Source organism: Bufo gargarizans, chromosome 3, assembly GCF_014858855.1.
Source record: "Bufo gargarizans isolate SCDJY-AF-19 chromosome 3, ASM1485885v1, whole genome shotgun sequence".
Lineage (NCBI taxonomy): Eukaryota > Metazoa > Chordata > Amphibia > Anura > Bufonidae > Bufo > Bufo gargarizans.
In genome coordinates, this window is record NC_058082.1 from 465229618 (window position 1) to 465517975 (window position 288358).

Here is a 288358-nt window from a genome sequence, read left to right on the forward strand (position 1 = left end):
AAATTACCCCAATTATATCTATCAGGGTCACTATTTTTTTAGCAGTATAGTTCCTGTGGCATTGGGGAGCACAACTGGCACAGTATTGGGGGTGGCAGGATGACACTGTGGGGACACCAGGATGAGGAGGTTGATGGAAAAATTGAGAAATCTAACGTGTCTGTGTTACAAACTGTAGAGACGAGATGCGGCTGAAAGAATTTGCCATGGTGGTCTGGGTCAAATGGAGGAGAAGAGGAAATAGAAGGTCTACATGACAGGAGATGTCACTGGATGTAACAGGTATGTGGTGCTGTATTCTCCTCCATGTCTTTTTTATTACAATTATATGTATTTTAAATTTGACGACCAAATATTTGAGTTTAGGACCCAATTTGGGGTATTTTTTTTTGGTCTGAAGATGTTATATGGCCCAAGAAGAGACTGTGGCGCTCATACAGCCTCTTCATACAAAAAAATAAAAATAAACTAAAATGGAGGGGGGGGGGGGGGGCCCAAGTTGGGTAGACAGCCCCGGGCCTATCATGCACTTAATCCGTCCCTGCTTACCTCTACTTTCTACTAGTGTATAAGACAGTTTTGTCCCCCCACATAAAAAGAGGGTGTCAATACCCTGGTCCTTTAACAAAAGGGATTTGACAATAGTACCAACTGTGACTAAGGCCCGCAGTCATATATGATAAGGTAGCTGAATAAAATAGCTAGTCATACTACATTTGTGCACAATTCTTGATAGCTGGCTTTATTGATATGTGACGAGAAAAACGATTAAGGCCTCATGCACACAACAGTATTTTTTCACGGTCCGCAAAACGGGGTTCCGTTGTTCCATGATCCGTGTCCGTTTTTTCTTCCGTGTGTCTTCCTTGATTTTTGGAGGATCACCATACCAGAAAAGTGAAAAAAAAATCTAAGTCAAGTTTGCCTTGAAAATGATAGGAAAAAGACGGACGCGGATGACAATCTTGTGTGCCTCCGTGTTTTTTCACGGACCCATTGACTTGAATGTGTCCGCGAACCGTTGTCCGTCCAAAAAATAGGACAGGTCTTATTTTTTTGACAGACAGGAAACACGGATCACGGACGCGGATGACAAACGGTGCATTTTCCGAGTTTTCAACGGACCCATTGAAAGTCAATGGGTCCGTAGAAAATTACGGAAAACGGAACAACGGACACACACAACGGTCGTGTGCATGAGGCCTTACTGTCACGTCTTTCTCTGCACGAACTTTGAATTTACAGGTGACAAACCTATTACTATCCAATTACCCTGTAAAGGGGTTGTGTCACAAAACATTCTACATGCATATAATTAAACATTTCTATTGAATAAAATGTATTTGTATAGCGCCACCTGCTGTTTGCTATTTTCCTTATTTTATATACATCTTACTAAGGTGGTCGCACACGCTCAGTTTAACCCTGGTTTCACACCTAAGCGTTTCGCAAACGCGCGTTTTTACGCGCGATTTTGTCGCGCGTATTTATGCACGTTTTTTGTAATAGTAAACGCGCGTTTGACGCGCGTTTGGGTGATTGACAGCAGTGTTGTCCAAAGAGTCTATGGCCCAAACGCGCGTCAAACGCGCCAAAAAAAGCTCCTGTACTTGTTTGAGTGTCGGGCGTTTTACAGCGCGTTCAAACACGCTGTAAAACGCGAAAATGTGAACCAGCCCCATAGGGAAGCATTGGTTTTCATGTGTTGCGCGTTTTACAGCGCGTAGGAACGCGCTGTAAAACGCGCAAGTGTGAACTTAGGGTTAATCATCAACCACCAGCCATATGTTCTGTTAGAAGCTGTGGCAGTAACAGGGAGAGAGCTGCGGCAGAAAGGACTCGCCCTCTGAGCTGCCAGGCTGTAGACAATCTAGCAGAGCAATTGGAGCAATGAACGGGGAGATCTCAGGATACATGTGAGGTACAGGGCTGGTTCTAGCTGTTAGAAAGAGGTTGTCATGTGCTATATGATAATATTCATTTTTTACATCAGTCATGGCATAACCCCTTTAAGTTGATTTTGCATACTAGTGTCAGTGCATATATACTGAATACAATGGAGATCTATTTTCTCATGCTATATTACCTAACACAGGCGCTGAATGCAAGTGGATACATCAGAGCAGGTAATCTAAATCGTAGTGATATGTGACTAGGTAGAAGAACACTTGTAATACTCTCTTCTGTGGGCAGATGACATGAAGTAAATATTACCGGATAACCCCTTTAACCCTTTCAGCCCCAAAGGATTTTAGAATTTCTATTTTTCAATCCCTGCTTCCCTGATCCATAACTTTTTAATTTTTCTGTTCACTTAGCCGTGTGAGGGCGTGTTTTTCGTGGGACAATGTGTAGTTTCTAATGGCACCATTTAATATTGCATATAATGTAGTGGAAAGCTGAAAAAAAAATGCAAATGGGTGTTTACGGCCTCCCATGTGCAGTAAAACTGACCTGTGCCCTTCATTCTCTGGGTCAGTACGATTACAACGATACCACAATTATATAGTTTTTCTTGTGCTTTAATACTGAAAAATATTATTTTTTTCTTTTCATCGCCGTATTCTGACCCAATAACTTTTTTCTATAGTTATATCTACGGAGCTGTGTGAGGGCTCATTTTCTGCGGGATGAGCTGTAGTTTTTATTTATACCATTTTGGGGGATAACTTTGGGAGGTAAAGTGACGAAAAAAATGGCAAATCGGTTATTTTGATTAGTTTTTCCGCCATTCCCGGTACTGGATAAATACATTTATATTTTAATAGTTTGGGCATTTTGGGATACAGTGATGCCTATGGTGTTTCATTTTTTATTTTAATTATGGGGAAAGGGGGTGATTGAAATTTTTTTTTTTTTTAAACTTTTTTTTCCTTTTTTTATGTCACCCTAAGTGACTATAAGAAGTTATTATTAGATTATTTCTCCCTTACCATTGCCATTGCAATTCTTTGCAGATTCACTATGTTCTTATGGAGTCCTGCCATCTGCAGGGTTCCATATGAACTATAACTACAATAGCATGGGTTTCTTCAGAGAGACCCAGGCTGTCGCAGACAATGAACGGCACCCCTGATCGCTGAATGAGGGACCTGTTCAGGCCCTGCAAATGCAGCACTCCCGGGGAAGCAGCCTTAGATGCCATGATCACATTTAATCATGGCATCTGAGCAGCTAAACGTCTGCAATCAGCTCTGTTGCCAATCGCAGCTATTAGTCCCAGGTGTACACTGTTTGAACAGCAGAAACCCTGCAGCTATGGCACCCACTGCGTTCATCTTTAAATACCTGACTTCCGCCATACATGTATGGTGGCAATTGGGAAGGGGTTAATGAGAGGAATTGTTATAAAATAATACAAGATTTTTACTCACTGGATAAATCCCCCTGCTGTTCCAGCGCTGCTGCTTTGGGCCTCCCCACCACTCCGTGTTTATTTGGCTGCAGCAGTGATGTAATCACTGGCCTCATCGGCATACAGCACAAGTCTGCTGAGGCCAGTGTTTTACTGCAGCAGTCACTTAGGGAATATGCTAGGTCATCGCTGCTGTGGTCCCTAAAAACACCTATCAGTCGGACCTTCACTAATCTAACAAAGTATAGACCATCAATATTTTGAAGCAGTAACCGCCGCTGTAAAAGTATGGCGGAAGTCGGGTCTTTAAAGCTGGTGCCTGCTCGCAAGTGCGCCAGGTGCCATGGTCGCTGGGTTTCTACTGTTTCATAGAGCAGACATCCGGGCTAATGTCTGCCATCCGCGGTAATGCTAAGTGCAGGCATTTAACCCCTCAGAAGCAGTTTTGCCCTTGGGGACCTAAAAGAAAGTAGAAAAAAAGTTGAAAAAAAATGTAGAAAAAGTTTTAAAAAATATAAGAATTAAAATCATCCCCTTTCCCTAGAATAAAAATAAATAAACAATGAAAAGAATAAACATCATTGGCATTGCTGCATGCGAAAATGCCCGTTTTTAAAATATGAAAATAATTATCCCATACAGTGAACAGAGTAATAGAAAAAATAAAAAAAACTTGTCATTTTTTTCACTTCCCAATTTTTTTTAATAAAAGTCACTTTACCCCTCAAATTTTTTGTCATAAAAGTCACACAAACCATAAAGTCACACAAACCCCAAAATGGTATAAATAAAAACTACAGCTCGTCCCGCAAAAAATGACACACAGCTCCGTAGATACAACTATAAAAAAGTTATAGGGGTCAAAATATGGCAATGAAAAAGAAAAAAAAAACAAGCCCTAAAAAAAATAGCTATGGCCCTGGGAAGGCAGGGAATGAAAAATAAGAATACAACAATGTAAAATCACCTTTTTCATAAATTAAAAAAGTTATTGTGTTAGCTTTATGTGCAAATACATCTAGTGCTCACTAGAGGGCACTCCGAATCAGTACACCAAATGCATAGAGCTCTGCCATAAAGAAAAGTTGCTATTTGTTTTTACAGTATTACTAAGAAATGGCTGTGATTGGGGAATAAGGGGAGAAAACGGTATTGTGAAGTAACAAAAATCTAATCTGAAATGTCCAGAGGCTACCACAAACATCATGAGATAATAGATATTCCATTATTTACTGACGATAATGTCTGTAAAGCGCTGTGGAAGTGAGTAAAATAAATACAAACTTTTTGAGGTTTGTGGCATCACAGCATCGGTTTCATTTTAGGCAGATATAAGGGTCAATTCACACGTCCACAGAATGGGTCCACATCCGTTCTGCAAATCCATATCTGTGCTGCGGCAGGGGAGGGAGAGGTGTGTCCCTCCCCTGTTCTTCTGATAGGCCGCAGGCACTAATGCCTGCAGCCTATCAGAGGCCGGCTCTGGCGGCGCGATGACGTCATCATCGCGCCGCCTGAGCCGGGCAGCACACAGCAGGGACACGGGCTGGAAGAGGCTGCATTGCATCGCTGCTGGTAAGTATCAGTGTATTTTTTTTATTTTTTTTTGAGGGGGGGAGCTGGCACTATGGGGGCACTAAAGGGGGAGAACTGCCCTATGGGGGCACTAAAGGGGAGAACTGCCCTATGGGGGCACTAAAGGGGAGAACTGCACTATGGGGGCACTAAAGGGGAGAACTGCCCTATGGGGGCACTAAAGGGGAGAACTGCCCTATGGGGGCACTAAAGGGGAGAACGGCACTATGGGGGCACTAAAGGGGAGAACGGCACTATGGGGGCACTAAAGGGGAGAACGGCACTATGGGGGGCACTAAAGGGGAGAACGGCACTATGGGGGGCAGTAAAGGGGAGAACGGCACTATGGGGGGCAGTAAAGGGGAGAACGGCACTATGGAGGGCACTAAAGGGGAGAACGGCACTATGGGGGCACTAAAGGGGAGAACGGCACTATGGGGGCATTATTTGGGGGCACGATGGGGGAGAGGAGCACTATGGGGGCTCTAAAGGGGCTTTTTTTTTTACACATTATGGGGGGCACTATAGGGGAGAATGGCACTATGGGGCATCTGGTGGCACTATAGGGGCATTATTTGGAGGCACTAAGGGGAAGTGGGGGCTCTAAAGGGGCCTTTATTCTAATTGGCACATTATGGGGGCATTATTGCATCTGGTGGCACTAAGGGGGCATTTTTTTACTGGCACATTATGGTAGGCACTATGGGGGAAAGGAGCACTATTGGGGCATATGGTGGCACTTAGAAGGGGCATTTTTTACTGGCATATTATGGGCGACACTATGGGGAAGGGGAGAGGAGCACTATGAGGGCATTTAATGAGGCACTATATAGGGGTATTTTATACTGGCATACATTATGGGGACATTAGCTCAACAGCGGGTACTAAGCGGGGGTACAATAATTTTTTGGGGACATTATCTTTATACTAGTAGTGTCTGGGCACAGTTATTTTTTTAGAGCACTGTGTGCCAATAATTGTTGAAGGGGGCACTATCTGTGTGGTAGCAGTATTTCCAGGGGGACTGTTTCTGCAGTATAGTATTGGGGGCACAGCGGGCACAGTATTGGGTCACTATCTGTGTGGTAGTAGTATTTCCAGGGGGACTGTTTCTGCAGTATAGTATTGGGGGCACAGCGGGCACCTTATTGGGGCACTATCTGTGTGGTAGCAGTATTTCCAGGGGGACTGTTTCTGCAGTATAGTATTGGGGGCACAGCGGGCACCGTATTGGGGCACTATCTGTGTGGTAGCAGTATTTCCAGGGGGACTGTTTCTGCAGTATAGTATTGGGGGCACAGCGGGCACCGTATTGGGTCACTATCTGTGTGGTAGTAGTATTTCCAGGGGGACTGTTTCTGCAGTATAGTATTGGGGGTACAGCGGGCACAGTATTGGGTCACTATCTGTGTGGTAGTAGTATTTCCAGGGGGACTGTTTCTGCAGTATAGTATTGGGGGCACAGCGGGCACCGTATTGGGGCACTATCTGTGTGGTAGTAGTATTTCCAGGGGGACTGTTTCTGCAGTATAGTATTGGGGGTGGCAGGAAAGGGTGTTCAGAAGATGGGAAGATGATGGAAATGTGGGAAACTAATGTCTGTTTGTTAATCTCTGCAGAGATGGGAGATGGCTGAAAAATCATCATGGCGGTCTGGTCTGAATGGAGAAGATGAGGAAAGAGAACGTCTACAACAAAGGTGACATCACTGGATGTAAGAGGTAGGGGGCGCTATGTAGGAGAGGAGATGCTCCAGCTCCTCCTCCTGTCATTTGCAGAAGGAGGATTCAGAGCTGGGTGAGGAGAGCCAAAGGGGGCAGCAGGCAGATGGTGGGGGGAACCACAGGCCTTGAGCAGGATCGGGGGAGGGAGGAGAGCGGAGGAGCTTCCTGGCTGTAGCCTGCTGTCTATTGTATGATGTGAAGCAGGCAGTGCAGCCAGGACAGACCCCCCCTCTCTCCGTATGATGTGTAGAGACAGGCCGCAACTATAGAATGTCAGCTGTACAGTGTTTGTTGGGAGTGGCCTATTATATGTAGGAGGGGCTTTTAATAATGGGCGGGGCCCCAAAAAATTGCGCGCCACATTGTTATTTTCCTGCAGAGCTTTTAGGATCGCCAAGTAAAAGAATCAGCGCAACACGCTACACCCCGTCCCTGCAGTTTTAAATATAAAGGGAGCTTTGAAAAATTGAATTAGCACAGCGCACTACACATGCCACATTTTTTTGCCTTTCAGACCCCCCCTAGACAAAATTCCTGGGTGCTCCCCTGGGTGCAGGAGAATGGAAAGGACGGATTCGGCCTACGGGCCCACAGACTATAATGGGGTCCCTTAGGTTTCCACTCAGAGAAAGATTTTTGTAGTAGAGACAAAAGTTGTGCATGCAGGACTTTTGTCTCCGCTTCAAAAATCTTCCTAATGGATACAGAAGACATACGGATGCATTTCCGTATGTGTTCCGTTTTGTTTGCGGACCCATTGACTTGAATGGAGCCACGGAACATGATTTGCGGGCAATAATAGGACATGCTCTATTTTTCAAAGGAACGGAAAAACGGAAATACGGAAACAGAATGTATATGGAGTACAGTCCGTTTTTTCCCCGAAACCATTGAAATGAATGGTTCCGTATACGGACCGTATACGGAAGGCAAAAAAAAACGGTCATGTGAAAGAGGCCTTATTGGCAGATCACAAAGTTTTTCGGGAGAGCTCCCCTTCTTCACGTACAGACTGTTTATACAGTACATACAGAATACACTAGTACAGACTTATATGGTCTAAAAAAACGCCAAAAACAGGGGAGGGGAGGCGGACCTTACATGCCCAGGTCACAACCTGGTGATAAAATGGTGATCTTTTTTCAAAATATAAATGACAACTGAAGGTGTATATAAAAGAGTGAATTCATAGGTGATTCAAGTGGCACTGTCACAAAATAATTAAATTCATATAATGAGAAGAAACCCAGTAGGCGATGCTCGGCATGTGCCGGAGCGATTGCTGAGTTTGCAGCAGTCATGTGACCGCAATTGGCAGGCACATGACTGCAAGCGTTCCCAAGCAACAGGACGCTTAGGCCTCCTGCACACGACCGTATGGCTTTTTCAGTGTTTTGCGGTCTGTTTTTCACAGATCTGTTATTCCATTTTTTGTTTCCGTTGTGTTTCCGTTTCCGTTCCGTTTTTCCAGTCCGTTTTTCCGTATGGCATATACAGTATACAGTAATTACATAGAAAAAATGTAGCTGGGCATAACATTTTCAATAGATGGTTCCGCAAAAACGGAACGGATACGGAAAACATATGGATGCATTTCCGTATGTGTTCAGTTTTTTTTGCAGACCCATTGACTTAAATGAAGCCATGGAACGTGATTTGGGGCAATAATAGGACATGTTCTATCTTTCGGAATGCATACGGAGTACATTTAGTTTTTTTTTTTTTTTTTTTTTTTTAGTTTTTTTTTTAGTTTTTTTTGCGGAACCATTGAAATTAATGGTTCTGTATACGGAACGCAAAAAACTGCCAGTAAACGGAAAAAAAAACGGTTGTGTGCAGGAGGCCTTACACAGATCAGGCCGTAGGAACTGAATGTATGGCCTTATCTGAGGTGGCAGGGGGAACCGTGCATGGGCCAGAGCTGTCGGGCTGGGTTTGCAGCGGTTACATGACTCGGGTTGCAAATTGGCAGGCATGTGACCGCTGCAAACCCAGCAATCGCTCCGGAACATGCCAAGCATCGCCTAATGGGTTTCTTCTCATTATATGAATTTTATGTAATTATTTTGTGACAGTGCCACTTGAATCATGTAAGAACCGGGGTCGTCTCCTTGCTGCTGCAGTTCTCTCCGTATCACAGCTCAGGAGGCAGATGAAGGAGAGAACTGAGCATGTCCATCCATCTCAGCAAGGTGGACAGAAAAATAAGAAAAAGAACAAACAGCAGGTGGCGCTATACAGATTTTATTCAATAGCTCAGTGGCTATACAACATTTTTTATTACAAGTGCTGGTTTGAAAACTGCAGATTATTTTTCATTGGACAAACCCTTTAATATTGGTTCTCAAAATTTCGCAAGTATTTCCTACTCAAAAAAATTGCACAAATGTACATCCAAGATTATGAACATACACTGTGCTGCTGACCACTGAAATATAAAAATACATCTATATGAAAACATAGTAAACTCTAAGTAAAAGTAGATTTCAGTGGAAATGAAAAACGAAATCTTGAAAAAGCCAACTTAGAATATTCTCCCGCTGATACAAATATGTGGATCAAGCAGAGATGAAATCCGAGCACCCAAGTTCTTTTCTAGTTTAGGACTGGCTTCATGACAATTTCCCCCTAACACTACATTTTATGTCCTTATCACCCACAAGATAAGTGGATTGAATACATAATTTCCACTACAACCACAATTGTATTATTCACATCCAAGTGATCATTACCGGTCCTGGTAGGTCACAACCCAGCAGAGCATTGGCACTAAGGATGAGACACTGTAGCTGCAGGCAAACATAAATCACTATTCAAACACTTCGGCACAAGAACAGTTCAACATTTCGTAAATCTCAAAGCCAATGGAAAGCCGAGGACTTAAATAAATAAAACGTTTGCTAAGTTAGAGAAATCGAAAAATGTTTGCGTTGATGAAAGGTTCAAGGACGACAAATCAGGAGGAGGCCGGTCTGAAGTCTCTCCAGAAGTGGCATCAACATTATGTTTTCAATACAAAGTTTGTGGTGGATTATCTGGTCTCGCATAAGTGTTCTTATAAGTTCTATTTCCAAGGTCAAGTTTTGCTCTACAAAGCAGAAACAAGAATGTCCTGTAGAGACTGAAGAAGAAGATTGCTTTGGAGATGATTTTGGAGACTCTTGGGACTCTCTTCCAGAAGGATACCAGCTTATATGCAAACCATCAGCTCTTGCCCATTGGCTGCTTAAAGATATTCAGCGTTTCATTCTTGAGCCAACACGCTGGTGGTGGGTTCATTGGCCAAACGTTCAGACCCTTGTTCAACACATCCTTCCACCTGATAATCCCTTGGAGTTGGCCAGGGAAAACCTACAGCTTACAGATGGTGGCATCATTGCTTTGGACTGGGTAGTAGGACCAAGACAAAGTCTAAAACCAAGAAGTGGGACAAATGTCATAGACAATCCACCATTACTCCTGGTCATTCCTAACCCTTTTGGAAAGCTGACCAGAAACGTTCAGCAACTTTGCCTGCTTGCATTAGGAAAAGGTTACTATCCAGTGATTTTTAACAGACGTGGGCAAAATGATTGTCCTCTGACAACACTTAGACTGCAGGATTTTGGAGAACCTGGAGATCTAAAAGAAGCTGTAAATTATATTCGTTTTAGGCATCCAAGTTTGATGCTCTTTGCTGTAAGCGAAGGTCTTGGGTCTGGACTATTGCTTTCTTATCTGGGAGAGTGTGGCTCCTCCAGTTACATGACAGCTGTGTCCTGCATTTCACCAGTCTTCCGCTGTCAGGAGTGGTTTGAAACCAGATTGCCATGGTATTATGAATGGCCTCTGCTACTTTATCAGAAAGCCATTCTTAGCAGGTAATGCAAAACCCGGAATAATGGAATGACGTATGGTTTATATTGTTATAATGTAACACAGCATAGTCTATTACAAAGCATTAATATAAAAACGGAAGGCACTTAAAGAGGACCTTTCACCTCTCCTGACATGCCTGTTTTAACCCCTTCAGGGCCCTGCCATTTTTAGCCTTAAGGACCAGGCCATTTTTTGCAAATCTGACATGTGTCACTTTATGTGGTGATAACTTTAAAACATTTTTACTTATCCAGGCCATTCTGAGATTGTTTTTTCATTACAAATTGTACTTCATGACAGTGGTAAATTTGAGTCAAAATATTTTATTTCTATATATAAAAAAATACCAAATTTACAAAAAAGTAGGGAAAATTAGAAATTTTCTAAATTTAAATTTCTCTGCTTTTAAGGGGTTATGCACACGACAGTTGTTGTTTTGCGGTCCGTTCTTCACTGATCTGTTGTTCCGTATCTGAGGGCTTTTTTTCCTCTGATTTAAGTCCTTTTCCGTTCCGTTATTGCACAAAACATATCCGTATGGTTTCCATATTTGATCCGTTTTTTTGCGGATCGTATACAGAAACAGTAACTTATTAATCACCAAACACATGAGCAATATGGGCTGGGCATAGCATTTTTACAGTATGGATCTGCAAAATTCCGATGACATACGGATGTGTTTCGTGTGCGTTCCGTTTTTTTTGCGGACTGATTGACTTGAATGGGGCCTCGGACCGTGATTTGCAGACAATATTAGGATATGCACTACTTTTTTGAGGAACGGCCATGCGGACAAACGGAAATGAAACGCACACAGGGTAACCTCTGTATTTTCTACAGCCCCTTTGAAGTGAATGTTTCCACATACGGTCAGCAAAAAAAAAAAACGGAACGGAAGCGGAAAGAAAATACGTTTGTGTGCATGAGCCCTAAAACATATAGTGATACCTCCCAAAATTGTTATTACTTTACATTCCCCATATGTCTACTTCATGTTTGGATCATTTTGCAAATGACATTTTATTTTTTGCGGATGTTAGAAGGCTTAGAAGTGTAGAAGCAAATCCTAAAGTTTTTAAGACAATTTCCAAAACCCACCTTTTAAGGACTAGTTCAGGTCTGAAGTCACTTTGTGGGGCTTGCATAATAGAAACCACCCCTCAAGGTAGTCAAAACTGATTTTTACAAATTTTGTTAACCCTTTAGGTGTTCCACAAGAATTGAAGGAATATGTAGATGAAATTTCAGAATTTCACTTTTTTCGCAGATTTTCCATTAATCTATTTTTTTCCGCTAACAAAGCAAGGGTTAACAGCCAAACAAAACTTAATATTTATTACCCTGATTCTGTAGTTTACAGAAACATCCCATATGTAGTCGTAAACTACTGTACAGGTGCACAGCAGGGCACAAAAGGAAAGGAACGCCATATGGTTTTTGGAAGGCAGATTTCACTGGGATAATTTTAAGTTGCCATGTCACATTTGAAGACCCTGATGCACCCCTAGAGTAGAAACTCCAAAAAAGTGACCCCATTTTGGAAACAAAGGGATAAGGTGGCAGTATTGTTGGTACTATTTTAGGGTACCTGTGATTTTTGGTAGGTTGCTTTATATTACACTATTTGTGAGGCAAGGTAACAAAAAATAGCTGATTTTTACAATCTTCACCTGACAGGTTAGCTCATGTGCTATTTTTATAGAGCAGGTTGTTACGGACGCGACAATTTTTGTTGTTGTTTTTGTTTCAGTTTTACAAAATAAAGCATTTTTGAAAGCCATATTCTGAAAGCCATAGTTTTTTTTTATCTTTTGGGTAATTGTCTTATGTAGGGGCTCATTTTTTTCGGTATTAGATGATTGGTACTATTTTAGGGTGCATATGACTTTTTGATCGCTTGGTATTACTCTTTTTATAATATAAGGTGACCAAAAATGTATTTTTGACACCGTTTTTTTTTTTACGGTGTTCACCTGAGGGGTTAGTTCATGTGATAATTTTATACAGCAGGTTGTTATGGACGCGGCGATACCTAATATGTATACTTTTTATTTATTTATTTAAGTTTTACACAATAACAGCATTTTTGAAACAAAAAAATCATGTTTTAGGCCCCTTGCACACGAACGTGTGTCCCGTGGCTGTGAACACCCACCGTGAGGTAGCCGCAGCGGAACACGGACCTATTGACTTTAATGGGTCTACGATCCAGTCGTTCCGCCAAAAAAATAGGACATGTTCTATCTTTTTGCGGAACAGAAGTACGGGACGAAACCCCCACGGAAGCACTCCGTAGTGCTTCCATAGGGTTCCGTTCCGTGCTTCTGTTCCGCACCATTCCACATCTCCAGATTTGCGGACCCATAGAAGTAAATGGTTCCGCATCCGTGATGTTGTGTATTGTGGATCCGCAAATGCTGTCCGCGATACGGCCACGGTGCAAAAAGTCTTAGTGTCTCCATATTCTGAGAGCTATAGTTTTTTTTTTTTTTTTTTTTGGGCGATTGTCTTAGGTAGGGTCTCATTTTTTGCAGGATGAGATGATGCTTTGATTGGTATGATTTTGGGGTGCGTATGACTTTTTGATGGCTTGGTATTACACTTTTTGTTATGTAAGGTGACCAAAAATGTGCTTTTTTTTTTACACCGTTTTATTTTTTATTTTTACGGTGTTCACATGGGGGGTTAGTTCATGTGATATTTTTATACAGCATGTTATTACGGACGCAGCGATACCTAATATGTATACTTTTTTATTTATTTAAGTTTTACACAATAACAGCATTTTTGAAAAAAAAATAAAAAATCATGTTTTAGTGTCTCCAAAATTCTGAGAGCCATAGTTTTTATTTCATTTTTTGCCCAATTTTTTTATGTAGGGGATCATTTTTTTGCGGGATGAGGTGATGGTTTGATTGGCACTATTTTGGGGGGCATAAGCCTTTTTGATCGCTTAGTGTTGCACTTTTTGTGATGTAAGGTAACATGTTTAGCACAGTTTTTATTTCATTTTTTTCTACGGCGTTCAGGTGATGGGGGAATTTTTATTTTTGTCCCACTATGGGACTTCAACTTCTCAGATCTGATCCCCTATGAAATGCATTACATTACAACCTGCATTGTAATGCATTGGCTGTCAGCTTTTATGACAGCCTGCCTGTGAGACCCAGCCTAAGGGCTGCATTTCACAGTCTTCCATAGGAGGCAAGCCCCAATGCCTATGGAAGGCATCGGGCTTGCCTTCTCTGCCTTCTCTGCCATCAGGTCCCCGCCACTGCAGCGCGGAGACCGGATAGAGATGCGGAGGGCATCCGTACCCTCCACAAATCCTCTGCATGCCACGGTCAGCTTTGACCGCGGCATACAAGAAGTTAATATGCCGGCATCAGTGTCTGCACCGATGCCGGCGTATGCAGCAGTGACCCGGCTGTCAGTGCCGCTGATCGAGTGGGCGCAGCTCCTGCACCCACCCGATCAGCCTGCCGTACATGTACGTCACTGGCCCTTAAGTTATGTCCAGCTGTGATGTACATGTACGGCAAGGGTCCTTAACCACCTCCCGTCCGCCAGTTGACTATAAACGTCCGGGAGGTGGATCTCTATCTCTGAATGGACGTTTCTGAACGTTCAGAAACATTCATTCAGAGATGGTAGCTGCACGCTGTCAGTGACAGCAGGGCAACCCAGAGAGAAGGCAGGGACAGTTCCCAGGTGTCCCTGCCTTTTAGATCGCTGTATACGGGGCCTGGAGAGTACAGGAGCTGTTGGGTCTTCCACAGACATCGATCAGCCCTGCACTGAGGCTGTACAGCTTTGTATACTGCTGTACAGCCTCTCTGGGGGGTGTATTTCCCCTGTAACTGGGGCTACCATGTCAGCCCCAACTACAGGAGAAATCAATAGTGGGGGGGAAAAAGTGAAGTTGAATGTCCCCCAGAAGTCTTGACCTTATGGGGGATGCAAAGTGTAAAATCAAAAGTCTGAAAATAAAGTGTTAAAATAAAAAAAATTAAAAAAAAGGTTTCACATGTAAAAAAAAAAAAAAAATTCCCCAAGTAAGGAATAAAAAAAAAAAAATTTAAATAGAAAAAAATAAAATAGACATATTTTGTATTTCCGCATCTGTAAGACCGGCTCTATAAATATATCACATGATCCACCCTGTCCGATAAACACCATCAAAAATTAAAATAAAAACTGTAAAAAAAAGCCATTTTTGTCACCTTACATCACAAAAAGTGCAACTCCAAGTGATCAAAAAGGCGTATGTCCCACAAAATTGTACCAATAAAACCGTCACCTCATTCCACAAAAAATTAGTCCCTACATAAAAGCATTCCAAAGCTATTACCATATAAAGTGACATATGTCAGATTTGCAAAATTAGGCCTGGTCAGGAAGGGGGCATGTGGCCCGAATTTGAAGTGGTTAAGGGGTTAGCAGCTTCATGCATTCCCCATATAATAATAATTCTGAAACATAAAACTTTGTTCTAATATTGTACGGAGCAGGAGCTCCGCACAGTATTAGAATGTATTGGCTCCGATGGTACCTTGGAACCGAACCCGAGTCCGGGAAATATTTTTTTACAGTACAAATTAATTTATGAAGTTATTGCGCAAAGTCCCGGGAGACTTCGCGAAGCAATAACTTCGGCTCATCGGAGCAAATACATTCCAATACGCAGGCGCATTGAGGATGGAGCGGCCTAGCGAGCGGCCGCCTCTCAGTGCACCTGCGCCGACTGAATACCGTTACGACGCAGGCGCGAGATCTTGATAGCAGACAGGGCAAGCCAGAGGACGATCCCGTTCACTGGCCCTGTCAATCAACATGAGGAGGGGGCGTCTTTAGGATCGGAGGATGCGGCTGCTACCAGCAAGTAGCCGCCCTACTTGCTGGTAACAAGGTAATTTGCATATTTTAAAAGCACGTTTTTAACACAATCTACTGAACCAAAATGATTAATTAGATTATGTAGGCATAAATCGCAGTATAGGGATTATAAGTAAACAAAAAACCCAAAAAACAGTTTAGTGGGGTGACAGAAGCCCTTTAAGTCTAGTTTACACAGAAACAGGTTTTAGGCAATCTGGAATATGCCATTCATATAAATATAGGGATGACTCGAGGATGACTATTTTTCATTAAATTTAACAGTGATAAATTTGCCTGCATTTCTTTTGAATTTAGAGTAACTCACAACCTCTAGTTTACAATGGACACAACTGGCTTATATTAACAGATTATATGGTATATACCCAGGCTCGGACTGGCCCATCGGGGAGGCGGGGGATTCCTCGGTAGGCCCCCAGTTTCCTGCACCCGAGATAAGATGGAGGAGTAATTATTTCTGCTTTCTCAGAAGAGATAATTATTGTAACCACTAGGTGGCAGTATTGCACAGTGATGCATTCTCCTACTGGTGTACATTGTACAGGAGGCCCTGCAGTATCTTCTAGACTTCTGGGGCTGCTGACTGTGAAGGAGGAGAGAAGATGTCTGCCTCCTCCTGCCCTCCCTGCTGTCAGGAAACTGACTGCTGGAGAGAAGGACTCCTCTGCGGTGCTGGGCTGATTTCTCAGGTGTGTGACAGTAGTGAGCTGTAGGAGACTGTAAGGGGGAAATAGGGGATTTGTTTATAGCAGACACAGATCTATGAATGTGTGCTGCTCTCTGCAGAGTTCAGAGTGGCATTGGGGGGACTCTGCCCTAGGTCCCCTGACTCCCCCCAATGCCTCTGCTTTAGGTGCACCCCCATAAGTGCCCCAGCTCCAGATGCCCCCACTCTAAATGCACCCCTAATATTGAATCTTCCCGTTGCCCCCCCTAATACCCCTGCAGCTGCACCAGGATCCTAACTATTACCCTGCCTCAGGTGACCCAAATGTCTCTGCTTTAGGTGCACCCCCGTAAGTGCCCCAGCTCCAGATGCCCCCACTCTAAATGCACCGCTAATATTGCCCCTTCTCCAGGATCCCCACTATTAGGGTCCATTCACACATCCGTATGTTTTGAGGATCCCCGGATCCGCAAAACACAGACATCGGCAATGTGCGTTCCGCATTTTGCGGACCGCACATCATCGGCACTATAATAGAAAATGCCTAATCTTGTCCTCAATTGCGGACAAGAATAGGACATGTTCTATTTTTTTCGGGAACGGAATTGCGCATTTCCGGATCTGGACAGCACATCGTGTGGCCCCACAGAAATGAATAGGTCCGCAATTCTGTTCGCAAAATGCGCAACGGAATTGCGGACGTGTGAATGGAGCCTAACCCTGTCTCAGGTGACCCTAATGGCTCTGTTTCACTTATGACCCTCCGCTTGTGCCCTTTGCTCATGTTGCTCCTCTACCACCTTTGCTTGGGCTTTGTTAAAGGTTGTGACCTGCAAAGGGGGTTGTACTTATGCCCGAAAAATTCTGCACAGTGCGTCACATTCTCCAGTATTGACAGGTATGTTTTACATGGCGGCAGTGATGATATTCCATATTTACAGGCATCACTGCTGCCATGTTAAGAGATACTGGTGGAGTGGTGGAGGATTTAAAGGGGTTGTGCAGGTTTTCAAGTTATCCTCTCCACACCATAGGGCATAACTATATGAATAGTGGGGTCCGATTCTGCAACCCCCACTGATCCCAGGAACGGGTCTTGTTCCCCCTTTTTATGGTGTGACAGGCCTGCTACTCCATTCATTCTCTTTGGGACCACTGGAAATAGCCAGCGCTGTACTCTGCCATCTCCAGCAATCCCATAGAGAATGGATGGAGAGGCAGGGCACATGCTCGACCTGCCACTCAGTCAAGAAGGGCGATCAGTGGGGGCTCCAGCGTTCAGACCCCCACGGATCACTTAGTTATAACCGATCCTGTGGATAGAGGATAACTAGAAAAGTGGACACAGGCCCTTTAACAGCCGAACATTTCTATTTTAGTTTGACACATATTTTGGGCCAGATTTTTAATACATTTTTATTTTTTTTACACCCAAAGAAAATTTTTAAGGATGTGAAAAGGTGAGACAGCTATGACACGACAGGTGATAAGTATCTGATTGGTGGGGGTCTGACTGCTGGGACCCACATGATCAAGGGAACGTGGTCTTAACCTCCTCCGGACAAAGGGCGTTGATCGGAACAAGTCAAGTGATGGTGACGTCACCGGGCTCCCTGCGAAGCGGAAGAAGCTGCTTTGCTCTGCAGAAAGGGACCCGGTACGTCACTGAATCTAATAAAAGACTCACTTCTGGCTGAGAATTTTTGCAATGTATATGGGGCATCAGAAAAGTCTGGCAAAGGTAGGACAGTCATGTATGTAATATTTATGTGCTTGTTAGTTAAACAATTACACAAATGTCCCGGACAACCCCTTTAAGGAGTTAAAGGGGATGTCTCACTTCAGTAAGTCAGAGTTATCATGTAGAGAAAGTTAATAGAAGCCACTTACTAATGTATTGTGATTGTCCATATTGCTTCCTTTACTGGCGGGATTCATTTTTCCATCACATTATACACTGCTCGTTTCCATGATTACAACCGCCCTGCAATCCAACAGTGGTGGTCGTGCTTGCACACTGTAGGATAAAGCACTAGCCTATGTGTGCTGCCATGGTCCCGACCACCAGAGAGGCTGACGCTTTTGCCTATAGTGTGCAAGCACGACCACCACTGCTGGACTGCAGGGTGGTCATAACCACGGAAACGACCAGTGTATAATGTGATGGAAAAATTAATCCAGGAAGCAATTTGGATAATAACAGTATATTAGTAAGTGGCTCATATTAACTTTCTCTACATGATAAATGCCACTTACTGAAGTGAGACATCCCCTTTAAGACCCTTGTGTACATAGATTGGCGGTAATGTAATTGAATGTCTCTGGACCCCTTTTTTTATGATCAGTGGGTGTTCCAGCAGTCAGACCCCCAGTAATCTGATATTTATCACCTATCCTGTAGATAGGTCATTATGGTAGGACAACCCTTTTAAATATACTATAGATTGTGTGCAGGCCTGGCGCTATAATAAGACCAAGTGGCTGCCTTAGGGTGCAGAAAAATTAAACTTTTTTTTTTTTATAAATCACTTGCGCTGCCGCCGCCCCCGCCTCCACCCATCCGGGCTCGATGCTGCTTTCTTACTGTGATCTCTCGGGATCACGCAATGCACGCCGGAAGACAGGATTGTGGGAGGCTGCGAGCGAGAACAAGATGGCGGGAGCAGAGCAGTCTCACTCTCAGAGTGAGGCAAGTATTTTTTTTTTTTAAAGGTGCACAGCGCTGCCGGGCTGCATAACTCACACAGGGGGGCGCCGCACCTGGCATGGCACTATATGGCAAATGTAGCTTCGCTTGTATTGGTAAAAATCTTTGCACCAGCCCTGATTGTGTGCAATCTGAGGAGGTTAATGATTGATACATTTCATGCCAGACATTTATGCTTAAAGGGTTGTCTCACTTCAGTAAGTGGCATTTATCAAGTAGAGAAAGTTAATACAAGGCACTTACTAATGTATTGGTATTATCCATAATGCCTCCTTTCCATCACATTATACACAGCATGTATCTGTGGTTACGACCACCCTGCAATCCAGGACCACACTATACGGAAAGGCTGGAAGTGCCCATAGGCCAACACCTTTACCTATAGTGTGCAAGCACGGCCACCACTGCTGGATTGCAGGGTGGTCGTAACCACGGATACGTGCTGTGTATAATGTGATGGAAAAGAGCCAATATGGAAAATCAGAATACATAGTAAATGCCATTTGTTGAAGTGAGGCAACCCCTTTAAGTGTGCTACACTTAATAGGGTTAGGCAAAAAATGTCTTTGTGCGTGCATTGCATGTTTTCTATGTGTGATAGGAACTGCATGTGTCTTGTTTCTGACTTAAGAGCAGGATGTCCATATATGTGTAAGGCTACTTTCACACCTGCGGTAACAGGGTCCGGCAGGCTATTCAAGTGGGGAAACAGCCTGCCAGATCCGTGCTTACGCTAGCCCACCGTGCCGCCGAAAGTCCGCTCCGGCCCCATTCAAACATGCCGAGAGGCGGCCAGACAAAAACTACAGCGGACTTCCGGCGGCATGGTGGGCTAGCGTTAGCACGGATGCGGCAGGCTGTTCCCCCGCCGGAACATCCTGCCGGACCCTGTTACTGCAAGTGTGAAAGTAGCCAAAATTCTGCCACATGTATGTTTGTGCATATTGCTGCGAGTGTCTACCATCATAATTCATCTTTACCCCTTAAGGACCTCCACCGTATATACAGTACAGACCAAAAGTTTGGACACACCTTCTCATTCAAAGAGTTTTCTTTATTTTCATGACTATGAAAATTGTAGATTCACACTGAAGGCATCAAAACTATGAATTAACACATGTGGAATTATATACATAACAAAAAAGTGTGAAACAACTGAAAATATGTCATATTCTAGGTTCTTCAAAGTAGCCACCTTTTGCTTTGATTACTGCTTTGCACACTCTTGGCATTCTCTTAACCCCTTAGTGACCACCCATACGTGTTTTTATGGCGGTCACTAAGGGGCCTTAGGCTGGGCTGCCGCGTTTTTACGGCGGCCCGGTCTAAGCGCTGCACGGCTCCCCCGTGCAGCGGGGAGCACGGATCCGGCTCTCACATGAGAGCCGGGACCCTGCTCTAACAGCCCGGACCGGCAGGAGTGCCGATCCGGGCTGTTTAACCCTTTACATGCCGGGCGCAATGGCGCCCGCTGCATGTAAAGTGGTGACAGAGGGAGCGGACTCCCTCTGTCTCCCATCAGCACCCCGAAAATAAGATCGCGGGGTGCTGATGTGTTCGGAAGCTTACCTTGCTTCCGTTCAAGGCCCCGAGCCTGTCTTCAGTTATTTCCAGCAGGCCGTGCCTCTCTGGCGCCACCTGCTGGTAAAGGTTTGAATAGCATCGCTATTGAAATGCAATTGAAATGTAATGCCTTATAGAGATAATGCATTACATTTTAAAAGCAATCAAAATACTGTATATTATAGTCCCCTTGTGGGACTTTTAAGTAGTAAAAAAATAAATAAATAAATACACTTCCATAAAATAAAAAAATATGCTTTTTTTTCATTGAAAATACGCTTTTCAATGAAAAAAATTGCAAAAAGAAAATATCCCCCATATGTTTGGTATTGCCGCGTCCGTAACGACCCGGACTACATAAATATTACATAAATTATCCCCTATGGTGAACGCCGTAAAAAATAAAAATAAAAAAAAGACAGAATTTCAAATTTATTCTTAGTTTCCACCGAAAAAAAACGTAATAACAAGCGATCAAAAAGCGACATTTACTCCAAAATGATACCAATGAAAAATACAAGTTGTCCCTCAAAAATCAAGCCCTCACACAACTCCATAGAAAAAAAAAAAAAAAAAAGTTATGGGTCTTGTGAAGTGGCAATGCAAAATCATTTTTTTTGGTTAATAAAAGGGGTTTTATTGGAAAAAAAGTAGTAAAACGTAAATAAAAATTATAAGTATTTAGTATCACTGTAATCGTACTGACCCAGAGAATAAAGATATATAATGTAATGTAAAAACGCAGTGGCAGTATTGCTATTTTCCCCATCTCCCTCCCAGAAACAGTTAATAAAAGTTAATCAGAAAGTTATGTGTACCCAAAAATGGTTCCATTAAAAACTACAACTTGTCCCGTAAAAAACAAGCCCTCATAAAGCTATATAGACGAAAAAATAAAAAAGTTATAGCTCTTGGAACGCGACGATGAAAAAAGGAAGAAAAACGCTTGGTCAGTAAGGCCCAAAACAGGCTGGTCACTAAGGGGTTAATGAGCTTCAAGAGGTAGTCACCTGAAATGGTCTTCCAACAGTCTTGAAGGAGTTCCCAGAGATGCTTAGCACTTGTTGGCCCTTTTGCCTTCACTCTGCGGTCCAGCTCACCCCAAACCATCTCGATTGGGTTCAGGTCCGGTGACTGTGGAGGCCAGGTCATCTGGCGCAGCACCCCATCACTCTCCTTCATGGGGAAATAGCCCTTACTTTCAAAGTTTTCCCAATTTTTCGGCTGACTGACTGGCCTTTATTTCTTAAAGTAATGATGGCTACTAGTTTTTCTTTACTTAGCTGCATTTTTCTTGCCATAATACAAATTCTAACAGTCTATTCAGTAGGACTATCAGTTGTGTATCCACCGGACTTCTCTACAAGGCAACTGATCGTCCCAACCCCATTTGTAAGGCAAGAAATCCCACTTATTAAACCTGGCAGAGCACACCTGTGAAGTGAAAACCATTAAACCAGGTGACTACCTCTTGAAGCTCATCAAGAGAATGCCAAGAGTGTGCAAAGCAGTAATCAAAGCAAAAGGTGGCTACTTTGAAGAACCTAGAATATGACATATTTTCAGTTGTTTCACACTTGTTTGTTATGTATATAATTCCACATGTGTCAATTCATAGTTTTGATGCCTTCAGTGTGAATCTACAATTTTCATAGTCATGAAAATAAAGAAAACTCTTTGAATGAGAAGGTGTGTCCAAACTTTTGGTCTGTACTGTATGTACGACGCAAGTCCGGTCTCTAAACATGCCAGGTTTCTGCTATTTTAAATAGCAGAGACCCGCGGCACATGTATGCGATCAGCCATAAGGCTGACCGCATACATTTTACCCTTCAGATGCCGTGGTCAATTTTAACTTTGATATGCAAAGTAGCCTCTAGGAGCAGGGGGGGGGGGGGGGGGGGGGGTTGCTCCTTCACCTAGAGGCTCTGTTCTCCTACCGCAAGTCACACCCTGCCATCCTTGACTGACAGGGCCAGGCAACGTTCGTCTCCTCCTACCGGCCCTGTGTGCTGGGATTGCGCAGGCCCGAGATTTATCCAGCGCACAGGGCCAGCAGGAGAAGAACGCTGGCCATGTCAATCAAGGACTTGAGGTGGGCGAACGGAGCCTCTAGGAGAAGGAGCAATGCCCCCCCCCCTCTGCTCCTAGAGGCGAATTAGCATATCATCAAAGTTAAAACTCCTAGAGGCGAATTAGCATATCAAAGTTAAAATTGTACAGTAACCGGGGCGTCCATAAGCATACAAATATTACAGTTAGGGTCTGCTGACATTAGCACATCGCTAATGTCAGCCAGTTTCATAGGGTTAATTCTGGTAATTCTGTTATCACTGTAAGGGCTCATAAACACGATTGTTGGATGTTTTGCAGATTGCGGATCTGCAAAACATGGATACTGGGTGTGTGCATTCCACATTGTGCGGAACAGAACAGCCGGCCTCTAACAGAACAGTCCTATCCTTGTCTGTAATGCCGACAATAATAGGACATGTTCTATCATTTTGCGCAACGGCCATGCGGACATACAGACACGGAATGCACATGGAGTCATTTCTGTTTTTTTTCCGGCCCCATTGAAGTGAATGATTTCAAATACAGGCCACAAAACAAAAAATAAATAAATGGTACGGACACGAAAAAAAATTAGTTTGTGTGCAGGAGCCCTAAGATGGGCCCCCAGAATCAGTTACACTGGTGGGCCCTAGGTACCGCAGTCCGACTGGTATTTCACATGTGTCGTGCAGGCAGAAATATCTCCAACCTTATTCCTTTATTAGGTAGAAGTAACAATCAGCATAAGTGTGGCTCATGGCAACAGCACTGGCTTAGATTTACTACTGTGTTCAGGACTCCATTTTGGCATAAAACGCAGCGAGACATAAGGGGACCGACATAACGGGGCTTAAGAGGTGACTTTTTGCACCAAAATGCTTCAACATTCTACAAAATACAACTAAAAGTTGTCTTACAATTTTAGACAGGCAGTTTATAGATTTATCATACAGCATGTGCTGCTGTGGTCATTCTGGTGCATTTAAAAACTCCCTGTCTACATGACTAGCCTGTCTAAAAGGGCCATTAATCCATCCGTGCCATCGTGTTCCACAGTCTGTCACAAGGGCAGTGGAGCACTCTGTTGAAGAAGTCTTGGAGGAGCTCAGAGAAGATGCTGTGCCAATGACAGTTCATTGACACTTAAGAATATCGAGCTGAATGGGGTCAGCACTGAATGGACTTAAAAAGGTACCCATCATTTTAAATTAAATAAAAAACTTTAGAAATGTAACAGTGCCAAGTCAGATGTTTTGATCAGTGACTGTCTGGATCTTGAGACCTCTGATTGCTAAAAAGGACAGAAGGACTCGCCTAAATGTTTAATTTTAGGTTGGCGTCAATCCAAACAGGCATCTGAAGTTTCAGGTTTGCGGTTTGCAGGCCTCATGCACACGACCATATATGTTTTACCATCTGCAAACCACGGATCTGCAAAACAGATACCGGCCATGTGCATGCCACCAATTTTTTTCCCACCTCCTGTAGAAATGTCCTATTTGCGTCGGCAAAACGGACAAGAATAGGACATGTTCTATATTTTTTTGCAGGCCAGCGAAATGGACATACAGATGTGGACAGCACCAATTTTTTGCAGTCCCAATGAAATGAATGGGTCTGCATCTATAATACCCCAGAGTGGCATTACCACTTCTGCACCCTGCTACTATCTCTAATGGGCTAATAACATGTCATCTGTGTATTTATTGCAGGTCCTTCACAATGTGCATTCCTATGTTTGAAATGGTTATGTTCAAATGTAATGTACCTAGTTCACCAGTAGGTGGCAGCAAGCATGGCAGTGCTACATTTACAGAGAGTGGAACTTCCTCTTCCATTCTAACACCCCCCCTCTGTGGTGTCCCACTTGCTGCAGGGAGGGTGGAGTTATAGTTTACCCCCTGCCAGGGTAGGGTGTGCAGAAGCTGCATGTCCATGCTGGACGTGCGCCAGCCAAGCTAAGCGAGCCAGCTAGAGCACCTTCAGCTGTGCTGGATATAGAGGCCACAGCTTGGAGCCTCAGGAGCCAGAAGGAAAAGTTCCCTGGATTAAGCTAGAGTTCGGCTACAGAGAGAAGTTGCAGCATCCTGCAGAAGCAGAGACTGTATTTAAGCCTGCCAGCACAGCAGAGCCAGAGAGTAACTGATGTAGCAGAGAGGAGTTTACCTGCCAGAGTTACATGCTGAAGCCTGCTGGGAACCAAGACAGTCTGTAAATTGTTTGGAGAAACATTTATTGAAAGTAAAGCTGCTTTTAAACTTCATCACAAGGTCTGGACTCAATTTATTCTTCATCCCACAATTCAACAACCCCCTGTGTCTGCTTCAGAGCCAACGCCTGGGGTTCCAGCGTATCCAGGTAGGAGCACCATGACACGTGCGCAAAACATTGAGGGACATTATAGGCCACCCTATACCACTCAGGGTACCAACACCATTTGCTTAATTGCAACTGGCGTCACAAAACACTTATCTCATGCAAAAGGGACCCCTTGCGGACCGTCTTGTTGCACAACCGATCCGCAAAAAATGTGGATCAGATGCGGACTGAGAATACAATCATGTGCATGGGGTCTTATATGGAGTAGTATAAGTGCATTTTTAAGGTGTGTTCACATAGGCTTTTAGAGCCATTTTCCCACTTGTGCTCTTTGGTGTGTAAAAACCCCAGTTTCTGATGTTAGATCAGAGTCTATGGAAAATATGAAATAAAAGACGTATTTTGTTACTGCCATTTCTGCTAATTAGGTGGAGGCTTCTGGGTTTGGCCTGAAAAAGGTGGTTCACATAGCTGTGCAGAAAAACGCAACTAAAACACCATAACTTTACATGGTAGGGAAAATTTAATTGAATAGAAAATGATGCAACTGGCAAATTTCAAAATCACTTCATTAAAAAATATATACCTGCATCCACCTGACAAAAAAGTTGTAAAGTCATGGCCCCTAGGGTGAAAAGAGAGTGTGAGTGTGTGTGTGTGCGCCAGAGCTAGCGGAGATTGTAAGCCCGATAATAAAAATCTGCTTCTACACTCCTGAAGATCACAGGAGCCTCCTGCCTTTCTGTAAGTGCGAGTTATGCCGCCTTATCACCCCATAGCTCTTGTGGCCACATCAGAGGACTCCCTCAGCAATCAAAGTAGAACCCCCAATTCCCAATAGTAAAGACCGGCAGAGCTACTTGTTCCACATCCAATTAAGGATGGGTGCTGTATGTATTATTAGGAAGATTTCTAGATCTGCAAATGATATGTAGTCTTGCTGTAAGCTTTTTAAACTAATATATAACGTGCATCATACAGAAAACGTCAAAAAGCAACCAATCAGATCTATTTCACTGAAAAACTAAAAACTGAAATCTGATTGCATGCTATGGGCTATAATAAAAGTTATTTTTTTTGCACATTTAGATGATCTTTATGCATCATAAAATACATTGATGTCTCATCTACATTGCAGATATTTCACAGCTTTAGGAGAAGTTGTATCCACTGATAAACTATTTGGAAGCAATTCTCTACAGGAACTTCATGAGACGTTACATTGCCAGTATGAAAATAGGAAAGTAAGCTGGGACAGCTACTGGGAACGCAACGAGCCCCTGCGTGATGTGGATGAAGTTGCAGTCCCAGTGCTATGCATCTGTAGCATGGACGATCCAATCCGAGGATCACCACCGACTACGCTCCCCATTGAACTTTTTAGAACCAACCCTTACTTTTTACTCCTGTTAACACATCATGGAGGGCACTGTGGGTTTCTTACAGAATCACCAACCACATGGAGTCATGAAGTTACGTTGGACTATTTTAGATCTGTAACAGAGTTTTTCCGTACGGAAGAGAAGAAAAAATGGTTCACAAAACGAAGGAATTCAAACTTGATGACCCGACGGAGAAGACCTACTCTGCAAAGACGAGAAACAGCTGTTTATAAAGATCTCAAAGAGGAGATTTTTAACTGGAAACGGTCATACACTAGATGAAAGTCACACGGGATGGCAGCGTAAACCAGCGGTAGTATTTAATACAGCCGGTAAATGAGATTGGTTAGCTGTTGCTGTAATGTTTGTATAAAATAGATTCCTTTACTATTTTAAGCTTTAAACAGCCTAAGGCTACATGAACACGACCGTGCTGTTTTTTGCGGTCCACGGAACGGGCGGCCATTGATATAACTGCCTATTCTTGTCCGTTTTGCGGACAAGAATAGGACGTTATTTTTTTTTTTGCGGTGCCGCGGAACGGAGCCACAGATGCGGACAGCACACGGAGTGCTGTCTGCATATTTTGCGGCTCCATTGAAATGAATGGGTCCGCATCCGAGCCGCCAAAACGGCGGCTCGGATGCGGACCAAAACAGCGGCCGTGTGCATGAGGCCTAAAGATAAGCCAGATTTCTCATAGTTGCTGACACTGGATGAGAAATCTGATGCATTTTAGGCTACTTTCACACTAGCGGCACGGACCTCCGGCAGGCTGTTCCGTCGGGTAAACAGCCTGTCTGATCCGTCCTGCCGCTAGGGACCGCGTGCCTCCGGACTGCTGCTCAGTCCCCATTGACTATAATGGAGGCGCAGTTCCGGCGAGAGGCTGCCGGAATAAATGTTGGACATGTAGTTTTATTCCAGCAGCCTCTCGCCGTGCGCTGCCGTGCCTCCGCCCCCATCCCCATTATAATCAATGGGGACGGAGCAGCAGCCCGGAGGCACACGGTCACTAGCGGCAGGTCGGATCTGACAGGCTGTTCACCCGACGTAACAGCCTGCCGGAGGTCCGTGCCGCTAGGGTGAAAGTAGCCTTAGACTGGATACAGTAAGTTTATACCAGCTATTATTTAGCTCAGTTTGTGCCAGAATTTTTTTTAAAAATTCAGGCACATTGCTAAGCTACAACCAGTGATGGTCAGTTCGCAGTGTTCACATATGCGGGCTGCCATCTTGACTCACCCGCCTGGCGATGCACAGGTAAGCCCTTACCTGTGCCGGGAGCTGGTCTGAAATCAAATGCAGTCCCCGGGAGCAGGCAGTTCCGAGAACATCCGCCGGGGGCCTTCATAGGGCTGTTCTTGGAACTGCCTGCTCCCGGTGACCGCATTTGATTTCAGACCGGCTCCCGACACAGGTAAGGGCTTACCTGTGCATCGCCGGACGGGTGAGTCAAGATGGCAGCTTGCATGTGTTCGTTGGCGAACACTTCAAACTGACCATCACTGGCTACAACCCCATGCTGAGCATGGTGGGTATAAGTGTCCACAACTCTTACATAAATGTGGTGTAAGGGATATGTCCCCAAATTCTGGAGCATTTGCAATTGTACATCTTCCTCTCCCAAGTCTTTTTTTCAGAGGTATCCCATTCATTTATGCTTGCTTCCAAATTCCATCATAAACCTTTAGGATATACAGTGGGGAAAATAGGTATTTGATACACTGGCTTCTACAAAGAATGGAGAGGTCTGTCATTTTTATCATAGGTACACTTTAACTGAATTAAAAAAATCCATAAAATCACAATGTATGATTTTTAAATAATTTGCATTTTATTGCATGAAATAAGTATTTAATACAAAAGAAAAACGGAACTAAATATCTTATAAAAAATCTCCAGATCTGTCGGGTTTTGGGGTGGTCGCTGGGCTACATTGATTTTCAGCTGCATCCATTTTCGATTGGGTTCAGGTCTGGAGACTGGCTAGGCCACTCCTGGGTTATCCTGGCTGTGTGCTTCGGGTCGTTGTCATGTTGGAAGACCCAGCCACGACCCATCTTCAATGCTCTGACTGAGGGAAGGAGGTTGTTGGCCAAAATCTCATGATACATGGCCCCGTCCATCCTCGCTTCAATACGGTGCAGTCGTCCTGTCCAGTTTGCAGAGCCAGAATTCTTGCTGGTTGGTAGGTGATCAAATACTTATTTCATGCAATAAAATGCAAATTAGTTATTTAAAAAAAATCATACAATGTGATTTTCTGGATTTGTTTAGATTCCGTCTCTCACAGTTGAAATGTACCTACGATACAAATTACAGACTTCAACATTCTTTGTAAGTGGCAATAATCGCCAGTGTATCAAATACTTATTTCCCCCACTGTATTAATCGGAGCAGGATTTGCTGCAAAAAATATGTATTTGACATCTATAGTTATAATGCCAGCATGTAGCTAAGCACAAAAATTTCATTTTTTATTCTGTAACAAAAAAACATATAATGCCCATCTTCCAAATCATGTAAATGATGTATTAGATTACTATAAGCTTCTGTTGAATAAAGTAAACGGGTATAGACGAATGACGACCTACCGTGAGCATCTGATCAGCAGGGGTTGGGCACAGCTGTTTTGGGGTAGCTCCAGAACCACAGAACTCTGCCCACTATGTGATGGGCACAGCTGGTTACTGCACCTGAATGGGCGTCTTTAGAATTCTTTGGATCAAAGCTGCAGGATAATAAACTTAACTGAATGAGCGTATGTGTCATTTTTTTCAGCTTTATGATATATGACATCAACACACAGGTGCAAGAAGTAGATGTGGGTTACTGTGTGCAGGGTACGTCCACTGGAGAGTTGCCCCCTATAGTCATAACTAAGGGTTTCCACTTATTAGGCCTCGTCCACATTTCCGTGTCCTTTTGACATCCATAAAAAAAACAATCAGTTTCATCTGTGAAGATGTCTGAAGGATCAGCGTTTGATCCATGTGTCCATTTTTTTGTCCTTCGTGCGTCATCAATATTGCATGGAAGCATTGCCTACCAGTGGTCAGTGAAAAACGGACCAAACACTGATGCCATCCTTGTTGTGTCCATGATTTTCCCGGAACCCACAGGCTTTAATGGGCGTGTTTGGTCTGCATCACAGACTACAGTAGTGCCTGTCTGTTATTTAATTTCACAGATCTAGTTAGTAAAAAATACTGATACGTGAACAAACATACTGAAATCTATGGGTACGTGTGCGTTTGCATTTTCTCCGTAAAAAATGGAAATGTGAACAAGGCCTTACTCCTTCAAAGCCTTTATACTTTAAGGCCTCATGCACACAACAGTATTTTTTCACGGTCCGCAAAAACGGGGTCCGTAGGTCCGTGATCGTTTTTTCGTCCGTGGGTCTTCCTTGATTTTTGGAGGATCCACGGACATGAAAAAAAAAGTCGTTTTGGTGTCCGCCTGGCTGTGCGGAGCCAAACGGATCCGTCCTGAATTACAATGCAAGTCAATGGGGACGGATCCGTTTGACGTTGACACAATATGGTGCAATTGCAAACGGATCCGTCCCCCATTGACTTTCAATGTAAAGTCTGGAGTATCTTTTATACCATCGGATCAGAGTTTTCTCCAATCCGATGGTATATTTTAACTTGAAGCGGGCCCCCCCTCCCCCCTGTAGTTAAATCGTTGGTGGCCAGTGCGCCCCCCCCCTCCCGTTAACTCATTGGTGGCCAGTGCGGCCGCCCCCCCCTCCCTCCCCTGTAGTTAACTCGTTGGTGGCCAGTGGGCCCCCCCTCCCTCCCCTGTAGTTAACTCGTTGGTGGCCAGTGGGCCCTCTCCCCTCCCTCCTAATTAAAATCACCCCCCTATCATTGGTGGCAGTGGAGAGTACCGATCGGAGTCCCAGTTTAATCGCTGGAGCTCCGATCGGTAACCATGGCAACCGGGACGCTACTGCAGTCCCGGTTGCCATGGTTACTTAGCAATTTGTAGAATCATCATACTTACCTGTGAGCTGCGATGTCTGTGTCCGGCCGGGAGCTCCTCCTACTGGTAAGTGACAGATCATTAGGCAATGCACCGCACAGACCTGTCACTTACCAGTGGGAGGAGCTCCCAGCCGGACACAGACATCGCAGGCAAGTATGATGATTCTACAAATTGCTAAGTAACCATGGCAACCGGGACTGCAGTAGCGTCCCGGTTGCCATGGTTACCAATCGGAGCCCCAGCGATTAAACTGGGACTCCGATCGGTACTCTCCACTGCCACCATTGATAGGGGGGGGAGATTTTGATTAGGAGGGGGGGGGGGGGGGGGGAGGGCCCACTGGCCACCAAGTTAACTACAGGGGAGGGAGGGGGGGGCCCACTGGCCACCAATGAGTAACCTACAGGGGAGGGAGGGGCCCACTGGCCACCAATGAGTTAACTACAGGGGAGGGAGGGGGGGGGGCTGGCTACCAACGAGTTAACTACAGGGGAGGGAGGGGGCGGCCGCACTGGCCCCCAATGTGTTAACTACAGGGGGGAGGTCTGCCCCCTGCTGCCTGGCAGTAGGGGGCAGTCATGTACACAGTTCTTTTAGTATAGTCTAACCTGAAGCGTCCCCATCACTATGGGAACGCCTCTGTGTTAGAATATACTGTCGGATCTGAGTTTTCACGAAGTGAAAACTCAGCTCTGAAAAAGCTTTTATGCAGATGGATCTGCGGATCCGTCTGTATGAAAGTAACCTACGGCCACGGATCACGGACACGGATGCCAATCATGTGTGCATCCGTGTTCTTTCACGGACCCATTGACTTGAATGGGTCTGTGAACCGTTGTCCGTCAGAAAAATAGGACAGGTCCTATTTTTTGGACGGACAGGATACACGGATCACGGTCCCAGCTGCAAAACTGTGCATTTTCCGATTTTTCCACGGACCCATTGAAAGTCTAATGCTGATGGTGATGAACAGTGAAACCGATGTAAGGGTACGGCCACTCAGGGCTGTTATTCCTGCAAATGCCGTAGATTTACGGTGCATTTTTTTTTGGGGCAGCGTGTGGATGACATTACTTAAAACGTTATCCATATTACTCGTGCTGTAAACCACTGAGGATCTGCCGCACAAAATTCTGAGTTTATACCCTGTGTGGACATACCCTAACAAAAGGAAATGGAGGATATATTATACAGAAATCCATCGTATCCAGAAAAAGACTGCACAAATGTAGCAAAGAACCACTCTCAATGTGTACTAAAATTACTTTATTACAGTTGATTTTTAAACATTTCCTTTGCTATGATACAAAGGATAATTACAAACAAAATATTACATAGGATTAAAATTTCTCTCCTTTTCTGACAACTTGGTAACAGCTTTAAATGCACAATCTATACAATTAATACAGGTTATATAATATATTGTGAAACCAGAGGAATACCAGAATACTGACATTACACTGTACAAGAGACCTCACTGTACAAGACCCCAAGAGGCAGTGGAGTGGGAACACTGCACTGCAGAGAAAATGCACACCCGCAGGGACGTCAACCAGTAGGCTATGGAAATGTGTGTGGGATTTGTGCTGATCTCTTACAGGAAGTTCCAGCTAATGCTAAAAAATCAACCTAAAGCTGCGGAAAACAATATTCTCAATCATGAGGGAAGGGGGCCTGAACATAAATGCAGAGATATGCATTCTATTTATACTGGTAAAATGACAAACGTATAAAATGATGCTTTAAAAGCAGTGGTAAAATACGAGTATGCTTCGGGGGGGAGGGGGGGTGCGCCTCTGCGATCACCTGAAAGGAACTCCAAATGCTAAAGTGCTACCCACATGCAACAACCTTAGCAATGCCAACAGCTTGGCTAACAACATTCTGGCAAGTATAAAAATATATCCTGAAGGGAAACTCTCGTGACATGACTGGTGGTTACAATCGTGGCCTTGATAGAGATTTTCGCTATGCAGAGAGGCAATAAGGCACGGCATTGGGGGATTCTGATTATCAAGGAACTAAGTGAAACATGCAGTCGGCAAACTCAAATTGTGAGTTCCAGGCTGGAGACCGTCTCCAATGCAGCCTCAATCCTATACAGCACCTACCATTCGTATTCTAGACAGCATGCGCCATGACTGCTGCTCATCCCTATATACATCTGCATTGTTGACTGCCTTCCCTACACGCTCATGTGCAATGCCAACTGCTGATCAAGCTTTATCCAGCACTTGGGGAGTGTGCAACTCATCTGTGCCCACCCTGTGCAACAATGGAGTGGGCTAAATAAATATGCACGCAAATACAGCAATTTACTCCTTGCCCCACAAGGGCAAAGAAGCCGCTTGTTCTAGTGTTTTACAGCAGGTACAATATTGAGTGAAATGTAGTCATTACTGCTGAGGTTATGAGAGGGTGCACAAGATGGCAGCTTGATGGTAAGCATGACTGCAATCTCTAGCACCAGCTACCGCACGTTCCAGGTGACCATCTCCATCCATGTAGCACTTTAGTGAAAGTCAGCTTTACAAATGCCTGTAAGGCATGTCTCTTGGCAGCATCTTGCCCGGGTATCTGCGGGTGTGCATTCGCAATCTCCCTAATTAAAGACATTCTCAGCCATGTGCGTCTTTGCTAAAATGGAGGGAGGGGGGGAGGGAGATGAGGGGGAAAGAACATTTTTTTGTCTTTTTCTTTGTCCAGATGTTGCAAACAGTGGGAGTGTACAGAGTAAAGTGAACAAAGATTTCAACTTAAAAAAATATATATTCTTGTAACTACAAATAAATGTGCAAATAAAAATTCTGAAACATGCCAGGAGCAGGAAATGCAACAAGAATATATCATCATCATGGCCAACAGAATGCAGTTGAATGGTCTGGATTTTTTTTTCCAGCTCACTGCAGATAGGGATATATGGTGGATACACTGCGATAAGGTGCAAAGCTAAAGCACAAGTCCAAATGGGACATGTTACTTTATAACCCACAGACATGGTGGCGCCTCAAGCAGGTCACAAAACACCAAATCTGATTGAATACAAACTACGGAAATTTAAAGGGACAAAAACATTTCACTTTGTGATCGAAAATCATGTCTTCATTAAACGCTACAAGCCCCAGCTTCACCAGTCTATGCCATACAGTGCTTACAATTGTATTAAATGCAGCAAAAATGAATCAAATATGGCCAATAGGTTCCCCCAATTATCTCAAGGGCCGCAGAAGAATTTGCTATACAAAGTTATTGCCAATTAACAAGCAGTCTAGAATAATAATGATCCAGAGTTGATAAGAACTGGGGGAAAAGTTGTTTCATAAAGCCTCCCATCACACCTGTAGTTGGTCTGGCATTTTAAAGGGAACCTGTCACAATGAAAAGCAAGGTAATCTGCAGGCAGCATGTTATAGAGCAGGAGGAGCTGAGCAGATTGATATGTAGTGTTATGGGAAAGGATTCAGTAGAACTTGTATTTCATTCATTTAAGTTTCTGCTCATTCTGGGCTTTGAAGTCCAGGAGGCGGTCCTATCAGTGATTGACAGCTCTCTCTGTATACACAGTCAGAGAGGTCAGGCTGTCAGTCACTGATAGGACCACCTCCTGGACTTCAAACCCCAGAATGAGCAGAAACTTAAATGAATGAAATACAAGTTCTACTGACTCTTTTCCCACAGATCTATATATCAATCGGTTCAGCTCCTCCTGCTCTATAACATGCTGCCAGCAGACTACACTGAATTCTCATAGTGACAAGGTCCCTTTAAATGCTGAAAAGACCAAAACACTAAGGGCTGTTTCACACGAGCGGATGCCGAGCGTGACATCCGCTCCGTGAATGACAGCCAAGACCCGATGCAGACTGCAGAGGCACGGAGCATTATCGTAGTAAAGAGATCACAGAGAGGAACGGAGCATTATCAGTCATGTTAATGCTCCGTGCTTCTGCTGTCTGCATCGGGTCTTGGCTGTCATTCACGGAGCGGATGTCACGCTCGGCATCCGCTCGTGTGAAACAGCCCTAAGGCTTATTTTCAGGTCACACATGCAGTTTTTATCTTCCTACATCTGTGAACTGCATTTCTTCCCTATAGAATATGGTATGGAAAAAATGGCTGAAAAAAGCCAGACATGAGGGAGTAGTGGCTCATCATAGCCAACAACTGCCAAGCAAAACTCTCAGTAAAAATGCATTGTGATAATTCTTGAAACATGTATATAAAAGTAGTGAAGAGGATTTATCTTCAGCTAATAGAATAAGGCTACTTTCACACTGGCTTTTTGGTTTCTGTTTGCGAGATCCGTTCAGAGCTCTCACAAGCGGTAAAAAACGGATCAGTTTTGCCCTAATGCATTCTGAATGGAAAAGGATCCGCTCAGAATGCATCAGTTCAGTCTCCTGATGGATGCAGAGGCAAACGGATCCATCCTGACACACAATCTAAGTCAATGGGGACAGATCCGTTTTCACTGACACAATCTGGCACAATTGAAAACGGATCCGTCCCCCGTTGACTTTCAATGGTGTTAAAGACAGATCCGTTTCGGCTATGTTACAGACAATACAACCGGATCTGTTCTGAACAGATGCATGCGGTTGTATTTTCTGAACGGAAGCGTTTGTGCAGATCCATGACGGCTCCGCACCAAACGCGAGTGTGAAAGTAGCCCAATGACGATATAGTCCCAGCGCTTTAGTGCACCATAAGCTCGCCGCAATGTATGCTCCACACATCCGTCAGCAGTCTGGACATATTTACCCAGGATCACATGAAGGATATAAAAAGGAATCTGAGGGGAGGTTTCATTCAGCCGAGTGTTAAAATGTGTGTTAATAGGATTGTTAGACAACTCAAAGTCCTTAGTCCTCTCAGCCAACCTTCTCGTTGCCCTACACAATACAAGCAAGCTATTAGAAAATGTACAATATACACAAACCTACCCTATCCCCACCTCAGCTTTTAATAAGAAGCCGTTCGTAAGCTTGGTATCACGCAGCGTGGACTCCACAAGTCCTTTCTTGTAGTTAATCGGCTGGCTGAAATAGGCCCTGGGATCTCATAAATAGAATTTCATTTTTTTGTTTAGCAACTTAAGTGTTAATAAAAATGCTCTAGCATTTACAAATTATTAAGTCAATATAGCTTTGTGTAATATGCACTAAATATTTTTCACATAGATTATTTACACCAGTGTCTTTGCTGCCCAATCACCTCCCTCGTAGTCAACAGGAAGAACCAGTCCCTACTGCGAAACTGGTGATAGACAAGAAAAAAAAAAAAAAAGAAAAAGCGTGGTACTAAGAATAAAAATAACTTTCAAATCCAATCCATCTCTCATAAATCCTGATTTTTGCTTTATTCTCTTAATCACCAAAGCACGTCATACTTATTACTCTGCGGTCCTCACGAGCTACAGCACAGCTACCATTCTTCCAATATAGGTGTTTTCCGGGATAGACTGATCCTCGGGATAGGTCATCAGTATCTGATCAGTGGGGGTCCAACAACCGGCACACCCGCCGATCAGCCGTTTGAGAAGTCTCCAGCGCTTGCACTAGCACCACAGCTTTCTCTCAGCTCACTGTATATAGTGGCTGTGCTTGGTATTCACTTCAATAGGCCATGTGACCGATGAACGTTACATAACATGGGTGTCGGACCCCCACCTATCAGATACTGAAGGCCTATCCAGAGGATAAATCATCACTTTAAATAAAATCTCGTAAAGCCGATGAAATTCACGAGAAGCGCAAAACTCTACAGAAATGTCAGGAGAGCTGATCCCCCTTTAATGATACCTTATGGCAGCTAGATGGCAGGGAAACGCTAGAATATGGAAGCCAATGGATAGTTACCCCAAAACATACTAGGTCAACTGGTAAGTTAAGACTGGTCTTGCAAAGAACATGAGTGCCCGCACAAGGTTGGCAATTGTAGAATGGCATCAAGAGAATGGGAATGTTTTGCACATTCACGTGCGCAGGTTTGCAACGCATGCAAATGTGTTTGCAGCCAACTTAAAAGATTGGCATTTCACACATGGCTTGGTTCCTAGTTCTGAATGTTCCACCTCTCATCAAATCACTGTAGAAATAAAAAGTCCATCATCATCATCAAGCCAAGTCATGCAAAAAACTGCACACAGATTTATTCACCCCTCCAACCTAGAACACATTCTCAAGCACAGGCTACATTGGCACAAGTAAAATGGTTCAATGCCATCTGTTGGCACAGGATTGTTTTTTACCCTCTGCAGTGGGATTTCTCAACGACAGAATGTAATGGTTTCCAGTGACAGAATGTGCACTACGGACTACACAGCTTCAAATCCACAATCCAGTCTTCTCTCATCTAGCCCTGCAAATGCTGCACAAGCCAAAGGGAAGCCGAGGCAAATACGGGACTGCACAATCAGTGGAATAATATCACGGTAATTACACAACTTTGGCAGAAAAAAGATCCTCAATCTAGAAGGGAAGCAATAAGACTCAATGACGTCAGATAGCTCCATTTCCTTTCTACACTCCATAGCAAGATGTTATAAAAAAAAAATTCTCTCTAAACTGGGAAAAAAAAAAAGAACAAACTGAAATTAATTGACAGATAATATAATGTACAGGAGTACAAAGGTGTCATGTATGAAGAACAACGATTCTCTAAAGCACGATCAAGGCAAGATGGCAGATAAAAGTCTGATTTAGGAGCCACTTGTATTCCCCATAATATAACAATCCTGCAGCATCTTTTCTTAGAACTCTGTTCCTCTGTTATTCTTCCTAGAAATGTTCGACAAATGGAGAAATGAGGGTGTGTCCCTACACAGTCTGACACTGTCCAATCGTTGCTGACAGTGTAGAGACACACCCCTTTAACGGGGACAAGTGGAAAGAGGTGGCCTGTCCTCTTTTAGGGAACCTATCATGTTGAACACTTGAGTTTCAAGCAGCACGTTATTCTGAACCTTTTCCCATAAAACCATATATCAATCTGCTCAGCTCCTCCTGCTCTATAGCGTGCAGCCTGCAGATTGCACTGCATTTTCATGGAGACAGGTTTCCTTTAAGAACCACAGCAGGATCAGGATCTGACATCAGAGTGCTTCAAATTTCCAGAATTCTGTACCCATCTTCCCTCTACCAACCACTGCTGCATTTATGACCGTCTGTAGATTGGGAATTGTCCCACTGACTCCACATTAGCAATCATTGAGCTCAACAGTCAGATCATAGGAATTTTGAAAATGAACTGCACCGTCCAGCTCCCACATGTTCTGAGAATAATAGTGTATTAGAGAATTGCTAATATTCTCTGCACACGTGGCATAGATCTGGCCAAAGTGGAATTTTCCCTTAATGACCTATAGAGGATATCCCTCTTGACCCCCACTGAGAGTTTTCTGTAGAGCTCATTCACACGACCGTATGGACCGCAATGCATGGGCACCAGCCGTGTGAATCCCGTATTGCAGTGCAGACCCACTGACTTGGGTCCGCGATCTGCAAAATACAGCAAAGGATTGGGCATGTACTATCTTTTGCGGTTCGGAAGAGCAGACCTGAAAAGCCCAAGGAAGTGCTTCTGAGTGTTTCCGTGGGCTACTGTTCCGCAAAAGATAGGCAGAGCTCTTACTGTTGTGTGAATGGGCTTGTAACAAAAAACATTTTGCATAGTGCATACACAGAAGCTGCAAATGGCAAATAAAAAAAATAGAAAAAATGTTAAGCTAAAACCCTACACAAAAATTACTTTGCGGATGGAAGTTTAAGACAGATTTATTAAAGGGTGTTTAATGAATCGTTTTAGAAACTGCTCAACATTAAATTAAAATTACAAAAGGAGTAATTCCCCTGCGGCTCCAGCGCTTCCTTCCTGCATCCCCCGTCTGTCTGTCCTTCCCACTCCAGAAATTACTTGTCGACATCACGTGATCCCTGCAGCCAATCTCTAGAAGTAGCAGCGATGTACCCACACCATTGAGGTCACTGCTGCGGCCAGTGATTGGTTGTAGTGGGCACATGTTCATATGTGCCCACATTGCTGAGAAAAGGGATGTTTTAAATACATGCAAATGAGCCTCTAGGAGCAACGGGGGCGTTGCCATTACTCCTACAGGTTCTGCTCTCTGCAACTGCTGCACCCTCTGCAGTTTGACAGGGCCAGGCAGTGAAAACATCATTACACGTGGCCCTGTCAATCACAGTGAAGAGAGTGCGGCAGGTGCAGAGAGTGGAGCCTCTAGGTGTAATGGTAACACCCCCATTGCTCCTACAGGCTTATTTGCTTATATTAAAACATCATTTTTCTCAGCAATGCGGACACATGAACATGGGACCAACACAGATGCCTCCAGCTGCCAAGAATTAATGGAACAGGTCAGACAGTTTTATAGGTACAAATCTGCTGACAAGTGCCCTTTAAGGCACAAATAGTGTGGAAGTGAGCCATGACAGGATAAATAAAATAAGATACGGTAACTTTTGGTAAGCTACTTCTTTCTCTGATCTGTCTTATCAAGCATAAGGAAGAGGGAAAAACATCCAAGTTCTTGCTTACATTTACATGAGTTTAACTACAGCAAAATAATTAGAAAGTTCTGAAAATTTTAAAACAAAAAGTAAAAAAAAAACTAAGAAATGTGATTTATAAAATTAGTAAAACGGTCACTCACATTACTTAAATTTCTGGAGGTCCTCAAACTGGAGAAATATGAAATAAGTAATGAAAAAGGGCACAGACATTTTTCTAGATGTCTGTCCAGACTAAAGGTGGTCATAGACATTAGACAGAAGTTGGTTGGACAGTGGTGGAACATGCATTCCTCTGGTGAACATTAGTTTCGCAGACATAGCCAGACACTTTAGACCATTTTGGCCGTTACGGTCGTTCAATCTGCCCACACATGATCAATGAAACAGGCTGATTAGCAAGAGATGTTCCGGGGAACGTTCTTTGAACGAAAAGGTCTTTCGCCCAACTATCGCCAGAAAATATTAAACATGGCTGACTTTTCGTCAGATGATAATGGTCTGTCATCTGTCAGCTAATACAATTGTTAGTTTGTTACACTTCACCCAATGAACGGTAATTTTGATTAAAAACATCCATTTTGCTCAACTCTAGACTAATGTTCATAGCCACCTTAAAGTCCCATTCGTGTGACCGCTTCTGACAGCACATTTCAGAGCAGATTCACTTCTTCCTCTGTAAACCATTCCTTATTAGGAATAGGTTGTAATCCCCCTCTGCTTAGGATGGCAAAGATATGTCTGTATGGTGACAATGTATTTATAACGAGGATCATCCTAAGGTTTGATGGCCTGGAATGCAAAGACCTTTCGGTTATCTTTGACCTTCCGATTCTCAAGTGAGCAAATATTTAGTGTGCTAACGTTAAAGGACTAAAGTACGAGGACACAGACTTTCAGCTAAAACTAAATTCTGTTTCCACAAGGGCATTTTCCCTAAGGCTGTACACATTAGGTAGCTGTCATTAGAATGCTTGTTAGGCTACTTTCACACTAGCGGCAGGACGGATCCGACAGGCTGTTCACCCTGTCAGAACCGTCTGCTGCTATTTCGCCGTGCCACCGAACTACCTCTCCGTCCCCTATTGACTATAATGGGCACGGGGCGGAGCTCCGGCGCAGCACGGCAGTGCACGGTGAGAGGCCACCGGACTAAAAAGTCAGACATGCAGTACTTTTAGTCCGGCGGCCTAGTCAATGTGGATGGAGCAGCAGTCCAGCGGCTCGGCGAAATAGAGGCAGGACAGATCCGACAGGGTGAACAGCCTGTCGTATCCGTCCTGCCGCTAGTGTGAAAGTAGCCTTAGGCTGACAGCCATCTTTCCTGACCCCGCTATACATATACACACACTTGCCTGAGCATGCACAAGTCCTGTATGAGGGAGAAAGCTACTGCCAGACTCTTCTGGCAGCACCTTACCCTGCCCGAAGAGCAAAAGGATCAAAGAAATTCAACATGTCCATTCCCTATCTGCCCTGACATCTGCTATCAGGAGAAGCGTTTAGAGGCCCCATACACATAGCAGGGATGTCCAACCTGTGGCCCTCCAGCTGTTACAAAATTACAACTCCCAACATGCACTAATAGCTGTAGGCTGTCCAGGCATGCTGAAAGTTGTAGTTTTGTAACAGCTGGAGTGCTGCAGGATGGGCATCCCTGCAGTAGAGGATCAGGCGGGTTCAGCTGACAATCTGAGTATGGCCACATTAATAGTGTCATAAGCACTCCAGGTTAAGTGTCCAAGTAGGAGGCAGGGATTTCACTTTTTTTTTTTATAACTAATAAAATAGGATTTAAACATGAAAGTTAAAATATAAAAAAACAACCTAATGGCAACTAAAATATGAGAACAGCTTGTGCAACAGGAATAAACGGAGCTTAAAAAGGAAAGCCAATTATTCGGCTATGGGCCAACGTAGGTAATAACCTTCACATCCTTCTGCATAGGTAAATGGCACAGCATCTCTGTAGGGTATTTTTTGGCTAATGAGTCTAAGAGATACAGCCTATTTAAGAAAATGCGTAAATTACAAGCTTAAAGAGCACTCATCAGCTCTCCTGACTTGTCTGTTTTAGGAAAGTAAGGGGTTTACATATGTTTTTTATTTTTTGTACCATTAAAATTTGTATATTTTAGAACGTTACTGCCCCTTTAATTCTCAAATAATACGTTTCTTAGCAGTATCCTGGTGAGAGGTGCGGATGCACCATTCTCCCTTGAAGGGACAACCCTTCCTCTTTTTTGTATTTTCTGTTTTAGGAAACCCTTTTATTCTTCATAGAATCATTCCAGACCGGCTTTTCTTATACTCTACATTGTGGTGTTCCCGTTATTCTTCTTGGTATGAATAACTTAACTGAGCATTACCATTCTCCCCTTCACTGCTGTGTGTCCCTCAACACTGGACGTACCTCAGGGCAGAATAGTAACTCCCAGTCTATTATCTATTTATATGTTTCTGAGAGTAATAAAAGGAACAGCACAAAATTGAGAATATAAAAATAAAAGGGTGGAATATTTTACTTTCTATGTAGGAATCTCATAATTCTCCCAAAATAACAAATTGCATCCATAATATTAAAATGACTTAGTGTGTGATAAATTCTATGGTTTATGTAGTGAGAAATATATATGTATAAAAAAAAAAAAAAACATACCAAATTTATAGAGAACGATACGTTCTGAACCTTGATATCTCCAACATCCCCCAGCAGAAGGAACACAGATATACTTTCTAAATTCTGCATTAAATTTTGAGGAACATTATAGGAGTTGTCCAGCTATTACTAAGTGATGGCTTATCCTTATGATGATAAAGCTACAACCAAACAGCTAATCAGCAGGGGTGCGGGGTGTCGGACCTCCACCGATCACCTAGTGATGGCCTATCCTGAGAATCGGCCATCACTTAGTTGGACATCCCCTTTAGGAGAACTGCAGCAGCAGATACAAGGCTCATCACATACTGATTGTGAAGGGCTTGTTCACACCACATTTTTGTCAGTCATTTTGGGGGATTTTTTTGTGTGTTACTAGAAACAAATCCCAGCAAGAAAGGTTTTTAATAATAGGGTATATGGCCCTGGAATACATGCGGATGATCAAGTCCAAAGTAAAGCCGGCTATAGAAGACGTACATGGGCCTACTGATTTTAGTGGGACCAGATGACCATCTAACGTGTACACCATATGCCGGGGGAGATAACAATCGGGTTGCTGTATTTCCACGTACCATATCCTCCTGTTTTTAGGGAGGTAAGCCGCTGCCAGAGGGATCTGGCAGTGGCTTACTACCCTCTCCAGCAAACATACTTTAAACATCAAGCCCTTTTTTCACTTTTTGCTACGTCCACCTCTAAGCCGCTGCATACCCTACAAATATCAGCAGGACAACCCATGCCATCACCACCATTAATAGCACCTGAATAAACAGACTGAAAGGTGATTCTGCACTTTAAAAAACACATGGTTGGCTCGCATACAGCTGTGCAGGAGGTATGGCATTAAACACATGCAGCTGGCTACTAACATAGTAGCACAGACATGCTCCTCCACAGTATGCACGATATAGCTACGGCATAATGGAAAACTTCTAAAAGTACTCAGGATATGCATAAAGAAAGCATAGATTTCTGAACAATATAATTTAGTGCTACACTGAGTGTAACGCTTCCTTCGACATGCAATCACCACAATACTAATATCTAGTTTCCTAAACCACCGCCTCCAGAAAATGCTTCGTAAAACACCAGCAAACATTATTAAGATGTACACATCGTACTAAGCAAGATGGAGGGGCTTGGACAATTACTGGTTAGCCGTTATCCAAAAAGAGCAAACCTCTGCACACAGGACAGGACTGACTGCGCCTTATGATATACGTTCTAGAAACTGGATCACGAATGTGCCTGTAACAATCAGTGTAGTGTAGCAGTAAAAGAAGTATATATTAAAAAAAAAAAAAAAAAATGCTGATGAACAGATATGCTATTAGTAAGCTAGTGCTGCGCTATCTGCGATTCTGGAATAACCTAGAAACAGGCAACATACCCTAAACCATCAAAAAAAATATTTGGCCTAATTAAAGCTAATTGATTTGACACATTAGCAAAAACAAAGAAATGTGTAGGAAATCTAGAAGTGGTAACGGAGATGCTCCTTGTACTCTTTTCGCCAGATAGGATCACTCCTTCAGACAAAGGAAGATTCACTTCTCTCTGAAGAGTGAGAAATGACAATGCCCAACTGGAGTGTAGCGAAGGGGGGGAATAAAAAAATAAATGAAAACAATAAAATAAAATCGACAGTCGGAGGATGGTCCGACAACTCAAAGTGCCGACATACTTTTCAGAAGTGAATCTGTGTAGTCCGTGAAAGGTAAAGTAGCTCTCTCAAAACTATGTCCACTCTCGGCCACCACCCACATGCTTTACTTTTCTTTTTCTTCAAACAATTCCCTGAATTAAAAAAAATAAAACCAAACCCAGCAGCCAATGCAATCATCCTGCAGATTACACACATACAAGTAACCCTGTAAAAACGGATTAAAATACAGCATGTGTAGGAAGCCTTATTTTGGCAGCTGCTCAGTACCATTGAGAAAGCTGCTGTGAGGACATCTGTAGGCAGTTTGTGTTGAATGATCAAAAGGAATGGCCGTTAAGTTTTTCTTGCAGTTATGTATAAGACATGTGAGAACCATTGGATATCTGTGAAGTAACACTTGTGCTCCTGCTCATTCCCTGCTCTGTCCGTCCCCCAGAAGCTGTCCGCCTCAGAGCCTGGGGGCTGTTGCGGACCCCCATTGTACTGCCACGAGAGACACCTTGTACAGACCCTGAAGGATGACCCCATGGTTGGGGCCCACCTTGCATTGGGTGTCCCCAAGCTTGAGGTGGGCCTCCCATGGGGTGTCCCCAATGAGGTCCAGGGCCTCCCGTGGGATTGTGGGACCAGCCAGAAGCTCCCGGGTAGCTGTGGCTGAACGCCTCGGGGGAGAGATTAGAAAGTATCATGTTGCTAAACCCTAGCCTCATGCTTTCAGAGTCAAACGCTTCAATTTCCCGAGCTTGGCGTTCCAAAAGACTCCGTATTCGCTCTGTTCTCTCATTCTGAAGAGCCAGCATTTCCTCTTCAATCTAAAATAGAAGCAAAAAAAATATGACTTGAAGTTTTCTATGAGAAATAACATGACGCAAAGACACCTGAAAAGAAGATCCTGTTAGAATAGTACATAATGTAATCTGTAGTGAATGTAATCTTATTGTGTCAGTATTTGTGAGCTACCCCCTCCCTTCTGCTTCACAGCTGTGTCATGTGACCAGCAATCAGACGGTTTCTGTATGTATTCCTATGGGAGCCTCAATGTCCGTATCATAAGAATGAATAGAGAAGTAACTGACTTCCTGTCCTGTGTCTGCGAGTTGGTCACATGACTCAGCTGAAGATCAGAAGGGAGGGTATAACTCACAAATACAGTCACTGGTGGGAAGATCACAGTCACTACAGATTACATCATGCACCTTTCGAACAGATCGGAGAATACAATTTTTTGTGGGAGTGCTACTTTAGGCAATCTGTAAGTACTGGGAGAAAGGCAAGAAAAGTCAATATAAGTTATACTACTGTCATCAAGTACTCTTCTCTGTGTCTTACTGTGTCTGTCTGTAAGACAACTGGCTGCAGCAGGAGCTTCCTCCCTGCTGTGGTCAGACTCTTAGGAACATGAAGAAAATCCTGCAGACTTACAGATGGTACTTTTATCATTCATTTCTAATCTTGGTGTTCCGTTAAAGGACCCAAACAGGAATAAAATGTTGATAAAAGGGTAATTTGCGATGCAGCTGTAGGCGGTAGCAGCAGAAGTAACACCAATAAAGGGGTTTAATATCGGACAGCACCTACAAAATAGTGGGCTGGACCACACTTGCATTAAGTGGTTCTATTGGGCTTTCAGCTATTATTGAAGGAAAGAATAACCAGGATTTGCTGGTATGAAAAACAAGATTGAGGTCGGTCTCAAGACTTTGCATTATAAAGTGAAGCCATTACAGTAGTGAGAACAGAGTTTGAAAGTAAAACTGCATCACCCATCTCCTGAACAGGGGTCCCCCAACCCACTCCCATTCAGGACTCTCTCCATTCACAAACAGGTTCGAGGACCTGCATCTTTGACACCTCTAGCTATTCCATAAATAAATCTTTAAATTTCATATCCAGCTTCCTCACCTGTAAACAAGGTTACTTTACATCACTTACTTTCTGCTCAAGAAGGGCTCTACGGAGGGAAACCCTTTGTTCCAGTTCACGTAATTCACGATCATGTTGCGCGTCCGCCTGCATCTTAATTTTACTCTGATAGGCATTCAGTAGCTCCAGTTCTTGCTGCAGCTGCATCTTCAAAACCTGGCACTCTGCTTCCTGGGCCTCATCCAGGCGCAGCTGCAAGAAACGGTAAATTATTTTCTCCCATCTCCGTGGCATATGTAAAGGAAAACCACTGTCATTGCAGTTTCAGTTGTTATTCCAACTGAAGCAGGATTTTAGTCTGACGATAAAATATCCACCAGTGCCAACCTCATATAGAGAAGCGTAGTCAAGCCATAACTAGAAACAACTAAGGCAAAATAGTGCAAAGTTAACTGCTGCTACCACAAAAGGCGTAGTCAGGCGTGAAATAAGGAAATACGCATGGTGGAAACTTTCTCAAACACCCATTTCAGGTACCTTTAAAAGGGGAATTTCTAACTAAAACAATGATGGCATACCACTAAGATATGCAATCACTTCATGACTGTTGGGTGTTCAGCCTCTGTGACCTTGATGAATCCTGAAACTTAAGGGGATGCGTAGCGCTGGTGTAGTGCTGTGTAATCTTTATTGGTTTCCCCTGCAGAGCAGCCCCGGGCCACCCAAGCTGTACAGGAAACTGCATTGTGGGCCAATTCAAGTGACTGGGCTGGCTGCAGTTTTCTGTACTGCTGGGCTTGACGCTGCCCAAGGAAGAATTAGAAAGGGAAACCATGTTTAAATCCTTGGAAATCCCTTTCAAACAGCCCGTTTTTCACTCCTGAAAATGGATGTGTAGACAGTTCTGTCAGTGGCTCTCCTTAAAAGAAATTTGTCACAATAATTCTGGACTATTATCTGCAGTACTCCAGATAATAATCCAGAATTATTGTGACAAATTCCCTTTAAGGAGAGCTAGATTGCCATTTTTTATTTTCCTAGTGCTCCCTGTTCTCCTGCTGTCAACACTCTAAGTTGTGTTGAAAAACACAGTCTGAACTGTTGTGCTGGAGAGGACTCTTGTGCGCATACACAGCAGTACAGACAGTATTTCAGTGCCGCTTTAATCCCTGACAGCGAAGGAACAGGGGGGCAGTAAAAAAAAAAAAAAAAACAATATGGATCTACAGTACTACTCATGTATTACTGCAGATAAATAGTCCAAGATTGTGGTGACAGACTCGCTTTAAATCAGGGTGCTAAGGAGAAGGTGCCACTAAGTCGGTCGGTCCTTTAGGGAAGGGGCAGACTGTGTGGTTGGCCATGCTCACACGCGTTAGCCAATGAAGACTGGCTGCTGCCAATGGCCATGGCCACGTGGCAAGTTGCACCTTTAGTCCTTCAGACGGCCTCTCACCCTGGCAGATACATGTTAAGGACTGCTTTCACTCTTTATGGAATCTAAGAACTTACTGCTTGTGTAGATAACATCTCATTAATGCTATGGTCATACTGCTCCGCTAATATTGCCAGTTTACGGGTCTGCTCTTCTTTCAGCCGCTTGAGAACAGCTTTGTGTTCGTTCTTTGGTGTGGTCTCCAAAAGGTGATTTCGCAAAGCTTTATACTGCCTCGTCTGAATCTTACAAGTATCCTGGAACTGCTTCTTGATCTGGAGCTCTTTAGACTGATGAAGTGACAGAAAATGGATATGTAAAACAGAAATCACAAACAACCGACACAATCGTGGAATACTAAAGCACAAACTACTACATCCATTCTTTACTAGTATAAGGTTACATTGTATATGAGTGAACTTTACAACTGCTTGATAAAATATATATGTGTTTGAGTGTATTAAAATGTGATAACTGGATGTGATGTCATATGGATGATATTCACCCACAGAACTGTTCGTCACATAAGGAGAGGGTATGTATCTGTATGAAACTGGGCACCGTTAACTGTTAATACAGTCCTGATCAAAAGTTTAAGACCATTTGAAAAATGGCAAAAAAATCATTTAGCATGGCTGGATCTTAACAAGGTTCCAAGTAGAGCTTCAACATGCAACAAGAAGAAATGAGTGAGACAAAACATTTTTTGAGCATTCAATTAATTGAAAACAACGATTAAACTGAAACAGGCTGTTTTTCAGCTGATCAAAATTTTAGGACCACATGCCTTTAAAAGGCCAAATCTGTGCAAAGATGTGGAGTCATTTTCTGTCAGGTAGTCACACGTTGTGATGGCAAAGGCAAAAAAAACCTCTCCCTTTTTGAACGTGGTCGGGTTGTTGTACTGCATAAGCAGGGTCTCTCACAGCGCGCCTATCAGCTGCTGGGTTGGGATGCAGTAAGACAGTCATTTGGAATTTCTTAAATGATCCTGAGGGTTATGGAACAAAAAAGTCAAGTGGAAGACCCAAAAAAATTCATCAGCACTGAGCCGGAGGATCCAATTGGCTGTCCGTTAAGACACTGGACGATCCTCGACCCAAATTAAGGCTCTTACTATTGCTGACTGCAGCCCCATAACCATCAGACGGCATCCGAGACTGAAGGGCTTCAAAAACAAAAAACGTCTTCAAAGACCTCGTCTCCTTGAACGCCACGGAACTGCTCGGTTGGACTTTGCAAGAGAGCACCAAACATGGGACATTCAAAGGTAGAAGAAAGTTTTATTCTCTGATGAAAAAAAATGTAACCTTGATGGTCCTGATGGTTTCCAACGTTACTGGCATAACAAGCAGATCCCACCTGAGATGTTTTCTATGCGCCACAGTGGAGGAGCGCCATAATGGTCTGGGGTGCTTTTTCCTTCAGTGGAACAATGGAGCTTCAGGAAGTGCAGGGGCGTCAAACGGCCGCTGGCTATGTCCAGATGTTGCAGAGAGCATTCCTCATGACTGAGGGCCCTCGTTTGTGTGGTAACGACTGGGTTTTTCAACAGGAAAAACGCTACAATACACAATGCCTGCAGGACAAGGGACTTCTTCCAGGAGAATAACATCTCTCTTTTGGCCCATCCTGCGTGTTCCCCTGATCTAAATCCAATTGAGAACCTTTGGGGATGGATGGCAAGGGAAGTTTACAAAAATGGACAACAGTTCCAGACAGTAGACGGCCTTTGTGCGGCCGTCTTCACCACTTGGAGAAATGTTCCCACTCACCTCATGGAAACGCTTGCAACAAGCATGCCGAAACTAATTTTTGAAGTGATAAACAATAACAGCGGAGCTACTCATTACTGAGTTCATGTTTGTAAGTTGGATTTCTGTTTTTGGGGGGGGGGGGGGGGGGGGGGGGGGGGGGGGGGGGAGGTGTGGTCCTAAACTTTTGATCAGCTGAAAAACACCCTTTTTCAGTTTATTCGTTGTTTTCATTAAATTGAATGCTCAAAAAATGTTTTGTCTCACTCCCATTTCTTCTTGTTGCATGCTGAAGCTCTACTTGGAACCTTGTTAAGATCCAGCCATGCTAATTATGATTTTTTTTGCCATTTTTCAAGTGGTCTTATACTTTTGATCAGGACTGTATAATACTATTTCAGTAAAAAAAAAAAATAATAATAATACCTAAATGTTTTCTCTATATGATTGGAGGCAGTGCTCCAGACAAAAAAAAACAACTAAAAACCTAGTAGCCATTGGCTCCTGAACTGAAAAATTTAGGAGCCAAATAAAAAATTTTGTCGCCAAATCGAAACAGAATCAAAATTTTGATATCGTGACAACGCTACGCCGATCAGATTTTGATTCGCTTTCGTCACCATAAGAAAGTATTGCGATACTCAATACCACGCAAAAAAAAAAAAAAAAAAAGCCGCGTGCATTTTCGCATTTTATGAAACGTTCGGCCCATAATAGAGCAGTCCTATCCTATTTTTTGGGGTGACAAGGTGACTAAAAAATGGCGAATCACATGGTTTTTATTTATTTATTTCTGTTACGGTGCTCACCACATAGGAGATGTTTTTTTTAATAAGTTAATAGTTTGGACTTTTCGGACGCAGCACTATGTAATATGTTTCTTTATTGTTTATATATTTTATATGTAAAATTGGGAAAGGGGGGATTTAGGCTACTTTCACACTAGCGTCTTTCTTTTCCGGCATAGAGTTCCGTCACAGGGGATCTATACCAGAAAAGAACTGATCGGTTTTATCCCCATGCATTCTGAATGGAGAGTAATCTGTTCAGGATGCATCAGGATGTCTTCAGTTCAGTCATTTTGACTGATCAGGCAAAAGAGAAAACCATAGCATGCTACGGTTTTATCTCTGGCGAAAAAGACTGAAGACTTGCCTGAATGCCGTATCCGGCAATTTTTTCCATAGGAATGTATTAGTGCCGGATCCACCGGTCGGCGCATGCGCAGACCTGTAAAAATGAGAAAAAAATTAATACCGGATCCGTTTTGCCTGATGACACCGGAAAAACGGATCCGGTATTGCAATGCATTTTTCTGACTGATCAGTCATTTTTCAGACTGATTAGGATCCTGATCAGTCAGAAAAATGACATTCGTTTGCATACAGTTAGCCAACGGAGCTGCCTGCCGGAATCAAACAACGCAAGTGTGAAAGCACCCTAAACTTAATATTTTAGGGCAGTGTTTCCCAACCACCGTGCCTCCAGCTGTTGCAAAACTACAACTCCCAGCATGCCTGGACAGCCTGGGAGGTGTAGTTTTGCAACAGCTCGAGGCACACTGGTTGGGAAACATTGTTTTAGGCTACTTTCACACTAGCATTTTTTTATTTCCGGCATAGAGTTCAGTCACAGGGGCTCTATACCGGAAAAGAACTGATCAAGTATATCCTCATGCATTCTGACTTGCTTGAATGCCGAATCCCGCATTTTTCCCCATAGGAATGTTTTAGTGCCAGATCCAGCATTCAAAATACCGTAATACCTGCATGCGCAGACCAGTAAAAATATGTAAAAAGATACAAGATACACAGCCCCTCCCCTCCTCCTCCTGTCTCCCTTCTGATTGGCAGCGGCAGCACAGGGGAGAGGGAGAGACTCCTTCTCCACTGCGCTGCTGAGAACATCGGCGGCGGGGCAGAGAACTATCATCTCCGGTGCCCCGCCGCTGTATTCAACTGCAGAGCTGCGGCGGCGGGTCTACTCGCAAACGGCGACAAGACTAAAAAGTCATGTCGCCATTTGATAATTCTAAGTCGCATTGGCAACCATTTTGGTCTCCATCTAGTGCCCTGGGAGGTACACCTTAACCTATTAAAGATACAGCCTAGTTTGGTACTTAAAGGAGTTGTGCATCTTAGGTACACCCCCTTCTCAGGCAGACCTGTGAAGAGAAGAATACTTACCTGATTCCCACCGCTGGCTCCCTGCTTCTTCTCTCCCTGGCCTCGGTTGCTCGGCTGTGCTCTCAGGATGTAATATTCTGTTTTGATGCTGCTGCAGCCAATTGCTGGCCGCAGTGTTTACCTTTTTCGTCACGTGACCAACTGACATGACGCAAGGGGAGCAGGTCTAAACAGAAGTTTACATCCTGGGAGTGCAACAGAGCAGATAGGGAGAGAAAAAGCAGGGAGCCAGCACCGGAAAGCAGGCGAGTATGATTCCCTTCACAGGTTTGCCCAAAAAAGGGGTGGGGGTGGCGTACCAAAGAACATAGCCATTTTCCGAAATGTGTCAGCGCTACGCAAGTGAGTAAACTAAATTAATTAAAAAGCACAGTGTTACAGGATTTATAAATTACAAGTCAGTCAGTACCTTGAGGCTCTTGGGTTGCTGTCGGACCTCCATCACATGTTTGCGTCTTAACTCTCGCTCTCTTCGCTTATTGTACTCCAGCTGGTTTGTGAGCTCTGTTTGGTGCTGCAGCTTTATGAGCTCACATCTCATTCTCTGTATAGTATTTAGATGGCGAAACTCTAATTCTTGCATCGACTCATGCTGCCTTAGGAGCATAGCGTGTTCCAGATCCTTTTGCGTCTGTCTCTTATTTAGCTCCTGTCAAATAAAAGACTTTGTATAAGTAAATTAAACATGTAAATGGAATTGGACGAGTTGGGAGACCCCAAAGTAACCCCAAAGTGCTACAGGAGGGACCCGCTATAATTGTCTAAAATGTGAATATCCCTTTTAAAGGATAACGGCCGTATATATTTTTTTGAGAATTGGATTGCGGCGATTAATATCTCCTTGGTGGCCCTATTTCAACTTTTCACTGTGTATTCAATTACCCCTCAATTCCACATTTTTGTTCCCTGTACTGCCTACTTTTACCTGTGCTTAAAATAGGGTTGCTAGGCATGGTCCGTCTATGTGTTGAAGGACGAGCAGCTGATAACAGTGCCTGGGCTGTGTGCACTTCTCCCTGTCCCTGCGCTTGGCAGACGCTCCCTCACTCAGCAGAGCTGGAGAAGGCAGAGCTGAAGCAGCGCAGACCAGGGAAGGGAGATCTGACGTCTGCTCAGTGTATAAATGAAAGCAACATGTGGTAAGAGGACCCCTTTGTGCTGGAGATTAACCCTTTAAGGGGGGAGGGCTCTGGTTACTGACACTTTTGGGGGGCTATTGTTACTGGCTAGTGAGGGAAGGCGGGATTAGCCTCAGGGTGAGGGCAGTGGCGGCCATCTTAACTGAATAGTGCAATTGCAGTTTTATGCAGACTGTTTGCTAAGGGCTGAATCTTATTAAATATGGGGTAAGTCAGTCTAATAGTAACTGATTCTGGAATATCATGTTATTAGTAACTACATATATGAAAATTGAAATTAGTTATCCTTTAAGTTGAGAGCTTTTCATTGATATTACAAGTTTGAGTTAAAGTTATTTCTGAGCTGAGGACAACTGTATAAACGTTTAGTATTCTCTCCACCATACCACAAGAAAACAAACAACAGGATATTACAGCACATGTATCTATACAAGTATGAATATATATTCATGTGACTGGCTGCAGCAGTGTCCGGAGTATTCCGGCATGTCATTGCTGCAGCCAAAAAGATGATGTGACAGCTGCAGTGACGGGGAGGATAGGAGTAGCGGCACTGTAAGTGGATATGAATAAAATAGGCTACTATAGGTTCTTTTATTATTTTACAACCATTACTGCCTGGGGGGACCCTTCTTTGTGACAACAAATTAGTGTATAAAAACTCACATTGTGCAGTAAAGATGACAACATACCTCTCGGACCAAATCCTGCTCAAGGTTATGTCTACTGAGTAGCATCCGCCTCTTGAATCTGCGGCACTCCAGCTCTAGGTATTGCCTTTGACGGCGCAGGAGATTGGCTTCTTCTTCAGCCTGGTAATGCTGAAAATTTTCCTTCTGCTTTGACAGCCACTCTTGTTTCTCTTTCTTTGGAGTACTCTGGTTTTCATTTAATTCCTATTGGAGAAAACAGATCAAAAATTCATATATAATCTCTTGAACAATGAAAACAAAATGGGGGAGAGATTTCCCAAATCCTGGCTCCACAATGGTAGTGCCAAAAAGTTACATATTTTGTGCAAGCTATTACACCATGCTTGGCGCTTCTATCTAAGGGCTCTTTCACACTTGCGTTCTTTTCCTCCGGCATAGAGTTCCGTCGTCGGGGCTCTATGCCGGAAGAATCCTGATCAGTTTTATCCTAATACATTCTGAATGGAGAGAAATCCGTTCAGGATGCATCAGGATGTCTTCAGTTCCGTACCGGAACGTTTTTGGGCCGGAGAAAATACCGCAGCATGCTGCGCTTTTTGCTCCGGCCAAAAATCCTGAAGACTTGCCGCAAGGCCGGATCCGGAATTAATGCCCATTGAAAGGCATTGATCCGGATCCGGCCTTAAGCTAAACGTTGTTTCGGTGCATTGCCGGATCCGACGTTTAGCTTTTTCTGAATGGTTACCATGGCTGCCGGGACGCTAAAGTCCTGGCAGCCATGGTAAAGTGTAGTGGGGAGCGGTATAATTACAGTCCGTGCGGCTCCTGGGGCGCTTCAGAGTGACGTCAGGGCGCCCCACGCGCATGGATGATGTGATCGCATGGAACGTCATCCATGCGCATGGGGCGCTCTGACGTCATTCTGGAGCGCCCCAGGAGCGGCGCGGACTGTAAGTATACCGCTCCCCCGCTCCCCACTACTACTATGGCAACCAGGACTTTAATAGCGCCCTGGCTGCCATAGCAACACTGAACGCATTTTGAAGACGGATCCGTCTTCAAATGCTTTCAGTTCACTTGCGTTTTTCCGGATCCGGCGTGTAATTCCGGCAAGTGGAGTACACGCCAGATCCGGACAACGCAAGTGTGAAAGAGGCCTAAAGCGAGCAGGGCATGAGTGTGGCCTATGTAGACACTTAAGATTACTTATGGCAGTTTTCCAGTGCAGCCAACACCTGAAATCAACATCAGCTCCTAGCTCATGTATCTAAGATTCTGGCACATAGATGTGCCAAAATTCTTAAGAGGCATGTGTCTCTTAACTTTTGCTCATCTTACGCCAATAGATTCTAACACAAATCCTTAGACAATGCAGGAAACCATGAACACCGCAGGTCAGCATCTTTTCTCATCTGTGTCAAGGCTTTCCACAGGGAGTTCCATCACATAGTCAGTCATGGGTGCAACTGTTCGATTACAGAACTTACAAGATTTACTCCTACAGTCTTCTAAGTCATGGCCCTGTGCACTTCTGCACTGGAGGCTCCATCCTCAGCCTCTATTTCTAGAGACAGCTCTTATCTAGTTACATTAAATGGGATAGAGATATATATATATATATATATATACACATACACACATACATACACACACAGACCTCTTTCAATTGTTCCTTTCGCAATTTGTATTCCCTCTTCTGTGACTCCAAAAAGCTATTCAGTTCCTTCTTCTGTTGCGCCTGGATATGTTGCTGGAATTTCTTCTCCTCAGTAGCCATCAGCTTTAGCTATAGAATAAAATTCATTTAAGTTATATTCAGCTTTTCCATAACCAATGGCAGTTTACTTATCCAAAAGATTTATTATATTCTCTCATGGCTTTCTAACAGTACAGAACTTAGATTTTTCATTTATTTCTTTAAAAGTATTCACAAACTCAAGTCATTGAGTTTACAGAGAAACTTTCAATATGTCATAGAGACGTATTTAAAGCTATGATCAGTGGGGGTCAGAGTTTTGAGAATCACAATCTCTCCTCTCTGCAGAAGACAAAAACAAAACGGGCCCATAGACTTCTACTAAGCCCATCGTCTGCAGCGAGGAGAGAGAACAATGTGCTCACACCTCTCTCCTCTCTAACATATCAAAAGTTTATATCAATATTTCATTAAAGGGAAAATGCTCATCTGCCTAGTTTCTTATCCAGATAATGCCCACTTCCTTGACAAAAAAAAGGAAGCAAAACTGCACTGCATTAGCAGAACAAGCTACCGTCACGAAGTAGCCATCGTCTCCTTACCGACATTGGTAGCATATGGCAGAAGTCTCTACTAATTTGATTCTGGCTAATAACTTGAAGTGGTAGCGAAACTAGCAAAGTACGACTGCCTCTTCATTCCAGTGATCAGAAGAGGTCCACGTGACCAGCTAATGTTAAGGTAGACTACCCACCTCCTTATCCATGGCTGCTTGGTGTTTCTTGATAAGTTTTTCCATCTCTGCTGCAAAATTGTTGCGCTGAGTCTCTAGGTCTTTGTCAAGCCTTAGCCGGTGCTCATCCATCTCCGCCTTCAGCTTGTTCTCCAGTGCCATCAGTTGCTTTTGATGTTGCCGCCTCATGCGCTTGTAGCCAGACATCTGTTCCCGCAGCTCTGAGTCTTGCTCATGTTCCTGGATTTGCCTCGTCACCTGTAAAAATAAATTTTTTAATTGTATGAAATGTTCTCTAACCAACAACCAGAAAAGGGATCTCTAAAAAGGACAGGCAACAGGTAAGGACGATAGTGTTCGCTCATAAATCGCCAAATAGTATTACTAAAGGCTTTAATGGCACACAACAATTTACAAAAATTCACTTTATACACAGTTCCACAGAACTAATGCATGAACTGTTGTCAAGCGACACAGGTCAAGGATTTGTTTCAATTTGACCACATAAAAAGTACATTGTAATAAACAATAATAATACAGATAAGTAAAATAATCAGATTAAAAACATAAAAGCAAGGAAAAATTACCAGCGAGGCTGTGCGTATGGTGGCAAAGTGCTCTCTGTTCCGATAGTGAGATTTGTGGCGGGAAACCTGGGGTGGAGACTGTGGTTCTGATGGCCGCGTTCTAGATTCAGATTCCTCTGGGAAACTTTCTTCCTCCTGATTAAGAAAAAAAAGAAAAGTCCATAAAAAAAATTAATAAAATAAATAAACATAGGGGCCTATGTCGGATTCATGTGGAAGCACAGCATGCTCCATCCGGTGCCTTACTACACAGGTACTCTCCCTTGGAATCATTGCTCCTAGCTGTGTGGAGGCACAACATGGAGGTGCAGGGACTGTGTGCTCCACTACAGGCCCTGTGATGTCGCTGGTTATGTCAATATGCAACTTAGCAATCCAAATGTGTTTTTAATGCAGAAAAGGCATGGAACCAAGATGTGACATAGCAGTGGATGGAAGTTTTTAGAAATCTAATTCACAATATGTTGTTAAGAGCCATGTAGGATTTAGGGCATGCTGCCACATTTCTTTATCTTTTGACTTTATGTGCTATTTCCCCAACTTTAATAGGGACTTTTTCCTAGAACTCCTGCACTAAAGAAACAAGGAATTTTTTATGTACACTTGAAACTGGGTGATTCAAATTAAGTAAAAAAAACAAACAAAAAAAACATGGCCAAAAATTTTCAAACTCCTAATTCAGAGGGGAGAAAAACAAAGATCCCACCAGTTCTGCAAGGACATGCTCATTAAAAAAAACAAAAACAAAAAAAAAACTTACCGGTTTCAAATGAATGACAGAGCTGTTTGACATCACGGTGTGATCTCCTTCCATCATGTCCAGTTCACTCTTGTCATCTGAGGCATCTGGAAGACTATTCACACTACTACTTTGGCTACTGGCACTAATCGACATGCTTGGGATAGACTGATTACTACCAATGCTGTTTACAGTTCCTGTTCGGCCAACTCCATGCTCTTGCTCCTAACGGGAAAAGAAAGAAAAAATACTGAATCAAAAAATCTAAGATTCTGCTCCAAATTCATTATTGTCCTCGACATTGAAAACATATCTTGTAAATCTGTTATTTTACTATTTATTAAAGGCTATGGAAACCTACAGGCTATATTTTTTTATGATAGCATTTTACTCATTTAGGGCTAAAAATCATTTATTTTTCAATAGGTCTTTATTAAACACATTCAGCTCTTCCTGAGGTACAGGGTAAAAAAAAAAGAGAAAAAGAAAATAATAATATCAGTGTTTGCAAGCTGTCAGTTTCTGTTTTCTTTGAATTTTTTCAGCTGACGGCTCATGTGTACCTTTTATCTCTGATGTCCTGACCTCAAACACTCATAGCTCAATTCTCAAATTGATAATATGACATATATTAGTGTTTATAAGGTCAGAGATCAGATCTACATATGATCCGTCAGATAACGTGATTCAAAGAAAACAGAAACTGACAGCTTGCAAACAGACTTGCACAAAGAGGACCGACACTCGCTCAAGTAGTAATTATGGAATATTTAATGGTCACATACAGAAATCAAGTGAAGAGTTTCGGCTACTATGAGCCTCTCAAACAGACTGATTTGTAACCTTGAAACTCAGAAATGGCTGAACATAAAAAATAAAATTATATATATATATATACACAAAATTTTGCCCAAAATAAGTAAAATGCAATCATAAAAAATGCTCCAAAAAAGGTATCCTTTGAAGGGATATTCCCCACATTCACCACAGGATATGCCATAAATTGTATATCTAGATCTCACACACATTGAGAGCGGAGGTCCTCTGACATCCACCCTACCTGGTGAGGTGGCAACTAGTGGCTGAATCAAGTTGGCGAATGAACAAAAAGGTGGAGGGGCATGTGAACAGAGAGAGGGAGTTAGCCGAGCATGGCCGTTTCCTTAACGCCAATAAAAGTTCTGCAGATTTCCCACACATTTTTACCCATTTACCACTATATAAGAATGTTTGTGTACTAGAGGTAACTATCCAATTGTCCCATAAAACAAGCTATATAAAGAGTACAGCACAGTGTCCTGAATGTCAGACAATCCTATTACAGGATATAAATTTTAAAGAGACCCCCTTTGGTTAGCCGGATTTGAAAGCCACTAGGAAGAGCTGGTACAACTCTGAGGGACTCTGCATTGGACACGCAACACGGTCACGCGTGTGTTTCTACGGACGTCATGTAATACTACATTTCTACTGCTACCTGCCATGACATCTGATCATTGAGTATTACACAAGTGACGGTGACCAGGGGTGGCTGCACTGTGGGTGTTGTGCAGTTAGTACTGTAACATATTCATAGCCATCACGGAAGGATCATACCTCCTCGTCTTCTTGAGTTTCCACAGCAGGGCCATTATGGGCCTCCTGGAAAAGCAGCTTCTTCATTTTACGGTATTGTAGGTTATCCAGCTCTCTGACTGCATCCTTTGTCCTCTGGATCAGGTCAATTAACACTGTTTCTGGTCGCTCACGCAAGACAAACATGTGCTGCAATATTATAAGCATATTAAATCCCCCAAGTAATAACTTCAAAATGGAAATTTATGCAGCAATACACTAAAATGTAAACTAATCCAACTGAAAATCATTGATCTTTCTCTTTCCTATGCATATACTACGAGCAACAAAAACAGCAGAGCTTATGACGCATCTTAAAGGCATTCTGGAATGTAAGCTGGTTGTCCAGGATTTTGATACTGATGGCCTGTCCTCAGGATTAGTCATCATAATCAGATCTTCGTAGGGTCTGACACCCCAGACCCTGGCCGATAAGCTGTTTAGGCTACTTTCACACTGCCGTTTCAGGGTCCGCCTGTGAGATCCGTTTCACGGCTCTCACAGGCGGCCCCAAATGGATCAGTTTAGCCCTATAGCATTCTGAATGGATAAGGATCTGCAGAGAATGCATCAGTTTGCCTCCGTTCCGCCTCCATTCCACTCAGGAGGCAGACACCAAAACGCTGCTTGCAGCCTGGCGATGCAGAGCCAAACGGATCCGTCCTAACTTACAATGTAAGTCAATGGCGACAGATCAGTTTGGTGCAATTGTAAACGGATCCAGCCCCCATTGACTTTCAATGTAAAGTCAGGACAGATCCGTTTGACTTAGACTTTTTTTGACTAAGTTATGCAGACGGATACCATCGTTTGCATTTATAGGTGCTGATCCGTCTGTGCAGATAACACCTAACGCAGGTGTGAAAGTAGCCTTAGTTGTAGTTCCAGAAGTCCACTGAGAATATGCCATCAATATCAAAATCCTGGATAACCCCTTTAAGGTTGCCATACACCTTGGACTGCTGTCAGCTAAGCACTCATTTGGCTGACAGCTAACCCTCCATACCTATGCGCACTTCACTTCGACAAGCATACATGTGTTCTCATAGGGATTGGAGCATAAGCCACTGCCAAATGTCTCTTTGCTATCTCCCTCGATAAGAAAGCATCAGGCACACTGAAATTCAATGTGCACAATGCTTCTTTTCCCAGCATCTGCCATTCAGAAGAGTCAAGAAGCCCTCAATATACTTTAGATGGCTATCTGATCAAGCCCGAATCGGCAGGGTTCACGTGATGTGTGTGGCAAGTTTAAACATTGATGACCTATCCTAGCTATAGACCAAAGTTTGACCTCCTAGGCAATCACTCATCAGCAGCACGTCCACAAGGGCAGTTCATACCATTCAAGTCCCACAATTAAACACTAATGACCTATCCTAAGGATGGGCCATCGATGAGTCCAGAGAGCCCCTTGAATTACTATGTCACATAAGAACTGCTGGAGGAGCCTTTGCAGTAGATTGCTACCATAGATTGGTTAAAAAATAGCAGAAGTTCTAAATAGCTAGCATAGTGATTACAAATGGTCCTTCGGTTCATTACTACAATATTTTCAATATAAGTAGAAAAATCATGACCGGCTTTTCATATTGTAATACTGCAACAAAGAGCATAAGGGGTTGCATCAAGTGATTGTCATGGTAAGTACTGACCTTAAGCAGCTCATCTGATGTAGGTCGATCTTGAGGGATTTTCTGGAGACATGAATCTGCAAAGTTTCGAAAGTAGTCAGACCTGGAGAAGAAATAAGAAAACACACAGTCACAGATGCCATTGATTTTCACTGAATTATGATTTTAATACTTGAACTTGGCTTGAACTGGAATCTGAAAGTCCCAGTGTTCTCAGCTTACACTAAGAGCATTGAGAAGGATGAAGAAAACTAGAATACTGCCCTAAGAACTGGAAACGTTATGGATGTGTTCTATTACTTGTAAAGAATCTATCCAACACTTGCCTTAAGGGGCTGTGTCCCTTCAGTGTATAAGCATTTATTACGTAGAGATAGTTAATACAAGGCACTAACTAATGTATTGCGATTGTCCATATTGCCTCCTTTGCTGGCTGGATTCATTTTTCCATCACTTTATACACTTCTCGTTTCCATGGTTACGAGTTACGACCACTCCGTAATCCAGCAGCGGGGGTCGTGCTTGCACATTATAGGAAAAAGCACCAGCCTATGTGAGCTCCCACGGTCCTGGCCACCAGAGAGGGCGGCACTTTTTTCTATAGCGTGCAAGCACGAACACCGCTGATGGTGGTCGTAACCATGGAAACGAGAAGTGCATAATGTGATGGAAAAATGAATCCAGCCAGCAAAGGAGGCAAGTTATACTTATCTTTGTGTCCAGCGGCATACACAGTACGTCACCGCTGAGGACAGGGATCAGCTGAAGCGGTAACGTGTTGTACACCGGCACATCACTGATGCAGCTTGTAAACAAGCAGCGGACCAGAGAATCTACGGTGGGTGAAGTCCAGTTCAGATAGTATGGAGTCGAGACTAGCACCACATCTACTGGCAAAGCAGGTAAGTCACCAGTGATGGGATACTTTGCATGTAGTTTGGACAGGACCCATCATACACTTCTGCCACTATGAAGTACATGTATGTCAAATGTCCTAACCTCAAAGCAATGTTTAGTTCTGATATTTGGCCTTTGTAGATTATTGTAGTCTATATACTTTTAGAATAATAATATAGCTTGTGTGGAAATAAGTAGTGCCGCACTGAAGTCAGCAGGCATTTGGTGTATATATCTGTAGAAATACCATTGTGAGATGATTTTCTCCTGGCAGAATATAAGGATTCCTATGACACTTCCAGGAAAAGGGCAGGCTTGCTGGCAGCACCCCCATCAGCGGAGACTGCTTTACGTAACATTAGTTACTGGGTGGAGATCACAGTCAGGACCAAGAAAACTAAAATGCCACGCATGTTCTTTGACTGAGGTTGTATAGAAGATATAATATGTGCTACTTAATTCTGGATCATGCCAGATTCCAAAGATGAACTGTGCAGTCTACAGGGGAGGGTAGGACCGGACCAGAGGCTCCAATGCACACAGGTCTATTGAAGAGTGCCGGTAAAACATTAAAGGGGTTGTCAGAGTTATTTTTTTGTTCTTTTTATGTTCCTAACTAAGCAAATATAAAAATTTTCCAATTAACTCACTTTATCTGCAGTGGCTGGTTTCTCAGATTTCACTGAGGGTCACATGACCTGTGATGTCAGCTTCTCTCCCTGCTCTGATAAAGTTCGTTTACAAGCCTGTAAACGAGACGTCACTGTGCTAGCCACGCCCCCCTTCATTGCTGTCTACTCTCTGCTAGGAATCTTAACCCCTTCAGCTCCACAGCTCTGCACGCAGTGAGGAGACAATTCTGGGCACAGAAGCTGACATACTAGAGGGAGAACATTACACAAGAAGGTAGGGGGAATATCCTGTGTGTATTAGCAGTGTCATTATACAGGTGGGACATGTAGTCCTACACATACAACATGCTGCAGAGTCTCCCAGCAGGCAGACATGTCACTCAGGGCAGCTCTTGTAGCCACTCCCTTAGCAGTGCAGGGGGAGGGGCAGAGGTTGTTTTTATTGCATGTAAACAAAGGGCCAGAAAAGAATCAGGGAAATGAGGAAATATATATATTTTTTTGCATAAAACTTGCTTAGCTCAGTTATATATCAGATTTTCAGTGCTATATTATTTTTTTTCATAACTGACAACCCCTTTAAGGCTACCTGCAAACAGGTGCAGGCTGTGTTGCAGAAATTCTGCATACATTTCCGTGCATATTTCTGGGCATTTCAGCACTAAATAAGCACCAAAAACCGCATGCGTTACTTTTTTGCCCATTTGCCACAGATCTCACAATAGCATTGAAAAAGGTGAATTTCAAAATCCACAAGGAATGAAAAAGCAAAGTGAACACAAGTTTTGTACTGTATGACGCTGCGTTTTGTCCGCACGAGAATCCGCAACTGGTGCTGGTGGCCGCAAAGAAGTGAGCGCTTAGGAACTAAAAGGTCCATACACTTTTTTTCATTTTTAAACTTTCTTTATGTTACTTGTCCAATTCCATTTTGTTTAAAAACTTTTGCCACTAGGGGTATGGTGGCAATGTTTATATTTTTAGCGTACGCAAATAAAACCTCAAATATTACATCTCCGTAAAGTTTGTGAAAGTAGACGTCTGGCACATCGCCAAAATGTAGGACTTTAAACGTATGAGCACCTTCATGCAATTTTGCATCAGACAATGCTTTGTGCAAAATAATATAAAAAAAATAATCCAAGAGTCTGATCTCACCAGAGTGTAGTATATCTGTTCATATAATAATCCTTACTATCTTGGTCTTCTAGGTTAATTTCCCCTCACATCCCAGTGTCTTTCTGCTGGTTGATAGCCCCCTAAGGTTACCTACCAGCTGCATACACCCTCCCCCTTGATGTGTGTGGCAGATAGGATTTGCCCTTCAGTCTGCTGGTCTCCATGAATGGTTTCTATACTCTATGAACAACCTCAGGTCTTCACCACTACTGGATACCTAAAGCCAGGATCACTGATTAGGTGAACATGTTCGGCGAATGGACTAGTAGAGCTTACAGCATTTGAACCAAATTAACCAGACAGAAGCCAAAATTGATTATGGTGATATGCATGCAACATGCTATTTTTTTGTTTTACTGTACAGGAAAAAGCAGAACACTGCACTTGCCTTTACAGTGAGCAGCCACAAAAAATATTGGGTGAGATTAATGAAGACTGGTGCTTTCTACGCAGATATCCCCTATGCTGCCGGGAGGGGAGTCTAGTTTATGATGAGGCGCTGGTGTATCCTCAGAAATCTTCTATAGCTCAGAGCTGCCATAGATTTCTGGCTTCATTTGCACCAGAAAACTGGGGTAAATGAAGACACATTTGTCTCGGCTGTTAGACACGGTCCTTGCCACACACCCTTTTGGATAAGTGCTGTTGGTGTAAAAAGTGGCACTTACGACCCCCTCCACCGCCCCCAAAAAAGTCCCATTTAAAAAAATAAAAATAAAATCAGCTTGTGAATTTTTGAAGCCACTTTTCTGGAGCATGGGAGGTGATACATCTCCCCCGTTTTGTGCTTTGTGGTCAGCAGACAGCTTATGTAGCTGTGCGGCTATACCGCTGCATACTTCGGAGCTCTTCAGCAATGGTACATGTCGTGTACCCCTGACCGCTCTGACACAAAGTGTTTTCTATTAATGACTGAGCCAAATCAGGAGTGGAGGCTACACAGAGATAAGGTACAATAGAAAGATTTGCTCCTGATCTGTGTTTCTGCCCCGCAACTGGTTTTGGCTCCAATCAGTGAAGGAAATCATTGATCAAACACTGATGTGTGAATAAGGCCTTACTATGTATGTATTTATGGCATCTCGCCTCTTATCCTGCCTCTTTGTACAATGTTAAAGGGCATCTGTCAGCAGATTTGTGCCTATGACACTGTTACACGTGCACTTGGCAGCTGAAGGCGTTGTGTTGGTCCCATGTTCCCATGTGCCCGCACTGATGAAAAATATGATGTTTTAATACATCCAAATGAACCTCTAGGAGCATTGGGGGCATTACCATTACACCTAGAGGCTCTGCTCTCTCTGCAACTACTGTGCCCTCTCCAATTTGACTTGAGCAGGTGTTTTCACTGCCTGGTCCTGTCAGTCAAAGTGTAGAGGACGTGGCAGTTGCAGAGACAGCAGAGCCTCTAGGTGTAATGGTAATGCCCCTAATGCTCCTAGAGGTGCATTTGCATATATTAAAACATAATTTTGAGCACAAATGAACATGGGACCAACACAGATGCCTTCAGCTGCCAAGCGCACCGGTCAGCCAGTGTCATAGGTACAAACCTGATGACAGAAGCCCTTTAAGATTCCTTATAAATCCCTAGTGACGTCTAAGCAATTGATGCAGGATTATTCTCGTCTGCTGCCTTGAATGCGCCCACAATCAAGGGGACATTTTTGACCATGCCCCTTTTCAGCGAAAACCTACTGAAGTGCTCATAAATGCTAAAGATTAAACTGCAAGTACACAACATGAATTCAGGTAAGGTAAGGCAGTTACGCGTTCCTTACGTTTAACACAGAAAATACTGTGAATGTCCACAATGCAGAGGATGAGTAAGTAACGTTACAGTGGTCGGCGTGTGGAGTACTCACCATTCACTAGACTGAAGTGTGGGGGAGTCATTCTGCGCTATGTGGTATAAGGCACTCATTGCATTCATGTTAAACAAAGGAGGTTTCCGTTCAGCTGTGAAGAACAAGCAGCAAGTGAGAAATCCTGAAACCTATTACCAGTCTTCCTACAATTGTAATCAAGGACTTTCATTTTGAGTGAGGAAAAGGTCAGATGCATGTGACAGCCTTGTGACAAAATGCTGTTTACACACTTACTTCATGTGGTCCTGGTTAAGGGAGGAGATTTATCAAAACTGATGCAAAGGAAAACCAACTTAAAAGGGGATATGCAGTGAATATTGATGATGACCTATTCTGAGGATAGGTTATCATCATCAATTCCTGCAGAACCCCTTTAAAGCCCATTTACACTTCCTAAGCATCAGCTAGATTATCGCTAACAAGCATTTGTACGAACGCTCATTAGTGGCGATCTGCCGGAGTAAAGGTGACGCTGATTACCTAATGAACGAGCAAAATGCTCGTTTGTGCAAACACCCAATTCATTGTTTGCCGATAGCTGATCGTAGCTTCTAACCAGCCTCTGCTGCCGGCAAACAATCATTCTGCATGGGGACGAACAATGGCATTAGCGATCACTCCTTCCCATACTGTGGAGGGGATTTCCGGGCAGGACGGTTCCCTTCCGACAATCGTCTGCTGAAGTTATCAGTATAGTTATCCATAGCAACCAATCATATTTCAGAGCTCCTTTGGAAAAGTTTTTCTTTACAGTGTTTATAAATCCAAAGTCAGCCTTTCCCTAGGAGATAAGCAGCACTAGAGGTGTCTGGCAGCTGCTTGTCTCAGTCTCCCAACTGAATCCACATGACTATTCTGCGATGGCAACCTTAATGCAGGGTAATCTGCAGGCAGCATGTTCTAGAGCAGGAGGAGCTGAGTAGATTTATATATAGTTTTATGGGAAAAGATTCCGTAAAACTTGTAATTTATAAATTTTCTGGTATTTCTGACTTCAGTTGTACAGGGGGGAGGTGTTATCAGTGATTGATAGCATTCTCTATGTGACTGTGTATACAGAGATAGCTGTCAGTCACTGATAGTTGTACACCGGGAAGGTGTTATCAGTGATTGATAGTATTCTCTGTGTAAGTGTGTATACAGAGATAGCTGTACACAGGGAGGTGTCATCAGTGATTGATAGCATTCTCTGTGTAAGTGTGTATACAGAGATAGCTGTACACAGGGAGGTGTTATCAGTGATTGATAGCATTCTCTGTGTAAGTGTGTATATATAGCTGTGAGTCACTGATAACACCTACGCCATGAACACTGAAATCAGAGATAGTAGAGATTTAACAGTATAAGTTACAAGTTTTATGGTCCAATGTCAGGAACCCTCACCAGTCCAGTGAATGAAGAGGACCTTTCATACTTTTTCCCTCTGCGGGGAAGCCCCGACCACCTGCTGTGCAGGTGAACTGCAGCACCCCTTCCTTTACGTGAAAGCGCTGCCGACAGTTCCCCGCATAGCCGGGTGGCAGGAGCACTGCTGTACATGGAAAAGCAGTAAAGGCGTCACAGCACTGAAGCAGAACTGCAGCTCCTTCATACTCAGCAGATATATTATTGTGATAGTATAGCCTAGCAGTTTGTGACTTGTTGAACTCCACCCAGTAATTGACATTTTTAGCAGATGCCAATGAAGATTTACCTAATTCAATACAAGTGATCCCAAGAGACCAAACATCCACTTTCCCATCATACTGTCCTTCATCCATGGCTAAGATTACTTCCGGGGCCATCCTAAAACACAAAGAGAAACACCACAAAATGACAGTCTCTGTTGTTATCACAGAACATCCTAGCACATGTAATCTGCAGACAATTTCTGAAAACGGTGCAGGTAACATGAGATATTTGGCACAAGTCATGACATACTAGACACCTGTACACCAAAAGATGGCACATAATACAGAGGTACAATCCTTGCATGTTCTTTTGCAATGAGCCTTTGATGGAGCAAGTCTTCCATTGATATGGGGCACGTCCACTGGCACTGCTTTCTAAATGCACATTATTGCATTGATAAATGCATCCAAATGTGCAAAAATATTTCATTCTTTATACTGTACATAAGAGTACAATAATGGGCTATGGCTAACCACGCTCTTACTCAAATTTCAGACATTTGGGATTCCAACATTATTGTTGTTTCTATAGCAACACAAAGTCTTCTCACTGCATTTTAGAACGACAAAGCCGTTACACGCATTTCATCAATCCCTTACCAATATGGTGTCCCCACAAACGAATTGGCGGGAGAGGCTATTGACGCAGACCCAAAATCGGCAAGTTTCACCTGGCCTGGCTCTGTGAGAAGGATGTTGCCTGCCTTTATATCTCTACGGAAAAAAAAAGTTACATGGATGAGAACATAGTTAATGTTCATTAAAGAAAATTATTCAGATGTCATGTTTCACCACCAGGTATTTGCAACTATTAACTGGTTCTGTGCAGAGGAATACCCCCACACAATGGCCGAGAGAGGACTAGACTTCCTATAGGTCTATTTCCCAATTACGTATGACGCTTGGTTTACTGTAATATGCTCACCCACGGTCAGGCAGGAATTCACTGCACCTTAATTATGATGCTGTGAATTAAGGTCAGAGGAGCAGTGATCAGACCAGGAAATGCAGCCATCACACAGACCGGGTATCTGGGACTTAACGGAGTTGTGCAGGCCATATATATTGATGACCTATCCTCAGGATAGGTCATCAATTTCCGAGCGGACAGAGTCAGACACCTGGCACCCCCGCCGATCAGCTGTTTGAAGAGAAGGCAGCATTCCATGTGAGCGCCGCTTCCTCTTCATTACGCTACTAGTCATCTCAGAAGTGCAGTGTAATGCCAAGTAATTGCTCCATTCACACTATGCTGCCACCCGCACAGGAGATGACACGTAGTGTTATGTCAAGGATGGAGCGCCGCTGATCGTCGGGGTGGCCAGGTGTCAGATGCAGCTGATCAAATATTGATGATCTATCCCGAGGATAGGTCATCAATAATATGGACTGCACAACCCCTTTAACATGCTCATGTGAAATTACCCTATATTTGGGGATACTGATGTACATGGTGATTCGATGACATAGATTAACCTGCAAAATGCCACGGGACAAAGGGAGTTTCAGTAGTGTAGCCTCAAGCTTTTAGTCCCTTTAACACACATTAAAGGGCTTTCTTTTTGTAACAGTTATTCTTTAAGGCTACTTTCACACTTGTGTTAGAGGAATCCAGCAGGCAGTTCAGTTGCTGGAACTTCCTGCCGGATCCGGAAATCCGTGAGCAAACCGATAACATTTGTTTCCGGATCCAGATGCAGATCCGTCTAACAAATGCATTGAAATACCAGATCCGGCATTAATACATTACAGGCAAGTGCTCCGGAATTTTGGCAGGAGAATATACGGCAGCATGCTGCAGTATTTTCTCCGGCCAAATACTGTAAAAGTGACTGAACTGAAGACATCCTGATGCATCCTGAACGGATTGCTTTCTATTCAGAATGCATTGGGATATAACTGAAGCGCTTTTTTCTGGAATTGAGCCCCTAGGACGGAACTCAATACCGGAAAACTTTAACGCTAGTGTGAAAGTACCCTTACAGGGAACCTGTCAGTAGACCTATGCCACTTACCACAAGCAGCCTAAAATACCAACAGGGTCCCAACTACAAAAGGACTAGGCTTTACTTGTGTAAAGATGTGTCATGGAAAACATAGCCAGGCATGGACTACAGGACATAACTACAACTGAAGTACCAAAAGCACTTCAATTCTAGGGGACGAAATACATTTACATTTTTTAACTCCTGTAAACTGCAACTGAGGAAATTCTGCATTGTTAAAATTAAAATGAAATCAATTGTGTACTTACCTATGGATTAAATTATGAGAATGCAAATAAGCTAATCCCTGCAGTGCCCCATGTGTGATTGCTGCAATTTCATTTTCTTGCAATGGCTTTTTGTGTACTGAAATACAAAAAAAACAACAAACGAAAAAACATCCAGAAATTATATAAATTTGTGAAAGTCAATCTTTAGCTACACAAAGAGATCAAGAGTTTCTATTGAAAAGGCACCTTCCTAATGGAAACAGCAAGTGGTCATGGCCCTTCTGTGCAGAAGCTGCAGCTGCGACCAGGCGGGGTGGAAGCTTAAAGGAGTTTTCCTGGTAATACTCAGGAGAGGTCATCATTATCAGGGGGGTGGGTGGGGGTCTCACTCCTGCCACAGCCTCTTCCTAGGCCAGTGAAGTCACATTCATTGGTCACATGGCTATTTTCACTTCAGTCCCATTCAAGTGAACGATCCTGGGTTGCAATTTTTGAGCACAGCTGTTATACAACGTATGGTTGTGCTTGAATAGATGTGAGGAACCCGCAGAGTGCACTGGGGGCCACAGCCTCTTCAAACAGCTGATCGGCTGGGGTGGCAGGTGTCTGACCCCGCCAATCAGATATCGATGACCTTTCCCGAGAATAGGCCATCAACATTTCACTCCTTTAACTAGAATACAACAAGCAATTTTGAACCTGCCTCGCTGACTCGCTTTAAAAAAAGGCATTTTTCAAGCTTTATTAAAAGGAGTCCATCACAGAAAAGCCAGTGCTAATCAAGCAAGGAAGCAGAAGACACCACATTATTGTGAGAAGCTCTTTTTGACTCTTTCGGAGCCACTGGCTATGGGTTAGCATTCAGTACGCGGTGTCCAGTAAAAGGCATTTATGCACAAAGACAACCATTTACTGGAGGACACAGCCGGCGTGGATGTGTAGTGTAGGTACGCCAGGGCCGATTTATTAAGGCTGCCATTTCATACACCGGTGTTTAAAAAAAAAAAAAATAAATAGTGGGTGAACTGTGCAGGTCTCAATAAATTTAGCTTGCTGGGATGACCTAAAGTTAGAAAATTAACTCTAAGGCCTCCTGCACACAGATTTGATCCATATGCAAATGAAAAATGAATGGGTCCAGATCTGTTCCTCAAAAAACGGAACAGATCAGGAAAGAAAAACCGGACGTGTGAATAGACCCTTAGCCTGCCATCAGCCAAAATGTATGCGATTTTCTGTTTTTACAATTGATAAATCTGTCGAAACATTTTGGGCCAAATCCCTCCCAGTAAACCACCAGAGCTTTTTCAACTTTTGAAACAGTTACACTTTTTAATGCAATGTGGGACTTTTGGGGTCTCCGTTTCTGCCCAAAAACTTGCAAAAAATGTAGTCTATTGGGTATATTTGAAAGCTGCACCTGATCCCAATTGCCTTCCAAAGAAAAAAGTGTAGTACCGCTTGATAGGTGTGTATACGACCCATGAAGAAGTATTACCTTCTAATAAGTCTGACGCAGATCCTAAACAATATTCCATGACCAGCTGGAGAGAGAGAGAGAAAAAGATGAAAATACACATGAATTGTATTGCACGGGAAAACGGCTTCTGAACGGTCCAGGTCAGAAGACAACACAGGAGACATGTCCGCTACATGTACAATAGGAAAATGACTTTTGCACGACAAATGCAGTATGAAGATACTAGGGAAAGGGGCTAAAGCCAGTAAGGGAACCCGAGTCAGAAATCTATTGCAATGCACTTCACATGTAAAGGGGAGTCTTATAGTGGCAATCGACTATACAGCAAGTCAGAGTCATTTTCCCATTGCAATTATTGTGAGGGGTTTGTACGAGCGATCATTCATTCCCCTGATCATCTGCGACAAGCAAGCACGTTCTATTTTGTAGTTTGATCACTGGGCAATGTACAGGGCCAGCCCACCTTAATTATTGCCCAAAGTAAAAGGCCCATAAAGAGGCATTCCCATCTGGGACACGGATGACATACTGCTAGGATATGCAATCAATGTCAGATACCAATATGCTGTGGGAGTTCTGAAAATAGTTGACCACTGGCTCCCATAGCGGTGAAAGGTGGCCACACTTGTGCGGGTGCGCTCCATTCACCACTATGGGAATAAATAAATAAATAACAGTGCTCAGTTATTTTTGGAACTCTCACAGGGGTGAATGGAGGGCGGCTGCACAATGCGCAGCTGCCCTCTGCTCTGGGACTCCTGGCGATATGTCATCAATATCACAGATGGATCAACCCCGTTAAGCAATGCAGAGAGGTGCAGGAATGGACATTACAGGTCTGCACTTCTAATCACACGTGAGCGACTGTCCTCAAATATCCGCTAAATAGGAATGCAATGACTTTAGCTCCATTCACGAGCAGATAGGAGGTCAGGAATGCACGCACATCTTCTCCGCACTGACTACAGCTGTGGTTTGTAGCCCTTTTCATCAGGCAGTAAACGCCCGCGCTCGACCTGTGTGCCTAACGCCAAGTGATCTGTCATCCTCCCATTCTCATTTAATTATGGCCCAGTCTTTAGCACACACAAAAATTAAATTTTATTCTATAGGTTCCACATCTTTCCCTACATTTCTATTTTATTTCATGGCATATAACACACAAAATACACGTCCTGTTTCCACAATGGCACATTTTCTTCTTGTATAAAAGAGTGAACGCATTCACGAACAAAACAGAGAAAAAGGCCTGGTCGGACGTGGAAGAAAGGCTCCTTACCCATGCTGTGTGCTCCCTCAGATAGCAGCCTTTATACTCTATACTGTTCGGATGCTGTATCCTCTGAAGGAATTTCACTTCTTTGACGATATCCTGCCATTTCTGTTGAAGGGGGTATATAAAGTGGTACTTTACTTTGGTACAACAAAGCGATAAAAAAACAAAAAACTGTAGGTCTACATGACAACATGTGCGACACATAGGGCACAAGTGTACGGCAACACAAGTCGCCGTGTAGACCTAGCCGAAAGGGAGCAGACAGTGAACGTAGAACAAGACATTACAGACACAAAGTATTCAAATATTTCTTGGAGCCTCCACAATATAGGTCAAGAGGGATACATCTAATCAGATAGAAACCTGGCAGAGCGCTGCTTATTAAATGGGGAATCTTTTTTTAATATCCCTATGTATCCTAATGAAAATGGAAGCAATAAATGTCAAGTAAAAATGTCCTATCATTTTATTTCTACAGCTCCTGTGCACACCCAGCATCTCCATGGTGACAGCAAATATATTCGGCGTCTCCTACTTTCTTCCATGTCCTAATGTACATTTAGGTCTTTTAGGCTACTTTCACACCTGCGTTAGGTGCGGATCCGTCTGGTATCTGCACAGACGGATCCGCACCTATAAACGCAAACGCTGGTATCCGTTTAGAACGGACCCGTCTGCATTATTGTCTCCCAGAAAAAAATCTAAGTCTAAGTCAAATGGATCCGTCCTGACTTGCATTGAAAGTCAATGGGGGACGGATCAGTTTACAATTGCACCATATTTGTGTCAATGTAAACGGATCGGTCCCCATTGATTTACATTTTAAGTCAGGACGTATCAGTTTGACTCTGCATCGCCAGGCGGACACCAAAACGCTATTGTCCGCCTCCAGAGCGGAATGGAGCCAAACTGATGCATTCTGAACGGATCCGCATCCATTCAGAATGCTTTGGGGCTAAACTGATCCGTTTGGGGCCGCTTGTGAGAGCCTTGAAACGGATCTCACAGGCGGACCCAGAAACGGCAGTGTGAAAGTAGCCTAAGTCAGAAGTAGATGGCAGACAGAAGGAAACAGAACTGCAGGATCAGACTACAAAGCGTTTGCTTGTTGTCTGTTACCATGGAGACGCGCAGGATCAGACTACAGAGTGCGCTTGTCTGTTACCATGGAGACTGCAGGATCAGACTACAGAGAATTTGCTTGTTGTCTGTTACCATGGAGACACAGAGCTGCAGGAACAAAACCCTGGGGCTTTAGTGACAAAATGTTAATACATTTCTTAACTAAAACCTATGGCAAAGTTCCTTCATTTTTTTTATTTCACTTGCTCTGAGAATAAAAGATGCTTGAGAAGCTGAACTTGCACCTACCTCATTTGACTGCTTCCCACTATAGGACATTTTCTTGATGGCCACCACTTCATTGGTGCGCACATCATGTGCCTAGGACAAAAAACTTAATTAAACAAGGATTGTGAAGCAACAAAAGTAGTCGACAATTCCACAAAATACACTCACGTGTAATATGATTAGTAGCCACAGGCCCACGCCGTGCATGGTATAGTAGCCACAGGCCCACGCCGTGCATGGTATAGTAGCCACAGGCCCACGCCGTGCATGGTATAGTAGCCACAGGCCCACGCCGTGCATGGTATAGTAGCCACAGGCCCACGCCGTGCATGGTATAGTAGCCACAGGCCCACGCCGTGCATGGTATAGTAGCCACAGGCCCACGCCGTGCATGGTATAGTAGCCACAGGCCCACGCCGTGCATGGTATAGTAGCCACAGGCCCACGCCGTGCATGGTATAGTAGCCACAGGCCCACGCCGTGCACGGTATAGTAGCCACAGGCCCACGCCGTGCACGGTATAGTAGCCACAGGCCCACGCCGTGCATGGTATAGAAGCCACAGGCCCACGCCGTGCATGGTATACAAACAAGCAGAAGGTAAAGACTTGCGTTTAGCCTGCAGAAAGGTTCTGAGCCATCTTATTTTCCAGGTGGAGATAACCATCACTGTCAGAGATGTAAGTGACCACAACGAGCAGTAATGTGTGGAAACGCAAATGCCCCCCCCCTTCAGCAGCCATTTATTATCGCTATAGAAGAAAACCGTGCACTCTAACACACTACGGAATGATTGTCAGCACAGAAAACATGGAGAAGATAACCCGTCCTGATAAGGTACCTTAAAATTATAAAATTAATCCAATCTTTACAGGCTCTGCAGCCAGGACGAGTTACGGAAATGCACAGAAATGCTACTAAAAGCAGCTGTCAAATGTTTTAGTACCCGAAGGGGCGATTATCTCCGAGATTCTCATCAGATGAAACCATAACCAAGACGAAGAAACTGACTGAATGCTAAAAGGTACAGTCGTCTAAATAAATGAATAAAAATATATAGACATCCTGTCTGCATTATCTAGTAGTGAATGAAGACAATGCAGATAATTCTCCACTAGAGGGCGACCTATATTAAGCCTTTTAGTGACGAGCACCTATTAAGAAGATGTCTTATATTTGTCTTTAATCACTTTTTATGTTTTGTCCTTTTTATGTTTCAAAAGGTATTTATTGGATTTTGCATAAAAAAAGCAAAATGACAATTGTAAATGAAAAAGATTATCACATGAAAACAAAACATCACTTGGAGACCAGCATATCGTCGGCATTTTCATTAACACAATAGTAGGGTTATACAAAGTCTGGGACCGAGGGATGAAATAGAAAGACAATCAACCTGCCTTAGGTTATACAGAAACACATTCTTCATAGAGAGATATTAAGACGTAGGTCTGAAGAGTGTGGTGAGGATAGCCAGGGTTCCCACACCTTTTCGAAAGTGGAGAATGAGTCTGTGCGAATGGCCGTCAATCTCTCAAATATCAATATTTTATTAATCCTATCGAGGACAGCCTGGAGGGACAGCGAATCTGAACGCCACTTAAAAGCAATATGGATTCTAGCTGCAAGCAATATAAATTGAGAAAGTTTAAACCTTGCATAGGATAGCCCGTGGGGTTGAACCCCTAAGAGGCAAAATGGTAATGTTAGAGGGAAATTATGGTTTAGCACCGACGATATCAGGTTCGCTATCTGGGTCCAAAACTGTCCCACCACTGGGCAAGACCACCAAATATGAAGCATTGACCCTTCCTCATTACAACCTCTAAAGCACGTAATTTTGTCCTTTTTAATTAGGTGGTAAAGGCAGTCCCCAGAACAGGCAGGTGAGAATGGAGGCTGTACAACCTAAAAAAAAAAGCACAGGCAGAAAACGGTGCCAGGCTGAGAGAATAGCATTTTACTGTAGACCATTGCTGTCCATAAAGCTCCTGAACGAGAGATCTTTAAAAAAAAAAATAATCCACAGGGGTCCAGGAAGCTGCTGCCTGTGGGGCCCTTGCACTGAAGTGCTGCTGTATTTGTGCCTGCAGAAATGAAATAAATGGGCAGGAGAATTGTTTTCACCCAAATAATCAAAACCATACAGCAATAGCCAGCTTGGTGCAATCATGTCAGTGGTGCAGACACAGGGACGCTGAAAGCATCCAAACACCCTATATGTTCGCCTCTTGTGCTTTTTATGCATCAGGTAGTCTGAACAAGACCACCGCTGACTACCTGCCCTGCCCCCACCATTTATGAGCCAGAAGGGTGATCCACCAAGATAGAGGCATCCACTGCAGCAGACTCAGCCCAGCCCATTTAGGCTCCAGGCACACAAACGCATTTTGTTTCCGTGTCCGTTCCTTTTTTTTTTTTTTTTGCGGATAGGATGCGGACCCATTTATTTCAATGCTGTCCGCATCAGTATGTCCGTTCCGTAGACCCGCAAAAAAAAAAAAAAAAAATAGAACATGTCCTATTCTTGTCCGTTTTAGGCATTGTTAGAATGGATCCACTTAACACATACGGTCGTGTGCATGCAGCCTTATTCGGATTCTGTTGCTTAGGCTGCTTTCACACTATTGCTTTTGTGCAGTTTAGCATTTATTTATTTTTTTGCTGCAAAAACTCCAGGTATTAGCTGAAGATTTATGGGAAACCCGAAACAAAGGACCCCACCCTTTTTACTGCTAGTGGTGGTTTTGTCATTAAAGGGCTCGTGTCACAAATAGTTTTCTACAATTTTTAAACCAGCACTTAGATCTGAATATTTTTGTACTTTTACACCTGCGTCTTTCTTTTCCGGTGTTGAGTTCCGTCACAGGAACTCAATACCGGAAAAAAGTTTTATCCTAGTGCATTCTGAATGGAGAGCCATCAGTTCAGTCCCTCTTACATTTTTGGCCAGAGGAAATACCGCAGCGTGCTGCAGTTTTCTCTCCGGCCAAAAAGACTGAACACTTAACGGAATGCTGGATTCGGCATTAATTTACATTGAAGTGTATTAGTGCCGGATCCGGCATTCAGTGTTCCAGGCAAAATGCATGCGCAGACCTTTAAAAATGCAAAAAATAATAATACCGGATCCGTTTTTCCAGATGACACCAGAGAGATGGATCCTGTATTTCAATGCGGTTGTCAGATGTATCCGGATCAGTCAGACAAATGCAATCAGTTTGCGTCCAGATTGCTGAATCCGGCAGGCCATTCCGGCGACGGAACCGCTTGCCGGATTCCACTGCCGCAAGTGTGGAGGTATCCTTATTCACTGAAATGTATCTGTATAGCGCCACCTGCTGTTTGTTTCTTTTCCCCCTCACTCACACACACACGAGCTCAGATTAGATTTTCAGCTGCCACCAGCCATATATTCTGTTAGAAGCTGTGGAAGTTATAGGGAGAGAACTGCAGCCAAAAGAACACCTCTGCTTGCCATAGACATAGCAGCATTGAGCAGGAGTCAGCACGAATGCCTACTCTTCATACAGCTGATCTGCGGGGGTTGCCGGGTGTCGGACCCCCGCCGATCTGATATTGATGATCTATCCCGAGGTTAGGTCCTCAATATTAGGAGTCAGGAGAGGTGACATGTCCTTTTTAAAACATTCAGTTTCAATGCACAGGATTTCTTGGGGGTTAAGAAAAACAATCCTCTTGCGTTACGCGGTGTATTTCGGAGGAATTCTTGTAGAAGCAGTACGCATACAGTGAATAACAGCCACTCCCACCCATGTCATGTTGGACAATTATTCACCCCGAACAAAGCAGCGGAGAATGAGTCACGGCCGTCCAGGCTGCTCCAGTGCGAGGCCAAAACCTCTCTGATGTGACAAACATTCCACTGGTTTGCAGAACAAGTGCTCTCTGGACGCCCCAATCTCACGGCTCACTTTGGCTTCTTGTACTGGTTGCTTCACAGCTATTTTGAAAAGGGTGTTATTGGAGGAACCCACGCCAAAAACTGAGATCTAGAACATAACATTTCATGGTAGAAACATTTTAGGGAGATAAAATCATAATGGGTTTTTAACCTCTTTCGTTTTTTGCTCCCAGCCTTCCCAGAGCCATAACTTTTTTATTTTTCCATTCACATAGCCATATGAGCGCTTGTTTTTTGCAGGACAAGTTGTTCTTTCTAACGTCACCATTGAATAGTGCATACAATGTAGTGGGAAGCGGGGAAAAAAATTCAAATGGGGTATTCTGGTCATCGTATTCCGACCCACATAACTTTTTCATAGTTATGTTGACTGAGATGTGTGAGGGCTCTGTAGTTTTTGCTAATACCATTTTGGGGTGCATAAGACTTTTTTTTAATCACTTTTTATAAAAAAAAATTGGGGAAGTAAAGTGATGAAAAAACTGCGTATAGGTGGGCGATACATGGTAAAATGTGGGCAATCTTAACAAAGGTGCATTCCCATGTAGCAACCATGGGGTAAACCTTAAATGAGTCGCACACTATTGCAGGGGGTATTCCCATCTGTGACTTTTCTGTGGATATGCCATAAAAGTCCGACAGGCACAGTCAGTCGAGAACATGGCTTCACTTGCTTACTGCAGTGTATGGAGAGGTGGTTCCACGTGGCTCTTTGGATTTATTTCTATGGAAGAATGGGAGCTGCATCTATCAGACTCCTGTGGATATGCCATAAAAGTCCCACTGCAGTCCTATGTAACACCAAAGATACACTGAGTGCAGATAATGTAATAGATGTTACTTGCAGTCCTATGTAACACCATAGATAAGACCTCATGCATGTGACTGTTTGTTTTACAGTGCGCAATCAGCTGATCCGCAAAATATGGATGCAGTTCGTGTGCTGACCGCTTTTTTGCAAACCCACTGACTTCAATGGGTCAGTGGTCCACATTTTGTGGACCAGAAGAGGACATGCTCTATCTTTTGCGGAACAAAAGACAGAGTATGTCCTGTTCTGGTCCACAGAATGCAGACCGCTAACCCACTGAAGTCAACGGGTCTGCAAACATAAATGCATACAGCACACAGACTGCATCCATATTTTGCAAATTGCGTAACAGAAAACTGACATGGTCGCGGGCGTGAGGCCTAACACAGTTATATCTCAGAGTACAGATAATGTAGTAGATGTTACCTGCAGTCCTATGTAACACAGTGATATCTCAGAGTACAGATAATGTAGTAGAGGTAACCCACAGTCCTATGTAACACTACAAATAACAGTGATATCCGAGTACAGATAACGTAGTAGATGTTACCTGCAGTCCTATGTCACACTGCAGATAACTTAGTGATAACTGAGTGTATATAATTTAGACTACATTATCTGTATTTAAGGAGTTATCGCTATGTTATCTATAGTGTTACATAGGACTGCATTACATAGCAGTGTTACCTGCAGTACCATGTAACTCCATAGCTAACTCCGCAATAACTCTCTGAATACAGATAATGTAGTAGCATCACCTGCAGACACAGCAATAACTGCGTATAGTAACACTACATGGTACCTCCAGTCCTATGTGCAGGGCTCAATCCTGCCGCCACCGCCTCTTTCTGACTGCGTGCCGATATGACCACCTCCACTTCTGGTAGCAGCAGCGCCATCAGAGGGAGGAGGCACCAGCTTGCGGTGGTGAAGCTGAGAGGACCCAAAAAGACCTTGACGGGGTAGTGTAGAGGATGGGAGGCCGCGCAGCTTAAAGGGAACACTAGTCCAGAAGCTCGGACCACATACTAATGTCCTAAAGGAGCATTGTAAAGTCCTCGCTTTTTTTGCAATCAATGGGGACATCACAGAGATTTAAAGGGTCACTATGCTTTCAAAGACCTTATATGTCATAGGGACATAAATGTTTTGATCGGTGGGAGTTTGAGCTTAGAGGCCCTCACCGATCTCTAGGAGGGGAAAGAAGTGCTTGCTTAGCACACGCTCTCACCTCGCTGCAGGACAGGAAGGGAGATGGACTCAATATAAAGTCCCGTGTCACGCAGTTATCACCGGATGTCACATGACTGGCGGGTGCTTCTCTCCCCTTGTTCTAGAGATTGGTGGGAGTCTCAGCACTCAGGTTCCACCGATCCAAACTTTTGCTACGCCCCTTTAACACAGCAAAAGTTTTCTGAAAGCAGAGTGACCCTTTAAGCTGTATAGTCCAACTCTGACATAGCTGGTGATGTTAGTTATTTATCTACCTTTACTAAGTAGTTGAAGATAATACTCTGTTGTATGGAAGCAGCTATTTAAAGGAGTTGTCCACAGCATAGGAGGCAAAGTGTCCACTTGGTGCAGGTACAACCGTTAACTTTAAACAACGCAGCGGTCGAGCATACTGCCCTTCCAGTCGTACTCCCTTTAATGCCGATGACTTATACTTGGGCCAGTCCATCAATATCCGATCGACAGGTGTCCGACTGACCGCCAAGCAGCTGTTCAGGAGTTACACAACTCCGTCCAATTCTGCAGTAGACCGAGCTGGTTAGTGCAGGGCGGTACGCACTGAAGTGGATAGGCGCAGCGCGTGCAGGAAACGGCTCCGCGCACTACAGAAACAATCAGGGCTACGTATTCCCGATGCTGGCGCTACAGAACAGTTAATCGTGTCAGACCCCCATGATCAGATATTGATGGTCTATTCTGAGGGTGGGTCACCTTCTGCTTTGAAGCCTCCCTAATTGGTGGCCCCAATCAGAGTAATCTTTGGCCAAATACTGCTATAGAGCACAGTGGAAGGACCTGACAGGACAAATAATAAAGGTATCATATAATTAACGACCTCTCACATAGCCCCCTTCCATTTATTCCCCTCATGACAGATAATGGGGCAAATTGACTACTGAAAACGTACCAGCTCTTTGGCGCCAAAAAACTTGCATATGTGCTTCACATCACGTTTACCGTTTTGCAGACTTCCCTAAGCTTTTTCCGCCTTGTCCGATGGGGAAGAGCGGCTTTGTGAGAAATTTGCGCATTTTTGGAGAACAACTACGCCAGCTTATAAAGTAAACTGAGATTTTAACTTTTTTTTTTTTTTTTTGCAACTTCTTAGATGCACGGACAGATTTTTGGTGCAGGATTTACTATACTCCAAACTTATAAAAAAGTCTATGGGGAAAATGTATTAAGACCCGACACGCTCCCCAGCCCAGCCGGTGTATGGGAATCCTCTCAGAGGACAGGAAACCACTGAGGGATGGGGAGGCCCCTCCTTCTTAAATGTCTGTGGGTTTCCTGTCCTGGGCGGAGGACCCTCTCTCCTGGTGCTGTCATAGGGCGAAAAACTGGCGTAAATGAAAATAAAATTTACCACGGCAGCAGCCACGCCCCCTTTCTGAAAAGTTGCAAGGGCAGCAAAAAACTCGTTGTGACTTTTTTCTTTTAAAAAGTTGCACTTAAAAAGTCGTAAACACGATTTTTTAATGCCGCGTTTCTGGTGCAGGGAGATGATAAATCTCCCCCTATGTGTCATAATACTGAATATGCCCATTATTAAGACTGGGATTCGTATTCTTAGTGCAAACTACGACACCATTAGTAAATCTGCCGCGCTGTATCTTGGTTGGTACCTGCTAAATACCAAGTTCGGCTCACCTTCTGACTTGGTCTTTGACCAGATTATCTCTTATGTGACTGTACGAGTCCAACAACCCCCTACCCAGCATCCAATAGCCATTTATCATTACAGGCACTGCGAACGGTCCTAGTTTTCCACCAGGCCACACGCATACGGCGAGATGCTTGTAGACACAAAGCTTTGGTGAATACTTCAAAACGTCTGGATGCCTTCAGGATCATACAGCAACACAATGCAGATACAAGACATTACTAATAATAAAAAGAACGCACCCTTTGGTTTTCACCCCACCAGGCCTGAGAATAGAAATACTTACAAAATAAACGGCTCCGAAACTCCCATGACCGATTTCTCGGAGGTCGGTAAAAAGCTTTTCTGGGTCATCTCTGAAGAAGAGCTCGGCGATATCTGGGTCTTTCAGGCTTCCAGCTCGACTGGTTGACGGCATCCTGCTGGAGCAGTCTGCCGTCTGACTATCTGGGGTTGCACTGCTGCCACTGCTCTTGGCTCATCTGTGTGAACGTGGTCTCTTTAGCATGGGGAACTGAAAGGGAAAACGCGTACAAGAGTTATCCCATGCGGGAAAGTAAATACATTACTATATGCAGTAAGGATGGTCACAGCGCATTTAAAGCTTCTCCATTTAAAGGGTTATCCCATGATCGATGTAAAGAATTAAGATCAGACATGATACAGCACCTCTCTTTCTAACACAGCTAGAACCAGCCCTGTATCTCACATGGATCCAGAGATCTCCACATTCACTTCTCTGCTATATAATCTTCAGCCTGGCAGCTCCGGGTGTGTCCTTTCTGCCGTAGCAGTTTCCCTGTAACTGCCACAGCTTCTAACAGCTGAAGATTTAAACTGCGTGTGTGCGACCACCTCAGTGAGACAAACAGCAGGTGGCGCTATCCAGATACATTTTATTGAATAGCTCAGTGGAGCATCTCTGTAATATCTCTTTGTTACCATCCTTTTACCATTTGTCCCATGGATATCTGATGTGGATTCATGTTTATTAGGGGTCTCACCCGTGACAACCCTCGTTGCCAGTATATGCTGTATTTATGGCATCCGGACATGATAAAGGGGGTGCCCGCTCAGGGAACGCCATCAGCCAGAAGAGTCTCTCTTAATTTGGGGGGCTCTGCCACTATCACATTTGTACAGCCACCATTTAATGCTACTATCCCCTTTCTGGTAAAAATGCACATGAATCAGAAGTTTCAGGTACCGCTGACTGCCAGTGGGCCTATGTCTAAGAAGATGGCTGTCCTCTCATATACTCTTATTACACACGGATACCCAATTCTGTATGGAGATTCAGGAGTTAACGAGAGGTTGCAGAGAGCACAAAAAGATGGTCTCATGCTGAAACTGTGTTTTGCTGTGATTGCGGCAAAGGGGAAGTTATTTTTATTTATCTTTTTGCTGAGATTACAGAAAACTGCCCAAAAACCGTACTATGGCTGCAACACATGAATACAGCCACAATGTTTTAGGGACTGTCTCATTACTTGATTTAGGTCACACCGGGGATGGATAGAGTTTAAGAGAAAAATAAACTTTATTCTGACTCATACAGACGCCCCCTACACCATCCCATATGAGCATTAGGAGAACAGCACAGGTAGTATTAGGGTCTTTACACAGCGAGCTCTGCAGTGTCCTTGGGCATATATGTCAGAAGGATCAGCCTTTGCCCATAAGCTTCTTCTATAAGAAACATATGGAGCACAGTATGGAAGTACTGGATGCCTCTGAATGGAATAGCACAGTACCGGGGGGGGGGGGGGGGGGGAGAAAAAAATATCTTTTTTGCCCCCTGGAGCACCCCATGCTGCTGTTCACTGCCTGCTGAAGATCGACTAGAATGGATAAGTACCTTATCATTATCAATGGTCCTTCTATGCGATGTTAGTTGTTCTGTTTTAATTCAGACACTGCGGTGCCACATGGAGGTGCCCCAGTTATTTTGGTTTTTCTTTATTTTTGTTGGTCTGACCATTTATATGGATTAAGTCCTGGTGCGGTCACTGTTTTGAAAAACCAGTTGCCATTTGATCTACAAGGCAACTTATTTTCTATACATTGTGTGTTTATCATAACCTATCATAATGTTACTGGTCTCCTGATGAACCATATAGTTGAGGGGAAACGCGTCGAGACCCTGTTTCAGAGCGCCACTTTGTAGGCATCTGTATAAGTTGTGACTCTGTTTTTTCATCCAGATATCTTTCTGGATTGTCCGATAGGACATTACTTGTTTGTATAGCGGATATCTCAGGACCCGGACATCCATATGGGTCTTTCTCTGAGATTAGGGCTTTCCAAGGACAATTAGGTTAGGCACGGGGACGGAGTGTTCCCACCTTCAGGGATCATCTCCGGGCTGAGAATAACACAGGGACATCATAGGGATACATTTAGTGACCCATGTGTGTCTGGCCCCACTATCACGAGATTGGCCCTCCTTGACCTGGTCCTTAACATGGCTCTATTTTTTCTGTGTATGTCTTCTGTTTGTCTATCAATCCCCAAGTGAGGGATCATATATGTGTATCTTTTAGCTGATTTTTGATTAAAAGTTAAATTTTAGGTAGTTGACTTCTGTGATAGTGTTCGTAATTACAACTACCAATTCAGTATTTACATAGGTTTAAAACCCTCCTTGGGCATATATGTCAGAAGGATCAGCCTTTGCCCATAGGCTTCTTCTATAAGAAACATATGGAGCACAGTATGGAAGTACTGGATGCCTCTGAATGGAATAGCACAGTACCGGGGGGGGGGGGGGAGAGAAAAAAATATCTTTTTTGCCCCCTGGAGCACCCCATGCTGCTGTTCACTGCCTGCTGAAGATCGACTAGAATGGATAAGTACCTTATCATTATCAATGGTCCTTCTATGCGATGTTAGTTGTTCTGTTTTAATTCAGACACTGCGGTGCCACATGGAGGTGCCCCAGTTATTTTGGTTTTTCTTTATTTTTGTAAAATAAAAAAAATAAAAAGTATCCTTAATGTATACCGGCCCAATGGAGACCAGTAGGACACCCTTTAGGCCACAGTCAGTCAGGACTATGGGTATGTTTGATATAGGCCCCAGGAATTTTTTATATCAAGTATCCCAGGCATGTCCAAACTGGGAGTTGTAGTTTTGCAACAGCTGGAGGGCCGCAGTTTGGACATGCCTGAAGTAGCCTAACAGACATGAATCTTAAAGGCACCAGCCTGCCGACACCCGACGCGCCAGGCACCAGCCTGCCGACACCCGACGCGCCAGGCACCAGCCTGCCGACACCCGACGCACCAGGCCCCAGCCTGCCGACACCCGACGCGCCAGGCACCAGCCTGCCGACACCCGACGCGCCAGGCACCAGCCTGCCGACACCCGACGCGCCAGGCACCAGCCTGCCGACACCCGACGCGCCAGGCACCAGCCTGCCGACACCCGACGCGCCAGGCACCAGCCTGCCGACACCCGACACGCCAGGCACCAGCCTGCCGACACCCGACACGCCAGGCACCAGCCTGCCGACACCCGACACGCCAGGCACCAGCCTGCCGACACCCGACACGCCAGGCACCAGCCTGCCGACACCCGACACGCCAGGCACCAGCCTGCCGACACCCGACACGCCAGGCACCAGCCTGCCGACACCCGACACGCCAGGCACCAGCCTGCCGACACCCGACACGCCTGGCACCAGCCTGCCGACACCCGACACGCCTGGCACCAGCCTGCCGACACCCGACACGCCAGGCACCAGCCTGCCGACACCCGACACTCCAGGCACCAGCCTGCCGACACCCGACACACCAGGCACCTGCCTGCCGACACCTCTTAGGTAGATTATTTTTCAACAAAAACTGAACACAGACATGATGGTGATGAAGACACATTATAAAGACTGTGCATTTAATACATGCTGCTGATGTCATAATCCCTGACAAGCAGAGAGGAGGATGAGGAAGCTCTTTAGCTCAGTGTTGTGAAGTAACTTGTCCTGCTGTGCGATTAGGACAGGCTTTCTGTGTACTAATTGGGCAGCGGACATTTTATTTCCCCTGATGATTGCTCCCTAGATAAAATGAGACATTATAATTTGTGAAAGGTAATTAGGAATATATTTATAATAAAGTAATATTTAAGTATTTTAATTTTTTTTAGTTCCTGGAGAATCCCTTTAATGAAAGATGAAATATACTTCAGTAGAAAAACAAATCACTTCCATGAGAGACCACAATACATGTCTGTAGACAAAGATTAGTTAAGAGGCAAGTGAGGCAGGAGCAGAGGGAAGTGGCCATGCTACTGAAGGAATGCTCTTTGGACGAGCGGTGACGGTGATGTCATGCTGTTCCCTCTTTTGAGGAGCAGCAGATTCTTACAAAAAGGACATTGTCGAAAATCCACTGTTGGAATCCCACAATGCATCACACCCTCCATCTGCCGAGTAGACTTCACCCCCTAATGAGGCACATAGTTCTATCATGTTCCTGCACATGGAGGGGGATTCATGTGTACATGACACTGGCTGACCGCATACACTGTATAGAGGAGAAATGTTGACTAGGCCGTGGTCATCTGCACATATAGTGAAGTGAAACCTCTAGGTGACCTCTCACAAGCTCAAGACAGAATGGGATGAGATTAGGGGGAAAAAGTATGGCATTCCACAAAGCTGTGGCTGTATACGGCCTTGTTCACACCGAGGATCAGATCAGGAAGCCTTTCAATTACTCTTTTTTTTCTCTTTTGGCCTAACCCCAATTTATCAGAAAAATCTATTTATAGCAATGCTTCATGTACACGATTATTACAGAATGACACCCCCATAATCTATGGGCTGCATAGTGCTCACCTCGGTTGTCAGAGACGCACGTGGGGTGCCTACGGATCCCCAGAACCATAGGAACTCATATTTGTAATGCTAGTGTGCTGCCAGAAAGGCACCGCTGGTTTTATTATTTTTTGCCTTAGCATCTGAACAATTAGGTAAGTCTTTCTTAAGGCCCCATTCACAAGAGGATATTTTTGGTCCGCTTCCAATTCATATTGCATGTGGACCCATTCATTTCCACAGGGCCGCACTCTGATGAGGTCATTGCACCACTTACCTGGGCATGCGCGTTCCTGAGGCTGCCAATAAAGTAATTTCATTAGCATGGACAAGAATACGACGTGTTCTTTTTTGTTGCATGACTGCGGAACGGACATACAGAAGCGGACTGCGCACAGTTTTCATATATTTTTTTTAAATGAATGGGTCCACAACCAATCCGCAAACAATGCGCATCGGACGCGGCCCAAAAACCCTGTTGTGTGACTGGGGCCTTATACAGCTTTGGGGTAGCTTGTGACAACTAACGCCGGAACATAGGCACTTGTGGAGAAGACCCCAAGAATCTCCTGGGACCAGGTAAGTATAATGTTTAGCTTTTCTCTAGATGGCTATTTAATAGAATAAAAGCAAAGTCAATATGAAAGGGGTTGTCCCATCTCATTAAATAGATGCGTCAATATATGGCACTTACTAATTGGAATGTGTCAGCAGTAATGCATCCTCGTATCGTTTTTCTTCACTCTCCCACCCCTTATTTCATTGCTTGTCTACGCTTTCACAGTGCGGGTAACACTTTCTGCATCCGTGATGGCTGGGATCACTGGAGCGCCTGTAGGGACGCATGCATACCAGCCTCCGTCCCCGCCACCTCACATCCGTCTGCGTAGTTTAGTCTGGGAAACTAGCCCTGTGTGATGACTGCATTTCCCAGACCGAGCCCTGCTCCTCTATTGGTTTATGGTGCTGCGAGGTCCTGCCTGAATGCGCATCTTCTGTACTGCACTCACAAAATGCCATGAGCACAGTATATCAGCCCCGCAGTCAGGCAGGAACTCGAGGCATTATAAATTAGTACGAAACTGAGTTCAGGTTAGAGGAGCAACGCCCGGTCTGGGAAATGCAGTTATTAAACGCTGCAAAACTGGCCTAAGATGTGAACTGAAGGGTTAACCTACAAGTCCCAGATGTTGTTCTTTTTGACCCTTGGAATGAACTATAAATTCTGCGCTACGTTCAGATGCCATAGGGAACAAAAACAAAACCCAGCTATTTTTACCATTTTCCAAACAATTAGACACTCGGAGCATACGGAACGCTGCGATGTCCCAAGGAGAATGTTCACCTCCAAACAAAAGCTTTTCTTAAGTGTGTATTCTGTTCCACAGCAGGGTGGAGAAGGAGGCTTTAATCTGCACTTTCTGCATTTCAGGAAAGGATAAAAAAACATATATATTTATTGGGGATAGATTCTTTCGGATGAAGCTATAACGGATGCAGTCGTCTAGCAAATGGTATTACAATGGCAAAGGGTAGGTAGAGGCCATTTTACAAATTGTGCCTTTAGGCCCAGGAGCTACGAGTTAGGCTAAGTTCACATCCGTTATTTTTCCATTCTTCTGATCCGTCAGAGGTACAGAAAAATAAAAGGGAAAAAAAAAACAAAAAACTATCTTGTAAAAAAAAAAAAAAAAAAAGGGATCCTTTGCATCAGTTATTATACATTTGATATCCATTTGAGCCACTTCCGTCTGAGAACAGTTTTCAAAATATTCAAGTAGGCCGATGACTGGATGGAAGATCGCAATGCTCGTTCCCGATCACTGCTCTGTGTGAACACGTCCAGCAACCAGCCTATATACACAGGAACCTGCTGCAATAAAATGATAATTAAACTGTATGTACCAGAGCCAAGTCCCATTGTCCTAAATGCCTGAAACCTAAAGACAATCTTAAACATAACGTTATGGTTCTGGGGCGCAATAAATACGCTTTGGGCAGGAGTTTTTGACCTGCTGGAGGAGGGTGTACGACTTATGGAATCCCGGGACCCCACTGGTTGGGTTATTAGGCTATGTATCCAATTGACTGATAAATGACTGGATAAATTTGGCCACGGCTAAAGTGTTATTAACCTATAAACTGATAGCCAAGTATCGGACCCAGTCGACCCCTCCAGTTATAGGAGAACTGATCAGGTTGTCCAATTCCATGGTTTTAATGGAAAGAGGAATATACGTGAAAAGAGGTCATATCAAGAAATGTGAGAGATGGTGGGATTTGTGGTTGGCTAGCTTTGGATTGTGGATTCCTCTTGTGAATAAGAGCTAGGCCAACTAATGGAGGCACAAGTGATGCATAGTAATAATCTATAACGATGCCTACAGCCGCTAACTGTGTACCCAAGTGAGGCGATTACTAAAGGGGAGATGTGCTGCAGAGGACGGAAGGAAGTGGGGTATTCGGAGGGGTTGTACTGTTTGTTCTGCTCTGTCCATGCCTGTATTTTGATTGCAGTGTATAACTAAATAAAAAAGAAAAGAAAAATAATATTGGTTTGATTTAATAAAAAAATAATAATATGCAATCCAGCAGGAGCAGGTATGGTCAGTGACGGCTGAGGACCCCGAGGAGAAGTTTATTGCCTTAACTGGCTTTTTCTAGGCTCTGTGCATAGCGTTCAATGAGCACAATTAAGCGAAAAGAGGAAGCGGCAGTGCGGGACCAGACAATCACGTGATCGCCGGTCAGCTGCTGGGTCTTAGAAGATTAAACCTACAAAAATTTCCATTCTGCATGGTAATAATGAAAAACACTTTATTGAACAATTAATCAAGACAGTTTGAAAAGTTTAGAGACAGCAGTGCAGGAAAAATGGCGACATGACTGGAGGGGACCACATGGATCAAATACATATACAGATACCCCAACACAAAAGTGAAAGTAATGGCCGTAACAATGTTAAAGAACTGAGAAGTTACCCATAGGGTTTCTCTGTCCAGGATATTGATCCCTGCCCTGGATTGTTTGCCAGGGCTGCTGGCAGTGGGACCTACGGCGACCAGCTGGACATAGGCATTTAAACGATTACTGATAATTTATCACAATTTATTTTCTCATTCTACATAATGAAGCAGTCCTATTACCTATTTAAAAGGTTTTCTGAGATTTCTATACCGATGACCTATCCTCTGGACATCCATCCTTCAAAACTATACATTTCTACACATGAAATGTCTTTTTTTTACATTCAAAGGGACCCATTTCTCACTCCCATCAATGTTCTGATATTGGCCTATATGAGTGCTGGTTGTGTAGCCAAGTCTCACGTAGGTCTGAAATCTGATCTGTGGCAACTTCTGACATAACCCATGGCCTGAGCAGAAGGATGCCGATAAAGCACTGCCTTGTGAAGAGTAGGTAAAGACAGAAGCTAAACTCACCGACGAGAGGCATCAGCTTTACTGTGACCAATCAAACGGAATCAGGAATAATCCAGGTCAGATTCTTCTTGAAGCCGCTTCCCGAAGTTTATCTATATGAAGAAGTATACACATTATTAGACACACGGTACAAAAATAAAATAATTAACATTGTACACGGAGGGGTCATGAGATGCGATTCTGTATTCACTATTCTGCTGGTGCAGTCACTGTGTACACAAATTACATTACTTATCCTGTACAATACTCCAGAGCTGTACTCTACATTGACAGCCAGCAGAATGGTAAGGGAAGCCTATTGTTGGTCACAAGCATAACTGCTTAAGTAAGCAACACAGGATATAGGCGATCTGTCCGCTCCAACACAGCCCCCAAACTACAGTAAGTGACCGAGTCTGGTTATGTCATTATCTTCATATTCTAGGGGACACTGTGCTTCCACAAACCAGCAGTAAAATGCATTGAGAGGACTCCTTCTCAAGTCCTCTCCATTATGTGCGTGAGCTCAGGAGTCCTCTCAATACATTTTACTGCTGGGTTGTGGGAGCACAGGACATGGCTGCGACAAATGTCACCGTGTAGCCGAGCCCTACAGCCGATTATTGGGAACAACTCATTCCCGACAATCTGCCTGTGTAAATGTGCCGCTGAACACCTGATGAACGAACGAAAGAAAAGCTGGTTCATCGAGTGATCTATGGCTCGTGCAGGCACCACCGATCATAGTTTCTGGACAGCAGATTGTATGGTCTAAACAGCGATCTCCATGATTCTGTAATAGCAACCCCTCGTCCTCATACTGTGAAGGAGATCACTGCATGTAAATCCGCAGTCTCCTTCACTAAACAAGCAGCCGACTGTTGTGAAGGAACACTTTCTTTCCGACAATCGGCTGCAGAATTGTCCCATCTTAATCCACCTTAAGGTACATGGAGAAATGCCTGTTGAACTTTTTCTAAGGCCCCTTTCGTACGATCGGCTTTTCAGCACAGGTCCGATGCGTGACGTGAACACCTGCACTGAATCCTGACCCATTCATTTCTATCGGTCTGTGTACACATTGGTTCTGCATTGCATGAGAGTCGCAGCAAGTTGCGTGACGTGAACGTCGCAGATGCGTGACGTGAACGCATAGCACCCGCACTGAATCCTGACCCATTCATTTCAATGGCTCTGTGTACATGAGCGTTTTTCACTTATCAGTTCTACGTTGCGTAAGTCGCAGCATGCGTTTTTCACGCTGCCCTGGCCCCATAGAAGTGAATGGAGCTTCAGTGAAAAACGCATTGCGTCCGGATGTGACCTGGTTGCAGGATTTGCGTTCAGTGTTTTAGTTTTTTCCACATCCCCTTTCCCATGCAGCTTTGCGTGGCACAATGGCACAGATTTTCTAATCCGAAAGATGGTGTAAGCATAGACCGGCTGCCTAGACCTGCACCAGATCTATCACAAGGGCTCGGGACGGATGAGGAGACTTTTCTCTGACTCCATACTTAGGCCCTGCCTCTTTTCAGTAAAGCTCCTCCTGCCGCTAAGCCCCACCCCTATCAAGTATATTTGGAGGGCGGGAAGGGGGGGGGGGGGTGTACAAACCCTAGATGCGCTATTTTTTACATCGATTTTTGGAAGCCGTCTTACATTTAAAACCACCGCCAGTTTAGGGCTTGATTAAGACCGGCATCTCAAATGGCTTAATAAATGTGCCCCACATTGTAAATGTGGTGCACAGCGTGTACGTCAGTATTTCAGAGCACATCTTGATAGGTAAATCTCCCATAGAGATAACCTGCTTCCCCGGCCCACACGCTGATTGGCAGCTTCCATGTATAGAAACTCAGAGGAACGTGTAAGCCCTGGCGGCAGTGAAACCACTTTTTACATGAACATAAATTGCAGGAAACTATATACGGCAGACCTCAGCCCTTCTCTCCAGCGCTGCCCTCAGATAAGGTGATGCTATAAAGATGATGCATCGCCTGTCTGCTTACAAAACCAGCACAAGGCCTGACCAGTCCTACATGTTCAATAAAAGAAAAACTTCTCTATGTAGACATTTATGAACATGTTACACAACTGAGGTCCTCCGCGCCCTCAGCCGTAAAGCCAAACTAGCGTAAATGATCAAGAATCCGTTGCTTATATGACCTCATCACCACAGCTTTTAAGGGGTATTCTGGTTAGAAAGTTATCCCCCATCCACAGTATACAGTATAACTATTAAGACCTGTGGGGGTCCTACCGCTGGGAATCCCACCCATTATAATAGGAGAGGCCCCGTACCCTGTGGAGCCCCTGGAACGAATGGAGCGGCTGGTCCAAAATGTGCAACTGTCCCATTCATTTCTAGGAGCGCTCAGCTATCTCCACCAATCTAATAGTTATCCCGTCGATAGAGGATAACCCTCTCTAAGGCCGAATCCACACGGCCGTGAGCGGTCCGTAGTAATGCGGGCTGGATTCCTGCTGAGAGCAGGAGCGCACGGCGTCATTGGTTGCTATGACGCCGTGCGTTTCCTGCTGCCGCAGTACGGTAATACACTGGTATGATCTATACCAGTGTATTACTGCACTGCGGCGGCAGCAGGAAGCGCACGGCGTAATAGCAACCAGTGATGCCGTGCGCTCCTGCTCTTAGCAGGAATCTAGACAGTGTTACCACGGACCGCTCATGGCCGTGAAACGCGGCCGTGTGCATTCGGCCTAACTGGAACAACCCTTTAATTTTGTAACCTGCACTGGAATGTTAGAGACACAATGTGGTTACTTGTGCAACAGTGATTTTCCTGCTATTCATTTTACGCTCTATTTTAGAAGCAGAGTGCGTGATCTTTGAGACAGACCACCGCCAGTCCCCCAGCAATCAGCATAGTGACAGGAATCATGGAAGGGGGGGTGCATTTTAGAGAAGAAATGGAAAAACTGCAGATGTAACTGCACGTCAACTACACTGCATGAAATAACCACATGGAGAATAGCCGCATTGACAGAAGGCAGGCACTTTTGGAAAAAAATTAAAATAATGCATTTTCTGATGTGGCCAACATGTGGTTGGCGATTTCCAAACACTGGCTTTTTCAGCTGGTCTTTGTCTCCCCCTCTACACTGCCAGAGGATTCGACTAATTTATGACGAGATGCGCACCCTGTCATAAATAGGGTGCACCTCCAGCAGTCCGTGCACCCAGAATAAAAACTACTCCAGCCCGACTCTGCTTTTACACCCGTTTTTCAGGCATAAATGAACGAAAACCTGCTGAAGTCATTTCGAAGTGGCGTGAAAATATTAAGTCACAAAAAGTGGTCTTGTAACTTTTTTATCCCCCAAAACTGGTATAAAAATGACAAACACAGGACTATACCTTAAACCCTTTAAAGGGGTTCTCCAGGATTTACATATTTCTGAAAAACCACCCCTTCCCAGCCAGACATGTGAAAGGAAGCGTACACATTTGCTCCCCACACAAACTTCCGGCATGGACGGGGTCACAAGTGTGGCTGCAGCCAATGACTGGCCTCTGTGACTATGTCCCCAAGCAGAATCCCACTGCTGGTTCACACGTTGATTGGGAAGATGTCACAGATTCGTCGTCTAACCTGGCCCAGAAGACTTGCAGATAAGCCTTCAAGAAGGCTCTGACAAATCCTTCATGAGTGGTGATTCCCTAAGGATCACCACTCATGTTGGATATGTTTTGCAGGCCATTTTCTCTGGTCTTTCCCAGGGATGAGTGAGGGAGGCAGTGTCCAGCCGGGGGCAGCCCACCACTACTCCACCTTCCAGAAGAATACTATTCTAATGATCAAGCTGGAATCAGATGTGATCACCGCTGGCAAGTGAAGTTCTGGATGCCTAAGGCCTTTTTCAAGGATTGTGTTTGAGCTACGTTCCACAGCACAGTCTTGTCCTCTCATATACAATAAAGTATATGCTGAAGAGCAATAACCAACAATCCATAGGCAATTATCTGTCATGGACGCAGAGGACTCCAGGCTGGCCACCTAAATACAGCTTGGGTGAATCTTATTGGTGCCTGCTGGTATTCGACTTGAGGAGCAGAGGAGACTGTATGTGTAAGGCCTCATGCACACGATCGGATAGGTTTTGCCATCTGCAAAATACGGATATTGGGGGACAATTTTTAAGACCGACGATTTAGACGCCGGTCTTAATCCCTCTGTAGGCCTAGTTATGTCGAGGCACAGGCAGCAGGCCATGCGACATACTAAAATCTACGCCAGCTTCCTAGCTGGTGTAAATTTAAGTCATTTTTCATACCAAGAACTGGCATGGGAAAATAACGAGACAGGCCTGCCAGCCCGTCCTCTTCAAACCCCCTTTTCTCAGCACTCTGGAAATCATTGCGACAAAATCTTCTATATTAATAAGCCAAAAAGCGGCGTATAATTCATAATAAATGTCCCCAATTGACAACGTTGCATCTGCATTTTTTGCTAACCCACTGACTTCAATGGGTCTGTGGTCTGCGGCCTGCATTTTGCAGCCAAGTATAAGACATGACATTTTTGTGGATCATCCGTTTGCTTTACGCATCCTTATGTCAGTTCCACAAAAAGATAAAATAGGTCTACAAAAAGCGGACCATAGACCCATTGAAGTCAACAGGTTTACAAAAAATAAAATAAAAATGCTGATTGCCCACAAACCACATCTGTATTTTGTGGACTGCAAAATGGACACGGTCATGTGCATGAGGCCTAAAGGGTCCAACAGGTGACATAGGAAGGATGAGGCAGGATGGAATTTTACCATATGAATACTGGGCCGCACTAGAACAAGGGCTATCGGTTTTTGGGGTTGTTTGTTTTTTTTGCTGCAAAGAAATTGTGCTGTTTGTTTGGAAAGGCATCCTAAGCGGTCGTCCACATGGGATGGAAATGCTGTGGACTTCCCTGCGGCAGAAGTCCACGTTTTAAATTAGGCTACTGTCACACTGGCGTTTTGGTTTCCGTTTGTGAGATCTGTTCAGGGATCTCACAAGCGGTCCAAAACGGATCAGCTTTGCCCTAATACATTCTGAATAGATAAGGATCCGTTCAGAATGCATCAGTTTCCCTCTGTTCCGTCTCCATTCCGCTCTGGAGGAGGACACCAAAACGCTGTTTGCAGCGATTTGGTGTCCGTCTGACAAAACTGAGCCAAAAGGATCCGTTCTGACACACAATGTAAGTCAGTGGGGACGGATCTGTTTTCTATGACACAATATGGCACAATAGAAAACGGATCCGTCCTCCATTGACTTCTAATGGTGTTCGGAAGGACCCGTTTTGGCTATGTTACAGATAATACAAACGGATCCGTTCTGAACGGATGCATGCGGTTGTATTATCTGAACGGATACGTTTGTGCAGATCCATGACGAATTCGCATTAAACGCGAGTGTGAAAGTAGCCTAAACATTAAAGTGGATGAGATATTAAGAAATCGGAGATAAGGAATCTGCGGTGTAAACTAAACGGCGGTGTGGGTTTTACGCTGCCTTCACACCTGAGCGTACAGGATGGAGCGCTCTGTATGCGCGATTGTATGCGCGTTAACAATCACGGCTCCGGAATAAGCAAACGCCCATTGTCGCGCGTTCCTGGAAGTCTATGTACGGGAATGCACGACAAAATGCCCCAAAGAAGCTCCTGTACTTCTTGGGGCGTAGGGCGTTTTACAGCGCGATCGTACGCGCTGTAAAACGCTCAGGTGAGACCCATTCCCATAGGGAATCATTGGTTCTTGCCTGTCGAGCGTTTTACAGCGCGTAGGAACGCGGAACAGAGTCACGGAACACCGGAAGCACTATGGAGTGCTTCCGTGGTGTTTCTTTCCGTGGTTCCGCACTGCAAAAAAATATGACACGTCAATTTGAATGGGTCCAGCCCGCTGCACGTATGTTGCCCGTGCATTGGGGACTGCAATTGCACGGAACGGCCTCGTGCATGAGGCCTTACAATGAATAGACATATGAAATGTAGATTTATAACAGAAGTTACACCATACCAAAGGTGGAGTACAACACACAAGATGCTAAAGAAGTCTACTCTACTAAAACTGCAAAAAAGCTCCACACTAAATGTAAAGGACACAACACTAGGAGGATCAGAATCTAATTACAATAATGATAATACAGCAGTAGGTGTGATATGGGCCACACTATTCTCTATGTGCGATTGCTAGTATAATCAGACTTCATTCCAAAATGAGTAAGAGTCGTTTTGCAATAGCGGCCACACCCTGCATTAATGAATAACCTTGTAAGAAATGCTGGGGCCTTCCAAAATCTATTTTAACACAGCGGCTAGTCCCGAGGAAGCAGAGCTTACGTGTGATCCGTACTGAGACAGGAGGGGGCGCAATACAGACTTTACTATCTGGCACAACGCGCGCGGCGAAGAAAAGGTCAGGTAAGTTCAAGATGTAGTTATGAAAGGGGTATTCTTGTCAGAAGACTGGTGGGGGGGTTGGATTGCCGTTATTCACTGGGCGTCCAAAAAATGGCTGTGTCAATAACCGCAGACTTAGGCCTCATGCACACGACCGTTTTTTTTTTTGCCTTACACAATTTGCGGAATGGGTCCCGGCAATATAAATGCCTATTCTTGTCCGCAAAGCGCGGACAAGAATAGGACATGTTATATTTTTTTTAGAGGGGCCGCGGAACGGAGCCACAGATGTGGACAGCACACAGAGTGCTGTCCGCATCTTTTGCGCCCCAATTGAAGTGAATGGGTCCGCATCCGAGCCGCCAAAACAGTGGCTCGGATGCGGACCCAAACAACGGTCGTGTGCATGAGGCCTTAGGCTGCACTCCCTTTCAGTAAACTCCACTTGGCAAGTGCAACATAAAATACCAAATACATTTTTTGTGCACAATGTGACTGTTTTCTTCTAAAACTGGAATAAACTGATTAATACACGTGGGCTACTGACTTGTATGGGAGAGCGCCCTAGGCAATCTCTGTGACCTGTGCAGAGGTCATTGTGCAGGGAGGGGGAGGAGGCTCAGGGTGAAAACTGACAGACTGTGGGTTTCTTTTTAAACAGCTGTCATGAAAGGAAACAAAATAAAAAAAATCTTAAATATGTTTAACACAAAAATGTGATTAAAACAATATGCCATCTTCTAATGAGACATTCCCTCCACACAATGTGGCGATGATGGAGAATCCGTCACACACAGCAGCACATGCAGGGCCTCCTGTATCGGTGGTCTCCTTCCCTGTGTTAGAAGCAGCCTATTTTCCACCTAGGCGTACATGACATATTTCTACTCAACCACATTTAAGACAAAATAAAAGCACTTAGGCCCCTTTCACATGAGCGTGACGGATTACCCTGGGTTCACACCTGAGCGTTTCTGAGACGCGCGTTTAACGCGCGTATTTGTCGAACGTTTTTAGCAATAGTAAACGCGCGTTTGACGCGCGTTTGTGTGATTGACTGCAGTGTTGTCCAATGAGTCTATGGGCCAAAACGCGCGACAAACTCCCCCAAAAAAGCTCAAGAACTTGTTTATGCGTTGGGCGTTTTACAGCGTGTTCAAACGCGCTGTAAAACGCTCAAGTGTGAACCAGGGGCATAGGGAAGCATTGGTTTTCACGTGTTCAGCGTTTTACAGCGCGTTTGAACGCGCTGTAAAGCGCTCTGGTGTGAACTTAGGCTGGGTTCACACCTGAGCGTTTTACAGCACGTTCCTACGCGCTGTAAAACGCACAACAGGCAAGAACCAATGATTCCCTATGGGAATGGTTCACACCTGGGCGTTTTACAGCGCGTACGATCGCGCTGTAAAACGCCCGCCGCTCAAACAAGTACAGGAGCTTTTTTTGGCGCGTTTGACGCGCGTTTGGGCCATAGACTCTTTGGACAACACTGCTGTCAATCACCCAAACGCGCGTCAAACGCGCGTTTACTATTACAAAAAACGCGGATAAAAACGCGCGACAAAATCGCGCATAAAAACGCGCGTTTGCGAAACGCTCAGGTGTGAACCCAGCCTCACCCTGGGTTCACACCTGAGCGTTTTACAGCGCGTTCAAACGCGCTGTAAAACGCTCAAGACATGAAATCCAATGCTTCCCTATGGGAATGGTTCACACCTGGGCGTTTTACAGCGCGTACGAACGCGCTGTAAAACGCCCGACGCTCAAACAAGTACTTGAGCTTCTTTGGGGCGTTTTGACGCGCGTTTGTGGCCATAGGACACTGCAGTCAATGACACAAACGTGCGTCAAACGCGCGTTTACTATTACAAAAAACGCGCATAAAAACGCGCGACAAAAACGCGCGTTTGAGGAACGCTCAGGTGTGAACCCAGGGTCAGGGTTAGGTCCGGATGCGTTCGGTGAAACTCGCACTATTTTGTAATCAAGTTCAGTCAGTTTTGTCTGCGATTGTGTTCAGTTTTTTCCGCGCGGGTGCAATGCGTTTTGACGCGTTTTTCACGCGCGTGATAAAAAACTGAAGGTTTACAAACAACATCTCTTAGCAACCATCAGTGAAAAACACATCGCATCCGCACTTGCTTGCGGATGCAATGCGTTTTTCACGCAGCCCCATTCACTTCTATGGGGCCAGGGCTGCGTGAAAAACGCAGAATATAGAACATGCTTCGATTTTCACGCAACGCAGAACTGATGCGTGAAAAACAACGCTCATGTACACAGACCCATTGAAATGAATGGGTCAGGATTCAGTGCGGGCGTTCACGTCACGCATTGCACCAGCGCGGAAAACTCGCTTGTGTTAAAGGGACCTTAGGGTAAAAGTACATGCACTGCTAGGCGTGCATCTATTCCCATTCTTAGGCTACATGCACACGACCGTGTGTGTTTTGCGGTCCGCAAAAAAACGGATGACATTCTGTATGGCATCCGTTTTTTTTTGCGGATCCATTGTAATAATGCCTATACTTGTCCGCAAACTAGAAAAAAATAGGACATGCACTATTTTTTTAGCGGAGCAACGGAACGGACATACTGATGCGGACAGCACACTGTGTGCTGTCCTTGTTTTTGGCAGACCCATTGAAATGAATAGGTCCGCATCCTATTCGCAAAAAAAACGGATCGGACAATGAAACAAAATACGGTCGTGTGCATGTAGCCTCATAAGAATTCCAGGATTACCGGACTACACCACGCTGAAGAAACCTTTCAGCACGCAAACACAACACGCATTGTTACAAAGCTACAGAAACCGTGGGGCACAAGTATTATGACCATAACAAAAAAACTAAAAACACTTTACAGAAGCAGGTCTGATCAGTCCCTTCTCCGGCTAGAACCAGGCTAGGCCACAATCACAGCTGCATTTGGGATCTGGTAGCCTGATCCGGCTGAGAACCAGGTGACTAGAGCTCGGCATATACAGTTGTGTTCAAAATAATAGCAGTGGGTTTAAAAAAAAGTGAATAAAGCTCAGAATCCTTCTAATAGCTTCTATTTCCATACACACAAATGCATTGGGAACACTAACACCACTTCTGAACAATGTCGAACAACCCATTTTTCTCAGAATTTCAGAGAGAAATGCACTGTAAGGCCTCATGCACACAACCGTTTTTTCGTGTCCGCATCAGAGCCGCAGTTTTTGAGGCTCGGGTGCGGACCCATTCACTTCAATGGGGCCACAAAAGATGCGGACAGCACTCCGGGATCTGGCGGTACATGGTCGTATCCGGCTATGCTGTATATGGCAAGCTTTAGTAGGCTGGTCCTCAGCCAGATCAGGCTACCGGAATCCAAATTTAACTGAACAGGGCCTTAGGGTTAGGGATCATGCAAACGACCATATGTATTTTGCGGTCTGAAATAAAAAACGGATCAGCAAAAAATACGGATGACATCCTTGTGCATTACGTATTTTGCGGAACAGCTGGCACTTCACTGAACAGCACTATTCTTGTCCGTAATGAGGACATACGGAAACGCAATGCAAACTTTCTTTTTTTTGCAGGACCCATTAAAGTGAATGTTTCCGCATACAGTGCACAAAAAAAAAAAAACGGAACTGACAGGGACAGAAAATCCGTTCTTGTGCATGAGCCCTTACTATGGTCTTTGTAACATACCGTAATGCTGCTCATACAACAGCCGTCACCCCATGAACACAGACATGCACTCTTTGCTCAGCAGAGCATGCATGTTTATTTAAAGACCAGCAACCTCAATACTTTTGGCATCGTCTTATCTCCCATCACCACTAAGGATCGGCCAGTAACCCACACTGTGCAGTCCATGAACGCGCGGCTATGTCTGCTACTGAACACTCAAGTAAGGGCTCCTGCACAGGACTATGAATGGGTCCGCAACCGTTTGCAATTTTGAGGCTCGGTTGCGGACCCGTTCATTTCAACGGGGCCGCAAAAGATGCGGACAGCACATGGTGTGCTGTCCGCATCCGTTGCTCCGTTCCATGGCCCCGCAAAAAAGATAGGACAAGAATAGGCATTTCTATAATGGGCCGCCCGTTCTGCAAATTGTGGAATGCACACGGGTGGCATCAGTGTTTTGCTGATCCACAAAACACAGCGCGGTCTAAATGAGCCCTAATTAATGCTCACGTCACGGTTTCATTTTATATTCTTCTGATCCCTCAGAAAAGCTGGAAAAAAACAAAAACAAACAGATCCTGTATTTTAGGCATCAGTTATGCACATTTTGCATTTGTTTTAGCCCTGTCGGAAATCCGTTATTTTAGACTTGGGGGGGGGGGGGGGGGGGGGGGGGCTGCATTGCCCATGTAATTGATCGCCCAATGAACATATCACTTCTTGTCCTACTATTTATTCCGCGGTAGGTGGCACAAACATTTTTCTAGGTTTATTGGGCAGACGCTACATTTGAGGGGGTTTGCTAACCCTTTCATTACTTATGTTTCGGAGCCCGGTAGGGCTTGTTTCTGGTCTAGCAATGGAGCAGCAGCCGCATCAACCTGATACATATAGTTCTCCACAGGTACTGTATACACAAAACCACAGGATATATTGTACCTAGATCAGAACTAAGGCTACCATTTTTTCACCATTTTCGATAGCTTTGCTTTTTTGTCCAGCTTTTTACTCCCATTAAAGGATTGCAGATCCACCGACATCTACCGCGTATGGCAGGTTTTACTGTACTAGCAGGACCCCAGGACAGGCTGTGATTGTTGGCTTTTAGGTCTTTTCTTACCACAGTAATGAATTAAGGCCAGCACGTATCTGACGTCAGCATCTTATTACACAAAAGAAGGGGGATTGTTCTTCCAGGGAGACGCATGACCATTTCATCAGATTCTCAGATTAGCATCCGCATAATACATACTCTGAACCCTGATCATTCCAGAGGAGCTTATACAAATGCCACCCTCTAAGAACGCTGCTGGGGAAAAACGTAAAGGGTTCGGATTCTGAGGGCTCTGGAAAATTACGAAAAAATTTATCATATGAACCACATTTGTCATGTGCGAACACATTAGTGACGTCTTATGACCTCAGAAGAAAAGTTCTCTCTCAAGCTTCTGGATCCGGAAAACATGATGCCGCTAAAGAGCTGCCCTTTGGGCCTCATGCACACAAACGTATTTTCTTTCTGTGTCCGTTCCATTTTTTTTGCGGATAGGATGCTGACCCATTCATTTCAATGGGTCCGCAAAAAATGCAGACAGCACACAGTGTTCCATCAGCATCCGTAAGTCCGTTCCGTAGCTCAGCAAAAAAAAAAAAAATAGAACGTGTCCTATTCTTGTCCGTTTTAGGCATTGTTACAATGGGTCCGCAAAAAAACCAATGGCATCCGTTTTGGTTTTTTTGCGGATCCATTGTAACAATGCCTAAAACGGACAAGAATAGGACACGCTTATATTTTTTGGCGGCTCGGATGCGGACCTATTCACTTCAATGGGGCCGCAGAAGATGCGGACAGCACTCCATGTGCTGTCCGAATCCGTTGGGCTGTTCAGTGGTCCGCAAAAAAACTGTCCTATTCTTGTCTGTGCTTTTCGGACAAGAATAGGCAGTTATCCGTGTTTTGCGGACCGCAAAACACACAACGGTCGTGTGCATGAGGCCTTAGGCACAAATAGGCCTCCAAATGATGCTGGACACAGCTAGAGGTGGCTCCTATATTACAGGCAACCTCTGCAGTGAAAGAATATCTGCAGTGTGTGCACATGGCCCAATAGTGCTTGGAAGAAATGCAGCTTCCTAATTAGACACAATAAGGCTACATGCACACAAATGGTAAAAACTGCAGTTTTTAGCACCAATTAAAGTCTATGGGGTTAATCACAGCAATTTAACAGCAACTGAATGGCGGCCGTCAAAAAGATAGGACGTGTCGTAGTTTTGGTGGTTTTTACGGCCAGACAGACCCCATTAAATTCAATGGGATCGCTTTTAACTGCCGCTTAGACAAGAGTCCATCCGTCTAACGGCGGATACAAACTGGTACGCTAGTTCAATGTGGCCTTTTAGGGGTAAAAAAAAACTTAAAAAAACAACAAACAAAAAAACACTCCCTCCACCATCATGCGCAGAGGCAGTCGCTCCTCTCTTGATTGTAAAGGATGTGATGACGTCATCACGCTGAACGCAGATCCTTAGGGTACTTTCACACTAGCGTTTTTCTTTTCCGGCGCTGAGTTCCGTCCTAGGGGCTCAAATCCGGAAAAGAACTGATCAGTTTTATCCTAATGCATTATGAATGGAGAGTAATCCATTCAGAATGCATCAGGATGTCTTCTTTTTGACTGATCAGGCTTTTCAGAAAACCGTAGCATGCAGTATTTTTACCTCCGGCCAAAAATCCTGAACACTTTGACTGAACGCCAGATCCGGCCTTTTTCCCATTGACTTGCATTAACGCCGGCGCTGTGTGTTCAGTCAAACCGAATCCGGCTTTTGCATGTTAAACCAGAAAAAGGTAAAAAAAATAAATAATTAAAGTCCATAAATGCCGGATCCGTTTTTTCCAATGCATTTTTACATTGTGTGTAATCAGTTTTCACATGTTTTTCCGGATCCGGCGGGCAGTTCCGGTGTCGGAATTGAACGCCGGATTTAAACAACGCTAGTGTGAAAGTAGCCTTAGGCAGGTCCTTCCAATCAAGAGTGGAGCAACTGCCTCTGTGTGCGCGCAAGTGGATGAGGCGAGTACTTTTTTTTTTCTGCTAAAAAATAAATAAATAAAACATTACAGCTGAGGGCCACTATTACATCTAGGGGCCACTGCGGGGGACATTGGGGCCAGTATATGGGGGACATTATTACTGCTGGGGAACATTATGTATACTGCCCATGAAATGTATCCATTTTTAATAACCATGAAAAACTGATACAAAATGGCCATTAAAAACAGACAGGTGGCTAGAAAATCAATGCAGAAATGGTTGAAAAATGGCAATTTTTCTTCACTGTCATGATGTGTCCTCAAAACACAAAGTTATCACTTGGCTGAAGCAACAATCCTGAAATACCTACTGATAAGATGCTAGTTTTAGGCCTCCTGCACACAAACGTGTGCTGCGGACCGCAAAGTGTGGTCCGCAATGCACGGGCACCGACCGTGGGGCAGCCGCATGCGGATTGCGATCACATTCACTTGCAGAACAGAAGCATGGAACGGAACACCACAGAAGCACTCCGTAGTGCTTCCGTTCCGCATATCCAGACTTGAATGGGTCCGCATCCGTGATGATACGGAATGCACGCGAAACGGTGCCCGTGTATTGCGGATCCGCATATGTGGTCCGCAATACGGCAACAGGACACCTACGTTCGTGTGAGGGAGGCCTTAAGCTTATCTTACACCTGAAGATCATCCAGGCGATTGTTGGGAGGGAAGCGTTCCTTTCCAGCAATCACCTGCCCATCAGTGAAGGAGACATATGCTATTACATGCAGCGATCTCCTCCTCAGTATGGGAAGGAGTGATCGCTAAAAGCAATCACTCGTCCCCACACCGATTCATTGTTTGGCGGCAGCAGATCACACGGCACAATCTGCCACCTAACAAACAAGGATTTTTAAACCTGCTGAAAGATTCCAAGCATTTGCTCGTTTGTCAGCGGCAGTATTCGGGCTCATGCACGAGTGACGTCCGTGTGCATTCCGTATTTTGCGGAAAAGAAAGTCCAGCATGGTTCCACACACCATCCTCAAAATAACAGAACGGACACGAAAATAAAATATGTTAGTGTGCATGAGCCCTTACACTGCCAGATCATCGGAAACAAGCATTCCTGCAAACTCTTGTTAGTGATGATCTGCACAATAATCTGAACGAGTAATATAAGCTTTAGGCCTCTTGCATACGACCATATGTATTTTGCAGTTCGAAAAAAAAAAAAAAACGGATCCGCAGAAAATACAGATTACATCCCTGTGCCTTCCGTATCTTGCGGAACAGGAACAGCTGGCCCGTAATAGATCAGTCCTATCCTTGTCCGTAATGCGGACAATAATGGGACATGTTCTATTTTTTTGCAGAACGGAAATACGGACATACGGAAACGGAATAACTTCCGTTTTTTTGTGGACCCATTGAAATAAATGGTTCCGCATACGGTCCGCAAAAAAAAACCTGCAACGGACACGGAAAGAAAATACGTTTGTGTGCATGATTACTTAGGCTGTGTTCACACTGCCTTTAGGATGTTCCATTGGAGATTCTGTCATATTGGAGCAAAAAATACCACTGCATGTAGTGCAAAACCACAGACGAGATACAGCAAACGTTGGCAGTGTTGGGTTTTGCAAGACGGATGGGGCAGAGCAGTGCGGCTTCCATTTCTACAACTGCAGCAAAAACCACCCCATTCAGAGGAATAAAAAGGATTTTCAGTCACAGAAATGCCTGCAAAAAATCTGCTGTGTGTGAATATGCCCTGTGAACGATATTCTACCAATACACATCTACCTATTCTGCTATCTTACACGTATAATCGAATGGTTCCAGTACAAGTATATGGCCATAGACAAAGGCACTTTAAACAGGAGCATCCATAACTAGTGAGTGCCAGGAGCTCCTGGGACCAAAACCTAGTAGGCCATGCACCCGGGCTAGCATTCAGCTGAAAAGGACATTTGGGAGGAGTGCTGTGAGAAGAACTTTCCCGACAGCAGCTCCTTACGACAAAATCATAACTTAGGTAAACCTCCTGTCTCAATAAAACTTTTATAGACATGCATAAATACATGCACATCTGTAGTATAAAATGGGCACGGTCTTAATGAACAATAAAAGTGGAGAGCCTCCACGTGAGGGATCAAGTGAAGCATGTGTCTGGTGTCCCTTTGCCTAGGCTGCTATATATGTAAAGCACTCGGCTGTCTCACATTGTACCGAGAGAATGAATAGAGTGCCAGCTCATGTGCCCAAACTCCACTGGAGCCATTTGGGGGACTCAGCATCTCTATTCTTGTGATCAGTGGGGTTCCCAGCGATGGGATACTCATCTTCCGTAAAGGTTTAGATGTAGGGACAACTTTTTGTTAAAGAAGTTGTCCAGGCTTTCAATATTGATGGCCTAGCCTCAGGTTAGGTCATCAATATCAGATCAACAGGGATCCAACACCCGGCACCCCCACCGAACAGCTGTTTGAGGAGACGGTGCGCACCTGCAGTCTCCCGTAGGCACGTGAGCACTGCGCGCGCCGTCTCTTCATATAGCTGATCCCCTGCCGATCTGATGTTGATGACCTATCCTGAGGATAGGTCATCAATAGTAAAAGCCCGGAGAACCCCTTTAACCACCTAACTGTTTAGCCGGAGTCCAGCTTGGGCAGTGGGAAAAGTAGCTAACTGGAGGGGGAGGACTGCTTTAGATGCTATCTCCTGATTGGTAGCAGCTAGAAACATGCAACTGGTCTTGTTTGAAAGCTGACATTCCAGGCCTTCTTATAAGACCACGACAGCTAAAGACCAAGCAACAGAGGAGAAATCACTGTTAGAAATCGAGACGGGAAGAATCGCGGTTAAAACCTGTTTTTACTTTCACTTTCAGCTGCATTCACAGCATCCCGATTTCTATCAGTGATAACTTCCCCTGTACTGAACAGATTGCTGTCATTCTGGTATTGTCTGAAAGCTTGGAATGTCAGCTTTCAAACAAGACCAGTTCAAGTTTCTAGGAGATAACAGCATCTAAAGAAGCCCTCTCCCCTCCAGTTAGCTACTTTTCCCACTGCTGGAGCTGGACTGGGGCAAAACAGTTAGGTGGTTAAAGTGGTTTTCTAGGATTTTTTTTTAACTGATGACCTGCTCTCTGGATAGGTCATCAGTATCTAATTGGTAGAGGTCTGACAACCGGGACCCCCTGCCAATCACATGACTGAGAAGACATCAGTGCTCGCAGTAGCACCATGTCCTTCTCGCAGCTTTGCCTAGGCCATGTGACATCACGTTCATCAGTCACATGGCCTAGGGGCAGCTCAGCCCCATTCACTTCAATGTATGGCGCTTGATGAGCAAAGAGAAGGCCACGGTGCTATTGTGAGCAGTACCAGTACCTTCTCAAACAGGTGACCGACCGGCGTCCTGGGTGTCGGACCCCCACCTATAAAATATCAGTGGAATACCCCGTTAAGGAAATCCCAGAAAATCCCTTTAAATACAGTTTGAGATGCAATAAATCATATTTTGTGGTTTATGAGTAATTTACAAGAGGATCGTAGAGGAAGACGACGTCTATGGTAGCCTTAACATTCGCACAAGTCACCAGTGCGACATCTGACTCATATTGATCGGCTCCTATGTAATTATCAGCTCAGAAACGACAGACAATTCTTCCCTTCCCACAGTGTATAGGCTGATAAAAATAACTAGTTCTGGATAATATCCTTCCTACACATCGCCAATCTAACTGCCTGGTGTTTAACCATATAGGTATTATGATTTATATCATCATTCTCCTAGAGGGGTCCCCCACCGATCATACAGGTCGTCAATACTGTACTCCTGGAAAACCACTCTCACATGGGGGGCAGTACGTCAGAGATACTCACCCTTACAATCAACACAGTATCTGGATGAACATAGAGCTCAGCAGGTAAAAGCCTTCGCATGAAAATGGTGGAATACGCGAAATCAGTACGACTCTGCACTAAGTGGCTTCAAACCCTCCCCTCCGTTCTGAGCGACGGCTGTAGGGTCCGACCAGGAGACCAGTATATCTGTCAATCAGAGCGGAGGATAGGTGATGTGGTGCGGAGAGCACTTTAGCGCAACGGACCAACTTCTGAATTGTACGCGCCAAAATATAGTTCTTTTTCAATGTTCCCCTGCTAACAAAAGCATCCATTTGACCTCGGTAAATTCTGCGGATTAGATGCAGACCCATCCATGGGGCAGCAGAAGATGCAGACAGGACATGGAGTCCATTCACAATAAGAAACATTTCCTATGCCTGTCCGTTTTGCGGACAAGAATAGGCATTTCTAACATAGTGCAAAACCTGTAGAATGGAAAAACGCCGGACTCACGCGGCCGGTATAAGTGTTTTGGGGATCTGCGACTTGCGGACTGCAAAATGGATACGGTCATGTGCATGAGGCCTAAGGCTTTCTTCACACTGTAGACTTTAAAAGTAACATCTGTGCATGTTAACGCTAAATAAAACCCGCAAAAATAATTGACACTATGCGCAAAAGTAGCAGCTGCAGATTTTTGCTGCTGCCATTCCACAGAAGTAATCCACAGCAAATGAAGATATCATTGTGGAAATGATCCGTTTGCTGCAGATCTCCCCAGTATTTTGGATTTAACATCTAACCAACACTGTCAGCAGTTTTCTAGGGTCCAAACTGATGACAGATTCCTTTAAGGTACCTGCACCTGATGGGGATACAGTACCTGCAAAGTAAATGAGATCTGTCAAATCCGATGTCCCCTTTTTTTTTATTCCGTACAGAAATTGACCTGCTGTGTGGATTTTAAAATCCACAACATGTTAATTATTTGTGCGATTCTGCAGCTTTTGTACAGTGGTTTTCCCCTTAGGGTACTTTCACACTAGCATTTTTTTTTCCCAGTATTGAGTTCCGTCACAGGGGGTCAATACCGGAAAAAAAACTGATCAGTTTTATTCCCGTGCATTCTGAATAGAGAGTAATTCGTTCAGGATGCATCAGGATTTCTTCAGTTCAGTCCCGTTTACGTTTTTTTGGACAGAGAAAATACCGCAGCATGCTGCAGTTTTCTCGCCGGCCAAGAATCCTAAACACTTGCCGGAATGCCGGATCCGGTATTAATTTACATTGAAGTGTTTTAGTGCTGGATCTGGCATTAAGTGTTCCGGCAAAATGGATCCGGCTTTCCAGTCTACGCACTTTAAAAATGCAAAAATTAAAAATAAATACCGGATCCATTTTTCTGGGTAACACTGAAGAGACGGATCCGGTATTTCAATGCATTTGTCAGACGGATCCGCATCCGGACCCGTCTGACAAATGCCATCACTTTGTGTCCGGATCTGGCAGGCAGTGCCGGCGATGGAACTGACTGCCGGAATCCTCTGCCGCAAGGGTGAAAGTACTCTTACTTCAAAGGGGTTGTTACCAGAAACAGAAAATTTGCAACAAAAAACAGCATAAAGATGAATGGTTAGGATTTATATGCGTTTTTTTCTGTGTGGTTTTGGAGCGGATTTCATGCAAATTTTCTGCATAAAAATCTGCACTGTGCACTCTTTTACACATCTGTCTCTGTGATGACCGCCATGAAAAGATGGCCAGTGGTTCATCCGTGAAAGATATGTTGTGTCCATTTTTTGCCCTCCATGTGTCACCTGTATTCACACGACACTGCTAGGCTGAAAAGTAGTCTCCCTGAGTATCTCCTAGCAATGGTCTGTGATAACCTTGGACCAAACACACATGTACGCGAGGGATCCAAAAATCACAGACAAAACAGAGCATGCTTCCGTGGTGTCACCACTGACCTAAGGTCCACAGAAAACCACATGCGAGAATAAAATGTGAGGTCTGTGGAGACCACCACGGAGGGCACACGTCTGTATGAAAGAGGCCTTACAATACAAAGTGTGATCTCTGAGGCAAAATCCACTTTACCCCGACTCCGAGATTGAAGCAGCTCCTAGGCAGCACACCACTGATGATCAGGCTTGGCAATAAATCCAATAGAGCCCAATGGGGCTGTATTATGGACCCATACCCTACCATAACTTTACACCTGGAGACTACAAGTCTGCCAGATGAAAAACTGAGCTTATGTTCCAGCGCATGCTGCTGAGGATCCGCCAGCCCTGACCGGCCAGAATAGGTGGGACGCCCGCTACTGACAAGGCGAAAGGAAACGCTCACTGGTTATCATACATTTCCAGTAAGAATAGAAGAATTTTTACTCTATGGGACATACAAGTATTTGCTAAGGCCTCATGCACATGACGGTATGTGCTTTGCGGTCTGCACACTGCAGATCCGCAAAACACAGATACCGGCCGTGTGCATGCTGCCATTTAGATTTTTTTTATCACTTCTGTAGAAATATCCTATCCTTGTTGGCAAAATGGACAAGTATAGGACACATTCTATCCTTTTTGTGGGCCAGCTGAACAGACACATGGATGCAGCACCATTGAAATGAACGGGTCTGTATCAGATCTGCAAAAAATGGGGATCAGACGTGGACCAAAAATATGGTTGTGTGCCTGGGACCTAAAACCATGTCAGGAGTGGTAAGAAGTCCTCCTATCTTGCAGATACCTAAAACTTGATTCTGGAACCCTACTTTTCAGGTTCTACTGATGTCCAAGGACATTTCCCGCCAGACAAAGTCCAGGAGGGTAATGTGGGGATCTAATCGGCTTCTACGGCCATGTCTTCATCCAATGAAACAATCACAGCAGATCATTCGGTACATGCAGCCTCGCAGCGGCTCTTCTTCACACACAGAATGAGGGTAGACTACTCGTGACTACTCGAGCACGGCGCATCCTACAAGGAACATAACATTTTCCTTCTCAGATCACTGTATTAAGTTACAAGAGAATGACAACTACCGTCTGACAGGGAATCTGATAAAACGCTAGGAGAATGACTAATGGGTTCAGCTAAGGTTACACACTGCCCTTTACAAGTTTCACAGGCTGGCGCTATACATAGTCTTGCGAAAAAGCTAAAGGAACGGCTGCGCAGCACTGTACGCACTGGGTAAGCAACAGGAAATAAAGTTACCCTTCTTCAAATTAAGTCAGATATAGCGCTCAAGGGCGTTCACCCCTAAACGAATGCTGTAACAGATATAGGGGCATGCACCCCACCGCCCAATGGTAGAGGCGGGGGCGCAGATCAGGTTGGATTTTAACAATCTCTGAATCAACCTGTCTCAGTGCACTAGGGTGCTGCGAGTCCGCAAATCAGGCCAAAATTGGCAGAAAACTAGGAAATAGACCAGTTTTTGTGGCAATACTGCTGTCGGGATGTCACAGCAGGCCCTCTACCACCGTCTACCTTTGCATTGGTAAAAGTAGCATGTAAAAGTGTAACTTGACAGGAGATTTCTGAACTTTCATCCCCTTGGCTGCTATAGTGAGGGCTCATTCACATGACTGTCAGAACCGGCTGTTAGTATCGTCAGGATAGGTCATCAATATCTGATCCATGGGCTCCGACACCTGGCGTGGAGGTGGCACTCCATGCAAGCACCGCTTCCTCTTCATTACCAGCAGTCATACCAGCACCCGCAATGGAGCGAGTACTTGTAATTACACTAATGACGTGGAAGCAGCGTTCGCATGGAGCACCGCCTATTCATCTCACAGCTGATTGGCAGGGGTCCCCCCACCCCCACCGGTCAGATATCGATGACCTATACTGATGAGGTAATAAATATGAACGGCTGGACAACCTCCTTGAAGTCTATGGGGCTATTCCCATGGCGGTTTCTCACCTCATCCACTTGCACATGGGGGAACATCTGATTCGCAATGGAGGCAGCAGGAGCTGACACTCGCAGAGTCGCGTCCTGCGGTGCCTCCAGTGCGGAGCATACGTTTACGCACATGCAAGTGGATGAGGTGAGTATTATTATTATTTTTATTAGAAGGATCTTCAAGGGGTGAGGGACTGAGAGGGGACCATTATATTTATACACTGGGGGCCCTATGGGGTGCATTAGTTATAGTGGGCGGCTGAGGGCACTGCAGGAGTTGGGATGTTTAAAAAAAAAAAAAAAACACACAATGACTCCCCTGCATAACGGAAACCGGACGGATCCGTTTCAGGCCATAGACTTCTATTATGACGGAATGAGTAAAGGAATGCCTCTAAAGGCATCCCATCATAGAATTGCGTTATGGTCCGTGGTAACGGAGTCCATAATGCAATTCTGCTTTTACCACCAAAAGAAGTGAGAACAAATTTTATCAACTGTTCCTATGTTCATCAACATAGGAAACCAGACAACCATTTTATGGAGGATTACTGATTTTTATCTCAACTTTTCTTGTTGCCACAATTTTTTGTCAATGTTGAGGGTTGTAATTAGGGATGAAACATCCAAAGTCGATTCGCATAAAACTTTGTTTCAATACTGTATGGAGTGAGCGCTCCGTACAGTATTAGAATGTATTGGCTCCGATGAGCCGAAGTTATTACTTCGCAAAGACTCGTGAGACTTCGCATAATAACTTCAGAAATTGATTTACCCTGTAAAATACAATTTCCCGAACTCGGGTTCGGTTCCAAGTGGATGTGCATCTACATTCAGGTGTCGTCAGGGTTTGTCAAGCTTTCCAGCATTTCCTATGGAAAGAATGGCGCACACTGTAGAGCTAGTCCTGCTGTCAACCTAACAGAACCTATTAAAGTCAATGGGGGATATTTGGCAAAACTGGTGTAAAGGAAAACTGGCTTAGTTGCCCATAGCAACCAGATTCCTCCTTTCATTTTTCAGAGCTTCTTTTAAAAATGATAGGCGGAATCTGATTGGTTGCTATGGGCAACTGAAGCCAGTTTTAAAGGGAACCAGTCACCTCCAAAACACATATAAAACAGACATTACCTTACAGTAGCCCCAGTGTGTGCATAATCATGCGTTTCATTCCTCCATCAGTTGCTGCAGGTTTTAATCTCCATTCACGCTATCTTCAAAGCCAGTTTGAAGTCAAGGGGGCAGCGGCCTCCTTGCTCCAAGTCAAGCTAAGCCCGCCCCTTACTCCTTGTTACTGCGCGATCCCGTCTCCGGCTCCCACAGTCAGCCGGCTGCTATCGTCTCACTACGCATGCGCCAGCCATTTCCATCGTGTGCACGCGCCCGCCGATTCTGGTCCTCAGCACCAGCGTGATCACTGGCTTCAGGCGCGCGCGCAATGGAGATGGCCGGCGCATGCGCAGTGAGACGATAGCAGCCGGAGACTGGATCGTGCCATCTTCGATATGGCACTTCCAGAAAACTCCTTTAAATCACACACAGATTTACCGCACACAATTCCGTAACTCATGTGCTAGGGGTGGCCGCACTGCGTCCTCCAGAAATGGTAGAAGAAAGTGTAAAAGGGTGGGAAACAAAAGAAGGGGGCAGGTAAGGTCACTACAACAAAAATGTGACCAACTGAAAATGCTACTAAGGACAAAGCGCATCATACACGGTAAGGTGAACAGGTTACAGCAGAAAATTACAGGACTAACACATTTCAAGACAAATTGCTGACAGCTCTGAGGTGAAACAAGCACCACAAATCTAACAACCACTGAAAGTAATGTATCTCGCCTTCAAAGAGGACCTGTCACCAGTCCTGACATGGCTGCTTTAGTAGACACCTGAATTTTCTTGCTGTCCTTCTGTTATTCCTGCTGGAAATCTATGAATACACTGACAATTAGGTGTTTTCAGGTTGGAGGGAGGTCCCTACAAATTCATACACTATCCAGACAGTGCTGCCCCAAAAACACACCTTTCTGAGGGCTCATTCCCACAAACGCATGTGTTCTGTTCCGTGCATTGGGGCCGCAGTTTGCGGTCCCCAATGCACGGAGAACGTTCGTGAGGCCTCCGGAACGGATCCAGACCCATTCAACTTGAATGGGTCCGCATCCCTCCTTTCCGCAAAAAGATAGGACATGTTCTATCTTTTTGCGGAACGGAAGTACGGAACCCCACAGAAGCACTCCGTAGTGCCTCAGTTCCGTGCTTCTGTTCCGCATCTCCGTATTTGCGGACCCATTCAAGTGAATGGGTCTGCATCAGTGATGCCGAATGCACACAGAACGGTGTCCGTTTATTGCAGATCTGCATAGGCGGTCCGCAATACGGAAACGGAACCCATACGTTCGTATGCATGAGCCCTAAGGTCTAGTTCACACTTCAGTTATTTCCATCAGTTAGGGTTCATGCACACGAACGTATGCCGCCCGTGCCGTGCGGTCCCCAATGCACAGGCACCGTCCTAGTGGCCTGCGCTGATGGATGTAGATCCATTCAATTTGCATTTTGTTTGCGGTGCGGAGGCATGGACCAAAATGTTACGAAAGCTCTCTGTAGTGCTTCCAATGCCTTCCACTCCATAATCTGAAGATTGCGGACCCAGTAAAGTTTGCAGCCGCCATACGGGCACGGCCGGCATGCATTCGTGTGCATGAACCCTAGTGGTGAACTTATCTGAGTAGACTCCACTACTTGGACAAGTATAATGGAAGGATTTCCTCTTGTTCCAGGTTTTTGACCCGCACCTGGCTTTGGCCAACGATCGCAGATGGAAGTGTGAACTAGGCCTAACAAGGGAAATGGTAACCGAACCACGGAAAGTATATGCACATACCCCATGTGAGGAGAGCAGAGCAAAGACCGTTACAGCCGTAGGGGCGCGAGCGTTCCTGTCCCTTCATCGCAGAGATTGTGGGGGTCCCAGACCTCCACATCAATTAAAGCTGCTGACACATCACTATATCATGTCAGAAAGTTTTTTGAATATTAAATACCCTAATAATATATTTTTACTAAAATCTTGGAAAACCCTGTCAAACCTAACACCTTTGCCCAGAAAAGCTGCTCCAGTTTTCCTACTGAATCCTCCTCCTGGAGAGATAGACTTTACACACCCAAATTTACACCCACATTTTAAAACTGGAGTGACTGGTGTTAGGGCACTTTCACACTTGCGTTGCTGTATTCCGGCGATCTGTATGCAAACTGAAACCATTTGTAGACAGATCCGGACGCGGATCCATCTCACAAATGCATTGCGATACCGGATCAGTCTCTCCGGTGTCATCAGGAAAATCGGATCCGGTATTTATTTATTTTTTTACATTTTTAAATGTCTGCGCATGTGCAGGCCAGAAGATCGGATCAGTCAATGTGGCAATTTTAATGGCAAGTGTTCAGGATTTTTGGCCGGAGAGAAAAATGCAGCATTCTGCTGTATTTTCTCAGTCAAAATACCGTAAAAAGACTGAACTGAAGACATCCTGAGGCATCCTGAACGGATTGCTCTCCATTGAGAATGCATGGGGATATAACTGAGCAGTTTTTTCCAAGTATTGAGCCCCTAGGACAAAATTCAATACTGGAAAACTTTGACGCAAGTGTGAAAGTACCCTAAAGCTGCAAAAAGTCGCACATTTTTCGCTCGAGTGCAAAAGCTCCATTTCAAGACTTTTTAATGTCAGAATTCTGGACTGAAGGCATAATCGGGGTCAAATTGTGATGCTGATGCCCACTTGGGGTTGTTTGCCCCCCACAAGGGTCTCACTGGCAGACATTTACCTGCTGCCACAATGCTGTACCCAGGTGACCAGACGACGCAACCTGAAAGGAGTCCGAGTGCTAGGAGAGGGCTCATGTTATAAACTGCACATTTCTTCTGTTCTCAGGAAGTCTGCGAGAAGCTGGCCTGGTACATCTTATGTTTGGAAGCATTCATGCAGGTGAAATCAAGGCCTAGGGGCCGATTTTTCATGCCCCAGTCATAAAGGGGTTCTCCGGGCTACAGACATTGATGACCTATCCCAGGGATCAGCAACCTCCGGCACTCCAGCTTTTCTGAAACTACAACTCCCAGAATCCTCCTTTCACTTCTATGGGAGTAACCAGAACAGCCAAGAAAGTGTGCATATGCTGGGAGTTGTAGTTTCTACAGCAGCTGGAGTGCTGAAGGTTGCTGATCTCTGACCTATCCTGTCCTCACAATAGGTCAGATTGGTGGAAATCAGACCCCCAGCACTCCCACCCATCATTTGCTTTGGGCTGCACTGTGTAGTCTGCGGTGTCGTTGGTACTACATTGCTGCAGTACCCCGGGCACAGCAACTACACTGTGTATGGGACGGTCTGCCTCAGCTCAGTACAGCAAAGGATCGGTGGGAGCGCTGGGAGTCTGATCCGATCCTGAGGATAGGTCATCAATATCTGCAGCCCGGAGAACGCCTTTAACAAGAAGTGTCACAGGTCTTAGGCTGCACATGCCTTTAATTAAACTTGGTGCATCTTCTGGCAGGCTGTGCACCCCAAAAGCAAATGCACACAAGCTCTGAGCTGGCAGAAATCCACGCCATGATTTAAACCAATTTCTGGTGTAAATTATAGATATGTGCAGCAACAAGGACACGCCCCTCCTGCTAAGCACCGGCCCACTTTAAAAAATGGCAAGAATGCTATAAAAATAGCACAAAAAAATACAGCGCAAATGGCTAATTTCTGCGCACCAGGAAACTGGCCTATAGCCTTCAATAAATCCCCTAGTGACTATTACCGTCACTTGCATGGACGCAGTCATCCTATGATTGATCTATATTCAGAAGAGGATTTCTAGACTGCTCTGGTGTTTGCGTCAGCTGGAACGGTGCAGACCTTGTGCTACTTTACTTCCTAATTTATGGCCAACATGTCGCATTCCTCCTCCATTCTACTTGCAGAAGAATAAATCCCATTACAGCAGAGCTGTGCGCTCACATCCTCCCTGCTTCATGTCCTGACGCCTCCGATACCTGGTGACCACACTTACAGAATGTGTGGTCGGTGCGAATTTCATGCAACACCCTGGATATGTTCATGGTACAAACATGAAGAAGAAAATGTCCGGACACTGCCTAAACTAGTTACCAAAGTAAAAAAGATAAGGTAGGGGACATCGGCGTATCCTCCGCTGTGTGGCTGCTAAGCTCGGACATACACCGGTGTACACCACGAGGTGCTGTGTGTATCTGGACATCTTCCATCCATAACACGTGGAGATAGGCCATACTCCTCCACAGCTGTCCGCTAATGAAGAGCATGGGGAGGATCAGAAGTGGCCACAATACAGCTATGGTGCAAATGATCTCCAAGCAAGCACAGGATCCGCCAGGTAAAAACCCAAACTATATGATCCTTGTTTCCCCCAATATGTAGTTAAGGGGGTCCATTAACTACAAACTAATATCTATGGGTAGATTTGGCCTTAAGATGCATGTTCTTGGCAGTGAGGATCAGGAACACTGCTTAGGCCTCATGCACTCAGCAGAACCCCATCCAGAACCCCATACTGCCGCACACCCCGATCTATGGAGTGGTAGGTACTCCATGTACTGTGAGGTGTGAACGTTTGCGGCCCGTGCCGCAGTCCGCAAATTGCAGTCTGCAATGCATGTACACCAGCCGTGTGGACGCTGTTTGCGGACCTATTCACTTGAAAGCATCCGCGATCGGCAACATTCTGTATTTTTGCGATGCAAACAGAAAATGTTCAATTTTTTCGCGCTGCGGAAGCACAGACTAAAATCCCATGGAAGCGCTCTGTAGTGCTTCTGTGGGGTTCAGCTTCGCATCCGTGATACAGGAAGGCACACTGCCAGTGCCCGTGTATTGTGGACAGGCCGTTTGCAGGCAGCACATGTTCATGTGCACCCTGAGGGTACTTTCACACTAGCGTTTTTCTTTTCCGGCATAGAGTTCCGTCCTAGGGGCTCTATACCGGAAAAGAACTGATCAGGTATATCCCCATGAATTCTGAATAGAGAGTAATCCGTTCAGGATGCATCAGGATGTCTTCAGTTCAGTCATTTTGACTGATCAGGCATAAGATAAAACCGCAGCATGCTACGGTTTTTTCTCCGGCGAAAAAACTGAAAACTTGCCCGAATGCCGTATCTGGCATTTTTTTTCCATAGGAATGTGATAGTGCCGGATCAGGCATTCAAAATACGCAGAGCGAAAAAAAAAAAAAAAAAAGTGAAAAAAATAAATGCCGGATCAGTTTTGCTGGATGACACCGGAAAGACGGATAATTTCAATGCATTTTTTTGACTGATCAGGCATTTTTAAGAGTGATCAGGATCCGGATCAGTCTTACTAATGCCATCAATTGGCATACGTTTTGCCGGTTCCGGCAGGCAGTTCCGGCGACTGTATTGCTTGCCGGATCACTCTGCCGCAAGTGTGAAAGTAGCCTTAGGGCTCTTTCACACGAGCAGATGCGGTGCGGGTAATCTGCTGCGTAAAAGAATGCCAAACCCCTCTCCGGACAGCAGAGACACGGAGCAGTAACATGATTGATGATGATGTACCTCTCTGATCTTTTTACTACAAAATCACAGTGAGATAAAGTTGTCCCCGTGATTTTGTAGTAAAAAGGTCACAGAGAGGCACATCATCATCATCAATCATGTAAATGCTCCGTGTCTCCACTGTCCGGAGCGGGGCTTGGCTCTCTTTCACGTAGCAGATTACCCGCACCGCATCTGCTCGTGTGAAAGAGCCCTTAGTCTGACTTCTGACCTATTAGCTGCATTACCTTGTAGGTGGATTCTGTACCTCCAACTGAAACCTGTCTACGGGAAGATTTAATCTTTCAAAATGTCAATTCAAACATTTGAAGGGGTTGTTCCACTGGATTACAAACTGGCCCCAGATGGTCGGGCTTAGGGAAACTGCCAAGCAGGCCGGCACTTCTCTGTTTCCGTTAAATCCCATTGTAGTAAACTGGAGCTAAGCAAACACCGTAGAAGAACAGGTTACGCTGCTTCCATAACAGGTTCTGCTACGATGCTTTCACACTTCCAATTCACTCCAACTGGAATTACAGAAACAGCGGAGTACAGTCGCCTAGTCTCAGCTCGCCATGGAAATGGAGAGATGGGACAACCCCTTTAATAGAAAAGGAAAAGTATAGATTGCAGGACAGTCATGCCAGTCAATCATTGGTGCCATGTGGGGAAATCCAAGACAAGAAGAAAAGATCCAGGTGCCGGTCTTTAAGCTTTTCTTATAGCTACTCCTCTGACCATTTTTAAGGAGTACGAAAGTGATGGTAAGGCCTCATGCACACGACCATATGTATTTTGCAGTCCGCAAAAAAGACGGATGAGGTCTGTGTACATTCTGTATTTTGCGGAATAGAACAGTCCTATCCTTGTCCATAATGCGGACAATAATAGGTCATGTCCTTTTTTTTTTACAATGGAACTCCATGCTACAGTATGGCACCTGTCTGAGGCGTCCGTTAATGTATATGGTTTTTGTGTACGTTGAACGTATCACACAAACCCAGCCTTACGTGCCCGATCCAGCACTTCTGTTATTTCTGTTGCTCTGCTCATCTAACGGATCAGAACAGAAATAAATAGCGCTGGTGTGGTGGATATTTATGCAGGGGAACCATTACTAATCTAAATAACATCAGGCAATTATAGCCAAGTGATAAAGTCCAGTCCAATATAGTGGATTTAACCCTGTATGCGGTGCAGTGATGATCACACACTGCAGTCACCTTGATGTCCAGGGCTGTTTGTCACCTTTGAGGAGTCCTCTTCAGCTCCTCCGCCGCCATGTTTCCCAGGGTCCTTGTCCATACTTTAGAAACTCCGGGGAGCCGGCCCCTCCTCCTTTCAGCTCCCACCGGCTTCCTCTGCTGCTCGGCGCTGTATCGCTCTGGCGCCCACCCAAACCAACCAATAGCAAAGCTCCTTACTGTATGGAGCTTAGCTATTGGTCATTTCAGGCACAGGCAGCATCGCTGCGCTGCCTGTGCCGTTCCCTGCGCTGATGAATGTGGGGGAAGCTGCTCTGTGTAGATCTGTCAATGAAAGCCAGTGGCAGAGTTACACCGCAGTGAGCGCTTGCTGACTACAGCGCTGCTCCCATTAAAGTCCATCGCAGAGAATGGCTGCAGCTACAACATTGACTTCTTTCAACAGAGCAGCTGATTGGCGGGGGGTGCGGGGTGTCGGACCCCTACCAATCAGCTAGTGACAGCCTATCCTGAGGATAGGCCATAACTGAAACCCTTGTCAACCCGTTTAATGGGAAAAAAAAAATCTAGTTTAACAAAATCAATTCAAGATCTCCCCAGATGTGGTCCAGTTTTTACACCCCACTTGTGCTCATCCCAAAAGCAGCTCCAAAGCAAAGAGACCTCAAAAGTGACCGAGACACCAGAGAAGAGTGTTAACCCAAGATTCAATCCAAGCTATAATAAACCATATAGGATGCAAACTGCGTATCTTAAAGGAACACAAATCAATTTAAGCCATACCTAAAAGACTGAGGCCCTTTTCACACGAGAAAGTTTTCAGCGCGGGCGCAATGACGTGAACGCATTGCACCCGCACTGAATCCGGACCTATTCATTTAAGTGGGGCTGTGCACATAAGCGATTATGGTGAGAGCGATGACGTCAGCGCAGGTCGTGCAAGAAGAAAGAAAGAAGATGATGCCGGCTGCGCGGTCAAGTGGATGAGGCGAGTTATGTTTTAATATTTTTGAACCCTCAATGGACAATGACATTATACTTAGCATTCTGTATTAAAGAATGCTATTATTTTCCATTATAACCTTGTAATAATGGAAAATAATAAAAGTAAATTGCCTTTTTGGGTCCCGGGGCTCATCTCATCTCCTTAGCAACCATTCGTGAAAATGGCATTGCATCCACACTTGCTTGCAGATGCAATGCGTTTTTCACTGAAACCCTATTCACTTCTATGGGGCTACAGCTGCTCATGTACACAGACCCATTGAAATGAATGGGTCAGGATTCAGCACGGGTGCTATGCGTTCACGTCATGCATTGCACCCGCGCGGAAAACTCGCTTGTGTGAAAGGGGCCTAAGGCCACGTTCACATCTCCACTACGCAGAGGTCACAATAAGAACTGTATATCTGCTATATCTCCAGAAGGATATAGATACTCTAGAGAGAGTTCAGAGAAGAGCTACTAAACTAGTACATGGATTGCAGGATAAAACTTACCAGTAAAGATTAAAGGACCTTAACATGTATAGCTTGGAAGAAAGACGAGACAGAGGGGATATGATAGGAACTTTTAAATACATAAAGGGAATCAACTCGGTAAAGGAGGAGAGAATATTTAAAAGAAGAAAAACTACCACAAGAGGACACAGTTTTAAATTAGAGGGGCAAAGGTTTAAAAGTAATATAAGGACGTATTACTTTACTGAGAGAGTAGTGGATTCATGGAATAGCCTTCCTGCAGAAGTGGTAGCTGCAAATACAGTGAAGGAGTTTAAGCATGCATGGGATAGGCATAAGGCTATCCTTCATATAAGATAGGGCCAGGGGCTATTCATAGGATTCAGATATATTGGGCAGACTAGATGGGCCAAATGGTTCTTATCTGCCGACACATTCTATGTTTCTGTACAAGCGTCTTCGACACCTGTACAGGCAATTTTACTCTTTACAAGAAGCCTCATGTGTACTTCTACCCGTGAGACGTACTTTGGTCCAGCACCCTGGGTAGTCTGATCAGTTCCTACCACCCGCAGGCCTCACAGGTTGTGCTGATACAGGAGCTCGGGACTGACTGAAGCAGCGCTGGTCAGCATTAGACATAACGCCAATCAGGGGGTCCTACCACTAGAACCCCCACTGATGACAAGAACGTGGACCCCTGTGAAATGAACAGAGCAGCCGGTAAGAAAAGTGCCCCAGCTCCATTAATTTCTATGGAAGCGACGGAGATAGCTAAGCGTTGTCCTCAATAGCTAGGAAGTTAGATGGACAGGGCTCCTTGTCACCATCAGCGGGGTGCCAATGTGGTGCCATGGCAGCTGAGAGGCTAACAAAGGCCCACAGGCTTCACATGGCTGTCTGTCTATTAGGATGCATTCACACAAACCATGGATCTGAAAAACACGGAAACCTGCCAGGTGCACCCCTCATCATAGTAGTCAATGAAGTCAATGGGTCCGCGATCCACATGTGGCAAAACATAGGACATGTTCTATCTTCGGCGGTGCGAAGGCATGGACCTGGATGCACACAGAAGTCAATGGATACACACCGCAATGCAGAGTCTGTGTTTTGCAGATGTGCGCTTTGCGGTCCATAACACAACATGGCTGCCCAAGGGTTGTGTGAATGCGGCCTTACACGATGTCAGAGACATTGGTACAATGATAGGCTTTAATGCATAGTGCATTGTAAAAAGCTATGTCCTAGCTGGACTAAAAAAAGGAATAACGTTAATAATTGTTTATTAAGAAAAAAGTTTCCATAAGTTTTATTTTGTAAGGGTCCATTCACACGTCCGTTGTTTCTTTCCTGATCTGTTCCGTTTTTTGCTGAACAGATCTGGACCAGATCTGGACCCATTCATTTTCAATGGGTCCTGAAAAAAAAAAAAAAAAAATCAGACATTGTGCTGTCCGTTTTTTTTCAGGACCCTTTGAAAATGAATGGGTCCAGATCTGTTCCGCAAAAAACGGAATAGATCAGGAAAGAAACAACAGACGTGTGAATGGACCCTAACAGTGGTAAAAAACACACGATGTCACACTGTTCACTAAAAACCGTATAAAATTAAGATTAAAAAAAACTTAGATCCCCCCTCTTCACATATTTAGTCGCACTGGAGGATGGGGGTGGAACCTGTCATCGGGATTTTGTGTATAGAGCTGAGGCCATGGGTTGCTAGGTGGCCGCTAGCACATCCGTAATATCCAGTCCCCATAGCTCTGTGTGCTTTTATTGTGTCAAAAAAGCGACAGACAGGACTCATCTCAGGTTAATTTCCATATGTATCAAATTGTTTTTTTAACACAATAAAAGCACACAGAGCTATGGGGACTGGGTATTGTGGATGTGCTAGCGGCCATCTAGCAACCTATGTCCTCAGCTCGATACACAAAATCCAGGGATGCTCAACCTGCAGCCCTCCAGCTGTTGTAAAACTACAACTCCCACCATTCCCTTCTGTAGGCTGGCCGGGAATGATGGGAGTTGTAGTTTTGCAACAACTGGAGGGCCGCAGGCTGAGCATGCCTGAATTAGACTAATCTTACGGCAGTGCAAAGGGGAAATTAAAGCTGCCGTAAAAAGCTGGTCTTCGTAAACGTGCCCAAATAGGTTTCACCTACCCCAAAATGATGTAACTAAAAAGTACTAAAGTACTAAAAACAAGCCCTCATACAGCTATATTGACAGAAAAATTAAAAAGTTATGTACGAAATAAAAGGCACCATTTTGTTCGTACTCCTCCTTAGGCTACTTTCACACTAGCGTTCGGGCGGATCCGTTCTGAACGGATCCGCTCATAATAATGCAGACGGAGGCTCCGTTCAGAACGGATCCGTCTGCATTATATTAGCAAAAAAAAGCTAAAGTGTGAAAATAGCCTGGGACGGATCCGTCCAGACTTTCAATGTAAAGTCAATGGGGGACGGATCCGCTTGAAGATTGAGCCACATTGTGGCATCTTCAAACGGATCCGTCCCCATTGACTTACATTGTAAGTCTGGACGGATCCGCACGCCTCCGCACGGCCAGGCGGACACCCGAACGCTGCAAGCAGCGTTCAGCTGTCCGCCTGTCCGTGCGGAGGCGAGCGGAGCGGAGGCTGAACGCCGCCAGACTGATGCAGTCTGAGCGGATCCGCTCCATTCAGACTGCATCAGGGCTGGACGGCTGCGTTCGGGTCCGCTCGTGAGCTCCTTCAAACGGAGCTCACGAGCGGACACCCGAACGCTAGTGTGAAAGCAGCCTTAGCTAAAAATACTCCTTAAAATGCTAGAGGAGCAAGATAACCCTTTCAGAAAAGAATTGCGCGAGACCCCTGCCGTTAGTCATTTCTGTTGTTCTGCATGGTTAGGCCTCTTTCACACGGGCGTCGCATGTGAGGGCCGGATAAAATGCAGGTGCATCACAGGAAAATCTGCGATTTTTCCGCGCGAGTGCAAAGCGTTTTAATGCGTTTTGCACACGCGTGAGAAAAATCGGCATGTTTGGTACCCAGACCCGAACTTCTTCACAGAAGCTCGGGTTTGGGTTAGGTGTTGTGTAGATTTTATTATTTTCCCTTATAACATGGTTATAAGGGAAAATAATTGCATTCTTAATACAGAATGCATAGTAAATTGGGGATGGAGGGGTTAAAAAAAAATTAAACTCACCTTATCCACACAGTCCGGCTTCTTTTTCTTTGATGACCTGGGAGGAAAAGGACCTTTGGTGAGTCACTGCGCTCATCACATGATCCATCACCATGATGATGGACCATGTGATGAGCGCTGTGACATCAAAGGTCCTTTTCCTCCCAGGTCATCAAAGAAGGAGAAGAGAAGCCGGGCTGCGCGAACAAGTGGATAAGGTGAGTTTAAAAAAACATAACGGACACGGAAACAAAATACGGTCGTGTGCATGAGGCCTTATAACCAGGTTATAAAAGAAAATAATAAAGATCGGGTCCCCAGCCCGATTATCACCTAGCAACCATGCGTGAAAATCGCACCGCACCCACACTTGCTTGCGATTTTCACGCAGCCCCATTCACTTCGATGGGGCCTGCGTTGCGTGAAAAACACACGAAATTGAGCATGCTGCGATTTTCACACAGCGCACAAGCGATGCGTGAAAATCCCCGCTCATGTGCACAGCCCCAAAGAAATTAATGGGTCCGGATTCAGTGCGAGTGCAATGCGCTGACCTCACGCATTTCACCCACGCAGAAAACCCGCCCGTGTAAAAGAGGTCTTAGAGGAACAGAACAACGAAAATAGTTATGTACTGGATCCAGCACTTCCATTGACACCAGCGGAGCCAAGCAGACCCCACTGCCTATAAGGGGTTCAGTTCTGTTTCCATTCAGATGTCCACTTTTCTAACGAGATGTGTGCACGACTTTTCTGTCCATTCTTTTTAGTGTAATCGGCCCCAAACAAAGCCTCCAATAAAGATGTGAACATGTTCGTACCTAAATCCCGCTCTATTGCCACACATGGCGGCCAGTGCTCCGTGCGGAAGGACGGATTGGGAACTAGAAGTGCCCTGGAAAAAAAAACGTAAAAGTGGCACCATCATGTAGGTAGGTCCAAACTGACAGTCACAGAAGACGGGGCAACATAATTAGACAGGGCCAACAGAAGTAGACAGGGGCAGAAATACCATAGTGCTGAATATACCGCCCCAGCTGAACCGAATTACCACAGTGCAGCACACAATACTGTCACCTGCTGAATAGTATTCAACTGTATCTCTGTCCTGAAGACATACAGTTGCAAAAAAAAGTATGTGAACCCTTTGGAATAATATGGATTTCTGCAAAACTGGTCATAAAACGTGATCTGATCTTCATCTAAGTCACAACAATAGACAATCACAGTCTGCTTAAACTAATAACACACAAAGAATTAAATGTTGCCATGTTTTTATTGAACACACCATGTAAACATTCACAGTGCAGGTGGAAAAAGTATGTGAACCCCTAGACTAATGACATCTCCAAGAGCTAATTGGAGTGAGGTGTCAGCCAACTGGAGTCCAATCAATGAGATGAGATTGGAGGTGTTGGTTACAGCTGCCCTGCCCCATAAAAAAAACACACCAGTTCTGGGTTTGCTTTTCACAAGAAGCATTGCCTGATGTGAATGATGCCTCGCACAAAAGAGCTCTCAGAAGACCTACGATTAAGAATTGTTGACTTGCATAAAGCTGGAAAGGGTTATAAAAGTATCTCCAAAAGCCTTGCTATTCATCAGTCCATGGTAAGACAAATTGTCTATAAATGGAGAAAGTTCAGCATTGCTGCTACTCTCCCTAGGAGTGGCCGTCCTGTAAAGATGACTGCAAGAGCACAGCGCAGACTGCTCAATGAGGTGAAGAAGAATCCTAGAGTGTCAGCTAAAGACTTACATATGCTAACATCCCTGTTAGCGAATGTACAATACATAAAACACTAAACAAGAATGGATTTCATCGGAGGATACCACTGAGGAAGCCACTGCTGTCCCAAAAAACATTGCTGCCCGTTTACAGTTTGCACAAGAGCACCTGGATGTTCCACAGCAGTACTGGCAAAATATTCTGTGGACAGATGAAACCAAAGTTTGAGTTGTTTGGAAGAAAAACATTATGTGTGAAGAAAAAGAGGCACAGCACACCAACATCAAAACCTCATCCCAACTGTGAAGTATGGTGGTGGAGGCATCATGGTACATGGTTTGGGGATGCTTTGCTGTGTCAGGGCCTGGACGGATTGCTATCATCGAAGGAAAAATGAATTCCCAAGTTTATCAAGAAATTTTGCAGGAGAACTTAAGGCCATCTGTCCACCAGCTGAAGCTCGACAGAAGATGGGTGTTGCAACAGGACAACAACCCAAAGCATAGAAGTAAAACAGAATGGCTTAAACAGAAGAAAATACGCCTTCTGGAGTGGCCCAGTCAGATGCTGTGGCATGCCCTCAAGAAAGCGATTCACACGAGACATCCCAAGAATATTGCTGATCTGAAACAGTTCTGTAAAGAGGAATGGTCAAGAATTACTCCTGACCATTGTGCACGTCTGATCTGCAACTACAGGAAACATTTGGTTGAAGTTATTGCTGCCAAAGGAGGTTCAACCAGTTAATATAAGGGTTCACATACTTTTTCCACCTGCACTGTGAATGTTTACATTGTGTGCTCAATAAAAACATGGTAACATTTAATTCTTTGTGTGTTATTAGTTTAAGCAGACTGTGATTGTCTATTGTTGTGACTTAGATGAAGATCAGATCACATTTTATGACCAATTTGTGCAGAAATCCATATCATTCCAAAGGGTTCACATACTTTTTCTTGCAACTGTAGATACAGTTGAATTCAGGAGGACGCCTGCGGCTGCTGGCCAGGATTGTAAGAGAAAATCAGATTATGTACCCAGCTGGCGGCCATGAGGAGGGCTTGGATGGCCCTCCTCCTAGGGATTGGTCCACTGGGAAATTTCCCTGTAGGGTCTATGGCCAATCCCCCCCCTATCTGTGCATCACGTCCACATCAGCTCTTTTCTTCGTATACCGGTCACGCTGTACACGTGGCAAATACTGGACATGACCGGTTTTACCTCTCGCCCCATGCAAAGCCTTTTCCTTGCTCTCTTGTCACTCAAGCTGCATAAGCAAATCAGGCAGCAGGAGTCAAGTGCCAGATCCAGGTCCTGCTGGTAATCATCTTTCTTCCATGTAAAGTGCCAGGCCGAGCGCAGGGAGAACCCCTTCTCTATGGGGAAATGCAGACAGATGAACTAGTGCGCCTGGACACAAAGAAGACGCAAAGAAATGCACAACATACGACTCGTTTCCTTGGGATCCTAAAGATAATTGCCCGTCGTTTACGGAGAATGAAAATCGACTATCATTTGTCAAGTTGTTATACTCGGCCGCCTGGTGGTGCACTTCTACAGCGTCATTGTGCCTAGGTGGTGGGAGGAGAAAGGGCTGGAGCAATGGTGCTTCAGTGGCTCAGGCCCACCCTCATGTACATAAAAGCTATTAGCATGTTTTTTTTCCCCAGATTGCAGCAGTGATCCGGGCACACAGAGATATGATTATAACATGGGGAGGGAGCCCTGCCTGGCATTGTGGCCAGCTTAAAACTATTCTGTTGTTGGCACACTCCCTTTAAATGGCATACCTCTTATAACTATGTGGATAGGGATAGTCTCACGAGTAAAGCACTATAGGTGCCAATATGACTTTAGAGTCCAATTCATTTAGAAATCAATGGCTTCTTACAGTTATTACCACATCGTCAGCCTCAGGCCTCATGCCCACGACCATATCCGTATTTTGGTCAGCAAACCACAGATCCACAAAATATGGACACCTTTCGTGTGCATTCTGCCCTTTTCTCACTCCCATCAATAGAAATGACTATTGTTGTCCACAAGGCAGACCAGAATAGGCCATGTTCTATACTATGCAGAAGAGCCACATGGATCCGAAAAAAAACACCTATGTGTCCAACTGTGCATAGCCTCATAGGAATCAGAGGGTCTGTGTGCTATCCGCAAAAAAAAATAGAGATAGCGCACTGAAGAAAAATGCGGTCGTGTGCATGAGGCCTTAAGGGGATTGTCTGGGATTCAGATATTGATGACCTATCCTCCCATCATCTCATCGGCAGCAGTACCCCACAGATCTGCCGTGGGAAGGGACAGCGGCGCTCGCTTGGGCACGCACTGACGATCCTTTCTCGGCCTGTGACGTCATGTAAATGCAATGCCAGGCCTAGCTCAAACACCATTAAGACCATTAAGGGTACATGCACACGTTCAGGATTCATGTGCCGTCAATCCGCATTAATTGGTGTGGATTTGCGTGCGGATTCGGTACAGATTTTACTAAGTGAATGAAGAAAATCCGGTCAGGAAAAATAAAATAAATTGACATGCTGCGGATTTTAAAATCCGCACAGAAAGAAATCTGCATGGTGTGCATTGAGAATTTCAAGTTCTCATAGAATACAATGTACATGAACTACGATGCGCATTTTCCGCACGCAATCCTGATGGTGTGCCTTTAGCCTGAAACAGCAGAGTGCCAGGGATGCCTGGAGTGTGACCCTCACAATGCTGATACTTATAAGCCAACCTGAAGAGAGGTCATTAAGATTTCAGTCCCTGACAATATTCCCTAGTCATAATAGGGGATAAGAGTTTGATCACTGGTGGTCTGACCGAGAGACCCCCAGCGATCATAAGAATGGAGGGCCAAGAGTGCCCATGTGAATGGGGTCATAGTGTGACTTCAGAGATAGGGCTGTGTGTTCTGGTGATCGCTGGGGGTACCAGCAGTCGGCCCACCAGTGATCAGGAACTCCTGTGGCAACACCTTGCTGTCAATCTATTCATGCAGCGCGAGAAATGGCACAAAGCCACTGCCATACGAATGAACTGACAGGTAGGCGCTGCCACTCCTCTCGTCAATAGAACACGTCTCTGCATGATGAATGGGCGGTGTGTAAGGGAGTAGAGAAATGCCCCTTTAATAAGGGGAATGGTAATATCCTCAGGATAGCTCAACAATATCAGCTCGGCGGCGGCCCGACTGCCGACACCCCAACGAATAAGCTGGACGAGACCGCAGCGCTCATTGAAGTGCATGAGCCGGGGAGCTGTCATTACACTGTGGATGGTGAGCTGGTGAACAGGGAACGCAGGGCTGGAATGAGCACTGCAGTCCCTTCAGCTGATAGGAGGGGGGGGGGCAGGAGTCGGACCCTGATGATCTGACACGGATTACCTATCCTTAGGATTAATCATCAATATGAGAAAACTAGAGAACCCCTTTAACCCAAGCAGACAGCTCTTGTCCTGGTGACCGTCTATTACAAGGACAGTCGTCGTTCTGAATGAGCATCCTACAACTCTCTATATCAACAGGGCGGAAGAAGTGGGGTGCTACGAGGTTCCCCACCAACAACCGTTTAAACCAGAGGCCCCCCCCATCAGTGAGCAGATGGTCAAAGGGGGACCTGCTTGTTGAAAATGGATGGTAAAGAGCGTGCACAGGGCAGACGCTCCCAGACCCGACGACGACTCGGCAAGACCAACTAAACCCAGCAGCTCGCCCATCAGGCAGGTCCTCATTTTTCTTTTGAGCCACTGGCACAGGACGCCCCCCCTATCGACAAGGAGACTAGTAATATTATAAAGTTAACTTTAGGAAATACTTATATTTCCCATAATATTACAATTCTGAAGCCTCTCTTGTACCACTCCTCTGTTATTCCTCCCAGAAATGTATGAAGAAATTGCTCAGTGGGTGCTACCCGTTGGGGGCATGTCCCTACACAGTTTGACACTGTCCAATCAGTGCTGAAGATATCAGCCTGTGTAGAGACATAACCACTGACTAGGGGACTGCCAACGCCCCGCTGTCAAGTCACTCATATTTCTAGGAGGAATAACAGAGAAACGGCATCAAACAGAATTCTAAGAATAGACGCTCTAGAATTGTTACTTCATGGGGAATGCGAGTATTTAGTAAGGCAGACACGTCGGGGGAGGGGACAGAACTTCTTTAAAATAACGTATACCCCAGGTACCAAGCCCAGAACTCTAGGGGCACAGGCCGGAATTCGCACGGCTCAAACAACTAAAGACGATCCAAATATATTGCTATTAAAGAGCATTTTAGGCTTGCAAAAAAATAAATAAATAAACAAACACAGTAAATACCTGTATATCTGCTATTCGGGAGCCCAGGAAAGCTGGGTAGCGACACCTACAATTATAGTCCCTGCGGGGTCCCTGGGCTTTAGGTGGACCCCGTACGTGAAGAGGTCACAGCTCCACACTGGAAAACATGCGTTGCTGAATACATCACGCAGACGACCCCCAAGCGCCGCCGTCAGATTTACTCGTGCTCGGTTTTATCGTGACATACCGCCTCATTGTCCCCAATGTGACCAGACCAGATAAAGTTTTCGTCCACCCTCCTGAAGGCGGTGATGTCATCAGAGAAAAATCAGTCCCAAGCATCTCCGTCACCCAGCCAAGTAAACAAGTTCCAGCCCTCACCAAACCAGGCTGCCCAGAAATCACCCCCTGACCACCAGGACCGGAGTGGGAGGACTGGGCCAGAGGGGCGGCTGGCAGAGCGGAGCAGGCCGATCTGTCAACAACGGGTCTGACCGCCACAGCAGCGCGACATGTGGACGGCAGAGCGAGGCCACGGACGGAGCACGCAGACACATGCAGCGAGGGTTCTGCACGGGATTCATGCATGCGTTAGGTGGGGCTGGAGGAAGACAATGAGAAGGGTTTCTTTGTTATTTAATGTAAGTACGTGGAGCCACCAACCTTCCTCAGAGCTCCTTCCGCTGCCCCCCCCATAACATTTACAGTAACAAACACATCCAGCCCGTGTCCGTCAGGAGCGGACGGCGGAGATCTGCAGCATTGCAGCACTTCAAGACACAAACACACAGACAGAAAGCAGGAGACATTCCTAGCCCTGGCTCCCGGGCGCTGTTAACCTTGGCACTGCCAGCCGTACAATGCATCACACCACGTCCTACACCCAGGACGGAGCTGAGCCCCATTGTGATGCAATGCATGCCCTCCTTGGGGGATGGATTTTCACATCAGGCTTTTTTTTTTTGCAATCCACTGTTTCATGTATTGTCACACACACACACACAGCCCTGCCACGAAAGGTGCCACCACGGTCTAATGAATGGGACCGGCTGCCATGAAACAACTGGGCATGTCGGCGAGATCTGCCCATTTGGTCAAGGAAGTGACAGTAACTCGGGTGCAACTTCTACAGCAGCAGTCCATAGGAGGAGGGTGCCCGCTGACCCGAAGCAGCAGTCAATAGGAGGAGGGTGCCCGCTGACCCACCAAGGGTGCAAGTCACTGGTTTAGTTCAAACGAGGGCTCTTGCCCTGCCACCCCCCAGGACAACTTCTCTAAGGCTCCTGGACGTGTGGTGACACCGGTGTAGCAGAGCTGACTTGGTCACTGTGATAAGTGAAGGCTAAGTTAATGCCTATGTACACAGGAGCAGGATGGGCAGTGCCAAATGACAACTCAGCTCTGCTACATCTGATGGCAGTGACACTTGCATGCCCAGCCAGCAGGGGCTGTCAGTGACAGGCAGAGCACACTATGACTAGACACATCCATGGGGAGTGTCCCCTTCCGAAGAAATGGCCCCGAGCAGTGTGCTCTGCCCCCCGCCTCATGTTTACCCCAGCAGCAGAGGAAGGGCAAGGCCTGCTCCTCTCCCTTCCCCACAGCCGGGCCCGAGAACAGGCAGTGCCGTGCCCCCGCATCCCCCTCCCTGCGCCCGCCAGCGCTGGCCACAACCCCCCGGACAAGCAGCTCCTTTACCTTCTTCACACGGACGCTCCGGACGGCCTCGTACTGATCCCAAAAGCGAGCTGGGGAGGGGCAGCAAGAGGGCGCTGCGAGCACCGGAAACAAAGGCCGGCCCGGGGTGGTGTGGGCGGGGAAAGGGGCGGAGCCTCGGCTGCTCGTATCGGTGTGACCGGGGCTCCACTGAGGGGGGGCGGGCGTAGAGCGCGCAAGATGGCGCGGACGGAGGGGGAGGTCACTGCTCCGCTGCCGGGGCGCCCCTCTGTCACAGGCCGGAGGGGGCGCAAACTTTCTGAACGCTCACATGGAGACGTGTAAACTTATGCTATAGGCCTGTGTGGAAGTGGTGCGATCACAGTGCGACCAATCAGATTACGGCTTCTAGTTTACGCACTATAGGTGAGGAAATGAAAGAAGCGAAGTGATTGGTTGCTAGGGACTTAAAGGGGGGTATTCCCATCCCAAACACTGATGCCACCTAGAAGATCTGTCTGATCTCTAGGGCCTCTGTCCCACCTGAATGCAGCAAGTGGTTGGGAATATGGAAAAAGCCGAGCATCCAGTTGTTTCGGAGCTGCTTATGGTGGCTGGATCCGGGCGCAATGAGATTGTGGGGGCCCTTTTCTGAGAATATCCTTTTAATGGGCATCTGTCAGAAGATCTGTACCTATGGCACTGGCTGACCTGTTACATGTGCGCTTGGCAGCTGAAGGCATCTGTGTTGGTCCCATGTTCATATGTGCCCACACTGCTGAGAAAAAGGAAGTTTTAATATATGCAAATGAGCCTCTAGGAGCAACGGGGGCGTGTATGTTACACCTAGAGGCTCTGCTCTCTCTGCAACTGCTGCGTCCTCCGCACCTTGATTGACAGGGCCAGTTGTGATGATGTTTTCACTGCAAGTCAAAACATAGAGTGCGGCAGTTACAGAGACAGCTGGGCTTCTAGGTGTAACGGTGACGCCCCCGTTGCTCCTAGAGGCTCATTTGCATATATAAAACATAATTTTTCTCAGCCATGCGGGCACATATGAACATGGGACCAACACAGATGTCTTCAGCTGCCAAGCGCACATGTAACCGGTCAGCCAGTGTCATAGGTACAAACCTGCTGAGAGATGCCCATTAAGTGAATGGGGCGAGCAGGTCTACGTCTCTGCAGTTACTCATGGACGGAGATGCACCACAAGCCCTTCAAACAGCTGATTGGTGGGGGCGCTGGGAGTCGGGCACCCGTCAATCTGATAAGGGATAGGTCATCAATATTATGCCACTGCACAACCCTTTTAAAATTGTTTGTAAGCATGAGCCCTAATGGTTAAAGGGAACCTGTCACCTAAAAAACGCCTCCCAAACCGCCAGCATTACCCTAAATTAGCCAGCAGCATGTTCCTAAAGATCTTTTCCTTCCTCCGACCAGATGCATCAAAATCTTGAAAAAGGAACGTTAATCCCCTGCACGCGCTATGTAACAGCGGAGTCTGGAGTCAAGGGGGCAGCAGCCTCCTCGCTTCAAGTCAGGATAACCACGCCCCCTTTCCCTGCCCCTTCGCTTTTGATTGACAGCCGATAGCTTTCAGCTGTTCAGCGTCCGAGTGTGCGTCAGACGTTCACGTGCGCGGCTGTCAATCAGAGGTAAGGGGGCGTGGTTATCCTGACGAAGCGAGGAGGCCGCTGCCCCCTTGACTCCAGACTCTGCTGTTACATAGCGCATGCAGGGGATTAACGTTCCTTTTTCAAGATTTTGGTGCATCTGGTCGGAGGAAGGAAAGGATCTTTAGGAACATGCTGCTGGCGGTTTGGGAGGCGTGTTCCCATCTAGGACATTGTGGGCATATCGATAGGAACATTCTGTGAAGACACCGTAACAACAGCTTCTTCCCTGTCGGATGGAGGATCTGATCGGCAGGGATTTGGGTTCCCCTGTTTAAATGGGGCCGTGGACAGGGGCCTGTTTTGGTCTTAAAATTAGAAAAGAAATAAAGTATATCGTGAAAATAATTTTTAGGGTTACACTTTTTAAAATTTTTACTTGAAAGTTTAGGTAAAGTTTAAGTTCAGAAATAGTAGAGATATAAATTAAAATTTTTACAGAATCTTTTCCCACAGATCTATATATTAATCTGCTCCGCTCCTCCTGCTCTATAACAGGCTGCCTGCAGACTACCCTGCAGTTTGTGGTGACAGGCCCTCTGTGTGTTTATTATCATTTGTGGAATATCATAGTATTTTTATTATCCCTATGGAGAGATATCACGGCTTTTTATTTTTTATCCCTGTACTAGGACATCACTGTGTTTATTATATAGGTACTGTGACGTCACTGTTTATTATATAGGTACTGTGACGTCACTGTTTATTATATAGGTACTGTGACGTCACTGTTTATTATATAGGTACTGTGATGTCACTTTATATAGGTACTGTGATGTCACTGTTTATTATATAGGTACTGTGATGTCACTGTTTATTATATAGGTACTGTGACGTCACTGTTTATTATATAGGTACTGTGATGTCACTGTGTTTTTTATATAGGTACTGTGACGTCACTGTTTATTATATAGGTACTGTGACGTCACTGTTTATTATATAGGTACTGTGATGTCACTTTATATAGGTACTGTGATGTCACTGTTTATTATATAGGTACTGTGATGTCACTGTTTATTATATAGGTACTGTGACGTCACTGTTTATTATATAGGTACTGTGATGTCACTGTGTTTTTTATATAGGTACTGTGACGTCACTGTTTATTATATAGGTACTGTGACGTCACTGTTTGTTATATAGGTACTGTGACATCACTGTGTTTATTATATAGGTACTGTGACGTCACTGTTTATTATATAGGTACTGTGACATAACAGTGTTTATCATAAAGGTACTGCAACATCGCTGTTTATTATATAGGTACTGTGACGTCACTGTGTTTATTATATAGGTACTGTGACGTCACTGTTTATTATATAGGTACTGTGATGTCACTGTTTATTATATAGGTACTGTGATGTCACTGTTTATTATATAGGTACTGTGACATCACTGTTTATTATATAGGTACTGTGACGTCACTGTTTATTATATAGGTACTTTGACGTCACTGTTTATTATATAGGTACTGTGACATCACTGTTTATTATATAGGTACTGTGACGTCACTGTTTGTTATATAGGTACTGTGACGTCACTGTTTGTTATATAGGTACTGTGACGTCACTGTTTTTATTATATAGGTACTGTGACGTCACTGTTTATTATATAGGTACTGTGACGTCACTGTTTTTATTATATAGGTACTGTGACGTCACTGTTTATTATATAGGTACTGTGACGTCACTGTTTATTATATAGGTACTGTGACGTCACTGTTTATTATATAGGTACTGTGACGTCACTGTTTATTATATAGGTACTGTGACATCACTGTGTTTATTATATAGGTACTGTGACGTCACTGTTTATTATATAGGTACTGTGATGTCACTGTTTATTATATAGGTACTGTGACATCACTGTTTATTATATAGGTACTGTGACGTCACTGTTTATTATATAGGTACTTTGACGTCACTGTTTATTATATAGGTACTGTGACATCACTGTTTATTATATAGGTACTGTGACGTCACTGTTTGTTATATAGGTACTGTGACGTCACTGTTTTTATTATATAGGTACTGTGACGTCACTGTTTATTATATAGGTACTGTGACGTCACTGTTTTTATTATATAGGTACTGTGACGTCACTGTTTATTATATAGGTACTGTGACGTCACTGTTTATTATATAGGTACTGTGACATCACTGTGTTTATTATATAGGTACTGTGACGTCACTGTTTGTTATATAGGTACTGTGACGTCACTGTTTTTATTATATAGGTACTGTGACGTCACTGTTTATTATATAGGTACTGTGACGTCACTGTTTTTATTATATAGGTACTGTGACGTCACTGTTTATTATATAGGTACTGTGACGTCACTGTTTATTATATAGGTACTGTGACATCACTGTGTTTATTATATAGGTACTGTGACGTCACTGTTTATTATATAGGTACTGTGACGTCACTGTTTGTTATATAGGTACTGTGACATCACTGTGTTTATTATATAGGTACTGTGACGTCACTGTTTATTATATAGGTACTGTGACATAACAGTGTTTATCATAAAGGTACTGCAACATCGCTGTTTATTATATAGGTACTGTGACGTCACTGTGTTTATTATATAGGTACTGTGACGTCACTGTGTTTATTATATAGGTACTGTGACGTCACTGTTTATTATATAGGTACTGTGACATAACAGTGTTTATCATAAAGGTACTGCGAAATCACTGTTTATTATATAGGTACTGTGACATCACTGTGTTTATTATATGGGTACTGTGACGTCACTGTTTATTATAAAGGTACTGCAACATCGCTGTTTATTATATTGGTGTTGTGACATCACTGTGTTTATTATTCGTGTACTGTGACATCACTGGGTGTGTCATATGGGGTGCATCAAAAGAGGCATAGATGCCCATGATGAGAACATAGTCCTGACACTTTCACACTTGCGTTGTTGGATGCCGGCAGGCAGTTCCGCCGCCGGAACTGCCTGCCGGATCCCGAAATCCGTATGCAAATGGTTAGCAGATATGGCTGACAAATGCATTGAAACACCGGATCCATCTCTCCGGTGTCATCCGGAAAAAACGGATCTGGTATTTCTTTTTTTAACATTTTTAAGTCTGTGCATGCGCAGATCGGGAAACCAGATCCGGTTTTCCGGAACACTTGGTACCGGCATTAATACATTTCAATTAAAATTAATGCTGGATCCGGCATTCCGGCAAGTGTTCCGGAATTTTGGCTGGAGAAAATACCGCAGCGTGCTGCGGTACTTTCTATGGCTAAATATCGTAAGAGTGACTGAACTGAAGACATCCTGATGCATACTGAACGAATTGCTCTCCATTCAGAATGCATTAGGATAAAGCTGAAGCTTTTTTTTTTCCAGTATTGAGCCCCTGTGACGGAACTCAATACCGGAAAACTTTAGCGCAAGTGTGAAAGTAACCTAACAAATCATTAGTCAGACCACACATGGAGTACTGTGTACAGTTCTGGGCTCCTGTGAACAAGGCAGACATAGCAGAGCTAGATAGGGTCCAGAGGAGGGCAACTAATGTAATAACTGGAATGGGGCAACGACAGTACCCTGAAAGATTATCAAAATTAGGGTTATTCACTTTAGAAAAAAAAGGACTGCGGGGAGATCTAATTACTATGTATAAATATATCAGGGGTCAGTACAGAGATCTATCCCATCATCTATTTATCCCCAGGACTGTGACGAGGGGACATCCTCTGCGTCTGGAGGAAAGAAGGTTTGTACACAAACATAGAAGAGGATTCTTTATGGTAAGAGCAGGGATACACGATGACACGTTTCGTTGTGTAGCCCTAGCCTAATAGCAGTGAGACTATGGAACTCTCTGCCTGAGGAGGTGGTGATGGTGAGTACAATAAAGGAATTCAAGAGGGGCCTGGATGTATTTCTGGAGTGTAATAATATTACAGGCTATAACTACTAGAGAGGGGTCGTTGATCCAGGGAGTTATTCTGATGGGAATTGGTTTCTACCTCACAGGTTATCTGTGGATGGACTTGCAGGATAACAGGCTGAACTGGATGGACGGATCTCTTTTTTTCAGCCTTACAAACTATATTACTAATATACATGTATTGTGACATCACCCTGTTTATTACACCTACTCTGTGATATTACCATGTTTACTATACATGTATTGTGACATAACTGTGTTCAGTATCCACGTGCTGTGTGACATTACTGTATACCCATGTACAGTCGTGGCCAAAAGTTTTGAGAATTAAATAAATATTGGAAATTGGAAAAGTTGCTGCTTAAGTTTTTATAATAGCAATTTGCATATACTCCAGAATGTTATGAAGAGTGATCAGATGAATTGCATAGTCCTTCTTTGCCATGAAAATTAACTTAATCCCAAAAGAACTTTCCACTGCATTTCATTGCTGTCATTAAAGGACCTGCTGAGATCATTTCCGTAATCGTCTTGTTAACTCAGGTGAGAATGTTGACGAGCACAAGGCTGGAGATCATTATGTCAGGCTGATTGGGTTAAAATGGCAGACTTGACCTGTTAAAAGGAGGGTGATGCTTGAAATCATTGTTCTTCCATTGTTAACCATGGTGACCTGCAAAGAAACGCGTGCAGCCATCATTGCGTTGCATAAAAATGGCTTCACAGGCAAGGATATTGTGGCTACTAAGATTGCACCTCAATCAACAATTTATAGGATCATCAAGAACTTCAAGGAAAGAGGTTCAATTCTTGTTAAGAAGGATCAGGGCGTCCAAGAAAGTCCAGCAAGCGCCAGGATCGTCTCGTAAAGAGTATTCAGCTGCGGGATCGGAGCGCCACCAGTGCAGAGCTTGCTCAGGAATGGCAGCAGGCAGGTGTGAGCGCATCTGCACGCACAGTGAGGCGAAGACTTTTGGAAGATGGCCTGGTGTCAAGAAGGGCAGCAAAGAAGCCACTTCTCTCCAAAAAAAAACATCAGGGACAGATTGATCTTCTGCAGAAAATATGGTGAATGGACTGCTGAGGACTGGGGCAAAGTCATATTCTCCGATGAAGTCTCTTTGGGCATCAGGAAAAAGGCTTGTCCGGAAAAGAAAAGGTGAGCGCTACCATCAGTCCTGTGTCATGCCAAGAGTAAAGCATCCTGAGACCATTCATGTGTGGGGTTGCTTCTCATCCAAGGGAGTGGGCTCACTCACAATTTTGCCCAAAAACACAGCCATGAATAAAGAATGGTACCAAAACACCCTCCAACAGCAACTTCTTCCAACAATCCAACAACAGTTTGGTGAAGAACAATGCATTTTCCAGCACGATGGAGCACCGTGCCATAAGGCAAAAGTGATAACTAAGTGGCTCGGGGACCAAAACGTTGACATTTTGGGTCCATGGCCTGGAAACTCCCCAGATCTGAATCCCATTGAGAACTTGTGGTCAATCCTCAAGAGGCCGGTGGACAAACAAAAACCCACTAATTCTGACAAACTCCAAGAAGTGATTATGAAAGAATGGATTGCTATCAGTCAGGAATTGGCCCAGAAGTTGATTGAGAGCATGCCCAGTCGAATTGCAGAGGTCCTGAAAAAGAAGGGCCAACACTGCAAATACTGACTCTTTGCATAAATGTCATGTAATTGTCTATAAAAGCCTTTGAAACGTATGAAGTGCGTGTAATTATATTTCACTACATCACAGAAACAACTGAAACAAAGACCTAAAAGCAGTTTAGCAGCAAACTTTGCGAAAACCAATATTTGTGTCATTCTCAAAACTTTTGGCCACGACTGTACATTGAGTTCACCGTGTTCATCGTCCCCATGGGCATATCATTGAGGCATTATCTAGGAACTGTGATAGAATTGTTCCGGCACACCGATACTATTGGAGGAAATTCACCAATCCCCTGCGCCAGGAATGTGGCCCCAAACATTTGTCTATTTTTGCACAATGCCCTTGTCTCAATCAATGGATTGCTTTCTGAACATATCACAGGATGGACCTCGTGTGATCCATGTTGCACACCGGTCATACATTGATGACACATAAATGCATTCTCTTCAAGGCTTCTGTATTCACCAGCTTCATAAAGCTCCCATGGCAATCTATAGGAGCCGTCTCCAGTCCTTCAGTTTGAGAACAGCTCTCAGCGTGAACTCCGGGCGGACTGTTTTGTCTGCCAAAGAAAGGAAATCTGCTGAACATGTATATTGTGGTAAAGGCCCTGTATTATATTGAAAGGGTTTTCCCATTTTAGGTCCTGTTCACATGGCATCTTTTGGCGCAGTTTAAAGCCACAATGTGTCTGGATGGATGTCACTGACGGGTCAACCTTAATGGTGTACCTCAATTCACACTGAAAAACCACTTTAGTTTCTGCTACGGTATATGCCAGTGGTGGTGACCTATGGCATGGGTTCTAGAGGTGGCACTCAGAGCCCTCTCTGTGGGCACCCCCGCCATGGAAAAAGTCTAAGCCATACCAATATGCCTTAGGCTTTTCCTGCCACTTATCAGCGCAGGGTGCACTATGAACAGCGCAGCGAATACAGGCTATTGTAGCTAAATGATAAAGTACATGGAAGATACACTATATCGGACTGTAGCATTCAGGTTACATTGCCGTGTTGGCACTTTGCGATAAATATGTGGGTTTTCAGTTACAGTTTGGGCACTCGGTCTGAAAAAGGTTCGCCATCACTGGTATATGCTGTGTGATCGGGGCCTTATAAATTGATTGCATATCCCTTGCATCAGCAATATGTCATCATTTTATAAGGGCATGTTCACATTTGCGTTGCAAGTATTGTTTGGGGCTTCCGTCGCAGATTCTGTCAAATTGACTTTTTTGTCCAGTAAAAAAATAAAATATATCTTGAAAGGACGCCTTTGTAGTCAATGGAGTCAGTTGTGCTCCGTTCATCTCAGTTATGTGCCGTATCTGTCACTCCCGTTATTTTCATTATTCTACTCCATTAACGGAGCAGAATAACGGTGGTGTAAAGTTGGGAATACCCATGTACTTTGTGTATGTAATTCTATTCGATGCAGTTATTTCCATATATTGTCCTGTTTCTTAATACTACCCCAATTCCCAAAAAGTTGGGACGCTGTGTAAAATAGAAATGATCGGCAGGGGGTACATCCTCCCGCTTCTCTGCCGTTAAGTTGTTCCCAAGTAGACCCGGGGCAGGAACTGCACAGCTCTGTCCACTCTGTAGCGCCTGGGCAGGGGCGTAGCTAGAAATGCATGGGCCCCATAGCAAAAAAAATGTATGGCCCCCCCCCCACTTATCTATCGGGCCTCCCACCACCCCTTCCAGAGCTCCCACCCAAACACCCATCTTAGTTCTCCCACTGCTCAATGGGGACGGAGCAGCGGTCCAGCGAAATAGCGGCAGGGCGGATCCGACAGGCTGAACAGCCTGCCGGATCCGTCCTGCCACAAGTGCAAAAGTACCCTAAGGCTACTTTCACACTAGCGTTGTTTGAATCCGGCGTTCAATTCCGACACCGGAACTGCCTGCCGGATCCGGAAAAACGTGTGAAAACTGATTACATTTGAATCCTGATCAGGCTTTCGATCACAATGGAAAAATGCATTGGAAAAAACGGATCCGCCATTTATGGACTTTAACATTTTTTTCCTATTTTTCGGGTTTAACATGCAAAAGCCGGATCCGTTTTGACTGAACACACGGCGCCGGATCCGGCGTTAATGCAATGGGAAAAAGGCCGGATCCGGCGTTCAGTCAAAGTGTTCAGGATTTTTGACCGGAGGTAAAAATACTGCATGCTACGTTTTTCTGAAAAGCCTGATCAGTCAAAAAGACTGAACTGAAGACATCCTGATGCATCCTGAGGGACGGACTCTCCATTCAGAATGCATTAGGATAAAACTGATCAGTTCTTTTCCGGATTTGAGCCCCTAGGACGGAACTCAGCGCCGGAAAAGAAAAACGCTAGTGTGAAAGTAGCCTTAGTCTGTCATATAAGGGGGGGGGAAGAAACCCCAGAACTAGAGTGTGCCCCCCAAAAGAAGGAAGGGGCGCCCTCCTTATCACTGCTGGCATCTCTTTTTAACTTCAGTTCATCAGACTCTCACTTACTAATTACAGCACACACCCCTGTAGTGTCCACCATCAGACAGGGGAGGGAAGAAAAGAAACCCCAGAACTAGAGTGTCCGTGTGCCCCCCAATGTGTTGGGGGCCACACTCTAGTTCTGGGGTTTCTTCCCTCCCCTGTCTGATGGTGGACACTACAGGCCAGGGCGCAGGGTGTGTGCTGTAATTAGTGAGAGTCTGATGATCTGAATTCTGAAGTTAAAAAGAGCTGCCTGCAGACCTGCAAGGATAAGGAGGGCGCCCCTTGCTTCTCTTGGGCCCCAACTTGAATCCTGAGGACTTGGGGGCCCCCACTCTGAGTCTGCAGGCAGCTCTTTTTAACTTAAAGGGCTTCTGTCACCCCACTAAAGGCATATATTTTTTTTGTCTACTTATAATCCCTATCCTGCCATATTGCCATACATTATGTTATTAATAATTTTCGTTCAGTAGATTTAGCCAAAAACTTACTTTTATGATATGCTAATTACCTTTCTACCAGCAAGTAGGGCGTCTACTTGCTGGTAGCAGCCGCAGAAAACCGCCCCCTCCTCCTGTTGATTGACAGGGCCAGCCGTGATCTCCTCCTCCAGCCGGCCCTGTCAGCTTTTCAAAAATCGCGCGCCTGTGTTGATTCGGCGCAGGCGCTCTGAGATAAGGAGGCTCGCCTCCTCAGCACTCCCTCAGTGCGCCTGCGCCGATGACATCTTCTCTTTCGGTGACATCATCGGCGCAGGCGCACTGAGGGAGTGCTGAGGAGGCGAGCCTCCTTCTCTCAGAGTGCCTGCGCCGAATCAACACAGGCGCGCGATTTTTGAAAAGCTGACAGGGCCGGCTGGAGGAGGAGATCGCGGCTGGCCCTGTCAATCAACAGGAGGAGGGGGCGGTTTTCTGCGGCTGCTACCAGCAAGTAGACGCCCTACTTGCTGGTAGAAAGGTAATTAGCATATCATAAAAGTAAGTTTTTGGCTAAATCTACTGAACGAAAATTATTAATAACATAATGTATGGCAATATGGCAGGATCGGGATTATAAGTAGACAAAAAATAATAATAATGCGTTTAGTGGGGTGACAGAAGCCCTTTAAGAATTTAGATTATCTCAGACATCATAAATTCTCAATAATCTCATTTCAAGTGAATCACAACACTTACTTTTACAGTCACTGTGTCACTGTAGTCACACAGACTGGAGTGGCACTGGACGGGGACTGGAGTCTCTTCTGGACTCTGGAGACGTCACTGACTGAGGACTGGTCTGGACTCCTGGACTAGTGACTGTGTCTGTGACTGACTCGGTAAGGTTCCTCTCTCTCACTCTGAGTCTGAGCTGCACCTGCTCTGCCTCAGACTGGTTTCTGGGCCGGGCAGTCAGACTCAGATAGAGATAGCCCTAATCTGACTGGCGCCAGTGCAGCAGCACTCCCTCTCCCTCCCTAGTCCCTCCACAACAGGTAACCCCCCCTCCACGACCAGGCCCCGCCCCCTCCACGGTCCGGTCTCGCCCCCTCCATGGTCCGGTCCCGCCCCCTCCACGGCCCGGACCCGCCCCCTTCACCGCCTGAGTCCGCCTCCTCCTCCCTCTAGTTACCTACCTCTTCTTCTGCTCGTGCAGCAGTGCGCCCCGGGCCCGCCTGCTTCAGCCTCCAGTCCATACCTGACTACTCCTCCTTGCCTTCCCCCCAGCCAGGCCCGAGCCGCCCACGCCCCGCCCACTACACCGGGCGGTCGGGCCTGGCTGCCTGTGTGTTTTACTGTGCACTGTGACTGTGTTAATAAAAAAAAAATAATAATAATGAATGCGGTCCAGACGGGCCCCCAGTGGCGTAGGGCCCCATAGCCACTGCTATGGTTGCTATGGCGATCCCTACGCCACTGCGCCTGGGTCATCAACCTTTGGCGCTCTGCTGTTAAAAATCTACAATTTCCAGCATACACCTTTGCCCGGCTGTTCTCAGAACTCCCTTAGAAGTAAAAAGGAGCATGCTGGGAGTTGTAGTTTTACAATAAACTTGAGTGCCGGAGGTTCCTGACCCCTGGTGTAGTGGAACAGAGCTGATTACTGCGGCACTGATTCCCGTCCACTCCACAAGGTAGCTGAGCTGTGTAGTTCCCTTGCCAGAGCGTGAGGAAAGGCCATCAATATTAAAATCCCGGAATACCCTGTTAAGGCTGCATTCACACGGCTGTTGGTTTGGTGACCAAAGCTTGTGTCAGTAGAATCATGTCCTGAAGGTATACAGGATAAGTGACTGTGATATAAACCCTATACAAGTATGTGGTAGCTCCGTTAAGGAGAATATTAGGATGTCAGATTAGAGGGCCTTTGATGGATTCCGTATTTTGTTTTGTTTTTTACATGCATTTTCGTGCGGTTTCTGTACCAAAATGTGCATTCTGTGTATGTGAATGGGGTTTTGTTAGTCTGTTCCCATGGACCAGAATAAAACTTCTCTGATTCTTGTCCAGCTTGTTAGAGAGGCTCTCAGAAGGGAAGAGGTTCACCAATCTGCGAAAAACTGCATCTAAAAATGTTAAGCGGGTTATAAAATTGCAAAGATTTTGAATATCTCACCATCTGTAGTACATAATATCATCCTGATTTAATCGTGAAGAGATCCATGTGCGCAAGGGACAAGGCTGATGGTCAGTATTGGATGCTCGTGATCTACAGGCCCTTAGGCCTACGTCTTCTCTGGGCCAAAGCTCATTTAAAATGTACAGAGGCAAAATGGAAAACTGTTCTGTGGTCAAATGTATCAAAATTGAAAATTCTTTTTGGAAAACACAGATGTTGTGTCTGTGGACTCAAGAGGAAAGGGACCACCCAGCTTGTTATCAGCGCACAGTTCAAAAGGCTGCATGATGGTATGGAGTTGCATTAGTGCCCATGGCAAGGGCAGCTTACACATCTAGAAAGGCAATATCAATGCTGAACAGTACATAGAGGTTTTAGAACAACATATGCTTCCACCCAGACAAGGTCTCTTTCATGGAAGGCTTTGCATATTTCAGCAAGACAATGCAAAACCACATACTGCATCCATCACAACTGCATGGCTTCACAGAAGAAGAGTCCGGGTGCTGAACTAGCCTGCCTGCATCCAGTGAGGCCGTACTGTGACGTCAGTTTAGGGGAGGCCGGCATGATAGGTTTTGGCGAGAGGGGGCCGGCACTGTAGGGGTTAATGTTCTGAGGAGTTTGGGGGGTGGAGTGTAGAAAGGGCGGGTTAAGGGGTTTAAATGAGGGGGATGTTACCGGCGTCATTTTAGTTTAGAAAAACTAAAAGAAAGAACTCCCACTCTCCCTCCCTTATAAAATGGGGTTCAGTAGGTTGGGGGACGTGTGGGTTGGTTTAGTGCTGATTTACATGTGGGTTGTTTGTGTGTTTTATGTCACGGCAGTCAGGGTGGTGGGAGGTCCTCAAAGTTAGTGGTAAGGATGCTTCGAGAGAATGGGATGGCCTCAATGGTGGGGCTGGACTCCCATGGTTGGACAGTTGGCTCGTATGAAAGGCGTCCGTCAGTTGGTCTCCGAGCTGGTGCTTTGCGGCTGGAGGCAGGATGGATGTGCCTGTTTGGGGAGTTGTGTTAAACAAATTGGGGCTTCAAGGTCCTCCCCCGTCAGGGCTAAACATTGTAGTTATGTTATTTATGGTTGTTGTAGCCATTTAAATCCGAATTTGGTCTCAGTGTTTTTATTTACTGAGTTTAGAGTAATAAGGTAGGTTAGAGCAAGTGAGGCCCAGAGAGAATAGCTAATAACCTACTCAAGACCCTTTCACCACTGGAAAGAAGACCAAGGACTATTGAATAGCTTTTTTGAAATGTGTTGCTGCCATCAAGTTGTAAATGAGTCAATTTTTTTTATGAAATGGTAAAATGTCTCACTTTCAACCTCTGATGTGTGTTCTACGATCTATTGTGAATAAAATCTGGGTCTATGAGATTTACCAATCATTGCATTCTGTTTACATTTACATTTTACACAGCGTCCCAACTTTTTGGGAATTGGGCCTACAGATTGAACTCATCGGCACTCTTGCCATGCTGTAGCTTCTGGCACTTTAATGCGATTTACTTTTTAGAACATTCATCAATAATTCCTTGCCCAATACTTAGCGATATCACAAAACAGCTCATTGTTCATTTCGGAGGCATTGCTAATTGACAAATACAAATGTGCAGGTTATGCCCTGACTGTCAAATCACTTGTCTCTGCAGGAAAGTCCTGCACAAATGCTCCTCTTTGTCAATGTCACTGGTGTTGACAGCTACGCTACGAAACTAATTGTCCATATAGTAAATTAGCACAGACACAATGCAGCTCTCACAGCATTCTTCTGCAGGCCGATATCCTGTCCTCGGTGCAATGGGAACACAATGACATACCACTCCCACACTACATAGTGACTTTTAAAAAAATAGGTTACGTCCTCTTTAGGTTACAAAATAATTATATCGCTTAAGGACATTATATACAGGGTAAGTTGCTACTCCTTAAAAACATTTTTGCAGTGTAATCATGTTATTTGTATTCTCTGGTCAGGACAATGAGTAAAAGTTCTTTCACATGAACCAATGATCAGGCAGATTATCTGGAAAGAAGCAGACGTTCCCTTACGTCCTAACTAGCAGCACAAGTTGGGGGGGTTCTCCCCTGTGAAACTGGTAGGACAGGTGGAATTTTTGTTGATTAAAATTGCTACCAAGACAAACAATTAACCCACCCCCTATAAAGGGACGCCCTGCCCTTAAACCAGTGCTTTTTTCATCTGTCCTGTGGACTGCGGACAGGTTCAGGCGCTACCTGTTACCTTTTTTGATTCGGTTGCTGTCAAGTTCTTGGTCCTTGTGGCGGTTTTTTTCCTAGGTTCTGCTGGGTTGCGGCCTCTGCCGCAGTTAGATGATAGGGGGGGGGCTTGTGGCACCTCTATATCCCGGCAATATCCCCCTGTTCTCGGACACGGTCCCGGCTGCCGCACTCAGCGTTTCGTAAGCATGCGCGCCATACCCGGAAGTGCATCAGATGACGACTTCCGGGTCAGCGGCGCGCGTATATTCGACGGCTGTTTTAGCTGCGCTTCGGCCCATGGTGTACCTAAAATTTTATTTTTGCCCCAGATTTACACATATAATCGAGGGGGGGCCCTTCTGGTTTATCTTTATAAGTAAATAATGTAGTGACAGTGGGTCACTTCCGGTGGGGGGGGGGGCTACGCTAGGGGGAGGGTCTGTTAGCTATAAAAGCTCTGCAGACGCCAGACTCTGCCTGCAGTGAGTCTATTCTAAACTACTTTCCAAGTTGTTTTTTTCAGATGGTGTCTCCCAATGGTGACCAGCATGGGAAATCCTCCCATAAACAGAAGCATGAATTCAATAGGTGTCCTTTATGCCGTCCTCCGATGCAACCCACGATGGGTGACATGTTCGGCTGGATGAAGGAATTCATGGGTAATTCCATTATGGAGATCAAGAATGCCCTTTCTTCTAAGAGGCCTAGAGCTTCATCGCCAGGTCCTGTACCTATGGCTGAAGACATAATTTCGGTTGAAGACTGTTCCTCCTCCTCTTCTGAAGAAGATGATGCCACTTATCTTTTTCCTGCTGAGAAGACACAAAGACTTCTACGCTCCATCCGATTAAGGCAGGGGTGCACAACCTGCGGCCCGGGGGCCACATGCGGCCCTTGATACCATTCTGTGCGGCCCCCAACCATCTGGTAACCGACATGTATGCCTATGTCTTGTGGCTGCTCACATGTATTTTTCATGTATTTCTCCCATTAGGTGGGAGTCCTAGAAGTGTAACTAGACATTAATGGTATATAATGCCACAAATACAATATTTCAGTTGTTAATACAGCTTTAAATTTTAATTGCGGCCCTCGTCATTGGTTCAGTCTGGCAATGTGGCCCCCAACCAGGAAACGTTGTGCACCCCTGGATTAAGGGATCATGATGTTGAGCAAGGGGAAGCTCCACCGTCCACCTCTAGGGGGCTAAGGGACTTTAAAGTGGATAAAGATTTAAAAAAGCTTATGTTACCTGAATGGAAGCATCCTGAAAAAGGTCCAGTTCTCACAAAGATTTAAACTGATGTTTCCTCTCCAGGAGTCGGAATCAGAACTGTGGGTACCGCCTCCGAAGGTCGATATGGCGATCTCCAAGTTGTCTAAGAGGACCTTAGTTCCTTCTGATGATGAAAGCAACCTTCAGGATCCATAAATCGGAGGGCCGAGTGCACTCTGAGGCGCAGCTATTCCACAGCTGCAGCCTCTGCTTCAGTTGCAGTTGCTTCCTCAGAAGTCGCGGAGTTTGTTCGGTCCCGCGTTCTCAGAATTCAGTCAGACCTGGAATCTGGAGTCTCCAGAACTGACGTGCTAGACCATTACAAGACCTTACTCCTTGGAACTGACTTTTTGTGTGACGCTTCCACACAGCACCTGAAATTAGCTGCCAAAGCCATTGCTCTCTTCCGCCAGTCGGCGGTCCCTATGGTTGCGTCCCTGGGTTGCCGATAACGCCTCTAAATTAAATCTGTGTGGCTTTCCATATGAACCATGGAGAGCCTGGCGGACAAAAAGGGGAAGTCCCTCCCCCAACAATCCTTTCGGGGCCGGAGTAGGCCCAGAAGTTCTAGAACCCAGGGCCCCTCAAGGTCTCAGAGCCGTCAGGAGTCGTCCAGACGGGGTCGCGGTCTCGGAAAGGACTGTAAAGCGGATCTATGACTCTCCCGCTTACCTTCTCCCTTCCCCTCCAAATCATCTGTTGGATGCTCAGAATTTCAGTTCTCCTCCGGTTGGAGGTCATCTAAGTTTTTATTTCAGCAGGCCTGGCTGCAAAATATTCCGGACCAGTAGATCCTAGAAATAATTATGTTGGGGTACAAAATATTTTTTCTATCCCCTCCCCAAGAGAAATTTGTTTTAACCAGAACCCTAAACCAGACCAAAAAGTCTATCTTACAGGATTCTGTCCTCCTTTATGTTAAAAAAAAAGGGCCCTAGAGGAAGTTCCTCCTTGCGAACAAGGGCTGGGAGTATACTCCCCCGTTTATCTAGTCCCAAAGCCGTCGGGCATGATCATAGACCTGCCTTACCTAAATCGGTTCATAAGACCAAAGCGCTTCAGAATGGAGACCATTCGATCACTCATCAGCATCCTAAACCCCGGCGATCTAATGATCGCCTTATGAATATCCCCATTCATCCAGCTCACTGGAGATTTTTAAGAATTGTGGTCTCCATAAGAGGGGTGGTAAAACATTACCAGTTTGCTGTGCTGCCTTTTGGCATTTCCTCCGCTCCCCACACTTTCACAAAAGTTGTGGCTCTGGTGGTCGCCCCCACTCAGGCTTCAAGGACTAGAAATCGTGCCATACCTAGACGACTGGCTTCTAAAAGCCGCTACTCTAGACGTTCTTTATCTCATCTTCAGCTGGCTCTTCAGTCTCTCCAGCGCTTGGGCTGGCTTATAAATTGGGAAAAATCGGAGATCGTTACATCTACTTCCAGGATGTTCCTGGGTTTTCTGGTAGACTTGGAACGGATGACCCTTTCCCTCTCTCCAGAGAGGAAGGATCGAGTGATAAGAGCCGCGCAGTTCCTCATGGCACCTCGGTGGGTGTCCATCAGAACACTTATGAAGATGTTATGCCACATGTCAGCATCTGCGGAAGCAGTTCCTTGGGCCCTATGGCACCTACGTCCACTTCAGGAAGAAGTGTTAGCAGTCTGGAATCGCAACCCCAAGGGGTTGGACAAGACGCACTCCCTGTCTACCGAAGTCTGTTCCTCCCTCAGGTGGTGAAGGAACCTATCAGATGGGAGGTCCTTGATTCAACCTAGTTGGATCACGTTGACCACAAATGCCTCCCTTCTAGGTTGGGGAGCCCATCTGGAGGAGATGGTACCTGGAGTCCGCAGGAGAGGCTTCTCTCATCCAATCTGAGAGAATTGAGAGCAGTTCATCTTGCTATCTACCACTTTGCTCCTCTTATCCTCAGGAAGGCGGCAAGAGTCCGCTCGGACAATATGACGGTAGTCACTTACATCAACAGACAGGGAGGCACAAGATCTTAGCCTCTCCTCCAGGAAGTTGGTTTAATTCTTGCTTGGGCAGAAACCACGAAGGGTCATTGAACAGACGTTTTCACCCAGCTCACACATCGGTGGGGTGTTCCAGAGATCGACTTGATGGTGACCCACTTGAACGCCAAGGTGGACAGATTCTACTCCCTCTGCAGGGAGGACAATCCTCTGGCGATAGACGCTCTGTCCATAACATCGAGGTTCAGGCTGGCTTACATATTCCCTCCAATTTCCATGATACCAAGGGTATTGACGAAAATCAAGCAAGACCAGACCCAGGTCATTGCGATAATACCATTCTGGCTGAAGAGGTCTTGGTTCACCCAGCTCAAGAAGATGAGTTTGGGCACATATTGGAGACTTTCCTTAATGCAGGACCTTGTGTATCAGGACACAGGTCACTGCCTAGATCTGAGGAGACTCAGTCTGACAGCCTGGAGATTGACAGGTCCCTACTAGAAGCTAGAGGGCTTTCTGCGGAGGTCTTGAGAACCATTTCACACTCCAGGACGGAGTCTACAAACAAAGCTTACTAAAGGATATACAAGATCTTCCTTCAGTGGTGTGCTGTTAAAGAGGTTGTACCCTCAGATCCTCCTCTTTCAGCGATTCTGCAGGACGGCCTGGACAAGGGTCTAAGCCCGTCAACGCTCAGAGTTCATACCAGTGCGCTTTCTGACTTTTTAGGCACACCTTTATCTCAAGACCCCCTACTCAGGAGGTTCCTGAAAGGAGCCAAAATATTAAAACCTAGAATCCTGAGACCTATCCCTGAATGGGATTTATCTGTGGTTCTGAATGGGCTATCCTCTCCCCCCTTTGCACCCTTGGAAAAAAATGTGGATCTTAGATTTTTATCTTTGAAGGTCATATTTCTACTGGCCATAACTTCAGCCAAGAGGATTGGAGAACTGCAGGCCTTAGCAGCCGCTGAGCCTTATACCCTCTTCCTCCGGGACAGAGTTCTGTTGAGGTTCCTACCGACCTTTTGTCCCCAAGGTACCATCATTTAGAAATACTAATCAGACCATCACCGTACCGGTTTTATGTCCCTCTCCCTCATCTCCAGAGGAAGAAGCCCTCCGTTCCTTGGACATTTAAAAAAATCTCAGAATCTATCTGAACAGAACTGCGGACTTCAGAAGATCCGAACACCTCCTGCTGGCCTTGTCGGGGAAAAACAAAGGTCTAAAGGCCTCTAAGCCCTCTTTGAGTAGATGGGTAAAAGAGGCAATCCATGAAGCTTTTCTAGCTCAGGGGTTGGCTCCTCCATCTTTTGTCACTGCCTACTCTACAAGGGCAGTATCTACTTCGTACGCAGAGAAAAGTTTGGTTCCGCTGGAACAAATCTGTGCTGCAGCCTCTTGGAGCTCCCACAGCACATTTATAAAGCATTACTGCCTAGACTCTTGGCACTCTGAGCAAGTGGCATTTAGACGTACCATTCTCAGTGCCGCCCTCTCATAAAAAAAAAAAAAAGAGAACGGGGAACCCTCCCAATTTGTCTGTTGCTCCTTGCTACGTCCCCACTTGTGCTGCTGGTTAGGACGTAAGGGAAGCGTTAATTTTAACGTAATTTTTTTTCCCTTAGTCCTAACAGCAGCACACAAATTTCCCACCCTATTTTTGTTTGCGTACTTGCTGATAAACCACTGGTTTAAGGGCAGGGGGTCCCTTTATAGGGGGTGGGTTAATTGTTTAATTGTCTTGGTAGCAATTTTAATCAATAAAAATTCCACCTGTCCTACCAGTTTCACAGGGGAGAACCCCTCCCCCCCACACACTTGTGCTGCTGTTAGGACTAAGGGAAAACAAATTTACGTTAAAATTAACGCTTCCCGATAATTGCCTGATTGTCAGCGGAGATTTACATGCAGCAATCACCCATCCTCATTGTTCCTTTGCAGCAGATTTAGACCATGTGATCTTCTGCATAGGAACAATGATTTTTGGTGCCGGCAGACCGACACAATCAGCAGATGAATGAGCGTTTGCTGATTCATTGGGTGATCACTGACACCTTTTACACAGGCCGATTGTACAAATACTCATCCCCTATAATCTGCCAGGTCATCAGTCCAAGTAAATAGACCTTACAGTGGAGTATCAGGATCCAATTAAAACTATTCACTAGTTAGGCAACTTTCACACCTGCGTTCGGTGCGGATCCATCTTGTATCTGCACAGACGGATCTGCATCGATAATGCAAACACTTGTATCCATTCAGAACGGATCCGTTTGCATTATTCTTTAAAAAAATAAGGTCTAAGTCAAAACGGATCCGTCCTGACTTACAATAAAAGTCAATGGGGGACGGATCTGTTTTCAATTGCACCATAATGTGTCAGTGAAAACGGATCCTTCCCCGTTGACTTACATTGTAGTAAGTCAAGCTTGGCTCCGCATCAAGCAGCGTTTTGGTGTCCGCCTCCAGAGCGGAATGAATGGAGGCGCAACGGAGCCAAACTGATGCATTCTGAACGGATCCTTATCCGTTTTGGGCCACTTGTGAGAGCCCTGAAACGGATCTCACAAGCGGACCCAGAAATGCCAGTGGGAAAGTAGCCTAAGATGTCAGATTAAAATGGGGATTCCAGGATTTTAAAACTGATGGCCTATCATCGGGATAGGTAATGAATGATCGGTAGGGGGTACATCCTCCCGCTTCCCTGCTGTTAAGTTGTTCCCAAGTAGCCCCAGGTCAGGAACTGCACCGCTATGTCTACTGTAGTGCAAGGGTCATCAACCTTCGGCGCTCTGATGTTAAAAATCTACAATTTCCAGCATACACCTTTGCCCGGCTGTTCTCAGAACTCTGATAGAAGTGAAATGGAGCATGCTGGGAGTTGTAGTTTCACAATAAACTTGAGTGCCAGAGGTTCCTGACCCCTGGTGTAGTGGAACAGAGCTGATTACTGCAGCACTTATTTCCATCCACTCCACAATGGAGGTCGCTGTGTAGTTCCCTTGCCAGAGCTAACCGCCTGAGGATAGGCCATCAATGTTAAAATCCTGCAATACCCTGTGCTGCAGGTTTTGTCCGGCCACTTCTCGACATGTTTGCCTTGCTGCGGCCGCATCTCCGACCCGCCCCCATTATAGTGAATAGGGCCAGAGCGCACTTCCGGCATCACATGTGTGCTATCGTTAGTACAGATTCGGCAGGCTGTTCCAGCAGGGACAATCCTAACGCTAGTGTGAAAGAAGCCTTAGTTTACCATAGGACGGTTTGGTAACCAAAGCTTGTGTTGTCAGTGAAACCATGTCCTGAAGGTATACAGGTTTAGGCCTCATGCACACGACCGTTGTTCTGGTCCGCATCCGAGCCGCAGTTTTCGCGGCTCAGGTGCTGACCCATTCACTTTAATGGGGCTGCAAAAGATGCGGACAGCACTCCGTGTGCTGTCCGCATCCGTTGCTCCGTTACGTAGCCCCACAAAAAAATATATAACCTGTCCTATTCTTGTCCATTTTGTGGACAAGAATAGGCATTTCTAGAATGGGCCGCCTGTTCTGTTCCGCAAATTGCGGAAGGCACATGGGCGGCTTCCGTGTTTTGTGGATCCGCAATTTGCGGACCGCAAAAAACTGAACGGTCGTATGCATGAGGCCTTAGTGACAGTGACATGAACACTATACAAGTATGCGGTAGCTCATTGGGATAGCCGATTAGAGGGCCTTTGATGGGTTCAGTTTTTTACATGGATTTTGGTGCAGTTTCTCTGCCAAAATGTGCTTTAAGTCTGGTGACGATATGCATTCTGTGTACGTGAATGGGGTTTTGTAAGTCTGTTCCCATGGACCAGAAAAATACTTCTCCGATTCCCTTCCATGCCGTGGAAAAATCGAGAAGAACAGGTAGCCTGCTGCTCATTCCTGTGGATTCCATACAGAAAAGCTAGAGGATCAGCTCCAGTGAATGTGGCTAGTCCTTATCCAGACCCATAACCGAAACCAAATGTGAGCCTCGGACTTCTCCCACAGATCCTTTAGTAAATGTGCTGGATTGGCCTATGAGCATACATTTAGGCAGTCTGTGGAAGAGAGAAAATCCTTTCCACTGCAGTCCACAGCAATTCTACTGCACATTAATTTACCTTTATAGTCATAGTCTAAAAGAATGGAGCATACCCTTAAAAACGTGAGGTTTCGCCTGTATGGTATGAATGCAACTATTAAAAATCCTATTCACAACATCTTTGGCTCTCTTGGGTCGTATTTGCCTACTTTTCATTGCTGGCTAATACCCCCACAATAATAGCTGTAACCACACTATGACCCAGATGTATTAAGCTGTTTGTGACTTAAAGTGTGACTTTTTCCGGTACACATCTTTTAAGCGGGTTATGCCATGATTAATGTAAAAAATAGGAATCAGACAAAGCTACAAACAGCCCTGTACCCCACATGGAACCAGAGATCCCCCCATTCATTGCTCTAATTGTTCTGCTAGATTTATTTTGGGGTGGCATCTCAGGAGGCAGGTCCTATCTAAGGAGGCTTCTCCTTTCTAAGGGGGCATGTCCTTTCTAAGGGGGCTTCTCCTTTCTAAGGTTGTTTGTCCTTTCTGCTGTAGCTCTTTCCCTGTAACTGCCACAGCTTCTAACAGAAGACATGGCTGGTGGCAGCTGAAGATTTAAACTGAGCGCGTGCGACCACCTAAGTCAGGGGGAAGGAGAAATAAGCAAAAGAACAAACAGCAGGTGGCGCTATACAGATACATTTTTATTGAATAGCTCAGAAGCAATACACCTACAAATTGTAGGGCTGGTTTGAAAAATTTAGAATATTTTTTGTGGCACAACCACTTTAAGGCTAATTTGTCAATCATTTTCAACTGTCCAACGTGTGATGCATGCCTAGTAAGGGTACTTTCACACTTGCAGCAGAGGAATCCAGCAGGCAAAACGTATGCCAACTGAATGCATTTTAAGACTGATCAGGATCTTGATCCGTCTTACAAATGCATTGCAAGAACAAATTTTTTTCAGTCTGCGCATGCGCAGACCGGAAGGACGGGTCCGGTATTTTGAATGCCGGATCGAGAACTAATACATTCCTATGGAAAAAAAAAATGCCTAATCCGGCATTCAGGCAAGTCTTCCGTTTTTTGGGCCAGAGATAAAACTGTAGCATGCTGCGGTTTTATCTTTTGCCTGATCAGTCAAAAAGACTGAACTGAAGACATCCTGATGCATCCTGAACGGATTTCTCTCCATTCAGAATGCATGGGGATAAAACTGATCAGTTCTTTTCCGGTATAGAGCCCCTGTGACAGAACTCTATGCCGGAAAAGAAAAAAGCTAGTGTGAAAGTACCCTAAGGGCTCTTTCACACCTGCGTTCTTTTCTTCTGGCATAGAGTTCCGTCGTCGGGGCTCTATGCCAGAAGAATCCTGATCAGTTTTATCCTAATGCATTCTGAATGGAGTGAAATCCATTCAGGATGTCTTCAGTTCAGGACCGGAACGTTTTTTGGCCGGAGAAAATACCGCAGCATGCTGCGCTTTTTGCTCTGGCCAAAAATCATGAAGACTTGCCGCAAGGCCGGATCCGGAATTAATGCCCATTGAAAGGCATTGATCCGGATCCGGCCTTAAGCTAAACGTCGTTTCGGCGCATTGCCGGATCCGACGTTTAGCTTTTTCTGAATGGTTACCATGGCTGCCGGGACGCTAAAGTCCTGGCAGCCATGGTAAAGTGTAGTGGGGAGCGGGGGAACAGTATACTTGCCGTCCTTGCGGCTCCCGGGGCGGTCCAGAGTGACGTCAGGGCGCCCCAGGCGCATGGATGACATCATCGCATGGCACGTCATCCATGCGCATGGGGCGCTCTGACGTCATTCTGGAGCGCCCCGGGAGCCGCACGGACTGTAAGTATACCGCTCCCCGCTCCTACTATGGCAACCAGGACTTTAATGGCGTCCTGGCTGCCATAGTAACACTAAAAGCATTTTGAAGACGGATCCGTCTTCAAATGCTTTCAGTACACTTGCGTTTTTCCGGATCCGGCGTGTAATTCCGGCAAGTGGAGTACACGCCGGATCCGGACAACGCAAGTGTGAAAGAGGCCTAAGTGAGATTTTGTCGTCCAGCTGGTTTGTGGCCGTGCCAATGTAGGACTGTGTTTTTCTGCCCTATTTATCAACTGCGACCTTTGTACAAGTCACAAAAATGATGCGTAAGGTGACAAACTTCCTGATCTGTCGCGGCAGTGGGGGAATAGAGCAGAATGTGATGGGGGGGGGGGGGGGGGGGCTTGTAACTGCATTTAATTTAACAGGCGCCATGGGACACTTTTATAAATTTGGCACACAGACCGCTACAACACATGGACATATTTTAAGACATACTTTAAAGGGATTGTCCAGCCTTTACTAAGTGATGACTTATCCTTAGCTGATCGGTGGGGGTTCGACAATCTTACTCCAGTAGTGGGGTGGTGTAAAAACTAGAGTAACCTCTGCAGACAAAAGTCTTATGTATAAAATATCGAGTCACATTTGACAGATTTGGCACAATCTATCATGTCCTATTGTTGTCCATATTATGGAACGCACATGGAAGGTATCTGTATTTTGCCGATCCATTGTTTACAGAAACTACTGTGTGCATGATGTCTTACAGTTTCTATTCACCTAATGTGCATTGCACTGAGAAATCTTTAGCATGCATGGCCGTCATTTTCTTGGGTCATATTTGATCATCACATTTTATAAAGCAGCAACAATTTACAGCCCAATCACCTTTAGAAGTCATTGAGATGTATCAGGGCAGGACAATGTGAGGACATGTTGCTGAGTGGGTCTGTCTGTCTTGAACGCCAGGGTCAGTGGTGTGACCCATACCACTAGGTATTAGGGAGATGAGTACCTTGCAGAAGTATGTGCAGTGTGGCCAATGATGTGTTCAGAAAGGGTGATGTCATGAGAATTCAGTATCACAACAGTGGGTGTTGGGATTCTTGAAATGCATGAAGCATCAGTTAAACAGAAGCACACCCAGAATGTAAAGACGTACGCTTTAGCCTGAAGTATGTGTTCAAGGTTAGACACAACAGTATGTTGGCTGAATCTATGACCACAGCACAACCTCACCTCTATAGACGACTGCCCAATCCAAATCTGAAAAGATCCCGTCACATAAACCTAGCAAGTATGTTACGGGCGGCTTCGACCTGGTTTATCACTTCTTGTTTTGACCCAGTCGTTTTCTTAAATTGAGAAGCTCCAGCAAGAGCTGAACGTCGGAGTCTGCTACCCTGTACTGTGCTCCCTACCTTGTACTGTACCCCCTACCCTGTACTGTGCTCCCTACCTTGTACTGTACCCCTACCCTGTATTGTGCCCCCTACCTTGTACTGTACCCCCTACCCTGTACTGTGCTCCCTACCTTGTACTGTACCCCCTACCCTGTATTGTGCCCCCTGCCTTGTATTGTGTCCCCTACCCTGTAGAGTGCTCCCTACCTTGTACTGTACCCCCTACCCTGTATTGTGCCCCCTGTCTTGTATTGTGCCCCCTACCCTGTACTGTACCCCCTACCCTGTATTGTGCCTCCTACCCTGTACTGTGCTCCCTACCTTGTACTGTACCCCCTACCCTGTACTGTGCTCCCTACCTTGTACTGTACCCCCTACCCTGTATTGTGCCCCCTGCCTTGTATTGTGCCCCCTACCCTGTAGAGTGCTCCCTACCTTGTACTGTACCCCCTACCCTGTACTGTGCTCCCTACCTTGTACTGTACCCCCTACCCTGTACTGTGCTCCCTACCTTGTACTGTACCCCCTACCCTGTATTGTGCCCCCTGCCTTGTATTGTGCCCCCTACCCTGTAGAGTGCTCCCTACCTTGTACTGTACCCCCTACCCTGTATTGTGCCCCCTGCCTTGTATTGTGCCCCCTACCCTGTACTGTACCCCCTACCCTGTATTGTGCCTCCTACCTTGTATTGTGCCCCCTACCCTGTACTGTGCTCCCTACCTTGTACTGTACCCCCTACCCTGTACTGTGCTCCCTACCTTGTACTGTACCCCCTGCCCTGTACTGTGCCCCCTACCCTGTATTGTGCCCCCTACCTTCTATTCTGCCCCCCTGCCCTGTACTGTACCCCCTACCTTGTATTGTGCCCCCTACCCTGTACTGTTCCCCCTACCCTGTACAGACGATGCCAGGATGATCATGGGCGGGGGCCGTAGAAAAATTTGCTGTGGGTCCCAGTCAGTTCTAGCTACTCCCCTGACCACGGCCTTTTCTCTGCTCACCAGGCACAGTGCCGTACATTGTATAGCGGCTGTGCTTAGTATCGCATTTCAGCCCCATTCACTTCAATGGGGCTAAGCTGCGACTAGGCCATGTGACAAATGAACATGTCATCACATGGCCTAGGGAAAGCTGAGAGAAGGCTACTGCGAGTGCTGGTGCCAGGGGCGGACTGGCTGTAGACCCTCCAGGGAAATTTTCCGGTGAGCTGATGCCCAGGGGGCTTCCTGAGTCCTCCTCCTCGTGGCCGGGTACCTAATGATATTATGCTCTCAGCATTAACGCTAGGATCATCAGGTACTTATGCACCTAGCCAACGGCCGCAGGCCATAATATAGTTGAATATTGTGGGTGAGGGTGGCAGTATTTTGTGCTGCACTGTAGCATTTGGTGCTGCTGAGGTGGTACTTTGTGCTGCACTACAGTATTGCAGGCTCACCTACTGTTTTCCCTGCCTACTTGTGTTGCCCCGCCTTTTTTCAATTTGGACCCACCTACAACATGGCGCCAGTTCTATTATTTTTTTCCAGGGCCACTTTAAAGGGATTGTGCAGCGATTTGTATTGATGACCTATCCCCAGGATAGGTCATTAATGTAAGAACGGCGCGGGTCTGACACCTGGCACCCCTGCTGATCAGCTGTTTGACAAGGTGGCGGTGCTCCATGTGAGCGCTGCTTCCTGGTCTTTACACTGCACCTCATCTCGAAAGTGCAGTGTAATTATTATTATTATTATTTATTATTTAAGCGCCATTCATTCCATAGCGCTGTACATATGATAAGCGGTGCACATACATAACAGACAATTGTACTAATCATAAACAAGATGAGTTACAAACTGGTACAGAAGGAGAGAGGGCCCTGCCCGTGAGGGCTTACAATCTACATCAAGCATGTCAAACTCAAAGGCTAACATGGGCCAAAAAAACAAAATTTAAGTTTATGTGGGCCGCATCAAAAAAAAAAAAAAAAAAACGGGAACGGGAAGCCGCAGGTGTCGTTATGACGTAATGATGCTCGCAAAAATATTGTGGTTACTAGGAAACCAGCTAAACCGCAAGACCAAGCCGACGTGGCAACTAGGTAATAAATCAACAAATATCAAAAAGTGAAAATGTATTCACGATAAAACCACCAAGGAGGAATGATTATTATATTTATATATATATATATATATATATATATATTAAACTTCACTATAAGACGCGCCTAGGTTTTTGAGGAGGAAAATAAGAAAAAAATATTTTTAACCAAAAGTTGTGCTTTTGGTGGGCTTTGAATTAATGGTGGTCTGTGCGTGACACTATTATGGGGGATCTGTGGATGGCACTGTTATGGGGGATCTGTGGATGGCACTGTTATGGGGGATCTGTGGATGGCACTGTTATGGGGGATCTGTGGATGGCACTGTTATGGGGGATCTGTGGATGGCACTGTTATGGGGGATCTGTGGATGGCACTGTTATGGGGGATCTGTGGATGGCACTGTTATGGGGGATCTGTGGATGGCACTGTTATGGGGGATCTGTGGATGGCACTGTTATGGGGGGATCTGTGGATGGCACTGTTATGGGGGATCTGTGGATGGCACTGTTATGGGGGATCTGTGGATGGCACTGTTATGGGGGATCTGTGGATGGCACTGTTATGGGGGATCTGTGGATGGCACTGTTATGGGGGACCTGTGGATGGCACTGTTATGGGGGACCTGTGGATGGCACTGTTATGGGGGATCTGTGGATGGCACTGTTATGGGGGATCTGTGGATGGCACTGTTATGGGGGATCTGTGGATGGCACTGTTATGGGGGATCTGTGGATGGCACTGTTATGGGGGATCTGTGGATGGCACTGTTATGGGGGATCTGTGGATGGCACTGTTATGGGGGATCTGTGGATGGCACTGTTATGGGGGATCTGTGGATGGCACCGTTATGGGGGATCTGTGGATGGCACCGTTATGGGGGATCTGTGGATGGCACCGTTATGGGGGATCTGTGGATGGCACCGTTATGGGGGATCTGTGGATGGCACCGTTATGGGGGATCTGTGGATGGCACCGTTATGGGGGATCTGTGGATGGCACCGTTATGGGGGATCTGTGGATGGCACCGTTATGGGGGATCTGTGGATGGCACCGTTATGGGGGATCTGTGGATGGCACCGTTATGGGGGATCTGTGGATGGCACCGTTATGGGGGATCTGTGGATGGCACCGTTATGGGGGATCTGTGGATGGCACCGTTATGGGGGATCTGTGGATGGCACTGTTATGGGGGACCTGTGGATGGCACTGTTATGGGGGACCTGTGGATGGCACTGTTATGGGGGACCTGTGGATGGTACTGCTATGGGGTGGGATATCTGTGGATGGCATTGTTATGGGGGATCTGTGGATGTCATTGTTATGAGGTGGGGGATCTGTGGATGGAACTGTTATGGGGTGGGATATCTGTGGATGGTACTGCTATGGGGTGGGATATCTGTGGATGGTACTGCTATGGGGTGGGATATCTGTGGATGGCATTGTTATGAGGTGGGGGGATCTGTGGATGGAACTGTTATGGGGGGGATCTGTGGATGACACTGCTATATGTCATCCACAGATCCCCCTCATAACAGTGTCCCCCAATACACTGGCCCTCTGCTCACCGAAGTATTTATAAACGTGAATCCTTATCCTGTTATTAAGTTGAACTAACGCTGCCCTCTCCCATGTTCCCATGTTCCCCTGTATCCCCACAGCACTTACGAACACGCTTCCATAGCAGGCAGAGCGGACGGCAGCAGTAACGTCACTCACTGACGTCGCGTGTCTGCTCCGCCTGCTTCATTCATAAAGTGGGCGGAGCAGGCGCTCGACGTCAGTGAGTGACGTTACTGCTGCTGTCCTCTCTGCCTGCTATTGAAGCTTAAGTAAGGGGGACATGGGAACATGGGAGAGGGCAGCGTTAGTTCAACTTAATAACAGGATAAGGATTCACATTTATAAATACTTTGGTGAGCGGCGGGGCCCGGTGTAAGAGTACAGTGACTGCACCGGGCCCCGCCCCTAGTTACGGACTCCAGCCCCTCCTCTCTCCCGGCTCATACATAGCAGTCTGCGATGCTGCATCTTTGCCGGGCCGCAAAGATATTCATTGCGGGCCGCATGCGGCCCGCGGGCCGCATGTTTGACACCCATGATCTACATGAATGACGAGTACTTGCTCCACTCACTTGAATGAATCGAGTAATTGTAATTACACTACAATGCTGCTTCACAGGAGACGACGAGTAGTGTGAAGACCAGGAGGTGGCGCTCGCATGGAGTGCCTACTCCTCTTCAAACAGCCAGCTGATGGGCAGGGGTGTCGGTTGTTGCACCCCCACTGATCAGATATTGATGAGCTGTCAGGATAGGTCATCAATATAAATCACTGCACAACCCTTTTAAGGGCCCAGTCTGCCCCTGGCTGGTGCCTTCTCAAACAGCTGATCAGTTGATTTCAGACACCCACCGATCAGATACTGATGACCTATCCTCACTGTAAAACTCCCGGAATGCCCCTTTTAATACACTGCTCAAACTCAGGAGTCCTTGTATTTATGAGCTCCCTGCTCTCCTCACACCCCTCCAGTGCCGAATGGCAGCTTTCTCCCTTTACGCAGTACAGAAAAAGAACTGTTGATCCTCCACGGAAGGTGGGAGCTGTCACAGCTTTTATTGGAACTCTAGCACTTAGATCACACTGGAGTGCTCACCAACTACCAGAAAAAAGATAAGATAAGTGATCCAGAGTTATAAATCAGGTTTACAGATAGGGCAGCATGAAACTGGTGACAAATTACCTTTAATGAGCCTCTGTCAGCAGAATCTACTGTATAAAACAAGGCAACTGCTTGGGTTGATTCTGTTGATTAAAATAATACCTGTCTTGTAAAAATCGCCTGGCTAGCTTCAAAAGTCCCATAGAAATAAATAGTGACTGCACTGCGCAAGCGCGGCCACAGCTCCATTCATTTCCACAGAAATGCCAGAAATAGCCATCGCTTGGCTATTTTTGGCTCTCCCATAAAAATGAATGGAGGGTGAACGGTGTGCTCTTGTTCACTTTGGGATCTCCTTTCTAGTGATCCTAGCGATATGCCACCAATCTCTCAGGTGAGACAACCGCCTTAAGGGTGTGCCATAAGTGCTGAGGATTTTCCGCAGTAGAATTGTGTGCGGAAAATCTGCTGCATTTACAGTTGCAGCAAAGCGCATGAGATTTTAACAAATCTCATTGACACGCAAAAAAATTTCATTAAAAATCCACAAGGTACATTCGGTGCAGATTTTAAATCCGCAGCATGCCAATTTATGTTGCAGATTTGTGACCCGGATTTAACCCTTTGCAATGAAGAGGGTGAACTATACGGCAAATCCGCAGCATTTCCCAATCAATTCTGCATTATTCCCTTTGGCAAGGGAGAAAGTCATACAGGAACCATGGGTACCAGATTCTGTGGTATTTTCTCAAGTACCCCCGTGTCAAGGGCATAAGCATTTCACTCACAATGTAGTAGTTCATCCTGCTCTTAACCTTCAAGAAGTCAAGAGTCAGTTGCTTCCAAGCAAGCACCATTATTTGCTTAGCTGACAAAAAGAAAAATGCCATAAGCTTCTTCTACAACGTCTTTATTAAGTAGGGTTCTTAGCTTGTGGATGAAGGTACAAATCAGGTTACACAGCCAGTGGACTTTGGCACACCGTCCCTTAAAAAAAAAAAAAAAGTTTTGAAAAGCAAATGCTTAAAGAGGACCTTTCACCCCTCCTGACATTCCTGTTTTAATAGCTCCATGCCTTCCCCGTGTAATAACAATTCTGGAGCGTCTATTCTTACGGCTCTATGTTGTGCCATTCCTTTATTATTTCTACTAGAAGTTATGAATGGATTGCTAGCAGTCTGCAGTAAGGGTACAGAGGGGAGGTAACCAGTTGGGGGGGGGTGTACCTGCACAGTCTGACGATGGCAGCACTGAGTGGATAGAGTGAGATTGTGCAGGGACACACCCCCCAACTGGTTACCTCCCCTCTGTACCCTTACTGCAGACTGCTAGTAATTCATTCATAACTTCTAGTAGAAATATTAAATGAATGGCCCAACATACAGACATAAGAATAGATGTTCCAGAATTGTTATTACATGGAGAATGCCTGAAGCTATTAAAACAGGAATGTCAGGAGTGGTGACAGGTCCTCTATAAAATATGTGGCACTCATGAGCTATTGTCCAGATCCATGCATCCTCAGCATACATTCGGTGGCACATATCAGACATGCACAACAAAGGTATGCCTCACATGATTTGAACAGATCCTAAGGAGATGTAAGTTCACTGTTAATTAAAGGGAGTCTGTCACCACATTTTGATCATTCATCCCCATACAGTAAGATTATTGCTTAATGTAAATGGCAGTTAAAGGGGTTTTCAAGGCTCCTGATATTGATGATCTATCATTAGATTAGGTCCTCAATTTCAGATCATTGGGGGCCTGACACCCTGCACCCTTACCCATCAGCTGTTCCCTGCAGCCTTTGGCACTGGAACTAGCACTGTGAATGGAGCAGGAAGCACAGCTCCGTTCAAAGTGTAGTGGCTGTGCTGGCTACCATTCACTTCAATGGAAGCTGAGATGCAGTAACCCAGTACGGCCACCGCACTTTGAACAGAGCTGTGCTTCCTGCTCCATTCAAGAGCCTGTTTTGGCGCCAAGGCTGCAGAGAACAGCTAAAGAGTGGGGGCGCATCGGATACTTATGACTTATCCTAAGGATAGGTCATCAATATCAGGAGCCTATAAAACCCCTTTAATGATCACTGATTGGCTTGCATACTTGCCTGATCTGACAGGGTTCAGCAAAAATGCTTCCGTTACTGATAAGGCTACTTTCACACTTGCGCCTTCCCTTTCCGCTATTGAGATCCGTCATAGGATCACAATATCGGGGGAGAACGCTTCCGTTATGTCCCCAAACATTGTCAATGGGGACAAAACTGAACTGAATGAAACGGAATGCACCAGAATTCATTCCGTTCCGATTGGTTGCGTCCCCATCGCAGACAGAATAATGCTGCAAGCAGCGTTTTTCTGTTTGCAATGTGGTGCGGAGCAAGACGGATCCGTCCTGACACACAATGTAAGTCGATGGGGACAGATCGGTTTTCTCTGGCACAATAGAACACAGATCTGTCCCCCATTGACTTTCAATGGAGTTCAAGACGGATCCGTTTTGGCTATGTTAAAGAAAATACAATCTTTAAGATAGCCAAGAGAGATCAGTCATGACCTCCACTAAAAGTCAATGGGGGACGGATGCATTTTCTATTGTGTCAGAGAAAACGGATCGGTCACCATTGACTTGCATTGTGGGTCATGACTGATCCGTCTTGCTCCGCATTCCATGACGGAAAGAAAACCGCAGCATGCTGCAGTTTGCTCTCCGGTATGAGAACGCAACCAAATGGAACGGAATGCATTTTGGAGCATTCTGTTCTGTTCAGTTACGTTTTGTCCCCATTGACAATGAATGGGGACAAAACAGAAGAGCTTTTTTCCAGTATTGAGACCCTATGACGGATCTCAATATCGGATCATAGAAACGCTAGTGTGAAAGTAGCCTAAGGCTACTTTCACACTAGCGGCACGGACCTCCGGCAGGCTGTTCCGTAGGGTGAACAGCCTGTCAGATCTGTCCTGCCGCTAGGGACCGCGTGCCTCTGGACTGCTGCTCCGTCCCTATTGATTATAATGAGGGCGAGGCGGAGTTACGGCGAGGCACAGCAGCGCACGGCGAGAGGCTGCCAGAATAAGGCCCATAGCAGACGAGCGTGTCCGGATTAGGTCCGGATGCGTCCCGGGGCATTGCGGCAAACCCGCGCGAGTAGGTATGCAATTACAGTCAGTTTTGACTGCGATTGCGTTCCGATGTTCAGTTTTTATCGCGCGGGTGCAATGTGTTTTGCACGCGCGTGATAAAAAAACTGACTGTGGTATCCAGACCCAAACTTCTTCACAGGTTTGGGTTAGTTCTTCACAGGTTTGGGTTAGTTGTAGTGTAGATTGTATTATTTCCCCTTATAACACGGTTATAAGGGAAAATAATAGCATTCTGAATACAGAATACATAGTACAATAGGGCTGGAGGGGTTACATTTAAAAAAAATATAATGTACTCACCTTAATCTACTTGTTCGCGCAGCCGGCATCTCTTCTGTCTTGTGTGAGGAATAGGACCTTTGATGACGTTACTACGCTCATCACATGGTCCGTCACATGATCCATCGCCATATGGTGATGGATCATGTGACGGACCATGTGATGAAGGTAGTGACGTCATCAAAGGTCCTATTCTTCACAAAAGAAGACAGAAGAGATGCCGGGCTGCGCGAACAAGTGGATTAAGGTGAGTTAAATTTTTATTTTATTTTTTTAACCCCTCCAGCCCTATTTTACTATGCATTCTGTATTCAGAATGCTATTATTTTCCCTTATAACCATGTTATAAGGGAAAATAATAATGATCTGGTCCCCATCCCGATCGTCACCTAGCAACCGTGCGTGAAAATTGCACCGCATCCGCAGATGCTTGCGATTTTCACGCAACCCCATTCATTTCTATGGGGCCTGTGTTACGTGAAAAACGCACAAAGAGGAGCATGCTGCGATTTTCACGCAACGCACAAGTGATGCGTGAAAATCACCGCTCATGTGCACAGCCCCATAGAAATGAATGGGTCCGGATTCAGTGCGGGTGCAATGCGTTCACCTCACGCATTGCACCCGCGGGGAAATCTCGCCCGTGTGAAAGGGGCCTAAATGTCGGACATGTCGTAGTTTTATTCCAGCAGCCTCGTGCGCTGCCGTGTCTTGACGGAACTCCGCCCCCGCCCCCATTATAGTCAATGGGGAGGGAGCGGCAGTCCGGAGGCACGGTCACTAGCGGCAGGACGGAGCCGACAGGCTGTTCACCCGACGGAATAGCCTGTCGGAGGTCCGTGCCGCTAGTGTGAAAGTAGCCTTACGCGGGTTTACACTGGCTGAGGAGCAGCTGATTGTCGGGAGGGAAGCGTTCCTTCCTGACAGTGAGCTGCTCATTCATTTACACGCAGCGATCTCCTTCACAGTATGAGGATAAGGGATGGCTATAGCGATCCCTCATCCTCATCCAGGCTGCAGATCGCTGTTTAGACCACACAATCAGCTGCCCAGAAATGATCATTTAGGCGCCTGCAAGAACGACGTTTTGCTGGTTCATCGACGGCACATTTACACTGGTGGATTGGCAAGAACGAGCGTTCACAGGAACATCTCCTCGACTGTCAGGCAGTCTGGTTTGTGATCCAGGTATGGTTATACATTAGGACTGATGCATTTTCAGATAAGCTACTTGTCAGATAAAATATTTGCCCTAGTGTTTTTATTCCCGGTTAATAGGGATGTGTTCAGAGTTTTTCCCTTGGAATTTCCAGTTTCGCACACAGCTTCCTTGTTCTTAGGTTGTTACTGTCTAAAGATCACACGTGTGTGAAAAGTAAAGAGACGTCTGCACTTATTAGTGTGATCCTGAGATGGCAACAGTCCCCACTCCGTGTGCAGCCAATCCCGTCCGCAGCGCTCTCTGCAGCCAATGGTGCACGCACACGAGCACGCTCCGGCGCACTACTGGCTCCGCTGTGCTAATCCCTCAGTGCGTGTATCTAGGAGATTGGTTTAAATTTTCACTTAGAAACAGCAATGTTTTCACGTATCCTCCTAGCTTGATAGGTCTATTTATATATTTGGCTGCATCATTATTTCTATGCAAACTGTATGATGTGATATTAATTATATGTCACATCAGTTATATGACACAATTACTTGCACCTCTCCTAAATAATATTTCAAACTGTATCAATAGATAGTAAAATAAATTATCTATCATTTATTTTACGCACTTATATAGCGCTGACATATTCCACAGCGATTTACAGACATAAGCATCCAACTGTCCACAATGGGGCTCACAATCTATATTCCCTATCAGTAAGGCCCCTTTCACACGAGCGTGACGGATTAGGTCCGGATGCGTTCAGGGTGCGTTCAGTGAAACGCGCACTATTTTGCAAGCAAGTTCAGTCAGTTTTGTCTGCGATTGCGTTCAGTTGTTCAGTTTTTTCCGCGCGGGTGCAATGCGTTTTGATGCGTTTTTCACGCACGTGATAAAAAACTGAAAGTTTACAAACAACATCTCTTAGCAACCATCAGTGAAAAACGCATCGCACCCGCACTTGCTTGCGGATGCAATGCGTTTTTCACACAGCTCCATTCACTTCTATGGGGCCAGGGCTGCGTGAAAAACGCAGAATATAGAACATGCTGCGATTTTCACGCAACGCAGAACTGATGCGTGAAAAACAACGCTCATGTACACAGACCCATTGAAATGAATAGGTCAGGATTCAGTGCGGGTGCAATGCGTTCACGTCATGCATTGCACCCGCGCGGAAATCACGCTCGTGTGAAAGGGACCTAAGTCTTTGGAGTGTGGGAGGAAACCGGAGAACCCGGAGGAAACCCACACAAACACGGGGAGAACATACAAACTCCATGCAGATGTTGTCCTTGGTCGGATTTGAACCTAGGACCCCAGCGCTGCAAGGCACCAGTGTTAACCAGTGAGACACTGCTGCCCACCATCTATGTATCTATCGATCTAAAGACAAATAATAAGGCAGCACTCCGGTTCCAGTGAAGGGTGTTAGGCTAGATCTACACAACGACATTTGTCGCACAACATTTCGTTGCACCAATGTCGTGTGACAATCTTTATAATGGCAGTCTATGGTGTCGCACTGCAACATGCTGCAACTGCGACGCAACAGTCGCAGAAAATCCATTCACATGTCGCATGTTGCAGTGCAACACCATAGACTGCCATTATAAAAATTGTTGCGCGACATTGGTGCAACAAAATGTCACTCGACAAATGTCGTCATGTAGACCTAGCCTTAGGCCTCATGCACACGACAGTATTTTTTTGCGGTCCGCAAAAAGGGGTTCCGTTGTTCAGTGATCCGTGTCTGTTTTTGTTTCCGTGTGTCATCCTTTATTTTTGAAGGATCTCCAAACATGAAGGAAAGTAAAAAAAAATCTAAGTTTAGTTTGCCATGCAAATGATAGGGAAAAAATGGACGCGCAGACGCGGATGACAATCTTGTGTGCATCCGTGTTTTTTCACGGATCCATTGACTTGAATGGGTCCGCGAACCGTTGTCCGTGAAAAAAATAGGACAGGTCATATTTTTTTCACGGACTGGAAACACGGATCACGGACGCGGATGACAAACGGTGCATTAGCTGAAAGTCAATGGGTCCGCAGAAAATCACGGAAAACGAAACAACGGACACGGGACACAACAACGGTCGTGTGCATGAGGCCTTAGACCCGTTTATTTCCCCAGTCGCAACGTTTCAGCCCAGCACAACGAGGCCTTCGTCAAGCCCTTGATACTTTCCTTTAAAGCACTACTGAAAATCTCCACTAAACTATTAAACTCTCTGGGCAAAATATGCAAACAGGCAACCACTTAGTTGCTTTTCAGGTCAGTGTTTTACGGTATTAAAAGCATTTCTTTAGGTTTAGGGCTCATGCACACAAACTTATTTTTTTCCCACATCCGATCCACATTTTTTGCTGATCCGATGTGGATCCATTCACTTCAATGGGGCCGCAAAAGTCTTATTCTTGTCTGTATTATACTGTTCTATAGAGGCCAGGACGTTCCGTGTTCTGCAGAGCCGCAGTTTGCGAACTGCAAAACCGGTTACGGTCGTGTGCATGAGCCCTTAGTATGAGGCGGCAGTGTCTGATACCGAATACAGACAGGTTCACACATAATGTTAAAAAATACCTGTCAAGTGATCTGATTCCTGTCTGTAGTACTCAAACTAATGCAAAGTGTACTTACGTGATTTATTTCTTTATTATTGAGGTCATTGACAGATTGAAAAACTGATGCAAACTAATGGTATGTTCATAAGTCCATGCGTTTTCTTTAAATAAGTTGTCTCATCTCAGACAATGGGGGCATATCGCTAGGATATGCCCCCATTGTCTTATAGGTGCAGGTCCCATCGCTGGGACCCACACCTATATAGAGAACGGAGCCCCAAAAGTGAAGGAGGGCGCACTGCGCATGCGCAGCCGCCCTCCATTCGTTTCTATGGGGGCCGCCGAAATTAGCCGAGTGCTGGCTCGGCTATTGCCGTCTGCCCCATAGAAATGAATAGGAGCTTGGGTGGCGCATGAGCGGCATGCTCCCATTCCCTTCTATGGGAGAGGCGGGGATTAGCGCTTGGTGGTGGACGGACCTCGGGAAATCTGGGGTCCTCCAGCCACAGCGCTCCCCGCTCCGTTCTCGATATAGGTCCGGGTCCCAGCGGTGGGACTTGCACCTATCAGACAATGGTGGCATATCCTAGCGATATGCCCCCATTGTCTAAGATGGGAAATACCCCTTTAAATCTAAACTGTGCCACGGTATGTGGAGTAACATAATACTGGCACAATAAGGACCAGATGATACTGATTCAATATGCACTTCTGCTGCATTTTTTTATAGCTGCAGTGCATCTGAAAAATAAGGCCCTGATTTATCAACAGGCGACAATTAGAAGTTCGTCTTCAAATTTGTCTATTTGTGTAACGCTAACGGTTCGTCTTCAAATTTATGAAAGTGGCGCATAGCACTTGTTTAAGAGGTTTTCCGAGACCTTTATACTGATGACCAATCCTCTAGATAGATCATCAGAATTTGATGGGTGAGGGTCCAACACTCGGGACCCCCGCTGATTAGCTGTTTGAGAAGGCACTGGTGCTCCTGTGAGCGCCGTAGCCTTCTTTCAGCTCACCAAGCACAGCGCTGTACATTATATTGTGGCAGTGCTTGGTATTGCGCTCATCCCCTTTCATTTCAGTGGGATTTAGCTGCTCCTAGGCCACGTGACCGATGAACGTGATGCCACATGACCTAGGGCAGTGATGGCGAACCTATGGCATGGGTGCCAGAGGCGGCACTCAGAGCCCTCTCTGTGGGCACCCTGGAATAAGACTAAAGTGCACCAATATGCTTTAGACTTTTCCTGCCATTCATCAGCGCAGGGCGCACTAATATTATTATAGCTGATAAAGTATATGGAAGATATGCTATATTAGCCTGTAGCATTCAGGGTAAATTGGCGCTTTGTGATAAATAAGTGGGTTTTGGGTTGCAGTTTGGGCGCTCGGTCTGTAAAAGGTTCGCCATCACTGGCCTAGGGAAAGCTGAGAGACTGCTACAGCTCTACTGCGATCGCCGGTGCCTTCTCAAGCAGCTGATCGGCGGGGGTCCCAGGTGCCAGACCCCCACCAATCAAATACAGATGACCCTGAGGATAGGTCATCAGTATAAAAGTCTCCAAAAAAACCTTTTAATATATAGCACATGCAAACACATTCTGACTTATTCTCACCTGCCACCGCTTCGGCAGGTCAGGAGTGCAGTGTTTCGGGCCATTCCCTATGGTAAATAAGACCAGAACCAACATACAGGGAGTGCAGAATTATTAGGCAAAGTTGTATTATTGAGGATTAATTTTATTATTGAACAACAACCATGTTCTCAATGAACCCAAAAAACTCATTAATATCAAAGCTGAATATTTTTGGAAGTAGTTTTTAGTTTGTTTTTAGTTTTAGCTATTTTAGGGGGATATCTGTGTGTGCAGGTGACTATTACTGTGCATAATTATTAGGCAACTTAACAAAAAACAAATATATACCCATTTCAATTATTTATTTTTACCAGTGAAACCAATATAACATCTCAACATTCACAAATATACATTTCTGACATTCAAAAACAAAACAAAAACAAATCTGTGACCAATATAGCCACCTTTCTTTGCAAGGACACTCAAAAGCCTGCCATCCATGGATTCTGTCAGTGTTTTGATCTGTTCACCATCAGCATTGCGTGCAGCAGCAACCACAGCCTCCCAGACACTGTTCAGAGAGGTGTACTGTTTTCCCTCCTTGTAAATCTCACATTTGATGATGGACCACAGGTTCTCAATGGGGTTCAGATCAGGTGAACAAGGAGGCCATGTCATTAGATTTTCTTCTTTTATACCCTTTCTTGCCAGCCACGCTGTGGAGTACTTGGACGCGTGTGATGGAGCATTGTCCTGCATGAAAATCATGTTTTTCTTGAAGGATGCAGACTTCTTCCTGTACCACTGCTTGAAGAAGGTGTCTTCCAGAAACTGGCAGTAGGACTGGGAGTTGAGCTTGACTCCATCCTCAACCCGAAAAGGCCCCACAAGCTCATCTTTGATGATACCAGCCCAAACCAGTACTCCACCTCCACCTTGCTGGCGTCTGAGTCGGACTGGAGCTCTCTGCCCTTCACCAATCCAGCCACGGGCCCATCCATCTGGCCCATCAAGACTCACTCTCATTTCATCAGTCCAGAAAACCTTAGAAAAATCAGTCTTGAGATATTTCTTGGCCCAGTCTTGACGTTTCAGCTTGTGTGTCTTGTTCAGTGGTGGTCGTCTTTCTGCCTTTCTTACCTTGGCCATGTCTCTGAGTATTGCACACCTTGTGCTTTTGGGCACTCCAGTGATGTTGCAGCTCTGAAATATGGCCAAACTGGTGGCAAGTGGCATCTTGGCAGCTGCACGCTTGACTTTTCTCAGTTCATGGGCAGTTATTTTGCGCCTTGGTTTTTCCACACGCTTCTTGCGACCCTGTTGACTATTTTGAATGAAACGCTTGATTGTTCGATGATCACGCTTCAGAAGCTTTGCAATTTTAAGAGTGCTGCATCCCTCTGCAAGATATCTCACTATTTTTGACTTTTCTGAGCCTGTCAAGTCCTTCTTTTGACCCATTTTGCCAAAGGAAAGGAAGTTGCCTAATAATTATGCACACCTGATATAGGGTGTTGATGTCATTAGACCACACCCCTTCTCATTACAGAGATGCACATCACCTAATATGCTTAATTGGTAGTAGGCTTTCGAGCCTATACAGCTTGGAGTAAGACAACATGCATAAAGAGGATGATGTGGTCAAAATACTCATTTGCCTAATAATTCTGCACTCCCTGTACTTCAGAGGAACGCCCCGCACTAACAGCTGGATTTCTGACTTTAGCAGGAGCGAAAATAACTTAGGCCTGTCACAGACTACTGATCAACGTGTCTTACAAGTAAAACAGAAAAGTCACAATTTGCTCCAAAATAAAGACACATCCGGTTTAATAAATCAATTCATAATTTTTAATGTAAATAGTTTGAAATATAAATAGCCTACCATTTTGTGTCTATAGCTCCTATGAAAAAACTATTGGGGTCATTTATCAAACTGGTGTAAAGTAGAACTGACTTAGTTGCCCCTAGCAACCAATCAGATTCCACCTTTAATTTTTGACAGCTCCTTTGGAAAGTGAAAGGTAGATTCTGATTGGTTGCTATGGGCAACTGAGCCAGTTCTACTTTGCCCCAGTTTGATAAATGACCCCATATGTGTCCTCAGGGTTACAGACTACAAACTTCTTCTTGTACACCTATAGCCAGTGGAGCAGATTGAGGGTAGAAATGCATGACTGGGGTTTTAATAAGAGGCCACTGTACTCCCCCCCCATGCTAAGGCCTCATGCACAGAATCGTATTTTTGGTCCGTGTCTGATCTGCGTTCATTTCTATGGGGCCACAAAAAATGCAGCCAGCACATAGATCGACTATTCTTGTCCGTTTTGTGGACAAAAAAAAGGCATTTTTACAATATGGCAGGACGGGAAAGTGCAGGACGCACACGGCCGGTATCTGTGTTCTGCAGATCCACGGTTTGCAGACTGCAAAACATATACGGTTGTGTGCATGAGGCCTAAATGTTAGTTTCCTTCGTATCTAAGGCTACTTAGCCTGCGTTGTTGTTTTCCGGCATTGAGATCCCGCAGAGGATCTCAATACCAGAGAAAAACGTTTCTGTTTGGTCCTCATGCATTCTGAATGGAAAGAGATGTCTTACGTTCCGGAAGCATTCAGTTTTGTGACTGCTGCAAGCTGCGCTTTTGTGTCCGGTGTGACATAGCAAGGGGTTTTGTTTGGGAAGGCAGGTATTTTCCTCCCAACATGGGCGGCTGGGCTGATTTCCAGCCAGGTGAGATCAAATACCGGACCGGAGTTTAAGTGCCGGTCCGGGTTTTGGCAGCACCTGGCTGTCCTCTAAATAGGCAGCTGAGCTCAGCAGCTGAGTCTCCGTTTTGGGATCTGAAGCAGGGTGCTGTGCTGGAAGGTTGAGAGCCACATGAGGGCTGCACGCTGGGAAACAGGCCCCTAAAGCCTGCCGTGGACTGCCGGGGATAAAACGGCTAGCAAGGTGACGTGTCTGTTCTATGGACTTTTCACTGTGTGAATTAACATCAAGACTGTAATGAGTCGTTTTTCTTTTGCCTTTTGTGTGAATAAACACTGACATTTTGATTTACAAACTTGTTTTGCCTTTGTACTGCGTCCGCTTACCCTGCCTTCCAGAGTAAATCCTCACACCGGTCATAAAAATGGGAAAAAAAAAACGGATCTGTCACTGAAAACAATGTAAGCCAATGGTGACTGATCAGTTTTTTTTAGGATCCGTCACCCATAAATCAGGTTAATTCCGGTATTCAGATCCTCTGCCGGATCTTAATAACAGTGTGAAAGTAGCCTAAGTGGTGTACACATGTTTGAGATTAGGTTATGAGCGAGTTTTCCGCGCGGGTGCAAAAACGGATAGCACCCGCACTGAATCCTGACCCATTCATTTCAATGGGTCTGTTTACATGAGTGATGTTTTTCACGCATCACTTGTGCGTTGCGTGAAAATCGCAGCAGGTTCTATATTCTGCGTTTTTCACACAACGCAGGCCCCATAGAAGGGAATGGGACTGCGTGAAAAATGCATTGCACCTGGATGCACTGTGTTGCGTTGCGTTGCGTTTTTCACGCAAGTAACTTAGCAACACTCAAGGGATATCAGACAGGAAGTAGGAGTTTCTCTGCGTCTGACTTGAGGCAGCACATGAGCCAGAAGTTTGCTTCACCATTTTACGGCCCTTACAGAGCGAAAAAATTGGAAAATGCCAAAGACTGTTTACATGAGTGATGTTTTGGATGTAGAGAGACTCATTGTCCTCGTCCAGGAGAGGCCTTGCCTTTGGGATCTGCGTGCTGGGGATTACCAGGACTGGAATAAGAAAGATGCAGCCTGGGTGAAGATAATCTGGGAGAAAACCCAAGGGAAAAGTCGTCAGAATTTGGGTAAGTAGCCAATGTTTACATGTTTGATCCTTGCTGTCCTCCCTATAGGGCATGTCATACTTTATCCTCCCAAGTATACGCCATGTCATACTTTATCCTCCCAAATATATGCCATGTCATACGTTATTCTCCCTAGCATACGCCATGTCATACTTTATCCTCCCTAGCATACGCCATGTCATACTTTATCCTCCCAAGTATACGCCATGTCATACGTTATCCTCCCAAGTATATGCCATGTCATACGTTATCCTCCCAAGTATACGCCATGTCATATGTTATCCTCCCAAGTATACGCCATGTCATACGTTATCCTCCCAAGTATACGCCATGTCATACGTTATCCTCCCAAGTATACGCCATGTCATATGTTATCCTCCCAAGTATACGCCATGTCATACGTTATCCTCCCAAGTATACGCCATGTCATACGTTATCCTCCCAAGTATACGCCATGTCATATGTTATCCTCCCAAGTATACGCCATGTCATACGTTATCCTCCCAAGTATACACCATGTCATACTTTATCCTCCCAAGTATACGCCATGTCATACGTTATCCTCTGTATAATTGTATATTTGGCTACATTTTCCTTTCTTGTCTTTTTATTACAAGTTGACGAGGTAAACAATCGTTGGCAGAGCTGCAGGGACCAATTCAAGAAGGAAATGAAGTAGCCTGGGCGAAGTGGTTCCGGGCCCCCAAATAAACTCCCCTATATGTTTAAGGAACAGCTTATGTTCCTTTTATGACATCATGGAGCTGCGTCTGTGAGTATAAAATCTACACAGTGGCCACTACATCTTTGTCGTTACACATTGTATGTAGACTATGTAGGTACTGTGATTGTTAACAATTGTAAAATTATAAATGTCATATTTGCCAATAGCAGCCATTCCGATTACTCCTTTCATTAGCAAAAGTTGGTGAACAACATCACAAGTGGGAATGGAAATAGTTTCTATGGCTGCTATGACACTTCTAATTTCCCAAATGTAGCTAAATAAACCCATATGTAATTTGTTGTTTAGTTAATGTAGTACTATGTGATAAAAGTATTCTGCTGATGATAGTAATAGGTGACTGTCATCTTTAAAATCCTAAATAGTGTTAATATAGTAAAATAAATCTTTTGTTAAATTTTTTTAAGAACGGAGGACAACCTAGAGGATGAAGGGGAATAATCGACTCCACACCTATCAAGCGCCTGTGAAGAAGACGCTACCTCTGGGGCTGTGCAGATGGAGTGTGGCAGGAGCCAGCACGGCAGAAGCCAGGCCTCCAACTGCATCCGGAGGAGATTCCACCCCACCCCCCTTTGGCTAGACCCATCTGGCCCAGACGACGGCCATTGCCTCCTGCCGAGACTCATGTGAACACGCAGGTTCCAGATTATTTATCTCAAGCTCGGCAGGAGGATCATCATGATCTATTTGGCCATTTTATTGCGCCAGCTGCCTCCAGAACGATTACTGAGAAACAGACGGGCTCTAAAAATCGTTCTGGAGGCAGCCACTCTCTCCCCCCACGACCCTACAGAAATGTTTGCCGCCCCAGAAAACTTGAGCCTCTGGGGGCACATGATTGGCCCCCACCCAATGCCACTTTCACAGGGCTCACAGGGTCCCCCACAATTCCCTCCTCCAAGGGATTTGTATGCCCCACCTATGCGCCCATATGGGCCACAGTATCGGGGGCAATCTACATATGGCCAGCATGTCCCCCTCCTCCTCCCAAGCTGGGCCATCCCAGTACTCCGGGCCCCCCTCCAAACAGTCCCAAACACCCTACCCTGGGCCTCAGTATCAGGGCCCACCCTCGCCATCTGGGAGTTATGTTAATTTATAATTTTTTACATGTTTTATTTATTTTAAGTTAAGTTCTAAAAAGAAAAAATATATTGAGTCGAGGTGACTATTTCATATTTTTATTGGTATTCCCTTTATTATATACAGTGCATCATGATCTTTATGTCACAACAACACGTACACGACATTAATAATGGTCCACTTTTGGTAAACATTAATATGACCCAAATCCTATGAATATTTGCACTTTGACCCTCTATCACTTACACACCTTAATAATAATATTAGTGTGCTTTTCAGCAATATGCCCACAATTACAAACTGCTTTTAGACCTTTATTATATATATATATATTACATGTAAGAAATAATATAATATAATGACCATGACACATGCAATAATATTTTTAATTATATGTTAATGAGGCCAACTAAAACTTTATTAATGACGATGTGAAAACATGCTTACATTTGAGGATACATTTTTACACTTGCAATGAATGAGGTATTAGTACATATTTCACATACTGTGTTTAAAACCATATATGTAAGCAACATATGTAAGTTTTCAACCCATGTCAAGGGTCCTCATTATCTTGCGAGTCCCTAACTAAAACATAAAAAAACTAACAAAAAATTACCCATCTAGGTTAAAATACTGGCAAACACACACTTCCATGAGTTGAGTGACTACTGCTGAAAAGGGAATGAACCTATAGGGGACATAAAATAATCAGAAAACAAGTCCCTCACTCTCAGTCCAGCAGATCCAGATCGCCCAAGTGGTAAAGTGTCTCCTCCTGATGGCGGACTGTAGTCTTGGGCGTCTTCAGCAGGTGTTGACTCATAGGTGCGTATGTAGTTGTGCAGCACTACACACGCCGTGATCACCACATTGACATTTTGTGGGGCCAGCTGTATGTGCGACATTTATGAGAAAAAATTACCAAAGGCGCACTCCACAAACCTTCTGCCTCTACTTAAGCTATAATTAAAATTGCCCCTCTTGGCATCCAAACCTCGTTTAGGAAAGGGCCGCATGAGGTGGCTTGAAAGGGCAAAACCCTCGTCCCCTACAACCACATAAGGCGCTGGTGGGCCAGTTGAGCCAGGAAAACAGCAGAAAAAAGTAATCCAGCTTCCAGGATGGTAATGGTAATACGTGATAATCTTTATTTCATGGGTGCAGAATAAAATCCAGCATGTACATCTACGCATTTCGGATCTCAGGTTCTGATCCTTACTCATGACCATGTTGGTGTCCTGGAAAGTCAAGGAAGGCCTCAACTCCCCCAACAGCCAATCAAATGTAGCCACCGACATGCGGCAATAATTGAAGAACATCGGAGGGTGCGCACGGAGCTGAGTACAAGCCAACAAAGAGACCTTTGCTGACCCGCTGCGAAATGATAGGATGCACCCACATCCGCTTCCTCCGCGGTTCCTCCTCAATCATTTCTGGCTGCTCTCCAAAACAGCGGTAGACCAGCCAGTGCAAGAAGACATGGTCAGTGGATGATACAGTGAAAGTGGACATCCTCCAAAGGGGAATCCAATCACCAAACACACACACACGCCAAACGAACAAAACCTCTCCAAACAAATGGAGCTGTCCAAAAAACAAGGCATGCTGGGGGTATTTATATGTGTTTGCAGTAACAGGTGAATGTAGAGGATGGATCAGTTTTCTTTCTCACGCGTGAAAAATGCATGCAATCCGCATGTCACGTGCGTGGAAAAAAGAAAGAAAGAGGCCTTAGGGTCCTTTGAGATGTATACATGATCCGGCCGATCACTGTCAGATCATCAGTGGAGATGAGAGCTACATTTACATGCAGCAGCAATCACCTCCGCTGTATGAGGACAAGTGATCACTACAGCAGTCACTTGTCTCCATAGAGAATCACTTTTCCTGCACAATAGATCGTTGTTTTGACAGATCAATCTGCTGCACAGGAACAATGATTTTTGGAGCAGGAAGAACGACATGATCACCCTATGTACAAGCGTTTGCCAGTTCATCAGATCATTGCCGATGACTTTCACACTGACCGATTATAAGGAACGGGTGTTTATACAGATTTTCATCCCTGATAATCGGTCGGCGTAAAAGGACCTTTATTCTCTGCCTCATGTATTTTCCATTCTGCTGCTCTGCTGCCACCTTCTGGCCCAAAAAGGATACTGAAATGTGACAACAAAATACTGTAGTGTATAGAGTAAAATAGATGTCATGACTCAAAGGAAAGAAGAAAAAGAGACGCTGGTTTATACTAATAGATATCTTTATTAATAGTAGATATCGAACACCTACTGTAAAACACTATAGGCGGAGAGTTATCATGAGGGGAAAATGTGAAGTCAGTTTTGCTTGTGTCTGCATTGGAGAACTTTATGCCACATTTATCCAATGTCTCATGTTACTTGATAAATTTTTCTTATCCTTAGACCTAACACTTTTGTCTAGAGAAGCTCCTCCAGTTTTCCTACTCCACCCTCCTCCTGGAGTGAGATTGTGGCTTTTTTACAACTTTTTTTTAAAGTCTCAATGATAAATCTGGAGTGAAACTCATTAAAGGGCTTCTGTCACCCCACTAAAGTGTTTTTTTTTTTTTGGGTTGGTGAAATTAGTTATATTGCGATATATCACAATATAATTGTGTTACTTACTTTGATCCAGCAGTTTCTTCAAAAAACGAAGTTTTATCATATGTAAATTTGGTCTCTAACAGCAAGTAGGGCGGCTACTTGCTGCTAGCTGCTGCAGAAATCCGCCCTCTCGTCGTGTTGATTGACAGGGCCAGCCGGGATCTCCTCCTCCGGCCAGCCCTGTCGGCATTTCAAAAATCGCGCGCCTCTGTTGATTCGGCGCAGGCGCTCTGAGATGAGGAGGCTCGTCTCCTCAGCACTCCCTCAGTGCGCCTGCGCCGATGACGTCTTCTATTTCGGTGATGTCATCGGCGCAGGCGCACTGAGGGAGTGCTGAGGAGACGAGCCTCCTCATCTCAGAGCGCCTGCGCCGAATCAACAGAGGCGCGCGATTTTTGAAATGCCGACAGGGCTGGCCGGAGGAGGAGATCCCGGCTGGCCCTGTCAATCAACACAACGAGAGGGCGGATTTCTGCAGCAGCTAGCAGCAAGTAGCCGCCCTACTTGCTGTTAGAGACCAAATTTACATATGATAAAACTTCGTTTTTTGAAGAAACTGCTGGATCAAAGTAAGTAACACAATTATATTGTCATATATCGCAATATAACTAATTTCACCAGCCCAAAAAAAAAAATATCACTTTAGTGGGGTGACAGAAGCCCTTTAACATAGCTAACCACACTCACATTACAAAACTGGAGTGCCCTACGTTTCGACGCCAGAATCCTGGAGTGAAAGCATGATAAATCAGGGCCTCTATATATTATATCCACAGCATTAGGGGTGAGCGAATCAATTTGTCTCATCAGAAAGACTTCTTCACCTATGGGGGGGGGGCTTTTCATATAGGTAACATAGTACATAAGGCCGAAAAAAGACATTTGTCCATCCAGTTCAGCCTGTCATCCTGCAAGGTGAGGAAGTCCCCACCTGCCACAAGATTGGCAGGGCCTGGACCTTTGTCTTGTGCCGTTCCTCCAATTAGCCAAGTAGGGGGAGAAGTTCTGCTTCAGCTTTGGAGCAGCACCTGCGCAGGAACCGCCTTCCAGGTAGGTGCACCTGAGCTTCTAGCCTTCCTCAGCTGATTGGAGCAGTGGGCAGTCAGGAAGTTGTCTGGATCAGGCTCTAGCAGAAGTCCTGCTGACTAGAATTGATTTGCTCAATTCTACACATCTTAGGCTACGCTCACTCTAGCGGCAGGACGGATCCGAGCGGCTGTTCACCCTATTGGATCCGTCCTGCCGCTATTTTGCCGTGCTGCCGGACTGCCGCTCCGTCCCCATTGACTATAATAGGGATTAGTGATGAGCGGAGGTGCCATATTCGATTTCGCAATATTTCGCGAATATTCGATTAAATATATTCGTCTTATATTCGTCTAAATCGAATATTTGTCATTATTCTATTTATCGTGAATAATATGCGATTTAATTATTCGCGTATTGTGGGTTTTTTTCAGATTTTTTCTTTTACTGTATAAGGCAACTAATATGTGTATTTTACGAATATTCGCTATATTGCTATATATTCTTGTTTTAGAATATGACAAATATTCTAAAAAACAAAGTTATAGCAATATAGCGAATATTCGTAAAATACACATATAGACTGCAATTTAGCTAATATAGTGCTATAGTATTTTTTTTATAGTGTAATTTTTTTCCAAATATGAAGTTCAGAAGAGACAAAAAAAAATTGAATATAAAAAAAATACTATAGCACTATATTAGCTAAATTATAGTCTATATGTGTATTTTACAAATATTCGCTATATTGCTATAACTTCATTTTTTTGAATATGACAAATTATAGCAATATAGCGAAGTTATAGCAATATAGCAAATATATCCGTTATTTAGAATATTCGTCTTTTTTTTTTTTCAATCTGTACTGTTATTCCACTTTGGCATACTCCTCCCTGACAAGCGTCACCATGGGAACGCCTGTGGGTTAGAATATACCATTGGATCTGAGTTTTCACAATCTCAGGGAAAACTCAGATCCGATGGTATTTTCTAACCCACAGGCGTCCCCATGGTGATGGGGACGCTTGTCAGGGAGGGGTATGCGAAACAACTGTACAGATTAGAAAAAAAAGGCGAATATTCTAAATAACGAATATATTGACTATATTGCTATATATTTGTTTTTTAGAATATTCGTTATTTTTTTTTCCATATGAAAACATGATTCCTTCCTGCTTAAGTTGCTTGTGGGCCAATGACATTAACCCACAAGAAATAAGCAGGGAGGAATCATGTTTTCAGATGTTAAAAAATGATGAATATTCGATATAGTGAATATATAGGACTATATTCGAAATATTAGCGAAGTTGCGATATTCGCGATTAATATTCGCTATTCGAATATTCGCACATAACACTAATCGGGATGGGGGCAGAGCTCTGGCGCAGCATGGCAGTGCATGGCGAGAGGCTGCCAGACTAAAAGTACTGCATGTCTGACTTTTTATTCCGGCGGCCTCTCACCGTGCACTGCCGTGCTGCGCCGTAGCTCTGCCCCCATTATAGTCAATGGAGACGGAGCGGCAGTCCGGCTGCACGGCGAAATGGCAGGATGGATGTTCACCCTGTCGGAGCCATCCTGCCGCTAGTGTGAAAGTAGCCTTACACATCATATATAGGAAGAAAAAGTAGTGTACTACCACTAGTCTACTGTACACTGCAAGGATAGTTCAGGACTGGTTTGAGGAACATGACAAGGGATCGATTGGGGTAAAAATTCTCCAGATCTCAATCCGATCAAGAATCCGGCGGGATCATAATACAAAATGGGCACTTTTTACCTTTTGCGTCACCCCCTATTCCCTCATAGATTGTAATTGTAAGCTCTTGTGAGCACAAGCCTCACTCCTGTTTGAATTGTAATGTCTGATTTTAGATGTACATGTGCGCTCTGATTGTAATGCGCTGCTGAATGCTTTGGCGCTATATAAAGATTAGTATTATCTGTGAGATGTAATGGAGCCTCCACCTGACCACTTACAGGCACCTGGACCTGTTGGTAATGTATGTTTGTATGAATGAGTTACACCCCATTGCTGTACATGTTGAAGCCACGTATATGCTCAGTGCTGACACTAAAACGAGATCCTGGAACATGTCGGAGAACCTCTATGTGGGGAATAGAACCAAACTGGGCTCTGTGCAATCTTCCCATTACTTTGGACGTGTCTGATGATGGTATTATCACAGGAAATGTTTTCCGGACGGCTTATCCCCCTGCATAGGTCATCAGTAGAGATGAGCGAATTTCATACTTTGAAATTCGTTCACGCTTCGTTTGGTGGTAAAAACAGAATTGCGTTATGGATTCCATTTCTCACGGACCATAATGCAATTCTATGACGGAATGCCTTTAGAGGACGGATCCGTTATGCAGCCCATAGACTTCTATTATGACGGAATGAATAACGGAATGCCTCTAAAGGCATTCCGTTAAAGAATTGTGTTATGGTCCGTGGTAACGGAATCCACAGCACAATTCTGCTTTGACCACCAAACGAAGCTTGAACGAATTTCATAACATGAAATTCGCTCATCTCTAGTCATCAGTATCAGATCGGTGGGGGTCCAACACCAGGCATCCCCACTGATCAGCTGTTTCAGGCTGCCACAGTGTATGGAGCTGGAGGCAGACAGCTCCGTATTCTGTATGGCGGCCGTCAAGTGGAAGGAGCTGAGCTTCAGTATAACAGCGCTGGAAACTACTCTGTGTAGAGGGACTTCTGCTTCCACTCCGTACACTTAGCTTCAAGCACTGAGCATGCCCGAAACAGCTGATCAGTGAGGTATCTGGTGTTGGACCCCCACGATCTGATATTGATGACCTATCCCAGGGGTGGACTGGGAACTTAAAGTGGCCCTGGAAAAAATACTAAAAGTAGCCCCGTTTTGTAGTTGGGTCCAAATTGAAAAGCCTACAACCAGTGACCGCGCTGCCTTTACACCGCCATGACCAACTTCACCCGCACCTACTGTGTCCTTCTCCCATACCATGTAGATTGAAAGCCCTCACGGGCAGGGCCCTCTCTCCTTCTGTACCAGTCTGTAACTCGTCTTGTTCATGCTTAGTGCAATTGTCTGTATTATGTATGTGCACCCTTAGAATATGTACAGCGCTATGGAATGAATGGCGCTTTAATAATAATATTATTGCGCTTTAATAACATTATACCACCCCAGCAGAGCCAAATACCACAGTCCATCACAAAATACTGCCAGAAGCACAAAATACATCCCCAAAAACTTCCACTGGCCGTCGGTGAGGAGAACCCAGGTGGCCCCCTGGGCATCGGCCCACCGGGAAATTTCCCTGTAAGGTCTACCCCTGACCTATCATGAGGACAGGCCATCAATATCTGTAGCCCGGAGAACTCCTTTAATTACTGGACAAACCCCAGAGGATAGGTCATCAGTCTAAAAATCTCAGAAAACCCCTTTAACCGCCTCCAGACCGCCTAACGCAGATCTGCGGTCCGGAGGCGGCAGCTCTGCGCAGAGTGACGCATATACGCGTCATCTCTCGAGAGCCGAGATTTCCTGTGAACGCGCGCACACAGGCGCGCGCGTTCACAGGCACTGAAGGTAAGCGAGTGGATCTCCAGCCTGCCAGCGGCGATCGCTCGCTGGCAGGCTGGAGATGTGATTTTTTTAACCCCTAACAGGTATATTAGACGCTGTTTTGATAACAGGGTCTAATATACCTGCTACCTGGTCCTCTGGTGGTCCCTTTTGTTTGGATCGACCACCAGAGGACACAGGTAGCTGTGTAAAGTACCACAAAACACTACACTACACCCCCCCCCTGTCACTTATTAACCCCTTATGAACCCCTGATCACCCATGATCACCCCATATAGACTCCCTGATCAACCCCCTGTCATTGATCACCCCCCTGTCAGCCTCCGTTCAGACGTCCGTATGATTTTTACGGATCCACGGATACATGGATCGGATGCGCAAAACGCATACGGACGTCTGAATGGAGCCTTACAGGGGGGTGATCAATGACAGGCGGGTGATCACCCATATAGATTCCCTGATCACCCCCTGTCATTGATCACCCCCCTGTAAGGCTCCATTCAGATGTCCGTAAATATCTTGGTCAAATGCCAACTTTGCATAAAAAAATTGGAAAAGTTGTCTTTTGCCAAGATATTTCTTTCACCCAGCATGGGTATATGTAAAATGACACCCCAAAACACATTCCCCAACTTCTCCTGAGTACGGCGATACCAGATGTGTGACACTTTTTTGCCGCCTAGGTGGGCAAAGGGACCCACATTCCAAAGAGCACCTTTAGGATTTCACAGGTCATTTTTTACACATTTTGATTTCAAACTACTTACCACACATTAGGGCCCCTAGAATGCCAGGGCAGTATAACTACCCCACAAGTGACACCATTTTGGAAAGAAGACACCCCAAGGTATTCCGTGAGGGGCATGGCGAGTTCCTAGAATTTTTTATTTTCTGTCACAAGTTAGCGGAAAATGATGATTTTTTTAAATTATTTTTTTTCTTACAAAGTCTCATATTCCACTAACTTGTGACAAAAAATAAAAAATTCTAGGAACTCGCCATGCCCCTCACGGAATACCTTGGGGTGTCTTCTTTCCGAAATGGGGTCACTTGTGGCGTAGTTATACTGCCCTGGCAATTTAGGGGCCCAAATGTGTGAGAAGTACTTTGCAATCGAAATGTGTAAAAAATGGCCTGCGAAATCCGAAAGGTGCTCTTTGGAATATGTGCCCCTTTGCCCACCTTGGCTGCAAAAAAGTGTCACACATGTGGTATCGCCGTACTCAGGAGAAGTTGGGGAATGTGTTTTGTGGTGTCATTTTACATATACCAATGCTGGGTGAGATAAATATCTTGGTCAAATGTGGTCAAATGCCAACTTTGTATAAAAAGATTGGAAAAGTTGTCTTTTGCCAAGATATTTCTCTCACCCAGCATGGGTATATGTAAAATGACACCCCAAAACACATTCCCCAACTTCTCCTGAGTACGGCGATACCAGATGTGTCACACTTTTTTGCAGCCTAGGTGGGCAAAGGGACCCACATTCCAAAGTGCACCTTTCGGATTTCACCGGTCATTTTTTACAGATTTTGATTGCAAACTACTTCTCACACATATGGGCCCCTAAATTGCCAGGGCAGTATAACTACCCCACAAGTGACCCCATTTTGGAAAGAAGACACCCCAAGGTATTTTGTGATGGGCATAGTGAGTTCATGGAAGTTTTTATTTTTTGTCACAAGTTAATAAATAAAATCATCATTTTCCGCTAACTTGTGACAAAAAATAAAAAGTTCTATGAACTCACTATGCCCATCAGTGAATACCTTAGGGTGTCTACTTTCCGAAATGGGGTCATTTGTGGGGTTTTTCTACTGTCTGGGCATTGTAGAACCTCAGGAAACATGACAGGTGCTCAGAAAGTCAGAGCTGCTTCAAAAAGCGGAAATTCACATTTTTGTACCATAGTTTGTAAACGCTATGGGCCAGATATATCATTACTCTGACAGCTCACTCCACTTTCACATATGGCTAAAGTCAGTTTTAGCCAAGTCAGATTTATGAACGGCCCTTTAAGACTGTAATAAATGTGGTTTGACGGTAGCAGTTTATCCGTCAGTAAGCAGCTTTACAAATGTCGCACATCTTTACGAAAAAGTCGCACGTCTTTACGAAAAAGTCGCATGTTCTATTAAAAAGTCTCATAAGATAAGCATGGTCCTCACTGGAGTGAAATTGCGCAATTTCAAGTGAGGACCATGCTTATCTTATGAGACTTTTTAATAGAACATGCGACTTTTTCATAAAAACGTGCGACTTTTTCGTAAAGATGTGCGACTTTTGTAAAGCTGCTTACTGACGGATAAACTGCTACCGTCAAACCACATTTATTACAGTCTTAAAGGGCCGATCATAAATCTGACTTGGCTAAAACTGACTTTAGCCATATGTGAAAGTGGAGTGAGCTGTCAGAGTCATGATAAATCTGGCCCTATATATCCAATAGATGGCGCTGTCCATGAGGAAAATAGTCTGCAGACTGTAGGACATAAGACTATGGGCCAGATTTATCATTAGCTCAAGTCAGAATAATGGAGTGAAAAAGTCGCAAATTTTTGCGCAATCACTAAAACTGCGTAAAAATTTGCGACTTTTTTCTGCTCTGCACTATGCTCGCCAGTTTTCTGAAAGTGGGCGTGTTTTCTTATGTAAATTAATCTCTAGACAGATTTACTATTGTGACTATTTAAAAAGTCGCAAAAAAGTCGCAAAAAATTGCGCAATTTCACTCCAGTGAGGACCATGCGTATCTTATGAGACTTTTGAATAGAACATGCGACTTTTTCGTAAAGATGTGCGACTTTTGTAAAGCTGCTTACTGACAGATAAACTGCTACCGTCAAACCACATTTATTACAGTCTTAAAGGGCCGATCATAAATCTGACTTGGCTAAAACGGACTTTAGCCACATGTGAAAGTGGAGTGAGCTGTCAGAGTCATGATAAATCTGGCCCTATAACTTTTACCCAAACCATTTTTTTTTTGCCCAAACATTTTTTTTTTATCAAAGACATGTAGAACAATAAATTTAGCGAAAAATTTATATATGGATGTTGTTTTTTTTGCAAAATTTTACAGCTGAAAGTGAAAAATGTAATTGTTTTGCAAAAAAATCATAAAATTTTGATTAATAACAAAAAAAGTAAAAATGTCAGCAGCAATGAAATACCACCAAATGAAAGCTCTATTAGTGAGAAGAAAAGGAGGTAAAATTCATTTGGGTGGTAAGTTGCATGACCGAGCGATAAACGGTGAAAGTAGTGTAGTGCAGAAGTGTAAAAAGTGGTCTGGTCATTAAGGGGGTTTCAGCTAGCGGGGTTGAAGTGGTTAAAGGTGCACCAAATTTATCAAACATGGTGCGACAGTTGATAAATTTTGATGCAAATTGTGGCAGCAAAAACTCCTGCAATCATTACTTCAAAAATTATAGTGAAACGTCGCCAAAAGACTGTCTCTTTGAGAAGACCAAACACAGGGTTCCTTCCACAGATTTTGACTTCTACCATACATTTTGAATACTGGCTTTTTGAGAATACCAAATACAATTTGGGGTGATCATCTCAAAGAGTATTCACTGTACAGTATATGTAGTTCTGGTGCATACGGCTGCGACTACACAGTGACGGAAAACTATTCTAGAGCTTTGGCTGTTTTAGAGTCATTTGGCTGTTAAAACACAGAAAAGCTGCAGACGAGTTGCTTGTCGCCTGCAACTTACATTAAAGTCAATGGAGTTGCAACCTGCGAGATTGCCGGGTTGTATTTTCTGCGACATAACAGTCGCGGCATATCACACTGCGCCACCATCGACAATCATTTCATCTAATGTCCTGTGAGACAGGTCATGTCACGCAATGTTACACAGGTGCCTTTTTGCCATTAGACTAAGATCGGCATATCAGTTTACATAGCATATAGGTATATCATTACAGCAGTCTATATAGATAGGTACATATAAATAGCAGTTTGACCTCATCTAGTGTAGGCTACAATTATAGCTGCAGCCACCAGAGGGCAACAGTGAATGATTTTGGCACAGATGACCGTTCTCTACAATTGTTCAAAATTCTTTGCTGCATCATTTATGGAATTGGACTTCTGCATCTCTTCACATTGAGAGTCTTCCAGCTATAGGAAATATACCATGTTCTATAATGTCATAGCTGTACTGCTGCAGCCACAGAGAGAATATATCCGATCTTAGGATAGATATTAGGAACTTAAAGGGAACCTGTCATCACCTTTATGCTGCCCATACTAACGGCAGGATAAAGTAGAGACAGGTGAGTTGATTTCAGTGATCTGTCATTTCTAAGTTAAAAGTAAGTGGTTGCCGAGAACCAACATCACAATCATTGCAGACTGGGCCTGGAAAAGAGTCCCGGCCACCTGAGAAGAGTCCTGGTTATTGATGAATCCCTGCTCTCCTGCCCACCTGCTGATGACTGACCGTCTTCTACCGAGTTTCCTCCCTTTGTCTCTAGAAGAGACCTGCCAATCATCAGCAGATGGTCGAGGAGAGCAGGAGATTAGGAATAACCAGGACTCTTCTCAGGTAGATCTGACTCTTTTCAAGGCCTGAGCTGTAATGATTATGATACTGGTTCTCAGCAACCACTTACTATTAGCTCATGAGTGACACATCGCTGAGATCAGCATTTCTGTCACTACTTTATGCTGCCCTCAGTGAGGTCAGCATAAAGTTGATGACAGATTCCCTTTAAATTCCCGGTGGCCTCCAACTCCATTCAGACATGGCGGAACTGCTGCAGATTTTTGGTGCAGTAAAATATAGCTAATGCTAGTGAGGTGTTATGGAAGCGTATGTGGATCTGCTGTGCCTACTTAACTGATTTGGCTTTGGGATTCTTCTAACCGGCGCTATCCTATCAGCCCCCTGATCTTCATTCCTTAACGCTTATGCAGGAATCTGGACTCAGGAGAACCACCGGGTCACTATCCCCTGGAGTATTCTCTGTTCAGATACCCACAGGGGTGAACCAGATACTGGTGGAGAGCCCAGAGGGGTTAGACAATACCTTGATATGGAACAACCCGAGGTCACGCCAGGCAGAGGTCATGTAATCCAAAATCAGTTCAAGGGTCAGGTCAGGCAGCTGAGGGTCAGTACAAGGAACAGGCAGAGGTCACCTCAGGCAGTGAAGGGCCAGATCCAGAGAAAGGCAGAGGCTGGTACATGGACAGATAAAACAAGACAATGCCACACCTGAGCGGGATACTAGACCACTATTGCTCAGGCACCTATCCACAGGTGAAGGTGCCTTAAATAGCCTAAGTTGCCCAGGCATTGGCTAGGAAAGACTGAGGTGAAAGGACACTGGCCCTTTAAGAGCCAGAGGAGGTGTGTGCACCCTATGGCTGGTGAGAGGCAGAGCAAACAAGCAGAAGGTCCTACCTGCCAGGAGGGAACTGGGGGATGCTGGCAGGCAAGGAGTGCCAGGAGAACGTGAAAGAAGGGAATGTGAACGTTCTGTTGGCTGTATTCAATGGGAGGAGGAGAGAGGTGAAGGTGGGCAATGACCACAGGCATTAGATGAGGGTTTTAAAAGACGAAAGAAACATGCAGGTTTCTTTTTTGTTGATTTGTATGAATGGGGCCTAAGGCTAGTGCCTTTTTCTAATCCTGTCTTCCAGAAAATATCACTATTGGTATTCCATACTTCCAAAAGTTTGGATGGCTGTGAGTTAAAAGAAGAACCAAGCTCAGGCTACAGTCATACTGTTGTTGGCAAGAAGAAGTGATATTCATACTGCTAAAATGGGAACCATGACAGATCCTTAAGGACCCCATTAGAAATTAATGGGGTCCGTCGATGGCCACATGGCTCCGCCGTTGGTGGATACCCAATACCATTGTGGCTTCCATACCTAACAGCAGCTGCAAACAGTCTCTTACTCTTCAAATAGTCTTCTCTTTGACCATCTTCTGTTATTTTCTTTTTTTAATAGTGTCTTTTTATTAAAATTTGTAAAGAGCATACATATGCTTCAAAAACAATTAAACGTACATGTAAACCATTACATTCAGCCTGTTGTGTCTTATTGAATCAACATCAATATCACAGAATCAAATCATGTTTACAAGAGAAAGAATGAAGCAAAGAAAATCATTCTGAATACATGACACTGAATGCGCTCTATTTCAATGACACTCCATTCACACACACATACATCCACTCCCCCATCGGACCGAGACAAATACTTCTGTATCTTTAAGGTAATATTGTTTGTTTTCAATATTTTCAGGAAACGGTCAGGGGTTCCTCTATGTTCGTACACAAATTTATATAACTCCAGATTTGAATTAATTAATTGTACCCAGTGTTGCATAGTAGGACTCATATGGGCTTACAATTGAGGAGCACAGTTTTCCTAGCATAACAAAATAGGAGTCTGTATAATTGCCTACCAAATTCAGTGGGAATAACTTAATTAATTAGTCCCAATAGACTTGTTCACGCCATGCAAATATTTGGAAAACCGAGCTTAGCATTGTATGTATGAATCTCCCTCCAGAAACTTTGAATGATCGGACACTGCCATACCATATGCATAAAACAGCCATTTTCATATCCGGATTGCGTACATTGAGGGGTGGGCAATTTACACATCTTAAACAATTTCCTTGGTGTATAATACACCCTGTGTAACCATTTCACCTGAATAAGTTGGTCTCTAGCGCTAACTACTGTGGATCTCCACGTATGACTCAATTCTTTCACATATGAATCTTCCAGGTCATCAATATCACATCTCCACTTGACAAAGGACTTGTCTAGAGGGGAGTCCTGCTCAGCCCGAAATGTCGCATACAGAGTCAAAACTAGTTTGTCAATTGAGCCCTCCTTACTACCGCCACATTCTAGCTTCACCAGATCTTTCCCAAATTGGGCATGGCAAGCATGTTGAAGCTGAAAGTATCTATATAGACCAGGGCTGGCCAACCTGAGGCTCTCCAGCTGTTGCAAAACTACAACTCCCAGCATGCCCAGTCTGCCTACAGCTATAAGTCTACAGCACGGAACGGTGGGAGTTGTAGTTTTACAACATCTGGAGAGCCGCAGGTTGGCCAGCCCTGATATAGACAGTGCTGGGGCAATCTAAATTCCTGTTTTAGGCTATTAAAGGACCTGAATGAACCCTTGTTGTAAAGTTGTGTGAGATATTGCAACCCTTTCTGGGGCCAAAATTTAAAGTCAGTTAATGAGAACAATTCCGATAAGTCTCTATTTCTCCATAGTGGTAAGTAAGGCGATCAGCTTTCCCCAGTCTCTTTGCGTGTGTGCACCTTCACCCACTTAACCAACATTGCCACCGTGGCAGCCATTGTCTGTGTATAGTGTTTTGTAGAGACAACTCCTTTCCTGTATGCTAGATTTGTAAGAGCCTCATAGGACCCCACTAAAGCCGCCTCCAACACTACTGCTAGATTACTCGCATCCGCTCTAATCCACCATGCCACATAGCTTAGCTGTATCGCCGCATAATACATAGAGAGGTTAGGCAGTGCTAGACCCCCTCGCACGTAAGGTGCCTGGAGGGTTTGTCTTGCTTTTCTAGGACATGACTTACTCCACAAAAAGGGAGTAAACACCCTTATCTATATTAACAAAATGTTTCTTAGGTAGCGTTATAGGGGCTTCTCTATAAAGGTATAGTAATTTAGGCAGGAGAATCATTTTTATAACATTTATCCGCCCTATCAAATTTAATGGTAAGCTCTCCCATACTTCTATTTTCCTAGTGATATATTGCATGGTTGGGATGACATTAAGTTGGTAGAATTTTGCAACGTCTCTGTGAATGTTAATCCCCAAGTATTTAAACCATTCTACTACCTGAAGTTTGGATTGGTTTGAGACGTGAACTGGGTCGAATTCATCTATTAAACAAAGACCTGACTTGGCCCAATTTACTCGGTTGCCCGAGAATCTGCCAAATCTGTCTACGGTATCTAGAAGCGCATCTAAGGAATTCCCAGGGTTCGGCAGGTATACCAACATGTCATCTGCATATAAAGAGAGCTTTTCCTTGATGCCAGCCATCTCCCAGCCTTCTATATTAGAGTTGGAGAAAACAAGTATGGATAGAAGCTCTATTATCAATGCAAACAACAAGGGGGAAAGAGGGCAGCCCTGTCTGGCGCCGCTGCCCAGAGGGAAGGAGTCTGAAACATACCCATTGACTTTAACCCTCGCTGTGGGGGATCTATAAAGCATTTGCAACCAGAGGAAAAAATTCCTAGGGAAATCCATCTGCTTAAGCGTAGTCTACATAAAATCCCGCTCCACCGAATCAAAATATTTTTCGTTATTCAATGAGGCAAGGGCTCTCATACCCTGATTGTCATGACTAACCTGAAGATTGGTGTATAACCGTCTTAAGTTTATATCAGTGGTTTTCCCCGGCATGAAGCCCCACTGGTCCACCCCCACTAAAGAGAGAATTACCTCTCTTAGACGCAATGCTAGTATTTTAGCAAGAATCCTAACATCAAGATTCAGGAGCGAAATAGTTTGGTAACAGCTGCATTGGTCTGGAGGTTTCCCTGGTTTGTGGAGCACCACAATTGTTGCCTCAGAGAAAGAAGGAGGTAAAGATCCCTGCTCAAACGCATACCCAAAAAGCTTCCCAAGTTTAGTACTGTGTTGTTTAGAGAATAGCTTGTACCATTCAGCCAGGAAACTATCTGGACCCGGGGTCTTCCTTGTTGCCAAGGAACCAATAGCAAATTCTATCTCAGCTTCTGTTATGGGCGCCGCCAAAGCCTCTCTGTTATCTCGTGTAAGAGTGGGAAGATGAATCCCCATAAAAAAAAACGGGCTATATCTCTTTGGGTATATGTAGTTTTGGATGCATATAAGTGAGAATAGTATGAGGCAAATTGGCAGTACACATCTCTAGGCTCTATCAATAGTATCCCCTGATCATTCAAAACCCCTGCAACTACTGTTTGAGGGGCCTCCGAGCAATCCAAGTAAGCCAAAGCCCTACCATTCTTATCTCCATCTGAAAAAATGTTTTGCATCTGGGCTAGGAGTTTCTTTTGAGTATATTCAGTTACATGCAAGTTAAATAGACGCTGCGCCTCCAGCCACCTCTTGTCACGCCCTTCCCTGTGGGTGTTCTGAGGAGATCTGTCAGAATTGCTGCACGTGACTTAATCTGACAGTTTGTTTTGTTGTGGGTTTGAGCAGAATCCCACCTCCTCCCAGGTGTTATTCTTTAGGTAATTGGTGAGGCAATTTATTCCTCTCTCTCCCTATAGCCTTTGCGGGTTATAGTTCTGCCTTGTCTGAGCTCTGAAGTTTTGTGGATCGTCTGCTCCAGCTCATCTCTAGATAAGTCCTTTTCCCTTTTTCCTTCTGTGTCTGTTTTGACTAGGCATCTAGGGAGAAGCTAGCTCTTTCAGTTGTTTGAAGGAGCTGGGTGTCTCTTTCCCTCTTCCCTACAGCTGAGTGTTTGGTTCAGTGTTTTTTAGTCTTAGGTACGTGGGCATGTGCATGTCTACCACCGAGATATGCACATGGGAATAGCAGCTTAGGGAAAGTGTTTTAGGGATTGCTAGGAGATGACCCCTTTGTTCCCTAGCTTTTGGGGCCTAGTCAGTTGTTTTGTTTGCTTTGCCGTGTTCTGTTTCCTTCCCTTATCTTACCTACCGTGACACCTCTCCTGCCTTTCACTGCTCGGGTCTATTGAAAATTCACGCTCCCTGTCTAACAGTTCTTTCTCTAACTTAGTTTGTTTTACACATAGTTCCTTCCTATGTGTTGCTATTGCATGGATTAATGCCCCCCTCCATAACTGACTTAAAAGCATCCCATTCTGTCAGGGGGTTGGAAGACCCCTCATTCTCATCCCAGTAGTGTTCCATAGCTTCATAACTGCTACTCTCCACTGGCTAAACAGCAAGCCACATTGGATTCAAACACCACCTCCTGTCAGGGGGAGCCAGTGGCTGGGACAGAATCAGAAGGAGAGGGGCATGATCCGAAATTCCCCTAGGTAGATACTCACTAGTTCTAACATATGGCAATAGGTCTCTGCATATAAAGGCTAGATCTATACGGGACCATGCCAAGTAACATGAAAATAGTGTCTACTAAATGCCTCTACTAAATCATGGGTGTCGGCCCAGTTTAAAAGCGACTTGTTATGCGAGGCCTGAGGAACTAGTCTGTCCTTCAGCGGGTCTAAAGTGGCATTGCAATCGCCCATTATAATAAAAGAAATTGCTGGGAACATCGTAACCTTGCACATAATGGTATCTAGAATTTCTCTGCTGAACGGGGGTGGTATATATAAACCTATAACCAGATATTGCATTCCTCTAATACTGACATGCAAGATCACATATCTTCCAGAGATATCTAATTGAATTGAGATTATCTGAAAAGGAAGGTTCTTACCTACTAGAATAGAGACCCCTCTAGCATTATTGGAATACACCGCATGGTATGTAAACCCCACCCAGAGACGCTTAAGAGCCAACACTTTCAGACTCTTAAGGTGTGTTTCTTGCACTATAACTATATCTGGGGCATAGTTTTTTAACTAATTGAAGACCAGAGATCGTTTGACCTTGTCATTAAGACCCCTAACATTCCAAGAAATTAGCTTAACTCACGCCATATATCACCAAGAAAAACATGACAAATCTCTAGGTCCCATAAAGGAGTAAACATTCCCACCCACACACACAGACGTAGACAGCCAAAGAACAAGAACCCATCCCTTCCCTCCCCATCCACCCCGCCCAAACCGTCCTAACATGGTTGAGCCTTAAACCCTTAACAAAAACCACTAAGTTAGAAGAGTACTATCCTTAGCCATTTAGGCGCACATTCACACCATATAGGCACAATGGTTTGACAAGCTAACCGATAAACATAATAAATGAACAATTTCTCAACAACCAGGGCATAACTATCAAAGCACTGCCACCCAGCAACCACCTGTAGAAATAAGCTCTGTTAAGAGCAGGAACAGACGTTAGGCTCAGTAATATAAAAGACATTAGTGCAAAAAAGTCTTTCATAGTTACTCCCCAATTCGTGGCCCGTCAGCGATGAGGTCTCCTGTTCAGGTGCCTATCGATCCAATCTGCCGCTGCTTCCGGGGTTTCAAAAAAGCGGGCAGTGTCGCTATCTTGGACCCGTAGTCGAGAGGCATAAATCATTGTGTATTTGATATTTCGCTCCCGTAGTCGTGCTCGGACTTCATTAAACTGCTTCCTTTTTTTTTGGACCTCCGTTGGGAAGTCCGGATAGAATGACAGCCGTGCATTTTCATATGTGATGTCCCCCTCCTGTCAGGCCGCTAAAAGTATGGCGTCTCTGTCTCTGTAATTCCAGATCTTTATAATGAAAGGTCTGGGAGGGGCTCCCGCAGGTAAGGGTTTAGTAGGGACCCTATGTGCTCTCTCAATAACAAAGCAGCTAGATAGGGTAATAGGTTGTAATACATCTCTGATCATCTGCTCTGCAAATATTTCCAGGGTAGATCCTTCAGCGCGCTCTGGCAGGCCCAAAATACGAACATTATTGCGCCTGTTGCGGTTCTCGGCATCCTCAGCTCTGGCTTGTAGAATATTAACTTGCTGTTGCAGTTGTGTAGTATCTGCAATTGAATAAGCAGCTGTACAATGTGTACAGCTGCTTATTCAATAGGAGGTAAGTAGAGGAATCCCTTGTATCACAGCAGGAGTTTGGTCTGGAACAGTCTCCTGGTTAATATCAACAATGGACAGACACTGCGGTATGGCTGGAAGTAACAGAATATAAGAGGGCACCTGATTTTCCAAGGGATATCTCTGTGACCCCAACAGTAGTATCCTCAGAGATCTGGGATCTGACCCAGAAGAAGGGTCCCACGAATATTAGTGGATTATAGGAGGTATCTCAAGCCCCCACACAAATAGCATTGCTTCAGATATGTCTCTTTCCTTTGTAACAAGTTACACTGGCTGGCGGATTTCAAGATAGCGCCTGCCACGTGTCTCCACTACCGCTCTTGCTGCCGGGATCTCTGTTTTGGAAGTAAATGTCTCCGGTGCCAACAGATCCTCTGGGAGGCACCGCTGACTAGATAGGACTGTATGATATGAATCCCGGTGTCGGTGCTCTCTCCCCCGCAGTAGCGCTGTTCCTCTCCCGTCTGCTCTTTCCATGCCTGCAGGTCTCGCTGATGATACTTGGCGGACCCGATCCCCGCCACTATGTCTTAGGCTACTTTCACACTGGCGTTTTGGCTTTCCGTTTGTGAGATCCGTTCAGGGCTCTCACAAGCGGTCCAAAACAGATCAGTTTTCATTCTAATGCATTCTGAATGGAAAATGATCCGCTCAGAATGCATCAGTTCAGTCTCCATTTCGCTTTGGAGACAGATACCAAAACGCTGCTTGCAACGCCTGATGAAACTAAGCCAAACGGATCCGTCCTGGCACACAATGTATGTCAATGGGGACGGATCAGTTTTCACTGACACAATCTGGCACAATAGAAAACGGATCCTTTCAATGGTGTTCAAGACGGATCCGTCATGGCTATGTTAAAGATAATACAAATGAATCGGTTCTGAACGGATGCAGACGGTTGTATTATCTGAACAGATCCGTCAATGACGGATCCGCACAAAACGCGAGTGTGAAAGTAGCCTTACTCCCTCGGGGTCCAGGGACTTGGGGACTCATGAATTTGTCACACAGGAGTGTGGTTAGCTGGGTGTAGAAGGAATTGGGGGGGGGGGGGATCCGCACAAAACGCGAGTGTGAAAGTAGCCTTACTCCCTCGGGGTCCAGGGACTTGGGGACTCATGAATTTGTCACACAGGAGTGTGGTTAGCTGGGTGTAGAAGGAATTGGGGGGGGGGGGGCAAGGGTGCGGTTGCCCAGGGCACCAAATTGCAGGGGGCGCCGAGCAGCAGGCATTTCAAAAAGGGCCATGGGAGCCTAGGGCTCCCTTCCCCTCCGTTCTGCCTCACAGGCTTTAGGCCACCAGGCCTGAAGCCTATGAGGCAGTAGAGCGGCACAGGAGATCACGATTACCTCACTGTGACCTCATGCGCAGAGTCTCGCGAGATGATGTGATGACGCGGCGCAGGAGGCCACAGTGATGTGTTCGTGACCGCCTGCACCAGGACGCGCTAACTCAGGCCAGAAGCAGTGATGAAGTGAGGAAGAGAAGTGAGTATTTTTTTTAAATGTAAGTACCCTAAGGCAGGCAGCAATGGGGGCACTATGGAGGAGTGGGGCATTATCAATACCACAAAAGCATACCAAGGAGGCAATTATGTAGAAAAAATGTGGGCCATTGTACATGACAATACTAATAAAGAGGGGTCCATTATATATATCACAATACTAATACAGAGAGGTCTATTATAATAACAATAGTACAGAGGGGGCCATAATAATAATAATACAGAGGGGGTTGGTCATAATATTATTATTGCCCCCTCTGTATTATCATTATTATTATTATTATAATGGCCCCTCTGTATTAGTATTATTATTATTAATACAGAGGGGGCTATAATAATAATACAGAAGAAGCAATAATAATAATAATAGTACAGAGGGGGCCATAATAATAATAATACAGAGGGGGTCATTATAATAATAATAGAGGGGGCAATAATAATAATACAGATGGGGCAATAATAATAATACAGAGGGGGTCATTATAATAATAATAATAATACAGAGGGGGCAATAATAATAATAATAATAATAATAATAATACAGAGGGGGTAATTATAATAATAGTAATACAGAGGGGGCCATAATAATAATAGAGGGGCCTTGTTACTGCTGGGGGCACTATAGGAGGCCTTATTTCTACTAGGGGCCTATGGGGGCATTTTTATTTAGCACATATTATGGGGATGCTATTGGAGGTACTGTAAGGTAGTGTTCCTGAACTCCAGTCCTCAGGACCCACCTGCCGGTCATGATGTAAGAATATCCCACAGAATGAATACCTGTGGTAAGTACTGATGCATTGATACTAATTATATCACCTGCTCAATACTAAGGAAATTCTGAACACATGACCGGCAGGTGGTCCCTGAGGACTGGAGGTGAGAAACACTGGTGTAGGGAACGCTATTACCATCGAGGACAGTTTGGGAGCATGGTATTATGGGGAACTATCTGTCTGGCTCTACCACAGTATTGGGGGGCAGCAGGATTACAGTGTTGAGGCATCAGGAAGGAGAGGACGATAGTAAAATGAGAAATAAATTTTTTTTTTCTGTGAAACTCTGCAGAGAGGAGACACGGCTGAAAAAAGGTGTCATGGCGGTCTTATCTCCGAATGAAGACACTGAGAAAAGAATCTACATGACAGGAGATGTCACTGGATGTAACAGGTATGTGGTGCTGTATTCTCCTGTATATTTCATAGCAATGTATGTTATGTCCATCCAAATATCTGTTTCACGGTAGGGTAGGGGTGGGAGGGGGTATAGAGAATTTGGCCTGCCCTGCCGCATCCTGGCCCCAGACTTCAGGTCACACTATACGTGTTCTGAATTCTGGGGCCTCACACCCATCTACTATATTATCTGTACTCAGAGTTATCACTGTGTTATCTGTGGTGTTACATAGGACTGCAGGTGACATCTACTACATTATCTGTACTCAGAGAGGTGTCACTGTGTTATCTGTGGTGTTACATAGAACTGCAGGTGACATCTACTACATTATCTGTACTCAGAGAGGTATCACTGTGTTATCTGTGGTTTTACATAGGACTGCAGGTGACATTTACTACATTATCTGTACTCAGAGAGGTATCACTGTGTTATCTGTGGCGTTACATAGGACTGCAGGTGACATTTACTACATTATCTGTACTCAGAGAGGTATCACTGTGTTATCTGTGGTGTTACATAGGACTGCAGGTGACACCTACTACATTATCTTTAAAAAGGGGCGTGGCCACAAGTTGGGGGGTGGGGCACAATACTTGACTTTCCCTGGGTGCTGGCAACCCACGCTACGCCACAGGACTCCTGCATTATGTATTCAGCTGCTAGACACTATATTACTGCCGAATTCATGAACACGCTGGAAGCTGACTGGTAATAGAACACCAGCATAAGCTCCAAATGGCGTTCAGCAGGGGGATAACACTGGGACTTCCCCAGTGACTGGATGACATTCTCTATATTCATAAAGTAGTCATGTTGTGAGTCACAGACACCTCACCCACCACGGCTGATGCCAAGCCTTCCACCCCAATGATCAGCTGATCGCCTCACAGCAAGGTTTCTTCTTGTGGATTTTGACTCAGCCTTTTTGGGAATGCCGAGCAGTGTAGGACTGCAGCATAATAGATATACTGGTATATATATATATTATATATATACTGGGCGTGCATTGTATTTCAATCTTGTCATTTTTGAATTTGGAACAAACATATCCAAACATATCCCAGGGAATAAGGGGATGGGCATCTTGAAATCCAATATGTCCAATCCTTCTTTCTTTTGACACAGGCTTCACACAGATTAGAGCAGGGAAGCCCAACCTGCGGCCCCTCCAGCTGTTGCAAAACTACAACTCCTATCATGCCTGGGCAGCCTACAGTTATTTGGGCATGCTGAGAATTGCTGTTTTGCAACAGCTGGAGGGCCACAAGTTGGGCATCCATGCATTCGATTATCGGCTGCTCCTGCATGCAAGGGTATTTTTCCCGTAGAATGGCGCCATTTATGCTGGAAACCCGTCAGATTATAGAAAATGGGGATCCGGCAGTGTCTGGCTATGCTGCCTGAACAGACTACTAGATTTACCTCCGGCAGTTGTAAACCTACCATTATAAAACGTAGGCTAGTTCCACACCTTCGGTAAAGATAGTTAGTAAAGGAACAGCCTGCCAGAGTTCCCCGTATCCGGCCTAGCTTGATACTGCAGTTCACCATCAGACCTCACTGACTATATTAGGATCCGGGAATGACTCTGCCAGTTACCGCCAGGTTGCAGCTGGAAAAAAAACCTGTGCGTGCACCAGTTTTTCTCTGTCCGAAACCCTCTGTTCATGCCAGTAAGGGGCCAGATCCCTGCTGGATCCCATTATAGTCAATGGGGTCTAGGGGTGAAACTGGCTAGGCCGGATACGTGAACTCTGGCAGGCTCTTCCTCTACCGGAACAGCTTGCCCGATAGTTTTACCGCAGGTGTTGAACTCGTCTAATTTAGTAACATAAGATTTTATTCATTTTTTTGTCCACTATATTTTTAATTTCTCAAAAATCAAACACTTTGGGGGTCATTTACAAAGATTGGCTTTTTAATCTGGTCTTTGTTCCCCCCCCTGCACTGTCCGAGAATTTGCCGAATTTATGATGAGGCGTGCACTTCTTCATAAATTAGGCGCATCTATGGCAGTCAGTGCTCCTGGAGGGAACAACTACTCTACTCCCTGAGTGGAGTCGTTTTTTGCCAACATTTATTCCTGTTTCCAAGCATAAATCTCTGTAAATTAGTCGGGGCCCCGCCATAACCTTGCCACTCCCAAGTGGTGAGCACGGCGTAAAAATGCCTGAGCGAGAAATATTGTCACACAGGCGTTATAAAAGTCACAAAACTTGGCGTAAAAATGTTAGTAAATGGCCAAAAACTGCATAAAAAAAAAGCACGTTTGTCTGTACCAGATGGAAATGAAGCTCTATTTCATAAGAAAAAGGATACAAATATGATTTGGATATTCAAGCGAAAAAAAAAAATGTTCAAGTCAAGAAACAAACAAAGTAAAACTCTTCCTGATGAGTAAGACAAAAACACTGTGGGTGTTAAATGGTTAAAAGTCCTCTACACCAGAAGCCTTGTCATAGTGGCTGCTTGCCATAGATAGCTGCAGCTGTGAAGACAAACAAGTCTGCAGATGGGACAAACCTCAAAATGTTTAACACTTTAACCTCATAAGGTTTATGTTGGAAATTATTTGCAGGGCAAAGGTTGGTCGCTATCCGAGATAAATGGCCGGGGTCAGGGCAGGCAGAGCTACATGAAGGTCTGAGGGTTGTGAGTCTGATCTACACATCAAAAAGATTACACAAGTCCTGGGCAGAACAAGCATGCATGCAAGACAGGGCAAGCACTGGCAGGCAGCATGGCACAAGACTACAGGGCACCTGAAATGAACCAGGAAGCGTGATAAGAAACTAGGTCAGGCAGAGTAAGGAAAATCATGCAGGAAGAAATGTGCTGCGCAGGAACAACAGGAGCAAACAATCCAGGCAAATCACAGGCTCCCTACAAATTCATTTGGCACCGGAGTTTATTTTTTTACCTCTAAATAAAAGCCAGAATAGCATTTTTTTTTTACACCCCAATGATCAGCTGATCGCCTCACAGCAAGGTTTCTTCTTGTGGATTTTGACTCAGCCTTTTTGGGAATGCCGAGCAGTGTAGGACTGCAGCATGATAGATATACCGGTGTGTATATATATATATACCAAGGGTCAGCAACCTCCAGCACTCCAGCTGTGGTGAAACTACAACTCCCAGCATGCTCTATTCACTTCTATGGGTGATATGAGAACATTCAAGCAAGTGTGAATGCTGGGAGTCATAGTTTCACCACACCTGGAGTGCCGAAGGTTGCTGATCCCTGTTATATACAGTGCTGCCCATAATTATTCATACCCCTGTCAAATTTTGACTTAAAGTTACTTTTATTCAACCAGCAAGTGATTTTTTGATGGGAAATGGTATCTCCCAAAAGATAATAAGACGATGTACAAGAGGCATTATTGTGAGAAAAAAAAATATTTCTCAGCTTTTATTTACATTTGAGCAAAAAGTGTCCAGTCCAAAATTATTCATAACCTTCTCAATAATCAATAGAAAAGCCTTTATTGGCTATTACAGCAATCAAACGTTTCCCATAATTGCAGACCAGCTTTTTGCATGTCTCCACAGGTATTTTTGCCCATTCATCTTTAGCAATGAGCTCCAAATCTTTCAGGTTGGAGGGTTTTCTTGCCATCACCCTGATCTTTAGTTCCCTCCACAGATTCTCGATTGGATTCAAGTCTGGACTCTGTCTGGGCCACTCCAAAACGTTAATGTTGTTGTCTGCAAACCATTTCTTCACCACTTTTGCTGTGTGTTTTGGGTCATTGTCATGCTGAAATGTCCACTGGTGCCCAAGGCCAAGTTTCTCTGCAGACTGCCTGATGCTGTTGAGAATCCTCATGTATCGCTCTTTTTTCATGGTGCCGTTTACTGTGATTAGGTTCCCTGGTCCATTGGCTGAAAAACACCCCCAAAGCATTAGGTTCCCACCACCATGTTTGACAGTGGGGATGGTGTTCTTTGGGTTGGAGGCTTCTCCTTTTTTACACCAAATGAAGGAAACATCATTGTGACCAAACAATTAAATTTTTGTTTCATCTGACCATAACACAGAAGACCAGAAGTCTTCTTCTTTGTCCAGATGAGCTTTTGCAAAGGCCAAGCGAGCTTTTGTGTGCCTCATCTGGAGAAGTTGGACCCAGCAGTGCGCAGTGTCCGTTGGATTGTCTGCCTTGAGACATTGCCACCAGAAGAGCCGAGATTTACCAGGATGGCCTTGGTGGTGATCCTTGGATTCTTTTTCACCTCTCTAACTATCCTCCTGGCCAGCACAGGTGTCACTTTTGGCTTCCGACCACGTCCTCTGAGATTTTCGACAGTGCGGAACATCTTGTATTTTTTGCTCAAATGTAAAAAAAAGCTGAGAAATGTTTTTTCCCCCACAATAATGCATCTTGTAAATCGTCTTATTATCTTTTGGGAGATACCTATGTAATTTCCCGTCCAAAAATTACTTGCTGGTTGAATAAAAGTCAAAATTTGCCAGGGGTATAAATAATTATGGGCAGCACTGTATATATATTGGGCGTGCATTGTATTTCTATAACGTTCAATCTTGTCATTTTGAATTTGGAACAAACATATCCAACATATCCCAGGGAATAAGGGGATGGGCCTTTTGAAATCCAATATGTCCAATCCTTCTTTCCTTTGACACTGGCTTCACACAGATTAGAGCAGGGAAGCCCAAACTGCGGCCCCTCCAGCTGTTGCAAAACTACAACTCCTATCATGCCTGGGCAGCCTAAAGTTATTTGGGCATGCTGAGAATTGTTGTTTTGCAACAGCTGGAGGGCCACAAGTTGGGCATCCCTGCATTCAATTATCGGCTACTCCTGCATGCAGGGGTATTTTTCCCGTAGAATGGCAAACCCATCAGATTATAGTAAATGGGGATCCGGCAGTGTTTGGCTATGCTGGATAGAGTAACTCCAGTAGTCTGCTCCTCTGCCCGAACAGACTACTATACCTATTTTGGCCTCTCTGCTTCCATAAAACACAGCTCTTAGTGGAGTGAATGTCTGTTCCAGCTCCTCTCCTCTGGTGTAATGATTCTAGCAGTTCCTGCTAGGGGAATTTCCCACATCAACAGGGTTGTGAGGCTGTACAGGCATTCTTAACTGAAAGAGGTTCTCACTTCAAAGAACACAATACATTGGTACTGACTCTCCTGGACTTTGTTTTACATCGAAACGTTTTCATTTTTGATCGTGTCATCTACCATCAGCTCAGGGGGATGGCAATGGGCAGTCCGTGTGCCCCGACCTTCGCCAACCTGTACCTGGGTTGGTGGGAAAAGGAAACGGTGTTCAGTGAGGAGATGGAAGTATGGACCTCGTCCATCCTGTTATGGATGAGGTTCATAGACGATATATTTATATTGTGGAAAGGGACAAAAAATAAATTCAAGGAGTTTGTGTCTAAACTCAATATTAATACACTCATTTTTACATCAGAAATTGATGAAGCACGACTCACATTCCTTGATTTATCAATCGAAAATCGACCCCACTGGGAGGTTGAGAACCAAGATATTCTGTAAACCCACTGCTACCAATGCCCTTTTGAGGTGGGATAGTAGTCATCTGTACCCACTCAAAAGAGGGATTCTCAAAGGGCAGTATTTAAGGGCAAAACGGAATTGCTCCCAGTGGACAGATTTCAAGGAATCGGCACATGATCTCCAGAGGAGATTTCTGGAGAGAGGTTACCCGAGGGCAGCCTTAAAGGAAGCTTACCTCCATGCGGCTGCATGTGAAAGGGAGGAACTGCTGCATCCTAAGAATAGGGCATCGGATGATGTCCAAGTGTGTATCATAGGAACCTATGATAGAGCACATAGAGAGGTCCAGGTGCTCCTGAAAGAACACTGGGATATTTTGAGATCTGACCCAGATGTGGGTGATCTAGTGGGTGAATACCCCCGGGTGACATATCGCCGAGGAGGGAATTTGAGGGACAAATTGGACCATAGTGCGTTCAGCTCTCCGGTTAGTGAAATCTGGTTGACCTCAAGAAAACCGAATGGCACTTATAGATGTGGCAATTGTGTGGCCTGTAAGGCCATTAGAAAAGGAGGTCAGTTTATGAGCTCTGTTACTGGACGCAGTTATAACATCAAGTCCTTCATCAATTGCAGAACAGTGGGAGTAGTATATTTGGCAACATGTGTCTGTGGCCTACAATACGTGGGCAAAACAAAATGTGAATTCAGGAGGCGAATAGGGGAGCACCTATTAAAGATCAACAATTGTGATGATACCCCTATTGCACAACATGTTGCGGGTAACCATCCCACAATGAGAAACTGCGTTATGTTCCAGGGTATAGAACATGTGAGGACATCACCCAGAGGGGGTGATATAGACATTTTACTCCTGAGAAAGGAGGCCCAATGGACCTTCACCCTTGACACGATTAAACCCAGCTGTTTCTTCAGGAAGAGATTGTGGTGTTTATATGCCACAAGTTTTCTCTGGATTATATAGTACACTATCTCTATTGAGAGTGATGCATATATATTAGTCCGCACTGTATATTATTCATGTATCTTTCCCATGCTGCGCTTGTATTCTTTCAAGTACATCTGTAAAGCGCAACAACATATACCTCACATTACAAATAGCTGTGATTGGGATATATAAGATCGCTATGAGATTTAGGTTTGTACCTGTGGATGACGGTTCCCTGAGATGTAAGGTTACCTAAGAATAAATCACAATAACACAAGAGCCCCGGACGCCGATAGCATAATCATGATGACAGGAGGAGGTGTGATAGTTAGTACAGATGCACCTCATTGGTTCCGGGTTTGGAGGCTTGGCAGGTCCGGGGGTGGAGAGTTCTCCATTTAAACAGCGCTGGATTTGCCCCTGCTACGGCCGTCATAGTGCCTGAGGCTCTGCCTTGCTGCACGCACACTATCAGAAGCGTGCAGCGTTTTTGTTTTGTTTTGTCTAACAAAATACATGTTACTGCACACTCACCACTGAGTGATGGAGTTGCTGCTGATGGGCAATCCTTTTCATTCTGATTGGCCAGGTACTTCATGCCATAATTGGTGTAACCTGTAAACGATGCTGCTCCAAACAAGTGTACTTTCATTCTGTATTCTGCTGGCTCTGTTTCTGTATCTCCGCCCTCCCACCATAGAAACCTCAGGAAGTCTCTATCTTCATTCTTCACATGAAACTGGTAGAAGATCTTTTCAACGTCACACATGACCACTATGGGATACTTTCTGAATCTACTGAGTACTCCAGGCAGAGTGTTTGTAAGATCTGGTCCTTTTAGTAGATGATCATTCAATGCAACACCATTGTACTTTGCTGAGTAATAAAATACTACTCTAATCTTATCTGGTTTCTTTGAGTGGTAAACACCTTGATGTGGGATGTACCACACTTCTCCTTCTTTAGGTTGGCTAATAACTTTCTCTGCATGTCCTTCTTCAAGGATGCCTTCCATGAATTTCAAATCATTCTTGAGTTTGGGATCTCTTCCCATCCTTTTCTTCAAACATTTCAATCTTGCTAGGGCAAGATTTCTGTTATTTGGCAGACAAGGTTGTTCTCTAAAAGGTAAGGGCATTTCAAGATTACCTTGTTGATTCTGCTGAATATTTTCTTCTAATGTGTGTATGAACTTTATGTCTTCTTGGGATACACTCTTTTCTTTAGAACTTATGTCTGCAAAGTCGAATTCAAGGATCTTGATTACTTTTGCTGGACTTACAGTTGGTAACTCTTGGACAGATATTCAATGACACAATCCTGTCACCTGTCTTGAGTTTGTGATCTGCTGTTTTCCTCCAACAACACCCCATCCTAGATCAGTTTGAACAGCGTAGGGTTCACCCTTTCTTCCTGTGATTACCTTTCGTGGTACCAAGGCTTCGGGACAATTGTAACCTATCAACAGTGCAACACCAAACTCCTCCAGCTGGGACATTTCATGAGATATGACAGATAGGTGCTCCCATTTATTGGCTGTTTCACAGGTAGGTATGCAATATCGATCTAGAGGTATATCGTCTTTTGTATAAGCTGGAGGTAGATCTAATGTAAAGTTTGAATGAAGTCCTCTAACTCCCAGTCCTTTGACCCTTTGATTGTTCACTAATGTGTCTCTGCCCGTCATTGTGGTGAGTTTGTGCTTCACTGGTTCTGTAGCCACTTGTAATTTCTTGCAGATTTCTTGATTGATTAATGAAGGTGACATCACTTTGGGCATCCAGTAGCGCATAGGTGTATACCTTCTTGTTCCTCCTTTTAGGATTTGAAATGCACACTGGTACAACCATTGACGTGCCGTCGCTTTCTCCTTTCCTCACTCTGCAAGAGAATACTGATACTTTCTTTTCTTTCTCAGTATCTTTAGGTATTGAGGATTTATCTTTCTTTGAACGTTCTTTATGTAGTGGTGTAGGATGGCGTTCTTTGCAAACGCTGCATGTGGACTTTTTCTTACACTCCTTAGTAACATGGCCTTTTCTTAGACATCCGAAACACAGTTGGTTATCCAGTACACATTTTTATTTTCTTCTGGGGACTTTTCCTTCAATTGTTGGCACTTGTGTATGGAGTGGTTCTCTCCACAGAACATACATTTTAAGGTAGTCTGAAGATTTGTCGGTTCTGTCTCTCCACTGATCCCAGTAGTGACTTTGGACTTGCTCTTGTAGGTGTCTAGACCTTTAGCTGCTGTGTTGGTTGCAAAGCTAGTTGCTTTTGCATGTCTTATCTCTCTCACAAGCCTTTCTTCTAAGGATTTTAAGACGTACGATGCTGTTACTGGATTACATGCTATCCGTGCTTCCTCATTGATGAACTCAGAGAACTCTTTAAAACTTGGGAAGTACTTACCTAGATCTAACTGTTTAGTCACATAGCGATTCCATCTAAAAGCCACTTCTTCAGGTAGCTTAGTTAGCATCCTATGGTTTTCTAGATAGTCGTTTAGTACTTCCAATCCTTGAACATGTGGGATGGCATTGCTGCATACTTGCAGGAAGTCACCATACTTTTGGAGTCTGAAGTGTTCTTTAGGACCTATTTTAGGCCAGTTTTTCAGTTTCTCTCTAAAGGCTCTTTGTACTAAGAAAGGATGTCCATATCTTGCATTCAATTTTTCCCAAGCTTGCTTGTAGGCTTCTTCGTCTCTTCTATAGAAGTTACCTTCAAGAACTTCTTTGGCTTCCCCACCAACATATCTCTGAAGGTAAAATAACTTGTCAACTGAACTGAAGCAATGATGCTCAATGATCATTTCAAAGTTTGCCTTCCACTCTATGAACTTCAGTACGTCTCCTGAAAATACAGTGGGTTCCAGAACGGGAAGTCTAGCAAGGACTGTTCTCTGTTGTCTTACTGGTACAATAGTTGTAAGATTTTCTTGACCGTTGCAGTGACATCTAGGGATAGAATCACCCGGTTCTATTTTCTCACTTAGTTCTGAATTAGGTGAGTCCTTTTCTTCATCTTTTCCGGTAGAGACAGACGGTAAATTCACACACATTTTTCATAACACTGGACTAGGTCTCTCTTTGTCTTTCTGAGCAGTGATGGAAGGATAATGACTTATTTCCTCACTAAATGCTGGAGATTTCCTTCTATTCTCCTGCGCGTTTGGAGGAAAATAGGAGTCTGCCTCTTCACTTAGTACAGATTTGAACCTAAGACTACTCTGATTCATATCCTCTTAGTGTACTCTGAGTCTGGCTTCTATGATCTTAACTTCTTTCTGCCTTTCCAGACTTTTCATCTCAGCTTCCATTTGATGGCGCTGTGCCTCGATGGCAGCTTCCATCTCAATTTCTGCTCTCTTGACAGCAAGCTGTTCAACCAATTCCTTTCTTTTAGCTGAAGTACTTGAGGACTCTGATATGACTTCTGCTAGTGAAGAAAGTCCCACTTGAGATTGTGATTCCACTTAAGCCATGGATGTCAAACTCATGGCCCTCCAGATGTTGAAAAACTACAACTCCCAGCATTCCCTGATAGCTGCAGTATGCCCAGGCATGATGGGAGTTGTAGTTTTGCAACAGCTGGAGGGCCACGAGTTTGACATCCCTGACCTAAGCACTTAGCATAGTCTCTCATAAAGAGCTTGTTCATTTTTCTTCTTGCTTTAACTTCATCATAGTTTGCTACAGATGATAGTTCTCTCATGAGCTTTATTAAATCTTTAGTGACCGCAGTATATGTGTCCATGTTCCTTACAATATGCTGGGAAGGTGTCGCAGATGACCGCAGGTTGACATATGCTGCCTCAGGCTCTGATTCAGATTCTTCTACCGTCTCTACCATGTCACTTAAGTTCCTTTTTATACTTTCTTGTTTAAGCTTTCTACGAATTTCTTTAATGTATGATTTCCACCTATCATACATCCGGGTTAACTTCTTATCCTTTAATGCTGCTTCTTGCTCCAAATTTTCCAGCATCTTTAAGGTCGGTTTTCTGGCACATGATGAATGTCTTAGTTCATCTGTTTGGTCTATATTTGTTTGAGGCAAGACTAATGCTGCATCAGACTCTTCTACCTCAGACAGGTTCACTTGCTCTTCCCACTCTACTCTATCTATCTTTGTATCCTCTAATAGTGGCATGGTAATACTAGGCTCAGACATTTTACTTTAAATGCTATAACAATCAATACGAATATTAAAGGATGGATAAAAAGTGGCAGCCACTGAAGAAGGGGAAAGAGGTCCCCGAAACGCGTTTGGCGTAAAACAGCTGATAGCTCCCATCTCACCTAAAGGCCTATCTACAGATGACATAACAGTCTGTGACTCTTTCATTAAAAATTGGAGAGCTCCAGTAAGAAATTTCTTCATTGAAGTATTCACCGATCACAGCTATCGCGATACCTGGACACAGTCACGGACGGGAGGTACGTCACATACCACGTGAGACGCGGCGTTCTGGGATACTAACAGTCCAGCCATCAGCCTCTACGATACCCTGCTGTGGATCTAACCAGAAGTACACCACCGACCACGCTACCTCGGCGTCTGCCGAGACATATGGGAAAGGACCGCACACCATCAGGTATATGATACCTACCCTTACCTTGAATACTATCTGGGGCCAAGGTAAGACGAACTGCTAAATTATAGCACACAGCACTTTATTTCATACTCAACGAAAAAGTTATCTTTGGGAACCTGCTTTCCTCAAAGCCCCCTCTGAGTACAGACATTACTCACCATTGCACCTTCAATGTGACATTTTCTTTTCACTCGAAAGAAAAGACATAATATCCATTTGTTTACCATTAAGGCTTATATACGCAGTTATATTGGTTTTAAGGATTTATTAGTTTTACGATTGTGAATTCAACCTTATCCTGCTGCGCAGCGTCTATTTTTATTTGTTATATTATCTGATTTTATTATCATTTGAATAAATTGTGTGATCACTTTATATTGTATTTTACACTATTTTATCGTATACTCTATCCATCGTTTCACACATACAGAGTGCCAGTCCAGTTTTTTTTATCCAGTTTTTAATATTTTCTCCTGTACGGGTGATACAGTTTTCTGGCCTAGAGCACCTGGTCCTAATTTGCTGAGGAGTGAGCTATTCCTGTTATTTAACTTGAATATTAAAGGAACTTTCACTTTAAATGCAATATTGACAAATGCAGAAATAAATGACTTTCACTTTAAATGTACCAGCGATAAATGCAGGCAATAAATGACTTTCACAAACTGTCCTTTTTTTTTTACTTTAAAGTCTTTTATTCCTGAACGCAAAAAAATTCTCTTTAGGCCAAAACCTATGTGCAATGATAAGTAATAAAAGGAAAGCTCTGACCTTATTCTGAAGAGCAGGAACAAATGTCAGTCTTAAAGGAGAAGTGTCTTTTCTTGATGTGATGCGAGATGCTCTGCGCTGACTTGCAATGCTCTGTGCAGACTTGCGATGCTCTGTGCAGACTTGCGATGCTCTGTGCAGACTTGCGATGCACTGGCTTGTATACTGTGCTGCAGGCTTTGGGCCTAGTGGCGGGAAACTAGCTGGCTGCAGTACGTGGTCTCTCCATGGATAGCGGTGCGGTCACTCTAGCTCTGGACTTTGGCCTCCCACCATTCATCCCTTTTTCTCTCTAGGGATTGCAGGAGGGTTGGCGCTCTTTCTCTATCTCGTCTTTGCCGTTCTGCCACTTTAAGAGTCGGCTACAGTTTGACTAATGCACACGTTCTATGGCCTCTATAGTAGCTCCGATGAGGTGTCTTTGCTTGCTCACTCATGGAACAGTTGCTGGCGGCGCTAAGTACTGGAGCTCTGCTGCTCTGATGAGCTCTTTACTGTGCAAGTTGAGGAGCGCTATCGCTTTTTCCCTCTGAGGGTAATAGTTCCACTGTGGCAGGCACAGCTCTATGAAGTGCCTTTTACGCTGTGTCATTAGAAGAATTTTGAGATCTCTAACTTTTTAGTCCAACCAGACTGTTTGTTACTCTGTAATTCTTCTAGCACCATTCTATGGAAACAGTAGGTTTAAAGAGCACACCTGTCACGGCAATGGTCATGGTCATGACTCTTGAACCGCATGCTGTTGCCTGCGGTTTGTATTTAGGTGTTCAACCACAGGTGAGGGCCGCTAGTGTGCTGCCTCACTTGTGGTTGCCGCGGGCAACAAGTTATTTTGGTATTGTTGCAGTAGAGCAGCCTGAGCTGTTGCTAGGCAGCTTGCTGCAATCTGCATGCGGTTGCACTTGGCAACATTTGGTTTGATGTACATGTGGTGGCAGTGTCTCGGCCTTTTGGCCGGCTCCCAGGACACGTCTGCCACACATGTCGTTGTCATCGCTAACAGCTGCAGTGAGTATTTGTGTGTATTTCCCCTTATGTGGTCTCACTACACTTCCTGGTGTTGGAAGGGTTAATTCCCTTCTGTGTGTGTGTGTGTGTGAACACTGGGCGTGTCTGTGTGGGTGTGACTACTTGGGCCTATAAAGCCTCAGTGTTAATCTCCAGTCTGAGGGGTGCTTCAGCCATGGCTAACTGGAGTAGCCTCCTGTGTTATATCACCTGCCAGTAGGGGCCACCCTTGTGGTCATAAACTAATTGTGATTCTTAAGTTTATGTGATGTCCACTTGATGTTTTCCTTGTTATGTTATGCACCTATGGATCTGGGTTCCTGTGTGTTTGTGTGTGTGCTGTGTCCACTGGTGTTTGGGTGTGGACACTTGCTGTATTGCACGGGATCCAGTCTGTGTGTCTGTGGCAGGTAGGTGTGGAAGTGCTTTTCATCCTCCTGCCATATCCATAGGCCGTTTATGTCCTCTTCCCTTTGCAGCTTGGCTAGTGAGACTCCTGTTCCTCCGTGCCTAGGAAGAACAGGTCGTCTTACCCTGCTCCTTATTCCAGGGCAATCCTGAGGGCTAGCAGGGACCCCAAGGCATACGGTGTATGAGTCCTCCCACCTTCAGGGTTGACTCATATGATTAGGAGTCAGGGTCAGTTTAGGGACACGATAGGAGGTGACCTGCTCCCTAATACTGTCGTCCTGGCCAAGCAGCGCTTAACATCTTCGGGTATCGCACGGCTGAGGGTTTTCCCCATCCTCAGCCGTGACAACACCAAATGCTTGAAAAAAAGTATTTATTAACTTCAACTTTTCTTTATATAACACTGCCGCCTCCACAGCAGATAGTCTCTCTGAGAGGTATATCTGAGATTATCCAATAGTTCACTTGCTCTACTTGGTTTGCAGTTCGCTATATACAATTGCTTATGATCTGGTATGTGCAGTTCGCATTTGTATGCAATTTGTTTGGATTGTATAATTGTATGGCTCAGTAGTTCGTTTATATGAAATTTGGTGGAACTGTAAGTAAACACACATATAACTGGTTCAGTATACAGTTCTAATCACAATACTAACAATAGGAACATTATAGAACTGTTCTAAATACCTATTTTGGCCTCTCTGCTTCCATAAAACACAGCTCTTAGTGGAGTGAATGTCTGTTCAGCTCCTCTCCTCTGGTGTAATGATTCTAGCAGCTCCTGCTAGGGGAATTTCCCTCACAGGCTGTGTGTGAGGCTGGCTGTGATTGATCAAAACTCCTGCTGTGTGTGAGGCTGGCTGTAATTGGTCTAGACTCCTGCCCAGCAACAACAGTTTAACTCTATCCTTTCTGTTGTTTCTGCTGTGCCATTGAGCTTACCTCACATCCATATAATGAATCTTGAAGGCATATTATCTTTTCTGCTTCTGTGAACAAAAAATATAACAGTTATATGACATCCCAACATGAAGTCACTGTAAATAACTCTGCTTTTGTCATTAACACACAAGTATAGGAACTGTATTAAGGTTATTGGCAGGTTTAGCTGTATAAACATATAAGATATATTAGCAACCTAGGACAGGTCTTAGCTGGCCAGCTACACCTATTCCTTATCCAATTACATTAGTTAGTTAGTTAGCTCATATATATAATACAGATAGTCAGTGTAGGTTAGATAGGGATATAGTGAAGCTGATAGGTTCCAGTGCAGGGTGTTAGGTAGTGTGATAGGAGATATTTCTCTGCTGTCCATACATACATGCTACAGACATAGTACTGTGATGTCACAACAATACTTAGTGCACCAATCAGTAATATCTACTCAGACCTGATCAAATGTGAAGTTGCATGAATTGCACAAAAAATAAGCGCATCGTTAGTGCTGATTTGCGCAATTGCAAAAATAATGACGAGATCACAAATTCTATAATTCATAAATTTATTATGAATATTATGCGAAAAATGCACGAAATATTGCGAAAAGGAATATCGCATATGCCGCTTATCACTAGAGAAGAACAGATAAAAAAAAGGATCCTGTAAAAAAAAGGATCTTGTGCATCAGTTGGCCATTGGTTCAAACGAATGCCAAATGTGCATAACTAATGCAATGCAAAGAATCCATTTTTTTTCTGTTCTTCTGACAGATCAGAATAAACGGAAAAATAACAGTGATGTGAACTCTCCCTTAGGGCTCATACACACAAATGTAAGGGCTCTGGCTGTGTGCATTCTGTGCTGCGTATGCGGACCCATTGATTTGAATGGGTCCACAATCCGCAGATCACAGATGCATTCAAGTCAATGGGTCTGTTTCCAGGTGTAAAATTAAGTAAATTTGCTATAAGGTGTACTCACACATGGCCGACAACATCAATACTTCTCCCATGTCATCCCATGGAAAATTCTGCCGAAAAATCGCAACATTTTTACTACAAAATCAGTTTGCCATTCAATTGAACGGAGAGATTGTCATACAGTACAGGAAATCTGTAAAAAAATCTGCACCATACTTCACACCAAAAATATGCACCAATCCTGCGGATTTTCTGGCAGAATTTTCCGCAATGTGAAAAGGCACAATTGCCTCCAGGCCCTTACAATTAAGGGGTCTCTGTCACCCAGAACAGACCACTTTTGACCCACTGTAAACATTCTTCCTGGAGGTTTGTCACAAATATATGGCATGGCACTGGTAGTTTATTAGAACACAGTGGGCACGGTATGACTTCTGTGGGGTTTTGCTCTGGTAGACAGGTTAGCGGATGCAGTATAAAGGCAAGGAACCAGGTTGTAAATCAACTTCAGTGTTTTATTCACACTCAGCAAAAACATAATAGTCTTTGTGCTTGTGCACAGCCAAACAAAACAATAGTCACCTGGAATCCTAGGTGTCAGTTCACACCCGGCTATATGCTCAGCCACAGACAAGTTCACTGGCAGGCTTCCAGGCGGCCTGCACGCCTGTTTGCAGTCCTCAGCCCAGAGTACTTCACAGCTTTAGGCCTCATGCACACGACCGTTGTGTGCATCCGTGGCCGTTGTGCCATTTTCATTTTTATTTCGCGGACCCATTGACTTTCAATGGGTCCGTGGAAAAATCGGAAAATGCACCGTTTGGCAGCCGCATCCGTGATCCGTGTTTCCTGGCCGTGAAAAAAATATGACCTCTCCTATTTTTTTCACGGCCAACGGTTCACGGACCCATTCAAGTCAATGGGTCAGTGAAAAAACACGGATGCACACAAGATTGTCATCCGCGTCCGTTTTTTCCTATCATTTCAATGGCAAACTTGACTTATATTTTTTTCATTTTTCATGTCTGTGGATCCTCCAAAAAACAAGGGAGACCCACGGACGAAAAAAAGGTCACGGATCACGGACCTACGGACCCCATTTTTGCGGACCTTAAAAATAAACGGTCGTGTGCATGAGGCCTTACTGTCAGATGGAGGATAATCCACCCCACCTGATAATGCTGACTGCTTTTTATAAGCCTTCCAAGACCCCGCCCAGATTGTGGGGCGTAGCCACCAAGCACTTTGGCTACTCCAAGTAAGAGCTGTCCCGGATCGGCTTTACAGCCTTACTAACCAGCTGAAGTGTCAGACTGCAGTCATGACATTTCCGAAAAAACGGCTCTTACCTCACTGAAGCCAGGAACCTCGGTGACACATACCGACCATCAATGACGGCCCCTTGTTCCTTCCTACACTTCATTTACAACTACTTTTACTCTGCTGGTAATAATTCTGTGTGTTTTTACAGGTTTTTCTGTGCTATTTCTAAGAGCATTTTTATTTTAACACTTTAAAAATGAATGTTTCTGCTGTTTTTGAGCTCCAGTAGAGAAGTATTCAGGAACAACCTGCTGGAGAAATGTTATAGCTAAAATGTGCTGCTTTTTGAAAATAAATAAATAAATCACCCAAATACAGTAAAAGACAAACAGGACATTGCATAATACACTATATGCTTTAACCCCTCAGTGACCTGTGGCCAGTTTTGCACCTTAGTGACCAAGCAATTTTTTCATTTTTTCATTGTCGCATTCCAAGAGCCATAACTTTTTTATTTTCACATCGATGTAGCTGTATGAGGGCTTTCTTGTTTTTCCTGGGACAAGCTGTATTTTGTAATGCATCGTTTTGACGTACCTATAAGGTGTCTTCACACGTTACAGATTTTGTTGCAGAATTTTCCTTGACCATTCATTTGAATAGGGGAATGAAAGCACATGGATTTCTGAAAGCTCCATTAAGGGAGCCCCTGCTGTTTGCTGCACGGGAGGCCTGTGCAGCACTTAGGCCCCTTTCACACGGGGCGAGAATTCCGTGCCTGTGCAATGTGTGAGGTGAACGCATAGCACCCGCACTGAATCCAGGCCCATTCACTTCAATGGGGCTGTGCACATGAGCGGTGATTTTCACGCATCACTTGTGCGTTGCGTGAAAAGCATGCTCTATGTTGTGCGTTTTTCACGCAACGCAGGCCCCATAAAAGTGAATGGGGCTGCGTGAAAATCTCAAGCATCCGCAAGCAAGTGCAGATGCGGTGTGATTTTAACACATGGTTGCTAGGTGATGATCGGGATGGGGACCCGATCTTTATTATTTTCCCTTATAACATGGTTATAAGGGAAATGAATAGCATTCTTAATACAGAATGCTACGTAAATTAGGTATGGAGGGGTTAAAAAAATAAAATAAAAATTAAACTCACCATGGTAATGGACCATGTGATGAGCGCAGTGACATCACCAAAGGTCCTTTTCCTCCCAGGTCCTCAAAGAAGAAGAAAGAAGACGAGCAGGGCTTCGCGAACAAGTTGATGAGGTGAGTTGAATTTTTTTTTTTTTCAATTTTTTTAACCCCTCCAGCCCTATTTTACTAAGCATTCTGTATTAAGAATGCTATTATTTTCTCTTATAACCATGTTATAAGGTAAAATAATAAAATCTACACAACACCAATCCCAAACCCGAACTTCTGTGAAGAAGTCCGGGTTCGGGTCTGCGTACCAAACATGCAGATTTTTCTCACGCTTGTGCAAAATGCATTAAAACGCTTTGCACTCGCGCTGAAAAATTGCGCATTTTCCCGCAACGCACCCGCATCTTGTCCGACCCTCACATGTGACGCCCGTGTGAAAGAGGCCTTAGATTAGGCCGTTGTAAAAAGACAGCAGCCTAGCCTAAGGCTCCTTAGTAACCGTTGTAAAATTGATGGTCACTAAGGGCTTAAAGAAATATCTGTCGGTGTTAAAAATGTGTTAAAAACACGAACATCGGCGATGTGCATTCCGCATTTTACGGACCGCATATCGCCGGCACTTAATAGAAAATGCCTAATCTTGTCCGCAATTGTGGACAAGAATAGGAGATGCTCTATTTTTTTCGGGAACGGAATTGCGGACCCGGAAGCGCGGGTCCGCAATTCCGGATCCAGGCAGCACATTGTGCTGCCCCATAGAAATGAATGGGTCCACAATTCAGTTCCGCAAAATGCGGAACAAAATTGCGGACGTGTGAATAGACCCTTAAAGCGAACTTAGCATACAGGTTTATGTTGTATGCAATTTTAGCAATACATTGTGCTGTCTATTATTATTAAAGGATCACTAACTTTTCAAAAAACTTTTAATATGTTATAGAGACATATCAAAAGTTTAGATTGAACTCGATCCTTAGAACGAGGGAGAGAGAAGCATGTCAAGGGATCGTGGGGGTCTCAGCACTCAAACCCCCACTAATCTAAACTTCTGATGAAAGTGACACTTTAACATATATGTCAGCAAACCTATTAGTCATCTGCATGGTAACAGATATCCAAAACATATGACATTTTCCCTGTGAATGGGTGAGAATGCATTCTTGATTTCCTCTTGTCCCCTCTTGGGTACAACAATTTCCTACTACCCTTCACAGATTTCCTGATGTTAAGCCTCTGATACATACATGCTTCCTTAACTACATAAAGGAATGTAAGCAGTATAAAACAAAAGGGCTCATGCACACGAACGTGCAGTTTTTTGAGCAGAAAATGGATGCTGCATGTGTGCCTTCCGCAATTTGTGGAACGGAACAGGAGGCCCATAATAGAAATGCCTATTCTTGTCCGCAAAATGGACAAGAATAGGACAGGACTCATAATTTTTTCGGGCCCACGGAACGGAGCAACGGATGCAGACACCACACAGAGTGCTGTCCGCATCTTTTGCGGACCCATTGAAATAAATGGTTCCATATACGGACCGTATACAGAATCAAAATAAGGTCCATATACAGAATGCAAAAAATGTTTGTGTGCATGAGACCTAAATCGTAGGGATAGACACAAAGAGCAAAAGGGACCATGGGCTACTTACTAACAGCAACTTTTATGGAAAGCAAGGAAGTGCAGAATATATTAATAGTCCCCATATGTAGCAGTTTTTGGGCTGGGCGCAGGGTGCACACACTACTGCTCTCTATAGGCTTGTGAAGTATTGCTGATATAGTGTTAGATACCCTTTAAAATGTAATAAATAGATCTCATTAAATACTGTATACACTGACGAGCAAAAGAGTAACAATGTTTTGAACTTTTGAATTTCAGGCTGTACAATATTTTTCCTGGGACAACCCCTTTAAGTGAAACAACCATTTTAAGGCCACATCTGCATTTGTGAACTCTGGCCCTGAATCCTGTCATTGTATCCATGACATATATGCCAGCTTTCACCCGGACAAAAAATACTACACAAACCATTTTTTGTTCAGCTGGCATTTCTTGTCAAGCTGGCATATATGCCGGAAAGCATCTAGAATGGGGTGAATGGGGATCTGGCTGTGCACAGTGGTATCCCGCTATTCCAAATAAGGTGAACCTTTGCCGGAACAGACTCCCGGAGTTTGCAGCGCAGATGTGAATTCGGCCTTAGGGTACTTTCACACTGGCATTATTCTTTTCCGGTATTGAGTTCCGTCCTAGGGGCTCAATACCGGAAAAAAAACTGATCAGTTTTATCCTAATGCATTCTGAATGGAGAGCAATCCATTCAGTATGCATCAGGATGTTTTCAGTCCAGTCACTCTTACGGTATTTGGCTGGAGAAAATACTGCATCATGCTGCGGTATTTTCACCATCCAAAATTCCGGAGCACTTGCCAGAATGCATTATTTTCCATTGAAATGCATTAATGCAGTGTTCCGGAAAAACTGATACGGTTTCCCGGTCTGCGCATGTGCAGACCTTTAAAAATGTGAAAAAAATAAATACCGGATCCGTTTTTCCGGATGACACCAGAGAGACGGATCCGGTATTGCAATGCATTTGTGAGACGGATCCGCATCCGGATCCGTCTACAAATGCTATCCGTTTGCATACAGATTTCCTGATCCGGCAGACAGTTCCATCGACGGAACTGCCTGCCGGAATCCAACAACACAAGTATGAAAGTACCCTTAGTCTTTAATCTACAATATGTTTCAAAGCTACAGTAACCCTGTTAAATTTGTAGTCTAGAAAAGACTGGGGGAAATTGATGAAAACACAAAAAGACTGACGTTTAATGGAAATATGGAAAGACCGACATTTTACAGAAGCATTGGAAGACTGACTTTTCTTGCTATAATGGTGTAAAGGACAAGCTGACATCTGACTTGTTTGCATCTATTTTACTATGCACTGTTTTTCATAAATGCCTTTGCATATCAGTGCCTGCTAGCAGCAAGATCAGACATGAACTGAATGCACAGATTTGACTGCTGGTAGACTAGAAGCATCTGTGAAGAGCTCAAGTGAGTCACGAAAATTGGAAATGGACCAGGTGGCAAAGAAAGTGACATGTCATCTGTTACTGAGAGGAAATGAAACACCATAACAAGAAGGATGTCTCATAAATGTCACCTGTGACCAATCAAAATCCACTGAGCTGTAAAAATAGAGTATGTCAGGACCAGGAGCGGATTCAGTGCATCATAGACCCGGGGCTGTTTACCCAACTTGGGCCCACTCTCTCCATTTATCCCTGACCAACCCCCTTCCATGTTTGTCCACATATTTTTTTTCCTGGTAAATATTAAAGAAAACTATACCACATCATTGTGGATGTCCATATACACCAGGCAATCCCTGGCCTTAGTGGTATACAGCACATCACTGCTGAAGCTAGTGATTGGCTGCAGCAGTAACCTGGTATGTACAGTTCATCTATGCTCCAGGGAGGACTGAAATGTAGTAGTATGCTGTAGGCATTGTGGTGGCATAACTAGTGAGAGTACCTGTTATACTTTAAATAATGAGTAGAACCTGAAGGTAGAAATACTCATACACCAGAACCTTAGCCCTGGAGAACCTGGAAATCCCTAAGAGTGGTGGGAGGGAATGAGACTATTGGTTCCTTCCCAGATGAAGGAACCAGTGTCTCCCTGAGGCCAACAACACAAGCGAACAACAAAATGCACGTATCTTAAAGAAGAATAGAGGAGCAGGAGATCCAAAGGAACAATACACCAGCTCAACCAACTCCAGCAGGAAATATCAACTGCATGGTAAGCAGTGTGAGTCAGAACTAAATAGAGCCTCAGTAATAACCACAAGCTGCACCTGACAAGAGATGTGGTCATTACCAAACAGGTAAAGGCGAGCAAAAAAGCCAGCTTAAACAGCCCGACCTCCCCCACCGAAAAAACAAATCCGCTCTAACTGTTCCATCATATCTACCAATAAAGCGAACGAAACCGGTCGACGTTGATCCACCCCCACTGAATGCTTTCTCAAACCCCTTAGGGCCTGCATAACCCAAAACGATTTGGTCACATCCACTGCCCCCCGGCACCTACAGCCAAAAGCCACCCCTGCCATAAACTTGCTCAATCTGGAAAACAACCAAACCTCTTCACCTACAGTGCCCCACCCAAAGCAACATCAAAGCTCCATCATCCAACCCACTTCCATGAAAACACTGCCTCCAGACCTCCCATAAGCCCCATGCCCTCCGATACGCCGCCCAGGTCCCCGCCAAGGAACCCCTCACAGATCTTAAACCGACCAAACGGCAGATTCCACAGCTCCTGGAGAAAGCTTGTTGCTTCCAACTCTGCCTCCGGTGCCAAAGCCCGAAAACGCTCCCACTGGAAATGAGACAAAGCATCTGAAATTGAGTTACCAACCCCAGGGACATGAGACCTACCATCCATGCGTTCAAGGATAAGCAACCCCAAACCAAATGCTGAAGCAAACACACGACCGGTGGCGATGAAGCTGAATTATGATTAAGGGCCTCGACCACCCCCATGTTGTCACAATGAAAACACACCTTCCAGTTGTGAAAAATTTCACCCTAAATGGAAACTGCCACCACAATGGGAAAAAGCTCCAGCAACACCAAGTTCTGCACCAAACCCTCTTCCTTCCATTTCTCCGGCCACTCTCCCACACACCGACCCCCCCAAAACCTAGGCCCCCCGACGCGTCCGTAAACAAATCCAAATCAGCTTCCTCCACCCCGTCCACCATCCACAAAGACCGCCCGTTGTACCTCTCCAAAAACGAAGCCTACACCCTCAAGTCATCCTGCAACTCCCGACTAATCCGAACAAAATGATGGGGGGCCCAGACTCCACCGTCGCCTGCGCCAACTTCCTACAAAAAATCCGCCCCATGGGCATTATACGGCACGCAAAATTAAGTTTCCCCAATAAGCACTGTAATTCGCAAAGCCGCATTTTTGGGCGACCACACACCGCCGACACCCCCCCGCCGTAGATCCATAACTTTATCCTCCAGCAATCGGCACTCCATAGCCACAGTATCAATGACTGTTCCCAAAAAAACTCAACTGTGTTGTAGGGCCCTCTGTCTTATCAGATGCCAAAGGAACACCGAAAAGGCGAGACATGGCTTCAAACGAATGTAACATTACGGAACAGCCATTTGAACTTGGCAGCCCTATGAGCAAAAAATCATCCAGGTAATGGATGATGGAACCCCAACCTGACCACTCTCGTACTACCCACTCTAAGAAAGAGCTGAACTGTTCAAAATAGGTGCACGAAACCGAACAACCCATGGGCCAACACTGATCCACGAAAAAAAGAACGTCCCAAAAACACCCCAACAAGTGCTGACACTCTGGATGCACCGGCAAAGCCGAACCGCTGCCTCAATATCCACCTTGGCCAACAAAGCTCCCCACCCATAAAACCGTACCCACCGAACCGCCTCATCAAACGACGTATACACGACCGAACACAATTCCGGCACAATCCCGTCATTAACCGAGCCCCCTTTGGGAACCAAAGATGATGTATAAGGCGAAATTTATTAGGCTCCTTTTTCGGCACCAACCTTAACGCGCGTATTTGTCGCGTGTTTTTATGCGCGGTTTTTGCAATAGTAAACGCGCGTTTGATGCGCATTTGTGTGATTGACTGCAGTGTTGTCCAATGAGTCTATGGGCCAAAACGCGCGACAAACGCCCCAAAAAAAGCTCAAGAACTTGTTTATGCATCAGGCGTTTTACAGCGCGTTCAAACGCGCTGTAAAACGCTCAAGTGTGAACCAGAGCCATAGGGAAGCATTGGTTTTCACGTGTTGAGCGTTTTGAACGCGCTGTAAAACGCTCAGGTGTGAAATTAGGGTAAAGGGCTCTGACATGCGACCTAACCTCACCTCCTCCTCAACTTCTGTCACCGCCAGTTCTGTGAGAAGGTCTGGCAGATGTTCTTCTCTACCTCTTGTATGACGTTCTTTGTTTTGGTTTCACTTTGTCATCTCCTTTCCTTCTGTCACTTATTTAGACTAATCGTCTTCCTTTATATTCCCTCCCATACTGCCTCACCTTGCTGTTTATACTACTTCCTGGATGAAGTTTTCACAGCTGGAGGCTGCTGCTGTTTGCTCAGATAAGTCTTTTCCTTTATTATTGGCAAGGTAGATGCGGAAATTAAAGGTTTGCTGTTTGCTTGTAGTTCCGGTTTTCTCCTACCTGGCAGGGTGGCGCTTAACAGCAAGAACATTGTGAGATTTTTGTAGATAGTGGAGCAGCTGTCAATCTCATTGATAATCAATTTGCAACAACGCATGGTTTCCAGGTGTGCACTTTGGAAAAGGATATGCCTGTTTTTGCTATTGATTCCGCTCCACTTTCTCAAAGATCGTTAAAGGGCATAGTTCACAATATCCGTTTGACTGTGGGTGACACTCATGTTGAGAATATGTCATGTTTCGTCTTTTCGTCTTAAGCAGATTACCTACTCCTCTAGTGTTGGGGCTACCCTGGCTCACTAAACATAACCCCACCATTGATTGGCAAGCAAGGCAAATGAATGGTTGGAGTGAGTTTTGCAGAGAGAATTGCTTCACGGCGTCTCTTTCAGAGGTTTCTACCAAGACTGTGCCATCTTTTCTCTCTGAATTTTCTGATGTGTTTTCCGAGAGTGGTGTCCAGGAGTTGCCCCCTCACCAGAAGTACGACTGCCCTATTAATCTCATCCCAGGCGCCAAGCTGCCAAAATCATGATTATACAATCTCTCCCAACCTGAAAGAGTCGCTATGCGTACTTATATCTCTGAGAGCCTGAGAAAGGGACACATCTGACCCTCGAAGTCACCTGTTTCCGACCTTGTCTAGATTTCAGGGAGCTGAATCGTATCACGATTCGTGACTCATATCCACTTCCTCTGATTCCAGACCTGTTTAACCAGATTGTTGGGGCAAAAAAAAAAAATCTAAGTTGGATTTAAGAGGGGCATACAACCTAGTCAGGGTCAGGGAAGGGGACGAATGGAAGACGGCCTTAAATACCCCTGAAGGTCATTTCGAGAATTTGGTTACGCCCTTTGGTTTAATGAATGCTCTGGCCGTCTTCCAACATTTTGTGAACAGCATTTTTTATCATTTAATGGGGAAATTTGTACTGGTGTATCTAAATGACATTTTGATTTTTTTTCTCCTGATTTCAAGACTCATCGGGACCACCTATGTCAGGTCTTGCTGATTCTGCGGGAGAATAAATTGTACGCTAAACTGGAAAAATGTGTGTTTGCGGTTCCAGAAATTCAATTTCTGGGGTTTCTTCTCTTCGCTTCTGGTTTTCGGATGGACCCTGAGAAGGTCCGCGCTGTACTTGATTGGGAGCTTCCTGAGAATCAGAAGGCACTGCTGTGGTTTTTGGGTTTTGCCAATTATTACAGAAAGTTAATTTTGAATTATTCCTCTGTTGTTAAGCCACTCACTGATATGACTAAAAAGGGGGTGGATTTTTCCTCGTGGTCGGTAGATGCACTTAAAGCCTTTTCTAGTATTAAAGAGAGTTTTGCTTCCGCTCCCATTTTGGTACAACCTGATGTCTCTCTACCTTTTATTGTTGAGGTGGATGCTTCTGAGGTGGGTGTGGGTGCGGTCTTATCTCAGGGTCCCTCTCCTGCCAAATGGCGACTGTGTGCTTTTTTCTCAAGGAAACTCTCCTCTGCAGAGAGAAATTACGATGTGGGAGATAGAGAGTTGTTGGCCATCAAATTAGCTTTTGAGGAATGGTGCCATTGGTTAGAAGGAGCCAGACACCCTATTACCGTGTTTACCGACCATAAGAATCTGGTCTACTTGGAATCGGCCAAGCGGCTGAACCCGAGACAGGCCAGATGGTCTTTGTTTTTTTCTAGGGTTAATTTTGTTGTTATGTTCCGCCCTGGGGTTAAAAATGTAAAGGCAGATGCCCTGTCAAGTTGTTTTCCGGGAGGGGGGAAATTTGAAGACCCAGGTCCCATTTTGGCTGAAGGGGTGGTCGTCTCTGCTCTTTATCCTGATTTGGAGGCAGAGGTTCAGGCAGCCCAGGCAGAGGCTCCTGATCTTTTTCCTCCTGGGAGGTTGTTTGTGCCTCTCGCTTTACGACACAAAGTTTTTAAGGAGCACCACGATACTGTCCTTGCTGGGCACCCGGGAAGCAGAGCCACAGTGGATCTCATTGCTCGGAGATTCTGGTTGCCGGCTCTTCGTAAGACGGTTGAGAGTTTTGTGGCAGCCTGCGAGACCTGCGCTCGTGCCAAGGTCCCTCATTCACGGCCATCGGGTTCTCTCCTCCCGTTACCCATTCCTTCCCGTCCTTGGATGCATCTGTCCATGGACTTCATTAAGGACCTGCCTCGTTTGTCGGGGAAGACAGTGATTCTGGTGGTAGTGGACCGTTTTAGCAAAATGGCGCATTTCATTCCCTTTCCTGGGTTACCCAATGCTAAGACGCTGGCGCAAGCGTTTGTTGATCACATTGTTAAATTGCATGGCATTCCTTCAGACATAGTTTCTGATAGGGGCACGCAATTTGTTTCCAGATTCTGGAAGGCCTTCTGTTCTCGCTTGGGGGTTCGGTTGTCGTTTTCACCTGCAGTCGAATGGTCAGACCTGGAGACCTATCTGCGCTGTCTTGTGGCGGAGAATCAGGAGGATTGGTATTCTTTTTTGTCCCTTGCTAAGTTTGCTTTAAATAACCGTCGCCAGGAGTCCTCTGATAATTCACAATTTTTTGGTGCATATGGGTTTCATCTGCAGTTTGGGACATTCTCTGGAGAGGGGTCTCTGGTTTACCTGATGAGGGGAGATTTTCCTTGTCTTTGTCATCTATTTGGCAAAAGATTCAGGGTAATCTGAAGAGGATGAGTGAGAGATATAAGCTTGTGGCGGATAAGAGACGTGTGCCTGGTCCGGACCTGAATGTGGGTGATCTGGTTTGGTTGTCTACAAAGAATATCAAACTGAAGGTTCCCTCCTGGAAGTTGGGTCCTAAGTTTATTGGGCCTTACAAGATCTTGTCCGTCATCAATCCCGTTGCCTTCCGTCTTGATTTTCCTTAGACTTGGAAGATCCATAATGTTTTTCACAGGTCCCTATTAAAACCTTATGTCCAACCCACTGTACCCTCCTCTTTGCCTCCTCCTCCGATTTTTGTTAATGGCAATCTTGAATTACAGGTCTCTAGGATTGTGGATTCTCGCATTATCCACGGTTATCTTCAGTACCTTGTTCATTGGGAGGGTTATGGTCCTGAGGAGAGGATGTGGGTCCCAGTGGCGGACTAATCGTCTTTCTTTATATTCCCTCCCATACTGCCTCACCTTGCGGTTTATACTACTTCCTGGATGAAGTGTTCACTGCTGGAGGCTGCTGCTGCTGCTGTTTGCTCAGATAAGTTTTTTCCTTTATTGTGTTTCCTTGCTGGCTTGATTTTAGGTGACCCTGACTTCGTCCGTATTAAGTGCAGGGAGCCGGTGGTCATGTCCCTTTACTATTATAGGGTTTTCAGGTGTCACACAGTCTTAGGTACGTGGGCATGCAATTGTCTACCATTGAGACCCTGTATGTGCATAGCAGTCAGGGAGAGCTCTTAGGGTTTTAAAGGGCTCACCTATATGCTCCTTAGTTTGGAATCAAGCCAGTCGGTCGTTTATTTATTTATATGTTCCAGCTATCTGCAACTTCATCTGTGACAACTTCTCCGTCACCACTCCAGGAAGCTCCACCGCTGACCGCAAATTCTTCCCTGCTTTCCCAACGACCCCCTCTACAAACTGTGTATGAAAACCTTCCTTAAAACCTGTTAACAGGAATTTCGCTGCCTCGCATTAGGGTACCTATTTAAAAACTGCTCCATTTCAGTTACTCGAATTGGCGTTCGCCCTTTTTCCCGCCGCATCGCCCCAACTTTTTCCTCTGAAGCACCTCTGTGCCCCGTGATTTCCACCGCATGAGGAACACTTGTGCTTAAATTTGCACTTGTCCCCATACTTGCAACCTTCCTCGTTGAACAGAAAACATAACCCTTTAAGTGAGGCTGCCGAGCACTCCAATTGCCCAGAACCTCGGCGTCCCCTTGAAAGGGCTGTCTTTCCCTGACCGGAGTCATCACCCGCATCCAAAGGCCAATGCCCTTATGGTCCCAGCTCATATTAGGCCGGACCGCCTTTTGCTGCCGAAACTGCTCATCCTACCTCAACCATCTCTGCCCCCCATACACTCGGTACACCTCCTTTATTGCGTCCAGGTAACAGAAAAGCGCCGAACAATTGTCCGGCGCTTTTTCCCCAATAACACTGGCCAGGATCACAAACGCCTGCAACCTGTTAGAGAAGGTCCGCAGAATCAAATGGTACCGCCGCTTGTCCTCCTCCTTATTCTTCCTATCCTCCCACCTATCCCAGTCCAAATTAAAACGCTCAAGCGGGAGTAGGGAAAATATGTCCACATACTCCCCTTTTCAAATTCTTTCCTTAACCTCATATTTTAAGTGGGCCAACAGAGCCCTTCAAAACACACATAAACCTCCCCTTTAGCCGCGTCATCAACTCGCAGCTCTTCCCCATCCTTATCACCAGTCCCTGCCCTCTCCTTATCCCAGTCCTTATCCGCCGATCCATGCTGCGCGGCCCAAGCGCCCCCCCCAGCACCCCTTGTACGCCCTAAGCCGCCAATCGCGACCCACCAAAGACCTCATACCGACCAAAGCATGCAACCCCAATAATAACTCCCCCAGCCCTGGGAGCCCCCCCCCCCCACCCACTACAAGCAACCGCTAATAAGCGATCTCTGCATATCTAACCTGGCTGCATGGACACTGTTATTCCACCAGCCGGAATTCGAGCAATGTGGACCTGACTGGCAACTAAATCCTTTCCGGCCGTCCCACGATCTTCAGCATCTCTGGCGCCCTGTCTTGCTTCTGCCGACCCCAAAGCCTGCACCTCTGCAGCAGTGCCATCAGATGTCGCCCTGGTCCCAATTGGAGACACCAAGCCCTGCAATTCAGCATTCTCGCTACCAGAGGTCGCCCTTGTCCTGATTGAAGACACCAAGGCCTGCAGTTCCAGAGCCTCGCCACCAGATGTTGCCGGGTAAGTAACTCAGCTCAGGGCCGCCTTCTTGACCCCGCCGTCCTGCCACTGCGACCCGCGCTTCTCTCCCTTGCTGGGCAGGGGGACCACGGCCTGGCCCCCCGATCCCGGTCCAGATTCTCCGCCGCCTGCATCTGAGGAGAGGGCATCCCGCAGCCCCCTCCTAGGGTCCCGTCTGACCACAGGATTCCTCCTGGCACGCGACCGCCCAGCTGCCCTGATACTCACTGCGGCGCGTGCTGGAAGGTCTACAGAGGGGTTTCTTTCTTGGAGCCGGACGTTCAGGGTCACTTTGGGGCTAAGGCACACCGGAGGCCTAGTCCTCTGCGGTCGGCTGTTGGGGGGAGCTGACAGAGCTGCATCCCCGGACCCCGGGCAGCAAGCCTTGCACCGACGCCTGCAGCCATCCCGATCCTCTGCTCTCCACCACCGCACGGTGCTGCGCTAGAATTGCTTCCACCTGCAGTACACTTCAGCTAACAAGAGGTACTGCAGCAGCTCAGGCAAGGGCTGCTTTCACACTGCTGTCCCTACAAAATGGCCCCTTTTCCCACCTCTGCTACAATTTTAAGCCCTAAACCCCTCCTCTAGCACCCTCCCCTCACTATTCCTTCTTCTTAACCCCTTACATCCTGGACTCCACTCCCTCCAAGCCCCTGTCATGTCAGGCCTCCATCCAGGCCTGCAGCCCTAATTCCGGCCTGTCTGATCATACATGGAGAAGAATGGACCAACCAAACTGTGAGCTAACCTCATAAGGGGGGGAAAAAAACTTGGATATGTAAGGTGGTAGAGCGATCCTCTCTGGACATGTTCAGGACTGTTATTGCTTTTTATTTGTAGTCAGGACTTGTGCTAATTTGAATTGCCGCCATGGTGAGCTGTGTTTAACACGTTTTTCCTGGTGCATCACTAGGCAAGCAATTGTTGCTTTCATATTTATATTACTGTTCATGTTCTTCTTTGTTGCAGGATTTGGTGGTTCTCCTTGTAACAAGTGTTACCCCGTGCCCTGTCCAGGATAGTGATGGGGGTGTACGGCCCTGGGCACCATAGCTGTTTGGGAGTTTGGTTGCACACACGGGGGGAGTGATCAATAATAAAAGGCACCCCCTTTCCACAGGTCCTAGAGTTATAGGATGGCGTGTGATTGAGTGCACATGAAATGGGCAGTAAGATATTAAAAAAAAATGTTGGTTTTCTAAAAACAAAACAAAAAATACTTCTAGTTAGCATTGTTGTTACAATGTCCATAAAAAAGGTAAAGAAACAAAGAATGACTTTTCCTAAAGACACAATATACGTAGAGTCCAGTTGAGAAGTGAAGGTATACTAGTGAGGTATATTTGTTCATGGTGCAGTGGAATTTGACCTTGTCACAAAGGAACTGTAAGGATGCCCATTTCTCATACAAGGGAGACCACAAAGAAATGTATAGACGTGCTGCTACGACAGGTAGTACAAGGTGATGCTTTCACCATAGGTGGTCTCTCCATTACAGTCTGAACTTTCATGTTTCTGAGGGATGAGAAAAAATCAGCCAAGATGCCTTTATTCTTAATATGGAGACGGTCCCACAGCTGTTTTTCTAGATGAGCACATTCCCTAAACAATATGTCCACCTTGTTACAAAATGAGATTAACTGAGGATGGTAGGTCTTGAGACCACACTGCCAGAGGACTTACCAGGAAGGGTGGAATTTATCCTGAGGGTAATATTTGTCAATTGTGTCTGTGTTGGAATAATTTGCTCCAGATTTATCAAATGTCACATGCCGGTTAAATTTGGTGCATCTTTAAACCTGACACTTCTGTCTAAAAATGCTACCCCACTTTTTTCTACTCCTCTCCCCTACTGGAGTGGAGTAGAAAAAAGTGGGGTAGCATTTAAAAAACTTAAAAAAAAAAATAATCGCATTGCTAAATCTGGAGTAAACTTAATTAACATAGATAACGACGCTCAAGTCTCCACCCACTTGTCAAAACTGAGGTTATTGGTTTAAAAATGCAAAAATTTGCTAAATGTTTTCTCAAGTAAGCCCTGAAAAATTGCAAAGCCCTAAATTCTGCCCATAGACTGTACTAACATATTACATCTAGGGAATCAGGATAAATGGAGCAAAACACACATCATGGAGCAGGAGGATCATATCAGTAATATCCAGCTGAAAATCTGTGATATCCAGTGGTAAACAACAAGTGATGGCGCAAACTATTACATGTCAGACAATGGTAAAATATGTGAGAAATGCATACTATTACTTAAAAAAAAAAAAAGTGTTTTATTTTCACCAGATACAGCATCTGCAAAATGATAGGGATCCTGGGATTGGTACCCTATGCCTTGTGCGCCCGTTGTGGATTTGCCTGAAGAAAGTGTTTTTGGTTTTTTAAATAGATGGTAATAATGGACCATTAGCAGATGGTAAGGATGTAGTACTCTGTTAGACCCACGTCAATATCCTCTCACCCAGCCACCCAGTACCCTCCTGCTCTGCACTGATGAGGACAAGAAGCACAGGTCTGTGGAAGGGTATCTTTTTCATATGGCTTTAGCCTGTTAAAGGTTCAGACATTAATTTATAGGGTAGCCATCCAATAGGATATTATCCTCCTGGATGAGGGCTTATTTACATTCCAGTTTTCCCAGGACACACTGCCCGCTCTGTAAGTCTACCTGTGCCAACTGGTGCCTTCCACAAGCTGAAACAGTACCCCCTGGAGCTATTGAAATAATAAAAAAATAATAATAACTCTCCTAGGTTTAAAAATCTAACACTTTTTTATATGCTAGTCTATTCTCCATATGACATGTAAGCACTTACTCCTGCAACTGGCATTATTTCCAACTGAAAAAAAAAATAAAAAACTCGCTGGCTCTTTTGGCTCTATTTATGGACCAGTTTTGTCACTTGTGTAGGGTACCACTTTTTCTGTAAGTCTAATGGGCAGACATTTTATAGAAATACTTTAATTAGAAACTGTATTACAGCCGAAATTCCTGGCTTGACCACCCGAACTTATAGAGTCATAGGCATATATGATACTGTAATTTCTGATATTAAATTGGCATAAGGGTTGCAGCCATAATACAGATGCTAACATACGCTTACCACATTATGGTTGTCTGAATTAATGTGCAGGTAGTAAGTGCCAGGCAGCCATCTATGATGTGGCTGCCTAAAGGGGATATCCAATGACTAATGTAAAAAATTAAAATCAGACATCATATAGTACAGGACTGGCCAAGCTTACAGATACAAAGAGCCCAAAAAAACTAAACGTATGACTACCAAGAGCCACAAGCTATACATTTACACACGAGTCACCTTTTTTTTTTTACCCTACAAGATGCACCTAGGTTTTAACAAAGAAAAATAAGAGAAAAAAAGAACAAATATATTTTTCATCAGACCTTAGATTAGACTCCTAAATCAGATCCCCAATCCTCATCAGACCTCCAAATAAGATCCCAATGCTCGGATCAGACAACACAAATTCCCAGTGTCAGACCCTCAATGGTCAGATTTCCCCCCCCCCCATGATCAGATCTGACCAACCCATGCTCAGATCTGAACCCCCATGCTCAGATCTGAACCCCCATGCTCAGATCTGAACCCCCATGCTCAGATCTGAACCCCCATGCTCAGATCTGAACCCCCATGCTCAGATCTGAACCCCCATGCTCAGATCTGAACCCCCATGCTCAGATCAGACCCCCATTGCTCAGGTCAGACCCCATTGCTCAGAGGGGTAGAAGAAATTATAGAGGGGGCTCTTATAATAGTGGGGCCCAAGGTTTTTTAGATCTGAACCCTGTATACCCCCTACGAAACCGTTTGCAACAACAGCCTCCAACAACAGCACCGGACCAAAAATAATTAACCTATCCTCTAATTCTCTAACAATTGCTGAAACAAAGGTCCTTGAAAAGGGTCTCTCTTTTGTCCCTACACCCAAATACAATCCTTATAAGACTACAGTTGATTTAAACCTTTTTGCACGTAAACTTAGGTGGTTTAAATACTTTTGTAACATTGAGAAAAAACAAGGCCTTGAAATGGGTGTCCCCACAGAAATGGTGTCCGATGTTAAATTATTGCAAAGCTTAACCGCCCCAAATGAACCCGCAATAGGCGAAGGGCCCTTTACGTCTCTCAAAAATAAGAGTAAAAAAACACCCCCAATAGGCTAGACCAACTGCATTGATGTGTTCCTAAAGTTTGTTGGTTCGGATTTGGAAACTACATACTTACACTCTGTGTCACCAAATTGTACACAAGATGAACTGCGTGCACTGTATAACTTCGTCCAAAATAAAAATATAATAATGAAGCCATCTGATAAAGGTGGAAACACCGTCATCTTGAATACAACTAATTATCAGACGATGTGTGAGAATCTACTGGCCCCCCGAGACTGCTATGAAATTCTGGCAGGTGACCCCACCGCGGGTTATAAGATGGAACTAAAAAATCTTTTGGATGAGGCCAAAACTACTAAACTAATCAACCAAGAAGAATATGACTTCCTTTACCCTCAGTACCCATATATAGCCACATTTTACAGCCTCCCCAAGGTGCACAAAGGATACGACCCACTAAAAGGGCGTCTAATTGTCTCAGGGGTTGATAGTTTGAGCCAAAATGTAGGCGTATATGTGGATAAAATCCTGGCACCCTTCGTATCATCCCTCCCCTCACATGTAAAGGATACCGGTGACCTTTTTAAACAACTTGAAGGGATCCAATTGGAGGAAGGCTGTATACTAGGGAGTGTAGACGTAGAGGCCCTATATTCGTCAATCTCGCACAATTGGGGTTTACATGCAGTGGCTTATTTCTTATCTACACGGGGGCGGCAGTTTTCAGCCCATAACTTTTTTGTTCTCAAATTGCTTGAGTTTTCACTCAAGAGGAACTACTTCCTGTTCAATGGCCGATTCTACCACCAGCTCAGGGGCACGGCGATGGGGAGTCCCTGTGCCCCATCGTATGCTAACCTGTTCCTGGGCTGGTGGGAGAACACGCTAGTATTTAGAGATTAATTAACATTAGAACTACAGCGGGTCCAAATGAGGGCACGCTTTATAGATTACATATTTGTCATTTGGAAGGGGAGTGTCTGGAGTCATTCTCTACATGGGCCAAAAGCCTTAATGACAATGACACAGGCCTGCGCTTTACATCTGAATGTCATCCAACACAACTTCCGTTCCTGGACATATGTGTCATCCAGAACCACAATGGTACCCTTGACACTTCAATTTTTTGAAAGCCTACTTCCACTAATTCTCTCTAGAAGTGGGAGAGTAGCCATCCTTTCCCCCTCAAAGATGGGATCCCCCGAGGCCAATATTTGCGGCTAAGGAGGAATTGCTCGAGACGTTCTGACTTTATACTACAGGCTGATGACTTGAAAACCAGATTTATTGATCGAGGCTACCCGGTGGGTATATTGACACCGGCCTACCAAGCAGCCCTCAACTGTGACCGTGTTTCCCTAAAAATGAACAACCAATGGGGGTTAATTCTCAAGCGAATAAAAGAGAAATTTGCCTCATTAGCACATTTAATGGATCTTCTGCTAGGCATTGGCATGTGCTTAGGATGGACCCGGATATTTGTAAAGTCATTAAAGAGTACCCCAGTATTACGTACAGGCGAGGTAGGAGTATCCGTGATCTGATGGTTAACAGACACTTCACACCAGAACCCACATAAAAACGTGATTAGAGAGAGGTATCTATGGTAACTTCAGGTGTGGAGGATGTATGGCGTGTAGATATACGTATGACGAGTGCAAAAACCTTCAAGAGCAGTAATACCCACAAGATGTACACGGTTAGGGACTTCATCAATTGTAAAACCACAGGGGTGGTTTATAAAATCACCTGTGACTGCGGTAAAGAGTACGTAGGCAAAACAACAAGAGAATTAAGGAGGAGGATAGGTGAACATATCGGTGACATGAAAAATGCTAGGGACACGTCTGTCTCGCGGCATGTAAGAGTTGAACATGGTGGGAGGACAGATTGCCTCTCATTTATGGGCATTGAGAAGATTAAGCCAGGGGTGAGACGAGGAGACCTGGATAGGAGAATCCTCCAGTGTGAGGCAAAATGGATCTTCTATTTGAAGACCACCCATGCCCTGGGACTTAACGAGCAGCTGAATTATAGCAGCTTCATTTAAAACAAGGCTGCCCCCCCCCCCCCCCCCCCGTTTTATCACTTTTCATGGAACGCCTTTTTTGACATCTGAATGAATAGTGACTATTTTTTGCCATATATTACGAACAATCGGTATCTTAAAGTGTATTCAGTCATTCTCTTTTGTTAAATCCATTTAAGCGATTCTGCGATTACTTACCAGCTGTCAAAATATCATTGGCGGCACACGTGGGTATTGTGTGTGTTAGTCGCGTTGTTGCTAAGCGGTGGATGACGCTCACACACAGGTTCCCACTCCACTTCCGGCACCCCAGGAACGTGTCATGCCTACTTCCGGCACTGTGGAACGCACGCGGACGGCGTGCGTTCCAGACGCGGACCAAGGTGTCCGCGCCACTCAAGCCAGGTGAGGTAGTTGATTAGGGGTTGAACCAGCCGGACACTTAGTATATATAGGAGGGACTGACCACAAACAGATGCTCTCCCAAACCACCACCAATTGCGGCGAGACATAGGTGTATATGGGACACTTCCCTATACCTAGCATGGATATGAGCCACTGACTATCCATTTATAGAATACGACGGGGAACTTACCTTCGATTCTAGTAAGTAGATATTAACATCTAAGATCAAGCATTTAGCTTTATATAATCCGTCACTCAGGATTGCAAGTGACAATTATTTTGTGTATTTTGCATTTCCCTTCTTTTTTAGTTATCGCTGAATGTTCATTGAAGCCCCCTGATGAGTTCCGGTAAATCAGAATGAAACATGGCATGTAGGGCTTTATAAACAGGGTACAATTTAGGATTAGGCCCATATACAGGGAAAGGTTCCGTATGGGGTCGCCCCTGTCGGGGCGGGTGCTCTGTGTCTGATAGGCAGGTAACCAGTTTAGCCCCCTGCCCTTCACTTAGGTAGGGATCTATTTGAGAGTTAAACAGGAGAACAAACTAATGCCTATAACACAAGTGTGCCGGTCACCAGTGTCCTTCTGCCACCTTACAAAAGGACTAATCGCCACCAGGTGTGGATCTCCCTACAGGACATGGTAAGATCCACCCAATTATTATTTTTCACTTATTTTGTGACATTAGCTAGTGGCGCTTCTGTCTAAAGTGCAATTTTTGTCTCACAACAATGTGGTATATATGATACTTATTTTAATAATATAAAGTAAAAGTTATGTTTTAAAATACCCAGTTCACATAAGTTACTGACCCACCATGCTCAGATCAGAGCCCCCCCATGCTCAGTTTTATAATTAAAAATATTCTCTTCTCTCCTGATCAGACACTGGGTTCCTGCTCGGGCACCTGCTACTCTGCAGGTCTGACACACTCTCCACTGTGACCTCATGAGCACAACATCAAGTCATAGTCCGTGTCTCCACGTACTACGTTCTCACACTGTGTGCATTAAGACATAGTGGAGAGTGAGCTGGAGCTACAAAGTAAGTGCCCGATCAGGAAAAGAGATCTGAGCATGGGGTGGGGAGTGAGCTGGCCTGACTGCTTCCCGGCTGGAGCCGCACTTGAAGAAGCAAAGAGCCACATGCGGCTCGAGAGCCACGGGTTGGCCACCCCTGATATAGTACATGACAATCTGTTTCTAACAAAGCTAGAACCAGCCCTGTACCTCACATGGATCCAGACATCTCCCCATTCATTGCTCTGCTAGATTTATATCAAGCTGACAGCTCAAGGGGAGTGTCTTTTCTGCTGCAGCTCAGGGGGCGTGTCTCAGCTCTCCCTATCACAGCTCAGGGGGTGTGTCTCAGCTCTCCCTATCACAGCTAAGGAGGCAGTTGAAGGATGAAACTGAGCACGTGCAACCTTCTCAGTGACCAGGTCAAAGAAAAAAAAACTAACAGCAGGTGGCGCTATACAGATAACTTGGTGACTATACTAAATTTTAATGACATGCAGTTACAAAAGTATTCAGATCCAGATGCTGGTTTAAAAACTGTACAATATTTTTGTAGGACAACCGCTTTAAAGTGCCATAGGCCACTAGAAACCACATGCTGAATATCCACTCAGCTCACCCCTGCTGCATTACATTACTTGAGAATGATTTGTGTACTACTGTGGTGGCACTAAGATTTGGGCACCACTTACTGATCATGTCTTCCTTAGTGCTATATGCAGTGGCGTACCGCCCATAGAGGCAGACCACGCCACTGCTATGGGGCCCGCGGCACTGGGGGGCCCGTAGCGCAGAGGAAGCCACGCCCACCCTATTTGGCCCCGCCCACTCAAAAAGCGCCGGCTGCTTTTCTCAACTCAACAGAGTACAGACACCCCCCCGGGCCCCCCCTTGACCTGAGACTGTCTCAGACGTGACCTGACCCTCCTCCTGACCCGGCGCTCGAGCCGCTGGCCAATCAGCACAAGGCAACTCTCTGTTGAGGCAACTGCTGATTGGCCAGTGGGCGGCGCAAGGGGGCGGGCGGGAGAATCGACTCGAAATTCGCCGACGGCGACGGCTGTCACCCCACCAGAGTCAGTGCCTGCCCTGCCCTGAGCTGAGGAGAGACGAGCTGAGTGCTGACTGAGCCAGAAGGAGAGGGAGGAAGTACGGAAGATTCTGAATCTGAAGTGACTTGAGTGTCGTGACTGAGCAGTGTGCACCGTCCGTGTCCCTGGCTGGCTGGCCTGAAGAAGTAAGTCACAGTCTGGGGGGGGGGCCCCTCTATGTTTGGGGGTCTCCTCTGGCTCCGCTCCGCCTCCTTCCCTTTCTATCTGTCCACTCCAGGCACTGTAGGAGGAAAGCACACTGTCCTCTATGAGCCCCCTCCCCTGAGTCCTCTATGAGCCCCCAACCCCTAATGCCCCCCAAAATGCCAGGGGGAGAGGAGTAGAAGGAAAGCACACTGTCCTGAGCATTTTGGGGGGCATTAAGGGTTTGGGGGCTCATAGAGGACAGTCTGCTTTCCTCCTACTCTGTCCTGTATGAGCCCCCCTTATGCCCCCATTACCCCAAAATGCCCAGGGGGAAGGAGGAGTAGGAGACAAGCACACTGTTCTGAGTCTCTCCGCCCCCCCCCCCCCTGAGTCCTCTATGAGCCTCCTGCCTCCCAACCCCTAATGCCCCCATTACAGCAAAATGCCCAGGGGGGAGATGAGTAGAAGGAAAGCACACTGTCCTGAGCATTTTGGGGGGCATTAAGGGTTTGGGGGCTCATAGAGGACAGTCTGCTTTCCTCCTACTCTGTCCTGTATGAGCCCCCCCCCCTGAATCCTCTATGAGCCCCCCTTATGCCCCCATTACCCCAAAATGCCCAGGGGGAAGGAGGAGTAGGAGACAAGCACACTGTTCTGAGTCTCTCCGCCCCCCCCCCCCCTGAGTCCTCTATGAGCCTCCTGCCTCCCAACCCCTAATGCCCCCATTACAGCAAAATGCCCAGGGGGGAGATGAGTAGAAGGAAAGCACACTGTCCTGAGCATTTTGGGGGGCATTAAGGGTTTGGGGGGCTCATAGTGGACAGTGTGCTCTCCTACTCCTCCCCCCGGGCATTTTGGGGGGCATTAGGGATTCTTTAATGGGGGTGTGGCATGGGAGGAGCCAGGACAGGAGGTGGGACGGGCCAGGGGTGGGTAATGGGCGGGGTTAGGGGGCCCAATTCAGATGCTTGCTATGGGGCCCAGTGATTTCTATGTACGCCCCTGGCTATATGTAAGTACTATCTGTTACTACATTGCTAACCAAATCAAATTTAATAGATAAGCTACTTTCACATCTGCAGCAGGATGATCTAGCCTCCAGTTCGGACAAAGAATACCGGATATCGGTTGGACACAAACCGCATTGTGCAACAATTTCTGCCTGGCCAATTCTCAGTATTTTTGCCGGATTTTAGCCGGATCCCATTTTAGTTAATGGGGCCAGTGGGCATTCCATTTCCATTCAGCAGTGCTGGATCCAGGGAACAGTCTGCCGGAAATGGTGCCGCACATGTGAAAGTAGCCTAACCCAATGATTGACATGATTGCTGTTTTCTGAGAGTTTTTAACTGATGACCTATTCTCTGGATAAGTCATCAGTATCTGATCGGTGGTGGTCAGACATCTGGGACCCCCACCGATCAGCTGTTTGAGAAGGCACCAATGCTCACAGTAGCGCCGCGGCCTTGTCCAGCTTTTCCTAGGCCATGTGAGGTCATGTTCATTGGTCACATGGCCTAGGCGCTGTACAGGCATTGAGCTGAAAATAGGCCGCGGTGCATCAGCCTTCTCAAACTGCTGATTTGCGTGGATCCTGGATCAGATACTGATGACATATCCAGAGATTAGGCTTTGTGATGTGGTAGTGGGAGCCCCAAATCCAGCCTTATTGTAAATTACAATTATACCTCTTTACTTTGCAATGACTTTTACTGAAATGTAACCACGTGAAATAGTTCTTAATTCTATATGGCGTCCTTCATATTTACAGACACAATTAGACCCGCTATAGGATAGGCATGTGGAGGCGAATGCCGTGCTTTAAATAAAGCGATTGCATAACTAGAGCAAGTTCTGTTGGAGTGTTTATGTGGTTGCCAGGAAAGTAAAGAAGCTCTACAGGAGGAAAAGGTCCTTCGTAATGTGGTGCAAGTTTCTCTGGCATACGGTACATAGGATTAGAGCCTAGATTATTTCTGAGCTTCAACAGAATGAAAGTTAAGGTACACTGAGGTTTAGCATTATTTATTAAATCTAGGCTGGTTGTCAAGTCTCACGGTTTGTCACTATTTAATCCCCTCTTTGCTACAAGGGCCTCATAGATCCTAAAACCTGATCTGGCACAAGACCCTGCACAGCAGAAGAATGCGTTCCACCAGTATCCTGGCAGTGTCCTAACAAATTAAAGTCACAGGTGACAAAATGTAGGTGTCAGCACTTCTACTGCTAACTGAGGAAGAAACCAAAGACATACAGTTTATTATGGGTACCAGCATATCGATCATTCCAGGGAGCCTGTCAGGACATTCATACCGGCTGAACCACAGGCAGCATAAAATGCTAACAGGCTCTCTGCTTACAGTCAGCTATGGCTCGGTTCACATGTGCGGTGGAGGTTACAGCAGGAGCCTCCATCCCAGATTCTGGCAAAAAAAAAATGAAGAAATACCGCTGCATGCCGGTATTCACAGTGGACACCAAACAGACCCCATTATAATGAATGAGATCTGTCAGGCACCGGCAGTGTCCAGCATATGTCATATCCGGCAATTACGGTAATCTCTTCCTATGCTGTAACATGATACCTGAACTGTGGTGCAGATGTGCACTTAGCCTTTGTTTTATTCTGAAATGTTGCAGTGCTTCAGGGAAAATATAGTTTAAAGACAAGCGGCAATGGGGAGAAGAGATATGGGGGTACATGAAGGGACAGAAAAGTCAACAGGAAATCGGCCCGTCACTCTGTCACCCGTTCCCAGCTAATTTCCCGTTCCTGATCAGAAGATGGGATGTACAGAAGTAGGCAGGGCCAAGAAAAGTAGGGTCAGCATAGTGCAGCAAAAAATACCTCCCAAGCAGAACCAAAAACAACAGTACAGCACAAAATACTGTCCCAGCAGAACCAATACCACAGGGGTGTATAATATACTGCCCAAGCACCACCAAATACCATAGTGCAGCACAAAATACCTCCCAGAAAATACCCGCTGGGGTGGCTAGTGACAGATACCACTTTCTGTCCTCCTCCTCATTCAGTAGTCTGTAAGACATAGAGGAGGTGAGATTAAGGGCAGCCCCCTTGGCATTGGCCTACCGGGAATCCTCTCAGTAGGATCTATAGCCAGTCTTCCTTGGCACATGTAACAAATGCAACATGCCATGTAACATGCCTACGCCTGCCAATCAAATGACGTCTGTTACTGTCTAAATGACCACAGGATGTAGTCTCCTAACTGACCGACAGGTCGGACTGGGAACTTAAAGTGGCTCTGAAAAAAATACAAGAAGAGGCTCCGTTTTGTAGTAAGGTCCAAATTGATGGAAGGCAGAGTCAGCAATACCATATTGTGGCACATTATACCACCCCCAACAGGGCCAAATACCACAGTCCATCACAAAATACTGCCAGAAGCACAAAATACATCCCCAAAAACTTCCACTGGACGGCGGTGAGGAGGGTCCAGGTGGCCCCCTGGGCATCGGCCCACCTGGAAATTTCCCTGTAAGGAAAGGGAGGCCAATCCTCCCCTGGGTCACAGACAATAATTCACATATGGGTCTGGAAGATAACAGGTCAGGGAGATTTTGCCCATGCTTGAACTAGAGAATGGAACCCAAACAAGTAGAAAAAAAGGTGCAGATTCCCATTCACATACAGCGAGTGGGTTCATTAAGCTTTCTGTGACAGAATCAGCTTTAAGCAGGATTGTATTTGTGTGGTTTATTTCTTATCACAGTTTTTTGTGTGTTTTCCAAAAATACTTGAGTGATTTTAACCTTTGACTAATACTGTATTTGCTATACAGTTTCATCTTTACTAGAGAATAATGAAAAATAATTCCTATAGAAGAATTGCCAAAATGTGAATTTGGCCTAAAAGCCTTTAAAGGGGTTGGCCGCTTTGTGGTTATTGTTGACCATTGTGTTTGTAAGACGCCTATATGGCACTTACTAATATAGCCCTTGTGCTATTTCTATATTTCATAAAGTATGGCCTCTTGTTGTTTAGGTCTTTTATGCTGTCCACACAGAGGTCCTGTCCATAAAATGGCTGCTGATGGAGGGTCAGGCAAATCACCTCCATGCGATGCCTCCTCCAAATACACAGCACCTGCCATCTGTACTTTTTCTTTTGGGAGTTTAATGCAGGTACAATGTGTTAGAATTGAGGAACGTGAGTGATGTGTCTGGTCACATGACCCTCCATCAGCGGCCATCTTATGGACAGGAACTGTATGTGGACAGCACTAACAAGGGGACATGGCTAATGAAATATAGCCAACAGCACAGAATATCTACAAAGGCTATAATAGTAAGTGTCATATAGTCTTTTTACATACACATTGGTCACAAGTAACCAGAAAGTGGACAACCCCTTTAAGTACTAAAAATAAATGCCCATTAATTTCATGGCTACAATCTACTGACCTGGCTTTGGGAAGGGAAGATGGACGAGGTTATGACCCAATCCTGGAATGTAAAGATACATGCAGCATTTTATTATAGGCATGAGCATTGTTTGGACTGTATTTATTACAGATGTTTCCTTGTAAAACACCTTATGGCCACCTTCACACGGTCAGTATTTTATATCAGTATTTGGAAGCCAAAACCAGGAGATCTGGTTTTCAGATCTAGTCTTATAAATACTGATACAAAATACTGGCTGTGTGAAAGTGGGCCAACAAAGTTTGGCTGCGGTCATATGACGTTTTTGTCAAATGCAACATGTACACTGGAAAAAAAGAAAGATATAATGGTATAATACACTACATTCTTCTCCTGCAGAGTCCAGAAAAAAAAAACGGATGCATTAAACGGATAGGACTTTTTACAATGGAACCCTATGGTGACGGATGCCCCTGTTTGGAGGCATCTGTTTACCGTTACATGTTAGAGCGCATTCAGACGACCATAGTATTCAGCGGATCCGCAAAACATGGATACCGGCCGTGTGCATTCCACAATTTGTGGCCCACATATGGCCTCCTGTCACCACCAGACATCTGAGAAGCTCTGACAGATGCCTTTCAGAACCTCCTCCTTGAGGTTCCTTTGTTTTGCTTTCATTTTCTCATCTCGTTAGCCTCTCTCAGCTGTCATGTAGTTGCACTGATTGCATCCCTTTAAATCCCTCCCCATAGTGCATCAGTTTGCGGTTTATATTACTTCCTGGAGTGTGTGCATGCTGATCCTACTTCTGAGTCTTCTACAAGATATGTTTTGTTCATTCATTTGTGTTTTTCTGTTTGCTGGATCCCAGGTGACCCTGACTCCCTCCGTATCTAGTGTAGGGAGCCGGTGGTCGTGTCCCCTCACTATTATAGGGTGTTCAGGTGTTATACAGTCGAGGTACGAGGATATGCGATCATCTACCATTGGGATTTTCGCATAGGCTGAGCAGTAAGGGAGAGAGCCAGGTTTGATGCACGGCTCTCCCTTTTTGTTCCTTAGTTTTGGATCCAGTCAGTCGTATATTCATTTTGTGTTTTCTTGTTTCCTGTACACCTTCCATGACACCTCCACTATCATAGAAAATGTCTATTCTTGTCCAGTCAAGAATAGGACATGCTCTATCTTTTCTACGGAGCAGGCGAATTCCACTAAACAGCAGCAACGTTTCGGGCCTCTCAATGGAACCTTTCCATTGAGAGGACCGAAACTTTGCTGCTATTTGGTGAAAAAACACAATTTTTTTGGAAACTGCCGTGGAATTTGTCTTCTATTCGTTAGATGGTTTACTTTTCCTTCGCTGTGCTGCCTGCAAATTTTGCTTATATATATATATACAGTTGCAAGAAAAAGTATGTGAACCCTTTGGAATGATATGGATTTCTGCACAAATTGGTCATAAAATGTTATCTGATCTTCATCTAAGTCACAACAATAGACAATCACAGTCTGCTTAAACTAATAACACACAAAGAATTAAATCTTACCATGTTTTTATTGAACACACCATGTAAACATTCACAGTGCAGGTGGAAAAAGTATGTGAACCCCTAGACTAATGACATCTCCGAGAGCTAATTGGAGTGAGGTGTCAGCAAACTGCAGTCCAATCAATGAGATGAGATTGGAGGTGTTGGTTACAGCTGCCCTGCCCTATAAAAAAAAACACCAGTTCTGGGTTTGCTTTTCACAAGAAGCATTGCCTGATGTGAATGATGCCTCGCACAAAAGAGCTCTCAGAAGACCTACGATTAAGAATTGTTGACTTGCATAAAGCTGGAAAGGGTTATAAAAGTATCTCCAAAAGCCTTGCTGTTCATCAGTCCACGGTAAGACAAATTGTCTATAAATGGAGAAAGTTCAGCAGTGCTGCTACTCTCCCTAGGAGTGGCCGTCCTGTAAAGATGACTGCAAGAGCACAGCGCAGACTGCTCAATGAGGTAAAGAAAAATCCTAGAATGTCAGCTAAAGACTTACAAAAGTCTCTGGCATATGCTAACATCCCTGTTAGCAAATCTACGATACGTAAAACACTAAGCAAGAATGGATTTCATGGGAGGATACCACAGAGGAAGCCACTGCTGTCCAAAAATAACATTGCTGCACATTTACAGTTTGCACAAGAGCACCTGGATGTTCCACAGCAGTACTGGCAAAATATTCTGTGGACAGATTAAACCAAAGTTAGGTTGTTTGGAAGAAACACACTGTGTGTGGAGAAAAGAGGCACAGCACACCAACATTAAAACCTCATCCCAACTGTGAAGTATGGTGGTGGGGGCATCATGGTTTGGGGCTGCTTTGCTGCGTCAGGGCCTGGACGGATTGCTATCATCGAAGGAAAAATGAATTCCCAAGTTTATCAAGACATTGTGCTGGAGAACTTAAGGCCATCTGTCCACCAGCTGAAACTCAACAGAAGATGGGTGTGGCAACAGGACAATAACCCAAAGCATAGAAGTAAATCAACAGCAGAATGGCTTAAACAGAAGAAAATACGCCTTCTGGAGTGGCCCAGTCAGAGTCCTGACCTCAACCCAATTGAGATGCTGTGGCATGACCTCAAGAAAGCGATTCACACCAGACATCCCAAGAATATTGCTGATCTGAAACAGTTCTGTAAAGAGGAATGGTCAAGAATTACTCCTGACCGTTGTGCACGTCTGATCTGCAACTACAGGGAACATTTGGTTTAAGTTATTGCTGCCAAAGGAGGTTCAACCAGTTATTAAATCCAAGGGTTCACGTACTTTTTCCACCTGCACTGTGAATGTTTACATGGTGTGTTCAATAAAAACATGGTAACATTTAATTCTTTGTGTGTTATTAGTTTAAGCAGACTGTGATTGTCTATTGTTGTGACTTAAATGAAGATCAGATCACATTTTATGACCAATTTGTGCAGAAATCCATATCATTCCAAAGGGTTCACATACTTTTTCTTGCAACTGTGTATATATATATATATATCACTTGACTTGAAAAAGGTCCTGTGAGAGGACCGAAACGTTGTCTGACATGTGTGAATAAATTACACTTTTTTACTTGAAGGAGTGCTGTGGACTTTCTTCTTCTACTGAATTTGTCCCATATCGAGGGACCACCGCGGGCACCCATACAGCTACATCTGCACTTAAGGGAGTGCTGCCTGAACCTTTCTATGGATATATATATATATATATATATATATACAGAAGAAAAATGGTGGCACTGGCTATAGACGAGTGAGATAGGGTGCACGTTCCTAGGGAATAGACTTCTTACCCCACGATAAAATCCAGAAAATGGACGGCACTCCAGTAAGATGAAAAAAATCGGTGATACCTTTATTCAACCATCCGGCACCGCATGGTTGAATAAAGGTATCACCGATTTTTTTTTCATCTTACTGGAGTGCCGTCCATTTTCTGGATTATATATACAGGGAGTGCAGAATTATTAGGCAAGTTGTATTTTTGAGGATTAATTTTATTATTGAACAACAACCATGTTCTCAATGAACCCAAAAAAACTCATTAATATCAAAGCTGAATATTTTTGGAAGTAGTTTTTAGTTTGTTTTTAGTTTTAGCTATTTTAGGGGGATATCTGTGTGTGCAGGTGACTATTACTGTGCATAATTATTAGGCAACTTAACAAAAAACAAATATATACCCATTTCAATTATTTATTTTTACCAGTGAAACCAATATAACATCTCAACATTCACAAATATACATTTCTGACATTCAAAAACAAAACAAAAACAAATCAGTGACCAATATAGCCACCATTCTTTGCAAGGACACTCAAAAGCCTGCCATCCATGGATTCTGTCAGTGTTTTGATCTGTTCACCATCAACATTGCGTGCAGCAGCAACCACAGCCTCCTAGACACTGTTCAGAGAGGTGTACTGTTTTCCCTCCTTGTAAATCTCACATTTGATGATGGACCACAGGCTCTCAATGGGGTTCTGATCAGGTGAACAAGGAGGCCATGTCATTAGATTTTGTTCTTTTATACCCTTTCTTGCCAGCCACGCTGTGGAGTACTTGGACGCGTGTGATGGAGCATTGTCCTGCATGAAAATCATGTTTTTCTTGAAGGATGCAGACTTCTTCCTGTACCACTGCTTGAAGAAGGTGTCTTCCAGAAACTGGCAGTAGGACTGGGAGTTGAGCTTGACTCCATCCTCAACCCGAAAAGGCCCCACAAGCTCATCTTTGATGATACCAGCCCAAACCAGTACTCCACCTCCACCTTGCTGGCGTCTGAGTCGGACTAGAGCTCTCTGCCCTTTACCAATCCAGCCACGGGCCCATCCATCTGGCCCATCAAGACTCACTCTCATTTCATCAGTCCATAAAACCTTAGAAAAATCAGTCTTGAGATATTTCTTGGCCCAGTCTTGACGTTTCAGCTTGTGTGTCTTGTTCAGTGGTGGTCGTCTTTCAGCCTTTCTTACCTTGGCCATGTCTCTGAGTATTGCACACCTTGTGCTTTTGGGCACTCCAGTCATGTTGCAGCTCTGAAATATGGCCAAACTGGTGGCAAGTGGCATCTTGGCAGCTGCACGCTTGACTTTTCTCAGTTCATGGGCAGTTATTTTGCGCCTTGGTTTTTCCACACGCTTCTTGCGACCCTGTTGACTATTTTGAATGAAACGCTTGATTGTTCGATGATAACGCTTCAGAAGCTTTGCAATTTTAAGAGTGCTGCATCCCTCTGCAAGATATCTCACTTTTTTTACTTTTCTGAGCCTGTCAAGTCCTTCTTTTGACCCATTTTTGCCAAAGGAAAGGAAGTTGCCTAATAATTATGCACACCTGATATAGGGTGTTGATGTCATTAGACCACACCCCTTCTCATTACAGAGATGCACATCACCTAATATGCTTAATTGGTAGTAGGCTTTCGAGCCTATACAGCTTGGAGTAAGACAACATGCATAAAGAGGATGATGTGGTCAAAATACTCATTTGCATAATAATTCTGCACTCCCTGTATATATATATATATATATATATATATATATATATATAAAGGATAAGCAGGCACACTCTTAGTTTGGGAACAGGGTGTATTTTATTTAGGTTCTGGTATTCATGTAATATGTAGATAAAAAGCTTGTGTGTAGTTATGCGTAAAAGATAAATAGATATAATAAAGTGATCACCAATTTGTGAGGGGTGATGGATCCTTTTAGAAAAATATTGTGAAAAATTATTTGGGGGGAAAAGGGGTGTGAGTAAAGTATCCTTCACATAAGTATGGGGAGTAAAAAGCCCTTCATAGAAAATAGTCCTTCATATAAAGTAAAATATTGGAAAAATATATTGGTCTTCCAGTCCTTTATAAAGCTGCCACTGAGCAGTAAAATCAAATAAAATCAAGTTCAGAATGTAACATTATATAGAGTATTAAGAGAGTATTAAAAAAGGCAGTCCCCCTTCTATAGTTGTAGTTCCGTTGGTGGGATATTTAGTGGATAGTAGTTTGCTGTTAGATAGAGGATAGTGCGTCTTTGCAGATTGGAATATTGTATATATGGCAAATGTTCTTAGTGGTTATAGTACATATATTCTTCTGTGGAGAAAATGGGGGTGCTCTGTGCCTGGGTGCGGCGTCCCGCACTGTCTCTGGCTACAGAGATCACTTACCCTTCTCGACGCTTGTGTTCTTTCGGTCCTCTAATGCTGGTTGCCGGGAATTGGCTGTTGAAGTCCGGTCCGGTCCTCAGGAGTAAGCAGCGTCTCGTGTTGCCTAGGACGCCGAGAGGCGTGGTTCGCGCGTCTGAAGCGTGACGTATGTGGTCACGTGATCGCGGAGAAGCACTGCGAAGAAGCCTGACAGAGAGTCCGCGATCACGTGACCACATACGTCACGCTTCAGACGCGCGAACCACGCCTCTCGGCGTCCTAGGCAACACGAGACGCTGCTTACTCCTGAGGACCGGACCGGACTTCAACAGCCAATTCCCGGCAACCAGCATTAGAGGACCGAAAGAACACAAGCGTCGAGAAGGGCAAGTGATCTCTGTAGCCAGAGACAGCGCGGGACGCCGCACCCAGGCACAGAGCACCCCCATTTTCTCCACAGAAGAATATATGTACTATAACCACTAAGAACATTTGCCATATATACAATATTCCAATCTGCAAAGACGCACTATCCTCTATCTAACAGCAAACTACTATCCACTAAATATCCCACCAACGGAACTACAACTATAGAAGGGGGACTGCCTTTTTTAATACTCTCTTAATACTCTATATAATGTTACATTCTGAACTTGATTTTATTTGATTTTACTGCTCAGTGGCAGCTTTATAAAGGACTGGAAGACCAATATATTTTTCCAATATTTTACTTTATATGAAGGACTATTTTCTATGAAGGGCTTTTTACTCCCCATACTTATGTGAAGGATACTTTACTCACACCCCTTTTCCCCCCAAATAATTTTTCACAATATTTTTCTAAAAGGATCCATCACCCCTCACAAATTGGTGATCACTTTATTATATCTATTTATCTTTTACGCATAACTACACACAAGCTTTTTATCTACATATTACATGAATACCAGAACCTAAATAAAATACACCCTGTTCCCAAACTAAGAGTGTGCCTGCTTATCCTTTATTGTTTGAAATTTTATGCTCCTGACTGGGTGAGTCAGACCAAGCAGTTCTGCACCTCTACCATTTACCTGAGCGGTAGAGCCGTCTATTTTCACTTTTTTACCATATATAGATATATATATATATATATATATATATATATATATAAAATGACGAAAAAAGGACAGCACTCCAGATAAAAAGTAGTGGTCTTTAATCACCCATGTGGATGGCAACGTTTCAGCTCAAACAAGAGCCTTTTTCAAGCAATGAACACAGTGTATGCTGGGGTATATATAGTCCAACCCCCATTACATCATAATACAATCAATCAACAATCAAGATTGAAAATAAAGTGCAGAGGTGCATAAATAGTATCAAAATACAGGTACAAATGTGTAAAACCCATAGGCGAACATATCGCTACAGTGATATGGCAAATATATAATACATAATGTATATATTATAACCTACAAAGAGGTAATTAGTGCTCAAAAACAGGTGTACACAAAGTGGGAGGAACAAGAAATAATGACGCTACAAAAAGGAGGGGAAAGCGGTGACATACCCAGCGCCGCACATCGTGTCAAACATGTCGCATACCGTTGGATCCGGCGTTCAGCTACAGGCAATGCGCAGACGCCAGAGAGCGTCCGATCACGGCATGACGTCACCACCGGTCATTGCGGAGACATGCGTACTACTACTAAGTATCCTGGTCGGCCATTTTACAAAAGGTCAATGTGTCCCATCACTGTGTGTGCGCATGTCCATGTGAAAAATAGATAGGACAGCGCAACACGGAGGAGAGAGCCGTGTTATGTGACATGAATTCATGGGGGACAAACGGGAAACTGCAGCTCAATAGAGATACCGATCCAGCACTATATGGGCAAAGTATAATGGAGACCACAACGGGATACGTTGCGACCCTCACACACGTCGCCCATACATCCCCCACAGTTCTATCACAATTATATACCACACAGTGTGGAATCACACAAAATATGAAACATTGAGTAGCTAACCAAACCAGAAAAGTGTGAATAAAGTTAAAAACTTTCATATAGACAACTGGAGACATGTAGACACATTGTATAAGCACCGGGTACGTCCCACTTATCGATTCCGCAGCGTCATTCTTCTCTGTGAATAAAAAAGAAGAACAGAATTAGAAAAATTGGCTTAATAGTGTTCATAGTACACTATGTAACACAGAAGGGGAGTCGCATATCACATATAGAACAAATGGGGGCAAACCGCTTATCTAGACATAAATCCCCGGATTACAATCCACATTGAGTCCGTTGGGTTTCAAACTGTTAAGAGTGTAGATCCAAAGGAGCTCTCTCTTTTTAAGGATCAACACCCTGTTCCCCCCACGTCTAGGCATGGGTACTTGATCAATGGCCCAACATTTAAGATCTTTTTCGGAATGTTTGAATTCTGTAAAATGTTTGGCAACAGGGAGATCCTTTCTTTTTTTGCGTATAGATAATCGATGATTGTTAAGCCGCGTCTTAAGATCGGTCGACGTTTCACCCACATATAATAACTTACATGGACAGATCAAAACATAAATCACGTAATTGGAATTACATGTAAGGTGAAAGCGAATCGAGTGTGAAACTCCAGTGGTAGGATGGATAAAGGCACTGCCTTTGCCCATGTATTTGCAGTCAGTACAGCATAAGCAGGGAAAGCTACCCTTACCATATGTGGTCAAAGAGGATTGTATTGACCTAGATCTAGGACCAATGTCAGCTCTAACGAGTTGATCACGTAAGTTTCTGGACCTGCAATATGAAAATAGGGGGGGAGATCTAAATTCCTGAATCCCACTATGGCAACCTCCCAAAATACCCCAATGTCGCTTAATAATGCGATTAATCTCTTCACTCTGTTCCGTATATTTTTAAATAAAAGGAATCCGGGTCAAAGACCCCTCAGATGTCTTCCTTTTGAGGAGACTAGTCCTATCCAAACTGCGGACCTTTTTAATATGGGAATCAAGTAATTGGGTAGGATACCCCCTTTTTTGAAATTTACTGGCCATATTGTTTGAGGATGAATTTAACTTATCAGGCTCAGAAACAATGCGTTTGACCCTAAGGAATTGCGAAAAGGGCAAATACTTAAGCGTGTTATGTGGATGGCCACTATTGTAGCAAAGAAGGGTGTTTCTGTCGGTGGGCTTAGTGTAAAGCTGTGTATGTAGTTTACCCTCACTGAATGTGACTGTGGTATCCAGGAACTGTATTTCAGTTTCCGAATGGACCAGGGTAAATTGAAGATCTTTGTTGACACTGTTTAAATAAATGTGGAACTCCATCAACTGGGCAACACTGCCAGTCCATATGAGGAAGATGTCGTCGATGTATCTCCACCACCGCAGCAATTGGCTGCGGTGGTGTGACACATAGACGACTTCTTCCTCAAAGCACCTCATGAAAATGTTGGCGTAGGTCGGTGCTACGTTAGAACCCATCGCCACGCCGCTTTTTTGTTGGAAAAACGTATCCTGAAACAGGAAATAGTTATGTCTCAAGACAATCTGTAATAAATCAATTATAAATAGCCTAGCTGCCAACGTGTAAGATGAAGAATCAAGCATGCGAGAAATGGCGTCAATACCTAAATCATGATTGATAGAAGTATATAAGGAAGTGACATCGAAAGATGCCAGATGGACCTCTTGGACACCGGCAAAATCTATCTCATTTAGCTTGCATAGGAAGTCAGTCGTATCTTGTACATACGACTCAGCCCCTATTGCAAAGTCGTGCAGAACCTTATCAAGGAAAATGGCAATACAGCTAAATATGGAGTCCGAACCGGAAACAATAGGACGTCCGGGGGGATCGATGAGAGACTTGTGCACCTTAGGAAGTATATATAGAACCGGGTGTTTAAAAAAGCAGCATCTCCCCCAATGTCATGCAATATACGATCAGTCTCCTCCTGGGAGTACATAGAGCCACATGGAAAGTCAGTCTCAGCCATGATAAAAGGCAATGCAGAGAAATGAATAAAATTCCGTGCTCAGCCACTCAAGCGGTATATCAAAAAAGAAAATAATGGCGGCACTGGATACAGACAATACAGACTGATCGTATATTGCATGACATTGGGGGAGATGCTGCTTTTTTTAAACACCCCCTCTATCCTTGAGCTCAAAAAAAGATATGAGTTTTTGTCTAAAAAGACGGCTTCACTCCGCCTGCATATGACCACACTTGGGGAATACTTCAAAGTACAAAGGATCCCACGTGGCATGAGGTCTAATTTGAGACCCAATTTGTTTGCTCATGACACATTCTTTTCCAAGAAGTTCGAAGCATTATCTAATAGATATTCTCTAGATTTCATCCTATTGAATATTCAGTACCTCCAGCACGAATTAATCACTATTGCCAACGATACGGCAGATATTGACCTTACACTACGGTCATCTATGTCTGCAGAGGAGTACACACTATTTAGTGATAACGTTGTGGCTCATGTGACACGTGCTAAAATGGAGTTGGAGGAAGGTAAAAGGTCAAAGTGGAATCGTGACTCCGACGATTATAAAAAAAGACGCAGTCTACACCTGGCAGTCTGAGAGCGGCAACTTTAATTACAAGGATCCAAGGAAGAAGAAAAGAAATATACCGGCCACCTCTACATCATCTCCCCTTTTTTTTAGGGAACAGTATGGATCCAGAAAGGAAAGACGTGGACGTACCAGGAGAGGGGGTCGCCAACACCGTAGAACCGGCCAAGCCCAGAAACAACAAAACCAGAGCACAGACCAACAAACCATTGATGAACAAGAGGAAGTGACTGTGATCAATCTGTCATCAAAGATGCTCACCTCAGCTCAAGTGAGTGTCCTAAATAGAGGACTTTCTTTTTGTCCTATGTCTGTTTCTAACTGGTTTGAATTGGACGCTGACCTACATGCGTTTTTTCGCAGAATTAAATTGAAAGTGTGGTTTAACTCCAGGACACAGATCGCGGCGCCTCAGGCTAGTGAGTTCTCCCTGAGACGCCATGATCTGTCTCTTAAGAGTAAGTTTACCCCATGTATTAATGAGGCCTCTATTGATGCATTCATCACTGCTGTCAAATCTGATGTTTCTGCTTACAGATTGAGATGTAACAATGTTGGTTTTAAACATCCAAACCTTTCCAGGTTGGAAATTGAAGCATTAGATCAATTAAGAAAAGATTCTTCATTGACAGTTAAACCTGCGGATAAGGGTGGCGCAGTGGTCGTCATGGACACCGGTAAATATGTGGCTGAGATCCAACGTCAGTTGGACGATACTAATGTTTACTCTGTCCTGCAGATTGATCCTAAATTTGAGATAGCAAGACTTATCAGGAAATGTTTGGCAGACGCCATTTTGGCGGGTACTATTGATGAGGACTTGTGCACTTTTCTCACTGTAGATCATCCGGTAACTCCGGTTCTATATATACTTCCTAAGGTGCACAAGTCTCTCATCGATCCCCCCGGACATCCTATAGTTTCCGGTTCGGACTCCATATTTAGCTGTATTGCCATTTTCCTTGATAAGGTTCTGCACGACTTTGCAATAGGGGCTGAGTCGTATGTACAAGATACGACTGACTTCCTATGCAAGCTAAATGAGATTGATTTTGCCGGTGTCCAAGAGGTCCATCTGGCATCTTTCGATGTCACTTCCTTATATACTTCTATCAATCATGATTTAGGTATTGACGCCATTTCTCGCATGCTTGATTCTTCATCTTACACGTTGGCAGCTAGGCTATTTATAATTGATTTATTACAGATTGTCTTGAGACATAACTATTTCCTGTTTCAGGATACGTTTTTCCAACAAAAAAGCGGCGTGGCGATGGGTTCTAACGTAGCACCGACCTACGCCAACATTTTCATGAGGTGCTTTGAGGAAGAGGTCGTCTATGTGTCACACCACCGCAGCCAATTGCTGCGGTGGTGGAGATACATCGACGACATCTTCCTCATATGGACTGGCAGTGTTGCCCAGTTGATGGAGTTCCACATTTATTTAAACAGTGTCAACAAAGATCTTCAATTTACCCTGGTCCATTCGGAAACTGAAATACAGTTCCTGGATACCACAGTCACATTTAGTGAGGGTAAACTACATACACAGCTTTACACTAAGCCCACCGACAGAAACACCCTTCTTTGCTACAATAGTGGCCATCCACGTAACACGCTTAAGTATTTGCCCTTTTCCCAATTCCTTAGGGTCAAACGCATTCTTTCTGAGCCTGATAAGTTAGATTCATCCTTAAACAATATGGCCAGTAAATTTCAAAAAAGGGGGTATCCTACCCAATTACTTGATTCCCATATTAAAAAGGTCCGCAGTTTGGATAGGACTAGTCTCCTCAAAAGGAAGACATCTGAGGGGTCTTTGACCCGGATTCCTTTTATTTCAAAGTATACGGAACAAAGTGAAGAGATTAATCGCATTATTAAGCGACATTGGGGTATTTTGGAAGTTTGCCATAGTGGGATTCAGGAATTTAGATCTCCCCCTATTTTCATATTGCAGGTCCAGAAACTTATGTGATCAACTCGTTAGAGCTGACATTGGTCCTAGATCTAGGTCAATACAATCCTCTTTGACCACATATGGTAAGGGTAGCTTTCCCTGCTTATGCTGTACTGACTGCAAATACATGGGCAAAGGCAGTGCCTTTATCCATCCTACCACTGGAGTTTCACACTCGATTCGCTTTCACCTTACATGTAATTCCAATTACGTGATTTATGTTTTGATCTGTCCATGTAAGTTATTATATGTGGGTGAAACGTCGACCGATCTTAAGACGCGGCTTAACAATCATCGATTATCTATACGCAAAAAAAGAAAGGATCTCCCTGTTGCCAAACATTTTACGGAATTCAAACATTCCGAAAAAGATCTTAAATGTTGGGCCATTGATCAAGTACCCATGCCTAGACGTGGGGGGAACAGGGTGTTGATCCTTAAAAAGAGAGAGCTCCTTTGGATCTACACTCTTAACAGTTTGAAACCCAACGGACTCAATGTGGATTATAATCCGGGGATTTATGTCTAGATAAGCGGTTTGCCCCCATTTGTTCTATATGTGATATGCGACTCCCCTTCTGTGTTACATAGTGTACTATGAACACTATTAAGCCAATTTTTCTAATTCTGTTCTTCTTTTTTATTCACAGAGAAGAATGACGCTGCGGAATCGATAAGTGGGACGTACCCGGTGCTTATACATTGTGTCTACATGTCTCCAGTTGTCTATATGAAAGTTTTTAACTTTATTCACACTTTTCTGGTTTGGTTAGCTACTCAATGTTTCATATTTTGTGTGATTCCACACTGTGTGGTATATAATTGTGATAGAACTGTGGGGGATGTATGGGCGACGTGTGTGAGGGTCGCAGCGTATCCCGTTGTGGTCTCCATTATACTTTGCCCATATAGTGCTGGATCGGTATCTCTATTGAGCTGCAGTTTCCCGTTTGTCCCCCATGAATTCATGTCACATAACACGGCTCTCTCCTCCGTGTTGCGCTGTCCTATCTATTTTTCACATGGACATGCGCACACACAGTGATGGGACACATTGACCTTTTGTAAAATGGCCGACCAGGATACTTAGTAGTAGTATGCATGTCTCCGCAATGACCGGTGGTGACGTCATGCCGTGATCGGACGCTCTCTGGCGTCTGCGCATTGCCTGTAGCTGAACGCTGGATCCAACGGTATGCGACATGTTTGACACGATGTGCGGCGCTGGGTATGTCACCGCTTTCCCCTCCTTTTTGTAGCGTCATTATTTCTTGTTCCTCCCACTTTGTGTACACCTGTTTTTGAGCACTAATTACCTCTTTGTAGGTTATAATATATACATTATGTATTATATATTTGCCATATCACTGTAGCGATATGTTCGCCTATGGGTTTTACACATTTGTACCTGTATTTTGATACTATTTATGCACCTCTGCACTTTATTTTCAATCTTGATTGTTGATTGATTGTATTATGATGTAATGGGGGTTGGACTATATATACCCCAGCATACACTGTGTTCATTGCTTGAAAAAGGCTCTTGTTTGAGCTGAAACGTTGCCATCAACATGGGTGATTAAAGACCACTACTTTTTACCCGGAGTGCTGTCCTTTTTTTCGTCATTGTTCATCTGGGGTAAGCAGCTACATCCCTGGACCTAGCACCCACATTGTCTGTATCCAGTGCCGCCATTATTTTCTTTTTATATATATATATATATATATATATATATATTTATATCTCATGTTATCTATAAATTTATTTTATTATGACTATTCATTTGTAAAATCTGGTCACCACAGCTAAAAAAAATTCTTATTTTGCAGTTTTATTTCACTTTCTTTTTCAGATTCCTCCATCATCTCCTTTTGTTATCTTTCATTACAAGTTGGTCCTGCAAGCAGTGTAAGCAATCTGGGGCTGCTGATGTCACAAGCCTTCCTTCCAGCCTGCTATTTCTAGCCGTGTCCCAGCTATTCCTGTCCCTCCTCCTCACAGTGCTGAAAGCAGGATGACGGTTACAGACAGCGCTCACTCTTAAGATGATACAAGAAGTGTTTTATGAGAAGCGGGTGGGTGGCTGCGTTCTTCTACCCACAAGAATACAGCACACTTTGCTTTCTGATGCTTCCTTTTTTACTTACTGTACATTTTGCTGAACATGATTAATAATATGCTTCAAGAACTTGTGTTTAAATAGGAAGGAACTGCTTATACTGCAAATCTATAATATACTTCTATATGGGAATCAGTTTTTTTGTAAGTGTGAATAAATAGGAGAGGAGTCAATTTAATAGCAGCATTTAGGCTCTGTTCACACTACATTTGACATAAAAACTCCAGTTTGCATGCTCTGAACATATACATAGGGCCTCGTTGATCTGATCTGAAACAGTACTCCTGTAGCAAGCTTCGAGGTGGTATGTGTGGCATACCTTTTCTTTTACAGCATAGAATAGTATAGTCTACTACACGATTTTAAGTAGCACTCCCACAAAAAATGATATTCTCTGATCTGTTAAAAAGTAGTGACTGTATTTGGGAGTTATACCCTCCCTTCTGATCCTCAGCTGTGTCATGTGAACAACTCTGATGTAACAGCGTCCTGTGTGCGATGCTGTCCCCCTGCTTACCGCCGCGGTTTCGGGCACCGTGCTCATCTGTGATCGTGGTCTGTGCTTCCCTGTCTCTGCTGCAGCTTTGGGTTCTGCCTGTGCGGTTAGTATTAATCTTTGAAGATTCCACTCCACAACTTCCATTCAACCTGAACACATTCGGCTTCAGTTGTGGCAGTATGCATCGCTCCCTGGGCGGGGCTGAGTTGTGTCAGGTGATCTCGTTAACCTATCCTGGCTCTCCTGCAGGTACTTTAGTAGCTCAGCCCTCTAGCTAGACACCTCAGTGTCAAGGTCCTAATCTTGTGCTAAAGAGCTTGCTTACCACTCGTGTTCCTGACTTTGTGCTTCGTTCCTGGACTTCGTTTATATCCTATCCCAGCCTGCTTGCATTGCCTCTCCTGTTGCCGACCCGGATTGTCTGACCTTGCTCCTGTGCCGCCTGCCTTGACCCTTTGCTCGTCCTGACTACGTATCTGCATCATCCTCCAGTTCCTGTCTTGTTGCTCCTGGTCGCGACCCTGCCTGGTTTACTACGTCTGTACTGTCGGTACCTTCACAGGTACCTCATGGTATGCCTGGACCAGCTGTCACAGACTGGTTTACGCTCTGGAGTAGCCCCTGGCAACCACCGCCGGTCAAGCCTATCCTTACCATCAGAGGCTCTAGTGAAGTCCGGGTAGTTGCTTAGCCGTAGTTGCTTAGCCACGCCCCTCTAAGTATTGCTAGTCAGTGGCACAGTGGGTTCACATTTGCTGTTCCGTGAAAGTACACTGAGGCCATGGACCCTGCTGGTCACCCCAAGGTTGTCGTTCATGTTACAGGAATTAAAGCACCAGAGTGAACGACAAGACGTATTGATGCAGTTAATGCAGAATGTTGCTGCTCGCCTGGATGCAGTCTCTCCTCCGACCACTGCAGTGTTGCCAGTCACTCCTGCCCCTGCTATGACTTCACCGATGATTCCGGATCAGAGTGCTGCTGGTGTGCAACTTTTGCTGCCTACTTGCTACAGTGGTGATCCAAAAATGTGTCGTGGATTCTTTAATCAGTGCCTGATCCACTTCGAGTTACATGGGCAGAGGTTCCCCACGGAGCGGTCCAAGGTTGCCTTCACCGTGTCCCTGCTGTCGGTTGGGGCCCTTGCCTGGGGAAGCCCTATTTGGGAACGTGGAGGTCCAGAAACGACTAATCTGCAGTCTTTCCTGACTACCTTCCGGATGGTTTTTGAGGAGGCCGGGTCGCACAGTCCTCCGACTGCCTCAGCCACTGCTGCATCTTAGACAAGGTTCCGCGTCTGTGGGTCAGTACGCCATCCAGTTTGTACCTTAGCGGCCGAACTCACATGGAATGATGAGGCTCAACTGGCGGTGTTCTGGGAAGGCCTTTCTGACCGCATTAAGGACAAATTAGCTGGCCGCGACCGCCCGTCCACTCTGAATGATCTGATCAAATTGGCTACTAGGATTGATGTGCGTTACAGGGAACGCTCTAAGTAGGTCGCATACGCCAGTAGACCACCTTGTCTGGCTCTATCCTTCCAGAGGCCGGTCCTTCCTCTGGTGTCTACCCCACCTGAGGAGCCCATGCAAATTGAACGCCTTCGTCTGACTGACCAAGAATGTCTACATCGCAAGGCGGAGAATCTATGTCTATAATGTGGAAGCAAGGGCCATTTTGTGCATAACTGATCCCAGAGGCCAGGGAACGCTACTGTCTAGGATCAGTTGGAGAGGTGGTCCTAGACCAGGAGAAGTGCTCTCAGAAACTTTCACTACCGGTGACTCTCTTTCACAAGGGAGTTAAGTTATCTGTGCCGGCATTCATGGACTCTGGGTCAGCCGGTAACTTCATTCAACAAGCGCTGGTCCATCAATATCGGCTTCCCACCACCCAACTGGAGAAGCCTTTGTCTGTGGCTTCCGTAAATGGACTACTGCTTCCTGAACCACTACTCATGGTTACTGTGCCTCTTAAGTTACAAATTGTTCTGCACTTGAAGCTGATCTCTTTCTATGTGCTGCCAGTCTCTGTGAATCCGATTATTCTTGGGCTACCTTGGCTACGTCTTCATTCGCCAATTGTGGCCTGGCACTCCGGTCAGATCCTGCGATGGGGATTATCTTGTCGCTCCACCTGCCTAGCGGAGGTCTGACCGGCTTCCTCACCTACGGTACCTGTAGACCTGCCTAGACTTCCGCAGCAATATGCCAATTACGCAGATGTCTTTAGTAAAAAAATGAAGCCAAGACCGATTGACCTTCTGCCTGGTGCCACTCCTCCTCGTGGTAGAGTCTACCCACTCTCACTTCCAGAGACTCAGGCGATGACTGACTACGTCAAAGAGAATCTTGAGAGAGGGTTTATTCGGAAATCCACTTCACCAGCCGGGACCGGGTTCTTCTTCATGCAGAAGAAAGATGAATCCTTGCGGCTCTGTATCGATCTAGGTCTGAATAGGATCACGCTTGAAAACTGATACCCTCTTCTGCTGATCTCCGAACTCTTTGACAGAATCCAGGGGACTAAAGCCTTCACCAAACTCGACCTGCGCGGTACATATAATCTTGTCTGCATTCGAAAAGGTGATGAGTGAAAGACGGCTTTCAACACTCGTGATGGACACTACGAGTATCTCGTCATGCCCTTCAGTCTATGCAATGCTCCTGCAGTATTCCAAGAGCTAGTTAATGATGTGTTCCAGGACCTGCTCTATACCTGCGTGATAATGTATCTGGATGATATACTGGTCTTCTCTCCAGACTTGACCACTCACCGAAGGCATGTACGACTAGTCTTACAGCGCTTGAGGGAAAATAGACTATGCCAAACTCGAGAAATGCACCTTTGAAAGAACGACAGTACCATTTCTCAGATACATCATCTCAGATGCTGGATTGCAGATTGATCCTGAAAAACTAAATGCGGCCTCGCCCACAGGGTCTGCATGCTATACAGCGCTTCCTGGGATTCGCCAATTTCTATCAGCAGTTTATTCCAAACTTCTCCCTAACATCTCCGATATCCGCTCTTACTAAAAAAAGGGGCGAATTCCAAAGACTGGCCTCCTGAGGCAGAGGCCGCTTTCGTCCAATTAAAAAGATCCTTTGCATCTGCACCTGTCCTGCGACATCCTGATATCTCCCGACAATTCTTGTTAGAAGTGGACGTCTCCTCCATAGGAGTCGGTGTGGTCCTACTACAAAAGAATTCCAAGTGCAAGATGTTCACCTGTGGATTTTCCTCCAAGCTCTTCTCTCCCACTGAGAGGAATTACTGTATAGGGGACAGGGAGCTCCTGGCCATAAAACTCGCCTTGGAGGAGTGGCGTTATCTATCGGAGGGAGCCCAGCATCCAGTAAAAAATTTTACCGACCACAAGAATCTCATGTACTGTCACCACCAGATCTCTGAGAAGTTCTGATAGACGTTCTTCAGTAGCTCCTGCATGATGTTCTTTTGTATTGGTTTCGCTTTGACATCTCTTCTCCCTCTCCCAGCTGTAATCTATTAGCAGTGATTGCCTCCCTTTATATCCCCTCCCATACTGCTTCACTTTGCAGTTTATACTACTTCCTGGATTGTGTTCACTGCTTGAAGTTGCTACTGCTGGTTCCTCAGATAAGTCTATTTTCTGTATTTGTGTTTTCCTGTTGGCTTGATTCTAGGTGACCCTGACTCCCTCCGTATTATGTGCAGGGAACCGGTGGTCGTGTCCCCTCACTATTATAGGGTTTGCAGGTGTCACTTAGTCAAGGTACGTGGACATGCAACTTTCTATCATAGAGATCTTTGCATGGGCTGAGCAGTCAGGGAGAGCTCTAGGGCTTTTATAGGGCTCATCCATTTGTTCCTTAGTTTGGGATCAAGTCAGTCTGATCTTTAGTTACTTCTTGTTTTCTGCAACACCATCCGTGACATGTACCTGCAGACAGCTCAGAGTCTGAACCCCCGCCAAGCCAGGTGGGCACTTTCTTCTCCCGTTTTAACTTTGAGTTACACTTCCACCCGGCTGAGAAAAATATCAAGGCGGATGCTCTGTCCCAATCTTTAGATTTTTCTGACCAACAGGAGGAGCCTCAATACATGATAGATCCTGCACGCTTCATCACAGTGGCTCCCGTTCTGGTAAGAGATATTCCTCCCGGGAGAACATTCGTACCAGCTGTCGTGGGGGCACAACTCCAAACTGTCTGGTCATCTTGGGATCCGCAAGACCACAGAACTAGTGTCTCGCCACTACTGGTGGCCCACATTGTCCAAAGACATATGTGACTGTTTCTGCTTGCACCATCTGTGCTCAAAATAAAATTTCAAGGAGCAAATCACTAGGTCTTTTGCTACCCCTACCTGTTCCTGAGATTCTACAAGATGGCGCACTTCTTTTCATTGCCTGGATTGGCCTCGGCTGCGGAACTTACCAAGCTGTTCATAAAATATATATCTCGACTACATGGTTTGCCTGGGCATATTGTTTCCGATCGAGGAGTCCAGTTTACATCCACGCTATAGAGAGCCCTCTGTCATCTACTAGAAATAGACCTAGACTTCTCTTCCGGTTATCACCCCCAAACCAACGGGCAAGTAGAGCGGGTCAATCAGATTTTGGAGATTTATCTTCAACATTTTGTTTCTACGCAACACGACAACTGGGTATCACTGCTACCTTGGGCAGAATTCTCCTACAACAACCACACTAGTGAGTCTACTAGATCCTCACCATTTTTGTCATCTATGGTCAACACCATTGTACTCCTCTTCCTGTTCCTGCATTTTCTGGGGTACCAGCTGCAGACTTTTCCTTTAGAGATTTTTTGAAGATTTGGAGTAACACCAAGGTCTGTATCAACAAAGCGGTGATCCACATGAAGACCAATGCGGACAAGAGAAGAAGGAGACCACCCCAGTTCTTATCTGGGGAGAAGGTATGGTTTTCCTCCAAAAAAATCTGCTTAAGAGTCCCCAGTTTTAAGTTTGCTCCTAGATTCCTTGGACCCTTTGAAGTGTTGAAGAGGATCAACGAGGTGACGTACAAGTTACGTCTGCCTTCCTCTCTGCGCATTTCCAATGCCTTCCACGTATCTTTGCTTAAACCAGTGGTCCTTAGCTGTTTCTCAAAGGCTCCTTCTACTCCTACTCCAGTGTCTGAAAATACTGACACGGTCTTTGAAGTCAAGGACATCCTGGATGTCAAGAAGCGGGGCAAGAAGACCTATTATCTTGTGAACTGGAAAGGATTTGGTCCATGGCATTTCACTAGCATGTGTCATAACATTCTGATTGGTGGGAAGGACCATACCTTTGAGGCTCATGCCAATCCTAAGAACCATGAGACCAAGGTAGCCGAAAAGTGTTGGGCCTTAAGACTAAACTAGCATTGCAACCCCTTTACGTGAGGATTGATGCAGGTCCTACCAATCATATTCTCACAACTGCAAAGTGATGGAATATTCTAATGATATGCTATAATTTACTATGGTGGGAAGATCCCTTTAACTATGACCATGTGGAAGGAAGAAGGTGATTTGGAGGTCTGTATAATCATAATAATACTTATCCAAGATATATTAAATGAATCAGCACAGAATGTTCAACCTTAAATTGCTATGATGATAACAGTTGGATATGTGTAGCTAGAAACACTGATTGAAATATGTTCTTACTACAGTATATTACACATTGTACAAAAGGTACAGATCATGATGATGCAAGAACTCAAATTAAATAGGTTAGATAGGCAATAGAAGTCATAGCTGAGAACCCCACTAATCCTGAGAATGAGTAGATCCCAGCGCCAACCAAGTATCTATGTATGGGTAGTCTCAATTGAAATAGCATTACTAATTGTAAGCTCTTCAGGCTCATGTTTTAATTTTCATTTGCTATCACTGAGATAAGTGATACTTCCTCCATCACCTTTTATACAGTGCTGCCCATAATTATTCATACCCCTTGCAAATTTTGACTTAGTTACTTTTATTCAACCAGCAAGAATTCTTTTTTGACGGGAAATGACATAGGTGTCTCCCAAAAGATAATAAGACGATGTACAAGAGGCATTATTGTGGGGAAAAAAAACATTTCTTAGCTTTTATTTACATTTGAGCAAAAAGTGTCCAGTCCAAAATTATTCATACCCTTCTCAATAATCAATAGAAAAGCCTTTATTGGCTATTATAGCAATCAAATGCTTCCTATAATTGCAGACCAGCTTTTTGCATGTCTCCACAGCTATTTTTGCCCATTCATCTTTAGCAATGAGCTCCAAATCTTTCAGGTTAGAGGGTCTTCTTGCCATCACCCTGATGTTTAGCTCCCTCCACAGATTCTCAATTGGTTTCAAGTCTGAACTCTGGCTGGGCCACTCCAAAACATTAATGTTGTTGTCTGCTACTCATTTCTTCACCACTTTTGCTGTGTGTTTTGGGTCATTGTCATGCTGAAATGTCCACTGGTGCCCAAGGCAAAGTTTCTCTGCAGACTACCTGATGTTGTCGTTGAGAATCCTAATGTATTGCTCTTATAGAAACATAGAAACATAGAATGTGTCGGCAGATAAGAACAATTTGGCCCATCTAGTCTGCCCAATATACTAAATACTATGGATAGCCCCTGGCCCTATCTTATATGAAGGATGGCCTTATGCCTATCCCATGCATGCTTAAACTCCTCCACTGTATTTGCAGCTACCACTTCTGCAGGAAGGCTATTCCATGCATCCACTACTCTCTCAGTAAAGTGTTCTTTGGGTTGAAGGCTTCTCCTTTTTTACGCCAAATGAATGAAACATCATTGTGACCAAACAATTAAATTTTTGTTTCATCTGACCATAACACAGAAGACCAGAAGTCTTCTTCTTTGTCCAGATGAGCTTTTGCAAAGGCCAAGCAAGCTTTTGTGTGCCTTATCTAGAGAAGTGACGTCCTCCATGGTCTGCAGCGTGCAGTGTCCGTTGGATTGTCTGCCTTGAGACATTGCCACCAGCAGAGCCCAGATTCACCAGGATGGCCTTGGTGGTGATTCTTGGATTCTTTTTCACCTAACTATCCTCCTAGCCAGCACAGGTTTCATTTTTGGCTTCCGACAACGTCTTCTGAGATTTTCCACAGTGCGGAGCATCTTGTATTTTTTGCTCAAATGTAAATAAAAGCTGAGAAATGTTTTTTTCCCCCCACAATAATGCCTCTTGTACATCGTCTTATTATCTTTTGGGAGGCACCTATGTCATTTCCCATCCCAAAATGACTTGCTAGTTGAATAAAAGTAACTTTAAGTGAAAATTTGCCAGGGGTATGAATAGTTATGGGCAGCACTGTATGTGTCATAAAATAGTTGCATGGGGAATCTATCACCAAACATAGGTCCACTTATAGAAAGTTGGGACAACCATCCAGTAGGTTATATTTAAGCCCCTAAGAGCCAGGATCTTTTAGACTCATCACTATCTGGTGACAGATACTTTTTCTATCTAGTACTATAATGTGACACGTATTAAAGAAATAATAAGAATCGGAAGATTAAACAAACATGTCCACAGTGTTTGCCAGTCTACATGATTTTCTGCAGCCCCCCCCCCCCAAGTTTCATCTATACACTACAAAGCTCCATTGGTGTGAGCTCCATTGGTGACACAACAGATGTTTGGGCGGTAGTCTAAACAGAGGGGGGGAAATAAAAAAAAAGAAAACTAGAATAATGTGGTTGCATAAGTGTTAATTAGAGATGTGGTTGTGTTCAGAATCACATTTGTAATTATGTTAAATAGTAGTCAGTACACAGCAGCCATCATTTAAAATGATTCTGATTAACCCCATAGAAAGTTCAGGTGCTCTAGAAGGATTTTCCTGACATTTTCTTAGTTAAATTTTACAGAAAAAGGCATCTCATTGTTGAAAAGTATTAGTCAGGAGAAGGGTACAACAAAAATTCCAAGGCATTAGATATATATCATGGAACACATTGAAGATGGTCATCAAGAAGTGGATCAAATTTGCCCAAACCGTAACATTTCCAAGAACTGGATTTCACTCCAAAATGGATGAAAAGACAAGAAGAAAATTTGTCCAGGAGGCTGCCAAGAGGCCTACAGCAAAATTAAAGGAACTGTAGGAATTTCTGGCAAGTACTGGTGGTATACTGCATGTGACAACCATCTTCTGTATTCTTCCTATGTCTGGGCTGTGGGGTAGGGTGGCAAGACGGAAGCCTTTTCTTACAAAGAAAAACACCCAAGCCTGGCTGTGTTTTGCCTGCCAAAAACTACATTGATTCTGCTAAAAACATGTGGGGAAATTATGTATGGTCCGTGTGAGACATTTGTAGGTGACTCTTCGTATTTCCTATATTCATGCATAATGTTTTAAAAGGTTAATGGCTGAGTTGCAGTGTGTTGGCTGCGAGTGTGTTTTATGGCCTCACATTCCTTCTGAGACTGGGCAAGGCAAGGCAGGATTATGGGATGGCTGGGCACCATATTGGAGAGAGTGAAGATGAACCTCAAACCCATTTAGCCCCAGTCACCGAATGGATTGGCTGGAGGGCAGGACACATCAGATAACATTCTAACTTATTCTAATTCTTAACCATATGATTAGTCACAAACCGCCCCAAAGCATATTGCTGCCGCATGCTTCACTGTGGATAGGGGGTTCTTTTGGTGATGCGCAGTGTTAGCTTTGCGCCAAGCATACCTTTTGGATTTATGGCCAAAAAAGTTCAACCTTGGTCTCATCGGACTGTCAGAGTACGCTATGCCAAACACCACCTCTCACCACTAACACCTTGGCTATGTCTATGTGCTTGCTTCCTTGTGGGTTGATATAGAAAGCTGTCCCCAGAATACACTAGGCTATACAGAATCAGATATAGTATTCTATCCTATAGGACCCTACCCTTATCTGCAGGGATTCCAGCCTATGCTAGGACTATTTCACCAGTCTCTGTCTATGCTAGGACTATCCCACCTATCTCTGTCCACACATGACTAGGTGTTTTTTTTTAAGACTTTGTCTGGGCAAACACACTCTATGTTCCACCTTTTTGGCCATAATACCAAAAGGTATGTTTGGCACAAAGTCAACAGTGCGCATCACCAAAAGAACACCATACCCACAGTAAAGCATGGTTGAGGTAGCAATATGCTTTGGGGCTGTTTTTCTGCAGCTGGAACTGGGGCTTTTGTCAAAGTGGTGGGAATTATAATTGTTTCCAAATATCAGTCAATATTAGCACAAAATCTTCAGGCCTCTGCTAAAAAGTTGAGAGGAATTTCACCTTACAGCACAACGACTCAAATCATACTTCCACATCAACAAAAGAATGACTTCGTCAGAAGATGATCAGAGTTTTGGAATCGCCCAGCAAAATCCCAGACCTGAATCCGATCTGTGGGTTGGCCTGAAGAGGGCTATAAACAGAGATGCCCTCAAATCTGACATATTTGGAGAACCCCTAGACTAATGACATCTCCAAGAGCTAATTGGAGTAAGGTGTCAGCCAACTGGAGTCCAATCAATGAGATGAGATTGGAGGTGTTGGTTACAGCTGCCCTGCCCTATAAAAAAAAAACACCAGTTCTGGGTTTGCTTTTCACAAGAAGCATTGCCTGATGTGAATGATGCCTCGCACAAAAGAGCTCTCAGAAGACCTACGATTAAGAATTGTTGACTTGCATAAAGCTGGAAAGGGTTATAAAAGTATCTCCAAAAGCCTTGCTGTTCATCAGTCCACGGTAAGACAAATTGTCTATAAATGGAGAAAGTTCAGCAGTGCTGCTACTCTCCCTAGGAGTGGCCGTCCTGTAAAGATGACTGCAAGAGCACAGCGCAGACTGCTCAATGAGGTAAAGAAAAATCCTAGAATGTCAGCTAAAGACTTACAAAAGTCTCTGGCATATGCTAACATCCCTGTTAGCAAATCTACGATACGTAAAACACTAAGCAAGAATGTATATGTCCAGCTGAATTAATGAATAAATTATAGAGGGATCATAGAATCTATAGTGTTCCAGCAAAAATTTACCCTTTAAAACATAACTTTTACTTAATTATATTAATAAAATGACACCACGTTCATGATTCACCAGTGAAAATCTGTGAGACAAATGATATTCAAAAAGATAATAAATATTTAAACAGGGTAACTAACCATTGATATGATTGTGAAGGTTGGTGTACACAGGGCAGAATTGGGGAGTATTGGAGTGTCTATCCTATCCCTGCACTCGCTCTAAATAGATCCTCAGCCCAGGGACGTCCCCTAATAGTGGAGACTCCCTGTCCTCGTACCTGGACTCACTGCCCTACGTACACCCTCCTCTCAGTAAACAATACCACAGTACCCCGTGAAAACGACGGGTATATTCTGTGTCACAGGTAGGTTAACACCTGTATAGACAACAGCCCATGTAGAGGGAAAGACAAAAAAACATATGGTGTGAAGGTGTAGGTGTAAAAAGCCCAATTAGGGGCGTCACAATGTCAATACGCTCCCAGGCTAATTCACAAAAAATCCTGACGCGTTTCCTCTATTTCTAGGTTCATCAAGGGGTAAGTAAACAGTTATGGGTAAACCGCCACAAAGAAATCAAGATAATATTGATAGTTGATATACTCATGATACAGATGGAGGATGCAGGACCAGAAACGCATACAGTGATGGATTTCATGGGAGGATACCACAGAGGAAGCCACTGCTGTCCAAAAAAAACATTGCTGCACGTTTACAGTTTGCACAGCAGTACTGGCAAAATATTCTGTGGACAGATGAAACCAAAGTTGAGTTTTTTGGAAGAAACACACAACACTATCTGTGGAGAAAAAGGCACAGCACACCAACATCAAAACCTCATCCCAACTGTGAAGTATGGTGGTGGGGGCATCATGGTTTGGGGCTGCTTTGCTGCATCAGGGCCTGGACGGATTGCTATCATCGAAGGAAAAATGAATTCCCAAGTTTATTAAGACATTTTGCTGGGGAACTTAAAGGATAACTGTCACATTTAGACCCTAATTTCAATTTTCATATATGTAGTTACTAATAACATGATATTCCAGAATCAGTTACTATTAGACTGACTTACCCCATATTTAATAAGATTAAGTCCTTAGCAACCAGTCTGCATAAAACTGCAATTTCACTATTCAGTTAAGATGGCCGCCACTGCCCTCACCCTGAGGCTAATCCCGCCTGCCCTCACTAGCCAGTAACAATAGCCCCCCAAAAGTGTCAGTAACCAGAGCCCTCCCCCCTAAAGGGTTAATCTCCTGCAGTACAAAGGGGTCCTCTTACCACATGTTGCTGTCATATATACACTGAGCAGACGGCAGATCTCCCTTCCCTGGTCTGCGCTGGTTCAACTCTGCATTCTCCTGCTCTGCTGAGTGAGGGAGCGTCTGCCAAGCACAGGGACAGGGAGAAGTGCACACAGCCCAGGCACTGTTATCAGCTGCTGGGGAGGACCTGGCTGTAATCATTTACTTACAGTCCCTGGCTGTCAGTAATGTGACCCTGCACATAGATGGACCATGCTTAGCAACCCTATTTTAAGCACAGGTAAAAGTAGGCAGTACAGGGAACAAAAATGTGGAATTAAGGGGTAATTGAATACACAGTGAAAAGTTGAAATAGGGCCACCAAGGAGATATTAATCACCACAATCCAATACTCAAAAAAATAAAAATAAAAATACGACTGTGACGCTTTGCGATCCACAGCGATACTAGGAAATCACAAATGCGCCATATTTCTCAATCACAAAGACAAAAGAGCCTTCACTAAGAATCTTCTCTTTCACTAAAGGAGTAACTCACAGATCAGAGGTACAATTAGCACCTTCTTGCCAAAGAATCTTCCTGCCCCATGCCAGGTTGAGTAGCCATCAATCTGGTATTCTCTTGACAGAACCTCATAAAAAACTTCCTTTCTGCAGCCATAGTGTCTCCAATACCAGCAGGGGTCTCACACCTTTAGCCTGGGCAGCGAGCTTCAGAAGAAAAGGACAGATCCTTATCACACAGCTGGTTGGTACAGGAAGGAAGATGACCTGAAAGTCCTCTTCAATCCATAAGCTTCATATTTTTCCCATATTTTCCTAATATTTCATGGGTTATGGAAATGTGAAAGGAACCATCTTTTCCGAGATGGTTTTGGTTCTCCTAACCCACCTTCTAGGAAACCCGCGGACAAATCAGAGATTCCCGCTCTGAGATATAAAGGTTCTCAGGCACCCTGTGTTATCTTTTAGTCATATTTGTTATCAGATGATGCGTAAAATTGTACTGATTATCAATATCAACTATATTTCTTGATTGGACTTACGGGATATGGAGAAATGGGCAAAGCAAAGATGCTGCCAGGTTTTCTCCCTATGGGGCAAAGGACTGCCCCTGTTCCAATTACACAAGGCTGGACCTGAACGTGTCATAACCACTCCCCGCTTCAGAGTAGGTAAAAACAGTGACACACTCAGGTCCTGGGTCCTTCACCTACCATCTGACGTCGTCTAACATCTCGACCGCCCGCAGGGACACGGGCACCCCACCATCTTGGATTATTCTACAAAGACTTTGGCTATTACTGGACACTACCACGGTAATTCTGAACTTACAGACATTCTATTCCCTTCCACCTCTAACTATTTCTATCCAAACCAATCTGTTCACCTGGCCGGTATATTTATCTGTCAGCTTTAATATATATATTTTTGTGTGTAGTTTTAGAATAAAAACTAACGATTTCATCGTTCCAGTTTTGCCCTTGTTACTTGATGACCTGATCTATGCTAAGAACTCTGTCCTCAGAAGACATCCTACCAAATTGTTTTATTTTTATAAATTGTTAATGTACTAGCTAGGTTGCAAATAACCGTTTCGTCCCTTAAGGATTAGCTAGCCAGGGTCTCTTCGCCCCGATTCAATACGAAGAGTGGTGGCAGCAAATTAAGTTGATTTCCAGCGTGAAATCAGTAATTTTATTTTTACCGATTGTACATACAATCGTGATTGCATCCTGTCTGGGCCCACCAACCAATCTTAAACGTCTTCTGTGCTCACAGTGGATTCGCCTCCAGGAGTCTCTAGTGGAGACCTGTATGGCAACTGTGGCTTAGTACGACGGGACTGGCGGGTGGTCATCACAACGACTGTTATCCTTTAAGGCCACCTGTCCACCAGCTGAAGATCAACAGAAGACGGGTGTGGCAACGACCCAAAGCAGGTATCCTTAAACTTCGGCCCTCCAGCTGTTGCAAAACTACAACTCCCAGCATTCCCGAACAGCCTACAGGTATCAGCCTACAGCAGGGCATTGTGGGAGTTGTAGTTTTACAACAGCTGGAGGGCCGTAGTTTGAGGATGCCTGACCCAAAGCATAGAAGTAAATCAGCAACAGAATGGCTTAAACAGAAGAAAATACGCCTTCTGGAGTGGCCCAGTCAGAGTCCTGACCTCAACCCGATTGAGATGCTGTGGCATGACCTCAAGAAAGCGATTCACACCAGACATCCCAAGAATATTGCTGAACTGAAACAGTTCTGTAAAGAGGAATGGCCAAGAATTACTCCTGACCGTTGTGCACGTCTGATCCTCAACTACAGGAAATGTTTGGTTAAGGTTATTGCTGCCAAAGGAGGTTCAACCAGTTATTAAATCCAAGGGTTCACATACTTTTTCCACCTGCACTGTGAACGTTTACATGGTATGTTCAATAAAAACATGGTAACATTTAATTCTTTGTGTGTTATTAGTTTAAGCAGACTGTTATTGTCTATTGTTGTGACTTAGATGAAGATCAGATCACATTTTATGACCAATTTGTGCAGAAATCTATCATTCCAAAGGGTTCACATACTTTTTCTTGCAACTGTACATTGGCCGATATCCGACTGATTATAAGGAAAAAACATTCATTTCCGATAATCGGCCCATGTAAAGGTGCTGATCACCCAAGGAGCATTAGGTGAAAGCATCGCTGATACGGACCCCAAAATCAATGTTTCTGAGCTGCAGACGGTTGTCTCTAAACAGTGATTTGCTACCCAGAATCAATGATTCTTCAGAAGGATGAGCGATCACTTATCCCCATACAGAGGAGGTGATTGTTGCATGTAAATGCTGCTACCTCCTTTGACAAGCAGGCAATTATTGGGAAGAAACGGTTCATTCACAGTTCTTTATTATCGCGCAGGCAGGGCTAAATTCAGGGAGATGATCAGCAGTGTAAGGCGACAGCCGTTTTGCATCCTGTGACGCCTCCTCAAGGCCTTATTGGATCTAGCGTATTCACACTTAAAGCCCCTGCTACATGCATTCCCATTTAAAGAAACAAATTTACAAATAAAAACGTTAATAAAAAACACTACAAAGTTCTTGATAATCACCTGCTTGGTCAGGCTATGTAAATGGTGCTATAGTCTACTACTTAGTACAAGTACAAACAGTATGTTCTTACTGAAAAAAACTTGTAAATGTCAGTAATGATAATGGACAAAAGTACAGCAACCAACAGGTCTCAAGTTTGGCACTCCAAGACTCCTACCTACCATATGCCATTTACATTGGGTGGTGAAGACTGGTGTTTTCTTATGTGTTATAACACCTATAATAATTTGTTCTGTGTGGAATCATAATAGCTAACACCAACAAACACAATACCACACAGTATGCATGAATATTACATCATTATTAGAACATGATCAATAAAATAAAATACTAAAGTGCTCCCCACGTGCATGTGCTCAGTGCTTAACAAAGTACAATATGGATACAATTATTTCATATGTATAACAGAAAAATGAACAACGCACACATATAAATGTCATGATAAAAACCTAAGTGATAATTCCAATTAATAATCAAAATTCATCAATATAGATAATAGTAAAGTCCACTGTTAAAGTGCATAGTGCACGAACATATCAGAAAAAGGGGGACCTAGCAATCCTACGGGTGACTGTGTAATGTATTGTGACAAATATTATTGTCAGGTAATATTATCAATGGGGAAGGGGCAGCTGTGTTGGGGGAGAAGATGGCTAGAAGGTTGGAGGAGTGTTTAAACTAGGGACTGGGGGGGGAGGGTAATTACATTATAGGATGGGAAGATAGGGAAGATAGAGACCGGGGACAAGGTAATGGGACTGGGGGAGGAATGGAAGGAGGGACTAGAACAGTTCAGAAGGAAAGGTGTAGGGTAAAAAATATACATAAACCTCTTAATTGTATGTATACTAATGCCAGAAGCCTGATGTCACGGCTGAGGATGGGGAAAACCCTCAGCCGTGCGATGCCAGAAGATGGATGGTCGATGCAACGCCAGGACAGGAATCAGGGAGCAGGTCACCTCCTATCAATCCCTAATTCTGACCCTGTCTCCTACCCATATGAGCCGACCCTGATGGTAGGAGGGCTCATACTCTGGAACCTAATATTCCTACTAGCCCTCAGGGTGGCCCTGGACTAGGAGCAGGGTAAGACTACCTGTTCCTCCTAGACACAGACGAACAGGAGTCTCACTGGCCAAGCTATAAAGAAAGGGGAAACATAAACAGACATATGGCAATGGTAGGTAAGTGAAACTAGTACCACACCTACCTGCCACAGACACACAGCCTGGAACCCATGTACAAGTGCTGCTGACCACAACAACACAAAGGACAAAGCACACACCACACATCACACGGGAACCCAGGAAACCATAAGCTGCAATAACAAGGAGACCAAACAAACATCTTCAAAACACCATACATGAACTTATGACCACAAGGGTGGCCCCCACTGGCAGATGGTATTTCACAGGAGGATCACTCCAGCTAGCCATGGCTGAAGTACCCCATGGCTGATCACAGCAGAGGCTAAATAGCCCATGTAGCCACACCCACACACAGACACACCCCGTGCACACACTCTAGGAAGGAAGTTAACCCTTCCAACACAAGGCAAGGGAAGACGGCCACTTAAAGGGGAAGTACACACAAACACACACTTCACCTGTTGACGCGGGCAACGACATGCGTGGCAACGATGTCCTGGGGATCAGCCAGAAGGCCGAGACACTGCCACCACATGCATACAACACCAAACATAGTCACGGGCAACCAAGTGAAAGAAAGTGTCACTAAGCACACCATAGGCCGTGACACCTGACTAATAAAACTGATGAACGGGAATTAGTGATGTGTGAGGAGGACTATGACATAGTGGGAATAACTGAGACATGGCTGGATGATAGCTATGACTGGGAGGTTAACATACAGGGTTACAGTCTGTTTAGAAAGGATCGCAAAAACCGGAGAGGGGGAGGCATCTGCCTTTATCTAAAGTCCTGTCTATAGCCCACAGTCCAAGAAGATATAAGTGAGGGACATGAACATGTGGAGTCACTGTGGGTAAAAATACATGGAGGCAAAAACAATAATCAATTACTAATAGGAGTTTATTATAGACCACCTAATATACCAGAGTCCACAGAAAATCTACTACTAATCTATATAAAGGTGGCAGATCATAATGAGGTGGTTATTATGGGGGATTTCAACTACCCAGATATAGACTGGGAAACTGAAACTTGTATATCTCATAAAAGAAACAGGTTCTTGGCAATAACCAAAAACAATTACATTTCCCAACTGGCTCAGGACCCAAATAGAGGGACAGCCATACTGGACTTAGTATTAACCAATAGACCTGACGGAACAACAGATGTGCAAATCGGGGGACACCTGGGAAATAGTGACAATAAAGTAATAACCTTCCAATTGTCATTCAAAAGAGTGTTTCTTCAGGGAGGAACAAAAATACCAGACTTCAAAAAAGCTAAATTTAGCCAACTAAGAGCGGCCATAGGCCTAACTAACTGGGACAAAGTCCTCAAAAATAAAAATACAGCCACAAAATGGGATACTTTAAAAGCATCCTAAAATCGAATTGTGAGCAGTACATACCTTATGGGAATAAAAGGTTAAGAAACAAGAAAAAACCTATGTGGATAAATAGAACTGGAAAGAAAGCAATAAATGACAAAAATAAAGTATTTACATCACTAAAACAGGAGGGTAGCAAGTAAGCAATGAAAAACTATATTTATAAATATATAAAAAACAAATAAAAGCAGCCAAACTAGAGACTGAGAGATGAATTACCAAAGAAAGCAAAACTAACCCTATAATGTTCTACAATTATATAAATGGTAAAAAGTATAAATCTGAAGGTGTCGGTCCTCTACAGAGTAATGAGGGGGGAGTTGCAGAGAGCGATGAGGAGAAAGCAAAGCTATTAAATATTTTTTTCTCCACTGTAGAGGAAAATAAACTGTCAGATGAAATGCAGAATGTGAAAGTAAATTCCCCATTAAACAAGCCCTATCTGACCTAGGAAGTAGTATAGCGGCGGCTTAAAAAGATTAAAATAGTCAAATTGCCAGGACCAGATGGCATACACCCCCGTATCCTAAAAGAATTAAGTAATGTCATAGCCAGGCCCTTATTTCTGATATTTGCAGACTCTATACTGACACGGAGTGTTCCACAGGATTGGTGCATAGCAAATGCGGTGCCAATATTTAAAAAGGGTTCAAAAACAGAGCCCAGGAACTATAGGTCGGTAAGTTTAACATCGTCGTGGGTAAACTGTTTGAAGGTTTTCTAAGAGATGCTATCTTGGAGTACCTCAATGAAAATAAGCAAATAACACCATATAAGCATGGCTTCATGAGGGATTGGTCATGTCAAACTAATTTAATCAGTTTCTAAGGTAAGTTCTAGACTTGACAGTGGCGAATCAATGGATGTCGTATATCTGGACTTCTCCAAAGCATTTGACACTGGACCACATAAAAGGTTAGTATATAAAATAAGAATGCTTGGACTGGGGGAAAATGCCTGTATGTGGGTAAGTAAGTGGCTCAGTAATAGAAAACAGAGGGTGGTTATTAATGGTACACACTTAGATTGGGTCACTGTCACTAGTGGGGTACCTCAGGGGTCAGTACTGGGTCCTAGTCTCTTCAATATATTTATTAATGATCTTGTAGAAGGCTTGCACAGTAAAATATAAATTTTTGCAGATGACGCTAAACTGTGTAAAGTAATTAACACAGAAGAGGACAGTATACTACTACAGAGGGATCTGGATAGATTGGAGGCTTGGGCAGATAAGTGGCAGATGAGGTTTAACACTGACAAATGTTAAGGTAATACACATGGGAAGGAATAATGCAAGTCACCCGTACATACTAAATGGTAAAACACTGGGTAACAATGACATGGAAAAGGACCTAGGAATGTTAGTGAACAGCAAACTAAGCTGTAGAAACCAGTGTCAGGCAGCTGCTGCCAAGGCCAATAAGATAATGGGTTGCATCAAAATGGGCATAGATGCCCGTGATGAGAACATAGTCCTACCACTTTACAAATCGCTAGTCAGACCACACATGGAGTACTGTGTACAGTTCTGGGCTCCTGTGAACAAGGCAGACATAGCAGAGGTGGAGAGGGTACAGAGGAGGGCAACTAAAGTAATAACTGGTATGGGTGGACTACAGTACCCTGAAAGATTATCAAAATTAGGGTTATTCACTTTAGAAAAAAGACGACTGAGGGGAGATCTAATAACTATGTATAAATATATCAGGGGTCAGTACAGAGATCTATCCCATCATCTATTTATCCCCAGGACTGTGACGAGGGGACATCCTCTGCGTCTGGAGGAAAGAAGGTTTGTACACAAACATAGAAGAGGATTCTTTACAGTAAGAGCAGTGAGACTATGGAACTCTCTGCCTGAGGAGGTGGTGATGGTGAATTCACTAAAAGAGTTCAAGAGGGGCCTGGATGTATTTCTGGAGTGTAATAATATTACAGGTTATAGCTACTAGAGAGATATCGTTGATCCAGGGATTTATTCTGATTGCCTGATTGGAGTCGGGAAGGATTTTTTTCCCCTTAAAGCCTCATGCAGACGTCAGTGTCAGTTTTGGATCATTGGTAACACGGACCGTGTTAAATCCATGTTTTCTCCCATGACAGATCCGTGGGTCTGTTTTTTGCTGTCCGTGTTGCATCCGTGTTTCACTAACACTTAACAGCTGAAAAATAATTTTCAAAGAATCTCTTGTTAATGATCCATGAAACACGGATGGCAGCCGTGGTTTTCACGGACCCATAGACTAGAATGGGTGTGATGGATCCGTGAACACGGACAAAATAGAGCATGCATCTGTGGTAAAAAAAAACAGACCCATGGACCATGCTAAAACACTGATGTGTGAATACACACATTAAAATGAATAGGGACGTGTGCTGTCCGTGGAGAACATGTACAGCACACGTTCGTGAGACACTGACATCTGCATGAGGCATAAGTGAGGGAAATTGGCTTTCACCTCACAGTTTTTTTTTTGCCTTCCTCTGGATCAATTTGCAGGATGACAGGCCGAACTGGATGGACAAATGTAACTATGGCAGACAAAATCCATTTTTTTTTTCTGAACAATTATGGATTTTTAAAATCCATTTATTACTCAGAATTGCTCTTTTCTAATGTTGGCCTGCCACCTGTTGGCCAAAATAGGAATTGCAGCTTTAATGCCCTGAGTTTCTCAACGAGACTCAGCGTATTAAAATCAATTACCGGCATCCTCACTGGCCGCAGAGGATGCACTTGATCACGGCACCTAAAGGCTATAATTACCGTGATTGGCATTATTGCTGGTCGCGGTAATTAGCCGCAGGTCTCTATTTGAAACAGCGGAGACCCTCCGGCCATGACGCCCACTTCACGTGCGAGTGGGGGCCATGCTTGCCCATCGCTCCGGCGCTGGTAGTGAATGGGTTAATTAATGGACTTTATACATCATATGAGTAAAGGAATGTATAATTGTAAGTAAAAATGTGAAAAAATGTACAAGACGGATCCGTCGGTCCGCATGACAACCGGAGAGATGGATCCGTCCTTGCAATGCATTTGTGAGACAGATCCACCTCTGGATCCGTCTCACAAATGCTTTCAGTCAGCGGCAGATCAGCGGATCCGGAGGCCAGTCGGAACTGCCCGCCGGATCACACTGCCGCAAGTGTGAAAGTAGCCTTATGTGTATTTAATTGACAATGGTAACATTTATTTGGACAGTGGTGGTGGTGGGGGGGCATCATTCTACTAGTTGATATCTGATTGATTAGACCATTATTTAGGATCTCAGGGACATGTTTGGTGACATGTGGAGTTCCTCCAGGACTGTGGATTTTTTAAATGTGATTATCATTATTTTATTGATCATGTTCTAATAAAGATGTACTATTTATGCATACTGTGTGGTATTGTGTTTGTTGGTGTTTTCTTATGTGGCAGAAGAACTTTTGGGTCTCATGAAGTGTTAGGCCTGTGGTTGCACCCCTGCACCCCCTATAGCTAAGCTAAGGTCTGTGTGCTACATTAAAGGGTTTCTACCACTTAGGTGTCACATATTTAGCTGTCAGACACTAGCGATCCGCTAGTGTCTGCTCTGCCCAACCATCCTAACATAATTGCTTTTGGGGCAGCCGTTTTGCTAAAAAAAGAACTTTTATTAATATGCTAATGAGCCTCTAGGTGCTATGGGGGCGTCATTAGCACCTAGAGGCTCCGTCTACCTTCAGAAACTGCCGCCGCCCAGCGCGTCCCTCCAGCCCGCCCATCTCTTCCTGAATGCGATCCTCCTTGTGAGCGCCTGTATTCGGCGCATGTGCAGTGAATGTCTGACAGCTTCCCTGCTCAGACATCTCCACTGCGCCTGTTCCTCGGAGCACTATGGCGTCATCGCGCAGGGGCAGTGGAGATGTCTGAGCAAGGAAGCGGTCAGACATTCACTGCGCATGCGCAGAATACATACGCTCACAAGGAGGATCGTATTCAGGAACAGATGGGCGGGCTGGAGGGACGCGCTCGGCGGCGGCAGTTTCTGAAGGTAGACGGAGCCTCTAGGTGCTAATGACGCCCCCATAGCACCTAGAGGCTCATTAGCATATTAATAAAAGTTCTTTTTTTAGCAAAACGGCTGCCCCAAAAGCAATTATATTAGGATGGTTGGGCAGAGCAGACACTAGCGGATCGCTAGTGTCTGACAGCTAAATATGTGACACCGAAGTGGTAGAAACCCTTTAAAAAGAGGAGAATGTAATCATAAATGAAAATTGAAATACTACCATTTTCTATGCTAACTAGTCCCTTAAAGGGATTGTCTCATCATGGACAATGGGGGCATATCGCTAGGACATGCCCCCATTGTCTTATAGGTGCGGGTCCCACCGCTGGGACCCGCACCTATATCGAGAACGGAGCCCCGCAAGTGAAGGAGGACGCACTGCGCATTTGCAGCCGCCGTCCATAAATTTTCGATGGGGCTCGGCTATTTCCGTCGGCCACAATAAAAATGAATTGGAGCGGGGCCGCGAATGCGCGGTATGCTTCCATCCGCTTCTATGGGGAGCTGGCTTGGTGGTAGCCAGACCGGAGTCCTCCAGCCACCAGCTTGTGGGGCTCTGTTCTCGATATAAGTGCGGGTCCCAGCGGTGGGACCCGCACCTATAAGACAATAGGGGCATATCCTAGTGATATGGCCCCATTATCCATGCTAAGACAACCCCTTTAATCCTAAGCCCCATAATAGTACATCACCGTAAGTAGGCACTTATCGTTCAGTGGTGTACTATTACGGGCTCAGGAGCTGTGCCCTCAACATCACTTTCGCAGATCCTCCACCACTTCTAAATGTAAGACACCTTCCTACTAGTTGCGCCGCAATCTGCGCCTGAAATATGCCTAATTTTGGCATATTTTAGATTGATAAATGACCCCCTACCTCTTTATATCACTGCAGTCTCTTTAGACCCTGCCCGACTCCTAAATGAGGCTCCACAGTAATCTGCCTTCCGCCTCTGCTTCACTAAACAAGGCCAGACAGATAAAGCACATTTCTATTATTGCAATTAACCTTGGACAGTAAAGCTTGTTTGACTTACTATTACGTCACCTAACATTGGGCCACAGGTCATTCTTGTTTCATTAAAACATTTCTGAAGCCATCAGATGCAATAACTCCTTGTATTCTATGTGTATAAAACCTCACCGCGTTGGTGTATGCTATTTAGTTTATCTTTGATATAAAATGAAATCATTATTATTCTTTTTGCTAAATGTGCTTGGAGATTAGAATTATGTGATTGACTGTTTTTAAGTCACTTTGATCTTTAGCTGGCTTTTAACTCCTTGTGATTAGTTTGCATCCTAAACACCTGCAGGTGGCACTGTTGTTGCTGCTCTCCAGGAAAATGCAGGTGTGAGACCTTAATGGCTAACAAAAGAAGAAACAATAATGTTACACAGCAACCTCTCTTCATCAGGCATAATATAACAAAGTGCCTGAAGAAACACACATATATATATATATATATACATACACACACACACACAAAACAGCAGAGACAAGGCGTAATAAATGGAAATTTGAAAAACGACAGAATAAAAAAAAGATTGAAGAGCGAGTCCTTAATTAGCGTACACGTAAGCAGTGCAAAAGTTTTTGTTTGCAATACATGGGCACCAGCCACATGCACTCCGTGGTGCGGACCTATTGACTTGAATCCGCAAGATACGGAAACACATAGCACAGATTGGAAGCCCACAACCTTTCCGTGGGCTTTTGGGTTCGTGCCTCCACAAAAGATATGGATCGCAGACCAATTCAAGTCAATGGGTCCACATCTGCAAACGGGGGGCACACAGCTGGTGCCCCTGCATTGCGGACCACAATTTGCAGTTCGGAGCACTTACATTCATCTGAATGGACATTTAATGAGAGCGGTGAACCATTTTTCTACTGGCTAAATCACTGCCTGTAACAGCGGCTGCTGTGCGCCGCTGTTACCCTGCTTAAGGGACATATTTGAACAGAGGTCTTATTTTCCAACAAAGAGAACCTATATATGAGCAATGACAGAAGCCATGTGTCTGGGTATTCCTACGTTCACATCTGCATTGTGAAATGAGGCAGGCTGTTCCGGCAGAGGAACAGCAGAGCCAGATAATGCTGCAAACCTCTGGATCCCCATTGACTGCAATGGGATCTGATGGGGATCCAGGCACACAACAGCACTGTGTTTTGCAGTCCATAAATTACGGATCTGCAAAACAAGGATGCTGGTGATGTACGTTCTGCAATTTGCGTAACGGAATGGGCGGCCCATGATGGAAATGCCTATTCTTGTCCGCAAAGGGGACATGAATAGGACATGTTCTATTGCTTTGCTAGGCCACATCTCATTGTAGTTAATGGGGATCCGGCAGTTTGCAGCCAGATATGGTGATCTTCAGCAGGTGGTTCCTCTACTGAAACATCCTGCTGGATTTCACAGTGCAGATGTGAATGTAGGATAAGTTTAACAGTGTATAGGCATTATGAAACTAGAAGATACTAGGCATAGCCAGGAGGGAGAACATTTTTATTCTCCATTGGTGCCATCCTCTACTTGCAGTTCTCAAACATAACATTTAGGGGGTCATTTATCAAACTGGTGTAAAGTAGAACTGGCTAAGTTCCCCGTAGCAACCAATCAGATTCCTCCTTTAATTTTCCAAAGGAGCTGTCCAAAATGAAAGATGGAATCTGATAGGTTGCTATGGGCAACTAAGCCAGTTCTACTTTACACCAGTTTGATAAATGACCCCCATAGTGTTTGAGATAATAGAAGTATATAAGGTAGTTTCCTAATATAGAACTGTAGATTTACTAATGTCTTTACAATTATTTCTAGGGCAACTGTCACGGGCAGTGGGTAAAGAACCACTGCATCAACCAACCAGTTTGACTTAGGGTTTCTCCTAAGAGAGTTCTCTTAGCAGTCCTCTGGCATTTACGGTTTGAACCCCTGTAAATGGATCTGGACTTTGCTGCAGGGGAGTCACCAGGCAGATAACTGTAGGACTAGTCCCAGTTTGGTGGACAGCTGACCCACTGGTCAGAGACACCGGTGAGAACCACCGAAGGGTCAGGCAGCACTTGTAGTCAATAACAGGCAGAGATCAGTGCAGGGAGAGTTTATGCTAATCTGAGAAACAAGTCTGAGGTCAGGGCAGGCAGCAAAGGGTCAAAAGGGTAAACAAGCACAGGTTGGGTCAGAATGAGTAAACAAGCAGAAGTCGGGACATGGGCAAACAGAGCAGCACACCTTTACAGGGAACTATAAACTAGACTACCTGTTGCTCAGGCACCCTTCCATAGGGAAAGGTGCCTTAAATACCTCAGGTTAGCAAAACATTGGCTGGTCATGATTAAAAGCCTATTGACCTATTTTCTGAATAGTATCTGATCGGTACTGACACCTGGGACCCCTACTGATCAGCCGATCAGCTGTTTGAAAAGGCAGCTGCACTCGCAGTAGCGCCATGGCCATCTCTCAGGCCAGTGACATCATGTTCACTGGTCACGTGGCCTAGGCGCAGCTCAGCCTCATTCATGTGAATGGGGCTGAGCACGATATCAAGCACAGCTGCTATCAAATGTACAGCGCTGTGCTTGGTAAGCCGCGAGAAGGCCACTCACAGGAGTGCCACTGCCTATTCAAACAGCTGATTGGTGGAGATCTCAGGTGTTGGAACACCACCGATCAGATAATGATGACCTATCCAAAAGATAGGAACGTTTTGGAAAACCCCTTTAATCCTCACCAGCCAATGGTCTGCTAACCTAGGGTATTTAAGGAACGTTCCCCTGAGCAGTATGTAGTCCTGAAGATAGATAATCAGTTCTAAAGCCTAAGGTGTGCGTACACTGGCTTTTTGAGGGCTAGGTAGCCCGTGTGCATCCCACAAGCTAGCAGGAGAGGCTGGCCAGACAAGTACAGTGGGCTGCGAGCTAGAGGATTTCAGCAACCGCTGAAACCAGGCAGAGCAGGGCAAGCAGGTGGGGGCGCCGGGACAACAAGAGCAGAAGCCAGGTGATCTGTATAGTGTGATGGCGGCAGGCACGTAGGGCCGCTGTAACAGCAACGAAACATACATGAAGTTTGTATGCTCTCATAAAGGTGACCAAACACAAAATAACTGTTGGATGACCAGCTCATTCTTTCAAATCCACCATCAACATGTACACTTGGCTCAAGTAAGCATGCATGTTTATGTCAATAGGGACACCGAAGTAAGCAATGGCTAGACACCTCTGACAGTGGGTTTATCTCCAGTGGGGACAAAGGATGGGGCATGCTGCAATGCCAGGAGGCCCCATATACATTAGATCATAAGCCGTTCCCACAAAAATCCGTGAGTTTGGATGAGTTTTGAGTAATGTATATGGCCAGTCTCAGTCTGGGTACAGAGAGTATTTCAGCGTGGAACCAAACTTTGTAATATGCTGCGTTTTTTTGTTTGCAAATACAATGGCATAAAGTAACAGAAAGTGTCACTCTTCCAATTTTTCTCTGTCTTGTAACTGACCCTTTGTGACTGTGTCCGTATCTCCAGAAATTGCAGCGTAGTAAACAGGAGACGTGTAGGACACAATGTACTTCTCACTGAATAATACCCTGCACATATAACTGCGCATTAAAGGGTAGTGCAAACAACAAGGTTACCTGCGTCTCACATCAATAGGGACAGTGACAGATGACCAGGCGGCCAGATGATGCCGGAAGGCTGGCGAAGACACTGCCGAATAGTTAACCATTTAAAGGGATTTCCATGTTTTAATTGGATATGGGGGGGGGGACGGGACTGTGTTATATACTGTACACAGGATGAGGCGAAAGTCTGGACACACCCTTTAAACTAGTGTAATTTGTAGAAAATTGATTTCCAATGTGTGCAAGTATTCATTGGGAGGGGCGCTACATTATTTGGCGGTTGAGTCATTTTGAAATCCGCCATACTAAATTCAGCACAGGTTTTTCCAATGGGAAGGGGGTTGTGTGATATATCAATCTTGGCTCGAATTTATTCAGACACGGGAAGTGTCAGTTTTGACCTATCTTTACTAGGGATGAGCAAACTTCTGTTTTCAGGTTCGGCGTATAAGGTTCAGGTTCGGGTTATCTAAGCGTGGTGATCCCTCGGCGGGTCAGATAGTTCGTAACGCTCTACCCTCCTCAGGAAAAGGGCTCATGCACAGGACTGTATGTATTTTACGGTCCGCAAAAAAACGGATGACCTCCGTGTGCGTTCTGTATTTTCCGGAACAGAACAGCTGGCCCCTAATAGAACATTCATATCCTTGTCCGTAATGCGGACAATAATAGGACATGTCCTTTTTTTTTGCAGACCCATTGAAATGAATGGTTCCGCATACGGTCCGCAAAAAAAACTTAATGGATGCGGAAAGAAAATACGTTCGTGTGCATGAGCCCTAAAGCTGCAAAGATAGCACTCGGTATCATACGGACTTCTAAATAGCGTGGGAGGGGGGGGGGAGAGAATAAATAAAGACATCGTTCAGGGCGTAACGGTAAGAAAAGGTATTTCTTTTATTATACTGACAAAATCAAAAAGCATATCAATTTAAAACCATTGGATGCAGTTCCTCTGCCCGATCGGTTTCGGCTTTCTCAAGGACAGCCCTTGTACAGGATCCCAGGTCATAAATTAGACGGATCTTACGGCAGCGCAGAGGGGGAAACTAAGACTGATGTAAAAAGCCGCTGTTAGTAAATGTGCCCCAGTTACTGCATCAATAAACGTGCATTCACAAGGCAGTTTTAATGTAGCCAGCTGCAACGTATTAAATCATTTAGATGATTTCTCCTATGCGAACACCATGGTTTAATTAGGTGCTAAACTCTAAAAATTCTACAACTGTGTTGTGAATGCATGTTTGTTGATTTTCCATTCTTCTGATCCGCGAGAAAAGAAAAAAAAAAACAGGATCCTGTACAATAAAAAAAAAACGGATCCTGAGCATCAGTAATGCACATTTGGCATCCGTTTTAGCCATTTCCTCCTGAGATCTGGCAGTGATGTCAACTCTCCCTAAGGACTCATGCCCACGAATGTATTTTTTTTCCCTTGTCCGTTCCGGGTTTTCTTGACGACCGTATGTGGAACCATTCACTTCAATGGGGCTGCCCAAAAAAATGTAAATGACTCCAAGTGCATTCTGTGTCCATATGTCCATATGGGCTGGCCATTCCGCAAAAAATTAGAACATGTTCTATTATTGTCCGCATTACGGATAAAAGTAGGACTGTTCTTTTAGGGGCCAGCTGTTCCGTTCTGCAATTTGCAGAACGGCAAAACATCCAACGGTCGTGTGCATGAGCACTAAGGCCAGGAGTACAAGGCAACAAAAAGGGAACAACTACACTGTGACAAGTGTCGCGAGACATTTTTTGATAATGATAGTCAACGGTGTTGCACTGCGAGGTGACATGCTGCAACGCAACAGTCGCACAAAAACACGACTTGGATTATAAATTGTTTTGCCGTGTAGGCCTAGCCTAACTGCCTCACAACTGCATCCCCTGAGGGTGCAGGCGCACAGTGAAGTTGTCTACATGCAGTTACTGCATCAACAAACATGCATTCACAACGCAGTTAGGCCTCTTTCAGACGGGTGAGATTTCCGTGAGGTGAACGCATTGCACCCGCACTGAATCCGGACCCTTTCATTTCTATGGGGCTGTGCACATGAGCGGTGATTTTCACGCATCACTTGTGCGTTGCGTGAAAATCACAGCATGTTCTTTATTCTGCGTTTTCCACGCAATGCAGGTCCCATAGAAGTGAATGGCGCTGTGTGAAACTCGCAAGCATGCGGTGCGATTTTCGCGCAGGGTTGCTAGGAGACGATCGGGATGGGGACCTGATCTTTATTATTTTCCCTTATAACATGGTTATAAGGGAAAATAATAGCATTCTTAATACAGAATGCTTAGTACAATAGGGCTGGAGGGGGTTAAAAAAAGAAATAAAAAAAAAATTAACTCACCTTAATCCACTTGTTCGCACAGACCGGCTTCTCTTCTGTCTTCATCTTTGCTGTGCACAGGAAAAGGACCTGTGGTGATGTCACTGTGCTCACCACATGGTCCGTCACATGATCCATCACCATGGTGATGGATCATGTGATGGACCATGTGGTGAGCACAGTGACATCATCAAAGGTCCTATTCCTCAAAGAAGACAGAAGAGAAGCCGGGCTGCGCAAACAAGTGGATTAAGGTGGGTTACATAATTTTTTTTTACCCCTCCAGCCCTATTGTACTAAGCATTCTGTATTAGGAATGCTATTATTTTCCCTTATAACCATGTTATAAGGGAAAATAATACAATCTACACAACACCTAACCCAAACCCAACTTCTGTGAAGAAGTTCGGGTTTGGGTACCAAATATGCCGATTTTTCTCACGCACGTGCAAAACGTATTACAATGTTTTGCACTCGCACGGAAAAATCGGGCATGTTCCCGCAACGCACCTGCATCTTTTCCCGCAATGCCCGTGTGAAACCAGCCTTAGGGTCCGACTGGCTGATCCGGCTGGAGAACAGCCTGCCGGATCTGTGCTAACTCTAGCCCCGCCATGCCGCCGTAAGTCCGCTCCGACCCCAGGCACGCTGCGTTTTTTGTCCGCCCACCTCTCGGCTTGTCTGCTGTGCTGCGCCTGGCCTCCAGCCCGCCCACATTATTGTAAATGGCGGCACGATCGGCTAGCGTTAGCACAAATCCAGCTTATTCCCCTGCCGGACCCTGCTACCACAAGTGTGAAAATAGCCTTAGGTTGGTTTCACACAAGCGAGTTCAATGCGTTGCAGAATTCTGCGCGGGTGCAATGCATGAGGTGAACGCATTGCACCCGCACTGAATCCAGACCCATTCACTTCTATGGGGCTGTGTAGATGAACGGTAATTTTCAAGCATCACTTGTGCATTGCATGAAAATCGCAGCATGTTTTATATTTTGCGCAAAGCATCCGGAAACAAGTGCGGATGCGGTGCAGTTTTTACGCATGGTTGCTAGGAGATGATGTTAGTAAATTGATGAAAGTCAATTTACTGTATTATTTTCCCTTATAACATGGTTAGAAAGGAAAATAATAGCATTCTTAATACAGAATGCTTAGTAAAATGTGGCTTGAGGGGTTAAAAAATAAAAAATAAATTAACTCACCTTATCCACTTGATTGCGCAGCCGGCATCTTCTTCTTTCTTCATCTTTCAGGACCTGCAAAAGGATCTTCTATCTTCATTCAGCAGGACCTGCGCTGATGTCACAACGTGGTGAGTGCAATGACGTCACCGAAGGTCCTTTTCCAGCCAGGTCCTACAAGAAGAAGAGGAAAGAAGACGAGCCCGGCTGCGCGATCAAGTGAATGAGGTCAGGTACATTTTTATTTTATTTTTTAACCCCACAATGGACATTTTACTTAGCCTTCTGAATTAAAGAATGCTATTATTTTCCATTATAACCTTGTTATAATGGAAAATAATACAGTGAATGGGGTCCTAGGTAACGCATCCCTCATCTCCTTAGCAACCATGCGTGAAAATCACATTGCATCTGCACTTGCTTGCGGATGCTTGCGATTTTCACGCATCTCCATTCATTTCTATGGGGCCTGCGTTGCGTAAAAAACGCAGAATATAGAACATGGAGAGCGGCGCCCAGGGATCTCCCTGTACTTACTATCATCCCTGGCTCTGCTCCTCACTAACCTCCTAATGACTCTAGAACAGGGGTGCCCAACCTGCGGCCCGGGGGCCACATGCGGCCCTCAATACCATTCTGTGCGGCCCCCAATCATCTGGTAACAGACATGTATGTCTATGTCTTGTGGCTGCTCACATGTATCTTTCAAGTATTTTCCCATTAAATGGGAGTACTAGAAATGTAACTAGACATTTATGATATATACTGTATGTTCAATATGCCATAAAAATAGTATTTCAGTTGGTATCACCCCTTTAAGTTTTATTTTCGGCCCTTGGAATTGGTTCACGCTCACAACGTGGCCCCCAACCAGAAAAGGTTGTGCACCCCTGCTCTAGAACCATCCCACTAGGCCTGCCCTAAGTATTTATATGACTTAAGTACTATCTCCATCTAGTGGTGGGATGTATAAATTACACCAGACCAGCCTATGAACAGGGATACAACAGGTGTTGCAATACAAAATGACATGCAATGTGATGATGCCGTTTCACAGTAATTTAGCAGTTCCCACGTGTCCTGAGTGGGACGCTGCAACCTGCTCTGTCCCTCTCTGTACGGAAGTGTATTAGAAGGGGAGGAGGACATGGTCTGGAGGTTCTTGCTTCCATAAGGCTACTTTCACACTTGTGTTCGGGGGTCCGCTTGTGAGTTCCGTTTGAAGGCTCTCACAAGCGGCCCCGAACGCATCCGTCCAGCCCTAATGCATTCTGAGTGGATGCGGATCCGCTCAGAATGCATCAGTCTGGCACCGTTTGTCCTCCGCTCAGCAGGCTGCTTGCAGCGTTCGGATGTCCGCCTGGCCGTGCGGAGGCAAACGGATCCGTCCAGACTTACAATGTAAGTCAATGGGGACGGATCCATTTGAAGTTGACACAATATGGCTCAATTTTTAAACGGATCCGTCCCCCATTGACTTTCAATGTAAAGTCTGGACGGATCCGTCTGAGCAACTTTCACACTTAGAATTTTTTCTAAACTATAATGCAGACGGATCCGTTCTGAACGGATCCCATCGTCTGCATTATAGGAGCCGATCCGTCTGTGCAGACACCAGACGGATCCGCTCTCAACGCAAGTGTGAAAGTAGCCTACATGGTGGGTGAACAGCCAGACAAGGCCGTACTCAGGTATTTTCCGTTTTATACTATGGAATTAGCTCTTTCTCCATGTCGCTGATGTGAATTAGGAGCCCCCACAGAACAAGTGTGCACTCCATACAGAAGGTGTGAAGCCCGGCTATAGAGGGACAACCCTAATACGCAGGCAGGACATACATATCACATAACAATGAATGGCACTTCTTGACTTCATATCCAGGATAACAGATGCCTTTCATGTTATAATGAATACTTAAGGTAAAGCCTGTAAAAAAATAAATAAAAAAATCATCACAGGGGGTTAAGATTTGCTTTTAACAAATATTTGCCTAGCGTGATCAGCCTGCTGTGTTACCACGGAATTATCGGACTCTACCAGTAAATGGTTTACTACTGACTGGCTCCCCATTGATTTCTCCTACTAAACAAAACTGCCCTCAATAATATCTGCACCATTTACATAATGACTGATATTACTACCGCCTTAGGCCTTTTATAATTCTAAATGAAGCAGCTAAAGCAGAACATGTAACATACTGTTCATCCTCAATATTGTAATCGGTTTCCATGCAGGCTGGGTTCAAGAATAAGTATACCCCCTGTTAAAGGGGACCTGTCACATTTAGTAACTAGTTTCACTTCTCATGTAATAATGCTAGAGCATTTATTCTATTGACTCTATGTTTAATTCCTCTATTAATCCTCCTAGAAATTTATGAATGAGTTGGCCAGCACTCTACAATAAAGGTCCAGATGGGTGTTACCAGTTAGAGATGTGTCTCTGCACAGTCTGACACTATCCCATCGGTTCTGCCAGTGTCAGACTGTGCAGGGACACACCTCCAACTGGTAACACCCATCTGGACCATTCATAAACTTCTAGGAGGAACAACAGAGGAATGGCACAGCATAGAGTCAAAAGTGCAGATGCTCCAGAATCGTTATTACAAGGGGAATGCAAGCAGTTACTAAACATGTCAGGAGAGGTGACCAGTCCTTTTTAAGACTGTTAAAGGGTATGTCAGGGTTCAGAGCTGAACCCGGACATACCCTAATTTTTACCCAGGCAGCACCCCTGAGGCTAGCATCGAGCATCTCATGCTCCAATGCGCTCCCTTGCCCTGCGCTAGATCGTGCAGGACAAGGGCTCTTTTGTTTATCATAACACACTGCCGGGCTAGGGCAGAGCTAAATCCCGCCCATCAGTGCCGGTGACGTCACCGGGCTTCCTGGCAGCCCCATGGAGAGCTCGGTTCGTCACCGGAACTCCTAAAAATGCTTTTGTCCTGCGCGATTTAGCCCAGGGCAAAGGAGAGCATCGGAGCATGAACTGCTCCGATGCTCAAGTCAGGGCATATGTCCAGGTTCAGCTCTAAACCCGGACAAAAGATTGCCCTATATGCACCCATTGTCACCTGTTTTCCCATGCTTGCCCTCATACTATGGGAATGTTTATTCGAGTAATGAGCCAGTATAGGAGAAGGTAATGATGAGCAAATCGCTTCATACAAATCCAATTTATTGAGCAGCGAGGGGCTGGCCCTTCTGCTTAAGAGACTCTCCCTCCTCCCTTGATTGACAAGTCCTGTCAATCATATGTCTGTAACATTGCTCCGAGTAATGGTACAAGTGCAGAGGCTCTGCTGCTGCGGCTACCTGAGCAGTGGAGAAGCCAACTGTGCATGCGCCTCTACACTTCTGTAAATCAAGATGGGGGAGTCTGTTGAGCAGTCGGGTCAGCCCCTCGCTGCTCAATAAGGCTGATTTTAGAATGAGTACGATTTGTACAAATCGATCCGCTCATCTCTAGGGGCAAGCATATCAGGCCAATTGTGCTGAGGTATGTGAGTCGCCATACACCACAAGCACCGTTTTGTAGGATTAAAAATGTTTTCTGAGATTTTTTTAACTGATGACCTTCGTCTGGATAGGTCTTCAGTATCTGACCAGCGGAGAGGCTAACACCTGAGACTCCGCCGATCAACTGTTTGAAAAGGCACCGACCCTCGCAATAGCGACGCGGCCTTTTCTCAGCTTTTCCTAGGCCATGTGACCTCATGATTATCGGTCACATGGCCCAGGAGCAGCTCAGTTCCATAGAACTGAATGGGGCTGATCTGCAATACCAAGCACAGCCTCTATACAATGTACGGCGCTGTGCTTGGTGAGCATAGAGAAGGCTGCGGCTCTACTGTGTGCATTGGTGCCTTCGGAAACAGCTGATCTGCAGGGATCCCCACCAATCCAGGGAATAGGTCATCAGATACAAAAAACTTGGAAAACCTCTTTAAATCTGGCCCTGTGTCTTTTCTTCTACCTGAAAATGTTTAACCATTCAGGTACTAGAATTCTATATATTAAAGGTCGTGCAACTTCCCTAAAGAAAGCCTTTGCTGTTACCAAAAAAAGTTCTAAAAGTCTATTCGTAGTTGCAGGATATCCTAGGGAAGTGCTTCCAACTTGTGGCTCTCCAGATGTTACAAAACTACAACTATCAGCATGCCCTGACAGCTGGATGCATACAGATTGGAGACCACTACTTCAGGGGTCTGAGCCACGGATCTATCCGTGGCACTGTTATGGATGTTGTCTGGATTGTAATGTTATTTCATTTTCATCATTCCCGCGTACTGTACTGCCTCTGAAATGGGTAGCCACTTTTTCAGTTCATTATTACACTGTTATAAAATGTATAAAAGAACTTCTTGGTATTTACCTCTCTGGAAAAATACAGAAAAGATAGCTGACGCTCTTTGCAAGCGCTGTATGTCTGGCTTTTGAAAATGTTTCTGCTGCTATAGAAACAGGAGACAAATCTTCCCATGCATTATTTGTATGGACAGCAGCAGTGCCAGCTTCACCTACATCTGCAGCATGACGCTCTGCTTGTCTTCACTAGAACAGTGCGTTCTAGACTGGCATCCTAAACCGCATTATTATGCTGAGTGACTGCTCAGGTCTGAAGTACTTACATACGACACGACGTATACAATGGAACATAAATATAGTCTATAAGATACCCATGGCACTCAAAATAGTCTCTTGTCCATAAAAGAGCATATTCTTCAAAAAAGCGACATTAAAGGACTTGTCCGAGATTTTGATGTTGATGGCCTGCCATAGTCATCAATATCTGATCGATCCGACTACCAGCACCCTTGCCGATCAGCAGTGGCGTAGCTAGAAATGACTGGGCCCCACAGCAAATTTTTGAATGGGGCCCCCCTCCCCCAGTCATTTTTTCATAACCCCTTTCTTTCATGCCGCCCCCATTCCTGTGGCTAGTAAAGATCGATCTCTCAGACCAGGCCCGGCAGCTGTTATATCCGTTTTCTACACTGTCTATACTGTCACTGTATATCATTTCATTGTGTAATACTGTTGAGGGGGCCCTGACAAAATCTTTAACTCCTCCTCCTTCTGGATGGGCCCCTTTTGGGTCAGGGCCCCCAAAGCAGCCGCTTCCCCTATAGCTACGCCCTTGCCGATCAGCCGTTTGAAGAGGCTGGCGAGCGCTGCAGCCAGTTCATTAGTCACATGGCCTAGGCACAGCTCAGTCCTATACAAGTGAATGGGCCTGAGCTGTAAAACCAAACACACCCACTATACAATATCCTGAGCATAGGCCATCAACATGAAAATCTTTCAAGGGGTTGTCCGAGATAATTAAAGGGTATTCTTCAAAAAATTTTTTTTACTGATTACCTATCCTCATGATAGGTCACCAGTATCGGATCGGTGGGGTCCGATCAGATAACTTAAAAAAAACTTAAAAGAGGCCCCGTGTTCTAGGCGGGCCCAAATTGATAGAAGGCAGGGCAACACGGGTAGGCAGGGCTAGCAATACCGGAGTGCAGCACAAAACACTGCTGCCCCTTCTGTGGTATTCAACTATATCTCTATGCTGAGGATGGCAATACAGTTGAATTCAGAAAGGCACCTGCGGACACTGGCCAGGTGCATAAGTACCTGATGCTCCCACCATTAATTACTATTGTGAGCATCAGATCATTATTTTTCCAGCCAGCGGCCATGAGAAAGGATTGAGCGGACCCTCTGGGTATCAGCCCTCCGGGAAACTTCCCTATAGGATCTATGGGCAGTCCACCCCTGGGGATTTCTGAGACTTTTCTACTGATTGGTGGGGGTCCGACACCCAGGACTACCACAGATCAGCTGCTTGAGAAGGCAGTAACACTATGCCCTTCTTGTAGCTTAGCCTAGTCTATGGGATGTCATGTTCATCCATCACATAGCATAGGCGCAGCTCAGCCCCTTTGAAGTCATTGGGGCTGAGCTGTGATACCAAGCACATCCACTATCAAATAGACGGCACTGTGCTTGGTGAGCAAAGAGCACCGGTGCCTTCTTAAACAGCTGATTGGCAGGGGTCCTGGGTGTCAGACCCTCACCATCAGATACAGATGACCTATCCAGAGGATAGGTTATCAGTAGAAAAGTCTTGGAAAATTCCTTTAAAAATATTCGACCTTGCCTAAATTATACTCACCCCTTTTTGCCAGCACTGTTCTCTATGGCACTGGCCCGCTATTCTTGCCGCTACTTGTATGCAAACAATTGGCTGTGACAGTCACTTGCAGGGTTCAGACCTGTCATCATTGCTGTTTCTAAACCAGCAGAGGCAGGGGGTGCAGAGAATGGTGCTGGAGAAGCAGGTGAGTATAACATCATTTATTATTTTAGGCACTTACAGATTGATTGTCTGTGATTTTTAATTATCTCGGACAACCCCTTTAGGCCCCTTTCACATGAGCAATACGAAATTAGGCAGGATCAGCTCAGGAAAAAACTGATGACTTTTCAAGCAAGTTCAATCAGTTTTGATTAATTTTACACGTGCGTGAAGAGAAACTGAAGAATAACAATCTACATCTTCTAGTGAAAAACACAGCGCCTTGGCACTATGATTGGCAGCGCCAGATGTGATAACAATTTCCATACCGCCCAACTTTTGAAAAGAAGGAAAAAGGACACCATGTGCGGCTTGCAAAGCCCCCACATAGTTATTATTCCCCCTTCATGCCACCACACAGTAGTTATGCCCAGATATGTGCCCCTTCACAGATTATGCCTAGATATGTGCCCCCTCACAGTAGCCATGCCCAGATATGTGCCCCCCCCACAGTAGCAATGCCTAGATATGTACCCCCTCACAGTAGCAATGCCCAGATATGTGCCCCCTCACAGTAGCAATGCCCAGATATGTGCCCCCTCACAGTAGTAATGCCCAGATATGTGCCCCCTCACAGTAATGTCCAGATTTGTGCCCTCGCACAGTAGTTATGCCCAGATTTGTGCCCTCGCACAGTAGTTATGCCCAGATTTGTGCCCTCACACAGTAGTTATGCCCAGATATGTGCCCTCTCACAGTAATATGCCCTGATTTGTACCCCTCACAGTAGCAATGCCCAGATATGTGCCCCCTCATAGTAATATGTCCAGCATTGTGCCCCCTCGCAGTAATATGCCCAGAATTGTGTCCCCTCACAGTAATATGCCCAGAAATGTGCCCCCTCATAGTAATATGTCCAGCATTGTGCCCCCTTCACAGACGGTAAAAAATAAATAAACTCCACATACTCACCTCGTTCCCCAGCAGCAGGATACACATCGGCTGCTCTGGTCTGTGTAGGAGGAGGAGGAGCACAGCTGACTGATGGCTGGCTCCACCCCCTGCACAGACCATCAGTGTGGAGTGCCGGCAGAGGGGAGGAATGATAGAGCAGAGAGTGGACCGCTCTCTGTTTCATCATTACAGGCAACTGTCTCTTCTGAAGCAGGGACAGCTGCCTGAGAGCTGGACATACCTCCCCCGTGCCAGGACCGCGGGACAGCCACTGAAATCAGGGATGGTTGGGAGGTATGCATTTACACCGCCTGGCCCTGGTCAATCACAGTGCAGGGAGCATGGCATTTGAAGAGAGAGCAGAGCCTCTAGGTGTAATGGTAACAGTTTAGTTTGCATATATTAAAACTTAATTTTTCTCAGTAATGCGGGCACATATGAACATGGGACCAACACAGATGCCTTCAGCTGCCAAGTGCACATGTAACAGGTCAGCCAGTGTCATAGGTACAAAACTGCTGACAGATGCCCTTTAAATTAAATATATCCTGATATATACATACATTCCTTGTTTCTCTGTATTTTATAATGCTGATCTAACAGAACATCCTGCACAGATGATAGCACTTCTCTCCAGCACATCCTGGATATGAATGAATACTTCTCACCAGCTATTCTGCTGACAATGTAGGCAGCTCAGAGACATGTGACTTCCCAGGAAATGTGTGGAATCTGCCGTACTGAAGTCCCCGCTACCTTTTACATGGCCCCACCATGTGGAAAGTGCGGTCTTGGAAGAGATAATGCTGACGTTGCCGACATAAGAGAGTGGGAAACAGATTTGCAGATTCCCTATGTCGAGTCACAAAAATGCAATTATCCCAGTCATACTCTACAGGGATTATTGAC

The 288358-nt window shown here is 44.7% G+C and overlaps 2 protein-coding genes across 2 annotated transcripts; one reads left to right on the plus strand and one right to left on the minus strand.

Moving 5' to 3' along the window:
* The first annotated feature begins 9591 nt into the window (after window positions 1-9591).
* On the plus strand, window positions 9592-26626 carry ABHD15 (abhydrolase domain containing 15). The gene is made up of 2 exons (XM_044287074.1): window positions 9592-10514; window positions 25858-26626. The coding sequence occupies exons 1-2, from the start codon at window positions 9658-9660 to the stop codon at window positions 26381-26383; spliced, it is 1383 nt and encodes a 460-aa protein (XP_044143009.1). The 5' UTR covers window positions 9592-9657; the 3' UTR covers window positions 26384-26626.
* A 16574-nt stretch (window positions 26627-43200) lies between these two features.
* On the minus strand, window positions 43201-128604 carry TAOK1 (TAO kinase 1). Its single transcript, XM_044283649.1, has 21 exons — window positions 128485-128604; window positions 87447-87538; window positions 79471-79698; window positions 71575-71646; window positions 70207-70308; window positions 68946-68991; window positions 67487-67583; window positions 65833-65946; window positions 65256-65347; window positions 63560-63653; window positions 59008-59089; window positions 57335-57502; window positions 55760-55963; window positions 55000-55134; window positions 54434-54670; window positions 53641-53769; window positions 52023-52226; window positions 50601-50840; window positions 46329-46541; window positions 44886-45068; window positions 43201-43765 (listed from the first exon to the last, which is right to left on the minus strand). The coding sequence occupies exons 3-21, from the start codon at window positions 79600-79602 to the stop codon at window positions 43304-43306; spliced, it is 3006 nt and encodes a 1001-aa protein (XP_044139584.1). The 5' UTR covers window positions 79603-79698; window positions 87447-87538; window positions 128485-128604; the 3' UTR covers window positions 43201-43303.
* Between the last annotated feature and the right edge of the window lie 159754 nt (window positions 128605-288358).

Coding starts and splice junctions, on each gene's coding strand:
- ABHD15 (XM_044287074.1), top strand. CDS start 9,658: ATGTTTTCAATACAAAGTTTGTGGTGGATTATCTGGTCTCGCATAAGT. Junction 10,515..25,857: donor CAGAAAGCCATTCTTAGCAG/GTAATGCAAAAC, acceptor TCTACATTGCAG/ATATTTCACAGCTTTAGGAG.
- TAOK1 (XM_044283649.1), bottom strand. CDS start 79,602: ATGCCGTCAACCAGTCGAGCTGGAAGCCTGAAAGACCCAGATATCGCC. Junction 70,309..71,574: donor GTGGGAAGCAGTCAAATGAG/GTAGGTGCAAGT, acceptor CCCCTTCAACAG/AAATGGCAGGATATCGTCAA. Junction 46,542..50,600: donor AGCAACCCAAGAGCCTCAAG/GTACTGACTGAC, acceptor TCACTTCATCAG/TCTAAAGAGCTCCAGATCAA.